The sequence below is a fragment of the Malaclemys terrapin genome, chromosome 20 (genome assembly GCF_027887155.1).
Source record: "Malaclemys terrapin pileata isolate rMalTer1 chromosome 20, rMalTer1.hap1, whole genome shotgun sequence".
Lineage (NCBI taxonomy): Eukaryota > Metazoa > Chordata > Testudines > Emydidae > Malaclemys > Malaclemys terrapin.
In genome coordinates this window covers 17138629-17424918 of record NC_071524.1, presented here as the reverse complement: position 1 = coordinate 17424918, position 286290 = coordinate 17138629, and the positions used below count along the sequence as shown (strand labels likewise).

The following is a 286290-nucleotide window of genomic DNA, read 5'->3' as shown; positions in this document are numbered from 1 at the left end:
GAAGACACTGTACTGTAGCAGCGGACTAATATTTCGTTTGGAAAATGTCAAATCTAGTAGGAATGCTCCTTGTTACTTAATCATACGCAGAAATCTTTGCGGATTAGGACCTAATATTTCAAAAAACGATAACCCAAATATATTGCTTTTAAAAGATCGCAAATCTAGGCATGAAAGATAAGCCTCACGTTTCAAAGAAAGATACAAAGCAATCTTGTGTTTATTTTTAAGACCAGCAACCTAAGATTTGAGGTTACTTAGATTAAAAAACATTTAAGAGAGGAAAATAACATATTAGCAGAAAGAACATGCATGTTTGTTACATTCAGGCTAATGCAGTTTGCATAAAATGTGCTTAGATAGCAAACAACCTTTGAAGGATTATTTCACTTCTGCGTTCTTCCCCCTAATATTTAAAGCTGTGTTAATTAAAAAAAAATGTTAGAGTATTAAAAATATAAAAGTTCTGGTTCAAAAAGTCTGTATTGCTTTCGGGGAAGGAAGATCTCTTTGCAATCTATAGGCACAACTTTTAACCAAATCATTGCATGCCTCTAAAGAGGAACCAATATTCATATTTGAATTGTGTCTCTAATCATGAAGGTCCAAATTGCTACAAGCAGAAGAGACCAGCTCTTTTCTGCAGAGGTGGGCAGCCTCAAAGAAGATAGGATCCTTTTTCCCCCCCTCCTCTTTCCCGTTCTCCAATCTCTTTTCTTTATCTATATATATAAACAAATAACCAAATGAAGACACTCTGCAAAGGCAGCAAAATGAGAGATTGTAGGAGATTAACAATCTTTTGAGCAAGCTGATGAGACTAGAGACAAGGTCCAAAAATTTCATTCAAGAGCGCTTGGATTGCTCGGCTGAAATTACTCTCCTAAGAAGCTTAGAGGCAAAAATAAAATTCAGGGAGAAAGTTGGATTCATTTCCATACAGTTCGCTACACGAGAGAGAGAGAATACATGGCTTTCCGCACTTTCTTCCCTTATTTTATCTGCAAACCGAGGGGGTTTGCAGTAGATTAAGGTTTCACTTTGCAGCTAAGAAAATGCAAAGGCCAAAGAGTGTGAAAGGATGGCGTGCATATCCTTCAGAAGTCTAGTTGTTGTGTCTGGAGTTTTACTAATAACCAAGGGTCTCCTAGCATCAGGCGCATGTTGAAAGAGACAGTCCCTGCCCGAGAAACTTACAATATAAGGAAAAAGAAGAACAGGAGTACTTGTGGCACCTTAGAGACTAACAAATTTATTAGAGCATAAGCTTTCGTGGACTACAGCCCACTTCTTTGGATGCATATATATATACTCCTGTTCTTCTTTTTGCGGATACAGACTAACACGGCTGCTACTCTGAAACCTTACAATATAAGGGTAAGAGGAGAGACAATGGGTCAGGAGGTCTCAAACTGGGGGTCAGGACCCCTCAGGGGGTCACGAGGTTATTACATGGGGGGGGGTCACGAGCTGTCAGCCTCCACCCCAAACCCTGCTTGCCTCCAGCATTTCTAATGGTGTTAAGTATATAAACAAGTGGTTTGAATTGATAAGGGGGGGTCGCACTCAGGGGCTCGCCGTGTGAAAGCATCACCAGTACAAACGTTTGAGAGCCGCTGCACTAGGTGGAGACGGACGGACAAAGCGCAAGGTAACAAAGAGACGACAGCACTCTGTCTAGTTTCACACCATTTCCAAACGTTTCCGATTTCCTTTGGCTTTAACTTGGTTTCTCGTCTTTAGCTTCTTGTAATCACTGGCCTTTAACCAGGGGGATTTTTAGAAGTGCAATGTGTGCGTTTGTAAATGGCGTCATACAAACAATTGATTTCCATTTTAACCCCTTCGTATTATCCAGCATGAAATGTTTAAAGTTAGGTAGCGAGTGGTGACGCTAGCATGAGACGTGGACGTATTCGGAGACGTTTGTTTGGTGACGCTGGTTTTTTCGAGGCAGATTTTAAAGTGTTTAATAAAATGTTAATAGAAAAAATATAATTGCACAGTAAAATCAAGAGAAAATTGGGGATCGACTTTGCACCTTTACAACACAACTGTCTCGGGGGAGCCAGACGATGAGTCAAGCGGCTTCCGCGGAACCATTTGCTTGTTTTTCCATTTGATGGTTGAGAACTTTTGGATTAAAAGGACCAGGAACCCATCCTGGTGGATGTCTTAAGACCCTTGGCAGGGACTCACTCATCCTGTCCCTTGTCCAGTCACTGACCCGGGTCACACTCTGCAGATGATTGCAAACGCCTGCCCAAGGCCTTGCCTTGCAAACATCTCGCCCCCACCCCCCTGCCCTGGTGCACTCTGTAAAGACCAGAATGGAAGAGAATTCCAGCTGCGAGAAATTTCAGTGCATCTGCGCTTTTAAATCTAAAGATTTAAATCCATTATCCCCCAACTGATTGGTTCTAAAGTAAAGTTTCACGGAATGCTGGCTTGGTAGTTTCAAAGTAAAATCTACTCTAGATCAATGGTGATGGGTGGGTGGGGACACAGTGGGGGCCAGTGGTTAGAGCCCCAGGCCAGGCCCGAAGCCTGAACCCCACCCCAACACCCGGGCGGCACATCCAGGAGCAACAAGAAGGAGAGAGGCCCCGTGGCTGCAAGAGAAGCTGCTGGTGGCCATGTATAATGGCAGATCTCTCGTGAATAGCAATACTCCATGCAGAGACAGTCCTTTTACACCTGCTACTTTCCCTCATTCGCCACACGGACGGTGCTGTCCCACAATGAGTCAGAACGCCGGGGCAGGAACATCGGTTTTGTCTACACAGGCTAACCTAGTCTCCTGTTCCAGTCTAAAATGCTCCACATTACTGGCGGGGTTTTTTTAAAGCCGATCAATTCAAATGATGGAAATTGCTCGCTATTCAGAATGGCACCCACAGGGAGAAACAAATATTGAATTTCTCCCAGCGGCACAGATCCCTAGAATTCTTTGTCACCTGATCTCGCAAAAATAACTTTGAAAGACACACATGCTTGGTTCACCTTCAAGCCCAGTGTGATTTTAACGCCAAACGTTATGTTATTCGTGGTTGGTTTCCTAATGACCAGTCGAGTCCCTCTCTGAAAGGATAAGGCAGATGCCCCTTCTCCATCACCCAGTGGCACAAAACCACCTCCAGAGACGGCACAAGTGTCTGATGGCCATGTCACGCAATAGTTCTTCGCTTCCCATTTTAAAACTCGATCCCAATAATTGACCCAACCCAGACCGATCCCCCGCTCCGCGTACGTTTCACACCCAGCATCGCCACCGGCATCTACCAATACATTCCCAGCATCTCCGCCCCTCCAAAAGAAGAACCACCCCAAAACAATTGGAGGACGAACTGGACCCATGTGGGCCTTCCCCAGTCCAACGGCTCTTGAATTAAGCGCGCTAAAGCCAGCCGAGTGGCATTACGAATGTAAAGACTTTAAATCATTAGATATAATTTTATCAAGAGCGCTAACTCCCCCCTCACCCCCCCTAAATCTGGATCAGCGGCAAATAATCATACCTCCCGGTCGCACACAACCAAAAGACTAGCTGATCTCTCTTCCCAGCAACTCACCTGGGTGTGCGGAGCTCCAGGAGGCGAACGCTTTGAGGAGGGGGAGGAAGAGAGAGCGAGCGAGAGAGGGGGGAAAAGGAATAGAAGAGGAAGAGGCCACCTACATGTGGAAGATTTAAGTAAGGGAGGCCGTGATGTCAGCTGTCTTTGTCTATATCTCTCCCCTTAATCCTGGGAGGGTGGCAGGGAAGGGGGTCGGAGGTGGACTCGAGCGAGGTGACTTTGGGGAAGACAGTCCACCCGGCTGGCAGCGAGTCACTAATCCGCTGCCGAAATGCCAGACGCAATTAAACGTGATCCCCCGGGACGAAAGGGGGTCTCTCGGCAGGCCCAGTGGGTGGCACGGGCGGGGAGAGGGGCAGCTGCTTGGATGGCAGAGCCAACCACCCCAAGAACCTCCCGGGCAATCAGGACCTGAGTCTCCGTTGCCCCCCAATCTTGTGGGATTGTTTAGAGCCAGCTCTGGCCTGCGTCCTGACCTCACTCCCCTCCCAGAGCTGGGATAGAACCCAGGAGTCCTGGCTCCCAACTGCCCTGCTCTAACCACCAGACCTCACTCCCCTCCCAGTGCTGGGATAGAACCCAGGAGTCCTGACTCCCAGCCCCACCTGCTCTAACCACCAGACCTCACTCCCCTCCCACAGCTGGGATAGAACCCAGGAGTCCTGGCTCCCAGCCTCCCCTGCTCTAACCACCAGACCTCACTCCCCTCCCAGTGCTGGGATAGAACCCAGGAGCTGGCTCCCAGCCCCCCACTGCTCTGGGACTCAGAACTCTGGGGTTCTCTGCCACTGACCTGCTGTGGCATCTCACTGCAACTCTCTGGGCCTCAGTTTCCCCTCCCACCCTTTGTGTGGGTGTGCAGCATGCAACACAATGGGGACCCAGGTCTTGCCTGGGACCCCTTAGGTGCTACCGTAATTCCATTAATAGTTTCATCCTACAAACTGTGCTTGGGGCCAGTACCTGTGTTTTGGACGTGGTCCCTGTCCCAAGGCACCAGGGAGACCTTCAGAGTTTGTGTCCCCAGTCAGGATCCTAGTTGGGAGGGCGCCGATTCAGGACAGACTCACGTGCTATGCTCAGTTGGAGTCAATGGGGCTGGGGTGCATCCCTGGATTGATGCATTCTCTCCTGCACTTCCCCAGTAGCTCTGCACCCCAATCTCTCCCCACAGCCCCCCATGTCCCATTCCTTGAAGCAAGGGGCTCCCAGGGCTCCAGACCCCCAGCGAGGCTGGGTTCTTCATCTGGGAGCAACGAGCTGCCCCATCTCCATTCATCCCCAGCCCCCCTTTCCCGGCCAGCCACGCCACACGACCCAGCCACAGGGAGCGACCCCTAGAACTGCCGAGCCTGCCCCTGGGGGAAAACCCGGGCTAGATCTGTCACTACAGACCGCCACAATAGCACCTAGGCACTAAATGATCAGGGCCTCGTCAGGCTGGGTGGTGCCCAGGCCCTGACCCCAGCTCTAGGGATGATACAAGGATCAGCTGCTTGGATGTGCCTCGGGGGGTGGCAGGGCCTGGGGTCACCCTGCCAACCAGCTCCCCCCATGTGCTGGGTGTTTTCTTGCCCGGGAAGAAGGGCCCACCCAGCGCAGTCTAGATCGCACCTGAGGACCCCAAGGCAAGCGGGAGCTCTGTCAGAGCCAACACCCAGGCTGGATTCTCGTCTTGAGATTCAGCATGGGGCTTCGGTGCCCTGGGCAGGGTGTGGGGTGACAATTTGGGGGCATTTGGTTGTGGGGGTTCATGGCCCCACCCAATACTCTGTTTGCAATCAGTAATTAGAAGGCTCATTCCATCCGCTTCGAATCTGGGGGGTGGGGGCAGAGAGGGGATGACTCTCCCCCGCCCCCCAAATACCACCCCATGGAAGCCTTTCCACAAGCGGTGAAGCCTGGTCCCTGCCCACAGCATGAACCCAAGAGTCCTGGCTCCCAGCTCTAACCGCTAGACCCCACTCCCCTCCCAGAGCTGGGGATAGAACCCAGGAGTCCTGGCTCCCAGTCCCCTTTGTCTTAACCCACTAGACCCCACTCCCCTCCCGGAGCCAGAACCCAGGAGTTCTGCCCTCACCACCCACCTCCTCTTTAACTCCTCGCTCCCTGCCAGCTCCAAGCCCGTTGTTTAATTGGACTCTTGCTCGCCTATCCCCTTTAGCTAATGCACTTAAAATGAGGCCTGGGGAAAGGAATATTCCATTGTCATCAATCCGGGAAGCCGGGACAACAATGCACTTTTAATTACCATTAATTCCCGGCCAAGACAAAACAAAGCAATGGGATTTGCCACCTCGCAGAAAGGCAGCCGGGCCGGAGAAGCGGGGCTGGGCCCGGGGCTGTATTTAATAATTCCCCCCGGGTCGGGGATGGGGGGGCTGTGTTAATGAGTCCAGAGAGAGAAAAGTTAAACTAAAGGGTTTCGTTAATCCCCAGCCTTGCCCCGGCCACGTGTTGATTAATTACACACAGCGGGCTGGAACGAAGCAAGGCCTTCCCTCTCTTAATTATAATACACAGGAGGATTAGGGTCACACTGTCAGGGCTATTAATTTGTTACCAGCCACTGCTCATTAGGGAAATAGCAGCGAGAGGAGAGGAAGGCCGTAAGTATTCTTAATTGAAAATCCCCAGTCTTGGAATAGAAGCAGGGAGGAGATTATGTGCCGTACCATAGGGCCGAGCAGCGGTCGGGTTATATATGCCACATGCCAGGTGGACACAGCCGGGCTGCGCTAAGCCCCATTGGATGGGAAGAGGCCCCTTTGAAATGGCTTTGCAGACGCATCGTCTCTTGCCCCTGGGCCTCCGGCCCAAATCTGGCGTCGCCCAGGGTCTCATTTAAAAGCGGGCAAAGGGGGTGTTGGAGGAAAGGGACCAGGGAATCGGCCTGGGAGAATTCACTCTGAGAATCGGTGCTACCCACAGATAGTGCTACGGGGAGCTGCAGGGAGCGGGGCGGGGTTCCCGTAGGGGGCGCTCTCCACTCGCAGTCAGTGCTGGCCCCAAGGCCGCAGCGTGGCACTAGGGGGCGCTGTGCTGTAGGGGGCAGGTGAGAGGGCACGGCTCGGAGGGCTGTCCCTGCTGCCCACGCTGTAGTGCCAGGGGGCACTGTGCTGAAGGAGCTGCCCTTTGCAGATTAGGACAGACTAGGGGCCGCTTGCAGCCATCAAAGATCTGGTGGGAACTTTTGGCAGGAGCAGAGGCTGGGTTACCTGCAGCGGCCAGGCCCCACCCCAGCGTGGTTCGAAAAATCCCACTGGGCTTCTTAAATTCTACCCCCAGCTACGAGATTTGTCCCCATATCTCACCTTTGCCCCGGGCAGTGTAGTTAGCCCTAGAGATCTGCCTCTTTTCTCCCCCCACCCCGGAGACCTATAGCAAAGAAACGCGGCTCCGACGCAGAATAAATCCGGGGTGGGGATGGAGGACACTTCAGCCTGACATTATGGTAGTTTTGACCCCAAACAGAAATTGCAATTACTGCGCAGAGTGGCAGTGGTGACTGGCAAGCCGGTCCCTAAAACAGCAGGTCCAAAGGTATTAAACGCTGATGAAAATGGATTGCCAGCGTCCTTAATCCCCCTGCCAATCCCTCCCAGCAAAGGCACAACGCACGGAGCGACCCTCTGCAATTAGACACTTACAATTTAATTTGTCCAACTGGCTTAGAGGAAATTGAAAAGAAAAACAGGGGAAACTGACCGAAGCAGGATGTTTAAAATGCCGCCTGGCACAGGGCAGGGCCCTGGTTCGGGTCTTAAAGATACCGCCTGGAACTAGCCGGCGTTCCAAAAAAAAAATCACAAGATTGGTGTAAAACCTCTGAGCTTTCGCTCTAAAAATACATTTCAGGGTTATTTTTATTTGCTGCCTGGGTCTGGAGCCTTTAAGATTCTCTCTGTGACCATGAGGCTAGCAATGTATTTTTGTAACTGGAAGTTAAGATTCACATGACTCCAGGTGTTGAGGCTTCAAGAAAAGCTCCTTTGATTGGGAGGCTTAGCACTGGCAGCTCTCCGTGATCCTATCACTGCAGTGTCCGAGCGCCTCTCAATCTGTAAATGTATTTATCCTCAGGGACAGGCAGGGCTGTGATCCCCCTGTATAGATGGGGAAACTGAGGCACCTCCCCCCCACCTGGCCGGTCATCAGCAAACTCCAATCACGCCCCGGGCTCCCCACCTCCCTCCCTGTGCCCCTTAATTGTCTGACTTGCCCATGATCCAACAAGCAGTCAGTGGCACAGCAGGGAATCAGAACCAGGTCTCCCGAGTCACCAGGTTAGCGCTGCAGCCCGTTCCTCGCAGTCTCTCTGAGCCGTCCGGCATGGTGGGCTGAATTCGTTCAGCGCGGCGAGACAAACTAGCGGGCGTTGGACAGGGTCATGGTGCCACCAGCGCAAGGGGCTGTCAATAATACACCTGACAACGCACAGTGTCTAGTGCCGAGGGGCCCCGGGCCACCACTGGGGTGGGTAGGCGCTACCATAATACACCTAATAATGTACAGCACCTAGCGCCGCAGGGCCGCAGCCCAGGACTGGGGTGTGTAGGCACTACCGTAATACACCTAATATACAGCCTCTACCACAATGGGGCCCTGGTCCCTGCCTGTTGCCCCTAGGTACTACCATAATGCATCTAATAGCAATAAAAAGGTACAGTGCCTAGCACTATGGGGCCCCAGCCCCCGAGCGGGGTGAGTAGGCACTACCATAAACTACCTAATAAACAATAACTGGAAGTCAACCCCTAGCTCTGAGCTTTGAATCTGGACTAAGCAAAGCCTCCCCCCACCTGGCCCCTCATCAGCAAACTCCAATCACGTCCCGGGGGGACCCCCACCCTCCTCCCTGTCCCCCTTAATGGGCTCCCTGCTCCAGGGTGGCCTCTCCAAACAAGCTGCTATTGTCACCCGGCTCCTCCTTGCTAATTAACTCGAATCAACACCCAGGGGGCTAATTCCACACTCCCACCCCCAGCCAATTAACACCTTCCCCCGCCCCCAGCCCTGGCTTCACAGGGCACACAAGGCCCCCAGCCAGGAACGGGCAGAAGCGGGATTGCTCCCCGGGGCCTGGGAGGGCCAAGGGGGGAGCCCAGCACCATGGCAGGCCTACGGATGCCCCCGGGAGAGGGACTGTCCGTGATGCCAGGCCCACAGCAAAGCAGGGAAGCCAAGCGAGGGCCTGGCCCCCGGCCCCGTGGGGCGTCGCCGGCAGGGCAGGGGGCACCCCTGGCTCCGGGAATGCACTAATCCTGGAAAAGCTTCGCCCCGCCAGGCCATGTGCCCATCATGTGGCCAGCAGGGACAGAGAATAAAGGAGGTGATTTAACAATACTCATAGAATAAAGCTTTCCGGGGGGGGGCTGGTCTGTAAATCTCCGGGTTACGTCAGGTGGGAGGGCACGGGGAGTGTGTGGGGGGGCGGGCCCCTCACATGACGCTGGGCCTCACGCAAACCCGCTCACTAACGACACGCGCTGGTGCGTGTCCCCCCTCTGCTCATGGGGCGACGCGGCCCCTAATGGACAGGCCAGGGAACCGGGGCAGGGAGGACGAGCACACCCCCTGAGTATCTGCACACCTGACACCACAGCCCCCTACACACCCTCTGTACACAACACACACCACTCACCAAACACACACACCTCACCACACACACAGCCCCTACATACCCTCCATACACAACACACACCCCTCACCACACACACACCACCTCAACACATACACATCACTGCACTGCATGCACACACGCTGTGTACATACACACACCACCTCACTGCCTGCACACATGCTGTGTAGACACAGACACACCTCACAACACGCACACACATACACACACACCCCTCATCACACACGGACACACTGTACACACACACACCTCACTGCACACACAGCCCCCATGCACCATCTGTACACAACACACACCACACACACACTCACACCACCTCACTGCACACACACACACACACCACACATGCACACACACACCTCACCGCGGACACAGCCCCCTATGCACCCCCAGTACACAACACACACACACTTCACCACGCACACACACCCACTGTACACCCACACCACTCATTGTGCATGCACACTGTACAGACCACGTGCACAAACCATTCATCACGCACACTGACAGTACACACGATATGCACGCACCACACTCACACCAACCCACCCACACAGTACACACCTCTCGCCGTACACACACAGTAAAAACAACGAGGAGTCCTTGTGGCACTTTAGCAACTAACAAATATATTTATTATTGATTTAACAGTACACCCCCTATGCACACACCGTACACCATACACACCCACACACACTCTACACATTCCCCCCATCAGACTTGCTACTCCATCCCCCCCACACCCACTGCTCTCATGATCTATCCGGCAGAGGCTTCCAGAGGGCCCATCACCCTTGCTTCTGGACTTCGCCTGCTCCCAAGCACAGGCCCAAGGCAGAGGAAGGCCATTCAGCCTGGCACGTGTTTGCCCACCCCCGCTGTAGCCTGGAGGGGCAGAGGGGGGTTTGTCCACCCATGTCCACACCTCTCCCCTCAGATTTGCTACTCTGGCAGCCGCCAGGAGGTGGGGGGGTCTGCCGAGTCGAGGCCATGGACTGGGTGGACGCCCTACAGACAAGCCTACACCCTCCCTAGCCCTAGATCTCAAAGCGCTTCACAAAGGCAGGCCAGTACCCGACAGATGGGGAAACCGAGGCACAGAACAGGCAAGAGATTTACGGGCAACGTCGCGGTTAGAACGCATTGAAACAGCCCCACCCCAGAGGTGGCTGCATCTCAGGCAGGCGATGCCCACACACTCTGCAAAGCGCAGGAGGAACGATCCTGACCCTAAGCACTGTATCATTAACAGACACAGAGGGGAGCTGATGTTAGATTCTGCAACACAATAACCCCGGGCGGGGCGGGGAGGGGAGGCTGTATGGGGCAGGCAGGGAAGCAGCCAGTGGCTAGGGAGGGGGGCAATTATCCCTGGGGGGGAGGGGGTGTTGATTTCATTAGAGTGGTCATTAGCAGACAATGGGGAGAGTTTCTTATCAATGACCCTCATTCCCACACAATGGGCCTGCTGATGGCTTCCCTAATTAGGCAGGGGGCAGGGGACAATGGGGGGGGCTGCTATCACCAGGCAGGGGGCTTCCCCAAGGAGGCACCCGCAGGAACTTGTGCATCCCTGGGAGCCAGGATTCTCTATGCAGCTCTGGGAGGGGGGTGGGATCTAGTGGTTAGAGCAGGGGGGGCTGGGAGCCAGGACTCCTGGGTTCTCTCCACGACTCTGGGAAGGGAGTGGGGTCTAGCGGTTACAGCAGGGCGTCAGGATTGCTGGGTTGTTCGTGGCTGTGAGAGGGGAGCCAAGTGGGTCTCCCTGCGTCCCTGACCCTCTTTGGGGGTGGGCAGAGGAGATCAAACATGGGCTTTCTGGATGTTAAAGCATAGGTCTCTCCGGCCTGACCTAAAAGCCAGGCCCTGAGAGTGAAGGCTGCAGAAGGTTCACGTGGCCCAGCCAGGACAGAGCTCCCTGCAGAATGGAGCTGGGTTACGCATCCCCACCCTCCGGGTCTCCTTCCACTGTCCGTGTGGCACCCGGCACGCCGGGGCCCCTGCTCTCGGTCAGTAACAAGAACACGTTGGACAGAGCTAAAAATCTACAGTGAACTTGGCTTTTAAAGTCTTGTTAGTTATTAAGCAGAGAAAACTCCCCCCGCCCCCTCTCCAAATACCTGTTTAAATGGGGCCTTTCAGCTCACACACAATGGGGAAAACTGAGGCACAGCACGAGGACGTGACTCATTTAGGGAGCCAGGACTTGGGCCTAGATTTCCCTGAGCCCCGGTTCAGCGACTTCCTTATCCATCCGGCCAGCCTTTCATCCCTAAACTAACCTCCCGGTGACAGACAGCGTGGCCTAGTGGCTAATGCACCAGCTCTAGTCTATGCCCCCGGGGCGCAGGGTGGGGCACCTGGGCCAGCTCCCTTCCTGCTTTTACAGCAGGGCTGGGCTGTTGCTTTATGGGATGGGAGCGGGGTTTGTTCCTTTGTCTCCCAGGGAAACCCACAATGAATTTTATTGCTGCTTTAACTCATCTCCTGGCCATGCTGCGTGCCTGCCAACCCCTGCAGCAACAGGGCGGGGTGGGGGATGGCGGGTTTTCCCTGCCACCCTGTCCTGAGCGGGTTGGAATCACCCTCCTTTGCCCTGGGGGGCTCAGGGCGGGGTCGGGGGTGCAGCCCAGCCCCGCCCCCAGAGTGAGTCACCTAATGCAAACAGAGCTCACCAGCCCCTACCCATGTATGGCCCCAGGGCCCAATCCTGCAGTGCCTTCCCCTGGCGCCGGGAGGGTGACCCCCAGCCAGGGGTTAAAGTCCCAGGAGTCAGTTCTTTCCCCTTCTCCACGCACCCTGAGCGACTCGGGGGCATGGGGCTGCGTCGATTTCACCTGCTCCCCGCAGCACCCCTCGCTAAGGCGCCTTTCCCCCGCCAGGCCCATGCACAGCCGGCCGATATTAACCCGTGGCAGAGAGACTGGCTGGGACGGGCCTCTGGCCCGTTTCGGTCTGGTTCCCTGCCTCCCGGGGCAAGGGGCTCAGCTCGGCCATCGGAGCCGCGGGCAAGAACGCAGAGTCTGTTTCGTGTCAAATTCTGCCATTGCAAACCTTTTCCTATTCTGAAACGGACGAAAAAACAAGCTACAAACACCAATTAGAAATATCCCATAAAATTCTGAGGGTGGGGGGAAAAAAACCCCAAACCGTTTCAGGTTGAACCAAAATGTTTTGTTCTGATTTTGACCTTTTATTTTTTAAAATACAAAACCAGCGAATCTCTGCATCAAACCATCCTGCGCCGGGGGTTCTGGCCGGACCCAATCGCTTCATTTCAGGAAGGGGAGCAGGAGATTTCAAAATTAAATTTCGAAATTGACGTGTTTTTCCCCAAATCTTTCGGCATTTTTCATGGAAAAACCATTTGGATAAAACTCTGTTATCCTCCAGCCCGGCCCTCCTCTCCAACGCAGGGTTGGCTAAGAGCTGGCACCTTGCAGCCATTCAGAAGGTTTAAATCCAGAAGGGACCATTGTGTTTCCTTTAGAAAGACACCCAGTCTTGATCTACAGCCCCCACACAAATGATGGCCAATCCACCCGGTCCCTCGGTCCTGTCTTCTGATGTTACGCCCACTCCACGTTCAAAAAAAAAAAAAGCAAAACAAACAAAATAAACAACTGCACCTTATTGCTAATCTGCATTTGCATCTGCAAATGGCTCTGGTGTTTCTTTGGCAACAATTTGGGAGGGACCCCGTTATTAACGAACTCTCATCACATCTGGGGCTCATCGCCACTCCAAACTCTTGCCCCGATCCTGGGAGAGTCAGCCCCTGCGCACACACCCCAAATCTGCCTCAGTAAGACGAGCTACCGACCGTGAGCAGCGATGGCACGCCAACACCCCGCCGCCGACCCGTTTCCCCGGCAGCTGCTCCTAGACAAGCATCCCGGTCCGACTCTTGGTCTCCATTTTATTCCCCACCTGCTTTTGTTTTTTTTTTTACAAACCAAGCCGCCGGCGTGTTCCTACAAGCGCTGGATCCACCCTGTGCTCGCCGCACAGCCGGGGACGGTTAGGACTCGCTCGGGTCGTGTCGTGGCTGGAAACATCGGATGGAGACAGGCAGGACAAGGTTGGTGTTTAGAGCCTGGCCAGGGGTGGGGTTTACGGCAGCCTCCCCCCGCCACCCCCGACAGCAGATGAAATTGACATTTTAAGAGCAACACATTTTTCCCTCTTCAACAGACCTCCCCCTGGGCCCCAGCGGAACAGTCGACGAGAGGCCGAAGCACTGAAGTGGGATGCTGGAGATCTCCGCTCATTTCCCTGTGCCAGTCACTATAGTTCTCTCTGGGCCTCAGTTTCCCCTCCAGATGCTCATGCATCCTTGGTTCAGTTGCTACGGTGATCCACTGGATCATTCACTATTTTTATGTGGCTGCCCATCACCGTAGGATCTGGGTGTCTTCTGTGGACAATCAAGAGCAAGAGCAAAGTCCCTAGTGGATTGCTTGGAGGCTTTGTCTCTTTTCCCTTCAAAACTCAGCGTGGGGTAGGGGTTTTTTGGGGATCGGGGCAGCGTGGGAGGGGCGTGGTGTTGGGATCGTGAGCGCCGCTGATGGTGGAAAGGCGGTCTCCAAGAGACAGGCTGTGCGACGTTTCCTGAAGAGATTCAGGATTCGCCTCATCTCTGGAAGACGTCCATTGTTCGTCCTCAGCTTTCACGCGACAGGCCGTGGGCAGTGAGATCTGAATCGCCGCAGGGTAGCGAAGCTGGGGCAGTGGGTCACAGTAACATCCATGGTACCTGCCGCCCCCAACTCCCCCAGTCAGTCCCACACCCGCTTCCCCGCTCTCTGAACTGCCGTGGTGGAAGTCACGGGGTTCCTGAGCTCAATACGGGAGCACAAACGTACCTGACGCACCATCCCGGGGAAGCTGGGGTGGGTGAGAGAGGCTTGTTTTTCTCCAAGCCCCAGTTCCTGGAATCATGGGACCATCTGGGAATCTGTTAACAAGCAAAATAAATAAAAGCATGTCTTGCCTCTGTGACTGCAGGGAACCAGAATCACAAAGAACAAATCCAAAGGCGCCATTAAAAAAGTCTCACAGTTTTGACATCCATCTTGAGATTTTGGGGAGGCCTTGACCCGTGACTTTGGAAATTTGCAATGTTCTCCCCCATGGAAGAACAAACCAGCTTGCATCACTGAGACCCTGGGGTGCTGGGAGGAGAACCCAGCTCTGGTGTCCAAACGCACTAAGCTTTTCTGTGTCTACTGCAGGAATCTGGAGTAGCTCCTTTATCCAGTGTTAGAGAGCAACAGCAAACTCACCAAGCCAGACCACTGCAATAAGTCAGAGCTTGTTCCTGTCTTGCAAGATTTGGGGGATTTTGTCCCACACAGAAAAACAAAAACCTCTCAAAATTTTTCACAAACCAATAATCCAGGGGGAAAAAATTCAACGGAGACATTTCATTTCAATTGCAACCTTTACTTTAAAAAAAAAAACTGTTTAGTATAAAAGAACTCCAGTTTCCTAAGTCTTTTCGATTGATATTTTGTTCCAAAAGCGTCAACCTGGCCTGTTTTGACCATTCCAAAGTGGTTTTATTTCCCCCCCCCCAAAAAAAATCGGAATGGGAGAGTCCTCGCAACCGGCTTTTTCTCATGAACCCTTCCGCTTCAAACCAAAACCAAAAATTTTATCGGAAAATTCCCGCTCGGACCGACAATAAGGCTGATATTTCAGAACACCGGTACCCTGGGTGAAAGGGACAAAGCCCCCCAAAGCCGCAACCAGCGGTCTCCCCTGCTTTTAACACCCTTAGTACGTTCTCAGGAGTATTTCAGTTTCTGAGACACGCATAGCTCTGGGCGCAACCAAGGACTGCTGGTGTTGGGCCAGCTGAGGGCACAATCCTGCATGTGCTTGTGTCTATGTCTACACGTGCGATTGCATGTGTGTGCAAATGACTGAGTGATCTAGAGGGTACGTGAAAGGTTGGGCAGGTGCTTGTGTTTGCGTGACCAGACTGACATGCATGATTCTGGACACGCAAGTCCAGCCAATGTTGGCACTGATGCAAACACTTGTGCACAGGCATGCAAAACCTGTGTGCGTTTCACACGCTGGCCGTGACCCCCCCCCAGATCCCTTCCAAGGCAAAGGCCGGTTTTGTGGCACTCGACAATACCCCACAACCACATCAAATATGAGGGGAAATAGTGCTATGTCTACCGCCCTCTAGTGGACAGACAGAGAGAACCAGCAAGAAGAGGCAGGGGGGCAGCCCCCTAATTTGCCCCATGGCCTGGAAAGGCTGTCGAATTAAGTGGTTCCCCATCCAGGCAGCACGCCAGCATTGCAGGCCCTGCTCCCCCGATGCTGTCAAAGCCGGGATGCGGATTACAGGGAGTCGGGGTGGAAGCTGGGAGGCAGGAACAAGGGGGGACGGGGAGGGAAGATACAGGAATTGTTTTCCTTCAGAGAAACGGGAAATGTCTTGGCGCCTGAGCCAGGGCTGGAGCCAGATCTGGGGAGCGGCTGGAGCCTCCCACTCAGGACCAGGCTCCCAGTGTGCAAGGCGCTGTACAGACCCAGGACAATGCCAGCCAGGAGCCTGGACTCTCACTCAGTACCTGGGCAGGGGCCTTCTCTGACCAGCCTCTTCGCTCCAGCGGTGGGGTTTGTTCTTTGCACTTTTTTGGCTGAGATGGAGTTCATTCGGGTGAGGGGCAGCGGAGCAGACAAGAGCCCAGCAGCTGGGAGCCAGGACTCCTGGGTTCTGTCCCCCGCTCTGGGAGGGGAGTACGGTTTGGTGGTTAGAGCCAGAGGGTTGGGAGCCAGGACTCCTGGGTTCCATCCTCTGCTCTAGGAGGAGAGTGCAGTTTGGTGGTTAGAGCCAGGACTCCTGGGTTCCATTCTCTGCTCTGCCCTCTGTGACTAACAACAGGAGGTGGAAGCTAGAGGACGGACTCTCAGGCCAGAAGGACCCATCGTGATCATCCAGTCACGTGTTTCCTTTAGAAAGACACCCAGTCTTGATCTACCGACACTCCCCCCAAATAATGGCCAATCCACCCCACACATCCCAGGCCAGAGAGCCTCGCCCCCCACTCCTGTAACAGAGCCTCGCCTCTGGCCGAGCTACTGAAACTCTCCAATCAGGATTTAAAGACCACGAGTGACCAGAGAAACCCGCCATTTACACTAGTTTAAACCTTGCACCGCACTTTCCAGTAGAGGATCTCAAAGCACAGGTTACTTCCAGAGTAGTTCCCCACTTGGGGAAACCAAGGCACGGAGAGCTGAAGGGAGGCTGGATCGTCACTGACTGACCAGTTTTGCGACCCCCGTGAGACTATGGAGCAGTGCTTATACTGTGGTAGGCTGCAGGGAGCCCATGGAAAGCAGGACTCACCGAAAGCACGGCAGGGCATGGCAGAGCAGTTCTTTCCTCCCTCACGCCCCCTGCAGACGGTCGCTCGGTCCCAGGGTGGTCCTTCATGCCTCGGCCGGGTCACATTTTCGTTCCACTCCTTCCAGGGGTAACGGCAAGTCCCACAGACAATGCAGTGCCCGTACAGCTGGTCCTCGACCCCAAACGCCCAGCCCCGTGGGCCTCACACCTTCCCTTCCGGGTTTTAAGTCATCTTTATCCCCTTGCATCGGGGGCTTCACGCCCATCTCTAGCCCAGGGACCCTCATGTGAGGGCAAAGGCCAATCCATCAGACCGCTTCCTATCACTGGCCTTTCTCCAGGCCTGTCCCCATTGCTCCCCTCTCTGGCCTGCTCCCCCGGGTCGCACAGGGGCTTGCTCCAGTCCTGTATCTTCTTCCTCATCCCCCTGGAGCCTTCCCTCCCCCGCCAAACTTTACTGCCAAGAGCAGGGGCTGCAGAATTTTTCCCTTCTGCTCCAAACTGTCTGTCTCTCTGGCAGTAGCCCGCTGGGCGTCATCTCTGATCAGCCTCCAGGGGCAGCCCGGTGTTGTAATGGGCCCACATTCACCCTTTCACCACCTGTGGAGGGTAGGAACCCCATCACAGGGCCCCGTCCTGCCAGGCGCTGCACAAACGCAGGCTAAACGGACAAAGGGTGAGAGGGGAAACTGAGGCAGAGAAAGGGGAAGGGGGCTGGGAATAGGACAGGCCCTGGGCTTTATCCACAAGCCAGCACTGCCCTCCTGGACAAAGGGGTTCACCTGGGCCTGTAGGGATCTGGTGATGCCGCTGTGCCATGCTCCCCACCCGTTGGCATGACTGGGACGTGCGGGGGGGGATACAGTTTATAGGGGATTTGGAAAAGACCTGAACAAAGGAAACGAAATTTCCACTCTAGCAGGGGATCAAGCCTGAGGGAGGCTAATCTGCCCGGGCCAGCTGTCTGCGTCTGAGAGGCCAGGCCTGCGCGCGCCGGGGAAGGATGCTGCCTGTCTGTCCGCAGTGGGGAGCCCCCTCACCGCTCCCGGGGCTGGAGGGCGACTGTGGGGTCTGGGGGATAGGCAGGACAGGGACGATAAAGGGGGTGGGCCTCTCACAAGGGGAAAACCTCAGCGGGGACCCCCCACAGCCCCCTGGAATCGGCAGCAGAGGTGCCACGGGCTCACCAGGCTCTCGGAGAACAGAGCCACCGGGACACAGGGGAGATGGGGCACCAGACCGATGGATCAAACTGCTCCATCTCCCAAACACCTGCTCCAAATCAGACCACGAGGGAGGCTGAGCAGCACACATACCCCCGCGCTGCGGAGGAGCGAGCGGCGAGCTTCCGTCGCTTCACATGCTCGGTTACTCTGCAGCCTCACAATTGCGAGGCTGGATCAGAACCGGATCCCATCTCTGGCCAGCACCAGCTGCTTGAACCTTCCTGACCCCCGATGGCTCGAGCTGGGTTTACGCCCGGGAGCATGGGGGTTCGTGCACCCCGCTGGGTACTTGGTTTGCTGGCTCAGACAACTCCAGCTTCGCTTGAACAAGCCAGCGCGGCATGAACAAGTGGGGGGCCCATAAACCTCCTTGCACCATCAGGGTCAAGAGGCAACCGTCCCTAGGGACAGTTTCTCTCCTCACGGCCGAGTGCAGGGCTTCTTGCGGATGGGCACTGAAGGAGACGGGATACCGGGCTAGATGGGCCCATGGGTCTGATCCACTCTGGTAGTTCCTATGTTCCTAGACAGAGGCTGCTGCTAGGGAAGCAGGAACAACCCCATGGGGCCAGGGAGCTGGCACCCCCCAATTTAATCCTCATCCTGCCCCCCCACTCCCTCTCCACCCTGAGGCCTGGGGGAGTCTGGACTCTGACCTTCCCAGCTAGGATCCGTGTCTGTTTTTTAGTGGCATGAGCGTGCTGCTGGGTGCCGGAGGGCCACCCTCGCAGGGGGCCCTGGGGCCGGTGTGTCAGGCGGGAGAGTGCTTCAACATGAGTGCAGCACACAAAGCGGGCCTTGTGAGCCAGGCTGGCAAATCCCTCGCGGAATCCCAAGCGGCTGCTAATGCCCTAGGTAATGTGCTGCAGGCGGCGGGTCCCTCCTGGCCATTCCCGGCAGGGCCGGGGAGACGCCTGCGTTAGGGGTCAGCAGCCGTGGCATGCTCGGGCCCTCACTGAATCGAGACCGAGCGACGACTAGGCAGAGCGGCCCTCACGTGCGCAGAGCGGACGTGTCCGTCCTGCTCTCTGCCACAGGTGGCGAGGGTGAGGGAGCAGAAAAAGGTGCCAAAGTCCAAATTCTGCTCCACCACCATCTCTCTGCTCGGGAAATATTACCGGGGCATCTCCGCCCACCGCCAGCTCTCCTCACCCACCGCCCATCCCAGGCGGAGGCTGTCGCCAGGCTCCAGGGAGCAGCTGGGTGGAGAGTGTTGAAATCTTGATGATTAGTTTGTTTCTTAGACTCAGGGATTTGGAGCTGGTGAGACCTAATCCTTTCAGTGTGATGGAAGCCCATATGCACCAGAGTTACACACACACACACGCCCCCTAGATTTCTCCCAATAGACCTAGGCATCCGAGCCGGCCGCCATCCTGATGCTCCACACCACCTTTAGATCCCCGCTCCCTGCCCTTCGAGGAAACGCTCCCCTGGGGGACCCACCGCTGCAGGAGCTTAGAAAGACAAAAGAGGCCAGATTTGCCGAGATCCCATGGTGCAAATGCAGAGGCTGGGGCGTGCCTGCTTGACATTGCGAACGACCGCAGGTGCGGCTCGACGCTGTCTCGGAATATCTGCAGCGAAGCGACTGGCACGAGTCCCACACTAATTGGCTCTGGTTCTACCCGAACTCGGGGTCGCCTCAGAATCAGGCCCCCGTTGTGGGGGCGCTGGGGAGTTCTGGGTCACAAAGGGACCAGGTCCTGAAGATGGGAGTTGTTGGCTTGATGCCACACCAAGCAGCCAGCGCTGGACGCTCATGGGGACTGAGCCAGAGGGACCCTCCCTTCCCATGCAGCCTTGCAGCACCGATGACAGAACGCCACAGCCGTGAGGTAGCCCCGAGAGACAGGACCCCTATGCCACTACCACAGTAATTCCGGGCGACTCCGCTTTGCTACAGCATAGACATCCGGCTCCTTTAGTCCCACCTGCTTCAAGAGAAGGAAGGATTTGCCAGGCCAGGGCAAGCCAGCTGGGGTGCTACTCAGTGTATTGTTAATACAGCAGCAACTAGGGGCCCCGACCGAGATTAGAGCCCCATCCCACCGGGTGCCGCCCAGACCCTGACCGAGATCAGGGCTCCGTCGAGCCGGATGCTGCACAGACCCCGACCGAGATTAGGGCCCCATCGCGCCGGGTGCCGCCCAGACCCTGACCGAGATCAGGGCTCCGTCGAGCCGGATGCTGCACAGACCCCGACCGAGATTAGGGCCCCATCGCGCCGGGTGCCGCCCAGACCCTGACTGAGATCAGGGCTCCGTTGAGCCGGATGCTGCACAGACCCCGACCGAGATCAGGGCCCCATCGCGCCGGGTGCCGCCCAGACCCTGACCGAGATCAGGGCCCCGTCGAGCCGGATGCTGCACAGACCCCGACCGAGATCAGGGCCCCATCGCGCCGGGTGCCGCCCAGACCCTGACCGAGATCAGGGCCCCGTCGAGCCGGATGCTGCACAGACCCCGACCGAGATCAGGGCCCCATCGTGCCGGGTGCCGCCCAGACCCTGACCGAGATCAGGGCCCCGTCGAGCCGGATGCTGCCCAGACCCCGACCGAGATTAGGGCTCCATTGTGCCGGGCGCTGCCCAGACTCCAACCAGGATCAGGACCCCGTTGGGCCGGGTGCTGCCCAGACACAGAGTGAGGGACACTCCCAGTCCAAACAGACAAAGGGTGATTTTCCCCCCGTAGAGATGGGGAAACCGAAGTCCAGACTGGTTCTGTGACTTGCCCAAGTTCATGCAGGCTGGCTGCGGCAGAGGCAGAAATCAAACGCAAATCTCCTGAGGTCCAGCCCGGTGCCTTATCCACACGGCCAGCATTGCCCTGGAGGGGGAATTGTGGCGCTGAAACAAGAGGGTCTGATTTCAGCAGGGCCCTAGCTGAGCGTGCCAGCTGGTGGGCAGGCTGCTCTCAGGCCAACACAGACATCTCAGTATCTAACACCGGCCTCTCGGTGTGCTCAGTCAAGATCTCTCTCCTACAACTCTGCCCGTCGCGGACACACACACACACACACACACACACACACACACACACACACACACACACACACGTCTGCTCGCTCTTCCAGACGGCTGGATCTGTCGTTAGAAGGATCCAGAAGTGGGTCTCTTACAGCCGTTATATAAACAAGCCCCATTCGGCAGAGCCCGTGCTCAAGTATGTGACAGCCGCATGATGCCGGCCGGGCCCCAGAGACACAGGAGACAGGCCTGCTACTGGCCAGAGGCCTAAGCCGTTGGGCGTTTGTGGCAGAGGGGAATGGACGTACCAGGAGAGAAGGCAGCCCCGCGTAAGAGCCAGGCTCTGGGCCCATGGCTGCAGCTCAGCACATGGTTCTGGGTTTGCACCCAAGCCCAACAAAGGCAGCCTTTGCTCGGCTAAGAGGATTATTTTTCAGGGACACGGCCCCTGCTTCCTTGGAGTGCTGGGCCCGGCTTCACTCGTAGCGCTTCTATTTGGTCTCCTGTCGATTGCGTCCCCATGCAGAGGCACAGCCAGGAAGGAACAGGGGCCTGAGCAGATTAGGTCAAGCCCCCTTGCACCAACAGCCCAGTTCAAGAGACACTCCCCCGCCCCCTAAATTGTAGCGTATACAGCGTGGCCAAGCTACACAGGGGAGAGTCTGGCCAGCCCCTGGATGGGAGAGTGCAAAGGAAATCCAGGGGTGCTGCAGGGCTTGCCAGGGGGGATTCAATAAGGGGTGCTCTTCCCTAGGAGTCAGTGCCAACCACCCCAGGCCCCAGCATGGTGCTGGGGGGCGCTCTGCTGCAGGGAGAGGGGTGGAGGGGTCAGCAGGAGGCGCTCTCCCTGTGCAGCCAGTGCTCAGACCCCCAGTGGAGCTACGCAGCTTGGTGTGCCATTTTCCAGAAAGCCAGGCCCTCTCAACCTCATGCTCCAGACTCCCCCTCTCGAGGCATTTGAAATTCCTCTGCCCTCAGCTGGAGAGCAGTCTTCACTTCCTGTCCTAGCCAGCGGCTGCTGCATCCTACCCCGGGAGTGGCTGCATTTCAGCAGCGGGGATGTGATTCGTACTGCCAGCGTAACCAATCAACGCAGCCCTGGCTGCTGAGAACAGGGGTGGAACCCCGCTGCTTCTACTTCGAAAGCTCAGGCCCTTGCCTCTTGAGCTAAAGGAGAATCCCCATTCACTGCTCTCCATAGAGGAGGTATGACACACAGCCAAGCCATTCTGATTCCATCCAATCAGTTCTTTAAGTGCTGCACGTCCTCTGTATGTAGCCACACGGGGACTCTGTGTTCACCTAGCACAGGCTGAATTTAAAGCCAAGCAAGAGAAGCAAATTAGTTCTTTTTGCACAGTCAGTAGCATCTTCTTCCAGGCATATTTACAGCCTGGATCTGTCCTATTTGGCAGAGAGAGGACGAGGATGGGGAGAGGGGAGGAAGAAATCAAGAAGTGCTTTTTCAAGCCCAGTGGGAAGCCGCGCCACGCGCAGCTATTTCCAAACCTTTAAGACGTTAATTCAAATCCTGTCCTGGGGTCAAAGGCCAGACCTGAGCAGTGGCCACATGGCAGAGCGGCCCTAATTAAAAGACTGACTTCCTACCCTCAAATGGCGCAGCGCATCTCTAGCCACTTGGGAATCATTTGCGGAGTGCGGGAGGGGAGGGGGAGAAGGAACACAAACAAATCGCAGCCAAATTAAAGGTGAAAAGTCCCTGGAGAGAAAGCTACGTCCTTCTTGGATAGGCCGACGTTTCCCAGCCTGTTAGCCTCCTCTACCCACATGAGGCCTGCCTGCGTTAAACTTTCAGCCACCAGCGTAGTTTGCTGCAAACATCTAGTGTGTTTCTCAGCTGTATTATGGCAGCGCCTAGCAGCTCCAACCAAGAGTGGGGCCCTGTCATGACGGGCGCTGTGCAGACACAGAGCGAGAGGCAGGCCCTGACCTGAAGAGCTCAAAGGCAAAAGAGCCAGGGCGGAGGAAAAAAGAAAAAAAAAAGAGAGATTCTTTATCTCCATTTTACAGACAGCAGAACTGAGGCCCACAGAGATGAAGGTCACACGGGGAGCCAGGAATAGTGCTGCTCTAACCACTAGATAACACTCCTTCCCCAGAATCGAGTCCAGGAGCCCTCTCTCTTGCTAGCCACTAGACCCCACTCCCCTCCAGAGCTGGGAATAGAGGCTGGCTTCCCCAGGCCCGGCTCTAATCACTAGATCGCCCTTCCTCCTACAGACTGGTGTTGAGCAACTTCTGCCTTCTTTTTTAAAAAGACATTTGGATAGAACAGGACACAGAGCAGCTCCCATTACAGTCATTCAGTCCAAAGATCCTGTTAATTCTCAAGACACCACCCGGAAAGGGAAGGCAAAGGATCCACTTTAGGGCTGGTCGCTTGAAGTATTTCCAACCCAGGGACGTTAGATCTTCCAAAGTTCCTTTCCCACCGGAGATATTTAAACCTGGTTCCGACAGCGAATAGTTGATAGTCAACAGCCTGTTTAGAGTTGAGGATCGAGGATACACTTCTTAGCTAACACACCACTGCCCTCCTATGGGCACTAAGCCTCTTTACAAGGGGACTAGAAATTATGCCTGTCAGATTACATTCCAGAGATTCAAGACATTGGTTTTATTTGCCAGCTGTGAAATTTCTACCAAGGGTCTCCAGAACCAAGTGTGTTTTTAACTCTCCTTCTTTGAAACGATCCTCTCTTGGTGCAAACACACACGATTTGTTCTTTACATTTCTGAATCTGAAACTCCTTCGGGTGGGGGGAAAAACCCCAAATCCGTTCTCAACGGACACAAGCGATGTCCATAAATTTGCAATTCTTATGCAGAAATTAATAGCATCTGAATTATGGTAGCACTTAAAAACATCAGATCAAGGCCCCATTGCTCCAGGTGTGGCATAGACAGAGTGAGAGACAGTCCCTGCCCCCAAAGAGCTTGCAATCTGAATCGGTGCCTCTCAACTTTTTCCAGGCCATGACCTGCATACAGGGATCCCTCCCCCATTGCATGTAGCAGCATGGTAAGGGTTGGGATCCCCTCACAGAACAAGGGAATCTCGAATAGGAGCAGAGAGGTTAATTTACCTCTCTATTTGGCCCTGGTGTGACCGCTGCGGGAATCCTGTGTCCAATTCTGGTGCGCACAATTCAGGAAAGAGGTTAATAAATTGGAGGGTCCATAGAAGAGCCACGAGCGTTGTTAAAGGAGTGGAATGCAGGCCTTATAGTGATAAGCAGGTTGAGCTCCCGGAGTCTAACCTATCAAAGAGGAGGTGAAGGGGTAACTTGATCCCAGGGTATAAGGACCTAAAGAGGGAACAACATTTTGATACCAGAGGGTCTGCAATCTAGCAGACAAAGGTCTAACAAGATCCAGTGACTGGAAACCGAAGCTAAACCAATTCAGACTGGAATTCTAATCCCAGGGTTGCTCCAGCAGGCCGGGGCAGGGCTCAGGATTAGAACTCGAGTCCCTCAGTTCCCAGTCTCCTGGTCTGTTCTCCCGGTAGCTCCCAAGAGTCTGCTGTCGGCCTAGACTGGCCTCCAGCTGCCTCCTTAACTCACCCCCATCTGTCCTAAGCACATCAGACCAGCCAGTGCTCTCCCATCCCATACAACAGGGGGAGATGTTTGGAATGGGGGGCTGGTGCTCCACCTTCCCCCCTTTTAAGGGGAGGATATAATTAGCTCCTTTAACAATATTTATCCAGGAGGGTTGTTTGGGCCTTAACACATTACTCTGCTCAGTGGCCTGGCGGAATTTGACAAGGCAACTCACTGCACACACAAAGCCCTAGGTCCTCACTGGGCTGGGAAGAAGGATACTGATTATACAAAGCTAATCAGTGGGACACCTCAAATATCCTGCCAAGTGTTTTAGCAGCTCACAGGAAGCAGACCCAGGGCCTTGAACCTGCCTGGGTATTTTAGAAGGGAAATATCACCTGACATTCACTGCCCCCTGCTGGGGTGTGTGTGTACTACTGCCATCTGATGGCTAGAATCAGAACTTCCCAGCTGTGGGTCCTACATGGCTAACTGCGAATGGGAATTTCCTTTAGATCCAGGCCTAGGCTTTTGGAGGAGGGGTTCTAGGTCCATCAGCTTTTGTGCTCTGATCTCAGAGTCCTGACCCACCACCTGGCGCCGGCTCCCCCCTAAACAGCATGTTCTTTGTTGGGGGCCTCCCACTCAAGGCAGCTCCTAAGGCAGAGTGGAAAGGAACGGGTTAGCTGGTCCGTTGGGATGCAGAGAGATAAGTGCTGACTTCCTAATGGTGCTGTGCATTTCCTTTTGACAAGGCTTTTTATTAATAATAAATACCTGGCTGTTGAGTTGTGTTGTCACCCGGGCTCGCAAAGTGCTCGAACAACAAAGCCGGGCCAACCCCCTCTGGAGGGTAGGCACTGTTATCCTCCTCTTACAAAGGGCCCTAGGGAGGGAGTGCAAATTGATGAAGGACACAGCATGAGTCAGGGGCCAGCTCAGGACTAGAAAACAGAAAACCCACTCTGGGGTTCCCTGCTTAACCTGTACCCCCCACACCCCTCCCAGAGCAGGGACTGGGACCCAGGAGTCCTGCCTCCCCATCTCCTGCTCTAATCAGTAGTCAATATCGGCAGAGCAGGTAATAGAACCGCTAGCATCCTGAGTCCCGGGCCTCCCCTGCTCTAACCACTAGCCTGCATTGCCTCCCTGTAAGATACAGAGATATTAAAAGCTTTGCAAACAATAAAAAGAACAAACCACCACCAGCAAACTCCACACACTTGTCCTTTTTAAGCAGAGGGGACTGCATGTCCTCAAAGGCCCATCTGCCTCTGCTACCCCAGAGAAAATAAAGCAGTCCTGACACACCACCACTGTAATCCCACTTAAGGTGGCTAAAACAGGGCTTTCGCTCTGCCACACAGTCTCTAAATTTAATGCAAACTTGTCAAGTGCAATCAAGTCAGCGCTGCGGGGTAATCTGCGCTCAGTCCCCTTAGCACCTGCACCGTCGTGATTTGACAGAACAGATGTACCAAGGTCCTCCACGCCCCAGCTGAAAGGGAGCAAGTGGGAGCAGAGAGGCTGGAAATGTACAAGACACAGGTCAGAGCCTGCAGCAGAAATCTTGGGCCTAAATAGATGCTACCTTGCAGTTATTTACCCTACTGCAAAGTGAACGAAAAGCACTTACAGCAGAATGCGAGCATTTTACATCTACTTTGCCAAGGAACAGAATCCAGGCCTGGATTGCGCTTGGCTTGTCACTTCCAGGCAGCGGACAGCAGGTCTGGACTCCTGGGTTCTCTCTCTCGCTCTGCCACTCACGCTCAGCTCTCTGTACCCCTCTTTAAAAACAGGGACTGTAATACAGATCTACCTCCCAGGCACACTGCCAGGCGTAAACTCATTAGCATTTGTAAGAGAAGAGATGCTTGAAATAGATAAATAAAGCTATGGATGTTCCAACTTTTTACTGGCAGTGTTTTACCCGTGATAGGTTTTCTATTCAGCTTATGATGCTTTCAGATACAGACCCACCCACCACGGTAATTTTGCAGTGGAGTTTTCCGAGACATTAAGCAAGTGGGCACTGAATGGCAGCAGCAATCCAGAACTGCGTGTGGGAGTAAAGTGCTTTTTTAATGGTGCCTTATGGAGTCGGATGCTAAGACTCCAAAGCGAATCCTACAGAGGACAGAACGCCTACGCAAAAAGTAGGTCAGTGCAAAAAAAACCCCATCAGCCCAACCCACAAAAAGCATTTCCCTCCGTGCTTATCGCACGAGACACGCTGCTCTTTTCTAAAGGGCAGTATGTGTTAAAGGCAAAGAGAGACACTGCTCCAATCAGAACAAATCCTCTTGGAAAACAAGTACAAAATATCCAGTTGGGTGGCTGAGGGCATTTCAAGAAAGGACAGATGGGAAATTCCAGACCCTTCACCAGCAGAGATGAGCTGGAAACATGCTGGGGCCCCGATTCTGATCTTGGCTATACCAATGTCGAACGGCAGTAACTCCACTGAAGTCACTGTCATGTACAACGGAGAGCAGAATTTGACTCGGTGAGTTTAAGTAGGGCCCTGTTGCGTGCCATCAGAGTTCTCTAGGGCAGGAATAGCATGCAGTGAAATGAAGAGCTTGTCAGGACTTGAAATGCAACAGCAGAACAGCTGTAGCACTTCCGTGTAGACACTACCTATGCTGACAGGAGGGGGTCTCCTATCAGCATAGATAATCCACCCCCCTAGCCAACCCCAGAGCAAAAGACAGCCAGGCCTGCATGGAACAGGACCGCTGAAATAGTAGAGGTGTTTAAACGTACACTGCAATTCTAAATCACCCTCTTCTCAAAGGGCTGTTAAAATGAGGGCTTATCTATCAGAGTTCAACCCCTGCACTGACCGGTTAGACAGCACCCTTCAAACTGAGGAGCCCAAAGCATTTCAGAAATCGTAGCTAAGCGGCACAAATATGCAACTCTCAGAGTGACCAGTGAGGAGATAAACAGATAGCTTCGCTGTGCCAAAGGTCATGACAAGTCAGCCCAAGAACGCAGGAGTCCTGCGTCCCCGCCTTCTGTAGCCCACTGCATGAAGTAAACACTACAACAGGAAAAGGGAGGGAGGGGTGGGGGGGTCTTTCCTCTGTAGCCTGAAGCCAAATTGCAGGATATAGTGTCACATCAACTGGATATGCGGTCTCTTAGCTGGAGCAGGGACCTGGGATTCCAGACTCCTGGGTTTTATTTTTGGTTCTGCCACTGGCCTTGCTGTGATTTTGGGCCAGTCACTTACAACAGTTTTAAGTTTCAGTTTCCCACATCGTCAAAATGGATCTAACACTCCTTTCTCCACAGGGGTTTGAAAGGCTTAAATAATGCTCCCAGAAGGGCTTGGAGATCCTTAAAGGCTCTACGGAACTTTGGCTATCGCGTCAGCACAAGGCAAGTTGCTTTGATTTACTGAAGAGCACGACATACACATCTATCCTAGTGCAACAGCAAATACAAGATTAAGGAAGCAAAAAGGTTATTGTTCAACATTTATTTCTTTTTTTTGTTCCCACCACAAGGTGAAGAAACCTGAAAGTTACAAAGGTCCAAGTCACATTTCACGAGACAGATGGAAATAAGAAAACAAGTTTAAATATCATGCCCATTCTAAATACAAAGGAAAAAAAGAAATCAAATAATGAAAAATATAGTGTAGCGTGATCTTTTGCAGATATATTTTTACAAACTGAAGACCAAAAGCTCCTTATGTTATGCCTAAATCTACTTAAGTTTTGTGTATAAAACCAGATATTTCAAAAATGTTTCCCCCTTGTTTTATATATTTTTTTTTGCAATTCTGAAAAAAAGTTTACAAAAACAAAAAAATCCAAGTCTTGTAAATTTCTAAATTTTTTTTTTTGCTTGTACATTATGAACAAACGGATTCAACTCTCTTGATCGCTTACATCTTACTAAGATAGGTTTATAACATCTCCCCGTGTCCTAGCCACTACAAACAGGAGTAGGAAAAAAAAACAAACCTAGAGTCTACTCTAATACACCGTGTGAGCGGATATCAGCCGCCAACGAGTTAAGCCCGCTCGCCGCGGATACGACGTGCCAGCTGGATGTCTTTTGGCATGATGGTGACTCTTTTGGCGTGGATTGCACACAAGTTGGTGTCTTCAAAGAGACCCACGAGATAAGCCTCACTGGCTTCCTACCAAGGAAAAACCACAACAGAAGTAACAGCTCGATCTGTTTCGCAACAGTCTCTTTACGAGGCATCAAAATGCTCCCATTGTACCGAGGGCCAGATTTTTCCTGCTGCTCTGTGCCGTTTATTCCGATGTCTAAGGGGGGGCTGAGTGCTCTCAAAAAACTGGCCCTGCATGCTTAGCACCTACCCAGCTGCGTGTGCCTCAAGGGCTTCTCAAGTGTCAGTTGAACCCCATTTGGCAGGTGAGGAAACCAATTCAGAGCCCCCAAATTCACACCCCACCCATTTACACTAGCGAGCCGCACAGTCTCAAACGTGACAGCTCTTTCTAACGCTACGTGCTCAACACCCCCACGCCAGCGGCTTTGAGACGTGGATGCTTTCTCCTGCCACGAGTGAGTGGATTAAGAGCATGTTTTGTCCCCATGGAACTCTAAGCACTTTAGGGAGCACTTATTGACAGAGAAGCTGAGCACTGCAGCAGCCAGTGATGTCAGTGTCTTCCCTCTGCTTGTACACACACATCACTGGGATGCAGTCGCCTCTCGGGGCGAAAGCAGTAATCTGTGGACATCAACGGGGAATTTAGATTCTACGTTCTGAAGCCAGAGGCTCTCTGAGCAGCAGACGTATGCTCTGCAGGTCACTCTCGAGAGGAGCCCGTGCCTCGAGCTTTAGTTTCTACAGATTTGATGAGTGCAAAGCAGGTCGGGCTCACTCTTTGGAAGGTACTTCCCAACTGTCTGGGGGCAAGTTAGACAGGTTTCATTCTGTCTGCCCAGCAGGGAAGAGAGACAAAGTCGCCTACCTGCAGGGCTCCGATGGCAGCACTCTGGAACCGCAGATCCGTCTTGAAGTCCTGAGCGATTTCACGGACCAGACGCTGGAACGGGAGTTTGCGAATCAGCAGCTCAGTGGATTTCTGGTACCGCCGGATCTCTCGAAGGGCCACAGTGCCAGGCCTGGAAGAGATTTCAAAGACAAGGGCTCAGAATTTAACCCCCATTCCCCCAACCACGCTCAGACATCAGTGTGCCAAGGACTGCAGACGGAACTCCCTTCTCCTCTGTAAGCGTCTCAGGTGTACCCAGGAGGGGTTTCGTGTACACGTACACGTACACCCGCCCCCCCATAGAAGAAGCTTGCCCTGCCACAGTCTCTGGGGACAAAGAGGACTCCATGGTTGTTAAGCTGGCCTATTGCACTGCTGTTAATTTCACCAACTTTCTTGTTAAAAAACAAAACGCAGTATTTAGAGGGGACCAACAACGTTGACAGCCCCTAATATTAGACCGCGGGTACGTCTACGCTTTTTTTCTTTTAAGTGGCTTTTTAAGAACTTTAGCAGCTCCTTCCAAACAAGGACTGGAACAATGATGAAATCTCAACCTTTGTGCAGGTGCCCTATCAAACATGCATTGCTGAGCTGGCTACAAGTGCCTTTGTATGCATGTGTTTGTCCCTTCTGTTTTAATAAGCCAGCCGAAAGGATAATATTTTATAAAACTATTCACTACAAACCATTATTTATTATTTGTAATTACAGTAGCCACTCCTAACCCTGATCTCAGTCGAGGCCTCTTTGGGCTCAGCCCCAGGAGAGACTATCCCTGCTCTGAAGAGCTTACATGCTAAGCAGATGAGCCTGGCAAAGGATGAGGGAAAACTGAGGCACAGAGAAGGGAAGTGACTTCCCTAAGGTCACATCAGCAGGTCAGTGGCATAACTGGCAAAAGAACTCCAACTCAGGAGTCTGAATCCCTAACTACTAGCCCATGCTCCCTCACACATAGTACATAAAAATTAAGGCTATGATATAGATCACGTTATTTTTTTCTTACGATGGCAAAACTCCCCTTTACGTCTCCCACGCACACCAGAAGAGAAAGCATGACTCCAAGTACCTGTAACGATGAGGTTTCTTCACTCCCCCAGTGGAGGGCGCACTTTTCCTGGCTGCTTTGGTGGCCAGTTGCTTCCGGGGGGCTTTCCCACCAGTGGATTTACGAGCGGTCTGCTTGGTACGGGCCATTCTGGATGGTCTTTAGTGCGGAAGAAATCTGCTAAAAAAAAAAAAAGAGGGGAAGGGGAAGAAATCAGTTTAACCTTTTCAAGAACAGCTTGACCTGGGGTCGCGTCCCATCACTCCCTGTGTGACCTACAAGTCACTAAGGCAATATGGTTCCCTACTGGTAAAATGGAGCTAGTCACATGGCCCTGTCTTCCCAGGGTGTTGGGAGATGCTCAGATGCTATGGTAACCCTAGAGGTTGCCATATAAATGTTTAGGAACATTTCCGGCACTATATTGGGGGGGGGGGGGGGGGGGGGGGGGGGGGGGGGGGGGGGGGGGGGGGGAAGAAGAGAATAGTAACAGAAAATCCCTGAAAAGCTTTTGTTAATTCCACAGCTGTTCACTCCGAATTACTTTGTTTTTAACTAGAGTGTCACAGATGAACCTGTGTTTTGTTTCTGCTGTAATATAAAATGATCATTTCCGTCAGTGACCTGATTTGCCCAGCATGGAAGAGGAGGAGAAGTGTTGTTTTCCCAGCTCTGGAGGAGGATGGGGTCTAGTGGGTAGAACTAGGAGCCAGGACTCCTGGGTTCTATTCCCAGCGTGGGAAGTGGGTCTGGGAGCCAGGACTCCTTCTGGGTTCTAGTCCTAGGTCTGGCAAAGGACTAGGGTCTAATGGATTGAGGCGGGAGGGATTTATGGTCAGGATTCCTGGGTTCTTTTCCTCTCCTCCCTCTGCAGTTGCCAGTTTTTGCACAGACCCACAGGCGACAGTTCCCGACAGTAAGAAAAAGTCACCGATTTCCCCCCTGAGGTTCCCCGCCGATCAGTGGCGCCAGTTGCGGGGAGGAAGGAACCTGCTGCCCCGATCGCTCAGAAACAGGGCGGGGAGACACGTCGGGCCGGGGAAGCGAACGCAGCGGAGGGAGCCAGCTGGGAATGGCCTGAGTGAGAGTCTGGAAAAGGGATCGTTGTGGGGAGGAGAGTGTGGAGGGTCATCCTGGCTGGGAGCGAACATGCAGTGAGGGGGAAAGGTTACAAAAAGCAAGGAGCCATCAACTGTTCATGGAGCGGAGGCTGCTCTGGGACCGAAACGAGCGATATCCCTGCAAAGGAGAGATCTGGCCTCAGAGCCGGCTTGGTGCCACGTGAGATCAAGCCGAGGTGTCAGTTCCACACCAGCGCCATCACGATGGGCACCAGGCCGAAGCCACTGCCATGGCGGCAACCAGGTGCCATGGCGATGGAGCCAAGGACAACAGCAACCCTACACCAAATTGCACCATGGCGTCCCACCTCCATGGCCAATACAGCAGCCCCTGTAGAGCCACCAGAGTCTGCTTTAAAGAGAACCCAGGAGTCCTAGCTCCCAGTCCTCGCCCCAGTTTGCCCCCTTTAGCCACATAAAGTGGGTTTTTTTGAAGAAAGACTACATCTTCCAGAAGCCTTTGCGCCAAGTCTGGGTTTGATTGGCTAACTAAAGTCAGGTGACCTTCCCCAGGCTAACCGAGGCCTTTTCCCGATTGGCCAGCGTCGCCAGCCAACCGGTATGTAACCTGACAAGAGAGGGGGTAGAGCCGCGAAGCCTCCTCGGTGATTGACGCGGCTCATGACCAATCGACCTCGGGGCTGCCTCAGGGGCTTCCAGCCAATCAGCGCGGCCACCGTGCTCTCGCATCGCCCGACCAATGAGCTGCAGGATACAGACGGAAGGCGGGACTTACTTGGTGGAAGGGGCTCCTCAGACGATCTCGGTTTCTACTCACCCCCCCCCTTTTTTTTCGAACAAGGGGGGAGGGGGAAGCCCGGGTACGGGGGTGTCTCGCGCCTCCTTGTTACCTGTGTGTGTGGCTCGCGCCCCTCACTGCAGCGACCGTTGGAGCCGTTGGGAGTCCCGGCCGGCGCTCGCGCTGCTCTCGCTCCCTTCCCGCCTTTCCCGCCAGCCCCAGCAGAAAATGGCGGGTTCCCCGGCTGGGCTATTTAACCATCATGCAATGGGGCAGAGGGGAGGGGAGGGGAGGTCAGCTGAGGTGAACCTGGCTGTGTGGGCGCCATCTTGTGAGCACCACCCAGGCTGCCCCTGCCTCCCCCCAGTCACAGGGCTGGCAATGGGGAGCCTTCCTTTAACCACAGACCCTACTGCATTTTATGCCCCTTGCATGAGTTACGTTAAGACGTCCCTCGAGTCAGGCTAAACCCTTGACATGGGTCGTGCCAATCTTGCCTATGTGTAACATAAAATCTCTGGCACAAAGTCACGCCAAGTGCCCCCCCCTCATGTGCGTCACACCAAACCATGCCTACGTGTAACACGCCAAAGCCCTGGAACGCATCATGCCAACCTTGCCTACATGTAACACTGTAAACCTCAGTTACAAGTCACGCCAAGCGCCCCCCAGCATGCATCTTACCAACCTTGCCTACATGTAACATGCGAACCCCCTGGCACGTGTCACACCAAGTGCCTCCCCCATGTATGTCATGCCAACCTTCCCTACATGTCACATGCTAACCCCTCCCCCTGCATATTCACACCAACCTTTCTAATATATAACATGTCAAGGCCCTTGCAGAAGCTTTGGCAACGCCTTCCAGTGCACAAATTATATCAAGCCCTTTGCACTAGCCACATGAACCTCCCCGATGCCAACTAGCCACAAATGTCACTATAAAACCCTCACACAAGTCACATCTACCCCCTGCACGAGCCATGACCAGTGGAGTTGACACCCATGTAACGTCACTAGCCTATCACCAGTCACGTCAAGTAGGACTGGTGCAAATTTTACAGTTTTCCCCACATCAGCCACTGTCAACGTTATGCCAGCCTTCCCTATCACAAGTCACATCAACTGGTGCTGATGCCAAAATCACATTATATGAGTACCTAGACAGCTAGGTACTTTAGAGAGGATAATTAACTAGTCACTGCCACCCTCTTATCTCAGGTAAGAGGCCTCCTGTATATGGTACCCTTGGATATGTTTTTAGGTAGTACTTCACTTTTCTCATACGCTCGGCTCTCTCTCTTTGAGCAGAAAATACTATTGACACGTGATCTACCTCAAAGAATATGCCAACACGTGATGGCATGGTTAAAGATTGGGGAAATTTGTCCGGGTAGGGAAATCATTACAGCCTTTAGGAATGGACTGATGTCTTTTCCAGTGGCCTATGGGGAAAAAGAGTTGATGTTTTAATCGACTGCTAGCTGGAGAAGTGTCCGCATTGTGACCGTCCCCTCACTGAGGCTCAGTAACAAGGGGCAAAGGGAGAATGGGCTATGAAGACTGACTTCTCCTCTAACCCTTAGTACTTGTCCCTCCAGGGCTGTGGTGAGGTTGTTCACCCTGCCACTGCCTGGGCTGTACTGGTTCTGGGGATAAACACAGCGCTTTAGTCTGCAAGGCTGTCAAGCTGGTACTATTCTTAAGCAATAAGTTAACTATCCAAAAAATACTGCATAGCTGAAGGTCCGTAAACTTTGACGCCCACAGGGGCAATTTGTAGGACACACAAGAATTTACTTTGGGTCATGGGGAAATCTTCAGTCTTAAAGCCCAATCCTGCAGACATGTTTAACTTTGCTGCCATGAGCAGTCCTCTCAACTTCAACTACTAGTTGCTTTAGTGAAGTGTTTGCAAGATGGGGGCCTTGGAAGCATGATCAGAGGAATGTAGGGTTGTAAAGAACCTTAAGAGGTCATATCTAGCCCACCCACCTGGGAAGTAGATTGAATTATACCTAGAACATCCCTGACAGGGATTTGTCCAACCTATTCTTAAAAACCCTCCAGTGATGGTGATTCCACAACCTCCCTGGGTCACCTGCTCCGATGCCTAACTATGCTTAGCATTAGAAAGTTTGCCCTAGTATCCAATGTGACTCTCCCTTGCTACAAATTAAGCCAATTACTTCTTATCCTACCCTCAGTGGTTATGAAGAACAATGGATCACTTTCAAAAGATGTTCAACTGTAGATGGTGTGAAACATAAGTAAGCTCTTTGGGGTTCGAATATCTCCTACTGTGTGAATGTGAAATGCCCAACGTAACGGGGCCCTGTTCTTGGGCAGCCCATCCAGCTGGGCCTCCATTTGCACTTGGATAACCCACAAAGCTCAGCCTACATTAGCAACAAAGCGTACAGCCTTCTTGTAATAATTTCTAAGGGGTCACCAGTACAAACTCAATTACAGCAGAGGATGGATGGGAGCGGCTGCGTGATCCAGTTCTGCTCATACTGGACTAAGGCCCACTGTTACTAGACAACTCAAAACTCACTCTGATGCCTCATTCTTCAAAGATATAGGAGTCCTAAATGCAGGGTCCATCTCTCCCTGAGTGTTTCTACAATAGCCCAGCACAATTGGGCATCTGATGCTGCCTGGGCTCCCCAGGGTACTACCCCAATAGAAATAAACCATGAATTCCTAGATTTGTCCTGCAAGGATATTCAGAAAACCACCACCAGGAAATCGCTAATTTATACTACTTGCATTTATAATTGTGGGCACCAGAGGGCACAGTTGTATCTCTTCACCCTCACCAGAGTTGCTTAAAAAAAAAAAAAAAAAAAAAAAAAAGTACTACAATGTATATTTAGACAAATTTCAGAGTAGCAGCCGTGTTAGTCTGTATCCGCAAAAAGAACAGGAGTACTCTGTTCTTCTTTTTATTTAGACAAAGTACTAAATGTAGTTTAATCAATTTTTAATAAAATTGATTTTGTCCTTCTATATCCTCTCCCACCCCTCCCCCCCAACTCTTGGAAAACTACAAATCCTACTGAAATTTGACCTCAGCTGCTCCTCGCAAGGTAGATATTACAGATGAGGAATGGGAGATAGAGGTGATGTCACCATACAAGTCTGGCATAACTGGGACTAGAACCTCTGTTGTTTTAGGCCTGAACCACAAGACCACCGTTTTTCCTTTTAAGACCTCTTTTTAAAAAGGAGAGTTCTGATTGACAATAGATCTGAATTAAGACCACCCCCAAGGTGCGTTATCTTAAACTATTTTCATATTGGAGACATTGTAAATGCTTTCTCTCACATCACCAACTAGCTCCACTCTACTGGAAATCTGGGGTCTCTGAGCTAATCCCTAAGCACTACAGAGATGGTCATGGGTTCCTAGGCTCCACATTAAATCAGGTCAATTGTGGAAGAACAAAAACAGGCTTGTTGGATTAAAGGGTAAAATTATTACAAAAAGCAGCATTTGGAGAGGTAAGGAAAGGGCATCAAGTTGTCATGGCAATGGAAGGTCAGAGCTTTAAATAACTCTCACCCTATGCACCAGAGACCTCTTACTGGCCTGGCCTCACCAGACAGAGGATTTACTCCTTTACTGGTTACTTACAAGAGTTGCTTCATAATAGGTACAAATTACAGGGGTAACTTGGGCCAAGCTGATTAATTTTTCTTTTAAATGGAGGTTTATTTTAGCATTCATGAAAAGGAGACTAAGAACATGTTGGCATATGTGCACACAGCTCATGTACTTCAGTCCCCATTTACAACCATTTCTGCTAGTACACCTCCCACTCTCCATCCCAGCTCTGCCCTGCTCCACAATCTTAACTTGCAGCACCCTATGCTACCGTAGCCTGAAGCAGAGGGGGAAAAAGTAAATACAGAATTGGCCTGCAAATGCCACCAGTTTCCCTTTGTTTCAAGGTTTGGGGGACTGTGGCTCAAAGCCATTGTAACAAGACCCTGGAGATGTGGCAGGAGGAGAATTTTGATGTCACAAAAAGCAAGGTCCCGCCTGCTTTAGAAGTATCTACTGCCTAGCTGGGACATCTCAATATGAGCTCCACTACTGAGGTTGCAAAGAAGTCTGGAAAGATGAAAAGCTGCATCAGGCTTGCTGGAGTGGAGTGTGTAGATGGAAGGAGCTTGATGGGTTTGGATATAGGACCTGGAATGCTGCTTTCAGGATATTCACACTGCAATGAAGCATTAGACCACTTGCCACTTGTTTCGGGGTACTGGTATAGAAGAATTATACCCCATATTGCAAGGGAACGGAGAGTCTGCTTTTGCTGTGTGTTTGGTCAGTTAGCAAGCACTAGAAAGAAGGCACTACACAACCAGTTTATGACTTTCATTATTTTATTTAACAGACACCTTTCTGAAGTGCAATAAAAGTTAATCATACAACAACAACAAAAACCCAGAAAGACAGTTTTGTAACACTAGGTGATTCTGAGTCATTTGTTAAAACATTTTCTCTCATTTCCCGCCCAGTTCCCCCCATACCCGACAATGAGCTGCTAATTCGTCTTCCCACACTGATGGGATTCCCAGATGGTGACCCTCCCTTACTTGACAGCCTTCATCCCAGCAACCTCAGATGAAGAGCTTGTTGTTGCGATATCAGCACTAGATTTCTCAGTAAGGTTGAACAGTGAAACTCACTCAAGAATTACTCAAAGTTAGAGGCACCTGAATAGCACATTAGAGGGGCCGTTTCAACTCTAGACAGGCGTTGCGTACAGATATAAAGCATGCCAAAGCACAGAGCTGGATCCTCATCTGTCTTTGTTCAAACCGGCATCCTGCGCAAAAACTTCTGGGAACGGCCACGCGTCAGGGGACATTTCGGCAACTCCCGTCATCAAGCGCTCGGCCGAGTTGAACCAAGCAAATGCTCATCAAGCTAGAGGAAGAGAAGGAACGTATATAGTTAACGAACTAGAAATTTAAAAATAAAACTGGACTAGGTGCAAAGAAGGGCTACTCGGATGATCAGGAGGCTGGAGAGCCCATCCTAGGAGAGGAGATGGAAAGAGCTTGGCTTGTTTAGCCCAGCCAAGTGAAGGCTGAGAGGGGAAAAAATCTGATTCCCCACCACATCCTGACCTATTTAGAGAGAGCAAAAACACCAGAAGAGCTATTGAAGCTCAAGGACATTATTGGCACAAGAACAAACAGCTTCAAATTGATCGTGAATACATTTAGGCTGGAAATTAGAAGGTTCCTAACCGTCAGAGGAGCGAGGGTCTGGAACAGCCTCCGAAACTGAGCGCGAGCTAGTTTGAAGATGGAGACTGATAAATTTACATACAGAATTCTATGCTGGAGCCGTCTGTGACAGCACTGGACTGAAGGCTCAGAAAGGGCCTTTCCAGTCTGATGTACCTGAAGCAGCAGCTACTGCTCTTAACCTATTACAGCGCGAGTGTAACAGTGCCTTCTAGTGTTTAAATAAAAGCACTCTAGACAAACCCAACATAACACAATGGCCCACACAGAGGACAAGAGACCACCTAGAACTAATTAAGGAACAGTCCTCAAACACTGCACAAGTGCGGGGGGGGAGGGTGCATTTGGGATCCAACAGACCAGGATTCTAGCCATGGTTCCAGAGGTTGCATGCATGATTTACCAAGCAGGCGAGTCTGAATTCACAGCACCTCAGCCCACCAGAACCACGCTCATTTTCTGACCCCTTTTGCCAAGTTAATTCCAAGAGGAGTCTGACTCTTTTTGCCTCCCATGAATGCTCTGCCCTGCTGGTGGTAGCCAGCATAACCAGTGGCTGGGAGCTTTAGGATTTGCAGCATTACCGCATTTTAACATAGAGCCTTCCCAAGTGTTTCCTTGTCCATGTATATAGGCTGGAATGCAACCACCTCTGGGGTGAAGCGCAACAGCTGCTCCAGCACTCAGCATACTGCGGTTAGGGGGGGAAAAAGGTGAAGTTCTGACCAACTGTAACATGGCAAGTCCTTGCTCTTTCGGATGCCCAATCATATTTATAATACCCATGCAGAGGGGGATAGGACCTTGGTTAAAGGTCTCCTTCTAGAAAGCCACATGCAGCAAGGCTCCATTTATCCAAGGAGGAAGGGCTGAGACAGCACTACTGGGATAGCCAGACCCACAACCTTACCTGTGTTATGTACGGAGGCACCGATGCATTCTGCTGTTCCTATCCCAAAGCCAACGCCTCTTTAATGGCTGCCACAATCTTGGAAAGCTTGATGCCATTATCCACAAATCCATCCCCGTTCTGCCAGAGAGGAGCCAGTTAGCAAGGGGGCAGCTGAACCCACCCTCCCACCCCGGCATGCCCCATAAGGCTCCAAGAAGTCAGAGCATGAGAAGGCTGTTTGCCAGGAGCTGGGAATGGGTGACGGGATGGATCACTTGGTGATTCCCTGTTCTGTTCATTCCCTCCAGGGCACCTGGCATTGGCCACTGTCGGAAGACAGGATACTGGGCTAGATGGACCTTTGGTCTGACCCAGTAGGGCCATTATGTTTTAAAGCTTTTTTAATTCTCCAGGGTGACACAGCCACTGATGGTGTCCAGAGTTATGCCCCTGGAGAGTTCCACTCCTATTTAAGAGCATTCCTCAGCAAGACACCTGCTCGGGCACTCCTATCACTGCCAAGAAGCTGTGACAAGACAGCAGCACCAGGACCGGAGGGACAATGCAGTGTTTGAAAAGCGGCCTTGGAAAAACCTCACGGGTACTCCTTGGCTACAGCAGCGAGCATAGAAAGCTTGTTTCTGCTGCTGGACCTTCCTGTCTCACCAAGATCTCAGACAAAATATTAGCTTAAAAAAAAAAAAAGGAGTGGGTGAAACTTACAGCCCCTTTCCCCGCCAAAAAATATGGGCAAACACGACCCCTTCTAGAAGGTGCCACACACAGGACAGTCAAAATTCAGCAGGCTCCTGGAGTGTCCTTAAGGACACAGAACTCAACAGTTCTACCACCTCAAAGAGACACTTGACAGTGGAAGTACTTTTAATGTAGGACCGACAGCTCTAATCTCCCCAGCCCCCAGGAGCTGCAGCACCAGCAGCTGCAAGAGCCAACAGCTAGTTTAGCATCAAAGACGTTTTCTAAGGAGCTGTATTTTCCCGCTTGTGAAGGCCGGCAGCAGTGGCTGCTAATAAGCCATTTCAGTTTGCCATCCTGGAGATAAAGGATGCAGGTTTCATCCATCACTGAAATGCAGCTATCTTTGAGGTGGAAAATGGCAGCTGTGGGGAGAAGGGCTGGGAAGAAGAGAGAATAAAAAACAAACAAAAACCCCACAGCCTATATCCTACTGCAACTGCAGAGGAAGTTTAGGGAGTCAACATAAGTTACTCATATTGCAACAGGAACAGGGCAGCGGATTAACACTTGCATGCCCAGTGAGTGGGCTAGTAGGAGTCAGTGGCTGATGTGCGTTTTAGGTCTCATTTCCAGCAGCACCCGAAGGAAGAGTACCAACCTACTGACTCACAATGACTGCTCCTTAGAAGGCCGCACCAAACTGATCCCCGTTCAGCATGCAGATTCTAAGGGGATCATTGTACAGGCTGGTACAGCTGTAGACAGGACCACTGCTCCAGCTTCGATACCGGACTCTGACTACAGATGCCAGAGCCCAGACAAGGCTCCCAGCCTTCTGCTCACAACACATCTCTATGGAGTCTTCCTGTCTCATGTATATCACCCGCCTTGGTGACAATCAGCTGAGCAGTTCGGTTAGGAACTAGATGAGGGGGGAGGAAGAGACCACTCACCATTTTTGAATGCACCAGTTTGCCTGCGATTGTCACTTCAAACCATCCTGTGACCTGAGGGGTCCCTTCGCCACTCTAAGCAGAGAAGAGGAGTCAGTCACCTTGAGAATGACGAGCCCCAAGGGGGTCTGGGTTATTTTAAGCAGCACGCTCTCCCCTTTATGTTAGTTCCTAGTTAGACCAACAGGAGTGCTCCCTACAGTTCTCACCAGAGAGGAGAATACATCTGCAAACAGATGTTATGAACTTGATGCAGAAATGATAGGGTGGGATTCTCTGGCCTGAGGTCATACAGGAGGTCAGACTAGATGATCATAGTGGGCCCTTCTCTGGCCTTGGAATCTATTAAGTTAATTTGTATTCTAGAAGCCAGGATCCCATTGTGCCAGGTACTGTACAAACATATCAAAGAATCCCTATCCCAAACTACTTATGATCTAGAATAAGAGTATATCTAGATTGAGGAGCACAAGGAAACCAGGGCATGATACTAGATTGTCCAAACATCTTCAGTCCTGCAGAACTGCAAGAACTGTCCTCCTTCCACCTTAACACCACTCTCCAGGATTCCTTGATTGAGGCTTCCCTTACCTCTACCACACGGGGCATGCTTTGTAAGCCAACCAGCAGCAGCTTTCCCCATGGTTATGTCTGTGCCCGTTTGCCCATCTGAGAGGTTTAACAGCTTCCCCTGAAGCACGTGGCACTGGCCACTTTCAGAGACAAGAGACTAGACTAAATGAACCATGGATCTGACAACTATGTTCCAGATTTATGCTGGATATGACATGCTTTTAGTCTGACAGTTCTCAGTCAGGTCCCACCAGATGAGGAGGGATTTATTTAGAGTGCCCTGCATCGCAGATTCCCACTGAAGGCAACAGGAGTTTTGAGAGTACAGAACCAGAGCTTGAGAAGACATGGCTAGTCCTTGGCTGTGCATATTCACTGACTGGGAGTCAGACAGACACAGAAGCTAAGTGCTCTGGACAGACTGGACAATCCCAGGATACTCACGATCTCCAGCTTGCCCGGGAACTGTTTTTCAAGTTCCTTCTTGAGCTGTTGATACTAGAAAGGAGAGAGAGGAAAGGCAGAACCCAGAGTTAATGCCTGATAGGTCTTCGTCAGGACTCGCCCCTGCTGAATCTTGGCTCCGCTGTTACTTCACACACCTAAAAACAGCTGGCAACAATGCCAGCTAGTGAGCCAAGCCCCACCCGCCAGGCCACATGGCCTGCTGTGGGTACAGGAGCCCTTTCTAGTCCAACTGCCTGCTTCCCTTTGCACCAGTTTTCTAACCTGTGCAACTCCATTTATACCTCCTCATGCACAGGTTCAGACAGCCAACTGGGGACCGAAGGGGGAGGAAAAGCTCGCTGGGTCAGGCTGGGGCAAAAGCGTTGGGGATGCTCCAGGAACAGACCCAATGACGTGCTACCGCCCAACTTGCTCTGGAGGAGAACTTCCTCTCTTTGCAGATGGCCGGTGACTTGGACCAAGTGCTGGGAACAGGAATGGGGTCCTAGAGCACATCAGTCCAGTTCACCCACCACCACCAGAGTTATAACTGGAACTGAACCGAGGAATCTGGTCGCTTACCTTGGGACGGTAGCCTCAGGCCCCGCTGTAGGGAGACAAAGAAGAGTTATTTCAGCATCTAGACATTAACCAAAGAAGGGACAAAGGCTGAAATTCAAACAGGAGCTGAGCTTCCTTGAAAATCCCACCTGGTCTCCTGCTATTTGAGACGAAAGGGAACTACATTAGACTGCAAAATACCATCACCACCTAGCTCTTCTACAGTGCTTTCCATCAGCCAATCTCAAAGTGCCTTGCAAAGGAGCAGCATGTAGCGCCATATTACAGAAGGGAAAGGAACTTGTCCAAGGTCACCCAAGCAAGTTCGTGGCAGAGCTGGGAATCCCGAAACCCCGTCCAGTGCTCTTCCACAAGGCCATGCTGCCTCCAGAAGTAGTAGCCCGTTGTCTTCTCTGTGGGACAAGACACTAGATGGCAACATGACCCCCTTTTTGAGGACATCTCGCTGGGTTTTGAGTATCGATGTTGGTCCACAGAAAACGATAAAGTTACAAATCACTGGAAGGGTAAAACCCCACTAAAGATGCTGATTGTTGCTAGTTGTTTTCATTAGAAACTTAAGACTGAAGTTGAGCCTTCTTGCCATGTGGTTACTTTCATTGTTTCTTGACACGATCTAAATGCAATCAACCGCTGACTTTATCCGCCCACGCTAATGGCTATTATTTGGAATAGGGCACGTATGAACTTTGCACTCACACCTGCTGGTGCTGGGACAAACTGGCCCCCTAACCACCCTCTATCAGAGATGCAAGAGAGCAACTGGCTGCTGAGAAAGAGAGAAGTCATACCAACCCTTCTTGTGTCTATTTTAGATGCACAGGCAGCAGAGGAGAGCGCTTCCAGAAGTCATTCTAGTAGGCATGGGAATGCAGAGGAGGAGGATGATTTTTGCCAGGAACAGAAACCTCTTAGAAGACGCTGAATGCTGTTCTGTAATACCGTTACAGAGTTGGCTAAACCCTACAGTCACAGCAACTAACTATGCAGGATAAAACCATTTTATTGGCAAGGAGGTGGGATTCCCACCCCCTTTTTCGCCCCTAAGCTCCACCCCAGCTTCAGCACTTCTCACTGCTGCCCCATGGACATGGAGTAACTCCTCCACTCCCACAGCACACAAGACTTAGTATTTACACCGAGATAACCAGAGGATACAGAGCTACCACGACTACACTCGTTCTGGAAGGAGGAGAGTTAGAACGTTTAAGTCTGTGGAACAAAAAGTGAGGCAGTTCAGGTCAGAGTAGAAGGAGGTGTTGGGGAGCCGTGCCTGGGGAGGCCGGACCTATAGGCGCATGGAGGGCTGTGGGTCATGCTTGATGGACATGAGAGTTGTGTGTAGGGGAGGCCATGGTTACTCTAGCAGAAGGAGGGGCTGCTGATCAGCACAGAGGCACCTGGCCGAGGATTGGCTTAGCAAAGGCTCCAGCAGGTCAGGATTAAGGTGTCTTGCACTAAGCAAGAGAAATGCCGGTCTATTCCGGGGTGGCAATATCTATCTCAAGCTCTGGCTAACTGAACGTGGGCAGAAGTTAGCTGCCGCTTTGCGGCAGAAGTGCCAAATATAAACGAGGACTCACCTGACTGCACAGAGGTGGCATTAGTCCACCTACCATTCAGCCAGCGCGTGCTAGGTTGTAAGCAGTTTCATTCACCCTGTGGGACAGAAGTAGCTTAATCCCCTACAACACCCGTGTAAGTTTCTTAAAGAGCTCTCAGTTTAAGCCCCAAACAGCCAAGGTATCAGCCCAGATACCCTCCAACCCAGTCAACTGTTCTCAAGAGGGCGTGAAACCGGCAGCCAGCCAGACCAGCCCCGAGAGGGCAGCACAGGGTCATTCCCCACAGTTTGTCCTGTGGCCTTCTGGCCAGTAACCTACAAGGATTTACCCGAAGGCCCTGAAATCAACAGAGAACCTCCCACTGACTTCAGTGGGCTTTGGGTCAGGACCACTAAGCAACTGGGGTTAAGAGAAAGAAGAGTTCTCCGGTCTCGCTGCTTTTAATGGATGTTTTGCTCCCGCCCCAGCCTGTGGAGCATCCCCTAAAATACCCCACCCCAGGTCAACGCAGGGCTGGCGGACTGTGGGCATCTGCGTCACCGCAGGCAAAAAACGACACAGCTCTCTGCTCTGTCAGAAAGTCAGCGTGGGGGAGGGAATGCATTTTATGGGACCAATTTCTGTTGGCAAGAGAGACGAGCCTTTAGAGAAGGCAACCAGCCAACAAAACTTACAGCGGCCTAGGGTGACCACACAGCAAGTGTGAAAAATCAGGACAGGGTGTGTGTGTGTGGGGGCGGGGGTAATAGGAGCCTACATAAGAAAGAGACCCCAAAATCGGGACATCAGGTCACCCTACAGCGGCCGAACGTTTTACGCAATTTCCATCCACACGTCCCCCAGGGCCGCATCATTTGTCCTGCCTCGATTGTTGTCCGGGCGAGGCCACTCTTACAATTTGAGCCTCGCCCCCACTTTAAGGCATCTGACACCAGCCCGAGAGTGGGTCCCGCGCTGCTCTGCCGGAGAGGCCCATCATTCAGTTGATGGCAGCAAGAGAAGAAAAGGGGGGACATGTCACTCTTTCCTCCTGGCCGGGTAAGCAGCCCTAGCAATGAAGAGCAACACCAGCATGTTTCCTTGCTCTCCCCAGGGGCTGATGGGCCCGGCCTGGCCCGCTCCCACGGCGCCGGGCGCTGTGGCCACGCATGCACCGACACGGCCAGCTACCCCCCACCCCCGCTTACCAATAAACCACCTGGACTTGGAGCGCCATGACAGCCGCGTTGGCGCCGGGGGGACTAGCCTGGAACGTTGAAACCTCGGGCGTTCTAATTGAGAACGCTGCGACGCAGCCGGTTTTAACACCAACGTTCCGACGAGTCCATTGGCAGGAAGCAAAGGAGGGGAGGAGACTGTTTACAGCCCCTTTGTTCCTCCGCACAGTAAATCTAGCCCCCTTAACGGTTCCCGCCTCCCCCCCCCTCCAAACTGGGTTCGATACCCCTAGGGTTGTGTTTCGTGGGGAACGGGTATAGATTGATTGCAGCGGTCTGGCAATGACACGTAAGGCTCCTCCTTTCTCCTTGGCGGCAGTGGTCTCGCCCCAGGCTCTCCTTGTCCCTTGGTGCTGACATGTGTCATCAACAGAGGGGAGGCGGAGAGATTCGTTGGTGTTTCCAGAAGAATCATTTTAATAACGCGCAATTAGTTTAGGAGAGAAGTTTCTCCTCTCCCCTCCCAGAGCTGGGACTTTGCCCTGAACGCATGGATAGAGGGCCAATCCCATAACGAAAGCGTTGTAGAGAGGAGCCGATACAATCCAGAGGCTAGGGCATTTCTTTGAAAGGGAGAAAAAGCTTTCCAGAACTTACAGATCCTTAAACTCAAGGTTTCGTAAATGAATTCCCCACACCACCTGCTCTTTCCCCACAGGCTATCAAAGTCAGACTTGTGCAAAAGCAGAATTCTCGGGCCAGGGCCTGGGTACAGCTGGGCACACACATACCTCCACCCAGTCCTGCATTTGGCTGGACGGTCCTGCCTTGACCCCACAAACCCCCCTGTCTACTGAGGGCCAAGGAATCCTCACCTGGCTAGAGAATGCACAACTCTCTCTCCCACCCCCTCCTTCTACCTTCGTTCGGGGGGAGACGGCGTATCCAGGGGACTAGGATGAGCCCTATCTGGCCATTACAAGCCAGTGGATTTGAGAACAGTCCTTGGGCTGCTCCACATTATTGGCCGCAGGATCAAGGCAGATAGAAATGTAGCATAAAGCCACCTTTGTCACAAGGCCAGAAGGAACCACCAGATCAGCTGGTCTGACCTCCTGCGTATCAGGCCACCAACACCACCTGCCTGCTAAACCCAACAACTGAGATTAGTCCCCACTCAGGCATGCCAAGTTCATGGCAGAGTCTCTGATTGAACCTCAATCACCAGAGTCCCAGCCCAGTGCCTTAACCACAAGACAAGCCTTCTCTCTGCGTCGCATTTTCAATTTGATTGTAGGTTGTCTAGGGTAGGGACCAAGTCTGAGCTCCCAGCATGCTTTTGGGTGGTATACAAACACTCCATGGGCAGATACAGCTCAACAGACACTAGCGCCAATACCATTCCTGTCAGAGGATACTTATATAGCCCATGGGAGTCAGGCACTTAAACACTTTTGAGGATCTGGGCTAAGAAACTTACCCACAGTCACACAGGGAGGCTGTGGCAGAGCAGGGGATTCACCCCTAGTCCGAGGTGATCACCCAAACCATTAGGCCACCATTCCTCTCTGCCACAGAGAACTCCCCGTTGCCAGGGCCTGCAATCTGGTGGGCAGTAGCACGAAGCAAGATTTGGGGACAAGGCTGGTGGAGCCAGTCAAGCAAGCCCACACCCTACGGAAGACTTTAGCAAGGAGGACAGGGAACCCCATGGCCCCAATGCTGCAGAGAAGCTGGGGCTACAGTCCTACATCCGAAGCAGGGTTCCTCCTGGAGAGGGACATTGCAGACCCGGCACCAGGGTCGGTGGGGAGGGTGATGGGTTTCACATTCCCAAAGCCCACGGACGCCACCTCATTAGTCTTTGAGCAGGCCACACAAATATCACCCACCATGCAGGCACAGAACAGGAGACGGGTGGCGTCCGAGCCCCTGGGGTCACAAGATTAGCTTCCAACTCCAGGCGGAGAGGGGGCTTGGGGGAATCTGACTCAGCCATGTCCTATGCTAAATCAGAGCAGCCTTTATGCACGGCCTCATGAGATCAAACCGCCCGCTGGCTGCGGAACAGCTTTGAACGTACGGCTCCGGTGGGAATTTTCACAGGGCCCTGTTTGCACTATGGGATGCTCTGAGTTGCTGAATCGATTAGGAGGATGGCAAGCCCCAGAACGGAATAGCCTTATCTTCTGCAATGACCTGGAACGGTGACCATAAAACAACCCGGAGATTCTACCCCCTCCTAGTGGAACTGTGGAGAATAATTCATTTCCTCCCCTTTTAAACTCAACCTGATATAACACTCCATGGCCACGTGGCCCTTTCTGAATCCTCAAAGCGCTGGGCAAATATTAACCAGAAGAAACAGTCAAGTCCCCTTTTTATTTTGCAGTTGCCGTTGTAGGGAGGTGTAAATTACGCCATCCTACATCAGCATTGCCAACTCTTACGCTTTGGTCATGAGGCTCGGGATAGCTGGTGTTCTGTGGAAAGCCCCACCTTCTGGAGCCAGGAGAATCTGCGATCGTGACTAATAATAATAAAAGTTTCTAGCTCTCAATGTAGCAGAAAAAAGTTTGGAAACATGACCACCCTGTGAGCAAAAAGGGGAGAAAGCAGAAGATGAAGTAGAGCCCAATATTTATTACTATTTTTAAAATAATCTCATGATTTTAAGCCAATCTCATGAAATCTCAGAAAGCAAAGAACAATTCCCGTATCCAATTCGCCACCTTTCTAGATATCTGGTAACTCAAAAGCTCATACAAATACTTACAATGATCAAGATTGCCGGCCTGGATTTGAGCCGACAGGTTAGTGAAAGGGAGGGCCCAGAGCCTGGGGAAGAGGACAATCGCTGACCTGAGCTCGGCACTGCAAGGAGCCAAGAAAGTAGATTTAAAAACAAAAATCTGCTAGCCGGATCCCTTTCCCCCTCTTCCAGGGTTTGATTTCTGAAAACAGCTGGGCAGCTAACCCCAGGCCAAGCCAGGAGAAGGAGTAAAGGGGTGCCGAAAATAAAGTTAGCTCCACTTTTGATCCTGTAGTAAGGGCTTCCTCCCTGGAGGCACGGTGCCCCCTGCCCCACTGGGGCACATGGCCCTGTCTCATCCCACCCCACCTTCCATCCATGCAGCTCTCCTCGCTGGCTAACCTGCCTCCCCCACCCTGCCCACTTCATTAGCCGGCTTTCCCTGCATCACAGGCTGCGCTACCTACCATGGAGGGGCAAGAAAGAACATTTGGCTAAAAACAAGGTGGTTCATGTGCTGCTCTCTCCAAAGTGCACCTGGTTTTAGCAAAGTATTTAATTAGCCTCCACAAACTTCTTTTCCTTGCCAGCAGATTATAGTGATCTCAGACCGAGAAGCCCTGGAATGCTCTTCCTTCCAAGGACATGCTCAATGAGACGTAATGACATGGACTTGGTGTGCAAAAGAAAGTAAGAAGAGCATGGAATGGATTTTATTAACACTATTGAGCTGCTTGTGAATGATTTTGTGACGATCCATATTGGTGACTTTTCTTTGAATGTCACTCTGGCAGTGAAAGTCGCTAGATTTGTCACTGGTCACTTTGTTTGACACTTATTTTCTCGCTAGGCAAACCAAAAAGTTGCTAAATCTAGTGACAAAGTAGTGTGTGAATCCAATTAGCATCCCCATTAAGCAAAAGCTTGACTTTAAAGCAAGTGCTAAAGTGCTGTCCTGAGCCAGGGCCTAAATACACAAGCAGAGTTTTTGTCCTAGTAAGATTGCAACAAACAACAGTGGCCAAACAGTTGTGATCAGTTGCATCATCTGAGCCCTGATAACCTGAACACCCATCCAACACAGGCTTCTTTAGCAAACGAAAGGTCTATAACTACTAATTAATACTGCCATTTGCATATTGTTAAAAATACAAACCCCATCGGGGAGGGGGAGCGCCCCCTAAAGACCACTCTGATGAGATCAAACAAGAATTTAGGATTGTCTTCCCATGCAATGACATCATCCCAGAGCGGGGTGCAACCCAAGGGATGATGTTACCAAACGAATCACCTGGTCAGTCTTTTGTTATCGTTCACAGCTACTTTTTATGGTGTATGTCAAAGGACAATCACGGGGTGTTTCATCCACATCCAGGGAAAAAGTGTTCTCACTTCAATCATTTACTCCGTGACTCTCCAAAGAGTGTCTATTTTCACATGTTATTAATTGACCCACATTTTGCATGAGGCTTCTGGTACAATTCACACACAAACGCACACACTCTCCATAGGTACATATACCCTACAAAATAGACTTAGACACACACAGACTCACACTTTACCATTGCACTACAAAACAGATTCACACATTGTCTTTCTCACACACACACATCACAGAACAGATTCATACCCACAAGCTCTCTTATGCACAGAGTGTACAAGACCGATTCAGTCCTGAGTTGTGGAAAATTAAAGTCTTCCCTTTCTGTGGAAACTCAGCCAACCTTTAATCCCTTTTTTAAAAATTATTTTTACCTTACACCGAAAAAAATCACAAAACCCATCTAAGGCCTTGTCTACAATTAAACCACTACAGCTGCGCTGCTGTAGCGCTTCGGTGTAGACCCTCGCTCCAGTGATGGGCGTTAATCCACCTCCCAGAGAGGCAGTAGCTAGGTCGACAGAAGAACTGCGCTGGCTCCCAGGAGTTGGGCTGGCATAGCTCCGGCTCTCCTGGGTTTTCCACACTCCTGAGCAACATAGCTAGGCTGACGCAAGTTTTCAGCGTAGACCAGCCCGAAGGTGCAGCATTTTCAAGGAGACAAATGCAATGACAAATGCCTCTGCGCTGAACAAGTGATCTCCATACTCCCACTTCTCAGCAAAGAGGGAGTGCATTGATTACATGATCTTTCCCTTCTCACGTTTTCTGTCAATGGGGCCAGATCCCCAGCAGGCCTAAATCAATGGGGCTTAGCATGACCAGATAGCAAGTGTGAAGAAATTGGGACAGGGAGTGGGGGTTGAGAGGCGCCTGTAAAAGAAAAAGCCTCGAATATTGGGATTGTCCCTATAAAAATTAGGACATCTAGTCGCCCCAATGGGACCAGATCCCCAGCTGGTGCAAACTGGGGTCCCTCCATTGCAATCAATGAGCCGTATCCTCAGCACCACTAACTTCACTTCCATGGAGTTATGACAATTTATACTGGCTGAGGATCTGGCACCAGGATCCTAAATGAGGATTTCTCTGATTCCTCTTGCCTTGAGCCTTGCTTTTCAGCACTCCCCCACCCACTGCCTTGCACATAGTTTTAAACGGATCAGAGTTACAATTAACTTAGGCTTGTGGCATATTCACCCCTATTGTTTGAGGCTCTGAAGAGGAAGGCTCCTCCTCCCTTTCCCTCCTCTCCTTGTGGCGTCTGCTGCCCATAAGCCCTGATAAGGTGTGTGCATAAGATGAAAGCTGAGAAGCTGGGTTTACCCTGAAACCTCCAGCAAAAGTCTGGGGTTTATGACAGTCACCAAAGCAAAAAAAAAAAAGAAAGAAAAAGTCACCTCTGAGGTCTCAGGACAGGCAAGTTTCACATGAGCTCTGGGGACCAGCCAGTTTAACACAGTTACCAAGCCAAGTTCCACAGAGGAGCCGAAGAGGTTTTTTTAGCCATGGAAACCTCATGCATGGAAGGGTTCGGGCAGTTCATGCAGGTCACTCACCAGCCTTGTCTTCAGCCTGCGCTGGGTTCTTCTGGTTTCTCCGTCACTCACTGCGTTTCTCAAAGCTCCATGCGAGGTTACTGCGCTGGGACGTTCCCAGGCCCTGCTGACCTACCAGCCTACCACCAGGACAATTACCGCAATGGAGTCACCAATGGAGATTGGTACGGCCAGACGCAGGACGGACCGTACCCACCAAGTAAGTGAAAGAAACACAGATTATAGATGCTACAGCCTGTGGCCCATTAGAAATACCAGATCAATATCAGCTCACCTTCCCCAGAGAAAAAAGAACAGGAGTACTTGTGGCACCTTAGAGACTAACAAATTTATCAGAGCATAATAAATTTGTTAGTCTCTAAGGTGCCACAAGTACTCCTGTTCTTTTTGCGGATACAGACTAACATGGCTGCTACTCTGAAACCTTCCCCAGAGAGTTAGCTTCAATGGAGCCACTCATCGGAGTTGAGGTGAACACAATTTGGTTCTGGAGCTCAGAACTGTCTTATTTGTTAGCCTTAATCCGCACTGAACCCTTGTTACGGGGCCATATCATGCAATTTAAATCAATAGCCCCATTGTAGTATTGATTTTGCTTGATCTAGAAGGCAAGGTAAATGCCTCTGGTTTAAAAAAAAAAATAGGACTTTTGATTCACCTGCCTCTGAAAAACACACATTGATTTTATAATTCAGATTAGATAGATAGATAGAGTATATGGGAATAGGTAGATTAGATAGTGTGTGTGAGTTAGGACAGATGGAGTGTATGGGGATGGATAGAGAGACAGCGATATCTTAAATACACCTAATTGTAAATCCTCAAGCGGCATGTGAAAAATACGAATGAAGAAAGAAAAGACCCCGGATTGACTAAATTTAGCTAAATGCCCCTTCAGGTCAATGGGAGTTTTGCCCTGAGTAGGGGTGTCAGGATTTGGCCCTCCAATTTTTAAGAACACCCCAGTTGTGCCACTACCCCAATAAACAAACTTCAGCCCTAGACAGGCAGGCTAGCTACTCACAGGAGTTGCCCCACTGAAGCCAATACGCTGCTCATTTACACCGAAGGTTTAAATGGAGTTCCTCAGGCTCTACACCAGTATGAGCAGAGAATCAAGCTTCTTGGCTAAGCTCCTCCACGAGCGTAAATCAACACAGCTGCCTTGACTTTGATTTACAGCAGTTGGAGGACTGGACATTGGCGTTAATAGATTTACTGAGCAGTAGGTGTTATGTTGGGTACTGGATAGTTTGCAGGATTGTATCTAAAATTCCAAAGACCCTTCTCTAATGGTTGGATTGCAAATGACTTCATCCCAGTAGTTTTTTAAAAAGAAAACTCCAAACAATCAGCTGTTAAGTGAGATTTCTCCAATTTAATCCACTTCGATCGCTGCTTTGTGTATAATTTATAGGAACGTTTAATTATGTTACCGAGTTTCTGCAAAATTTTAATGGAAATTAATATATGCACATTAACATTACATTATACAACTGAAGATCTCACTTGGTTATTTGAAGACAAGAGCTTTTAACAAGTCCTCTTTCAAGAGGAAAACTAGCTCAAACATTAGCATTTTAATTAGCAGAAATCTACTGATGAAAAGCGCTATATTAATTTTAACGAGGAGAGTAATTGACCATTGGAACAACTGACCAAGGGTCGTGGCAGATTCTCCGTCACTGACAATTTTAAAATCAAGATGGGATGTTTGTCTAAAAGATCCGCTCTGGGAATCATTTTGGGGAAGTTCTCTGGCCTGAGATCAGACTAGATCACAGTGGTTCATTCTGGCCTTGGAATCTATACAAGAGCTAGGTTTTATTATTAATCATCATTATTATATTATTATTATTATTATTATTAAAGTGGCATGTTAACATATACATATAAAGCAAACCCCCAGGAATATGTAGCAATCAAATATAAAAACACAATTAATACAACCTGTAAATTATTAAATTGATATTCAGCGATCATATTAAACTCTAAGGGAAACTGATGTTGAGAAATAAAGAAAGCGGCATCAGCTAAGAGCTTGTACTCCACCCAGCTAGAATATTTTGAATTTTTCCTGTCCCAACATTTCCCCATTTATCTGATCCCCAGGAAACTGATTCTGATCACATGCTGCTCTGCTAAGTGTATCACTAGGATTTATATAATTCATAGATTTTAAGGCCAGAAGGGACCTTTGTGATCATGTAGTCTGACCTGTATAACACATGCCATAGAATTATGTGTTCCCTTCAAAAAAGAAGTCACAATTTAAGATCAGCTGATGCACAGTTTGGATTCTCATGCTTTTAAAATCCTGTTGCTTAAAAGGCACGTATCAAGGTTAATTTATCCCCTGTGGTTTATAATCTAGCTGCTGTTCTAAACAGGAAAGTGACCAAGTTATTCCGTAGCTGAGTGGTGCAGATTTCCTAGGGCACTGGTGAGATATTTTGATGTATGTGTTTGCGTCTGTCTCTTGCTGATTCAGGCTGAGAAATTAATATTTGGGTCAGATTCCGATCTCCTTCATAGCCGTGTGACTCTGGAGAAAACTTCAAAGAGATCAACAGAACAAAGTCCTATTTTACATCCATGAAACCAACAAGGGTGACTGTCAGATCCTCAATTGGTGTAAATCACAATCAGTGGTGCAATGGGGCTGGGAATCTGCCCCCAATCTCCTTGACACTGGCAAAGCAACTCAGAGTTTACCTAATAGCTAATACCTATTGCTGTTTACCTAAGAACAATCAGTTACTCATTCCCTCCCTCCCAATAGAAACCCATCATGGCTCTATATTTAAAACCGGTACTTAAGATCTCCTAGTCAGATCTGGAACATTCAAAAAGGGAATCGAATTGGCTACCGGGAAATAATTGCCAGGCAGTTCAGAGCATTCCTTCTGGTGATGGGCCGAGGAAACTGGATGGAGAGCATAAAAGCCTGTTTCTCTCTAAGATACGCTCCGTTCAAACAGGAATTATTTGGGGGAATTATTTATTATTTATCTCTGGCCCGTGTAAAACAGGAAGTCAGACTGGATGATTGCAGTAGCCTCTTCTGACCTGGGAATCTATCATGAATCCATTGTAATCTCCAAGAGAACAAACTGTGTCAAATAATAACTCAGCATGTTTGCTTGTGTATTTCCTTACTTCCCCCAAATGCAACCCTATAATTACGTTTCCAGGCACCTCTCTCACAGTTATATACGCCAGCGTAACATTGAATCTATTTGCATGGCGGGCACATGTTTTGCTTTAAAATAAAACCCTAATGATACCAAAATTGTTGCAGTGACCCTTCTATAGTTTAAGGTTTAAACTAGCTTTGCTGTTCAACAGCCGGTTTTTCTGAGTGCTCTAAAATCCTTTCTACTCCACAGATTTAAAATAATTATTACAAAATAAAAACTTAAAACCCTAATATTTTAAATGTTACCATCAAAGCTTTTTTTTTAAAAAATTCAGACTGTTTAGACTAGTGATACCAGCAGTTCTTTTCGACTTTAAAAATCTCAAGATTGAAAGTAACCATGTCAGCTAGTTTCACTTCATGAGTTAATGCTACTTATCCCCTACTTGCCGCTCCTTGCCTCGGTTTCCCCCTCTGTAAAATGGGGCTAATGGCACTGAGCCACCTTTGTAAAGTGCTCTGAGATCTTGGGCTAAAAAGCGTTACCCTATGCAATTGCCAAGTACTGCTTGGTCGGTGGATTTTTAAGTAGAAACCTCCATTGAAATCAGTGCTTAATTTCTAATGAAAGAGGTGCCGGGGCTCAAGCAATTTTTTTACTTTTGTAATTGATGCACCAAGCACAGAGGTGCCGGCGCGATGAACTGCCGAGCTTAGAGGTGCTGGGGCTCGGCACAAATTAAGCCCTGATTGAAACCAATGGCGGGATGTTTCTCATTGTCCTTGCTCCGTAGCTACTGGGAGCAGTTAATTATTATGCTAAATAATTCTGATTAATATTCGAAAGTGATGTTGCCACCAGCTGTTTTTACATGAACATTTAAAACCAAGGGCCCAATCCTAGCTCCGGATCCGCACGGCTGGAACCCAAGAGAGCAGACTTGATGACACACATTGCCCCATCCAGTCCAACCTAATTCTACAGGGAGGACGTCGATTTCACTGGGGATCTGCCTGGGAGCAGGGGCCCATTGACAGGCTCGGCGCCAAAGTGACCCCAACTTTCTCGTTCCTTTCCCAGTCTCTAGGTACATGGGACCGTCTGGATTTAACATGCCCAGCACTGGTTGCCTGGGATATATCGGGGAGGTGGCCAAATCTACCCTCTTCCTCCAGAACACGTCCAGGCGGAAGAGGAGGGTACTGTTCTCTCAGGCTCAGGTTTACGAGCTGGAGAAGAGGTTTGAGCTCCAGAAATACCTGACTGCTCCTGAGCGGGAGCATCTGGCCAAGGTCACCCACCTGACCCCCAACCAGGTGAAGATCTGGTTCCAGAACCACCGCTACAAGATGAAGCGGCAAGCCAAGCAGCGGGACCTGGAGCAGCCGCAGAGCCCAATCTCAGCGCTCCACAAGACCTGCGCCAGCAGCCCCGTCACCTCCCACGCTGACTATGGCTTTGCAGATCCCGAGCTGGAGAATAAATCCACTCCAGAGGCCCACTACGACCTCCCCGGACTTGGGCAAGGTGGTCTCAGAGGCCAAGGCCTGGCCGTGAGCCCCAACACTACTGCACACTGTCAGCCCAAGGCCAACAACAGAAGCCTCATGTTTAGCAAGTCGTGGTAGCTTCATTTGTGGGGGGCGGGGGTTATTTTCCCGAACTGAGATCATTCCACAAATTCAACACGAGTTCACAGAAAATTTTGCACAATCCAAATCTCCATTTTTCCACCAAAAAAAGATTGAGTCAAAACCAGCTTTTCCCAGTTCTAAGGCGGCCTGATGTGCCCCATTTCACAGCTAGGGATCTGAGGGCAGAAATACTTGTTCAAGGTCACACGCGGAGCAGGAGAGGCAGGAACTGAACCCAAGTCTCTAGCCTTCACCATTAATTCCCCAAACTTACCTGCCTGCAGGTGTGGGTGGAACTGTGGAGTGGGCTAGACCAGAGCTGCATCCGCCTCTGAGGGAGCCTTCAGAACTGGCATGGGATACGTAGCTAATGGTGCCTGATTGCAAAGGTTGAGAATAGAGACCCCAACGGAGCTGCTCACAACATACATCCCATTTACTCCACTCTGCTCTCTCCAGGGTACAAAGAATACAAACACGAGGCATTTCTTTTTACCACAGACACTTTGGTTTGGTGACTGCGTGGCAGCATTAGCGCAGGACAGATGGGGCTAGTGACACCTTACCACTTTTGTAAAATGCTGGGTATTGCGTTGGTCTTAAAAGTGCCATTTCTTTTTCACTGTTCATTTTGGAAAAAATGAAAATGTTTTTTCTTTTGTAATCTCTGCCAAATTTTTCTGGATTTTTTTTCATCCTGAAACAAGCTAATTTGAAAAATGTTTTAGATAAAAATATTTGGGTTTCAAAAAAATAAAAAACAAACATTTGAACCCCAAACTGACAATATTTGCTAAAAAATGTTCAGGATTTGGGTTGTTTTTTTTTTTTTGACAAAAACAAACAAACAAAACAAACTCAACCAATTATTTAAAGAGAAGGTTAAGGGGTGATTTGATTACAATCTATAAGTATCTACATGAGGGACAAATATTTAATCTAGCAGAGAGAGGTATAATGGGATCCAGTGGCTGGAAGATGAAGTAGAGAAATTCAGACTGGAAATAAGGCACATTTTTAACAGCGACAGTAATTAATCATTGGAACAATTTACCCAAGGGTCGTGGTGGATGCTCCATCACTTGACACTCTTTAAATCAAGCTGGGATGTTTTTCTAAAAGATCTGCTCCGGGAATTATCTTGAGGAAGTCCTCAGGCCTGTATTTTAAGGGTCAGACTAGATGATCACAATGGTCCCTGCTAGCCACGGAATCTATGAAAAAATAAACAAACAAAAAAACCCCACCACTAGAAAACTAAATGAAAATTCTCCGTTCAAATGTTCATTCTGGTCTAAAAGCCATTTTTATTGGGAAAATAAACGTTTTTTGTTGTGTTTTTTTAACAGGCTGTAGCTTGGAGATCTACCGATAGAATGCACTGCATCAGAACTAGATATTACAATTTTAATATGATCACACTCATCACATAATCCTTTTAATTGTACTTAATAATGCTTTCCAAATCCATTTATTTATTCGCCTTTAAAGAAAAATGTAGATTGGAAAAAATCTATTGGTTATTTTTTAACTTGATAATTTCATTTCTTAGAATAACATTGAAAATCAGGGACAGTCTACACACTTGCAGTTGGAATCTCCCTGTGTACTTATATTATATATATATTTAAAATCACACCTGTGTTTATATTTTATAACTTCTTTAGAGACAGGTAAAAGGCAAAGAGTTAAATAAAATATTGCTCCCTTGCTTAAAAAAACTGCTATTCTGGTTGTATTTCTCCATTCATCCATAGGAAATACTTTTTCATACCAGGTATAATTAGCCTTTGAAACTCCTTGCTACAGGATTCATTGAAGCTAAGGGTCTAGTAGAATTAACAAAACCAAAGATCTGGCATATAAGTACCAACACCTGTGTTATACAGGGGGTTGGACTAGACCAAATGATCATAGTGGTCCTGTCTGGCTGTACCATTAAAACTAGTTGGAAAATGTTCTTTTTTCCATGGAAAATTGAGACAAAACATACACACAAATTGTTGTGTTTTCATCAAAATGTTTCAGGGAAATTTTCACGTTTTCAGTAAAACAAATTGAAAATAAAAAAAAACTCTCTCACTTCTGAAATGTCACCAGGCTGCACAATGAGAGTTCTAATTCACCCCCAGGCCAGGCTCCCTGCTCAGGCTACGTCTCCCATCATGCACCAGTCTGGTGACCCTATGCTCATTTTTTGGTGTCTGATTTTCCTTTGGTCCAAATCAAGGGGCCCTGAGGGTAAAATCTGTCCCCGTGGGAAATAACTGGTACCTAATGTGCTGGCCCCTCACCCATAGGAGTGTAAATCCAACCTGACCCCTCTAATTCTGACCCCTGCTGAACAGTGCTTAGAAAAGAGACAACTAAGGGGTAGTGGGGGTATGATTGAGGTCTATGAAATCATGGCTGGTGTGCAGAAAGTGACTAGGGACGTGCTATTTACCCCTTCAGAGAACACAAGAACCAGGGGTCACCTGAGGAAATTAATAAGCAGCAGGTTTAAAGCAAACATAAGAAAGAACTCCTTCACCCAATGCACAGTCACCTGTGGAACTCCTTGCTAGAGGATGTTGTGAAGGCCAAAAGCATAACTGGGTTCAAGAAAGAACTAGATAAATTCATGGAGGACAGGTCCATCAATGGCTATTAGCCACGATGGTCAGTGACACAGCCCCATGCTGCAGGTGTCCCTACACCTCTGACTGCCAGACGCTGGGACTGGACGACAGGGAAAGGATCACTCAGTGACTGCCCTGTTCTGTTCATTCCCTCTGAAGCAGCTGGCACTGGCCATTGTTGGAAGACAGGATACTGGGCTAGACGGACCACTGGTCTGACCCACTCGGGCCATTCTGATGTTCGTTTGCAATCCTGCTAATTTACACTCCACCCTCACTTTGCTTCCCCAAAGAATCAACTCCAAATGGTCAAAGATTATGAGACTGGTTTAAAAAAAAAAAAAAAAAAATCAAGATTTTTTTTTTAAATGAATTTTGGGTTCTTTGTATTTGTTGCACTTCCTTTCGGAGTGCTCAGGCCACGTTTCCAAGTGTTTCTCTGCAGCCCGGAGGGCTCGACAATTACCTTTGGTTAACAAAAAAAAAAAAAAGCGGAGATTCTCATGCGGTCATGGGACTCCAAGAGCTGGGGATCTGAAAACAACAAAATGCAGCAAGACTCACAAAAGTTGGCAGCGCTGCCTTTCGGGCCCAGGCCCTTGGAACTTACCTGGCTGAGAGATCAGAACAATTTCTGCTGCCAGGTAAATATTTTGGTGTGTTTCTGTGTTAAGACCGGCTGTTATTTGCTGGCTGCTGGAGAAGCCATGCTGCTGGGTTGAGTAAATACTATTCACAGCTTTCAAATAAATATAACACAGGTTATGTACCTGCACCATTCTGTTCTCGCAGGCAAATATGTACCTAGGCTGGGGTTTCCGTATGATCACGCACTTGACAGTCAGCAATCTCTTCTCCCCAGCGTGGGTTTTGGGGTCTGATGCTGATGAATTTCTGATAAAGGGCATCGCACAGAATCCGGCGGCACCTCGAGAGCACTTTGATTGTCCGCAAAGTTCCAAGCACTTTCCTAATATGAATTCAAATCGTCCTGCCACTTGAGGTAAGTGTTTTACACAGTGAGAGCCAGGCACAGCGAGAGGACGTGACTTGCCTGTGGTCACACTCAGAATCGAGAGCCCCAGGAATCCTGGCTGCCAGGAAAGGACGTGACTTGCCTGTGGTCACACGCAGAATCGAGAACCCCAGGTATCCTGGCTGCCAGTCCCCTGTGCTGGCCACTAGACCCCCACGCTCAATCCTGAACTAGGCCTGGACGCTGTGAACTAGGCCAGAAAGGACCATCATGATCCTTTGAACCCAGTGGTTCTCAGACTTTTGTACTGGTGACCCCTTTCACACAGCGAGCCCCTGAGTGCGACCCCCCTTACCAAGTCAAAACACTTGTTTATATATTTAACACCATTAGAAATGCTGGAGGCAAAGCGGGGTTTAGGGTAGAGGCTGACAGCTTGCGACCCCCCGGGTAATAACCTCATAACCCCCTGAGGGGTCCTGACCCCCAGTTTGAGACCCCCTGATCTAGCCTGCCCTCCTGCACACTGTAGGCCACAGAACCTCACCCACCTAGGATGACCAGGTGTCCCGCTTTTATAGGGACAGTCCTGATTTTTGGGTCTTTTTCTTATATAGGCTCCTATTACCCCCCACCCCCGTCCCAATTTTTCACACTTGCTGTCTGGTCACCAGGGCCACCCAGAGGATTCAGGGGGCCTGGGTAAAGCAATATCAGGGGGCCCCTTCCATAAAAAAAAAGTTGTAATACTATAGAATACTATATTCTTGTGGGGGCCCCTGCGGGGCCCAGGGCAAATTGCCCCACTTGCCCCCCCCATCCCAGGCGGCCTTGCTGGTCACCCTACACCCACCCCTAACCTCTGGCTGAGTTACCGAAACCCTCAAATCAGGATTTAAAGACTTCAAGTGACCCCAGTTACACTAGAAACTAACCTGTTGCAGAGGAAGGCGAATCCCACCCAGGATCAATGCGAATTGCTCCCTCCCTGACCTGGGGTCAGACTGAAACTGCTACCCTAGAGGGGAGAGACCCCCTATTCCCTGAGCCAGCCTATGCCCCAGTCTGGGGCCAGACCAGAGCCAGGAGCCTCTAGAAGAGAAAGGCCCAGGGTCTTTTTCCCCAAGCCCTCCTCCCTGGAGTTCCTAGTGCTCTTCATCTAGGCGGATCCCAACCCCCATGGCCCCTAACCACGGAAGCTGACCAAAAAGATCATTATTTGTTTTCCTCCTCCATCTCTTCCAAGAGGGCCGGGGCGCTTCCCCCCCTCTTCCGAGGGGCTGGGTCAAACCCCCAGCCACCTCGGCACTCTGGGAGAGGTAATGACCTCATCTATTGCAGATCTATTGTGTGCCAAGAGTGCTTTGGGTCAATATTGATTTATCAGCTTCCTTGTCCGCCCCCCAGTGAGTCAGCCTGTGGTTTGCTTTGCTTCTTGGGAGCCCCTCGAGAGACAGAGACAGGCTCCTGTGTGGCGCCAGGAGTGAAAACAAGCCCTGTTGACTTTGCTTCTGAGATTAGCAGAAGCAGCTGTTTGATCCTGAGTTTGGTCCCGCAGATTGATCAAGGTAATTAAAGGAGTACTTGTGGCACCTTAGAGACCACAAGTACTCCTGTTCTTCTTTTTGTGGATACAGACTAACACGGCTGTTACTCTGAAACTTGTAATTAAAGGGTTTGATCTGCTCAGTGAGGACAGGTTTCCCTGCTGATTTCTCAGTCGCATCCCCACCCACAAATGTAGCCCTAAGTTATCTGGGGGCTTTTTGCACTGGACTCTCAGCTGTGACCCCAGTTAACTTAGGGGTGAGTTTGAGAGAGGAACGTTGGGCTCAAAATTCATGGCGGTCAGGAGCTGGGATTTCCTTTTGGACTCTGCCAGCAGCTAAATTTTGATCCAGACTTCAAGGGTGTTGACACCTGAGAGTGTGGTTCATTTCAGAGGAGGGAATAGACCTCCTGGGAGTTCAGATCCAGCTTCAAGCCTTTCCCAAGTGCAAGGGAGAAGTGTTTGGATCTGGGCTTTTGATTTGGCAAAACATCTTACTTTAATATGGTAGCACCTAGAGACCTCAGCCAAGATCAGAGCCGCACTGGGCCGGGCGCTGCATAGACCCCAACCAAGATCAGGGCTCCCGTTGGGCCGGGTGCCACCCCGACCCAGTCGTTGCTCCAAAGATCTTACAATCTAAACAGACAAAGGAACCCATTTTACAGCTGGGGAAACTGAGGCCCAGGGTGATGCAGACCCAAGATCACCCAGGTCTTGGCCGAGCTGGGAATTTAACCCCCATCTCCCAGGTAATTTTTGCCACATGCTCATCCTGTTGCTCGGGGATGACACTGCTGGAGTGACCAGTGCCAATTAATAATTTGCTGCATCCCTTCCCCAGGAAGCAGCTGCGAAACCGAGGGCGACAGGGCACACATTTCAGACGGATGCCAGCTGGCAAAATTCACCTTCTCCCCAACCCCTGCACACTTCAGTCGCTAGATAAACAGCTGGGCCCTGAGGACTAACATTCCAGTAGCTCAGAGTCAACAGGCTTCCCTTGGAGAGCAAAATCAAGGGAATTTTCAAAGGCATCGCACCCCCCCTTCAAGCCCCTTTGATCTGGCCTGTATTTTTGGGGTGGTTGGGTGGGATCTATTGCTGACTGACAGCTCTGGAGACGAATGTCTTCTTTCCACAGGACAGGTAGGGCTCCGACAGAAACAGGGAAACCTTCCCACCTCGGCCATGTGCCATCCCCAGCATGGAGGTGAGGAATCCGCTCATTCGGTGTTATAAGATATGACCTGAAAGGGAAGGCAGCTTGGCCTAGTGAAGAGAGCATTGGCCTTGTGGGTGACCTTATCAACCCCCCTGCCTCAGTTTCCCCATCCACAGAAGGGGTAGAATGACTCTGCGCTCCTTTGTCAAGGTTTTTCAGACCCCCCTGGTAAAAGCCACGGCCTGTTTACTGAACTACCTGCTGCCAAAACACTGACCAGAGACCACTCCCACCGGCCACACCCTTCCTAGGGGGGCTGTCGGCTGCCGTGAGTTGCCAGTTGTCATCCAGAATTGTTTGTTTCCAACCCAAAATAGTCCTTTCCCCACCAAACACACTATTTTTTTTTGTTTGGTTGGTTGTGTTTTTTTTCCAGCAAAAACAAAACAAAACAAACAAAAGTCTCATGGGGGGGGATTTTCCAGGTTTTGGGTCCCCTCTTACCATTCGATGACCCTCCCTCCCATAATGGGAAACAGAACCCAGGCGTCCTGACTCCCAGTCCCTTTGCACTATGAGAGCTCTCAAAGTGGGGAACCCAGGAGGCCGGGCGCAGAGCCTCATGCCCAGTCCCTTAGATCAAATCATGCTGCTCTCACATGATCTAAAAAAAGACACACCTAGATTCATGATGCAGGTGGCTGGGGGCTAGCACAGAGCAGGCCCGCAGGGTTCCCCTGGTCTGTGGATGCTGGGAGGAGATATCACACACTGCTAGTTCCTTTATGCATCATTAACTCCAACACCTGATCTCCCGTCGCCCACCAGTACCTGTTTCTGGTTAACCAGAGCATCAACACAGCTGTCTGTCCTCCTCTGGAGCAGGGCTGGGGCTGCCGATAACCCAGATGTCAGCTGCCCAGTAACTAAACCAGGTTCCTGCTCAGATCTCTGGGGCAACGTGGCCAGGAAGGGAGGCTGGTGGGTTGGTAGCGGAAGCTCTGTTTGCACCCAGCTTGTTTTGTGAGGAAAGAAGCAGCTGCCACAGGGTTTTCCTCATCCACAGCCCGAAGTCACGTTTCCAAAAGCCCGTCAGAGCTAAACTACACAGAGGGACGTAAGGCCCTGCAACGGCTAATCCCTCGGCACCCTGCCAAGTACTAGAGCCCCTCAGCCTGGCACCAGGCTCCTGTACAGTGCATTGGTGCGAGTTAGAATATGTCCATACTGCTTTGTAAAACCAGGTCTGGGGGACCCAGGTGGAGTCGGGGTGGTCAAGTCCCCACTTGAGTGTTCACATTGCATTGGGCTTGCAATTGCCGGCCCCAGGTCTCCCAGCTAGATTGCATGACACAGACCTTCTACCTCGGGGCTGCGGCTGGAGCTGCGTCCACACTGCAGAATAGCAGGGCTCGGACCGGAGTCTTAGCAGGACTTGGGCTCAGACCCCCACGGGTGGGGTCTTACTTGGACCTGGGTCCTGAGCTGCCCCCAGTCAGACGAATTTGTGTGTGGACAGCCTGTGGGCTCAAACTGGAGTCAGAACCGGGGCTCGGTTCGCAATGTGGACAGACCCGGGGGGGTCTTTTCCACTGTAATCAGCCAGAAGTGAAAAGTGGAGGAAAGGGGCGGGGCTGGGCCCCACCCCCTAACAGACAGACGCTCCTAATTCCCATTAATCCGGGGGTTTGTGCACTGGGGACTCGGGGAGTCTCTGTTCAGGACCCAGATTGGGGCCCCCATCAGGCCGGGCGCCACCCAGACCCCAAGGTACAATCCCTGCTCCAAAGAGCGCCCAGCCTAAGCAGACAGGACTGGAAACTGCAGTGTGGAGAGTGAAGGCAGCTACCTGCAGTCCCGCGGCAGAGCGGGGAATAGACGCCTCGTCCCGTCCCCACCCACTGCCCCGTCCCTGCTCCCTCCTCCAGCAGGAAATAGAACCCAGGAGTCCGGGACTGCTAGCCTGTGCTGCCCGGGCCCTGCCTGCGTGCCCCCTGCCCAGGGCGGCCTTTGCCCCAGCGACGCTGCCGGCCCTCGAGCCGCTCCGTGCTCGGATTAACGAAGATAAAAGGACAGCTCTCAATGACATGGGCGCCCAGCGCCCCCTGGTCAGCGGGCGGCCAGCAGCTCTTGCCAGCGGCCCGGCAGGGCCCTGGGATAACCAGGACACCAGGTGGGGTGGGACACAAATCCCCCGCTGAGCCCTAAGTTGCCTAACGACGGAGTGAGTCCCACCCGCCGAGCAGCTTTAACGAGGTCACAGCCGAGCGCGCCAACCCGCCTGCCACCTTGCATCACCATGGCAACGACTTTCTCGCACTCCTTGAGAGCCTCGTGCATGGAGCGGGGGGGGGGACCCCCGACCCATTTCGGCTGGTTTAACACCCCCACCCCAACCAGCCAGTGAGCAGGGAGTGGGGAATTCAAGAAGTGGCAGAGAAAGCGAAGTTTGTTATTCTAGGGTGCTGGAGCTATGCACACGGTTGTTATTGTAGGGTCTCTCGGGAGCACTAGGACTGCTCAAGCAGGTTTGTTATTGTAAACTCACTGGGCTAAGCACACTGGTCACTCAGCTGAATTGTCTCCAGCTGTATCTTTGCAGCGCCCGGCCCGACGGGGCCCTGATCTCGGTCGGGGTCTGGGCAGTGCCCGGCCCGACGGGGCCCTGATCTCAGTCGGGGTCTGGGCAGCGCCCGGCCCGACGGGGCCCTGATCTCGGTCGGGGTCTGGGCAGCGCCCAGTGCGACGGGGCCCTGATCTCAGTCGGGGTCTGTGCAGCACCTGGCGCGACAGGGTCCTGATCTCAGTCGGGGTCTGGGCAGCGCCAGGCACAATGTGGCCCATATCTCGGTCACATGTTACAGCAACATAAATAGCTCTCTGGAGGCCGCTGTGCTCGATACCAACTTACTTCTGGAGGCTGAGAGGACCCAAGGGTAGAGGAGCCTCTCTCTTGCAAGCGTGACCTTTGGGCGGGCGTGGGATTTCCAGCCCATCAGGCCAGCTGGCGCGTCCATGTAATCACAGCAAAGCAAACAGCTCTGATCTCTGCTGCAGCTTTCGTGCTAGGAGGGGCGCTGGAGATCGACCCCGGAGACAGGGATATTCCTCTCCTAGTGGAGGAGAAACGGATCATTGTAATAAACCGTCCTGCTGTGCCAGCCATCCCCAGAGAGCTGCATTCAGAGCCAGGCCGCCACTCCACAGAGCGCCGGCCACGTTTTGGACACCCAGGCACTCCCGGAGCGTTTACTCACGTTCCTTCGTTCGAGCAGCGACGGTGTCTCCTTTTCCGCACTGGGCCCAAGGTCGCACACACAATCCGCAGCGGCGCCGGGAACCGAACCCCCGTTGCTGCCTGCCTGCACCTCTGCTGGCACCACTGCCTTTGTCCCCAGAGTGTGGGGCTCTGCTGGGGGACCAGCTCTGCCAGCTTGCAGCAGTAGTAGGCTCTTATCTGTGGGACACAAACACACATTTCCAGTGTGGTGCATTGGGGCAGAGAGGGGGGCTCTGCCCCCTTAACAATCCGGCCCCAAATGTCCCCCCAGGACGTGACCCCTTTCCCTGCCCGTTGCTGTCTCTGGGGCAAGGAGATGTGGTCAGGCAACACGGCGCTTCGCTGGCCGTTGTTTCACTCCCCCTCACCTGCCCGCCCAGGGCAGAGCAGGGCCCTGGTTAGACACAGCCATGGGCCAGGTGGCTGGGGGTGTTACACGCCCCGCACGGGCTCATAACTCACCCTGCATGGCCACACACACTCATTACATGACCCACATACCCCACTCACACTCATTACACGCCCCGCACATGCTCATTACACGCCTTGCATGGCTACACACTCATTCCATGCCCCACACGCGCTCATTCCACGCCCCACATGTGCTCATTACACGCCCTGCACATGCTCATTCCACATGCTCATTCTACACCCAATACACACTCATTGCACACCCCGCATGGCCACACACACTCATTACACGCCTGCATGCTCATTACACACCTTACACATGCTTGTTACACACACACGCTGCACCCAATGCAACACACACACAGAGTACTGCCGGTCCCAGCGCCGCGTGTTACGTCTTGAGCCTCCAGTCAGACACCAGCCCCTCCTCCAGCCCCGCCCGCCCCCGAGCTGGTGGGGAGCTGATGAATACAACAGCAGTGTGGTTAGTTAATTGTGGGGATGCTGGGAGCGAGGCCACGGCTGGGCTAACCCCATTCCGCTAGCGAACGGGCTCCCGGCCCATGGCGTCGACCCCCCGGGCGCTGAGCTCTTTGCACGAGGACAGGACCAGCAGACGGCAGGGAGCGGGCGCATAGGCCCTGTACGTAGGCCCTGTACCATCGTCAGCCAGCGACTCCCTGCGGCTGACGGGGTGGGGAGGGTGATCGGGGCCGTGTCCTTTAAGAGCCGAGCGTGGCACTGGGAGGCTCTCGCTAGGCGGGGGCACCTGACCCCCCCCCCTGCACAAGCCAGGCCAGAGAACCTCCCCCCCGGTCCCTGCTTCCAGCCCAGACACCTGAGGTGAGCTAAGCAGCCGTCGGAGGACAGAGTTCCCCAGGGAGGGAGAATGCATCGCGTCCTGGCTCTGTTAAACAGTTAGCGGCTGTATAACAATAGCACCTACCGCCTTCCCCTGCTGCGCAGAGCCCAACGGAGATTGGGGCCCCCTGTCGGACCGGGCGCAGGGCCCCATTGGACGGGATGCTGCCCCAAAGAGCTGCCAGTCTAAGGGTGGGAGGGGAAACTGAGGCACGGAAGAGGGAAGCAGCTTGCCCGGCGTTGCATGGCAGAGGTGGAGGTGGAACCCGGGAGCCCTGACCTCTGAGGCAGGGGCGGTCGAGACTCGCCCGCGTGTGCGGCTGTGCAAACCCACGTACCTGGGGGGCTGTGGGAAGCCGTGTCCACATGCTGAGCCCCACGCAAGAGGGGGGTGGTCTGGCACGGTGGAGATTCGTGCCAAGGCCCACGGCCATGCTGTGCCAACTGGGACAGTTTGCAGGAGCTCCAGCACTGTCCAGTAACCAACCACGCTGGGGTAATTAGCGAACCTGCTTAATTAACCAACTCCCAGCTGCTAGAGACAGGTCTGACCCTTGCAATACCCTGGGTGGCCATTAGGTGGGGGTGGGGAAGCTGCCGTAGCAGATTCTGCAAAGAAAACCAAACCCTGCGAGTGGGCAGTGGTCCCCAAATCTAGCCCCCCAAAAACTTGCAGGAGGTCAGAGCCAAACCTAAACCAGCCCCCCACTGCGGTCACCCCTGAACCCCACTCCTCTGCGCTGCCGGGGCCTCACTATACGGGTGGGGGGCATATAATGCTGCCCACTCTTAGCCAGCCCCTGTTCTTGTCCCACTGCTGGGCGCGGCTCCTTGGGGCGCTGGCGGAGGGAGGCGCTGGGTGCACTGGCTGGGATCGCCGGGGACAGAACCCACTGGGGGGGGGCGCAGCAGGGAACGTGGGCCTGGGCTCTGACAGCGCCAGCAGAAGCCACGGCCTTGCCCCCCGATAACTGCCCCCCGCCCAATAATCATCTCCCCAGTCTGGGGACTCATCCTATGAACAGCCCCCTGGAACAGGAATGCCCCATCCCAGCTCCTTGTGGGATGAGCATGGGACAGACGCACAGAGTGACAGACCTCTGCCTGTCAGACTGTGCGGTGCAATGCCGGACCGGGACTCCGGACTTCTGGGCTCTATTTCTGCCCCTGACCTCTCGGGCGAGTCACTGGCCTGCTCCGTGCCTCAGTTTCCCTCCATGCCCTCGTCTCTTGACACTGTGAGCTCTTACTCTATGGTTCCTTCCCAACATCCTCAGCCCCCTTTATCCTCCAGGCTATCGCTGCACACCAGTTCTGGGCACCACGGTCCCTCCGCCGCTCCCCCAGCCGGCCGGCCGGCCGCCTTCATTAGCCGTCGCTGGTGGCAAGGGCAAGGTGGAAAGGCCACCTGTGGCTTGTGCTTCCCATGGGGCAGGGAGCCGCTCCCTGGCTGACAGGCCCTGCCACCCACCCCCAGCTCTGCCAGTGCCCCTCAGACCTGACCCCCAGCCCCCACTACTGAGAACAGCCCTTGCACTAGGGCACTAGAGAAAAGTGTGCATGTGTGTGTGTATACAGGAATACTGTACCACACCCAGCCTGTGTGTGGCTATTACAACCCAGCAGAGTATGTGTGAAACACTGTAGCACATCGGTGTGTGTGTGTGAGACGCACGGAAATACTGCAATACCACCTGTGCGTGTGACAGCAGAGACACTTCCACACACTAATACACAAACCTGCCACGCATTCCCGTTCGTGGCTGTTTGTGGAAACACTGCAACACGGCAATGTGTGTGTATAGGAAAAAAAACCACAGCATGCCCTCACCAGGCTCCTCATCTGATGCTGGAAAGTTCTTCACAGCTGGGTGTGGGTGCATCGTGATGTGTATATTGTTGCACTGTGATTTGTGTGTGTGCACTGTTGTGGCATGTGTTTAGTGCTGCAATTTGTGAGTGTGTACATGTGTGTGCACATGGTTGGGCTGTGTATTCGTGTGTGTTGTGATATGTGAATATTTGTGTGAGTGTATTATTGCAATGTGTGTTGCAATATGAGTGTATATGTGCATTATTGCAATGTGTGTGCATTGTTGCAGTGTATGTGCACATGCATTGTTGCAATATGTGTGCGCGCACATTGTTACAATGTGTGTTGTTGCAATGTGTGTGTTGTTGCGATGTGTGTGTGCGCACTGTTGCAGTGTGTACATTGTTACAGTGTGTGTACATTGTTACAATGTGTGTGCATGCCCATTGTTACAATGTTTGTGTGTTGTTGAAATGTGTGTACGCTGTAATGTGTGTGTGTTTGTAAATTGTTGCAATGTGTGTGAGCTGTTACAATGTGTGCTATGGGTTTATGTATCTGTACATTGTTGCGCTGTGTGTTATGGGTGTATCTGTATGCATTGTTGCAGTGTGTGTGTGCATGCATTGTTGCAATGTGAGAGTGCTGTTGCAATGTGTGTTATGGGTGTATCTGTCCATTGTTGCAATGTGTGTGTGTCTGTGTGTGCATTGTTGCAATGTGTGTGTGCATTGTTGCAATGTGTGTGTGTCTGTGTGTGCATTATTGCAATGTGTGTGTGCATTGTTGCAATGTGTGTGTGTCTGTGTGTGCATTATTGCAATGTGTGTGTCTGTGTCTGTGTGTGCATTGTTGCAATGTGTGTGTGTACCTCGGCGCACTGACACGTCGCTGCCCCCCCATAAACTTTCCTCCGCCGCTGCGCCCCCCCGCCGGGTCTCCCGCTCATCCCGCTCCGGGGCGGGGGGGCCCGGGCGCTAATCCCGCCGCCTCCCGCCCGGCGTCCTTGAAAGCGGCGCAGGTGGCAGCGCGCAGCGGGCGCCGGGCTCGCCCCAGCCCCGCTCCCATGGCCCGGGCTGCCCGGCGGGGGCCCGGACGCCGGGGTCCCCGCAGCTGACGGGGCCGGGGAGCGGCCCGGGGTCCCCCCCGCTGCTGGATGCGGGCAGCCCCCGGCGCCCCGCCGCGATGGGCGAGTGGACGATCCTGGAAAGGTTGCTGGAGGCCGCGGTGCAGCAGCACTCGACTATGATCGGCAGGTGCGCGGCGCGGGGGGTCCGGGGGGCTGGCCCCTTGCCCCCTCCAGCTCTGGGGGCTGGCGTGCTGGGAGCCAGGACTCCTGGGTTCTCCCCGGCTCTGGGAGGGGAGTGGGGTCTAGTGGTTAGAGCAGGGGGGGGGCTGGGAGTCAGGACTCCTGGGTTCTCGCCCCAGCTCTGGGAGGGGAGTGGGATCTAGTGGTTAGAGCAGGGGGGGGGCTGGGAGTCAGGACTCCTGGGTTCTCTCCCCAGCGCTGGGAGGGGAGTGGGGGCTGGTGGTTAGAGCAGGGGGGGCTGGGAGCCAGGACTCCTGGGTTCTCTCCCCAGCTCTGGGAGGGGAGTGGGGGTCTGGTGGGTCAGAGCAGGGGAGCAGGGAGCCAGGACTCCTGGGTTCTCTCCCCAGCTCTGGGAGGGGAGTGGGGGTCTGGTGGGTCAGAGCAGGGGGGCTGGAGGCAGAACCCAGGTTCTATTCTAGATACCGCCTTCCCCAGTGATCTTTAGCAAGTCCCATCCCCTCATGCGACCTCAGTTTCCCCCTCTGTAGAAGGCGGGTTCGGACCCATGGGATGGGGGGTTGGCAGACAGCGTGTGGGGGATCCGGGCCAGGGGAGGTGCTCTCGGTGTGTAGAACAAGCCGTGCAGTGTGTGTGTGTGTGGGGGGGGGGGATGTGGGGTGGGCGCCAGGGGTCCGACCTGGCAACCCCTCTGCCGGGTGGCAAGGAGCCGGTAGCCGCCCTCCCCGCGGGGCTGCAGTTCAGTGCAGGGGGAGCCGGCCCGCTGCTCACTCTCGCCGGCCCCTCCCGCGCAGGGCTCAGGCCGACACCGCTGGGGAGGACCGCAGGCCCCGGGGGCAGCGTGGCAGCCTGACCCCAGAGGTCAGCCAGGGACAACAGGGCACGGGGGGGCCCTGCTGCCCGGGAGGGGGGAGCAACCCCCTGCTCCTGCCCTGGCACAAAGCCACCAAGGTGGCGGGGCTGGGAGGAGGCTGCACTGGGGGGCTGAGGGGGCGGCTCTGGATGGGGCAGAGGGGGCGGGCGGAGCTGGGCGCTCAGGGCGGGAGGAGAGAGAGGGAAAGGGGAGGATGGACGGACGGGGGGGACGCTGACTCCAGGCTGTGAGATTCCTGGGGGCACCTGTCTCACATCAGCGGGGGTCGTTCCCCAGCAGGGGCTGCCCCCCGTGTCACCATCATGCTGCCTGTTCCGGTCACCCCGGAGGGGCTGGGGCCGGGCCATGGGACCGGGTTGGCAGGCTGGGGACCCGGGCTGGGCCCATGCAGTGTTTTAAGGCCCCTCGGCCGGATCGGGGCCGTGGTGAGCAGGAGGGTTCGGATGCAGAGGGGTTCCCGAGAAGGACTCAGTGGGGTGGGGCCTCGAGGGCCCGTACCCCAGCTGCCCTCCCCAGCCTACGGTTACCACCTCATGCTCATGGCCGGGCGGGCGGGTTTGGCCTCAGGACAGGACAAGCGCCTGCCAGATCAGAGCGGGGCTGAGCAGCCCGGGGGTCTCCTGGCATGTGCTGCAACAGACCCGTCAGCCCAGCTTGCGGGGCAGTCTGGGTGGGCATTGTAGGAGCATCTACCGACCCCCGGCCGAGACCAGGGCGGCCCCCGGCGCACCACAAAGACCCCCGGCCGAGACCAGGGGGGCCCCCAGCGCACCACAAAGACCCCCGGCCGAGACCAGGGGGGCCCCTGGCGCACCACAAAGACCCCCGGCCGAGACAGTCCCTGCCTGTCACGGGGTCCACTCGCCGCGGGTGACGCTGCCTCCTGCCCGCTCTGGGGATTAGCTCTGATCAGGCAGCCCTGCGGTGGGACCATCCCACCCCATCCCCCTGGCTCCAGGAGCCGCAGCCTCCTCGTGGTGACTCAGGCCTCTGGCCGGCTGTCTCCAGGGTTCCCCCTTCCTGGGGGGGTATCAGAGTCCCGCAGCCTGCCCCTTGCGGCACCACCTGTGCCACTCCGCCAGCGGCTGGCAGGGGAGCCTGGGCCTTCCCTGCGGCCTGCTTCGGCTGCCAGCTCCTGTCCAGCTGCGCCTCGTGTCTCCCTGGCACCGGTGTGGGGCGTACACCCCATCCCCCTGCCCCATAGTGCTCCCCGCCCAGGTAGACCGAGGAGCGATTGTTATACCCATTTTACAGCTGGGGAAACTGCGGCACGGAACTTGTGCGAGCCGCCTGAGGTGACTCGGTGGGTCTGTGGCCGCGCTGGGAAGAGAAGCGAAGCCAGGCCTCCCACGCTCCACCCCAGCACCAGGCGGTCCCGTAACACTGCGCTCAGTTCCTCTCCCCTGGGCCCAGGGCCAGGCCATGGGGGCAGGTGCGGGGCCGATGGGAATGGGGAGCTGCAGGTGGCCCCAGCCTGAGTCAGGGCAGAACCCAGCGCATGGCATCTGGCAGGGGCCCCGGGGGGTCCATCGCCCAGAACCGCTGGGGACAGGGAGGGCGCTGGGCTGGTGCAGGCCCCGGGGCCTTTCGCTCCAGGGAGGGAGGGGGCCACATGTGAGCCTGTGCCCATCATCTGACTGATCAGCTTCCATTAAAGTGTCCCTGGGTGCAATGTATTGTGGGGGAGAGGTCTAGTGGTTAGAGCAGGGGGCTGGGAGCCAGGACTCCTGGGTTCTCTCCCCAGCTCTGTGACGACGTTCCTGGGTAGCCTTGTGCAAATCCCTGACTCAGTTTCCCTGTCTGTACGGGTCTAGCAGAGGCTGCGAGGATCGAGTTCCTGACAGGCGTGAGGCTCGCATTCCAGGCAGCCGGGGTGGTGGGGATGTGGTGGACCAGCTCTCCTGGCTGCCCAAGCACCATGTCAGTGGCACAGAAGGGCACAGCCGCAGGGTTAATGCCCTGGGACTCTGGGCTCTAATCCCTGCTCTGCCCTGATGCCCTGCGCACGTCTATGCATCTCTCTGGGCCTCAGTTTCCCCAGCTGTAACGGAGAATGATCTGCCCTTTGCTCAGACAGTGAGCAGTTTGGGGCAGGGACTGTCTCCTGCTGGGTCTGCAATGCTCGGCATGGTGGGGCCCCGATCTCGGCTGGGGTCCGGGTGGCAGCCGGTGCGACAGGGCCCCGATCTCGGCTGGGGTCCGGGTGGCAGCTGGTGCAACGGGGCCCTGATCTTGGCTGGGGTCTGGGCAGCGTCTGGTGCAACAGAGCTTTGATCTCGACCGGGGTCTGGGCAGCGCCTGGCCCAGGGGGGAGGCCGGTCTCTTAAGGCCAGGAGGATGCTGGTTTCAGCCCTGTGGGGTTTGCGTGCGCTGCACACACCCCCCGCTGGTGGGCATGGGGTGGCTCTGACTCCACCGGTTCAAATCCCCCCATGGGGTGGGCTGTCTTTTCCCGATGGAGTGAACCCTCCTGTGTGGTAGCTGAGGCGCTCCGCCCCAGAGGTAGCTGCATTTTAGGGGTGCAGGGTTGGGAGTGAAAGGCCCCAGGGAAGGGGGCAGCAGATGCATTTGCCACCGAGAATCAGGGACCGAGAGGTGCTGGCCCTTCTCCCCGCTCCGACAGCTGGGCAAAAGATCAAATGCATCAAACACCCTCCCAGAGCTGAGGAGAGAACCCAGGCGTCCTGCCTGCCCCAAGCTCCCCGCCACCCAGGCTCCCAGCAGAGCGGGGCCTGCTCCCCTCGCCGCGCCCAGCTGGGTCCCTCCCCTCTCCTCCCCCCCACAGGATCCTGCTGACGGTGGTCGTCATCTTCCGGATCCTGATCGTGGCCATTGTGGGCGAGACGGTGTACGAGGACGAACAGACCATGTTCATGTGCAACACCCTGCAGCCGGGCTGCAACCAGGCCTGCTACGACAAGGCCTTCCCCATCTCCCACATCCGCTACTGGGTCTTCCAGATCATCCTGGTCTGCACGCCCAGCCTCTGTTTCATCACCTACTCCGTCCACCAGTCGGCCAAGCAGCGGGACCGGCGCTACTCCTTCCTCTACCCGCTGCTGGAGAAGGACGCCCGGAAGGCGCGGAGCGTCAACGGGATTCTGGTGCACAACTCCGAGGGCTCGGCCAAGGAGGAACCCGACTGCCTGGAGGTCAAGGAGCTGCCCAGCACCCCCCGGCGCCCACCCAAGAGCGCCAAGGTGAAGCGGCAGGAGGGCATCTCCCGCTTCTACATCATCCAGGTGGTCTTCCGCAACGCGCTGGAGATCGGCTTCCTGGCGGGCCAGTATTTCCTGTACGGCTTCAACGTGCCGGCCATCTTCGAGTGCGACCGCTACCCCTGCGTCAAGGAGGTGGAGTGCTACGTCTCCCGCCCCACCGAGAAGACCGTCTTCCTGGTCTTCATGTTCGCTGTCAGCGGGATCTGCGTCCTGCTCAACCTGGCCGAGCTCAACCACCTGGGCTGGCGCAAGATCAAGACGGCCATCCGGGGCGTGCAGGCGCGGCGCAAATCCGTCTGCGAGGTGCGCAAGAAGGACCTCTCGGCCCTGGCCCAGGTGCCGCCGCTGGGCCGGACCCAGTCCAGCGAGTCTGCCTACGTCTGAGCCCCGGGGGCGGCCGGGGCCTCCCGCTTTACAATGCAAACGCCAGTGGGTGCTTCTCGAGCCGCCCCTCCCGACCAGGGGGGGCTCAGCAGGTTTGCTCCAAGGGCTGAACGGGAGACATGACCCCCCCAAGATCCAGCTGGGGTGTGGGGGGGCTCCCGGCTCCAACTCACTTAAAAAAAAATATTTATTGTTTCTTGGAGTCTTCCACCATGGTGCAAGCAGGGGGGCGGGTTCCTGGAACTCTCCTCCCATCAGCCTTTTCCAGCCCTGGGATCAGCCAGGGGTGGGGAATATTTGCGGGGGGGCCAGGGGGTGTTTCTGCAGGGAGGGGGGGCAGATTATGGCTCCCTGCTTTTCTCAGCCCCTGGGCTGACAATAAAAAGAATCGATGACCAGATGCAATTTTTAATAATTAAGAAATAAGCTGGGTGCTGGATGGAGCTGGGGGGGGCGCTCTCCCCTGGCAGTCCGGCCCAGCCCATCTCACGTGGGCGAGGCAGGGCGACCCCAGGGAGTGGGGCAGACAGAGAAACGGGGTGAAATGCCCCAGGGTGGACAGCTCCCTGCTGCCAGCACCCCCCCTCCCGCTAGAGACGGGGGTGGGGCGTGTAGCTGGGAGATGGGACTGCAAAGGGGGAAATCCCAGCCCCCCCCCCAAAAACAACCCCTCGGCCCTGCCTGGCTGGGGGAGGTGCCAGGGGCTGGGGCTGGCTCAGCACCCGCTGCCAGTCCCAGGAACCTGCCCGCGGGGCAGCGTTGCAAGTCGTGGCCCCCCCCACCGGGATTTGCTGCCCTTAAGCTGCTCTGGGCTGGGACCATCTGGCCACATCCCCCCTCCCGGGCCCTGGGCACTTTGCATTTATGGGGGGGGGGGGGACCAGCCCCTGTAGATAATGGTCCGGCCCTTGGCCAGCACCGATCTCAAAGCACCGTGAGGGCACCCCCCCGTTAACATCATCTCCATTTACAGAGAGGGAAACTGAGCCACAGAGAGGGGGCAAGACATGGCCAGGATCACCCAGCAGGGCCAGGGATAGAACCCAGGCGTCCTAGTCCCCAGCCCACCCCTCAACCCTGAGAGACCCTCCGTCTCCCAGAGCTGGGGACAGAACCCAGGTGTCCTGGCTCCCAGCCCCTTCCCCCCATGCCCTCCCTTTAGTAATCCTCTCCGCTGCCTCCCCCTAAGCTGATCCCTCCCCCCCCCATGGCACTTTCACCTCTTAAGCCCCTCGCTGCCCTGAAGCTCTGGGTTGTTGAACAAAACAAACCCCCTCCCCCACCACCCCGCCGTTCAGCACGGGGGGGGCATGCTGCTCCTGGGGGCAGAAATCATAAAGGGGAACAACCCCATGTGAGCCCAGCACTGACCCTCAGCCACCCGGTGACAGCCCCACGCTTAGCCATGGGCCTCCTGGAATGTCGTCCTAGGTTGTTTGTATGTGCCACGGCTGTGCCCGCTGGGGTGTTGTTGTTGGGCTGTGCCCGGTGGGGTGTTGTCATTGGGTTGTGTGTGCCGCGGCTGTGCCCGCTGGGCTGTTGTCGCCGGGTTGTGCATGCTGCGGCCGGGGTGTTTTAGTTGGATTGTGGCCGGTGGGGTGTTGTCGTCGGGATGTGCGCGCCACGGCTGTGCCCACTGGAGTGTTATCAGGTTGTGCCCGGTGGGGTGTTGTCGCTAGGTTGTGCGCGCTGTGGCTGTGCCCACTGGGGTGTCGTCGTCTCGGTGCTGGGCAGCACCAGGAGGGGTCCAACGCAGCTGTTATCGGCGGGTGTCTCGCCCCTACACCCAGCTCTCACCTCCCGAGGCCGGTTGTACATGGAGCCGGGGTTCATCACGCCCCAACCACAGCCCCTCCCCATGGCCAGCACCTGGCTCCCACTGGGGGGGGAGATGGTGACCCCTGGGGGTGGGAGGAGGGATGAAGGGAGGGGCAGTGGGCATCAATCCCATGAGGACAGGAGGTGGGGGGACACCAGGCCAGAGCCCCCTCCCAGGCCTAGATGGGGGGAGCGGGGGCGGAAGTGGGTGTAGCCAGTCAGATAGGTGGTCCCAGGACCTGCCCCCATTGGGATCCCACATTGCCCCTTGTGCTGGGATCACGGGGGGGGGAGGAGGGGAAGAACACGACAGCGCCAAGTGAGCAGGGACCTGGCACCGTGGCAAGAGCATCCCCCCGCCCCCCCCCGCTTGTTCGTTAGCACCCACGAGGTGACACCTCATTCCCAGTCACGCCTCTATTAATAACCACCAGTGTGTGAGCAGAGCAGGGCACGAGGAAGGGGCTGGGAGCCAGGACTCCTGGGTTCTCTCCCCAGCTCTGGGAGGGGAGTGGGGTCTAATGGTTAGAGCAGGGGGCTGGGAGCCAGGACTCCTGGGCTCAATTCCCATCACCTCTGATCTGTGCACGTGGCCAGGACACATGCGCCCCCCTCTGGCATCTGAGCATCCCATCACCTCCCCCTGGGTGCAGGGACCCCCCCCCCAGCCCAGGGACAAGACGCCCGGCCTGCCGGACCACCTGGGCGCGAGGGGGCGAAGCTGGAGGCTGCAGCTGGCTGGGGTGGGCGAGGCAGCCTGCCCCCTCTGGAGCCCCCCGCCCCTGTGCATCGTGGCTAGCATGGCCCCAGGGGGAGAGCCCCCCCAGTGCATGGGGCTCGGTCCCCAGGAGTCCCTGCCCAGTGCTGGCCGGGGGGAGCTGGGCCCGGCCCCCCTTGGTGGGCACAGGGTCGCCAGGCCAGGCTGGGGCTGTTTCTATTTCGGTGGCAGCTGGGAGGAAGTCGTGGCCCACGACATCGAAACTGCATTAGGGGCCTGAATTATGCATGGGAGCCGGGACGCCGTGTCAGCACGTCCCCCAGAGCCAGCTGCTGCGGGCGCCGGCAGGGGAGTGGAGATGGGCAGGGAGATCCCCTCGCTGGTGGAGGGGGGCAGCGTGGGGGCGGGGTCACACCAGGCAGCAATAGACCCCCCCCCAGCTAGAAATCTTCAGCCACTGTCCCCTGGCCAGGGGAGGGCCCTGGGTCCATGAAGCAGACTGGTAGCATGATGGGGGAAACTGAGGCAGAGAGAGGGGACGTGGTCACATGTGACAGGGATAGAACCCAGGAGTCCTGGCTCCCAGCCCCTCCCTGCTCCAACCACTAGACCCCACTCCCCTCCCAGAGCCAGGCAGTGGTTTGTTATTGTAGGGTCTTCTGCAACAAACAAGAGGCTCCCCAGCAGTTCAGCGGCTAACCCCAGCCAAGCAGCTCCTGGCAGGGCCACGCCCCACGGCTCCGCAGGGCCCAGGGGAAGGAGGGGCAGCAACGCGGCGCAAGGAGGATCCGGCCGGGAACCCAGATCTGTAAGCGTCTGTCTCCCACCCCCCACCCCCACCCCCCCGACCTCAGCAGGAGCCCGGGGGAGACGCCGAGGGGTCTCTGGGCTTTCAGACAGGGTGTATGGCAGGATGGGGGCCTCCCTGAGAGCCAGGACTCCTGGGTTCCTCCAGCAGGGTCCAGTCAGCGGCAGAGGCGGGGAAAGAACCCAGGAGTCCTGGCTCCTAGCCCCCACTCCTTCCCCCGGCACGAGCTCTCGGGAGGGGCAGAGAGGAGCTGACGGGCAGCTGCCGCGGTGGGAGCTGTGAGCCAAGCGGCCTCCACAACAGTGGGGGGGGGAGAGACTCTGTCCTGAACAGAAGCCAGATGTTGCTAAACCAGGCGCGTCTAATCACAGCACTGGCCCCCTGCCAATGCCAGCCCCGTGGTGCCAGCGGGCAGCCGCCGTCCAGCCCTGGATCGCAGCCACGCCGAAACCGGGCAGCCGGCCCCCAGCCCCCCGGAGGGACCCGCTGCCCCACATTTCCACCCCCCCCCATATTAACGCCAAGACCCCAGCCTCACGCCACAAGCCCTCGGCAGGTGCCCAGCAGGGGGGTCGAGGCAGGACGCGGGGGGTGCTAGGGGCCTGGGCAGGCAACGAGGAGTCGGAGCAACGGGAATTGCCCAGGGCTTTAATGAGATCGTTGGTACAACTGGGCGCAGCGAGGAGCCGAGGGGGGTCAGGCCTACAACCTGCAATGCAAAGCAGAGGGCGGTTAGGGGGCGCAGCCGGGGGGGGGGGGGGGGGGGGAAGGGGACAGGAACAGGGCATTCAAGGAAAATGCTGCTGATGAAATACCAGAGACCGAAGCCTTTATCCCCAGAACGGGGTAACCCCAGAGAGAGGGGCAGCCCTGCCCCCATCTCCACCCCCACCCAGCGCCCCCAGCCCATGGGTCCCCCCACAACCCCACTCACGTGACTTCGCGGAAGGCCCTCTTCTCCACATACTTCAGACGGTATTTCCTCTTGAACCTGGGGGGGGGGGGCGCGCGACGGGGACAGGGGGGTTAGTTCCCAGCCACAAGGAACGGGGTACAGGCCCCTCAAACAAACCCACCGAGAGGGGGAGGGACCCAGGATGGGCCCTGCCTGATTTCCCCCCCACTAACCCTCCCCCCCCCCAAGCCAGAGCCCGATTTGGAACCTGTGGGGGAGGAACCCGGCCCCCCCAGTGCTGGGTCCAGCATCTCAATGCCCCATGCATGGCTAGAGACGCCCACGCTGCCCAAACCGTCCCAGGGCATCAGCCAACGGGTAGGGACCCCCCCCCCCCGGGGCACGTGGGGGTTAGGAGTCTCCTGCCAACCTCCCCCCTCGCGGAGCAGGCCCAGGCTGCCTGGTGCCCAGCGCCCCCCACTCACTTGGCGCGTTCCCTGGGCTCGATCAAGTTTCTCTTCTGCAGGCTCTTGAAGCGGTCGCGCAGGACGCTGCCCTCGGGCTGAGCGAGAGACGGGCAAAGCCGGTCAGAGCCAGGGGGCGTCCGTCTGTGCCTGGCTAAGGGGAGACTGCCCCTCACCCCAGCCTCAGGGCCCGGCCCAGGGCTGGGATGCCCCCCCAACAGAGCTTCAAGAGGCAGTGTGGGGGGAGGGGAGGCCCTCAGAGCAGCCAGATGGGGAGACCGAGGGAGCGGATGGCCCCCCTGGAAGAGTTAGAGCGCTAAGCCACCCCCCCTTCAGCACCTCCCCTGCTGCCGCCCCCTCTCCCACTGCCCCAGACTGCGGGGGGGGCCACGGGGCAGAGAGGAAGCCAATTCCTGTCCCACCAGACACTCCATCGGCTGAGGTGGGGGAGCAGGGGGGCACGGGGCCATCCGTGGGCACCCTTAATTGAACAACGGGCTATAAACTCTCATGCTTCAGGGCAGGAGCCAGCTGCCAGCCACGGGGGTCAGGCAGGAATTGCCTCTGCGGGCAGGTTATCCCATAATCATCCACTGGGGGGCACCTGGCACCAGCCCGTCAGAGGCTGGGACCGGACTGGATGCACAGGACACGGTGCCCACTGCCAATTGGGTCACTGGCCTGTCTGTGTGCACCGGACAAGGAGGCGGCTACGTCTGGTGCCCTCAGTCCCCAGGTCCTTCCCCACTGGGCAGGTCCCGGGAAACCCCAGGTGACCTTCACATTCCCAGCATGCAGTGCTGCGAATCCTCGTAGCGCAAGGATGGGTCTCATCACGGGGCACCAGCGTCTGCTCCACCTCCCGAAACACCGAACCCTGGGGGCACAGCCGCCCAGGCGCCAGGGAAATGGCCGCTGGCCCGGGCACCCACCTTCAGCGTCCGCAGGGACTCGGCCAGCTCCGTGCTCAGCTGCACCTCCAGGTCAGGGTCTTCGTATCTGCCAGAGAGAGACCCCGGGGGGTGGGGGGGAAGGGTTAGAAGAGGAGCAACCCCCCAACATGTGTGCCCTGAAAACAGCCCCTGCCGGAGCCCCCTTTACGTGCCAGCTCCCTACACCCGCTTCACCCCAGGGCCCCCTTCATACCCTGCCCAGCACCCCCAGCTCCCCATATCCCCTGGCTCCCTTTATACCCCCGCCCAGCACCCCCAGCTCCCTGTTGTACCCCTGTACGACACCCCCCTTTAGCTGTCCCCTGCATACCCTGCCCTGACCCCTCTCTCGGGTCCCCAGGGGTCCAGCACCTGGGAAATCCCCGCCCCTTCCCCACCGGAGAGCCGTGCCCATGTGCCCGCCACGCTGAGAGAGACAGGCCCCCCCGCGCCGCTCACTTGAGCCTCCCCAGCCGCCGGGGCTTGGTGGCCTCGGCCCGTCTCTTCGCCAGCCGCGCCCGCCTCCGGCGCAGCAGCTCGGCCTCGCGCCGCTTCACCTGCAGCCGGATGGAGCGGAGCTGGAAGAGCTCCTGCCGCCGGCACCGCGCCGCCTTCTCGCCCAGCCGCCGGGCCTCCTGCAGGGACCAGAGCGGGTCAGATCCGGCGTGGCGTTGCCCCCTGCCCTGGTCTCCACACCCCGCTCCAACCGCTAGCCCCCACTCGCCTCCCAGAGCTGGGGAGGGAACCCAGGAGTCCTGGCTCCCAGCCCCTCCTGCCTCTAACCCACTAGACCCCACTCCCCTCCCAGAGCTGGGAACCCAGGAGTCCTAGCTCCCAGCCCCTGCTGCTCTAACCCACTAGACCCCACTCCCCTCCCAGAGCGGGGGGGGGGGAATCCAGGAGTCCTGGCTCCCAGCCTCCCCTCCTCTAACCCACTAGACCCCACTCCCCTCCCAGAGCGGGGGGGGGGAGGGACCCAGGAGTCCTGGCTCCCCCAGCTACCAGTGCTGCATCTCCCCAGAACCAGCTGCTAACGACTGCCCCTCCCTTATGCCCCCCCCAGAGGAGAACCCCAGCGTGGGGGTTGGGGGGGAGAGCCGGGCTGAGCCGGTGCAGGGAGCAGATGGCGGCAGCCGGGCGCAGCAGATGGCCCCGCGCTGCAGCGCCGAGAATGAAGCTCGCTCTGGCACGGGGCCCAGGAGGCCGCGGACAAGCCGCTTCTCAAGGGCGATCTGCAGCCCCAGGGGGGATCAGGGACCTGCCTCCCGGGGAGCCTGGCCTGGGGTATCCCCAGGCAATGGCAGGGGGCTCGCCCCAGTCATCCTGCCCCATGGGATCATGGCAGAGGGCACCGGCCAGCTGCCATCCGCCGGTTGCTATTGACGAGGGCTGGATTACATCGGGGGCGTATCCCAGCCCCCCACACAAGCGGAAACCAAAGGGAATTAGGCACCAGGAATTTGGCTTCCTTCTCCCTCCTGCGCTGCTGCTCCGTTTTCTTCTCACGCAGGGGGGCCAGAGGTGGGGGGGCCCCGGGGACTGGGGGCTCATCGGGCGCCTCTTCCTCGCCCCCCTCGTCAGCCGACTCTTCGAGCAGCCCCTCGCACTGCTCCCGGAAGGCCGTCTCCTGCGGGCAAAGCGAGCAACGGCCGTGAGACAGGGACAGAGACTCGGGGAGGGGAGCAGGGCCTAGGGGTTAGAGCGGGGCAGGGGGGGGGGGAGGAGCCAGGACTCCAAGGGGACATGGGCTGCAACCCCCCAGGTCTCTAGGGAGCTTCGCGGAGGGGGGAGACGCTTGACCCTGAGCTACCAAGGCTGCTGGGACCCTGGGGGCATTGCGGGGAACCCCGGAGCTCCCCAGCCCGGCGTGGGTGGGGAACGTGGTACTCAGCGACTGGCACTGCAGGGCATCGGGGCCGCCCGCAGCGACCGGGAACGACAGGGCCCCTCCCCGGGTGGAGGCTGGGGGTTCCCCGGCACGGGGGTGGCTGGGCGGGATTCCGGACAGTGTCCCGCAGGCCGGTCCGACCCCTTAAAGTGATTCCCTAAGAGGCTAAATACAGCGGATGGGGGGGGCGAGGAAGCCACCAGCCAATGACAGGGGAGGGCTGGGCACATGCCCTTGCACCTCCCGACTCCAAGGCTGGGGGGCAGGACGGGGGGGCTGGCCGCGTCCCCTCTGCACCTACAGCGTGGGGGGCCCCGGAGCCCCCCAAGCCGGCTCGGCACTGCCCGCTCCCCAGCCTGGCCGGAACGCTGCCCCCCCCGTGGGCTCTCACCTGGGTGGGGGCCTCAGCCGCCGTGGGGAAACGCAGTTGCCTCTCCAGCTTCTCCTCGGCCCTTTGCCGTCTGAGCTCCACCTCGTGGGCCTGGAGCAGCAGCGCCTGGGGGGAGACGCGGGGTCAGCGGGAACAGCTCCCCATGCCCCCCAGGACCTCCCCTTGCACCCCCACCTCAGCAGGGCCCTGGAAACCCCCCCCCCATAGACCTCCGCCCAGCCCTAATCACCATGGGGCAGGAAAGCTGCCCCCCCAAGTCCACAGTGGGGCCGCAAATCACACCTCCCCACACAGCCGCTCCATTCCCAGCATGCATTGCTGCAAACGCTCCAGGGGCAGGCTGAGCAGAGGGGCAGCCCCCTGCCCCCTACCTGGTGGGCCTGGAACGTAGGGTTGTAGGACCCCCCCGCGGGGATGACTTCCACGGCCGGCAGCTCCGACGGCTTCTTCTCCAGCCTGGCGGGGCGCTGAGGAGAGAACGCGGGTGAGCCAGGAGGGGAGGGAAGGGTCTGTCCACCCCACCCCCCGCCATGTGCCCAGGGCGTCCGTGCCCACCCCCAGCAGGGCCCCCCGCACTCACCCGCACTCTCTGCTTCTTGGTCTGCTCCAGGAACCAGGCGTCCTGCCCAGCCAGCGGCCGGTCCAGAGGGTCTGCCGGGAGAGCGGCACCGTTACCACCAGCCCCACAACAGTACCACCCACGGAGTCGGTGGGGCCTAGGGATCAGAGCGGAGGCCACCAGGACACCTGGGTTCCAGCCTAGCTCTGGGAGTGGAGTGGGGTCTAGGGGAGTGGGGGAAGGGGGGCTGGGAGCCAGGACTCTGGGAGGGGAGTGGGGTCTAGTGGGTTAGGAGAGGGGGGCTGGGAGCCAGGACTCCTGGGTTCTCTCCCAGCTCCGGGCGTGGGGTCTGGTGGTTAACGCAGAGGGGAGCTGGCGTGACACCACCTTCCTTAAGGGGGAGATCCAGAGAGACCTGGGGAGGGTCCCCCATGCTTCCCCCCGGTATTCCCAGCTCTGAGGAGCGTCCCAGCCCGGCAGGGGACACGAGTCTAGGCCACTCGGGGCGATCAGCAGCCACCCTCAAAGTGGGGCGGGGGGGAAGGGGGCTCCATTTGTGTGGCGAGTTTCCTGGGTCTCGGGCAAACCCCCCAGCAAGCAGGCGCCTGCAGCAGCCAGGCCTGGGCCCCAGCGGGAGCACTGAGCGCCGGTGCCGGAGGGCAGAGCCCGGTGGATCAGGCCCCCGGGTATGGAACAGAACCACCCCACGGCTGGGGGTTGTGCTGAGCTTAGCCAAAGTCACCCCCAAAGATGGGAAACCGTGAATCTGGGCCGGCTTCAGGCTAGAACCCAGGAGTCCTGGCTCCCAGCCCCCCCACTCTAACCACTAGACCCCACTCCCCTCCCAGAGCTGGGGATAGGACCCAGGAGTCCTGGCTCCCAGCCCCCCATTCTAACCACTAGACCCCACTCCCTCCCACAGCTGGGGATAGGACCCAGGAGTCCTGGCTCCCAGCCCCCCATTCTAACCACTAGACCCCACTCCCTCCCACAGCTGGGGATAGAACCCAGGAGTCCTGGCTCCCAGCCCCCCCTTTCTAACCACTAGACTCCACTCCCCTGCCACGGAGGTTCCCTGCTTACTTGTGTCCGACCAGATGTCGTAGAAGCCCCCAGCCGGCTCGGCTCCCGCACCCTGGCCATGCGAGGCCTCTGCTGTTGCTGGCCGTGCTTTCTGCAGCCGGGCCTGGAGGAGGCGCTGCTCTCGGGGCACCACGCCCCGCTCCGCCAGCTTCTCCCGCAGCCGCTGCTTCCGTTTCAGCTTCTTCCCGTTGGGGACCTGGTGGGCCAAAATGCTGCCAAGGGGAGTGGGACAGGATGAGGGCGGCTTAGGCCTCTGGGCCAGCAGGGGGCGCTTGGCCTCCCTCGGTGTGAGATGGACATCCCACCCTCCCCTCCCAGCGCCAGGGATAGAACCCAGGCGTCCTGGCTCCCAGCCCCCTGCTCCAACCACTAGACCCCACTCCTCTTCCAAACCCAGCACCCAAGCTTCTGCGTTGCTATTATCCCAGTTTTGCTAATGGGGAAACTGAGGCACGAAGCACTGAGACCTGCCCAGGGTCTCCCAGTCAAAGAACCATCCACGACCCACGTGGGGACGGCTCCCCAGCCCACCATGCTACAGTCTACACATGGGAGAGACGGAGAGCCACCGATACCGTCCCACCAGCCCAGCCCCCGCCCCGGGCGGGACACTCACTCTTTGGGAGGGGGCACCTTGGAATCTGGCTGCAGGATGAGGTCTATCCGCAGGGGCTTCTCTCTGCCTTGGTTCAGCTCCCGGTCTGGGGAGAGGAGGGGAGACACGGATGGACGGGTGGCCACATGCTCTGCAGCACCCCGGGGACGCAAGGATGCCCCAAATGGCATTGCCCCCCCGCCACAGAGTATTGCGTCTCATCAATCCCCCCCCCACCTTTCCCTGGCACTCGCCATCTGTCGAGCTCACAGCGCCATTTTAACAATGGGGAAACTGAGGCACCAAGAAGGGGTCACCCCACAGCAGCGTTTGGGATTAGAACCCAGGAGTCCTGACTCCTACTCGAGCGCTCTACTCACTAGGCCACCTGGCTTCCCAGTATCTTGTGGGATTCCTACACCCAGCCCTTAGCGCGTCCGGACGGCCCCAGCGCTTTCTCCAAGCAGCCCCCCCCCCCCCCCCCCCAGTTCGCTACTCATGATGAGCGACTTGCTACCGACCCACGGCAAAGCTTCCTCAAGCTGCTTGTGATTTTGGGGGCCCCCGATTCCAGATGCCTTAGGGGGCTTGACGTTCAGGCTGTGCTGAGTCTCCCCCCCGCCCCAGGCACCCCAAGACGTGAAAGCACACGTCGCTTCGGAAGGCCTCGGCCCGCAGCTGCCGCAAGCCAGAGGGGAAGGTTATGGTAGCATCTAGAGATCCCAGTGGAGATCAGCGCCAGGCGCTGCACGCAGCCCCTGCCAGCGACAGAAGGGGAAACTGAGGCATGCAGACAAGGGGACATGCTCAGGGTTACCCCAGCAGGCTGTGCCCCGCAGGGATCCCCCCAAAGCTGGTGAGCAGAGGTTGAGCCCCTCTGCTGAGGCAGCCACTGGACTCTGAGGGAGCCCCCCATCCTGGTTCTCCAAACGGGGGGGGGGGGGGGGGGGGGGGCCTGCCCTGCTGACCCAAAGCACAGGGACCCCCACAGCACTGGCTAACTCCCCCCCACTCCCTCACCTTTCTCCTCACTCCCCGTGTCCAGGAAGAAGAGGCTCTCGTCTGGCTTCTCGGCCACCAGGCCCCTGGGGAGCGAAGGGGAGAGATGCCCCGTTACTCCCACATGCTGGGGAGGGACCAATGAAGCCCCGATCCCCTCAGCAGGTCCAAAATGCCCCCCCAGTCCAGACCATAGGTGCCCACCCACCTCACAGCTCCCCCCTCCTCATCCTCACTCTCAGACCCGACCCCCAAGGGCCCCCCCATCAACTCTCCCCTAGCCAGCCCCCCTTTTCTCCTCCCCAAATTCTACCCATGTCCACCCCCCTCTCTAGACCCTCCCCAGTCCTACACCCCCCCCCCCCGCTTCTGGGCCCTCTTGACACCCCTCAGCAGCCCCCCCCCCCGGCACCTATGAGGATCCTTGAGGTCTCCCACCCACCTTTGCCCCCAGATTCTCCATCACCCCAAACCCATGAGATCTTCTCCAGCCCCCCCCCCCATCTTCCCCCCTTCATGTAGCCTATCTTCCACTGACACACACCCCAGGACCCCCCACATCCCACACCAGCGCCTATCACCCACTCTCTTACCAGGAGCCCCCCAGCTCACCCCACAAGGCCTCCCCACACCCCCCCAATACTCATCCCCAACAATCATGGTCTCGCCCCAGCCCCTCGCCCCACCAGGGGCCCCCCAATGCTCTCCCTTTCCCAGAGCCCCAACTTCCTCCCTCCTCTGCCCCAATCCCCCCCACCTGCCCCCTTTCCAGCCCCCACCTCGTCTTCCTCCCAAGACCCCTCTCCCTGCCCAAACCCTCCGCCCCCACTCCCAGCTCCCCCGTCCGAGCCCCTTCTCCCAGGACCCCCACGTCCCTCACTCCCTCCCCCCTTCCTCCCAAGTCCCTCGCACCCCTCATCGCCCCCCCGGCCCCCACATTCCCCCTGGCGCGCCCCACTCCCCTCCTCACCCCTGTGCACCCCCCATTGCCTCCCCACTCCCCTCCTCACCCCTGTGCACCCCCCATTGCCTCCCCACTCCCCTCCTCACCCCTGTGCACCCCCCATTGCCTCCCCACTCCCCGGCACCCCCCACTCCCCTCATCACTCCTGTGTGCCCCCCATTGCCTCCCCACTCCCCCCATGACCTCTCCGACGGCCCCCCACTCCCCTCCCCCCCCATGGGCCCCAGCACCCCCCACTCCCCCCATGACCCCCCCCCACTCCCATCATCACTCCTGTGTGCCCCCCATGACCCCCCCGGCACCACCCCACTCCCCTCCTCACCCCCCCGGCGCCCCCCACTCCCCTCCTTGCCCCCTAGAGCCCCCTCCCACTGCCCTCCCCCCCCGGGCGCCCCCCCTCGCCCCGCCCCTCACCCGGCCGCGCGCTGCTGCAGCCCCACGTCCTCCAGGAAGGCTCCCAGCTCCCGGCCCAGCTGGGCCTCGGGCCCCCGCCATCGCTTCCAGCTTTTCTTCCGGTTGCGGCTGCCCCGGGCCCGCCGCTTGCCGGGGGCGCCGGGATCGCGGGACCCGGCCCGGAAGCCCAGGAAGCCCGAGGCGGCCGCGCCGCTGCGAGCCTCCGTGGGCGCCGCCATCTTGGTAAAGGAAGGCAACAGCGGGCCGGAAGTGCCGGTTAAATGACTTCCGGCTGGCCCCGCCATCTTGGTATAGGAGAAAGATGGAGGGCGACGGCGGAGGGTTTTTATACGCAGATTCCACACTCCCTCAAAAAAAAAAAAAAAAATCCCCGCCTTCCATGGCACCACCGCCCCCTCTCCCGGACAAGGGGAACCCGGACTAAGGGCCGATTAATTTTTGGGTCGCTGGATTGGTATCGGAATCAGCAGATTCGACAGCCAAACCCATCTTGGAGACGCTCAAGAGAGCAGGCAGGCTGCGCAGGGGGCAGATGTGGGGCTGGGGGCGGGGGCTAGGAAGTAACATCTGGAATAGGGCGGGGGAATAATGGGGCTGTCATTGCACCTCCCAGCCTGAGCCCCTTCCCAGCGACATCGGTATCAATCCAGTTTCACACCCCTCCCTCCATTTCCCGCTGGGCATCCAGATTCCCTGGTGAAAATCCAGATTCATCCCCAGGTTCCCTGGTGGGAATCCAGATTAATACCCCAGATTCCCAGGTGCAAATCCAGATTCATCCCCACCCAGGGTGACCAGAGCTCCTGATTTTATAGGCACAGTCCTGATATTTGGGGCTTTGTCTTATATAATCTCCTATTACCCCCCACACCCTGTCCCGATTTTTCACACTTGCTGTCTGGACACCCTCCCCCCCCCCATCGATTTCCCGTTGTAAATCCGGGTTCCGTTCTCCATGTAAATGCAACTTCACAATTCACTCTCCGGTCAGCCACGAGGGGGCAGGACCACCCCACTGGTGCCGCTCTCCTAGGGCTGGGCTTTGGGTGGGCCCGGGGCCGTGATTATATTTTTCCTGCCCCTCGTTAATGGTCGAACCGTTTTCATCAGAGATTTTCCACATTTGGAAATGAAGAGAGGAGGATCCCCTCCCCCCCGCACACACACCCACGATGCCTGATTCCGTTTTCACTGACCCAGCGTAACTCCCCGGGCGCCGATTCCCGTCTGCCTGACTCCGGTGTAAATCAGGCGTGCGGGGTGGTGTTGCCTGGGTCGACTGGCGCTGATGGGGGCCGTGTCTCTGGCAAGGCGGGGGGGAGCGGTGTGCTGGGGGGGATCTGCAGGTGGTGTGTAAAAACCAGAGAGCGGGTCGTCCCCCCAGAACCGCCTGGCTGCACCCAATGGGGTCAGGGCTGCAGGTAGTAACAGGACATTGACAGTGTGAATCCCCTCACCCCCAAAAACACATGCACGCACACACACACACAAAACTACTTCCGGCTGGTCCCACCAGAACATGCACACACAAAGCACAGAACACACACGCACAGACCCACACAACATGCACATACAAAAACAAAACACATGCATAACATAACATGCACACACAAAACACACACAAAAAACATGCACACAAAATATGCACACGCAAAACATACATAATATGCAAATACAGCACATGGCCATACAAACCACATGCACACAAACCATAGCACAAGGACAGACGCACACACACCACACGTGCGCACCTACACACACACTGCTCAGCCTCTTCAGAAGCAGTGGATCCACACACACCCCGCCCTGGCTGCTTGCTGTTTTCTTTTAACAGCTAAGGCTTGTCCTGGCCTCACCCACAGCTGTTTTCCAAAGCCAGGGTGGCCTTTCTCCCCCCTGGGGCCTGCATCTGCCGGCACTGGGGGGGTGCGTGGGGGTGGCACGGAAAGGCGGGGCTGCCCTTTCCCCCCACACGTGTGTTTCACATCCAGACGGGGCTTTTGAAAACTGTAACTATTGGGGCGAAAAATCCAGAGAACAGGGTCTAAAGGGAACGAATGATGGAGCTGTGGCTAACGCACAGGACTCCTTGGTTCTGTCCCCAGCTCTGGGAGGGGAGTGGGGTCTAGTGGTTAGAGCAGGGGGCTGGGAACCAGGATTCCTACCTCTGACTATCCGTGGGTCCTTGGACAAGACCCCCCTTCCCCTTCTCTGTATCTCATTTTCTCCTCCAACAAGGCGTCCTTTATCTGGGGGTCAGGGCCCGTGTGTGCCCAGGGCCATGACTGAGCAAGGCTGGGAACGTGGCCTGGCTGGAGGGGATGCAGCAGGGTGAAAGGGACCAGAGGTGCCTCTTGGCTTTAGCCTCCATCCCCCGCTGGCCCCAAGGGAGGCGCTGGCAGGGTCCTGGGGTGGGGATGGAGGGTTTGGAACCCCTCCCCCCCCCCCGACACACACACACACACACACACACACACACACACACTTTCCCCTGCATGGACACCCCTGCACTCCCCGCCAGCCCGGCCCTCCCGTCTTTCCCAAGCCACGCTGAGGAATGCAAGTTTCCCTTGGCCAGGGCTCCTGGGTCCTGGCAGCCACCCAGGGGGGTGAGTCACCGGCCAGAGACGCGCGCTCCACCCTGTAGTGCAAAGGTGAGGAGGGAGCCGAATACACACACACACACCCAGGAACACTGCCTGTGCCGGACAGTCTGTTCCCGGGGCGGCTCCCCATCAGCGGAGCTGCAGGCTCGTCCGTCCCCCAGCCCAGCCCCATCCCGCTCCTGCCCAGGGGTCTCCACACTGCCCAGGGGATGGCAGATCGGGAGCCGGGGAGCAGCCTCCCACCCCCCAACTAGCTTCTGGGGGCTGAGAATCTGCCCACAATGCACAGCTGCCCCCCTCGCCCCCCATCCTCCCCCTCTGCCTGGCGCTTTGGTCTAGTTCTGCCAGGGGGTCAGATCAGTGAGGGGAGAGGCAGGATACCAGGGTGGATGGGCCCATTGGTGGCAGGGACAGGGAGGGGGAGGAAGTGGGGGGCGGGAATGCCGGGCAAGGCAGGCCACAGGGCTGATGGGGGTGAGGGGGGTACCTGGCTGACGGGCCCCAGGTCTGGCGCAGGACAGCAGGATCCCGACACAGAGGGCCAGGCCGCGGGCTGCTAGCCCCACTCCGATTCCACACGGCGGCCGGCTCCGGGGCCGAGCATCAGGGGCCACGTCAGTGGGTAAATGCGAGATCTCTTTATTGCAGAAGGACCGATATCAATACAGCCCCGGGGGCAGAGGAGACGACGCACAGAGAGTCCTGGAGCCCGGCTCGCACACACCGAGGGAGAAAGACCTCCTGGGGCTTCAGCTGGGCTCAGGCCGCGCGTTCCCCGCAATGGGCCAAGGCCAGGTCCCAGCCGTATCTGACCCTAGATCTGGAGGGACTGTAATGACCGAGGCTGGGAGAGAGACGGGGCCTGCAGGGGGAGCCCCCCAACCTGGTCACCTGACCAGCGCTGCATTAGCCCCCCCATCCCTCCGACCACTATCCTGCCCCCGGGGTGGGGAACCGAGGGCCTGAATCTCAGTTGCCCCATCCGAGCACTTGGGGATGGGATGGCCGGGGGGCAGCTGCTGTAAAGTGGAACGGCCTAGGGGTGCTGTGACCCATGCTCTGCCCCCAATAGGCCCTGGTTAAACCGCAGAGTAAATGAGCGTTTTGCCATAACAATACCAAGGGGCTGCCCCCCCCCAGCGCATGGGAGGGGGAGCAGTGGGGTGTGTTGGGGGCATGAAGCGCAGGGTGGCTAGTCGGATACACGGGGTCCATATACACAAAGCATCTGGCTGGAGGGGAAATTTCCCCCCGGATATGAGTCACAGACCCACTTCCTGGATGGGTCTGAAGGGGCCTGATCGGGCTCAGACGGGGCGGCTGGCCCCCCGCAGCGTGAGTGCATTGCATGGCTGGTACAGTGCGGGGTGCAGTACCGCCTGCTACCACTAGGGCGGGGGCGTCCAGCGGGGCTGCAGTCCCCTCAGTGTGTAATACCCCGGGCTGCCACCAGGGGGCAGGCGGGCTGCAGGGCCATACAGGGATAGGTGGGGCTAACTGGCAGGCCCTGCCCCCTGCTGATAGAGGGGTTGTTACCTGCAGCCCTTCCAGCTGTTTCGAGAACTGGGCTCAGACCCCCACAGACCCCTAGGGTAGCTTTGCCCCAGGACACCCTCAGGGCTGGATCTGGGTCCAAGGGGCCTGGTGCCGGCCCCTGCCTGGCACCACGGATCGCAGGCGGGACATGGGCACCAAGGACGCCAGGGGGCAGCGCCAGGGTATGACTTGCACTAATCCAGCCTGGCTCTTTGGCCCCCGCAAGTGGTGGGTCGGGGGAGAGTGGCTCGTGGCTTGCAGGCCCCGGGTTCGATCCCCACCCACCAGTGTGGCTGGTGCCTCGGGGATCGGGGAGCACGGCAAGTCCCCCCCCACCACTTTAACATGGTGATTGCCCCGGGGCCCATCAGGTCTCCCCCCAAATGACCTGGGGCAGTTGGAGATCTGGGCAGGGTCCAGCTCGCGGCCTCTCTCTTCTCTCCTGGGGGACAGGCCACGTGGTGTGTGTCTTGGGGGGATCCGGGGCTGGCAGCCCCCCGCTGGCCCCGCTTCGTGCCCCGGTGGCGGGACGGAGACGGTGAAGGTATCCCAGGGCGGCTGGCTCAGGATGGGATGCTGGGTGGGCCTGATCCTGCATCGAGGAGGGTCCTAAATTGCTCCCTCGCCGGGTGGGGGTGAGGCTGGTTCGCTGACGCTGGAAAGGGGGGGAATCGGGGTCTCCCGGAGCAGTTCAGCCTGGCACGGGGGGGGGGGGGAGATTGGGGTCTCCCGGAGCAGTTCAGCCTGGCACGGGGGGGGGGGGGCAGGGTCTCCCGGAGCAGTTCAGCCTGGCACGGGGGGGGGGAGATTGGGGTCGCCTGGAGCAGTTCAGCCTGGCACGGGGGGGGGAGGGGGGGAGATTGGGGTCGCCTGGAGCAGTTCAGCCTGGCACAGGGGAGGGGGGGAGATTGGGGTCACCTGGAGCAGTTCACCCTGGCACAGGGGCAGGGGGGGTGAGAACCGGGGCCCGTTACTCGGCCGAGCCCTTCTGCCTCCTCTTGGAGGGGGGCACCAGGTGGCGGGGCAGGTCGGCGGGCAGGCCGTGCCCCTCCAGCTTGACCTCGATGAGGTGGCTGGCCAGGGCGAACTCCTCGTCGTCCAGCATGCCGTCCCGGTCCACGTCGCTCAACTTCCAGATCTTGCCCAGCACCGAGTTGGGCAGCTTGGTGGCCACCATCCAGCTCTTGGCCTTGGTGCCGCTCAGCTTCCCGTCCAGGGGCGAGAGGTTGTAGAAGATCTCGTCGTATTTGGGCTTGTCCTTGGTCACCACCCAGTCCTCGTCGTCCGCCCCCTCGTAGGCGCCGTCGGCCAGGCCCTCCACGAAGGGGCCGTTGTGGGTGATGTCGAAGGCCCCCCCCTGCACCGCGCCCTCCGGCGTCTCCAGCTCCTCCTGGCGCAGCAGGGGCATCAGCCGGGCGATGTCGCCCGTCAGCATCTCGTCCAGCCCCTCCAGCAGCCGCGGCTTCAGCGCGTGGAACTTGGTGAAGTCGTGAACCATCAGCAGCTCCTGTGGGGGGGTAGGGAGGGATGGTCAGCACGGGCCAGTCCAGCCTGGCACCCCCTCCCCACGGCGCAGTCCAGCCTGGCCCCCTCCCCACGGCCCAGTCCGGCCTGGCACTGTCCCTCCCCTACACCTAACTTGCCCCCCCCCCGTCCCCATGGCGGGGGGCAGCCTGCAGGAGCCAGGCCCGGCTCTCACCTGCATCTTGCCGCAGTCGGGGAAGTCGCCGGGCGAGATGTGATGCTCCAGCTGGATCTTGGCGAAGATGACGGGCAGCTTGGCGATCAGGTGTTTCTTCTTGTTGTCCTTCCCGAACACCGAGGGCATCTCCTTCTTCAGGTGGCTGATGATGTGGGCGTGGACCTGGGGGGGCCGAGGGGGCGTCAGCCAGGGACTGGGGGGCGGGGACCCACCTGCAGGGGCTGCCCCCAGAGCGAGCAGGCATTGCCCCCCCCCCCCACGGTGCCAAACACAGCTCCCGCCCCTGCTGCTTGGAGCCACTGGGTTTGCTGGTGGAGCTGTCAATTATCCAGACCCCTTCCCCCCACCACCGAGCATGGCCCTCCTCCACCCCATCACCCTCCCCTACACTGCCCAGCCTGGCCCAGCATCGTCCCCCCAGCCTCGGTGGGCTGCGCCAGCTCCCGGTCAGCAGCTCTTCCTCCCCCCCCCCCCCCGCAGTGACCCAGAGCTCCGCTCCCTCGGCTTCCGCAGGAAGGATCCGTCTGGGGCAGTTGGGCAGGGCAGAGGAGCTCGCGCCAGTCCCCACCCTCACAGCGGGACGGGCCCCCCAGCCCTGGGCTAATGCCGCCCGACTCCCAACATGGCCAGGGACATTGGCCTGGGAGCCAGGACTCTTGGGTTCTAGCCCCGGCTCTGGGAGGGGAGGGGAGGGGAGGGGAGGGTATGGGGGGTCTAGTGGTTAGAGCGGGGGACTGGGAGCCAGGACTCCTGGGTTCTCTCCCCGGCTCTGGGAGGGGAGGGGGGTCTAGTGGTTAGAGCAGGGGGGCTGGAAGCCAGGACTCCTGGGTTCTCTCTCCGGCTTTGGGAGGGGGGGTCTAGTAACAATCAGGGGGGCTGAGGAGGTGATTTATAAGGAAAGATTTAACAACCCAAATCCAGCTAAAATACACTGGGAGGGGACTACGGGCCCCTGCTGCAGCCCCCCTGGGGGAGTTTAGCCCCTGAGCTCTTGGGGGCTGGGGCTCTCTGTCCCTGCCTTCCTCCAGCACCAGTCCTGCCCTGCCAGGACCACATCCCACCTGCCTTTCCCCGCTGCCCCCCAGCCGTGCGCCAGCCCTGGCTCCATGGACCGGGCCCTGCCCTGCTTTTCCCCCGCCCCCGGCCGCGCAATAGCCCTGAGACGTCAGGGAATTTGCTGCCTCATGTCCCCCGGTGCTGCGCTTCGCGGCCTTCCCTCTGTGGAGGAAGAGGGGCTCAGGAAAATCTGCGCCCCAAAGCTTTGGGGGCTGGGTGAACGCTAGGCGGGAAGGGGGCTGCAGACAGCTGCTCTGGGAGTAAACCCCGGCTGAATGTTGCCCCTTGATCCCCCCCAGGGTGAGGACGGGCACCGCAGGTCCCACCTGCACAGATGGCAGCTGAACCCAGGTGGTTTAGTGGTCAGGGGCACGGGGCCGGGTTCTCGTCCTGCCTCTGCTGGGCCACCTTGGGCCAGTCACTGCCCCACTTTGGGCCTCGGTTTCTGTCGAGTTAAAGTGTGAGCGCCTGGCACAATGGGGGGCCGGATCTCGGTCGGGGTGTGGGCAGCGCCCGGCACCGCAGGGCCCCAACTTACTGTGACCTTAAGAAAGCGACTCAGCGCCTTTGTGCCTCAGTTTCCCCTCTGCATTAAGGCTCCGGCCCAGCGTCTCCGCTCGATTGCGACGCCGGGGCCGAGGGGCGGGCGTCCGGGCTCCGTGACCCAGGCGGTTGTTGGCAGCCGGCTGTGGAAAGTGCTCAGCGGCTGTTCCATGGACGTTCTGTTCCCTGGCTCCGGCCGCGGCCGGGAGGAAATTGCCACTCGGGAGCCCGGGCCGCACAAAGGGCCCCGGGGAGCCGGCGCAGCAGGTGGCAGGAAAAGATAAGGCCGCGCGGGAGGGAAAGGGGCCGCGAAAGCCAATCTGGCGCTTCCTCTTGGGCCAATGGAGGAGCCTCATTAACACTCCCCCACGTCACTGGGGGCTCGGGGAGAGGAACCTGCGTTACTGAAGGGGCCGCGCCCTCGAGGGGGGGGTGTCGCTTTCCAAAAGCCTGTTAGAATAGGGAACGGGGGGCAGGGTATGGGACCCGGGGCCTTTCCCCTCTAAAGGGTGCCGGCTCTGATCCGGCTCCAGGGCAGGGGCCTTTCCCCTCTAGGGGCGCTGGCCCTGATCCAGACATGGGGCTGGGGCCGGAGAGCCAGGGCAGGGGCCTTTCCCCTCTAGGGGGCGCTGGCCCTGATCCGGTCGCGGGGCTGGGGCCGGAGAGCCAGGGCAGGGGCCTTTCCCCTCTAGGGGGCGCTGGCCCTGATCCAGACATGGGGCTGGGGCCGGAGAGCCAGGGCAGGGGCCTTTCCCCTCTAGGGGGCGCTGGCCCTGATCCGGCCGCGGGGCTGGGGCCGGAGAGCCAGGAGCCGGGGCTGGAAGTTCGCCGTGCCCGGGGATGGTGGCTCTGAGCCTGGCCAGCCCAACTCCCACCAGCAAACGAGTCACCCAGGGTTGCCCCCTCCCCAGCCTGGCTGAAGCAAGAAGACATTGTGGAGGGTGGGGGGGCTGTGGGCCCCAAACATGGGGCAAAGCGGCTGCCCGCTCACTGATGTGCCCCCAGGGCGGGGCACGGCTGGAATCTGGCTGCCAGGACTGGGTGGGGCTGGAACGGGATGGGGGGCCGGGTTGCTCGGAGCTCCCTGCCCAGCCCAGCCTCCCCCGGCCCCACATACCCTGGTGAGGGGGGCTCCCCCTTCAGGCACAGGGCCAGGGACCAGCCCTGCCCCTGCCAGGTGCTAAGGTGGGCACCCAGCCCCTGCCGCGTCTGCTCAAGTGTGGGGGCAGCAGCAGGGGGTTGGGAAACCAAGGCCTGGACTTGTGGGGGTGTCAGTGCCCCCCCAAAATGGAGGCACCCGTCGTTAGAGGCTGTTTTAGGGGATCTGGATAGAGGCATTTCTCAGGCTGGGGGTCCCTGTTGCTCGGGAGGGGGTCCCCGTTTCTCAGGCTGGGGGGCCCTGTTGCTCAGGAGGGGGTCCCCGTTTCTCAGGCTGGGGGGCCCTGTTGCTCGGGAGGGGGTCCCCGTTTCTCAGGCTGGGGGGCCCTGTTGCTCAGGAGGGGGTCCCCGTTTCTCAGGCTGGGGGGCAGGGAGGACTGTTACTCGATCACAGCTGCGGAAGGCTCTGCCGCATGGGAAACCCTTAACGAGGAAACCAGGCGCAGGACGCAGGGGCGGGGGGCTTGCAAACCCCGTAACGCCCCCCCCCCCACGGGGACAGGGCCATTGTTCAGGGCAGGACAGCCAAGTTGGGGGGGGGGGTCTGGAGCCATCTGCTTCCTACGAGTCACAGCCCTGAAATGATATGGGGGGGGTGTAGGAAACGGCCCCAAAAGCTGCCCTCAGAGACTCCCCCCAAACTCAGGGGGTGCAGGGCCCCAATGGGCATGAGACCCACCAGCTAACAGGGAAGGTGAGACCTCACCCCACAGCCAAGGGGTCTCTAATCACTAACCCTCCCCTCCCTGGGAACAGAACCCAGGAGTCCTGGCTCCCAGCCCCTGCTCTAACCACCAGACCCCCCCTTCTCACGCCATGCCAGGCCAGGCCAAGGATAGAACCCAGGAGTCCTGGCTAGGATGATAACCAGGTCCTTTTGCCATCTGGGTGGCCAGGGGCTCCTTGCTCCCTCACCTTGCTCCTCCTGCCCCCCCTGTCTTTCTTGGTGCCCCCCACTCACCCCACTAGAACTCCCCTCCCTCCTCCCTCAGTCCCCCCACCTGCCTAGATCCCCCTGCCCCCCTCAGTGCCCTCCACCCACGACCCCAGATCTCCTTTCCACGCCCCGGTCCTCCTGCCCACCTAGGTCCCCCTGCCCCCCTCAGTGCCCTCCACCCACGACCCCAGACCCCTTTCCACGCCCCGCCCCCCTCGCCCCCCCCGCTCACCCTGACGAGCCGGGCTCTCTTGACCAGGTCGTTGAGCTTGCGGAGGGCCGAGTTGCGGGGCAGGTTCTGGATGTCCTGGAACAAGTCCTGCTCCTCCAGCTCGAAGAGCCGCCGGTTGTCGGAGACGAGCAGCGGCTCGGCCCAGAAGGAGCCAATGAAGACACGCAGCACCTCGGGGGTGTTGAACACCTTCCCCAGGGACCACATGAGGGCCCCATAGACCCGCATCAGCTGCTGCGTATCCACCATGTCGGCCTTGTTCAGGACCACCCGGATCTTGTCCTCGTTGCCCTTCAGGGCTCGGATGGCCTCCGAGAACTCGTCCGAGATCTCCAGCTTGTGAGCGTCGAAGAGCAGGATGATGCGGTCCACGCGCTCTGCGAACCACTGCAGCACGGCCGGGAAGTCGTAGCCTGCGGGGCCGGGAACAGGCCGTCAGGGCCCGGCAGGTGCGGGGCCCGGCGGGCGGGGCCCTGCCCTGTGCCCCACGCCCGCCCTGGCCCCCTGCCCCAGGCCCGCCCCACTCCCCAGACCCTGTGCCCCATGCCCCCTACTCTTCAGCCATTGCCCCATGCCCGCCCTGCTCCCCACTCCCCAGGCCTGTGTCCCACACCCACCCTGCCCCCTTTTCCCCAGCCCCTGCACCCCATGCCCAGCACAGTCCTGCCCCTTCACTCCCCAGCCCCTGTGCCCCACACCCGCCCTGCCAGGGCATGGGGCCTTCCCTGCGAAGCACCGGGTGCCCGTGGACCTGGCTGCCAGGTGTGGAGTCCCTATGCAGCAAGTTCCTGCCTTGACCCCTTCCGCTGGTGCTGGCGCCGGGCCCAGAGGAATAGCTCGTGGCTTGAGAAAGGGAAAGGGGGCCTCTGCCTCCCCCCCAACAGACCCCCTCCCCCACCCTCTGCTCCTCCCCCAGTGTACCCCCACCCTGCCCCCCTCACTCTCCACTGCCTCCCACTGAGATCAGGGCCCCGTCGCGCCGGGCGCTGCCCAGACCCCAGCTAAGATCAGGGCCCCGTTGTGCCGGGTGCCACCCAGACCCCGGCCGAGATCAGGGTCCCCTGGTTGGGGGGGGCCATCAGGGGCTGAGGGAAGAGACGTCTCATGACACCCTAACAGCAGCGCTGCTGGAGCCCAGCCGATCCCGCCCCCCCTCCCGCCCTCCCACTTGGCAGCCCAAGGCGGCAAGTGTCTGCAAAGCACCAAAAAAGGAAGCCTTGCGGCCGAGCAGAGGAAAGTCTGAGCCAGCCGGGGCCCAGCTGGACCGGACGGGGCTGCTGCAAAACCCCCTCCAGGCTTCTCCCCGCTGCCCTGGGGTCCTGGGAAAGGTTGGGGTGGGGAGGCCTGGCCTCCCACGCCAGGGGGAATCGGCGAAACCAATGACCCAGCCCGCTGCCCGGGCGAGGGGCTCTGCCCCGCTGCAGCCCCTCCTCTGTCCCCTGGCTTCTCCGGAGCCAGCCCCACTGGCTGCAGTGATGGGGTGGGGGGGAGAATCGGGTCCTGCGAACTCCTCCGTCCCTTGCTGTTTACACAACTAGTTTCCAGGCCTGGCGCCCGGCCCTCTCTGGAAAATGGAGCCGGGGGCTCCCGGTGACGGATGCCGTCGCGGCGCTGAAAGGAGGCTGAGCTGGGATGGGGAAGGGGAGGCTGGGCCCGGAGCTGAGCTGTGGGTCCGGCCCAGATGGGATTTGGGGGATTCTCTAGAGAGGGAGGGGGGCCCGAGGGGCAGGAACAGCAGCTGGACCAGACCCTGTGCTCACCCTACAGCCGCACTGGCCTTTCCCCCGTGCCAGCTTGTCCTGGTGTATTGGATCTCACGAGCTACAGGGTTCGCCTTCGCTTGCGGGCCTGGAGCAGGGTGTGGTGGGTTATGGTGCACTGTCTGAACAGGCCCCGTACCCCACCCCAGAGGTGGCTGTGTCTCAGCGCTGGGTGAGGGATCCCTGGATCACCAGCTGCCATGCAGCTCAGGCCGGGCTGGAAGCCGGCCCTGGGAGCAGGGCCATAAATCACCTCTGTGGGAAACAGCCTGAGCTCCGGATGGTGCCAGCTCGCGGCGGGAATTTCCTCTGCACTCTGCCCCGTTCGGCTCAATCCCCGGGCGGCCCACCTGGGCGGTTGCTGCGTGTCGGTGACGGGGTTCACCAGGGGACGGGGCTCTGGGCTCCCATTGCCTCAGGATCTCCTCCTTCCCCCCGAAAAACAGCACCCATGAACTGCCACTAGCTACCTGCAAGTGGGGTCTAGTGGTTAGAGCGGGGGGCTGGGAGCCAGGACTCCTGGGTTGTGTCCCCGGCTCTGGAAGGGGAGTGGGATGTAGTGGTTAGAGCAGGGGGCTGGGAGCCAGGACGCCTGGGTTCAATCCCCAGCTCTGGGAGGAGAGTGGGAGAAGGGGAGCTAGGACTCCTGGTTTCAGACAGTGATTCGCTGAATGGCCTTCAGCAAGTCCCTGCCCCCCTCTCTGTGCCTCAGTTTCCCCAATTGTGAAGCAGGGAGAGAACCACACTGATTGGCCTCACAGGGGTCAACTTGGCCATAGGTTTTCACTAGCAATGCTCCCGGTGCCCCCCTGTCAAAGCAGGTTGTGCTGTTCCCATTCACACGCGCTGTCGCCCGCCTCCCCCACGATCACACCCCCAGGATGTACACCCTGCCCCCGCCGCGCTCCCCTCTGTTGCCACAGCTCCGCTGGCAGGATGGGCATGATTTCTCAGCGTGTTGTGACCCATCCCGTTGCTATGGGGCTCAGCTGGTCCTGCCCACGGAAACCTCCCTGCCCCGGCTTATCACCCGCTTTATTTTAACAGCTTCTTCCTCCGTTTGTCTTGGCCCTGCTGGGGGATTTCAGATCCTGCCCTGCTCCCAGAAACAGCACGTGCCAGAGACCTGGCCTGAACGGAACTGCCCCGTTGGGCATTTCCTGGGTCCAGTCCCAGGGCCGGCTGCAACGCCTGCTTGTGGCGACACACAGCTGCACAAGCAACCCTACAACAACAGACCAGTGTAGCGGTGCAGGATTCACAAGTGACCCTACAATAACAAGCCAGTGTGATCAACCCGCGCCGCCTCCCAGCGCCCCGACGGCCACGACCCGGCCCGCGCCGCCTCCCAGCGCCCCGACGGCCACGACCCGGCCCGCGCCGCCTCCCAGCGCCCCTACAATAACACTGCAGCCTGCATGCTAGAGGGAGATGGGTTTTGTTTGGGACGCACAGCTGGGCCTGTCCCAGCGGGTTGTTTGCACCCAGGAATGGGCTGACCACGGGAGAGCTGGGAGCAGCCGAGGGCGCCCTGAACTCAGCAGGGTGTTTACCGAGCCGCCACACGCCAGGGTCGGGCTGGATTCCCTGCATAGCTCAGGGCGCCGCCCGCACGGAGCTCCCTCCGGCTCCAAAGGGTGCCAGGTGGGCCGCTGGGCAAGGGAGCCCCTGGCAGCTGGGTGAACCCCTCCTGGAATGCAGCCCCTGCCCCACACAGGTCCTGGGAGCCCCTAGCCACTTGCCAGCGATGAATTCAGAGGGGAGGAATCCCAACCAGGAATTCGGACACGTCAGTGGAAAAGCACATCCACCCCCACACACACACTCTACATTCCTCCAGGCAGGGTACAGCCAGGCCGGGGACCCCCCTAGCTTATGGCAGGAACGGCACATTCCTGCATGGGCCAGGGGTCACTGGGAGGGCTGGTGCTCAGTGCCCCTGAAATCGGGCTGCCAGGAGCCTCACGGTGCTTGTTAAGGATGCCTGCTCCCTGCCACTGAAATGCAGCCACCTCGGGGGTGGAATGCAGCAACTGCTAAACATCAGCATTGCACTAGGGCAGGGGTAGGCAACCTATGGCACGCGTGCCAAAGGCGACACGTGCGCTGATTTTCAGTGGCACTCACACTGCCCGGGTCCTGGCCACCGGTCCGGGGGGCTCTGCATTTTAATTTAATTTGAAATGAAGCTTCTTAAACATTTAAAAAACCTTATTGACTTTGCATACAACAATCGTTGAGTTCTATATTATAGAGACTGTCTTTGTTAAAATGTCTGACTGGCACGCGAAACCTTAAATCAGAGTGAATAAATGAAGACTCGGCACACCCCTTCTGAAAGGCTGCCGACCCCTGCACTAGGGTTTACAATAATAATCAAAGCATGGTCTTATGGTCCAAAACCAGGACTCCTGGGTTCTCTCCCCAGCTCTGGGAAGGGAGTGGGGTCTAGTGGTTAGAGCAGGGAGGGCTGGGAGCCAGGACTCCTGGGTTCTCTCCCAGCTCTGGGAGGGGAGTGGGGTCTAGTGGTTAGAGCAGGAAGGGCTGGGAGCCAGGACTCCTGGGTTCTATCCCCAGCTCTGGGAGGGGAGTGGGGTCTAGTGGTTAGAGCTGGGAGGCTGGGAGCCAGGACTCCTGGGTTCTGTCCCCAGCTGCCCTGGGGGAGCCACTGCCCCTCAGTTTCCCTGGGAACTAATGGCCCGCTCACCCGGCGCGGGTGGCCCTGTGGAGGCAGGTTATCCAGTGTTGGTTTTCTCAGGGCCTTCCTCCCGCGGCTGCTCCCTGCCCTGCAGGGCCAGAGGCCTGGACGTCCCTTTGTTGGCTCCTCTGTGCCTCATGCTCACTGGCAGGCATCCCAGCACGGGAACCGCCAGCCCCTGCTCAGCTGACGGGGATCCAGCCCCGGCTGGGAGGTTACGCTCCGGGGCCCGGCCAGATCCCATGGCAGAGTGAGGTCATCGGCCTCCTTCAGTTTGCACACCCAGCTTCATTTGGATACAGGATTCGCCCTCACTTCCTGCCCCGAATGGCTGGCTGGCATGGCTGAATCATAAACGGGCCCCCTGCCCCACCCCAGAGGTGGCTGCACCTCAGCACTAGGCGAGGGGTCCCTGTATAATCAGCCCTCGCGTTCCACCCCAGAGGTGGCTGCAGCTTAGCCCCGGCTGATCTGCGCACCAACCCCTCTCCACACAGCACCGCCCCCCAGGTCCCCAAAGGCAGTTCCCTGCAGGATCCCTCTCGCTCCACTGATCCAGCTCACGAACGAGCTGCGTGCCTGGGGGCTACTGATTGCACCGGATTCTGGCCCTGGCCCATTTCATTCCCACTCAGTGCCCCCCGTTGTAACGGAGTCATTCCCGCGCCGGCGGAACGTTTCCGCCCAGGAATGATTTTGTAACCAGGCGGGCGGAGTGAGGGGTAAAGGAACAAGAGAGAGAAAATGTCCCCTACGTTTCCCCACTCCCCTCTGCTGGCCTGGACTGCTGAGCTGACAGCGCCGTGGGGCCGTGACTGGCTCTCGCTCTGGGTCTGGCTGGGGCAGAAAGAGACGTCCAGAGCTGGATGGCAGGGGGCTGCAAGCTGGGATTGAGGGGCCCTGGCGGAGCTGGGGGGAGCCCAGGGCTGGGCTAGCAGGGGCTGCAGGTCGGGAGTGAGGGGCACCGGCAGAGCTGTGGCGGGGGGAGCCCAGGGCTGGGCTAGCAGGGGCTGCAGGTCGGGAGTGAGGGGCACCGGCGGAGCTGGGGGGACCCAGGGCTGGGCTGGCAGGGGCTGCGGGTCAGGAGTGAGGGGCCCCGGCGGAGCTGGGGGGAGGGCAGGGCAGGGCTGGGTGGAGCAGGGGGCTGCGGGTCAGGAGTGAGGGGCCCCGGCGGAACTGGGGGGAGGGCAGGGCTGTGTGGAGCAGGGGGCTGCAGGTCGGGAGTGAGGGGTCCCGCGGAGCTGGGGGAGCAGGTATCTGTGTAACTCAGAGCCCCCTGCTCCATTCCCTCCTTTGCCATCTGTCTATGGCGCTCGCCCGGCAGCATGGGCAGCCCTGGGATAACGCCCCCCCCGCCCCCCCAAGCTGCTTCCTGTTTGGAATGAGCCCGGCTGCTTTGTTTCCCGCGGAGTCGGGCTCCGGGACTGAGTCAATATTTCCCGGCCGGCTGGAGCCGGGGGGCAGGGAACCGAGGGGCTCGGCTGCAGCCCCGCGCCAAGACCACGCCCGGTCGGCCGCATGGCAGGGCCAAGGGCAGAGCAGAGATGAAGCCTGAGATTTATTTGTCTGATGGCTCATGCTCCCCTCAACACCCTTTGGGAACCCAGGAATCCTGGCCCCAGCCCCCCACCAAAGCCAGTGTGGCAATACCCTCTGCCCCTGCCCTTGGGCGGCTTCTTGCCTCCCGCCCCCATCATCACCCTACCTGGGGGGGGAGCGGGGCTCCATCGACCCGGGAGCCACCGGCCCAGTCACACCCAGCGTCTGGGGCAGAACCCACCCCTCACCCCCTCTGAGCTACCCCCAGGCTGGCATCGTACCTGCTAATGGGCAGCGGGGGCCCCGCTCAGCCCTGGTGCAAGGCACCCGCAAGGCAATTACTTGCACACACGCCCCGCCCCGCGGGCACACACACACATGCCCTTGTGGGCATACGCACACACGCCCAGCCACATGGGCACGGGCACACACACACCCCGCCCCGCCCCGCAGGCACACGCACACAAGCCCAATGCCCCACCACATGGACACACACGCACACGCCCTGCCATGTGGGCACCCATGCACATGCCCCATCATGTGGGCACACGCCCCATCATGTGGGCACACGCCCACACACACCCCATGGGCACACCCACACACACATACCCTGCCACACGGGCACACGTACCTCCACTGACATATGGACACACACAGATGCAAATGTGGGCGCCTGGGAACACACACACACACACACACACTGCGAGTGCCCCCCTCCCCGAGCCTGCGCCCAGACACAGGGCACACGTGCTGCCACGAGGGGCTACACACTGACATGCACAAACAGTTTGTTCAAGCAAATTACTACAACAACGGGTCGGTTCATCCTGCGACGATGACTCACGGTAAAAAAATGCCCCTGGCCCATGCCCAGGCCCAGCCCCTGTAGCAACAGGCCTCACAGCCAAGCGTGAGCTCGACCGGGCGTTCTCCAGGGAGGGGGTCTGGTGCCGGGGGTGCACAGAGACACACCCGTCCAAAGGGATACACCATGGCTCCCAGCCCCCCACCCACTACACCTCACTCCCCTCCCCGAGGTGGGGAGAGAACCCAGGAGTCCTGGCTCCCAACCCCCCACCCGCTACCCCACTAGACCCCACTCCCCTCCCAGAGCTGGGAGAGAACCCAGGAGTCCTGGCTCCCAGCCCCCCATCCACTCCCCCACTAGACCTCACTCCCCTCCCCGAGGTGGGGAGAGAACCCAGGAGTCCTGGCTCCCAACCCCCCACCCGCTACCCCACTAGACCCCACTCCCCTCCCAGAGCTGGGGAGAGAACCCAGGAGTCCTGGCTCCCAACCCCCCACCCGCTACCCCACTAGACCCCACTCCCCTCCCTGAGCTGGGGACAGAACCCAGGAGTCCTGACTCCCAGCCCCCCTGCTCTAACTACTAGACCCCACTCCCTTCCCTGAGCTGGGGAGAGAACCCAGGAGTCGTGACTTGACCTGCTGGGCTCCACAGCCCTTCAACCCACCCTAGCGATCAACATGCCCTGAACAAAGCCCCACACGGGGGAGGGTCGGGGTTACAGATGTGGCCAGATGAAGCCCCCGCCCCTTGCTCCATCCACACAGCACTGAGCCAGTGCAGTTTCCCCCCCCCCCCCAAGGGCTTACCCCGGCACACACGCTGCTTGGCTCCCGACAGGATCCCCGGGGTGTCGATGAGGCTGATACTCTCCAGGACTTGGTTGGGCAGCTGGGCGCACATGAACCTGGCAGGAGAGGGAGGCAGCGATGAGCAATGGCAGCATGAGAGTCAGGAGAGGGGCAGCTCGGTCTAGCAGCTCGGGCTGCGCATAGGGGGTAGATCAGGGCACGGCCGGAGCGCGCTGCACCAGGGCTATTCTCTGCCCCCCAGGGCCCATGGGGTGGATCAGGGGCGTGGCCGGAGCCCACATACGAGTTAGAGCAGCCCTGAGGTTGCTGTCGTTTACACTAAAGGCCAGGCAGCTCCCAGGATTCAGAGGGTTTAAAGCCACTTCCCCCGCACCCACCCCCCCCGCAGGTGCTGGGAGGGGTAACTGGAAATCACAGACCCCCCCGAGCCTTGGGCAGTCCCTGCCTTTCCCTGATCCTGGGCCCCTGGCAGTGTTGGGGAGCCAGGTCACCCCGCCCCCCCACAGAACAGCAGCCTTAGGGGAGCCCCATGCTGGCTGGAGAGGCTGGTGGCACTGGGATTTGGCCCCCTCCAGTCCCAGGGTGCAAGCAGACACCCCCTGGCCTCTCAGGCCTCACCTGTGCCAGCCTGGGGCCGCCCTTCTTCCACCCCTCCCCCACACCCCCACCGTAGGGTGCCCGGTGCATCAGCTCATGCTGGAAAACGTCTTCTCCTTCCCGCTGTCTTCCCGCTGCACCCCGGGGGCACGGTGGCCCCGGGCACGTGCCAGCGCTTGGGCGGAGGCTGGACGGGGGCGAAGGGGAGAGAGGCCCCAGTGGGGAAAGGTGGGGAGGGCTGGGAGGAAAGGGTGGGGAAGAAGGAATGAAGGATGGAGCCAGACGCAGGCTGGGGGATCTGGGAAGAGGAGAGCGAGCCAGGGCAGGGGCAGAGGATGGGGGGTGCTCATGGGGAGGAGCCGGTGTTTACAAACTCCTCCACGCTGGAGGAAGTCGGGCCGGTCCGATATAAACACGATGCTAAAAATAGCCCTGTCCGGGCCCAGCTGAGCCGGACGTGGGAGGGGGCTCCCAGCTCGGCTGTGGCTGATTCACAGCAGGGCTGAAGCTACAGGCCAGATGGGCTCCCGCGGCCTGCTCCAAAGCCCGGGGGCTAACGGGAGCCATTGCACTGACCTCACTGGGCTTTGGGTTGGGCTCCAGGGCCCATTGCCCTGGGAAAGCCGCCACAGTCCATGAAAAGAACCCAGGCGTCCTGGCCTGTTTGTCTAGAAAGGAGAGTGTTTCCAGAGTCAAAATTCATTTTATTCTACTAAGATCAGGGCCCTGTCGCGCCAGGCGCTGCCCAGACCTCAACTGAGATCGGGGCCCCCGTCGCGCCGGGCGCTGCCCAGACCCTAACCAAGATCAGGGCCCCGTCGTGCCGGGCGCTGCCCAGACCCCGGCCGAGATCAGAGCCCCGTCGTGCCGGGCGCTGCCCAGACCCCGGCCGAGATCAGGGCCCCCCATAGTGCCCGGCGCCGCCCAGACCCCGGCCGAGATCAGGGCCCCGTCGTGCCGGGAGCTGCCCAGACCCCGGCCAAGATCAGGGCCCGGTCGCACCGGGAGCTGCCCAGACCCCGGCCGAGATCAGGGCCCCATCGTGCCGGGAGTTGCCCAGACCCCGGCCGAGATCAGGGCCCCATTATGCCAGGCACTGCCCAGACACAGAGTGAGAGCCAGTGCCCCATAGACGTATTATCCCTATATTACAGACGGGGGAAACCGAGGCACAATGCGATTTCAAGCGAGTCTGTGACAGAGCCAGACACTGAACCCCCATCTCCTGGGTCCCAGCCTTTCCTTGAGGCCCCCCTCGCTCCGTCTTCCCCCCTCGCACCCCTCAGCTCAGCCCCGAGCAGAGCTTGCCCATCCCCGGGGACCTCCTGCCAGCCATCGTGAGACGGGCCTGTCCGCCCATGGCTCCCTGCTGCCAGCGCATCTGGAGCCGTGACGCCGTCTTTCCAGGCAGCCCGGGCCGGGGAGGGGACTGGGCCACAGGCCCTGCATTCTTGAGAGCCTGGCTCAGACCCAGCCCCCAGCCTGGCCCCCCCCCCCCCGCCACGGACCGGGGCTGGGTGGGAACAGGTGTCCTCTGCACTGCACGAGACCCCCCAGCCCAGCACCGGCTGGACCTCCATCACGGGGGGCTGCTGCTGTTTAAACCTCCCTCCCCACAGCTGCAGTCCCCCGGCCCCCCAGGTGTAGCCCCCTCCCCTGTCAAACCCAACAGCCCACGCTTCTCCCAAGGGGCTGGGCAGGGACATGCAGGGTGAACAGCTGTTTGCAATGGGCTCTGGTGGAGCAGGGCTGGGGCGGGAAGCCAAGGCAGGGCTGTGCCAGATGGGGCAAGGGATCTGCACTTTTCGGAGAAGGAGTGGGGTCTAGTGATTAAAGTGGGGGGGGGGGAACCAGGACTCCTGGGTTCTATCCTTGGCTCTGGGAGAGGAGTGGGGTCTAGTGGTTAGAGCAGGGGGGGCTGGGAGCCAGGATTCCTGGGTCCGATCCCTGGCTCTGTAGGACATAAGGCTCGAAGAGGAGAAACGACATGTGCAGGGTTGTGCAGAATCGGGGGAAGAGCCCAGGAGTCCTGACAACAAGCTCATGCTGCCTTGTTATCAGCCTGAACTGCTGCATGCTGCCGCTGAAGCGCTGCCATGTTCCACCCCAGAGGCAGCTGCACTTCGGTGCGTGTTGGGGGAGCAGCCCCATGCGATACTCTGTGACTCGTGAAAGGCTCGGTGAGAGAGGTTTACAAAGCAGGGCCAGTGGCTTAGCCACAAATTCAATCACTGACACCCCCAGCCCGGCTCCCTCAACGGCAGGGCAGGAAACAGCTCCCAGGCTAACGTGTGTGTGGTGTGTGTGTGTGTGTGTGTGAAGCTAAGAGAGGAGGGCTTGGACCTGACCCCCCTTCCCCCAGTCCCATGTCCCCCCCCCCCCCACTGGGTTGCACACAGATGCAGGGATGTATGCACACACAGACACACACACAGACACACACGAGTACACACAGACGTGCAAGAATGCATGCACACACACACACACAGGGTTGCACACAGATGCACACACACAAGTACACACACGCACAGGGATGCATGCACATACACTGACACACAGATGCACAAACACCGAGGAATGTATGCGCGCACACCCACACACACGCCCCACCCAGCCTTTCCGAAACACGCTTCAACAAAACCTAGCAGGGGAATTTGCCTGACACCGAGCTCAGCTCTCGCTCAGAGACTCTAGCTTGCCCCGGAGGCCCCGGGCATGAAGCAGGACTCCCCGGGCCGGGGCTCTGGCCTGGGCCACGCAGGAGGCCAGAGTGGACAGTCCTTCCTATCCTTATAATCTATGATGTGGTGAACATCCGGGGGGGGAGGGAGGGGGGAAAGAGATCTGTTCCCCTCTGTCCCCCCCAGTCTTGGAACAGCCGTCTCCCAAGGAAGGGCGGGAGCCCCATTGCAGGAGACATTTAATATCAGACTGCATCGAGCAGAGGGGACCATTCTGTCCCCTGGGGGTGGGGGTGACAGACTGGAGGGGCCGATCCCACCCCGGGGGGGTGGGGGGGAATAGACAGGAGGGGACACACTGTCCCTCTCCCCCCAGGATGCCCAGCGCAGAGGAGGGACAGGGCAGAGCCCCAGTGTGGAGACAGGCTGTAGGAACGATCCAAGGCTCCGCCCTGGGGCGAGACGGGATAGATCGGGGCTGGGGGAGGCGAGGAGCAGGAGCTGGGGACGGGAGGGGCTAGAGAAGGGGAATGGGCTGCCCCTGCTTGTCCCAAGGGCAAGGGGACGCCCATTGACTGAGTGGCAGCTGTTTAAACCAATGAAAGGAAATGCAGTTGGGCATTAGCCAGTGGAACTCCCTGCTACAAGCTGTGAGGCCAAGCGCTCAGGGACTCAGGCAAGGGTTGGGGATAATGAGAACGGTTATTAGACAGGCTGGGGTTTTGGTTTAAGAAGGGATATGAGTCCCCTTCCAAGGCTTGGGGCTCAGGGGAAAGCGTCCCCTCGTGGCCAGATTATCCCATAGTTCTTTGGGCTAGATGGACCCGCTGGTCATTCCTAGGACATGGCCCATTGCTGAAGCACAAGTGAGGGGAGGAGACTCTAATGGGCACATCAGACCAGATCAAAGGCCCATCAAGCCAGGCCTCCTGTCTGCGAGAGAGTAGGTCAAGCCAGACACTCCCGAGGAGCGTGAGGTACCGGCTGTGGCATCTCACCACATGGGGGAAATTCCTGACCCCTCCATGGGGCTGATCCGCTCACGCCCTGGAGCATGGCGATTAAATAGCCACAGGACCCAAGCTTGTTCAGCCTGGGCTGGCTCGGGTGTGGGCTAAAGACGAGGAAGAGGAGGCAGTTGTCGATGGTAAGGAAAGGGCCGTGGCACAGGGTCCCTGGAGGAAGGCACTGGAGAACTAGCGGCCCTCTGTTATGTCACAGTGAGTTAGCAGTGGCCGGGGAGCATTGTGGGAAGGCATTGGAGGACTAGTAGCAGCCCTAGATGGGCAGTGCTAGCCTGGGCCGAGTTAGCAGTGGCCAGGGAGCATTGTGGGAAGGTATTGGAGGACCAGCAGCCCTCGACTGTTGTGTGGCGGGCTAGCCTGGGCCGAGTTAAGTGTCTGTGGAGGGAAGCTCACTCAAGGGCGGCCCGGTTGTGCAGGCCACCACACAAGCGAGGGGGTTTTGTGCACATGCGGATGGGGGTTGAGTTCATGGGGACGTTGGCCACTGATGGCCAGCCCTTCGGGAGCAGGAGCCAGCGAGCGGGGGGCCAGCACTCACCGGTTGAGGAAGGTGTTCCCGAAGGGGTTGAGCTTGCGGAAGGGTTTCTTGGGGTCAACGATGAGGGCGTTGCCCGGGATGATCCCCTCGGTCTCGCCGTGCATGACCGCAATGAAGGAGTCAGTGGTGGGCTCGGGCCCGATGCGGCTGCCCGGGATGTCCTGCTCCAGCAAGTACTTGATGAAGGTGGTCTTCCCTGTGGAGTACTGCCCCACCACCAGCACCATGGGCTTGTTGTCAAAGTCGGCGTCCTCCAGGGCCGGCGAGTGGAAGTCATGAAAGCGGTAGAACTCCTCCACGGGCAGCAACTTCTTCTTGTAGAGGTTCTTCAGCCCCTCGGTGACCGTGTGGATCACCTCAGGAGTCTTCTTCTCGTTCTTCCTCATCCAGCTGAACATCTTCCCCTAGTCCTGCCGTACGCACCCGGGGAGAAACAGGGCAACGGGAACTCCTTGGGAGATCGATAGATCCTAATCAATAGAGCTTTCTGAGATCAATAGCTCGGAGTTGATAGCTCTTTCCGAGATCAATAGATCTGAGAGTCAATAGTTCAACCGATCCGATAAAGAGATCAATTAATCCAAGCTGAAAACCCCGTCGAAAAGCAGGAAGAGACACAGACTTTTGGAGATCAGCAGATGTGAAGTTGATCGATCTTGAAATTGCTAGATCTCTGGGAGATCAGTCAGTCCCAATGGAAAGCTCTTGAAGACGGGAGACTGACAGATCTGAAACCAATAGACCTCTTGGGAATCAGCAGATCTCTGATCAGCAGATCCAAATGGATAGATTTTTTTGTGGGGAGACGGGTGGATCTCTTGGGTGATCTCCAGACCTGGATTTGGTAATCAGATGAAATTTAAAGGCACGGCGTTGCGTATGCTGCTTGATTTAAAGAAACCCAAGCAGAATCACTCCTCAACCAGGATCATAGGTTTGGCACGGTGGAGGGGGGGGGGGGTTCTTCTGATGCCACTTGGGAAGGAACTTGTGCTCCCCTTTCCCCCCTCAAAACAAAAAAAGTTACGTAGCCCGGAGAAAGCCAACACCAGGAGCTAGTGGTGCAATCTCAGCAGGGATCAGAGCTGCTAATGGCGCTTTGCAGAGAAAAATTCCTTCTCTGACCCATGCAATTTTTTTTTTCCCTAAAGGAGGAAAAAAAATCTTTCAGTGAACTTGCAGAAGGTCCTGCAGAACATCTGAGGAGGGGCTGGGAGGCTGCCTAAGGGAAAAGGAGTTGCCAGATGACACAAGGCAGACAGCGGAATATATTAACATAAATTAACAGGGGGGTTGTGGGGGGAACTTGAGAACAAATATTGTGTGTGGGGGGGAGGCATAGGAACAGCCTCCTACTGAAGGCAGGAATGTGGGCTGGACAGGCAGCCTGTGGTGCCACCAAGCGGGGGACTGATGCATGTGCGGTCAGAAGGAAAAGGAGGAACCAGATGCAGCCTTGGCAGTCACCCTTTGCACAGGAAAGGTCATCTGGACTCACAGCAGGGGATCAGTTACCGCCCCCTCCCAGAGCCCCATTGTGGACATGGCCTGTGCAGAATTCAAGGGGCCTGTGGCCAACTCTCATGATTTTGTCACGAGTCTCGTGATAATTATCAGAGGGGAGCCGTGTTCGGTGTCCACACAAACCACCAGGAATCCGCTGGCACCTTAAAGACTAACCGATTGATTTGGGCATAAGCTTTCGTGGGTAAAAAACCCATTTCTTCAGATGCATGGAGTGAGAATTCCAGACGCAGGCATTCTATCCTGGCACATGAAGAGAAGGGAATTACCTCACAAGTGGAGAACCAGTGCTGGCAAGGCCAATTCAGTCAGGGTGGATGTGGTCCACTCCCAGTAATTGACGAGGAGGTGTCAATTCCAAGAGAGGGAAAATTGCTTTTGTAGTGAGAGCCAGCCACTCCCAGTCCCTATTTAAGCCCAAATTAATGGTGTTAAGTTTGCAAATGACTTTTAGTTCTGCAGTTTCTCTTTGAAGTCTGCTTTCGAAGTTTTTGTTATTGAAGGATGGCTACTTTTAGTGTGACAGATGCCATCATGTGCCAGCAATGCCCCTCTGCCATGTACATCGGCCAAACCAGACAGTCTCTACGTAAAAGAATAAACGGACACAAATCGGACATCGGGAATGGTACCATACAAAAGCCAGTAGGAGAACACTTCACTCTCCCTGGACACTCAAGAACCGATTTACAAGTAGCCATCCTTCAGCTCTCTGGGCCAGAGACTGTCTTGCTGTCCTACATTTGTTCAGCATGTAGCGCAATGAAGTCCTGGCCCCAGGTGCTACCCTAATACAAATAATAAGGAAAAACTAAAGCCTCATTAAACCTGGCTGTAAATCCCATGCAGACAAGAGGCATCCAACAATAACACCTCACTCTTCTATAGTGCCTTCCATCAGTCGATCTCCAAGTACTTTATGAAGAAGGTCAGTATGGTTGTCTCCATTTCACAGGTGGGGAAACTGAGGTTCAGAGTGGGCCTGTGACTCGCCCTCGGTTAGCAGGCCAGTGACAGAACCTACCTCCCCCGAGTCCCACTCCAGCGGTCTACTCACTGAGCCACGCTGTCACGGAATCACAGATCGTGCCCACTCTTGGCCCTGTGCGGGCTGTGGGGGGTGCCCCTTTTAGTGAGACAGCCCTTCTCGGGGGTCCACTCTCTCTCGAAGTCAGGCCCCTCCACCTCCTGGATCCGCACCTCTCGGAGCCCTAGCACACCTGTTTCTCGCCGTGGGCCCCCTCGGGGAGTCCACTCGCCCTGGACCCCCCGGGCCTCCACCCCCAAAGGGGTTGATGCAACCCTGTTCTCTAGACCAGAGTGACTCTCAGCCAGCATGAAACAGGAGGGTTTATTGAGAGTTGAACACAGCACAGGAAACTCTCCAGGCCTCAGGCCTGGCCTCCCTCAGCCCAGCACATCCCAGGCTCTCTGCATCCAGGTGGGCTCTGCCTGCTCCCCCTCTCCAGCCCCCCTGCTCCCAGCTGGGCATCTGAGATCCCCGGCCCCAGGCCCCGCCTCTGTCCATTGTCTTCTCTCCAGGTAAACAGGGTTGTAAACCGGGGCCTCCTCTCCTCGCTTCTGTCCTCTGGCTGGAACCGGCTGGTTAGGTCACTGGGTCCTCACTCTGCAGCCCATTGTCCTCCCACTGGCCAGAACCGGCTGCGTCTCCTCAGCTGGGCCTCCGGGTCACCAGGTCACCGGTCGCTGGGGTATCCATCCTCCCGGCCATCGGCTGGGTCCCCAAGTCCTCTCCCTGGTCCTCTGCAAAACACACTCCCTCTCCCCTCCCCTCATTAAACCAGTAACACCCAGGGAAACTGAGTCCCACCCCCTCCGCATGCAAACCATTGAAAACTCCACAGAAAACAAGAAAACCCCCCACTTCGTCACACACGCTGCTTCCCACACAGAGCTATGGGGTGGCCAACCATCCCCTATTAACGACTAAGCAAAGAAACCTGCTCACAACGTCCAATCGCAGGCGCTGAAAGCTCCCTGGCACTCCGGGACCATCGCACAGAGCTCGGCGGACGTTGTTTGGAGCAGACGGGGTGGCTGGCGAGCCGACAGAGGGGGTGTACGGAGACACCCGAGCAATTTATTTTTTGGGGCCTGGTTGTACATTTTCCATTAAGTCTCCCCCCTTCCCACCTCTGATGGTTGAGGTTTTGACCAAGTATCTTCGTGGGACGAGTCTGCTTCTCTCAGAACCACCTTGCGCCATCAAACTAGGACGGAAGGCAGAGTCCGGGAAGTAGTTGACAAAATCCAGGAAACGCGACTTTGCTAGTTCAGACACCTGTGGAGGAGGAGCAAAAAGAACCTGGTGAAGACCGCAAGGCAGGAAACGGTGGTAAGAAAGAGGAAAACCAAGGAAGCAGTTGCCTCCTTCTTGCAGCAGCCTCGTCAGGGAGGCGCAAAGCCCTCAGACCATGTCAAATCTGCTCTGAGGGCAGTCGTCAGTCTTTGGCTGCAGCCACACATGGGATCCTTTAACAAGTCCCAGGTGTGAAGGCTGGCTCTGCGTTGAAACTGGCCCACTCAAAATCCGTTCACAAGGACCTGAGAGTGGCATGGCAAACCAAAGCTAGGTACACGCATGGCCGGGTCAGTTACGAGTCTGGTTTCTGACGTCAGCTGTAGAGCATTCTTCGTGCCTCAAGAAATCTGGGCTGGACAAATGGGCCCACAACGGGCCCCCTGATGACAAACACGCTCTTGGGTTGTTAAAGAGAACTGTTTACAGGGGTAGGCTTGGGTTTGTCCTGATCTTCTCAAACATGTAGAGGAGTGATTTTCTTAACATGGGGAGCAGCGGTACTGGTGTGGGGTGAATCGTCCCGGTTATGATGCACATGGTTGAGCGCAGTTGTGGGTCGACTAATGTGACATGAGACAACTGGAAAAGAAGCAATAGATAGATCACCTTGGAGTGATGAAGGTGGTTGGATGCTTGCACAACGACCCGACCTCAGAAGATGCAATCAAGGGAAGAAGAATTCTTCTTTTAGCAAAAACAGATGCTTGCTGTCAAAATTTTCATTTGGTCAACCTCAAATTAATTTTCTGTTGGGGAAAACCTTTTTATGGAAAGTTGTTGTCCAGCCCTATTAATAATAATACTTCATTTTCCACCCAAAACCTGAAAGTTTTCAGACAAAAAGGCAAAATTTTCCACAGGGGTAGAAAAAAAAATTCCAACCAGATCTAATTTTTAAATATCTGAAACTAGCGTCTCAGCAACGTCTGGAGCAAATGGTCTCTCTAAGGATTCATGGGTTGCAAGGCGAGGAGGGACCACTGTGATCTAGTCTGACCTCTGTATCACACATGCCAGAGAACTGCCCTGAAATGATTCCCAGAGCCGAGCTTTTAGAAAAACAGCCCATCTTGATTTTAAAATGGTCAGTGATGGAGAATCCACCATGACCCTTGGTCAATTGTTCCAATGGTTAATGACTCTCACCGTTAAAAATTCCCACCTTATTTACGGTCTGAGTTTGTCTAGCTTCAACTTCAGGTTCGACCTTCCTCCGCTGGACTGTAGAGCCCGTTACTGAATATTTGTTCCCCATGTAGGTACTTATAGACTGTGATCAAGTCACCCCTGAGCCTTCTCTTGGTTAAATTAGACTCAAGGAGCTCAATCCATTTATCACTCCAAGGCAGGTTTTCTCCTTCTTTCATCGTTCTCTTGTGACCCCTCTCCGATTTGTCAACATCCTTCTTGTGTTGTGGGCAAGATCCCAGCAGTGGTCACACCAGGGCCAAATACAGAGGGAAAAGAACCTCTCTGCTCCTACTCGAGATTCCCCTGTTGATGCATCATCTCAGGCTGGCGTTTCCCCTTATGGCCCCAGTGTCACATCGGGAGCTCATGTTCGGCTGGTTCTCCACCAAATCTCTGTCAGAGTCACTGCTTCCCAGGATAGCGTCCCCCTCACCCTGTACGCACGGCCTGCATTCTTTGTTCCTAGATGTATCCATTGACATGCAGCTGTATTAAAACACTGCAGGAATCGCAGGGGTCAGGAAACGAATCCAGTTCTACCCACAAATGAAAATGCAGCATTTTAACAAGGGCTTTCCACAGTGCCTCCTCCGTGAGGCCAATAGCCACTATTGGAGTTGTACCCCTGGAACTGAACCAGCGACTTCCAGAGCTAAAGCTTAGTATCATAGAATCACAGAAGATTAAGGTTGGAAGAGACCTCAGGAGGTATCTAGTCCAGCCCCTTGCTCAAAACAGGACCAATCCCAACTAAATCATTCCAGCCAGGGCTTCGTTAAGCCGGGCCTTAAAAACCTCTAAGGAAGGAGATTCCACCACCTCCTTAGGGAACCCATTCCAGTGCTTCACCACCCTCCTAGTGAAATAGTGTTTCCTAATATCCAACCTAGAACCCCCCCACTGCAACTTGAGACCATTACTCCTTGTTCTGTCGTCTGCCACCACTGAGAACAGCCTAGCTCCATCCTCTTTGGAACCCCCTTTCAGGTAGTTGAAAGCAGCTATCAAACCCCCCTCATTCTTCTCTTCTGCAGACTAAATAACCCCAGTTCCCTCAGCCTCTCCTTGTAAGTCATGTGCCTCAGCCTCCTAATCATTTTCGTTGCCCTCTGTTGGACTCTCTCCAATTTGTCCACATCCCTTCTGTAGTGGGGGGACCAAAACTGGATGCAATAATCCAGATGTGGCCTCACCAGTGTCGAATAGAGGGGAATAATCACTTCCCTCGATCTGCTGGCAATGCTCCTACTAATGCAGCCCAATATGCTGTTGGCCTTCTTGGCCACAAGGGCCCACTGCTGACTCATATCCGGCTTCTCGTCCACTGTAACCCCCAGGTCCTTTTCTGCAGAACTGCTGCTTAGCCAGTCGGTCCCCAGCCTGTAGCAGTGCATGGGATTCTTCCGTCCTAATTGCAGGACTCTGCACTTGTCCTTGTTGAACCTCATCAGATTTCTTTTGGCCCAATGCTCCAATTTGTCTAGGTCACTCTGGACGCCTACTCTCCAGCGTATATACCTCTCCCCCCCCAGTTTAGTGTCATCTGCGAACTTGCTGAGGGTGCAATTCATCCCATCATCCAGATCATTAATGAAGATGTTGAACAAAACCGGACCCAGGACCGACCCCTGGGGAACTCCTCTTGATACCGGCTGCCAACTAGACATCGAGCCGTTGATCACTACCCATTGAGCCCGACGATCTAGCCAGCTTTCTATCCACCTTATAGTCCATTCATCCAGCCCATACTTCTTTAACTTGCTGGCAAGAATACTGTGGGAGACCGTATCAAAAGCTTTGCTAAAGTCAAGATATATCATGTCCACCACTTTCCCCATATCCACAGAGCCCGTTATCTCATCAGAGAAGGCAATCAGTTGGTCAGGCACGACTTGCCCTGGGTGAATCCATGTTGCCAGTCCTGATCACCTTCCTCTCCTCCAAGTGCTTCAAAATGGATTCCTTGAGGACCTGCTCCATGATTTTTCCAGGGACTGAAGTGAGGCTGACCGGTCTGTAGGTCCCCAGGTTCTCTTTCTTCCCTTTTTTAAAGATGGGCATTATATTTGCCTTCTTTCCAATTGTCGGAGATCTCCCCCGATCGCCATGAATTTTCAAAGATAACGGCCAGTGGCTCTGCAGGGTTGCCGTAGCCTGATGAGCCAGCAGAAGGTGCTGTAGCCGAGTTGGACTGGGGTCACAGAAGCTATTGCTGCCGATGCCCCTCAGTCCCGACCCGCAGCCCCTCTGCTATCCCAGCCTGGGATCCCCCCTACACAGCTCGGCCGATGCCCCTCACTCCCGACCCGCAGCCCCTCTGCTATCCCAGCCTGGGATCCCCCCTACACAGCTCGGCCGATGCCCCTCACTCCCGACCCGCAGCCCCTCTGCTATCCCAGCCTGGGATCCCCCCTACACAGCTCGGCCGATGCCCCTCACTCCCGACCCGCAGCCCCTCTGCTATCCCAGCCTGGGATCCCCCCTACACAGCTCGGCCAATGCCCCTCACTCCCGACCCGCAGCCCCTCTGCTATCCCAGCCTGGGATCCCCCCTACACAGCTCGACCGATGCCCCTCAGTCCCGACCCACAGCCCCTCTGCTATCCCAGCCTGGGATCCCCCCTACACAGCTCGGCCGATGCCCCTCACTCCCGACCCGCAGCCCCTCTGCTATCCCAGCCTGGGATCCCTCCACCACACACGGCTCGGCCAATGCCCCTCAGTCCCGACCCGCAGCCCCCCAGTGGCTGCTGCTAAGGAGGTGTCTCCCTGAGCTGCGTTCTGGGGGGGGCTGTGTAACGATGCGATTCTGGCGGGACCCAGCGGAGAGTGCCAATTCAGGACTAATTGCTAAAACAGGGCAGTTACAGCCCAAGGCTGGGGTTTTTCCACCTCTAAGGCAAACCAAACCAGCCAAAGAGGACTTTGGTCTCATCCCACTGGCTAACCACAAGTCACACAAGCAATTCCCTTAGACACTCCAGTTTCCCAGTATCACCACCAGTGCCACTCGTTATGGGGACAAATGGTTATGAAAACCAATACCCCAGTAAAAGAAAAAAAAGGTTCTTCTGATCCCAAAGGACCAAGCCCCAGACCCGGGTCAATATACAAATCAGATCTTACCCACAAATCACGCTGTTGCCAATCCTTTAGAATCTAAAATCTAAAGGTTTATTCGTAAAAGGAAAAAGATAGAGATGAGAGTTAGAATTGGTTACATGGAATCAATTACATACACTGATGGCAAAGTTCTTGGTTTAGGCTTGTAGCAATGATGGAATAAACTGCAGGTTCAAATTAAGTCTCTGGAACATCCCCAGCTGGGATGGGTCCTCAGTCCTTTGTTCAGAGCTTCCGTTTGCAGCAAAGTCCCTCCAGAGGTATGAAGCAGGACTGAAGACAAGCTGGAAACGAGGCATCAGCCTTTTATAGTCTTTTCCAGATGTAAGAACCCCTCTTTGTTCTTACTGTGGAAAATTACAGCAAAATGGAGTCTGGAGTCACATGGGCCAGTCCCTGCATACTTTGCTGAGTCACAAGGCAGATTTGCCTTCTCTCAATGGGTCAATTGTGTAGCTGATGGTCCTTAATGGGCCATCAAGCAGGCTAGGCAGAGCTAACACCAACTTGTCTGGGATGTCACCCAGCAGCATAGCATAAGTTTGAAATACAGACAGTGTAGAGCCAATATTCACAACTTCAACTACAAAATTGGTACACACATATAGACAGCATAATCATAACCAGCAAACCAGAATTTTGTCTTAGACACCTCATTTGACCCCCTTTATACAAGATTTGGTGCCACTACTGGACTTTGGTTGCAACCATGTTCTATAGGGTCCCAGATTATATCAATAACGTCACAGGCTGTGATGGGTGATTTAGACCGAGAGCTCTCTGAGGCACAACCTGTGTCCTGCTTTGTGCTTGTCCAGCAGCTGGCACCACGGGGGCCTGGTCTCCCTTGGTCGCTAGGCGATGGATCGCGATATCTGAGCATGTGGGGGTCGGCCAGGACCCCTGGGCACCCCCCGAGGGGACGGGAAACTACACAGAACAAAGCAAACTGGGTTTCAGCTCCGGTGACCACGGTTCTAGACCTGCAGGTCCAGGAATCGGGTCGGATCCTTCACCATAGCGGGGAGCCCCCTCCCAGCCTCCCGCCAGTGCAGCCCCGTGCGCGTCTGCAGCCAGGCCATGTAGCTAGTGAGGGACCTCGGTTATTTCCTCCATCCAAGGGGGTCGAGGCCGGGAGGGACCAGCAGCTCCCGTCTAGCGCAGGCCGCCCAGGTGCACTTGGTTCCCAAGCACTTGTGCTGTGTAGCGAGCACAGGCAAAGCAAACCCAGAGGGCGTCAGCGTCACCCAGTCTGCTCCAGCGCAGGGCAGAGCAGGTACAGGCCAAAGGTCCTGGCTGGGACGACGACTCCTTCACACGAGCCTGATAACACACTGGTTTATGATCGCTAGAGTAGCAAAGGTACCTATCTCACCAGATATATCCCAGATAAGAAATTAACCCTTTTATATCTTGGGCCAAAACGTACAGAGTGAGTGAGGGCGTGTGTCTTTTCATTTACTTCAGTGGGCTTTGGAGGGGGTGGGGCTGAGGGCCAGGACTCCTGGGTTCTATGCCTGGGTCTGAGAGGGGAATGATGTCTAGTAGGTTGGGGGCGTTAGGAGCCAGGACTCCTGGGTTCTATTCCTAGCTCTGGGTTGGGCGTGAGACTGATTTCACTGGGATTTGGGGGCACTCAGCTCCCACAGAACAGTGGGCACGGGCACCGCGCAGCGCCAAGATACGGACCAAAGAGCCTTACTTTAGGCAACCGGCTCTGAACACTTTGGCCCATTTGCACGTTGCCAGCAGATGGGGAAAGTGAGGTCCAGAGAGGAGAGGTGTCAACGGAACCCAGGAGTCCTGCGCTTCTGCTCGCCACTGCTGTAACCACTAGTCCATCCTTCCCTCCTCTCCACCACTCAACACCCAAATCAACAGTTAAATAGGATGTGGGAGGTCTCGTGACAGCCCATCTCGCCCGGGCAGGATGGGACCAACCCCCAGCCCCGCAAAGAGTTAACAGCAGCCAAACTGCGCAGGGACTCAGATCAATAACCAGCTCCCTCCAGCTTTGTTTTATGTGGGGCAGAACCCGGTTGTTGACAAAGGCTGAGAAACATTGGCCCAGGCCTCGGGTTTCACTAGGACACGCCCGTGCGACGGCACAGGTGCCTGATGCAGTGCGGTGCTGCCGCAGCTCAGCATGGCTTCCCACGGGATCACTGTCCGTCTCCTCGGCGACCCGAGCTCGGAGCCCGCCCAGGCCGTCCCGCACTCAGGGCAGGGGTACCAGGAGCTCAAGCGGCAATGCCTGGAGCAGCGCTGCCTCTTCACCGACCCGTTCTTCGACGCCGTCCCCAGCTCACTTGGATACTGGCAACTCGGACTTGGGTCCGAGAATATTAAGGGGCTGGAATGGAAGAGGCCACAGGTAGGTCTGATGCTTTCGCAGCCAGTCACTGCTCCCTGCAGGCAGGGCTCCGGGGTCCTCCTGCCACTGGCTCCCTCCCCGAGGAGAGGCAAGATGCGAATTCCCACGAGTCTCCCGAGGACAGGAGGATGCCACGCTGCTGCCTCTGTGGGGAGGTCAGGAAGCAAAGGGAGCCAGGTGGAGTGGGTCTTTTTAGCACCTAGTCTCCCCGGCCAAGATCAGGCCCCATCGCGCCTGGCGCTGCCCAAACACAGACCGAGATCAGGGCCCCGTCATGCCGGGCGCCGCCCAGACCCCGACCGAGATCAGGGCCCCGTCGGGCCGGGCGCCGCCCAGACCCCGACCGAGATCAGGGCCCCGTCGGGCCGGGCGCCGCCCAGACCCCGGCCGAGATCAGGGCCCCGTCGGGCCGGGCGCCGCCCAGACCCCGACCGAGATCAGGGCCCCGTCGGGCCGGGTGTAGACTCACAAAGTGAGAGAGTCCCTGCATCTAATCTGAGGAAGCCTGGCCTTGTGGTTAAGACACTGGATGCAGAATCAGGTTAACCACCCCCAGCATGACCTTGGACAAGTTACTGCATCTCTCTGGGCCTCAGTTTCCCTAGTTCCAAAATGGACTTCTAGGAGCTAGTGTAATGAGTAACCACAGCGTCTCGTTCGTGGGGAATTGGGATGGCAGAGGAGTGGTTGCAGCAGCCCAGAGCACAAACAAAGCTGTCACTTAACAGGCCAAGAATGCAAGTCTCTAATTAAGAAGGCGACTCGTTTTCTTAGCCTGGAGTCCCCGTTGCAGCACAGGCAGCAGTGTCGCTTCCGGTTGTTTGCTTTAGGATTAGCCAAATGATAAGTGATTTGTTTCAGTAATCAGAAACCGGAGTCGGGCAGAGGTTAGGCTGTCTCCAGCGGCGAGCGCTGATCATGACCTTGCAGGAGCTCTGACGGCTTGAGGCAAGCTCTCACACCATTGTCACAGGGACCCCAGAGCTGACTTGAGTCCAAACCAGGGCTTGGGTTCCACGCAAGGTGTGCTAGCAACGATTTGGCCTGGGATGGTGGAAATCTTGCAAGCTCAGCTGCAAATAGGAAATTTCCCATCAGCTGGAATGGATGAAAGGTCCTGAGACCGGCCACACCCCATCTCTACCACGCCCCCACAACAGTGGCAGGTCGTTTGCTGCTGAGGCTACGGTTGCTAGTGAAGAATGCACTGTGCACAGAGGGTTAGGAACAGGGATCGCTAGCTTTCAGATGAGAACACAACATCTGTAGTGTTGCCCCTTCTTCTGGCACTAGTATCCCACTACTGACACCAGTGTTGCCCCGGTGCTGAATGGCCGCAGGTGTCTGGAGCCCGGCAGTTTGGCTTCCCCTTGAGGGAGAAATCACTGATGTGGAGCGTGTGTCTATTCTAGGTGTAACTTGCCTTACTCACACCCATGCCCCAGTCTTGATACGAGATGGTCAAACAGCATGCAGGGCAATACCTTGTCCTGGGAATCAGAGACCAACGCCAGTGCTCATGGAGCAACTCTGCCTCAGGAACTGACACTCAATAGTGTGAAAGGCAGAGAGCACACTAGCTGGCTACTCTCCCAGCTCCCTCTCTCCCCAAGTTGCCTCTCTGCAAAACCCTTGTGTAACCCCAAGCTAACAGCTACACAGCATGTCTGCATGAGACTCAAACCGTTGCTTGCACACTCAGAACTTGGAAGTCTACGTGTAACAGCGCCACCGGGTGACACCTGCCATCGCGGTATCAAAAATGACGAATCAACCATTCATTCCTCTCCTGCTGTATAATTTCCATGCTGGACTTTACTCCCCAAACCAGAAAGCTCCCGTCTCTATTCTGTCTTGCAGGAAATTTGCAGGTCCCCAAAGTTCATAGACGAGGACATGAGCCGGACTGATGTCAAACAGGGCAAGCTGGGTAAGCACCTTCTCCTCCCCTTCTGAGCGCCCTGCGCGTGGTTTCATCTGCCACCTTGAACGACGCGCAAACAGGTGGGCTGAAAACTTAGCCCCCCTGGCAGAGCCCTCACGCCACACGTGGGCAGTAGCTGCAGCCTCACAGCTGTGGTGCCTTTACTGTTGGCCTGGAGTGGCACACGGGGGACGCAGCGCTGCTAACCCCAGTACAGAGGTACATGTACATGAGAGAGAATTTCCCTGCAGTTTCCTCCCATCGCCAGGACCAACCTCATTGAATTAAACGCCATTCAATACGGTTTAGCATACGCATCTTAGGAGCTCATCGTATTCCAAATGCGAACGTTTGTGTTATTGCAACAGACTAATGCATTGCAAACCTTGGAAAGTGTTAAGAGCTTCCAGGGAACTGAACAAGGCTCCGTGGGATTCCTAGGCAGTCTGTGGTGCTGGGGAATTCACAGTGTAGGCAGGGGCTGTGACCCTGGGGTGAGGAGGGAGAGAGACATGGGTCTCCCCCCAAGAGAGGTGACGGCTGGGGAGCCGGGAGTGGGAGAGCGGGTGCCCTTGCTGGACTAGAGTGGGAATACAGGTACAGTTGCCCAGAGCGGTGACAGTGAGTCTGTCTCTGAGCCAATGCTACTGGTTTACTGTAGCTGTTAGCGCCAAAGGTCGTGGGTTCAAATGATCCCGTGCAACAGAACTGTTCAAATCGACTCACCTCTCCAACAGGCAACTGCTGGTTCCTGGCTGCAGCCGCGTCTCTCACTCTCTACCCACAGCTCATGCAGAGGGTGGTACCCACGGGGCAAAGCTTTGCACCGGAGGACTATGCTGGCATCTTCCATTTCCAGGTGGGTTGCCCAGCCTGCGGGACCAAAAGGGGGCTGGTCAGGGGAGCTGGCGGATGGCGGTAGCAGAGGGGCATTTCCCCACCTGGTGAGGGGGATGGCTCGGGCAGTTGCGGGGTGGTAGCCTAGGCTGTGGATTAGGAGTGAAAGGGAGTCTTTACGTCAGGGTTGGCACGTTGGGGGCCCCAGGGTGCCGATGCGTCAGGTGCTGTCCATCCACAACCAGGGCTGGCTCCAGGCACCAGTGCAGGAAGCAGGTGCTTGGGGTGGCCAGTGGGAAGGGGCGGCACGTCCGGGTCTTTGGCGGCAAATTGGCGGCGGGTCCCTAAGTCCCTCTCGGAGGGAAGGACCGGCCGCCGAATTGCCGCCGAAGAATGAAGCGGCGGCGGTAGAGCAGCCACCAAAGTGCTGCCGATCATGGCTTTTTTTTTTTCTCTCTCTCTCCTTCGTTGCTTGGGGCGGCAAAAAAGCTGGAGCTGGCCCTGTCCACAACGCAGAAAGACCGAACGGACGAAGAGTCCGATTGTCAGAAGCGAGAGGCACCCACGGCTCAGCCCTGGCTGCTTTCCGCACACCTCTTGCGCTCTGCTCCATGTCACTCCTTATGCTCTCATGGAAATCCCTCTCCCGGGATGTGCTGTTCACCTTCTCCTAACCCCTAGTCTCCATCCGCCCCGCCCCATTGTTTCCAATCTCCCCTAAGCAGCCAGGTTCATTCAGGTCAAGCTCACAAACCTGCGATGCTCCAAAAAACTGCCGTCCTCCCCCCCACCCAAAGCATCAATCTGGACTAAGCCAAAACCCCGGCTCTGAACAGCCTCAGACACACGGGGAATTTGGCTCTGTGAGCTTCATGGCACTGACCAGTGGGTACCGTTAACCCCGGCAGCGCTCTGTGCTGGAGACGTTCCAATAGGAGGGTGCTGCTGTGGGGGGCTGATCCCCGATTGAGGGCCTTGCCAAAAATTTTCCATCAAATACCCCAAAACCTGAAATATTTTGATTTAAAAAATGGCCACCATGGTGCCTTGTGGGAATTGTAGTTCCAGGGTCTCAAGAGCCTGTTCTCCAGTATGGCCAGGGCTCCCAGGTTTGGACTACATCTCCCAGGATGCATCACTGTCTTGCCTGTTGGAGGGTGTGTTCCATAGGCATCCCTGGCCATGGGGCATCATGGGAGATGTAGTCCAGCCAGAGGGATTGGCCCACAGAGGAGAATGGGAACACAAGGTGACCGAACTACAACTCCCATAAGGCACCATAGTGGCACCGTTGCATGGAAAGGCAGCTCCCCAGATCATAGGGGCGGGGGCCCCCTGGGTTGGACTGACAGAGTCTAGCCCCAATGGGTCCGGTAGCAGCATGCACTGTGCTAATGGGTTCTTACCCTCCAGTTCTGGCAGTACGGGCAGTGGGTGGATGTGGTGGTTGACGACCGGCTGCCAGTGAAGTACGGAAAACTGGTCTTCGTGAGCTCCTGCCAGAGCGATGAATTCTGGATGCCCCTGCTGGAGAAAGCCTATGCCAAGTGAGTTGGCTGATCCCTGTTCTACAGCCGGGTAGCTTTGCACCCAACTTTGCATTCCCATGGGGCAATGTAGCTGCTGGACAACAGAGAGCAACCCTTGGCCCTGATGTCACACTGGCTGACCAGAGAACTCAGAGAGCCAAGAAAAGGGGGAAGGGTCATTCTCTCAAGTTGACAGTGGGGGAAACTGAGGCACGGAGCCTGTCCAAATCCACAGAGTCATTGGCATAGGCCCCAGGAGTCCTGAGTCCCAACCCCCGCACTCTAATCCACCAGACCCCACTTTCCTCGTGTAGCTGGGCACAGAACCCAGGAGTCCTGCCTCCCAATCCTGCGTGCTCCCTTTCTCCTTCCCCTTCCCACTTGCTGCCCCATTTCAGGCTCAATGGCTCTTATGAGGCCATGAACGGCGGGTACATGAACGAGGCCTTTGTGGACTTCACGGGCGGGATCGGGGAAACCTACCAGCTCAAGATGCCCAATCCAGAGCTCTTCAAAATCATCCGCGCGGCCCTCAGGAAGAGGTCTCTGATGGGGGCACACATCAAGGTGAGCATGGGGAGAATCTCTCCTCTCAGCCGCTGATATAATAATAGGCCCTGGATGGAGCACCAGGAGCAGAACTTGAACCCAGGAGCTTAGGATCTTAATTTGCGAGTCCCAGCTCCTGGCATGTGTGAGGGCTGCACTTCTCCCCTCTGGTCCTGGCTTCTTGTAGTGGTGGCTGGGCCACACAGCTATTTAGGAACCTGCTACGATATTGGCTACCAGACCTACACAGACCCCGACTGAGATCAGGGCCCCATCGCACCGGGCGCCGCCCAGACCCCAACCTAGATCAGGGCCCCGTCGTGCCGGGCGCCGCCCAGACCCCGGCCGAGATCAGGGCCCCCCATAGCGCCGGGCGCCGCCCAGACCCCGGCCGAGATCAGGGCCCCCCATAGCGTCGGGCACCGCCCAGACCCCTGCCGAGATCAGGGCCCCCCATAGCGTCGGGCGCCACCCAGACCCCGGCCAAGATCAGGGCCTCCATAGCGCCGGGCGCCGCCCAGACCCCGGCCAAGATCAGGGCCTCCATAGCGCTAGGTTCTGTAACATGCAGAGTCCAAAGAGATGGCGTTCTACAGACAAGGCAACGGGCAGGCGGGGGAATGATCCCGCCCCCACAGCTGAGGTGCAGAAGTGGGAGTAACCCTGCGCTCTGAGGATCCCAGCGCACAGCCCTACCTCCCCAGCCCGTGCTGCTCGTGGTTTGGCACACATTGGGGGCACTGGGCGGGAGTGGGCGTAGCAGGCATGGCTAGGGTGACCAGACAGCAAGTGTGAAAAATCAGAACAGGGGGTGAGGGGTAATAGGAGCCTATATAAGAAAAAGACCCAATATCGGGACTGTCCCTATAAAATCGGGACATCTGGTCACCCTAGGCATAGCAAGAGGACCCCAGGTCTCTTAGCAGGGTGCCTTGGTGTAGCGTAGGTGAAGCCGGATTGTGGGGGTGTTTCTTCCCTCTCCCTTAGGTCACCCAGCAAGAGGACATGGAGGGACACACGGCAGAGGGGCTGGTGAAGGGACACGCCTACTCCATAACGGCTTTTCGCAAGGTGGGCCCGTAGCTACCTCTGCTTCCACTGGCTGAGGGAGCGCAGAGCGCCAGGCGGCGCTCGGGGATTCTGGGGGCAGACACCTAGCCGGGTTAGCTCTGTGACGTGTATCGCAGGAGGCCCCCAGCGCGATCAGAGCCCCATCGTGCCAGGCGCAGCACAGACAATCCCTGCCCCAAATGGGGATCCAGGGTAAACCAGGGAGCCGGCCACCCCCAGCCCGCAGCAGGCGACCAGGCGGCGCCAGGGGGAGATGTCCCTGGGGAGCACCTCGCCTGCATGTGGATTTGCACGTCCCATGACAGTGGTGAGAGCCAACGGGCTGGAGGGGGAGCTGGGCCCAGCCTGCAGGACACGACCTGCCGCTGCAGGGTGGGTTTGCTAACTGCCCCCGGTCAGGGCATCCCACCCCCACCCCCACGACAGGCTGTCAGGACTCAATCCCCTCCCCCCACCCCATATTGTCTCCCTCTGCTACCTTCTAGTTGCCCATTGCTGATCTAAATAGCCCATGAAAGGGTTATTATTCCCATTACGCAAATGGGGAAACCGAGGCCAGAGGAGCTCTATCCTTTGATAATTACCACACCACTGGAGCACCTGGGAGCCTGTCACAGACCAGAGCCCCACAGCGCTAGGCGCTGTACAAACAGAGTACAGAAGGACAGACTGGGGTACGGGTTACAGACAACACAAGAGTCGACAGGCAGACACAGACAGGGCCCAAGGAAACCACGAGCCAGGATTGGTCAGCGTGATGGGCCGGGCGGGGTCCCAGCAACCTTCCTGAACGGCGACCGCGTGCCACGATTCAAGCCCGTTTCCCCATGTGCCTTTGTACAGCTGGATCACAGGGGCAAGAAGCTAAAGCTACTGCGGCTCAGGAACCCCTGGGGAGAGGTGGAGTGGAACGGCCGGTGGAGCGACCAGTGAGTGCGGGGGAAAAAAAGAGGGGGGTGGATTTGAGGGGCAGAGTTTTAATGAGGAACCCGGCAATGTTCTGACGAGTGCTTTCAACGTACATCGCCCCCAGGCTGCGTTGCTTTATGGGTGAGCAGAGATTGCACCCAGGATCTCTGCACTGTGAAACACAAGCCTTCCCAGCCTGAGCTAACAGACCCAGTTCTGTTCGCTTAGGCTCCCATGCTCACCAGCTTGTCACCCCTCTGCAAACAGCAGCAGCATGCGGGGCGTCAGTTTCCCATTGGAAGAGAAATCAGGGACGTGGCATCAGGGAACGTTCTCAGTACAACTATTAAAGACATTAGACACGCCAGTCCTGGAGCAAGGCTGGTCCCACACGGCACTGAGGTGAGCCCCTCGTTCAGGGATCTCAGCCCCACCACGCAGATACCGGCTCCAGCCCCAAGAACTGACTCGAGTTAGGGAGATTAGGGTGGAGCGCAAACTCCCCGGCTGCTTGCCCGAAATGAAATTAACGACAAGGATTTCTTCAAAGACTGACCACTTGCTCGCACACGAAGAACTTGTAATGCTGTGTGAAACCTGGTGACTCCCCCATCACAACTACTTGCCTGGGGTGGGATTCTGCATTTCGAAGCACAAGTCTCAGCTGCCAGAGCTAAAGGACCTGAGCCAGTAACTCAGGGGCAGGAGCGGGGTCTATATGGCCCAGACACTGGATGGCAGAGTCCTGGGTAGCACATCTAACCTCCGCACCCTTCTCCTTCTCTCTGCTTAGCTCCTCGCTGTGGGCGGGGCTGGATCCCCAGCTCCAGAAGAGTCTACAAGTGAGAAAGGAAGACGGGGAATTCTGGTAAGAGACTCAGCCCCCACACAACAAAGGGGACTATTGGTGGGAGCTGATACTGGGTAGGGGTGGGAAAAGGCAGCATAGGGCATGTCAAATATGTTCCATGACAGGCGGCACTGTTTAGCATTACTATTATTACTACCGGTAGTATTATGGTAGTGCCTAGGCCTCCGACTGAGATCAGGGCCCCCGTTGTGCCAGACGCTGCACAGACCCCGACTGACATCCAGGCCCCCGTCGTGCCAGGTGCTGCACAGACTCCGACCGTGATCAGGTCCCCCCTTGTGCCAGGGGGTGCCTCAGAGTAGTTACAGTCCAAATGGAAAAAGGCTGGGAGGGGAAACTGAGGCACGGGGAGGGGAGGCGCCTGGCACAAGGTCACCCAGCAGGTCAGTGGCAGGGCTCCGGACTCTGGCGCCCTGACCTGCTAGATGGAATCAGCCCGCTCCTCCCCATGTGCTATTGAACAGTGATGTCGTAGAGACAAACTAGGTCATCCTGGGAGTCTCTACAAGTGTGGGGACAGGGTGGGGCCCAATCCCCAGTTGGTGTGTGAACTGGTGCCGCTCCATTGGAGTCGACAGGACTGAACTGATTTCTGCCAGCTGGGGAGTTGGGCCGCCGGACCTTGCTCAGAGCGAGGTGCTCCAGGGCTCCCTGACGGACCAGTCCTGGCCGTGTCTGCACCTCCCTGCTCTCTCCGTCTGTCTCAACGCACAGGATGCAAATGGACGACTTCCTGCGGTACTTTGACGCCCTGGAGATCTGCAGCCTGACTCCAGACTTGCTGGAAGAGGAGAAGGGGGTCGGCTGGAACGTTCACTCCTTCCAGGGGCGCTGGAGCACTGGCTATACCGCCGGCGGGTGCAGGAGCTCGGGCCTTCGAGGTAAAGGGCTCTGCCCGAAGGAGGGGCGGGGACATGGATTGAGGGGCAGCAGCAGATCCGGGGAGGACGTATGTGGTGGGGGGGCTGCCTGCTGGTGCACACAAGGGCCTTAGGGGCAGAACCTGGGATGGGGTTGGGGGGATCAATGACTAGGCAGGTCCACAGCCCCCCAGGCGGGGGGGAGCGGATGCAGCAGCAGTGGGGGCTGTTGCACGCTGAAGCGATTGCAGACATTCCTGGGGGTGGGGGAGGTTCTTTGGCCCCAGCCAACCCCCCCCCCCCCCACTCAAAAGCACAAAGGGGGAGGGCGACATGGCCCTGCGGGTGGAGTCTCCCCCTCTCGCCCCCCACCCCCTACGATGCTGAGACTGGCCCGGCCTCGCCCCCGCAGACGGCTTCTGGATGAACCCCCAGTACCACGTCCGCCTGCTGGAGGCGGATGAGGCCGACCTGCGGAAGCAGCGCCCGGACCCCAGCTGCACCCTGCTGGTCTCCCTGATGCAGAAGGACCGGCGCCAGGACAGGAAGAGGGGAAAGGACTTTCTGCCCATTGGCTTTGAGATCCTGAAGGTACGGGCTGACCCCGAGACGTGTAAGGGCCCCTCCCTCCCCGCCCTGGGGTAAGCCGGAGCCCCTCCCACTGAGCTCACTGGCCCAATACACCAAACCTTCTCTGTCCACCCAACGGCCTCCAGCTAGCTCCTTGCTGGGGTGTCCTTGCCCGCGGAGAGTGACGGCCCCAAGGGGGGGGGCAGCTGTTCTGCTACCCGCCCCTGGCCAAGGGGCTCGGGGCAATTGTCCCGCAGCGCTTGGGTTTGCAGTAAGAGCCAAGGGTGAGACCCTAGCCCCCTTAACGTCAGAGGCAAATAATCCCCCCAGAAGAGTCAACGCTGGGACTGTGGTCAGGGGCGAGGAAGGAGGTATTAGCAAGGGGGATTTTGGGTGCTGGGAAGGGGGACAGGTCAAAGAGGAGTGAGACGCCCCAACTGAGGTCAGGGCCCCCTCATGCTGGGCCCTGCCTGGAACCCCACCAAGATCAGGGTGCAAGTTGCGCCAGGCGCTGCGCAGATGTCGAGCGAGACGGCCCCTGCACAGGCAGAGGGAGGAGTGCTCTCCCCCATTTGACAGATAGGGAAGGGAGGCCCAGAGAGGTGCGAACTGATCCCCAGTCTCCGGCCTTCACCACAAGGCTGCTGCAGCCTCTTACCGCTTCCTTGAGAAACCCGGGGCAGGTCGGGGTGTGGCTGGAAGGGAGCTGCCTGCTCCACTCAGCTCTGGAGACCGGGAACGGAGCAGGTTCTGTGTCCCGCTGGGGACCCCGATACCCAACGCTCCTCGCGAGTGACGCTGTGGGGACGCGGTGTGAGCAGCCCCTCGGCAGAGACTGCCCTGTGTCCCAGCGCAGAGGGCAGACGAGCCCAGGGGAGGGAGGGAGGGGATGACCACAGAGACCACCAGGGTTCTTGCTCAGCCGCTCTCATTCCCCCTCTGCTCTGTTTTTCTCTTGCAGATGTCCAAGCAGGTAACTAGCGAGAGAGGTTGTGATTTCCGTCAGCCCTGGCTCTCAGTCCGTGGGCTGGACTTCCATCCCACCTTGCGGCCGGACGGCTGATTCGCAGTGGTTAAAACATGGAGATGCTGGAGGGGATGGCGCAGAGAGGAGCTTGGGCCATGTTGGGAACTGCAGAAAAGATCCATGAATGGGATCTAAAAGGAGTGAACAGGGCCAGATATCCGGGTGGCATAAATTGGTGTCGTTCCTTTGGTGTCAATGGGGCCAGATCGCCAGCCGGTGTAAACTGGTGTCACTCCATTGGCTTCCATGGAACTCAGCTGGTTTGCACTGGCGAGGAGGCCAGCAAACCCAGTGCCTCTGCACCAACTGACTACAATCCCATGTCACGGACCAGGGTCTACACTGACTGGCCCAGACCCTCCGAGTTATTTCAGCACCCGACTCCCACTGATTTCAGACCCGTCTCCCCGCAGTACCTGGAGCAGAAGAACGTGTCCCAGAGGAGGGCGCTGCTCCCGTCTCTCCGTGCCGTGTATTGGACCGCGCACGTGCCCATGAGGGATGTCTCCGGCCGCTACAGGCTGCCGCCGGGCGATTATCTCCTCATCCCCAGCACTGGCTACCCGATGGAGGAATCCAACTTCACCCTGCGCATCTTCACGGAGAAGGCAAACAAGTCCCTGTGAGTCCCAGCTTCCTGAAACCCGCGGGCCTTGCAAAGAGAACCGCGAACAGGGGTTTGCACGGTGCAGGGTTGGTGCATCCAGTTTAATAGTGCGTTGCACGTTGACACCCATCGACAGCATGGCTGAGGGGTTAAAGCAAGGGAGTGGGAGTCAGGACTGCGGGCGCCCTGCCCCAGATGTGTGGGGGGAGCAGTTAGGTTAAAGATGGGGGCTTATGACTCCTGGGTTCCATTCCCAGCTCTGGGAAGGGAATGGCGGCTAATGGTTAGGCTGGGAGTCAGGACTCCTGGGTTCTTTTCCTGGATCTCCAAGGGAATATTAGCTAGTGCTCAGAGCACGTGGGTCTGGGGGATTCAAGAGACCGGGATTCTTTTCCCAATTCTTCCCCCGTCTCCCAGTGTGACCTTGGGCAAGTCGTGGCCCTGCTCTGTGCCTCAGTTTCCCCAACCCTCCAATGAAGTTAAATACCTAGCTCACCAGAGGGTGTGCGTGATGTCTAGTCCATGTTATACAGCAGCCTGGTACCTCGAGGCGCTGCACGCATTTCCCATCTGCTGCCTGGTGATTCTTTCAACCCCTGCCACTTCAGAGTAGTCTCCTAACACTGGAGCTGGGAAAAGGATCAAACAGGGTGTGGGTGTGGGTGTGGTCCAGTGGGATAGCGCCCTCTATCGGGCAGCAGTGCAATGGCAGCAGCAAGTGGCATGGCACAGTTTAAGGCCCCAGTTCTGCAATGCATTTTAAGCATGTGCTTAGATCCATCCCTGTTTTGCAAAGCACATGCTTAACTTTAAGGATGTCTAAGTGCTCTCCCAGAGAGGGCTGGAACGCTGACTCTAAATGGCTAAACAAAAGGAAGATCCTCAAGAAGAGAGAGAAAGAAAAGGGTAAAGAAAACAACCCAATACTGGGAGGAAGGATAAGGAGACTCAGTTCCCGGGGCGGCCAAAGTCTTCCTCTGTACCATGGGCAAGTCATTCACAGCCTCACTTCCCCCGTCTGTGCAATGGGCAGAAAGGCATCTCCTGACCTCCCAGGCGGATGAGGATAACTACACTGAAGAGGGTGAAGCGTTCAGTTCTCCAGTAACAGAAGGCCATTGAAGTACCTCAGACAGACAGATACGGAGTGCCCATCTTAACAAGCTATTGTGCAATATTCTTGTGTCTTCCAGGGAAATCGGTGATGAAATCAGAGCAGACATGAGACCCCTTCAGGTAACGGCGTCTCGGCTAATTTACTCTGAACAGTCAGGCTTACCGGTGAAGCACGTTCCACCCAGCATCTCAATGTGCTTCCCAGGAATTTTCGACACCGTCCCCAACGCAGGGCTAAGTCCACCTGCTGGTGAAACACACCTAGCCGGGAAGCTGACGTAGGCCGTGGGGCTAACGATCGCAGTGTAGATGTTTGGGCGCAGGCTGGCGTCCAGCCCCTGAGACCCTGTGAAGGGGGAGGGTCCCAGAGCCTGGGCTCCATCCCGAGCTGGAACGTCTACACTAATTTTTAGCCCTGCAGTCCGAGCCTGAGTCAACTGATCTTGGCTCTGAGACACGGTGAGGCAGTGTAGACATACGGCTAAGGGCCAGAGAGCTGGGGCTGGCCAGTCCTGTTCTGAAGCAGCACCCCTTTAAGAACAGGGGTTTGGGCCTGGCAAAAGGGGGGTATCAGGCCGCAGCAAGGACTGGGGAAGAGTTGCAGGAGCAGGGAAGCGCTGGCAATGGAGACCCTGGTTCGCGGGAAGTTAGTGGTTGGATTTATGCTGAACTGTCCTCTCTTGGGGTTTGCTGAAGGTGTCAGTGCACCGAGACTCTGGGTGTGGTGTTGATTTTCTCCTAAGCTAGGGGGACAAGGCAGCAGCCTACAGTGCTCTTCAACCAAAATGTCCATGCACAGATGGGCCCCAAACTAACCAGCGGTGTGGATTACAAGGGATCTGGTTCCAGTTCATGTGTCAATAAGTCCCAAGTGGCTGTAAGGAAATGAGTGCGGATTTGTGCACTGACAACCTCTTTGCCCCCCATCTGCAGCAGGTTAGAAATGGAAAGGAGGAAAAACAGCCCTGGTATTTTCCCTCGCAGGGCCTAAAAACCTAGGAACCATCCGAAACTAAATGGAAAATTTGGGGCATGGTTTTTCCTCAGCATTTCATGCTGGGGGTCGCTTTCCTACCAGGTCTCACCCCAATGATCCCTCATTCCCTGGCCCCCACTAGCAGCACCCTCTTGCAGTGCAGGCGAAGATTCCACCGAGTTTCTTCACAGGTGAAAATATTTTAGGCAAAATGCCACAGGCAGCTGGCTTGAAAATGTGACCCTCTTTCCCCAGAGAATCCCCAACGAGAAGGAATTTGAACAAACCTTCCTGAGGCTTGCAGGACCGGTGAGTGGGGTGGGGAGGATCCCGGGTTTGACTGGGGCGGGTTATCGGGGTCTTTTTCTACAGAGCCGGGCTCTGGATTTCCCACGAACGCTTTGATTTGCTCTTGGGGCCAAGTTCTGACCTCAGATGAACTGAAGTGAACCCCTTGCAGGGGTTGCAAGGATGGAAAAGGCAACTGGCTATTCCCAATGTTCTCAAGCAGTCCAATGGTATCTGTCAGCCCCCCATTAACACAGTACCTGAGCACCCCATCCTCTTTCATGTAGATTAGGGTTGTTCAGCTTAGAAGAGAAACAGCTAAGTGTGTGTGTGTGTGTGGGGGGGGGAGATATGACAGAGGTCTAGACAATCATGACCGGTGTGGAAGCAGTGAACAGAGAAGTGTTATTTACCCTTTCCCGCAATACAAAAACCAGGGGTCACCCAGTGAAATGAACAGGCAGCAGGTTTAACACAAACAAAAGGAAGTACTTTTTCATGCAATGCACAATTAACCTGTGGAACTCATTGCCAGGGGATGTTGTGATGGCCAAAAGTATAACGGGGTTCAAAAAAGAACTGGATGAGTTCTTGGAGAACAGATCCACCAATGGCTATTAGCCAAGATGGTCAGGGACACAACCCCATGCTTGGGGCAATCCGAAACCTCTGACTGCTGGAAGCCAGAGGTGGATCATTCTATGATTGCCCAGTTCTGTACACTTCCCCATCAGCTCTGGTATGGGCCGCTGTCAGAGACAGGATACTGGGCAAGATAGACCCTAGTCTGATCCAGTGTGGCAGCTCTGATGTTCTTATCCTCCTACCACCCCCTGCGAGGTAGGGAAGTGTGATGATCCCTACTGCACAGTGGGGAAACTGAGGCACAGAGAAGCTAAGTGACTTGCCCAGGTTGACACAGGGCATCTGTGGCAAAGCAAGGAATTGAACCCCGTACCAGACTAGCTTGCTAACCCCTGGAGCATCCATCCTGCTCCTGGGAAACCCCATTTCAACCCACTCGCGTTGCTTGGTTGGCAGGACAAGCAGATCGACGCTGCCAAACTGCAGGATATCCTGAACAAGGTCACGGCAAAGCGTGAGTACCCCTGCGCAATCACCTCTACCCTTCTGTGACAATGCGGTTCTGGCGGAACCCAACTGAGAGTGCCAACTCAGGACAAATTGCTTAAACAGGGCAGTTGCAGCCCACTGGCTAACCGCAAGTCTCTCAAGCAATCTCCTTAGACACTCCAGTTTCCCAGTATAACCACCAGTGCCACTCATACGGGGACAAATGGTTATGAAAACCAGTACCCAAGTAACAGAAAAAGGTTCTCCTGATCCCAAAGGACCAAGCCCCAGACCCAGGTCAATATACAATTCAGATCTTACCCATAAATCACGCTGTTGCCAATCCTTTAGAATCTAAAATCTAAAGGTTTATTTATAAAAGGAAAAAGATAGAGATGAGAGTTAGAATTGGTTAAATGGAATCAATTACATACAGTAATGGCACAGTTCTTGGTTCAGGCTTGCAGCAGCGATGGAATAAACTGCAGGGTCAAATCAAATCTCTGGAATACATCCCCCGCTGGGATGGGTCCTCAGTCCTTTGTTCAGAGCTTCAGTTTGTAGCAAAGTCCCTCCAGAGGTAAGAAGCAGGATTGAAGACCAGATGGAGATGAGGCATCAGCCTTATATAGTCTTTCCCAGGTGTAAGAACACCTCTTTGTTCTTACTGTGGAAAATTACAGCAAGATGGAGTCTGGAGTCACATGGGCCAGCCCCTGCATACTTTGCTGAGTTACAAGGCGTATCTGCCTTCTCTCAATGGGTCCATTGTATAGCTGATGGTCCTTAATGGGCCATCAAGCAGGCTAGGCAGAGCTCATCTCAGCTTGTCTGGGATGTCACCCAGAAGCATAGCATAAGTTTGCCATACAGACAGTATAGAGCCAATATTCATAACTTCAACTACAACACTGATACACACATATAGACAGCATAATCATAACCAGTAAACCATAACCTTGTCCTAGACACCCCATTTGACCCCCTTTATACCAGATTTGGGTGCCACTACAGGACCTTGGTTGCAACAATGATCTATACGGTCCCAGTTTATGTCAGTAACGTCACACCCCCAACGCAAAATTGATGCAGGAAGGGATGACACAAACATCACTGACTGCATCCCAAGAGCTCCCCATCCTGGGTTCTGTCTCACTACAGCTAGTATTGGGTTAGAAGCCGTACCAGTGTATAACAGAAATGGTTTATCAAAATCATGTTCAACCACATGATTGAACCTCTTTACAAACTCAAGGTAAAACTTAGTTAGAACAATAGTGGATTGGATCTGCTCTGGCAGCATCGTTCCTGTATGTGCCATGTGATCTTGCCAAGAGCTAAAGAAAACAGCTACTTTATCCATACCAGCTCGGGCAAATGTTTGGAACCCAATTAACATCGAATAAATGCAGATATTAATGTTCTTCATAGTCCAGGAATCTTGGCATTTAGCCATGAAAGCAATATGGTAGTGTGCCTCAGTCTTCCTCTTCATACAGCACATTAGGTCTGGAATGTCTTTTCCCCTGTGAAAAGTTCCCATATTGTTTATAGGCATTACCTGTGAAACACCAGTGTAACAAGGCCTTTTAACATAACGTGTGTTCTCATGTATTCCTTTTAACACGTTCAAGGGATTCTCCAAAAGATTAGGCACATTGTACATTTTTACAGTTTGTGGCAATAGCAACACATTCATTACAAAATTTAACAATAACAACAAGTTCATTGCAAGTGTCCATCTACAATCATGTTTGTCATGCCACACCTTTGACTCAATACCATTGGAGTTTGGGCATTTTAGGGTTAACCTGTGGCTTCCCTTTGCAAAATTCAGTTTTCTCTTTCCTCCTTGTCCTGCAGAATCAAACCCTGATTTTTCTTGCTTAACAGAATTCACTGGCTGATGGGGTGGGCTCTCTGTGCTAACAGTTATTAGCAAGTCCTCCCTTTCCCAGCTAGGCAAGTAATTTGCACTACCCCAGACCAGAGCCAGTCCACCAGTTTTCATATTCGTACCTGCTATCATTTCCAAGGCTGGGCTCTGTCTTAAAGAGATACCCCACAAATCCAAAGAGTTTGCTGGTGAGAGTTTGCTTGCTCTCCCCCGCATCCTCAAGCATTTAGCCATAAAACTGCTCTGCCCTGACACATCAGTAACCAAATCTGTCCTCAAACCCTGAAGCACAAACTGCTCATTTAAAGAATCAGAAAGGAGACATTCCTGTTCCAACACCATTGTCTCCCCAACAAGTTGGCCCAACACAGCCACTTGGTTATAGGGCTGCCTCAATTCCTTAACAACTTTTACTTCCTCTGAGACCTTCTCAAAGCTACCCACACTGGATCTTTTAAAAGGACAGTCAGTGGATCCATTCACAACAGACAATTTTTGGCTGCTAGGAACTGAAACTTCCTTGATTAAATCACTCTCACACCCTTCAGTTGCAGGGAACTGCTTGCACCAATTACCATGAGGATTCCTTTCCCCTGGAGCTTTTCTAAGCAGCAATTCACCGCTCACAGAAATTCTGCCCTTACCCTCTTCACCTAGGGCTTGCTCTAAAGGAACACTTTCCTGAGCCACAACAGACTCTGTCTGGGTCTTACTTGCATTCAGGATCACCTTTGGCCCATCAGGCAGATCTCTACACAATCCCCTTTCAGGCAAACCCATAGACTTCCTAGATAAAAGGTTAGAAATATTTCCCTTCTCTTTGCCACACACCAGCTTAGGAATTTTTTCCTTTTTGCTACAAGTTGCTAAACTGTCCGTAGGTACCACAACCAAATTACCTTTCCGCTCTCCTTGTGCCCTGGCTAGGGTATCACCCTGATCAGACAGAGTTGTTACACCCTTCTCCAACCACACATGAGCACCAGGCAAAATACAAGCACCAGAATTGTCTGGTCTCTGGGATTTTGCTAAGACACTAACTGGATGCAACCTAGTTACGGTGCCATTCTCCCCAGCAGATGCAAACTTAGGACCATTCCCTTCCTGGGCTTTAGTTGAATCCAGAACCAACTCTGAGACAACTAAATTACTCTCAACCATCACAGGCCGAAAGGCACCTTCTGTCTGCTCCACAGACAAAAAAGAGTTGGAGACGCATTTTCCTTTACTAGACATACAGTTTGGGATTTCATTTCCCTTGTCCCAGCACACCGGGCTGTTCACAGACAACTGCTTGGAGACTGGGGTAGCTTCCTCCATAGGCAAGTCAATACCCCTGACAGACACAGGCACATTTCCTTCACTGTCACTATTCTTCGCACAGGAAACAGATAAGGTATAGGGACACTGATCTTCCACTCTCCTTGCCTTCCCAAACTGCTGACTAGATAAAGCCATCAGCTCACAAGACTGCCTAGGCTCATCCAAAATCTCCTTGTCCTCCTCTCCCTTCGCTTGATCTAATTCCAGATTTACTTCTGAGACATTAGATAGACATTCAGAAACTTCATTCACAGCTAAACAGCTACTTTCCAAAGACAAACTTTTGGAGAAGCCCTCCATAGGCACAACCTTAGGATCAATCCTCTCTTGTGCCTGGTTTGTATTAACTTGACTGACCATAGCTTTAATATCATTTCCAATCATAATATCCTGAGGGATTATGTCTTTTACTCCCACAACCATGGTGCCCTCCAATCCCTTCCATTTCAGGTGGATTTTAGCCAAAGGCACCCTGACAAAATACTTAGATAAGGCTACAACAGTTACATCTTCACCTGGCAAATAATCTTCCTTCCTGACAAGACTTGCTTTAACCAGAGTAATATCTGCTGCGGTGTCCCTCCATGCCATACACCTCACTCCATTCACTTCTGCACTGCTAATAAACTCTGCGTTATTTCCCCCATATTTAGCTTTAATGTGAGTTTTAAGGTCAAATTCTTCAGAGACCACAGAAACAGCATTTGCACACAGGGCACCAATGCTGGGCTCTGTGTGGCTTGCCTGTGAGTTTACAACAACAGGGTTAGCATTGGCCGTGGCATTTGGGGTTGCTGGTTTTGGGCTGCCCTTCAGTGTCGGGCAGTCTGGTCTCATGTGGCCCAGGATACCACAGTGATAGCATGTAACCTGTTCCGTCCTGGGATGTGAGTTCCTACCCTCCGGGCCCCCTTGAACTCCTTTAGAAAAGTCAGGTTTATTTTTAAATCCTTCCCTCCTCTTAAACTGGGGAGAATGGTGATTACTTTTCCCCGGGGTTTTACACCCTTCTCGAGCCCTGTTTTGGGTATGGGCATCCGCAATCTCTGCTGCCCGTAGGACTGACTCAGGGTCCCTGTCACACACAGCTGCTCTTACATTGTCAGGCACAATGTCTAAGAACTGTTCCAAAGTTATTAAATCCAGCAGTTTTTCAAAACTCCCATGCGCCTTGGCTCCCACAACCCACCTTTTAACAAAACCCATCAGCTTATGAGCACATTCTCCAAAAGTACAATCCTTAGACATTTTAAACTCTCTAAACTTAACTCTGTAAGATTCAGGAGTAATCTTGAACCGCCTTAACACAGAATCCTTAAACCGCCCATAATCTAAGGCTTCTTGTTCCCCCAAGTCATTGAATACCTCCCTGGCTTTTCCAGTCAGTCTGGTCAGCAGGACAGGCATTCGCTGACCCTCAGGGATCTCGTACAGATTGCAGAGGCGTTCAAAGGTAGACAAAAACTCCTCTATATCCTCAGTATCATTGTAAATGGGACACATCCTTTCCCAGTTTTTCTCATGGCGGGGGGGAAGTGGAGTACCAGGTGGGGATGACTTTCTCCGCTCTTCCATTACTTGGAGCTGAAGTCTGGCCGTCTCCTGTTCCATCTTGTGAGTCTCCTGCTCCATCCTGTGAGTCTCCTGCTCAGCAGCGAGCAGCTCTAGACGCCCCTTACGAGCTCTCTCTTCTAACTCTGCTATTTTTTGCTTCTCCAGCAATCGAAGATCTGCTAGCTTCTGTTCATGCTCAAATTGCAGTTTACTTGTCACCCTTTGCATCCTAATTTTTTCTGCATCTTCTGCAGCCTCAGGTAAGGGCTGTGCTCTTGCCCCCTGATCACTGGCTATTAACAGATTTCTCAGTTCTTCCTTTGTAGTTTTCTTTCTAAAGCTTATCCTCTTTTCTGAACACAAATTTTCCAGGGCTTTTTTGCCAAGTCCCTCATATGCTCTTTGCTCAGCCATTGCAGCAGCTCTTTAACCAACAAAACTCTCAATCCCAAAATTCAAATTTGGATAGCGTGGGGTTCTGACCCAAAGCTTAATTGACCTGGTTCTGTGGATCCAAGCACGACTACGCCACTGTGACAATGCGGTTCTGGCGGAACCCAACTGAGAGTGCCAACTCAGGACAAATTGCTTAAACAGGGCAGTTGCAGCCCACTGGCTAACCGCAAGTCTCTCAAGCAATCTCCTTAGACACTCCAGTTTCCCAGTATAACCACCAGTGCCACTCATACGGGGACAAATGGTTATGAAAACCAGTACCCAAGTAACAGAAAAAGGTTCTCCTGATCCCAAAGGACCAAGCCCCAGACCCAGGTCAATATACAATTCAGATCTTACCCATAAATCACGCTGTTGCCAATCCTTTAGAATCTAAAATCTAAAGGTTTATTTATAAAAGGAAAAAGATAGAGATGAGAGTTAGAATTGGTTAAATGGAATCAATTACATACAGTAATGGCACAGTTCTTGGTTCAGGCTTGCAGCAGCGATGGAATAAACTGCAGGGTCAAATCAAATCTCTGGAATACATCCCCCGCTGGGATGGGTCCTCAGTCCTTTGTTCAGAGCTTCAGTTTGTAGCAAAGTTCCTCCAGAGGTAAGAAGCAGGATTGAAGACCAGATGGAGATGAGGCATCAGCCTTATATAGTCTTTCCCAGGTGTAAGAACACCTCTTTGTTCTTACTGTGGAAAATTACAGCAAGATGGAGTCTGGAGTCACATGGGCCAGCCCCTGCATACTTTGCTGAGTTACAAGGCGTATCTGCCTTCTCTCAATGGGTCCATTGTATAGCTGATGGTCCTTAATGGGCCATCAAGCAGGCTAGGCAGAGCTCATCTCAGCTTGTCTGGGATGTCACCCAGAAGCATAGCATAAGTTTGCCATACAGACAGTATAGAGCCAATATTCATAACTTCAACTACAACACTGATACACACATATAGACAGCATAATCATAACCAGTAAACCATAACCTTGTCCTAGACACCCCATTTGACCCCCTTTATACCAGATTTGGGTGCCACTACAGGACCTTGGTTGCAACAATGATCTATACGGTCCCAGTTTATGTCAGTAACGTCACACCTTCCCTGGCCGGCGCTTCACTCCTTAGCTCTGCTATCCCAGAGAGGAGCTTTAATCCCAAATCAGCCCCGACTCCAATGGACTCAGCATAGAGCGGGGGAGTTGGCCTGCCCCCAGGCGTTCTCCCTCTCGAGACGGGAAAGGGTCTGGTCGCAATGGAAATAAATCCGTTCAGCACCACCTGTCCAGCAGGTGTCTCTGCAGGTGGAACACTTGGCCTTTCCCCCTTGCGAGGTAGGGCAGTACAGTTCTCCGCCTTTGGGGGATGGGGAAACCAAGGCACAGGAAAGGGGAAGTGACATGCCCAAGGTTGCACAGGCAGTCTGCGGCAGAGGCAGGAAGAGAAGCCAGGAGTCCCGGCTCCCAATCCCCTGCTCTAACCACTGGACAACACAACACACTCTCCCCCCCAACCCCTCCAATCACCATGAGCTAAGAATATCACTCAGCAGTGGTGACTCCCAGGCCCCTCTCTCTAACCATTAGGTGACATTCCCTCCCAGCAGCGGAAATGGAATCCAGCAGTCTTGACCCCCTGGCCTCGGCCGCCTGCTGGACAACACGTCCTGTCCTCTACTGGAAGAGCTGCGAATAGAACCCAGAAGTCCTGACCCCCAATTCCATTATCAACCAGTAGAACGTAATCCCTCCTGACTCCCCCATTCCCCCCGTGGAATCCACTTCCTCCCCAGAGCCAAGGACAGAACCCAGCCGTCCTAACTCCCAGCCTCCCCTGTTCCAACCACTAGACTCCCCTCCCCTCCAGGAGCATGGCAAACACTTCAGGCTTCTTCGGCACCTCTTGACAACTGCAGGCCCGGCAAAGACGATGGGCCAAACCTCGTCTCGCCCACGCTCAGGCTCATGAGATACGCCTTTATCTAACACTGCCACACTCTTACCTTGCAGAGAGTCAAATAAAGACAGATGGGTTTGGCCTGGAGCGCTGCCAGAAAATCATCCAGCACTTTGATGTATCCTTTGGAGAAGAAAACTAGGGTGGGAGATGTTAAGAAAAAAACATCACATGGCGTCATACTGCCCAGGACAGGGTAACCCCACGACGGGGCCTTGGCATGAGAGAACTCACCTGTAACTGGGATAGCAATGCTCAGCCTCCATCTTCCCTTGCTGGCAACGGGGCAGATTGTCCCAGATCTGCCTATTGGGCGGCTCTTCCCCTGTCCTCTGGCGCCAGCCACTGTTGGAGATGGGAAACCGGAGTAGCTGGATCGCTGGTTTCCGGCAATTTGTTCTATGGGTGGGGTTGGCCTGAGCTGAGCTCTGAGACGCCTGGGAACAGGACCTCGCTGGGGGAGGAGGGAGCTGTTTGCATGACTAAGGAAGGGGCAGTGCCTCTGGGATCCAGCTCTCCTACGATGAAGGATTTAGGACTTTGGATCGCCGACCCTCCCCCTGGGAAACCCCATCAATGAGCTCAAAGGGCTAATCCCACCCACTTGGGTCAGTGGGGTTTGAACCCTGGACCTAGAAGCACATGCCTACCAGTGGGTGAGCTAAAGAAGTTTGTCCCAGCTCCTCAGAGGTATTAAGGCACCTAATTCCCATTGAGATGCAGGGCTTCCATCCCACAGGCGTGAACTGTAGGACCCTGAAAACCACGTATGTAGACTAGGGTGGGTTACCCACAGTCAAAGCATACACCGCTGTCCAAAGAGCCACGTCCGCCTCGTTGCGGAGAATCCCCGAATGGGGCTCCCCGTTCTGGGAGCAGCCTGCAGACACCAAGCTGAACGGGGAATGGTGGTGGGAGAACAGGGGAAGTTGAGACAGGATCCCCCTTTGCTACGAAAGCCAGCTGGGTAGGAAGCAGGAATTGGAGAGAGCTGCGCGTCTCCTCCCTGCGCAGGGCTGGTGTTTTCTCTTCACTGAGCGGCATCAGCACAGCAAGACTGGCAAACTGACGTTGCCAGAGTTCAAGCACCTGTGGAGCAAGATTAAAGAATGGGAGGTAGGCACGGTGGCAGAAAGTCACGGGTTCGAGTCCCCCCCCCCAGTGATGCAGCGGCTGAGTTATTAGCCATGCTGCCCTTCCGGAGAAGCAAACAATCCCCATTTCTGTAGGCTGCCCAGGAAACGGGCTCCAGTGGATAGGGGAAGATTGGTGCTCTTCCAAGCTCTGCCCCTGTGAGTCACCAAACTAAGGCACCGCTCCCCGTTTTTAAATCAGGAATGAAAGAGTGATCTCACCCCTAAATCATCACTGGGCCTCTGCGCTCACCCTTTCCTGACATGGACAGAGACAGCTCACGCCTCTCCGAGCTATTGCCTCTGGCACCGGGCTTGATCTTCGGAGCTGCCAAGGAGTCACAGCTTTCAGCCAAGTCAGGGAGACTGCAGCGTCCCAGCACTGGCCGGGGTCAGAGACCCACAAAACGTACTGACCGGGGGGCGGCATGTGCACTGATCTCATTGTAAAACCCTGAATTCGATTCCTCTTGGCGCTGGCCTCTGGCTCAGGGATGGCGGTGTGAGTTTTGAAGCCCCTATACTCTCTTGGATCCTGACTCTCTGCTCCCGTTTGACAGGCTGTCTTTATCCAGTATGATGTGGACCGCTCAGGGACGATGAACATCCACGAAATGCAGCTGGCGTTGGATGCAGCGGGTAAGGAGGGTGGTGGTGTCAGGAGTTAAAGGAGAGCGACAAAGAAACGGTTGTGGCTATGTGACCTTTGGTGGGACGCAGGAACAGCATTGGCCATGCCTGCCAAAAGGGTGAAGCCTCAAAGGTGTGGAGGGGTCAAAGGGGAAACAGCAGCTGGCCAGCGGCGGGGGACACTGCTGCAGAGGGATCAAGGGGGGGCCCCCTCTGTGGAACTCTGCTCAGATGTGCGTGAGGATAGAGACAAGGCATACAGTCAGAGAGCCACCCTATGGGTGGGTTGTGTTTGTACTGCACATCCGAGTGCAGAAATGGGGTTTAACCCTCTGGTAAAAAGACCTGGAGGTGTCCCCCACCTCCGCCGCCCAGCACCTTGGAAATGCTGCCACCGATTTCACAAGCTCAGGAAATCCCGGCGACTGGGGACAGGGAGGAAAATGTGGGGTGCTTGCCTGACCCGCTGTGCAATAGAGTCAGCAATCCTCAAATCAGAGAAACGTCGGGCTGGACAGGACCTCAAGCAGTCAACAACACCAGCCCCCTCCACTGAGGCTAGGCCATGTAACCCTAGACCAGTCCTGACAGCGGTCTGTCCAATCCAGTGACGGGGATCCCACAACCTCCCTTGGAAGCCTGTCCCTTAGGCTGTTTACTCCCCTTAGGGTTAGAAAGTTTCTACTTCTATCCAACCTAAATCTCCCCTGCTGCAGATAAGCCCATTACTTCTTGTCCTACCTTCATTGGACACGGAGAACTGATCCCCATCCTCTTTATAACAGCCCTTCCTGGCTAGTCTCAGGTTCCCCCTCCGTCGTCTTTTCTCAAGACTAAACATGCCCGGTGTTTTTAAACTAGGACCATGAGTCCAGACTCTGAGCATGGCCATGGACCTGTTGGGTGACTGGGCAAGTCACCTTCCTATGCCTCTGTTCCCGTCCCCCTTTTCATAGAAGATCAGGGTTGGAAGGGACCTCAGGAGGTCATCTAGTCCAACCCCCTGCTCAAAGCAGGACCAATCCCCAGACAGATTTTTGACCCAGATCCCTAAATGGCCCCCTCAAGGATTGAGCTCACAACCTTGGGTTTGGCAGACCAATGCTCAAACCACAGAGCTATCCCTCCCCACCCTATCCTTTCCTCTCTTTAAGCTCCTGCCAGGGCTGTTTGTACAGCGCCTGGCACAGCGGGGCCCTCATCTGAATTGGTGTTACTGCAATACAAGCAGGAAAAAGCTCTGACACCAAGAGTGCTAAACATTAGCCCCAGGAATTGACCCAGGGCCAGGTCATGGGCACTATGCTTTCCCCTTCCATTCAAGAGCTCAAAGCCGTTGAGAGTCATTAAATAGGGATTCTCTTAATCTCACTGCCTCTTTGCCTCTCTGTGCAAAGGTGGCAGCAAAGGTGGCAGTGCTCTCGAGTCCCTACACCTGTGCTTTAACCCCTAGACTATACAGCCTTTCCAGGACAGGAGACATCCATTAAGTGCCCCCAGCTTTCAGTAGGTGTCTGTTGATATTGAGGTGTATTAAACTGGAGAAGACAAAATCAGCCTGGGTACGAGCTGCAACAACTGCACAACAAGCCCCAGTGAAAGTCCGAACACTGTGTGAATCTCAGGCCTTCGTTATCCTTTTCGCCCTTTGCACGCAGGTTTCCACTTGAACCACCAGCTGAGGGAGACCATCACAAGCAAATACCGCGACCACTACCTGATGATCGACTTCGACAGCTTCCTGTCCTGCATGGTGCAGCTGGAAGCCATCTTCAGTAAGCGCTGTCTCCCGCTAGGCTAACAGGATTAGCAGCTCCACCGTCAGTGGCTGTGCAGATCCACGCCTCTCCACCACAGAGCCATGTGCACAAATCACATGCTAAGAACACCCCAGCGTCAGCAACCATTCGTAACCCCTCTTCTCCCCACCTTTCCCCTTCAGCCAGTCTATCTCCTCAGAACGAGCCGGGAGAAATAAAGCCCTTGTAACATGACCCGGTGACAACCCGGGTGCGAGCTGGGGGAAGGGAGGAATAGGAGAAGAGATGGAGAATTGTAAAGGGGGCGGAAGGTGAGGAGGAGAGGTGTGAATCCCGTGCAGGAGATTCAGAGATGTTAAGGCCAGAACGGATCATTCTGACCATCCCAGTCTGTCCGTCCTGTTCAGCACAGGCCGGAGATCTCAGCCCGATAGCGAGCCCAGTTTCTTACTGAACCGGGGTGTGTCTTGTAGCAAGAGACGGGAAGCCAGCACGAGAACGGGCAGTAGAGGGGAGACACTTACAGCACTAGCTGAGCTTTCGCTCCATGTATTAATCAGTGGGTAACTCCAGCCGCTCCATTAAGAGGAGGATTTAAAAGCAATCTGCGTGGCGGGCCACATGGCTTTGGAAACCGACCTAAACTGGAACAATGGCTCAGAACGCTCCACTTGCTTGAATGTTGTGGGCACACGATGTCAACTCTCAGGCACGTTGGGATTGCTGAATTTCAACACCGTGGAGTCAGTGATGCAAATTGGGACGTAAGGGCTGAACTTCAGGCTCCTGTGTGCGACAGCGACTGACGTTCCCTGGGTCGGCGTCTCCATTCCGTGCTCACCATGCAGCCGTTCACACCTGTGCAAAGCGACCACGCCAAACCCTACCAATTCTGAATGGCAGCACTTGACACCAACCTTGCACTGGTGCAAATGAGTGTGCACGTTCCAGGGCAGAAGAGTATCCTATTGTGTGCGCACAGGCACGGGAGGGGAGAGGGGAAAGGAGCGTTACGTGGGCAACAGCTGCGTGCTAAGTCTCACTTTCTTTCTGTTGTGGCAGGGCAGTGCCAAGAGTACGACAAAGCTGGTGCCGGGATGATCACCATGATGCAGAAGGAGGTGAGAAGCATGGGTTACTGCCCCTCGCTCATAGCGGCCGCTGATCACTGCCCCAACGCTGGGCGCTAGCTGAGCCGAGACCCCTAGTGTTTTTGCTGCAGCAATTAGTAAACCTTTTTGCTTACTCCTCCTCATGCCCCACTGCTGGGTCTGGGCATGCACCAAACCATCCTCGTAATCACCCCCTTGTCTTGGCCTTCAAGAGAAGGCATTGGGCGCACCTGTTTCGCAGTGGAAGGAAGAAGGGCTGGTTTGAGCCAAGTAAAGTGCAGCTGGACAAACTTCTCCCACTCCGCTCTGCAAAGTGCCAAGCTACGCCTGGGTCTCCAACCGCTTCGTCGCTGCACCTCCATCCTGACCAGGCGGCCCCCCACCTACTAGAAGAGTGACCCCACCGCGATCTCAGCCCGAGTCCACCCGCAATCCCAAACCACAACCCCTCTCCCCTTCTCATCCCATTCCGGGCTCCTTCCCCACAGCTGTGCTTATCCCCATCAGCCGCCCAACCCTGCTATACACGCCTGCCTCCACCCACCACCTCTGCCGACGTCCCTCAATCTTGCCTGTCTCCTGGCTCTTCCACCCCAGAGTTGCTTCCTGACCCACCCCAGAGTATAAAAAATGCTAGTGAAATATTGCCCCACCCCTTGCTTTTTTCTTTCCTACGACCCACGCAACCATCTTTCCTAAAGCAGCTTCCAACGGGGGTTCTGGTTTGCAGCACTTATCTTGACACACAGCATCGAAGATACACAAAGACTTGGGTTGCCTGCTAAACGGTTCGGTTTTGTTTCTGCCTTTCAGTGGTTGGAGCTTGCTACCCTCACCTAACCTGGAAGAGTGGACAGTATCGTCTCCTGGGAGGATCAGCAACAAACACCTAATAAGATGCAATTAAAAAAAAAAAATCAGTTAAGGAGGATGCATTAGGAGAAATTGAATAGATAATTTTGCACTAATCATTTTGCACTAATTCACAGCATTCAAGGCCAGAAAGGACCATTAGATTATCTAGTTTGATTTTCCGTATCACACAGGCCAGAGTAGTTCAGCGTTATCCCTGTATTGAGCCAAGTAATTTGTCTGGCTAAAGTCTCTCTTCCAGAAAGTCAGCCGTGATCTGAAATCTTTAAGAAATGGAGAATCTGCCACTTTCCTTGGGAGTTCATTCCTGTGGTTAATCTCCCTCCCTTCTAACTCGGATTTGTCTGGCTTTAACTTCCCCTCATTTGTTCTTGTTTCGTCCGTCTCTGCTAGATTAAAGAGCCCTTTAGCAGCTGATATTTTCTCCCCAGGAAGGCACTTACACACTGTAATCAACTCACCTCTTGATCTTCTCAATACACTAAACCAGGGGTCGGCAGCCTTTCAAAAGTGGTGTGCCGAGTCTTCATTCATTCACGCTAATTTAAAGTTTCACATGCCAGTAATACATTTTAACGTTTTTAGAAGGTCTCTTTCTATAAGTCTTTAATATAGAACTAAACTATTGTTGTATGTAAAGTCAATAAGGTTTTTAAAATGTTTAAGAAGTTTCATTTAAAATTAAATTAAAATGCAGAGCCCCCCGGACCGGTGGCCAGGACCCGGGCAGTGCGAGTGCCACTGAAAATCAGCTCGCGTGCCACCTTCGGCACATGTGCCATAGGTTGCCTACCCCTGCACTAAACAGATTGAGCTCCTTAAGTCTCTCATTGTAAAGTGTTTTTTCCAGCCCTGGAATCATTTTTGTGGCTCTTTGCACTTTTCTCCAAATATTCTTCATCTGGTTCATCTCTTGGGATGAGGCAGGTTCGATCCTAGCTCTGCATACTGCTCTGCTGGGACATGACCCTGCCTTTTCCGCATCCCCTTTTCAACATCCAGCTTCCAAGAGTGCAGGGGGGACCTGAGAAGGGGGTGGGATGGGGAACGTGTTGCTCATGTGGCTATGAGGGGTTACTGACAAACTATTTCCAATATAACGAATGCTTTTAGATATCAAAACTGTGAATTTTCTGCCTCTTGGAATCTCGGCAGCTGAAATGAGCACCTAATTAAAAATGTATAAAATGTATATATTTAAGGTGGATTTATTTACAGTGGGTGAAAGCAACTACACAAATATATATCCTGGTTGCACCTAAGCGTATGTCAACATCGCATTTTAAAACCTATGGCAGTGACTTTCAGATCCTAGGTCCACAGACTCAGGTTTGTAGGTTTCACGCAGCAGCACTAAAAACAGCTGTGTAGACATTCAGGCTTGGGCTGGAGCCCAGGCTCTGATGTCTGGGGCAGGTGGGGGAGATCAGGGCCCGAGCCCCACACCGAGCCCAAACGTCTACACAGCTGTGTTTAGTGCCATAGTGCAAGCCCGAGTCTGTAGACCTGGGCTCCGAGACTTGCTGCTGCTGGTTTTAAAATGCAGCGGAGACTTACTCTAAGAGCCCAAGTCATGGACCTTGCCCCATAAGTGCTGCACACCTTTCAGGGTTTGGCTAACCACTGAAAATGGTTTACTGACCAGCCATGAGACGGTAATGACTTTCAAACCCTGCTGGAAACGCAGGAAGGTGCAGCAGAGGCCAGCAAATCAAGAGGTGCAGAGAGGCCCTTTCTGTTGGTACGTCTAGAATCCTCCAGTATGTCCAGCCATGCCAAGATGTAACGAAGCAATAAGCTACCACCAGCGTACAATGGGATATCTCCATACCCTGGGATGGGGCAGGGCGGGCAGATGGGAAAAGCAAAGCCAACAGGACCTCAAAAGACATTTAAGCTGGGGGCTTCTAGAGGAGTCCAAATCCCATGAAAATTCATGTGGAGTTGGGATCCTAACCTGAGGCTCTTTTGAACCCCAGCCTTCAAGCCCAAGCCTGCAGACCTTAAAACGGTTATTAAGGTATCAATTATTTTCTGTTCACAACTTTCCAAGACCAAGACCCTGTCTAACAAGTACTAGGGTTGGAAATCATCTGACTTGATTCTCCATTGCCCTGGCATCTGGTGCAGTCATTTCACACTCACTTTGCACTGGTGTAAGATGACCGCACAAGGTGGAGACGTAAGGCCCATCGAGTGACAAGTCTCATTCTTGCTTCCGCGGGCGCCAGACTTGTAACACACCGTGAGCACTACAAGATTGTGAGGAACCCAAATATCGTTATGTCCAGGAACTAATTTATAATCCAGTTTCCCAACCTGGTTACAAAGATGGACCCTCATCATACCACAAGACTTCTGCAGGCACACTCATACACCCACGTGAAGCCACACTGTTGCAGTGAAAACAGCAGAGCCAGAGGGAAACCAAGAATATGCTTGCAAGGATCAGACTGGAGTCATGGTTCCAAACTGTGGGGCAGAATATCCCTTAACCGTATTTCCTCAGACAGAAACTTTGGGTCATGTTTGTAACCAGTTGGGTTGTGATCAGGTTCCTAGACATACTTATAAGATATATACAGGGTCTAACTTGCTTTTCCCTTTTGCAAACCACCGTAAACATCAGATTGTCTTGCTAAGCAAAAGCATTACAAATAAGGGCTACCATAATACAAATAATAAATGAGCCATCTAAAGTCAAGAGCTCATTTGCATATTTCCAAACTGCATTCTAAAGGTCTTTGGAAAGAAACACAAAACAATTCATATACAGTATTTAAAAAGAAGAGCAATTTAATTTACACAGAAGTACTAAATGTACATAATTCTTTAAAAAAATTGTTATACACAATAAATACAGTACAAAATTATTTTATAGTACTATATTTTGTTTCGAACTGTGATAGCGTTCACTGGTACCAGCGGGGCAAGAAAGAAAAGGGGGTTGTTTTACGTGGTTAAGGGGTGGGGAATTTTCCTTCTCCTTTTTTGCAAGTGTTGCTGTTACTTTATTTCGGTAGGTCAGGGAAGGGGAGGAAATGAACAGACAGGGATGATAGATTTACTTTTTGCCATGATTATTTTTTTGCATTTCCTCTTCCGGTTAATTCTACATCAGAGACAAGCGGACATGGATAGGGGGCAGCTGAGAGTAAAAACTCGTTAGCTGTCCCCCTGCAAAACTCTGTAAATTAAAATGTGCAGAAAAGGGGTGAAAAGAACCCCATCCCCGCTGCGAAAAGAAAAAGGTATGGTCACTTCAAGTTCATTTCAAAATACTGGGAAGTTGTAAAATTTTTTTCGAGTATACTTCCCCGTAACAGTGAGAAAGCCAATGCGGATCAGCCTTTGTTCAAAAGGGGAGTCTCTGGTTTTAAAGTTATCCATCTTGCAGAAAAAGGAAGAAAATAACGCTCTAATGATCCCAAGTCACTCTTTCTTTTAGATTAAAAAAAAAAAAGAGACTAAACAAAAACCAAAAATTTAATACACATTTTTATATATATATATGTATATATAAAAAAGAAAATGCCAAATATTTTAGCCTGGGAATTGTCATTTCTTATTGCTACCTAACCAATCCTCTCATCGCAGATAATGAAGGGTTAAGAGGGGCCACTGAGCGCTTTGACCTCTAGTGTTTGCAAACCAATCCAAAAGGGGGTTCTCTCCTTGGACTTTTTATCTTCCTGCTCTGTGCCACAGAGCAGTGTTCAAATGCAAAAATAAAATCTCAGTAATAATAATAAAAAAAGCAAAAACGATCTCCTTCGGTTGCTTGTCTTCTAACAAGCCCAGGCTACTGTGATAAAACAGGAGACCTCCCTTCTTAAGTAGAACCAGTGCTTCAGAATGTATCAAAGGCAGTTCACAAGCAACAAACCTTAAAAAGTTTGATTGAGAAGGCTTCCCAAACGGAGGAATTAAAATACACCTGGTACAAAGGCAAAATTTATCAGGCAGTTTTGTGAACTGCTACACAGCATGAAGTGAATGGAAAAGCAACACCGCTAAGTTTTTTTTAAATAAAATAGTATTAGAAAAACTTGTGGGCACAGAGGTACAGACCTGATACATAACTATCCAAAAAACCTACATCAGTGGTGGATGGTCTAATGTTAAAACACTCTGGTCAAAGAAAAAAAGTAGACCGTAATTTTTTTATTTTTCATTTTTGGTTAAAGTATGCCCCCTAAAAAACTGTCTTCATTAAACTGCAAATTTTCCTTAAGACACAAACTTTTCTCTACTTCACAAGACACATAAAGGGTTAAAGAAGAAATTGATGTTGAAGAATAGTTTGGGTGAGCAGTCACTGTCCAAGACTTTCTACTTTCTCCAGCAGTCGTTTTATTATTGTTTGCGGGTGTAAAGAATGGTGATGTCTTTTCCTATATTGCCGTTTTCCAACAAGGAAAACACCTCAGGGGACATGGGGACATTCAATTATGTGCATAAAGGAGTTGGAGTGAATAGGATGGTAACAAACACTAATGTTGGACTTCAATGTTTCTGTCACAGGTAAAAAGCAGTTAGCTAATAAAAGGTGTGCAAGTGACACTAAGGCCAGGTGGTAAAAGAAAGCCTGCATGTGTTCCATTCCCAGCTATTCATCTCCCAATGGACTAGAACATGGTGTGTCAATTCTGTACTTGCATAGCTGGAAGGACCTGATTGCATAAGCTTTTCTAGTCTCTTTGTCAAGTGCATTCACAGCTATGAGCGTTAAATGCACACACTGAAATATGCTGGTTTATAAAATGTCTTGAGTATTTTTGACTTACACTGTGTGCGTGAGCATGTACTGAGTTGGGAGGAAGGTGGCAGAGGCAAGAATGATTGTGCAAAATTAACACTAGCTATAAGAATCGAAAACAAGGAACAAAACAGGAGATTCTGATACGTTCAAAACTCCTCAAGAGTGACCTGCACACATTTCTTAAGGAGGTTTGTGTTCACATAAGGGATCCAATTACTTACTGCTTAAAGCCACCAGTCCTCCTGCCACAATAATTCCTCTTCCCCACTGCTTTTAAAGCAAACTCATTCTTGGAAAATACCGGTACTTGCTTCCATCCACTGAATTGCAATAGCTGCCTCTGGAGTTCTAAATTAATTACTTTCCCCTTTTTATATTTCTTGGTGTGGAGGAATGAGGGGCATATGAATACTTTTAAGGCCTCTTTTTAGTCAGAAATGAGGAGGAGAGGAAGAGAGGAAAGTAATAGGGTCCAGACCTTCAAGTCCTCACCATCCAGAACGTGGGACCTGCTGGGGGTTGAGTATTTTTGAAAATTAAGTGATTTTATTTATATGCCTAAATTTGAGCTGTTGAGTACTGAGCCATCTTGAAAATCTGATCCCAGAGGGAGAAAAAGAAAAGTTGCTGACTCCCTATATTTCTAGTTGAGTCTCTCGAGCTATAATGCAAGAGTAGGCTGTTGAATTTTAAATGGAGTTTGCAGATTTTAGGACAATGTTAACCACCAAAAATTGGTCCAGGAAGGAAGATACCTTGATGATTTACAAACATTCACATATCCTCAAAGACTGAGTTTGAAGTCTGTTTGTAATGAGCATATGAGGATATGTAGGAATTTGAATGCAGTTATGGCTAATTCCCAGGCCCTGGAAATGAGATTTATGATTCCTTCTTGGAAAGAAAGGGAAGCAGCAAAAGAAAAAATAATAAAAGATGTTTAGTTAGTGGCTGAAAGCAGTTCATCTGGCTTCCTATCAAGAGCTCAAGCAACTAAGCCTAGCACAACTTGCTGGGCCTAACTTGTTCTGTTGGTAAAACACTGGGACATTAGCCAAGGGGGCAGCCTGGGTTTAATCTGCAGCCTGACCACGTGTTTCGTTTTTCACATGCAGAAAGCAGGAAAAACAACATGGATTTGGAAGTATATGAAGCAGCTACTTATTAGGTAACTCCCAGAATGAGGCCAAACAGTTTGGTCTCTTAAAGCATACATTCAGGAGACGAACTGGAGCCTCTAAAATATGTAAGAGGGTATTGCGAGTGTGAAAAAGGATTTAGACCTACTTTTTAAAAATAAGGATAATAAAAAGAGAGACAACAGAAGAAAGGTTAGGGGAATTTCTGGCAGCTGTAAGAGTCACACTGCAACCAATTTTAATAGCGGCCAAAAAGGGGTTTAACAAGGTGTTTGGCCAATGCTGACGGTGTCAAACAGTAAATCTGCTTCAGCCCCGTCAGGAACCTACAACAGACACTTTTAAAACATTATCTTTTTTCCTTAACCATTCAGGTTTAACAAAACATGGGCCCATGCGCCCTGGCTGCCCTGCCATGTTAAAAACCTGATTAACCTTGTAATGCCAGAATAGACAGGGCTACACATCCAGAACTTGCAGCCTGAAGGAACCCACTGATGCAGCACATCAATGAGATTCACAACAGGTGACTCGTGCTAGCGCACACAGCGCAGGGGTCTCCTGGGATAGAGTGAGAGTATCCCGAGGCTGACTCACCACTCTGCACTTGGTACTGTCCCTGCATAAATCGAACGGCTCAGGTACCAGGTGATTAACCAATCAACAAGGGGATTCAGCGGTCTGTCGACGATGGTTCAGAGAGAGACAGGACGGAAGGCTGGGAGGAAGGGAAAAGGAGCGCAGGATTTCAGAGTGGTGAGATCTCTCTCTCCCTCCTGTCCTGTGCCTTGGTAGTAGATAAAGACTTGGAGAAAAGCATATGTGGTGGGGACCAAACACTTGTATAGTCCACTGTAAATAAAGCACAGGGTGGCCAGCCTACCCAGGAGTGTGTCAGGATTGTTTGCAGCAAGGAATCCAAGCAACCGCAAACTGGGATACTCCCTCACTTGGCTCCTCAGGTTACATATTATACCATGATCCAGGACAGGCACTGACTGGGTGCTGAGTTGCTCTCACTCATGTGGCACAAGCTCCGTACATTGATGGCTGGTGGAGGAATGTTACATAGGTGCGAGCCTAAAGATTTGGGGGAATCTGGGCCCACTATAATCTTAATCTCCCTCCCCCCATTTGTGGAAGCAGCCTTTATGCTCATAAAATATCTCCCCAACACCACTACTAGAGACACATGCGCACTGGCAGACTCACAGTTCTAATTCCGCCAGAGTCAGCAAACTTTCTAGGAGGCCAGTCCTTCTTCCAGTGAAGTCAATGGGACCACAATTTGGAAGGAATTCATTGGGCTATACTGAATCCCAGCCGACAATATATGAGAGACTAAAACGTGGAGGGACTAGTGGTGGTGGTTGTGTCTTTTAAGATTCAGATGTTGTTGTGGGGATTGCTGTGAAAAGAAAACACTAAACTTCCATGGAATAAAGGAGGTGGTGGCCCCTTACGGTTAATCAGCATACAATGCTAACAGGCTTCCTTCCACAGGAGTCTGATAGCAGCTGCAATTCAGGACATTCGTTAGGCTAGGCGTGTGGGCTGGGGATGGTAAAACTGTAAATCAATTTAAGGGGGGAGGGGGGGAAGGCAGAAAAACTTCCAAATTCAAACGCCTCTAACTGATAACACGGACCATTTTCTCCCTTTTCTGTTCACCAACTCTCTACTTCGTCATCCAAAAGGATGCTAATGCCAACAGGCAGGTACTTGGCTCCAGGCTCACAAAGATATGTTTGCCCTCCTTTCCCACCCTCCCTCAGGGACACTTTTGCAAATTCCATAGGTCTGGTAACAGGAGAGAGACTGATATCAGAATAGTGTACATCTGTGTTAAGGTCACAATCTTTGAAGTTTGATTTTTCACTCTGTGAGCTCTCTCTCTCTCTTATATATGCACACAACACAGGAAATTCTACATTATCTCATGAACTGCTCTGGGTTTTGCAGGTTATCTGTCAAGCCATATGGTGGGAGGTGTGTGTATATATAAGAGCAAGGGACACAGAGAAGTGCCACTTCTGTGCTACCTCCATAGTTACAATTTTTTAGTAAGCCTGCCAGACAACGTAGTAGCTGCCACCTGTTTTTCTCTGAATGCCCTGCTCTAAAGATGTTCTCTAAAGGGAATTTCAGTACTGAAGGCAAAAAGGAGGATCTGTTTTAAAAAAATACAATCGGTGAGATAAATATTAGGAGGATTGAAACCCATTAATTTATAGAACTCAGTGCATAGAAGAAACTGAAGAAAGAAATACTGTGAAGGATCAAAAATACTAAAAGCTGCTAGAAAACAGGCTCACACTTTCATTTGGGATGGGGAATCCCTCAGTGGCTGTAATACAACACTCTGCAGTTTTAAGTGTTATCAACCCAGTTGTGAGCAATGTATTTTAGGGGAGCCTGATATTCTCACCTAGTTGATTTTTATTGTGCATTTATTTTAACTTCCTGTTAATTTATTGTTACCCTCCTGATATTTCACCACTTCTTAACCCCCACTTTGGGCAACTAAGAGCACTGGAGGTGGAGTGCAAATTACTTTAACCAGGCTTCTACCTTTGATCATTATCTCTCTGTCTTGCCTATTGATAGAAAAGGAGATGTTCTTTTGCAGAGTGACATCCCTTTACACACGTCCACTCCAGGCCAGCAAGAGGAGATGCATTCCCTCACAAATCCAATTCTCCCATCCTGGTTTGAACTGGGGGATCCCATCTAAAGCAGCAGGGGCCTGCCAACACAAGAGACTCCAAGCAGGTGGTGTGCTGATACTGCAATCCGTTTGTATGGTACATACCACTCCTATCGTGTGGTAATGAATGACATCAATAAGCTGTTGAAGGAATCAGGACTAATGGCACATCACAAATACTTGATGGCACTGATGCAAAGCCCTAACTCCTACTACCACCAATAAAAAATGGAGGTAAAATCAGTGAAAAAGCTCTAATGGGATGAATGCCACACATACAGGTTACAGCGTCTACATACATACATACAATTAAGTTATGGTTACATACATACCCATGTGGGGGAACAGTGAAAAGAAACCATGTATTTCCGCTGTCACCACACATTTGGGTAAAGAAATACTAAGGCATGAGTGGGAATAAATAGATCCTCCTCAGGGTTTCTGGCATTAGTCAATGTACATTTTTGGAAGGGTTTATGTCTGTTATTTGTAGTGAAATAAATGTGATCTAGCCCAGCTCACATTTCCTGGCATTTTCTGTATCACAGTGTTCTCAACCATTATCCATGTGTCGGCCTAGTGTGAGACTGACCATGAGTATGGCAATAAGCTCGCATCAGAGAACAGGAAGACTGAACTGGAATGACAGAGCCTCATGCATTGAAATCAATGTTATAAGATGCCTGATGTTAATTTCAGTAGGCAGCATTTAACTGATAAATCTAGGATTAGAGAGGTATACGTGTGAATTCTAAAGAGACGGTGGTTGGAATCCTTAGCACAAGGCAGGTGTTAGAACTCAAATCTTGACAAAGCCACTGGAAGTTTGTCAGCAAAAGGCCAGGTATCTGATCTATCACAGCATCCACCTGCTCATATACATTTAATAGGGCTTCTAAACCTCCCTGTATGCCTCTAAGTTCCAGTGCCTGCAGGATGTGGGGAGACAGCCAGAATGGGAAGAACTAAAGGAAAAGGAAAATCAGGAACTGATGGGGGACAAGTGGGCCTGGTGGCATAGTAAAAGTGTCCAGCACTGCTATGAAGAGGATGATTTGGGTTTGTCACTCAGTCGAATACTCTCACATCCCAGACTGCCTGGGCTAGCAGTGCTGCTGAAGTGGAGAGGAAGGAGTACCTTGTGTCATTCAACAGTCTCCTCTTCTAACTGATTAGGGAGAGGCATTGATAGGTCTCTAAGGGAGCCCCATCCAGTCCTCCTTAGTCAGGAGGCTGATGGTCATGACACAGTGTCTCAAGAGTACATGCTATAAAAATGCCCCCCCCCACCTTTTATGGCTTTAATAAGGAAACAGGGGACCCCTATGGGAAAGCAATAAGATGAAGGTAACTGAGATAATGGAAGAAGAGTATAAGAAAACATTTAAACAACAACGAATGATGCAAAGCAGAAATGTAAAACATGTAAACATTCATTTGGCATTTTTGCTTTCTGCCTTTGCCTAGCTCCAAGCAGAACATTGCAACACGATGCCTTGGCCCCAGCCTGTTCTCTTATCAGCACACCCCCTGCCTTGGAATGCTGCAGGGAAATGCCAGACCAGCTTCGCTCCTAACACAGCTTGAATACACTTTGCCCGGTTGCTACCAAAATATCAGGTTGCCATGGAGTACAACAAAAAGCTATGTAACCACCCCCCTCAGAGTAAATGATTGCATGATATTCCTCTCTTCCCCCATCTCCCCTGTGCTGCTCCTGCTAGTCCTACCCACAGCTACTCCCAAGGGAGCTGCTTCTCTTCAAGTTGTAGGAGTAAAACGTATAGATTTAGTTGTAAACTTTCTTTCTTTTTAATGATTAGTGTTTGCATTTCCTTTCTTGACTATTTTTTTGCCCTTTGTTGACCAATGAGAGGTTCCACAAGCCCATGCTTGATTCTTGAAATAACTTAAAAATGAACAATAAATTTTGCCCCTGTGGCAATTCCTGCAGAGTCCCCTTTTGCCTCACACTGGCTTGACTTTCAATCTGTTCAAAGTTTAAGATGGGGCGGGGGGAGAGGAAACGGATCAATCAGATATTCAAATTAGCAATTTGTTACAGAATCTAAATTACACAGCCAGCACTACCTATGGGCCCCATCAATCCCCTCCCACCCGCCTGGTTGCTTCTCACTTGCCATTATAGGGTGTGTTTGATGAGACGAGTGTATTGTAAATCCAGTCTCAGCTTGTACTTTACAACATCCAAAACCCATCATATAAACACTTGGATGAAGCATCATTAGGACACCCTCTTCCCCCACTCCTGCTGGTGCCAGGCCCGAGCCATCGGGTCTCTGGGTAGGCGGCACCATTGACACCCATGGTGCTCGACCGTTTCAACCAGCAAGAGCGTCTTCTTCGGTCCTTGCTTTCTGTTCAGTTTCTGCTCAGTTTGGTTTTCTGTTATCTGTTCAACGTCCTTGCTCCAAGGCCGCCATTGTGATTAGGGGCAAGGTAAGTGTCTGTACGATGGACAGGTGAAGAGAAAGGGGAGGAAGAGGAGTTGTAAGAGGAGGAGGGTGTCCGGATATTCTGACCCCCAGTCTGAGGTTGCTGCAGGTTGAGAATGCTGTCAATGGCACTCTGTAGGTGCTCATTAAGGGAGTCATCCTGGGGGCTGTCGCTGGAGAAGCTGGCATTATCCACATCAAAGGACTCCGACTTCCTGCGCTTAGCTGGAGGCAAGGGAACCTCCCAGGTGAGCTCCGAGCCAGAGCTGTGGTCAGGGGGCTCCGTTTTTATCATTCCGTGATAAAACTCATCCTCTACTTCTGCAAGTTCCTTCATAAGGCCACTGGTAGAGTCATCGGTCTTCGGAGGGGCAGGGCTGTCTTGCATCACCAGAGAACGGGCATCGCTTCTGTTGAAAAACAGGAGCTTGGAGCTCTCCTCCGGCTTGCTCTTCTCTGCCACCACCACAGTTGGGGTTTCATGGGTTTTGAGAGAGGTGATCACGCCTTTGGAGCCGTCCTCCTGCTTGATCACAAGGGTGCTGGGGATGGTATCGACCTTTGGGATGCCTCCCTTCGGACAGGCATCAGTGGCTTTATCTGCTATAAAAGCATCCACGTTCTCTCTGTAAGTCTTACGAAGTGGAAGCCTGCAGTAGGTCACAATGGGTTTTTTCTCCACAGGCGCTGAGGTTACATGGTCAATAGTCCCGTTCATTTGCCCAGCAGTGGTGGTGGCGGTGGGGGCAGCTGAAGAGTGCTGGTCAGCTGTTTTGATGACTGTGCACACCGGAGGCGGCTGGTGAACTGGGTCCAAGGCAGTGTTGTGCACCACCTTGCTGAGACCAGCCTCCTGCTTGATCTTCAGCTTAAGCCCAATCCGGCTCCGTGCCTCATAAGTTTTGATTGGGGGCTTGCTCCTTGAGGGTAGGGCATCCTCATCTCCATCCAAAGAAGGCGAAGCTTTTGCCCATGTGACAGAAGGGGAGCCTCCGCTGTGCTTGATAACCAATTTGGTGGGGTGGATCTGGGTGGCTGTCTGCACTGGAGGCACCTTTAGGTTCTCAGAAGCTGGGGTGATGCTGGATACAGAGGCTAGAGCCAGAGAGGAAGTGAGGCTCTGTGAGCGAGAAGATGATGAAACATACTCATCTGCAACAAAAACACAATGTCACAGTCCAGCCAAAGCAGCACACTGAGAAAACACCCATCAGAAAAATGGTAACAATAAGTGTGTCAACCCTAAAACTAATAATAATTCTTGACTTTCTCTAGCATCTAACAATTACCCTAATTAATTAATTCATCCTAAAAAATCCTAGTCCATGAGGGAAGTTTTATCCCTATTTTATAGCAAACCACCACCAGAGCTGGGATTAGAAACTCTGAAGTCCTGACTCATACTCCCTTTCTTCAATCACCAGACAGTCTCTCCTTCAGGAGAAAGGAGCATTTTGGCATCTCAGCAATTCCTTACTTTTGTCAACAAAATTAAATAAAATAATTTTTACAAATCAACACTTACCCTGTTCCAGCTGGGATTTATTTTCTGTTCTGTAATTCCCCCCCACTCTTGCTAGCTGCTTCTTCTGTTTCTCAGCCCCTCTTCTTTTTCTCTTAGCTAATTTTCTCTCCTTCTGCCTCCTATATGGTTTAGTCCCTTACTGGCTCAGCCTTCCCCATGTGCTTTCACTGAACACACAAGGAGAGGAACACAATCATTCAAAAAGCCACCTGTGTTCCTTTGATCATGAGTGCCCAGCAGGAACCATTTCAGAGCCCTGGTAATTTGGCTGTTCATGTTACAGACACCACTGCCTAGTTGCTCTTTCTTCTCTAGGCTGCACAGATTTTCTCCTTGTTCCAAGGCTCTTTCCAGCTTTTCAAGTTGAGCCAAGCAAATATATATTACTGTGAAAAGATGCCATAAATTTACACAAACCCATTAGTATAAAGGCACCCAAAATTAGGGCAACCGAGAACTGTAAGCAATTTATCAGGAGCCTACAGACTGCACCTAATTTGTATAAAATGGAGAAGACTGCAGCCACTGACTTCTTTGATACAGACGGCCAGATGGAGGAGCCTACGGAACCCAACACACACTGCTCCATCTTGTTCTGAGCAGCCTTCTACTCAGATCATACGGAAGCATTGTAAAATGGGACGTGCAGTCTCTGCAGACTGACCCTTCTGTATTCAGATGAAGTTGGCGGAGCGCTGGCATGGGCCAGCTCACTGGTTTACAAGTTTTCCACTCCTCCCTTAGTAACTTTAAAAGGTAGGAAAATACTGTGTCTAGGGAGAGGTGGGAGGAGCAGCATATGAGTAAGTGAGGAGCACAGATAGAAATAATGTCTCCCTAACCTGGTTTCTCCTTTGCCAGCTGTTTATCAAGAGCCAACATGGTCTTTTCTTCCTGAATAAACATTCGATCGATCATCACCATCTCTGCAGAAGGGCTGACTCTCTGCAGACCAAAAATGAAAAACAGGTGAGGGGTGGAGGAAAAGAAAGGCACAGTAACCACAGTACAGAAATTAGGGGCCCAATCATAACCTACAAGCCTCTCCAGCTTCTGCTTTAGGGAAACAAGCACTAACACAATGGTGAATTACCTTGACATGTCACTGAATAGTGCTTGTTCTCATGGAGCTGGCACAAGTCTCATCCATGCACTGGAAAGCACTTTTCCTCACTTAGACATTTGGGAAGGGCTTTTGGGTAGTGGTTTATAGTACGGAATCTCTGCCTTTCTTACAGCACAGATAAGGAGTCACAATTTTAATATAAACTTATAATCTAAGTTAATGTGTCATATTTCTGGGGTGACCAAGCTTTCCTGTCCCCATTTAAAAAAAAAAGTTCCAGGCTTGCTGCAAAATTACCCCTCACTAATCATAGAATCATAGGACTGGAAGGGACCTATGTAAATTCATGTTTTATTTTAGTTTTAAATTGAAATGTCCTGTTTCAATTTAAAAGTAAAATGAAAACATTAATTGACGTAGTTGTGATGAGTTCCTCCCAAAGGTAACAGCCTTTTCCCCAGTCTCCCTACTTACAGCTTGATCCTGTTCTAACTGAAATCAAGTGAAAAACTCCCACTGACTTCAACAGTGCAGGATTGAGCCCTTATTCCTCAACATGGTCATATTTAGTAAGTGAAACTGCAATTTAAACTCTCATTACAAATGCATAGGATAGATTAGAGCAGACCAATAATCATGCTGACCATCATACCATTGAGCACAGTAGCACATAAAGGCCAATCTTACCCGAGACTCCTCTAAGAGCAGCAGACGATATTTGTTCAACATAGCTTGTGTGCGTTTCAGCAGTTGGGTGGACACTGTTTCAAACTCTTCATCTACTAAAAGAAGAGGTAAAGAAAGAAGGCTATTTGGTTTTTTGTATAAAGGCATTGCTGGGGCTACCTCGTTAGGTCTGAAAGGAAAGTCTCCATTCCCTGAAAGACATTTGATATGACAAGGTAAATACAGAAACAGGACTAACATTCTATATCAACATTAGTGTTACTAGAGGACTCAGCAGCCGCAATTGTGATTGCTCCTTCAAATGCTTTCCACATCAGCTTAGGTTTCTTCCTAAAGTATGTGGCTGGTTTTAATTGTGAACATGATCATGTGATTGGTCTCATAGCTTAGAGGGGCAAGGGACCATTGAGACAAGAGATATTTTTCTCTATGTAACATCAAGCGGTTTTAAACTCTCTCTACACATTCAGGATTTGAGACTGCAGATCATTGCCAGGCCAGGAGCTGGCTTTCTGTCTGGATTGCAGTACAGCGCCAAGCAGTGAATCAACTCGACATTTGGAGTAGAAGAGTGCTTCCGCAGACAGTTTTGAGGAACACAAGAATTGCCAGACTGGATCAGACCAAGGGCCCATCTAGGTCAATATACTGTCTCTGTCAGTGGACAATACTAGATGCTTCAGTGGAAGGGACACAAAACACCCTAAAAGGACAACTACGGACTAATTTACCCAAAGGGAAATTTCTTCCTAATCTCCTCCCTCCCCCAGAAGAAGAGGTTATGTCCATATAATATATTTTGTATCCTGTCTAATGTAACCGTGGATGTTCTCATTATTCATATACATGGATAAATCCCTTGAGTCCTGCTAAGCTTCTGGCCTCCATCATATCTTGTGGTTATGATTTCCATAGGTTAATTATGTATGGCACATCAATGTATGTTATCAGTTTTCAATGTGTTGCCTTTCAATTTAATAAAATGCTCCCCTTATTCTTCTGTTATAGGAGGATAAATAAGAGCGCCTGATTCACATTCTCTATCCTGTTCATTATTTTACATATGGATATCATTTAGAGTAAATGAAAATCATAGCCTGCAGACAATTAATATAACAATGCTTTTTCCCTGAATTTTAACACTAGGGAAAGTGATCCTTTCTGCATCAAATGCACATTATAACAAACAGGTTTATCATCTTTCTTAGTGGAAATAAATAAAAAATGACACTCCACACAAAGCTATATGCAGTGTTGCTGTAGCTGTATTGGTACCAGGATATTAGAGAGACAAGATGGGTTAGGTAATATTCCTCACAAAGAGAAGAATGATACAACTACATGGGAAGAAGCGGTTGAACTCCCTGCACTAACTGATAAGGTGGAAAACTTCATAAGGCACATATACCACACAGATAAAGTGAATGAGTTTAAAATTGTTAATTAACGTTTGTAATAAACTTTGAAAGTGTACAGCACTATGTATTAAAACTACTCATAGTTTTCTCTTCTACAAAGCCTGGATGCTTGAGGGGTCTTTTACAAACTATGCACAGCACTACTAAAATTATTTTGGGGGAAGTTCTATGGTCTGTGTTATACAGGTCAGACTAGATGAGCACAATGGTCCTTTCTGGCCTTGGAATCTATGAAATGCAGCCACTTCTGGAGTGGAGGATGGCAAACTGCAAAGCAGCAACAGGGGAAAGAGAACTTTTGACCAAGGATACCAGGGTAAACTCCAACTCTTATGAAAAACCCTAAGGGATTATTAGTGGCCTTACTAAGCAGACAAGGACTCTCTTTTTAAGGTCTCCTCCAAAAGCTCCAAACACAGAAGCCTGTGATAGAACTCAGTTTATCTAGCTTTGAAAGTTTAAAGGGCTGAGACACTGCCAGATTTCAAACATGTGCTTCCAGGAAGTTTATTCAGGTTTTGGGGATTTTATCTTTTTTCTGGAGTGGAGTTTACTTCTCTCTTTTCATGGCTGGACAAATCCATTTTCCCCCGTGACTCACCAACAGTGATCTCTCTCATGCCAACATCAGAAGAAGAGGCCTGAGTTTACTTCCTGAGGGTGAGATCCCCCTCCATTCTGTTGCTTAGCGAAGCCCTGCTAAATTTAAAACACTTTGCTATAGTTCTTGGACTATTAGTTACCATCCTTCCTTGTATACACAGCTGAACTTACCCTTTCTATAGTCGTGGGTAGAGGGAAGCATCCCCTGGTAGACATGATAGGGTAGAAGCCTTTGTAAGGCATCTTCAAACGATCGGAATGAAGTTTTATAGTCAGGGTGCAACACTGCTCCCTGATGTTTATGTAACTGTTCCAAGAAACTAAAAAAAAAAAAAAAAGGACAAGTCAGACAGTTGTACAAAGTGTATGGAAAACACAGACTCAAAAGCAGAGATATCTATAAAAGCATTATGCTGAGTGGTTGAAATTCTTATTGCGCCTCCTTCCAATATATATATATATAGGCTGTTTGCAGTGACTGAAGCATGATATACAGAGATGCTCTAAAGCTTACCTTCTATGTCTGCAGAAAATGAGCAGTTTTATGTGTGTGGAACATGAAATACACATATGTGCACACACGAGGAACACACACACACACAATTACCTATCCCTGCTAATATTGTATGTAGTTTTATGGTTGCCAAGGGGCACTCATAACTGAATTATATAGCATCTTGTGAGATTTCTGGGCAGCAGCAAGAGGATCATAGAACAGATGAAAGGTTCTTTGGATACATGGAATGTGACTCAGACATCCTATAACTCAATTATAAAAGTGCCCCCTGGGAGCCTTCAAATTATATTACTACACCGTTTTACTAATTAAGGAAAATGTAATTTATCTTCCAGTTAAAATAGTCTCATCCTCCTGCCACTAACAATAAAGTGGGTTGAGCTAAAATGGGCAGTGATGGAATGTGGTCTGCTGTGCAGGTGTGAAGTACTATGTGCAGACAGGCACACACGGATATAAACAAAAGCAGTGTAACACATAGCTGGCTATGTTATAGGTGCGTGCGTGTGTGTGTATGCACGCTCATGCTAAACACACTAACGCAAAAGGAGGATGAGTGCAATCAGGGAGAAGGAAGAATGACTGACCATACAGGAAAAGAACCACAGCAAAATTCTGGAAGAATTATTCTCTTCAGTGTGAAATATACATTCAACCAGTGTCACCCATGGGGCCCTCTGGAGAGGCACTGAAGGGCATGCTAGGTTACCGAGAATTGCCATGCCATGATAAAGTATCATGTTTCCTCCCCCATAGAGTGGATTACGGTGCACAACACTGCAGGACTCCAGAGTTAACCCAGATGCCGGTTAGTCTGTTAAACTTTAATCTTACTACGCATGTGATGTTACTGTTACCCTTACACTGCTTTCTTTAACTTCTTAGGCTCCAACACACGCTCTCTGGCAAATACTTACCAAGCTTCTTTGCTGGGCTGTAGTGTAGGAGTTTTTTTCAGACTTCCAAGCTTACTATCGTACTGGTAAGGAAAAAGAATGCACATGAAAGGACTTAGTAATCAATAGATTAGTTTTACTCTGCAGAGAAGGATGACCTAACGGAGGAACCATCCAGCTCACATTAGAAAGAACTCTTTCTGTTCCGTAAATTAGTACAAGGAAATTGGAGAATAAAGTGGGATTGTGGGCAGGAGGAAATCAGTTGGATGATTTTGGAGATTCTGGACAAAGTGCAGAAGAAAAGGGATAATTCTTGCTGACGACTAAGAGAAACAGCTTTGCTCACTTTAAACATGGCAGCTTTCAGGTAGCAGAAAACACACAGCTTCCTTTCAAACTTCCTCACTGACAGAATAGTTAAAAAAAACTGAGCTATTATTTGAAGGAAATAAACATTTGTGTAAACTCACCTGCTGCTGGGATGGGACTGGGACTGAGGGCATGAGTTGTGATAATCCTTTCCCAACTACCTGGATCTGCAAGGGGCCTTTTCCAAGATTCAGGCCAGAGATAGAGCTAATCACTCCAGGCTTGGCCTGCAGAAGAAGCAAAGGATCTCTTTTAATTGGGATCCCAATATGATTTTAATGACTACAAATTGATTATCAAAACACACAGCAAGAAACTACTCGCCAAGAGGATGTCAGTCATCAGTGAAATGACTCAGAATGGAATTCCTTGGTGTTGAAATGCAAACATCTATGAATAAATCTTTTTTGATATATAATTATTTTAACTTGCACTTCTAGAACGTACATCCCAACAGTATTTGCATGCCATTAAATAAATTGGGAAGCACATTAATTCCCTCAAGGAAGAGGAACAAAGCTCCCTTCCCCAGTGGTCTAATTAATATTAATAGGGATAATTATTTGTTTTCTTTTTGTTTAAGAGTTCATAGTACTTATAAAATCAAACAATTATATGCCAAAGTCAAATGGTTTCTGAAACTTAATTCCTTCTTCTCACACAAAAAGAACAAACCTGGAGTGAAACTCAGTAAGTTTTGTTCATCCTTGAAATGGACAAACTACTGTGAAGAAGCATTAGAAATGAAGCTCTCACCTGAACTGGCTGCTGTACGGCAAGAGGTGTTCCTGGTTTCCCTGGCACTGTAGTCACTTTCCCCCCAGAAACAGATGTGGCGCCACTGGAAAATGTTTTACTCTCTGCAGGAACTGGAGCAGCTATACCTAGCAAATATAAGCAGATTTTAGAACAAGCTCCAAGTTTAATCAACAATAGCAACAGGTCTTGGATTCCTGCAGCATATTCCGTCTTGAAGAATCTTTATAGACTATCTAGAAGTATTGGGCAAAATTTTCAAAGGCACCTAAATGACTTAAGTGCTTTTGAAAATTTTGCCCATTACTTCAGCTATCACTGAAATGCAGCCACCTCTGCCAGCTGTTTAACAGCACACAGCAACACTCCACAACAGGGCAGCAAAGGAAGTGAAAAAGACGACCACCTAATTCAACTGAATACTAATTCAGGGAACTGTAGGGAAGCAGAATGCAATTATCAGGACACCAGGGCTAAACACCTCTACTCTTGAGACATGTGCCAGGGGATCTTAACAACTATAAGTGGGAGAAATCTTAGTTTTATACTCATGCAAAAATCATTACTGCCAGCAGAGCAGAAAGTGACTGAAAATCAAAATACAACCACACTGTAAATATGGTTTTTTTCCTTTCTTTTTTAACAAATGAAAATATGTGGACCTTTTTATCAATACCTCAGATTAGTCTGTTCAGTGTACCATGGGCATAACATTAAAAACGGTATCCATTTCCCATTTGTGAAAGTGCATGGAAGCACCTGATAGGCACAGTGAATAAATCTAAATAAGTAAATATGGGGGGGGGGGGGGGGGGGGAATACAGAGCACCTGTAGGTAGGGGTGTGTGTGTGTGTGTGTGTGTGTGTGTGTGTGTGTGTGTGTGTGTGTGTGTGTGTGCGTGTGCGTGTGTAAGTAAAAAGCATAAGGCCTGTGCATGATTTAAGTCCCACTTAAATCTTTACATTAGGGTTTACATGAGAATTATGTGGTGCACTGACCCTAAACTAGCCTTCAGCATGGGATGAATTTCACCCATGGGTTTCAAAGAGCTTTACATAAGAAGGTAAACAGAATTATTCCTGTTTTTCAGACGGAGAACTGGTGGCTGAAAGAGGTAAGCGTCTTGGCCAAAGCGACACAGAAGGTGAGTAGCAGAACTGGTATTAAGGATGTCTTGACTCTCCATCCAGGGCCCATATCTGCTCCACCATGTTGCCCCCCAATCAATTGAGTTACTTCAGATTTATACTCTGTGAATGAGAGCAGCATTTGACACTTGGACTTCAATGAAATTTGAGGGCACTCAGCAGCTCACAGAATCAGACCCTTAGAGAGACAGATGATGAACTTCCCAACATCATTTTTAGAATAGCTTTTCTTACTGTATAGGCACTTTGAAGTGTGGAGGGAAAAAAGGGGGAGAAAGAGGAAGTTGAAAGTCACAGTCCAGCAGAATTTCCCCTTCCCAGACGGTTTCCCGTCCCTGAGCACGCACAAGGCATGGTTTTAGCAGCTTACACGTCGATGTTGTTTTGATCTGCAGCAATGCTGCGAGCTGCGCTGGCTGCCCTCCTCCACTACCACCTCCTCCTCCCGCTCCCTCCTTGTACTTGGCCCTTCCCAAGCACAGGAACCACCTCACTCGAACCTGCAGTAGAAGGCTGGACTGCAGCGGGGACAGATGGGTGGCTGTGGACTGGTGCTTGCGTTGTTGTCACCGCTACTGGCTGTCCTTGGCTGCTAACCAGGACAGATGAAGGCTGGCTGCTGAAGTGGCTCAAAGCTGATGACACCTGGCTGGTGGAAGTCTGGTGTTTCGTTTGCAGGATAATCCCCTGGGGCACCTGTGTTGGATAAATGACAGAGGCTGAAAAGATGCCCTAGCACCATCTTTTGGTACATTTTATCCTTCTGCCTTCCTTTTTAATCTGCTATGTACCATAAATATTTCAACCCAGCAGCAAAACATGGGAAGAAAGGGACCCTCCCATGCTCTCATGTTTCCAACACAGTCCACTGGCTTCCATCCTATAGCCCCAGGATCTCACAGTGTTAGGCGGTGAATGTAAAGGAAACAAAAAAAGGTCTTTGCTTAGCAGTGGGAATCTCCAGGTCTGTCAACGACAAGAATTTAAAATCACATCAACATGCCCTGTGTGCTTGAAATACAGCAGACTGGATCCCAGTCTAAGTCCTTTCAAGGGAAATTTATTTTTAATATGCAGTTTTTAAAAAAACTGAGTTTGGCTCCCCTTTCCCCTGCAGATAAAGTGACAGTAAAGACAATATTTGAAATGTGGATTGTAAAGAATTTTTCTGATGCTTTCTGAGACATAAGGCCCGAGCCAGCTCTCACTGAAGTTAATGGGAATCAACCCATTAACATGAATTTGAATGGATTGTGACCTCCAACTCCAGGGCTCAAAGTTCAAAGTACTAATACTTAGGCTTGGTTTACACTATTGTTAGGTCAACATAAGGCAGCTTACGATGACCCAGTTATGTCAGTGTCTACACTACAATGGTGTTTCCGCTGATGTAAGTGTCCCACTACACCCCAAAGGGGCTGACAGCTGGAGCCCTTCCCCCACCCCAGCCCCGACAGTCTGAGCTGTCAATGGGGTGCAGGTTCACTGCTGTGAGCCCCACATAGAGCTGACAGCCAGAGTCAAAAAGTGAAATAATAGCAGCTGAGAAATTGACAAGAATGTCAAATTCATTGCTGGTAGGCTCCCGCTGTGAAATCAAGCCCTGCATTGTCAGCCCCGTGGCAGGGGGCACTCACAGCTGTGAATCTGCTGGGCTGACAGCTCGGGTTATCGGGTGGGGGGGGGCCAGCTGTGAACCCCCTGCCTGGGGATGATGAGGCTGTCATCCCCAGAGCTGCCAAGTATTCCATAATGCCCCATTTCAGTCAGTGGAAGTGCTCCTGGTGAGGACGCGCACCACAGACAGAAGGAGCAAGTGTGAATATGAACCATCGCTTTAATTATTGCAGTAGCTGTACTTCGACTTGAGGTGACTGCATTTGGTAGTGCAGGCAAGCCCTCAGACTCCCTGGAAACAGGCTGAGACCCCAGCCGGGTTGAGCTCGGTCTGCGCTGCGTGAGTAGGAAAGATCCCATGGGGCACTTTTCACAGGAGCATGTGTTTGCTTTTATCTCTTTGTCCAAAAATTTCTCTCCCTGTTTTGGTTCTTGAGTAATTCATGTTGCTAAAGAACTTGGAAGAGGCCAAACCCTGTAAGTCCTAAATATTAAATAATTGTTTATTTTATGTACTATTTACATAGTAGTTGGTAGCAAAGATACACTCAGGGCTTGTCTACATGAACAATTAGTTTTTGGCAAACTGGGGTATGAATCTATCTTGCACTAGTTTGCTGGGGACTAACTGTTCATATGCTAACAGACGTTAAGAGTTAGTTAATTCACTTTAATCTAGTCCTCTTTGAAATGGGACTCTCAAAGTGAACTAAAACTGTTAATGCGCAGCAGGCTAGCACGGGGTAAAGCTTGCTGCAAACTAAAAGTTTGTGTAGACAAGCCCTTAAACAGCCCCAAAACAATTTAGAAACTGTTCTACATTGTTACGGTTTCCTAAAGGCTGACAATGTGCTCATGATACTAAAATCAAGATAATTCCTTCCCCGAGTACTATTTTAAAACCAAACAAAACAAGATATAACCTTGGTAGTCCAGATGATCGTTTTTTAAGGTGGTGACTTTTGTGATTTGCATATCTGTCCAGAAGAAACTAGACTGAAAATCTCCAATTTCTAATCCCTTTGACCCATCCATTCTCCTTGATGTATGGGGGTGTATTTTTCATTTCTAGAGAGTTATATTTCTACAGACCCAGGCCAAGTTTAATTTACCCTCTTTGATGGTAATTATTTACCTGCTGGAACCTGTCCAATAGCTGCTTCTGCTGAGGAGCGGGATTTGGAATTGCAGAGAGTGTCTGGAATTGATTTGGGACCATCTGAAAACTCCTCTGTTGTTCCGGTGTTAGGTGAAGGGTCTGAGTTGGGACTGGCGGCTTGATTTGGCCCTGGGAAGGGAACTGGAAATGTGGGGAATGAGTATGCTGAGACTCGGCTGGAGCCTGGATCTGGGATTGCAGCCGTGCCGGCACCTGGGTCTCAGACTGGGGCGGGATCTGAGTGGCAAGCTGAACTTGTAGCTGCAGATGTGGAGGTGTTGCCAGCTGAGGTTGCCCTTCGGCCTGAGACTGGGGTGGCTGGAACTGTACCTGAGGCTGCGACGGGGGCCGTAAGGGGTGCTGGGTGGGACCGTGGGGGGATGATGTGATTTGATTCTGTATCACGTACAAGTTCTGCATTTGCGTTTGAGGGGTGCAGGACCGGGAGAGGGGTTCAGAAGGAGGCCTGGACAAAGTTTGTGGCTGGGAGGGAGGCCTGGAGTGAGGCCGGGAGGGTGGTCGGGAAAGTGGCTGTGGCTGTGACGGAGGACGGGACTGGTGGGGGGACTGCATCTGTGAGAGGTGTGCGGGCTGGAGCTGGGGACTCTCCCCCATTGGAGGATGAGGTAGCGAATGGGATGGGGAGGCTCCAGGGAGCTTCTGTTGCCCTGTGGGTAACTGAAACAAAGAAAGAAACAGAGAATAAGTTAGTTAGGACTGATGTGTCTCACCACAATCCTCGCATGTCCTTCAGGCATTTTAGGGTATGTCCACACAGGAAAAGCGTACCTGAGCTAGCGCTGGCAATGATAACAGTGATGACTGCACAGTGCAGGCTTCAGCACGAGGAGTACAGATCCAGTACAGACCCTGGGTAGGTACTCCGCTCACAAGCTGCACGCTCTTCACTACTACTGTTACCTGTGCTATCTGGATTCAAGCCAGACCAAATAGGCTTGCCTGTGCACAACTTCTGCTGTGCAGATAGATCCTTAGACTGTACTGCAGTGCAAACCACTCTTAAAACATAAAATGCCTGGGGCTCCCAAACTACTTTTAAGTCCAGAAACCTCACTGAACTCAAGTCACTCTGTGAAGGGGTTTACCGAGGCATTGCCTATGGCCAAAACGGCTTGAGGAACTGAGCTCTTTCTACCACTCTCCCCCTCTGGTTGATTCAAGAGAAGCGCTTCTTTGAGCTAACCAGAGCATCCGTAGAGTGAGATTTCAGGGGCAGAGTTTCCAGCTCTCAGACCTTCCACCGGGAATTCTTGTGGGCACAGTACTATCAGCTGCAGATTCATTGCACTGGCTCATCTGCTTAGAAGCTACCTTCAAAAATGTTTTTAAATCAGTAAAACAAACAACTTGGGAATAAAAATTGAAAGGCATCGTCTATGGGTGTCCCTTAGCTTCTGAAAACAGCTCCAAGTCTCAGCCACCGTAGCCAACCTTTCCCTAGAAAGCCTTACTGCAGGGGTACAGTGTTTGTACCAGTGTGTGTGAATTTAAATAAAGCCCAGCCCTTTTGCCCCACAATTGTGGCACCATGAAAAAGGGGAGGGAGAGGGTGTCCAACTTTATTTTTAGAATGTATTTAGGTTCCTCCCCTAGAGCCCCTCTCCTCATCTGAGCCCCCCATGGGACACAAGAACCTCCTCAATTTTATTTACCCTCCTCTGTATTGCACCATCTTAGCTCCTTCCTAAGCTCTCTTTGAATTGCTTAGAACAACACTAGGCATACCTTTCGCTCCTTTCCCACAGGAGCTAATCAAAATGAAAATGCCCTCCACTCAAAGGAGCAAGCCTGAGTCCATTGGTTCCCTGCATAGTACATAGTACCACTACATTAGAGCCAACCAGCATTTTTAATGGTGCTAACCCTATGAAGGCATTGGCCATTGTGAGTCCCCTGATATGAGAGCCAGGTCAATATCACGCTCTTTTCTAAATTACAGGGGTGAAACTGATCTATTATAAAGACAAGTTCTCAAGTCTTATTATGGCTAAGAAGAGCCTTTCGACTAATACACCACTTTTAAGTCTACCACAGTCCTTATTATAACCATTTGCTACTAAAATATAAAGAATAAAAGAATAATAAAGCCTCTGGCAGGAACACAAATGTACCAGGACAGCAGCGTGCAACTGTGAAGGGACAGAAGAAGAAAAAGCATCGCAAGACAGCAGCAGCTTCCAGCGTTAGTGAGAACCTGCAGGCAAGCAAGCGAGAGCAGCAGGAATTCAGAGCGTAGATGAACAGGCAAGTGCCACAGACTGACAACAAGGGCCAGAAGGGGGTACGTTTGGAAGGGGAAAGAAAGCTTCAATAGGCCTGCTGATGTAGCAGTGCATGGACATGTCCCAGGCTCCGAATATAAAGGCAATTCCCTCAGTCACAGACCTTGGTGTGAAAACATCTGGAGCTCACCCAGCCCAGCATGCTGATGTACTATATATTGGCTGGAAGCTTCCAAACTGAACTAAATTGCAGTCTGAACTCCCATCTTCTCCAGGCTGCTCACATGATGATCACGGGTGATAAATTACTCAGGTCCATTTGATCACTCTGGCTACCAAGTTCCTGGATTCTGCCTAAAGTCTGCTAACCACGCCTTGGAACCCCTCATCCATGCACATCATTCTTCTCCCTTTATTGCTTTCTTCTCAGAATAAAAACAAGTTATAGTTTCCTTTGTTTCTGGGCTGTCTAAAAACAGGGAGAGAGCTGCTTATATTTTAAAACAAAGATGCAGCTGGATTTTGTTTGATCTTCTCCTAGCGATACAGAGCCACCATAGAAAAGTGAACTAGGGAGTTGAATTTGGATGCTATAAATATTAGAATCATGGAGATAAGAGATGGAAAAGACTTATTACAACATCATCCAAGCCACCTCTTTGCCAACATGTGATGGTATCATGCAGCACAACTCTTTTGCTATAGAAATGTGTTTACGAATATTTATGTGTACGTGTGTGTGTGTGTGTATAAACTTTTGATTACATTTGAGACGGGTAAAAACATTTTAAAAAGCATACATTTTATTAACAATTTTGCTTTTTAACTTTTTTTTTTTTTTCTCTTTTTTTTTTGGCAAGCCTCATTGCCACCAATATAGCACAGAGGCCAGTCAAAAACACCTCTCTGGGAAACTCGCACAGAGTTTTATAACATGTGGATTCAGGGCCAGACTGTCTATGCAGTTACTACAGACTTACACCAATGTAACTGGAATCATAATCCTGCCCTCAGACTGCTCATGAAAAGTCACCCTAGTTAGACGGGAGATAAATGTGCCAGTAGCAGAATTCTTTTCCCATCACATTTTTGCCATTACACCACAAGAGGGCGACTTCTGTTACTACTATAGAGGTTACCCCACCACCACCCACTTCCATCTTTGTTTTGAAATGTGAAAAATGCTAGTGTACATCTACGAGATACCCTAATATTTTGTCTTTGTGTATTGGTCCCTCCCCTCCTGCAGAGAGAGAGAAAGCAAAAAGCAAAAGGGAACTCTAAGAGGAAGGACCAAACAGATTAGACAGAAGCTAAGGACAGAAGGAAGAAAGGAAGATAGGCCAAAGCAGGCTGTGTGGAATCACAACAGGTAAGGGCTACCTGGCAAGCCAGTGCCTGTTGGGAATGGCTGGCTGAGAACTGAGGTATAAGATTCGGTCCTTTGGACTCCACCGTTGCCAGACTCTGATTCTGGGTCAGCTCTCGGCTGGCAGGCGGTTGCAGAGCTGTGCCTGCACTGCTGCTCACTATCACTGATGCTGGGACACTGCTTGTGGTGCTGAGAGCTGTTGTGGCTATGCTGTAGATGGGCAGAGGCATTGGAAGGTGTGGTGGTACTGTGGACTGATTCAGATTGTTCTCCTGCTGCATTTTCAGGGATGCCGGATAAAATTGCTGCTGCTGCTGGCTCCGATCCTTCTGAAATTTCCAACAAATTTAGCATTGACCAGTTTTCTGGTTCTTTCTCCTCCTTTTTTTCTGTTGATGTTCACCATCCAACCCCCATATTCATTCAGGCCTTTGCTACTAATGGTACTCTATTAACAATACCTCAACCAGTGGTCAAAAACAAATTGTGTCTGCTCTTGCTTTTCATCATGCCCACCCCCAGATATTAGTACCATACTTTTCAGGACTCTTCACAGGCACTAGGCAGATCCAAATTACTGTTCAGAAATGAGACTACTTCCTCTGAAGATGGTAAGAGTCATTTTACAGCAGTCTCCTCCAGGAACCTGCAGAATCTGACCATAGCCATGTTACTCCTGGGGGAATTCTGCACCACTGTGTATGCACAGAATTTGTCCCCCACAGATTTCTTTTTTCCCCCCGCATTAAAATGACTTTCTGACAGGGAAGCACAGGAAAGCCACAAGAGCGGCCCAGGGCAGTCGTCAGAGAGGTAAATCACTGTGGGGCAGAAGGCGGGACTGGGGAAGACCTGGCTGGTGGCTGCTAGCGCTGGCTGGGCTGGGGAGGACGGGACTTCCTCTTCCCCTGCACAGCATCCGGGGCCGTGTCAGACCCACCCCCAGATTTCTCCCCCGGCTACAGGAAGCTCTGCAAACTCCCACAGCCCCATTGCTCCTCAGCTGCGGGGGGAGGGATCCCTGTTCAGGGAGCTGCTTCCGCTTCTGCCCAACCTCCATGCATCTAGACCCCCTCGTTACCCAGACCTTCCTGCCGAGCCTCAGCCCTCCTCCCCGCACTCAGAACCTCACCCACAATGAGCCCCACTCCCCTTTCACCTGGACCACCCCACTGAGCCACCCACACCTAGATCCCCACCCCACCGAGCCCACACCTGGAGCCCCACCCCACTGAGCCCCACCCCCCCAGCATCTGGACCTCCCACTGAGCCCCCCACACCCAGGCCCCCCTGCCGAGCTCTATCACCCCAATACCCTCCCCCGCTGAGCTCCAAACACCTTCATTTGGACCCCCCTGCAGACTGCCATTACCATTGCACCCAGAACCCACCCCCACAAGCCCCTGTGCATCCAGATGCCACCTGCACCCAGAACCCTCTCAACCCACACCTGGATCCCCCCACATTAAGCCCCTCCACACTTGGATCCTGGGGGGGGGGCGGGGGAGGAGAGGAAGAAAGCTGCACAGTGATCTCCCACCTCTGTGCAGCCAGTGGCCTATGCTCCCCAATGCCACGCTGGAGCCTCCACATTTATTAGACAAATAAAATTTGCAGAATTTTAAAATATTGTGCGCCGAATTTTTAATTTTTTGGCGCAGAATGCCCTCAGGAGTAAACTGTATCAAAGCAACAGTTTATGCCCTACTGAGAGACCTAATGTGAAATGCAGGGAACATTCCGACTGGATGGTAGCTTTACACAGTAACAGAATTTGATGTGATATCAAACTGCAAATAAAAACAAAAAACCTCCAAGTCGAGACTTTGGGAACCATGTCTGAAATTCCTATTCTTAATGCCATTCACTACTCTTGTGCTGAGATAGTGCAGTACATGCAGGATTCATAGAAAGTCATTTATGGTTTAGATAAGTGAGTCCCCCGCCTCCCTATACCCAGCAAGACGAGAGTAGGCTAGGGTTCATTTTTGTCTCTGAAGATCACAGCTTTTGTGAATTTTTTAGGATCTCTGCAACACTTCCCTCCTCAAGTTACTTTAACATTTGTACATTTCTTTTCTTGTATATAGTAATAAACAGTGAATATGGTAGTAAATTTTCGTGTTAAAGGGTCACTGTCAAGATCAAAGCCTTATGTTTAAAATGAAATGTCCTCACCTGTGTTACTAGCAACATCCAAATAATAATAATAATAATAATAATAATAATTAAATAACTTCAAGCTTCCCTTTACTGTTCACCATCACTGATGCTGTTTGTTTACTTTTTGCACTTAGACAATGAAATGAGACTGATTAGTTTCACTATCAGTTTCTACTCCCCGAGGCAGAGTTCTAAACTAGGCTCTGCAGCCTTGGGAAAGTCATTTAACCTCTTTATCTCACATTCACCATCTGTAAAATGGGACTAATATTACTTTTTCAACTACCTCATAGGAGTGTTGTAACAACTAATTAATTAAATTTTTCTACAGTGATTTGAAAATGTGGAGCATTATATAAGAGGTAATTTAAATATTATTAGTCAGGTTCTGTAAACCCCAAAGTGAAACCAATTATGATTGCCAACTCTCTGCACTTCTACTTGCTTTACATATATTAAATAATGAATCCCCACCTCTATGAGGTACGTATGTGTGATTAGTATCATTGCTTTTAAGATGTTGCTGTGTTCCAACTGCAGGAGACTTTTAATTTAAACAACTTTAATTGAATTTAAAAAGATAAAAACCTTTCTATTCATAACAGGTTATGTAACACCCCTCCCCCCCAACCCCCTCTCCTTTTTTTAAACTACCATTACATCTGGGGCCCAACTTAGCTGACAGTGACCACTTTAAGTGGATTCTGCAGTTACTGTATCATATTGGTGAAGCAAGTATATTTAGAGGAATATAAAAACAAAGAAAATTCACAGATGACCCTAGTTCTGTATCTCGTAACTTGCCAGAGGATCTTAGTGACATTGGGACAAATTTTACTCTAGTATGGGGAGGCACAGCTCAAATGATGTCAGTAGTATTGTGTCCATTCGTGTCAGAGGTAAATCTGGCCCATTGTCTTTTGGAGAAAGGCATGTGTGAGAATGTTATGGTAAATTGATTATACTACTCTTAGGTAATATTTAAGAGGAATAAAAAAAAGAAAAAAAGACTAAACTCCTATCTTCTCTCTAATGCAATTTAGTGACTTCAACAGGCTTTGGATCAAGCCTTCATCTTTTTTTAAATTAAAGAATAAGAATAAAAATACAATGGTTTAAACTGATCCCCAAAAGAAGTGAAAAGCCTTATTTAATCTGATATTATATAAACAGATGAGGTGAACCACAGCTGCTTTGTGTCTGCACTCCTTAACAGTGCACATAGTGACGGCATCAACACTTGTGATAGTGGAAGATGCTGAACTGGCAAGCCTGGACGCTGAACTCTTATCCACAAACAGAAGAACACAGGCAGTGGCTGTACAAGTCTCCCCTCACTAATGCGCCTCAGCAGAGACAATCTAGGGGAGCCATGGGAACTCAGTCAACATGGCATGTTTATTTATCGGCTTCTCTTCTGTGACTGCCAACCATGATGGTAGCTTTTGTGATCTGGATGCAAGTACCACTAACCCACCTACTCATTCCACAGAAGTGATCGAATGGACAGCAGATGACAATAGCTGCCAGATACTACAAACCTAGGCTAGATTCAAAGTAGGTAAAAGGCTACATACTCATTACCAAACCCCTGAGACCACCCAGTTCTTCTAGCAGTTTTAAATTAAAACACACATACTAAGTGAGCAGTCTTATGATGGGATAACCCATCAACTTTGAAACTTCATTTTAACAAATAATTCGTGCTATAATACAGCATTTGTAGAGTGTCCAGTCTATGAGGAAAGATTAGATTATGCAGCCTGTATCCTATAACTCCCCTTTGCCTTCCTCACAATAGCTAAAACAAGTGAGCCAACTAGCAATACCACTCATGTGATCATTAAAATATTTCACTTGCCTGTTGCAGAAACATCTGCATGGAATCTTGGTTTAGGACCGTTCCGGCAGCTGTCTGGCCCAAGATGATCTTCTCTGGACTGGATGCCAAGTTCGGGCTGGGCTGGGAAGTCACGGGTAGCTGTGATGGCTGTTGAGAAGGCTGCTGCTGCACATTCAACTGAAGCGGAGGTGGCGCTGGAGGCTGGGATGCAGCCTGGACGGTCAGTATAGAGGACTGGTCACTGCTTGGCAGCAGGCTGGTGCCAGAAGCGGGCTGTGGCTGAATGAGGCCTGGACTCTGACTGCTGGTGGTGGCAGATGCCTGAATGCTCACAGCTTGGTTGAGGTTCTCAGTGGAATTTAACATAGCAACTTGATTAGGCAGAGTTACACCTTGGATAACGGTCTGCCCAGTCTGACTGATGGCCCCACTGGCCAATGAGGCTGCAACGGAGGGCTGACTCTGAGTGGTCAAGCTGCCAGCTAGAGAGACAGGCATCTGGAACAAAGTTGGCTGACCCACCTGACCAGGCTGCAGCTGAATAGGTGCAGAAAGAATGTGAGCAGTGCCATGCGCATTCTGCGATGTAAGCACCTGCCCCAGATTCAGCTGGCTAGCTATGTTCTGATTGGTGAGGATTTGGGCAGGCAAGGCCTGATTGGTTATCAGCTGTCCACCAGGCCCTTGGCTAGTTATGATGTGGGCTTGGCCACTGGGGTGTGAAGTTGTTAGGATCTGTCCTCCCATGTTCGCCTGCAAGGCTGAGAGCTGCTGGGGTATCTGAACAGCAGAGGCACCTGCTAACTGCCCAGGAAGAAGGAACTGGTTCTGACCCTGTAACATGGCCTGAGGAACGTGCTGCGCGGGGATGACAATACTGCTGCCTTGGTTTAGCAAGTGGACGCTCATGGGTTTGCTGAGGGCTTGCTGCTGAGGTGGAGGTTGTTTGAACATGTTGGCAGGCAGCCCTTGCGGGAATCCAGACAGCACCACATTCTGTCCTGGTTTGCCCGCCATAAAAGTCAGGTTCTGTTGGGCCTTCTGCTGTTGCAGGGCAGCCTCGTTCTGGATGGTCAGGGTGGTATTATTGGGACCAAATGGCTTGGGGGTGATCTGGTACAGCTTCTGTTGCAGGACCCCTGCAGGTTTGGGCTGAATTGGCGTGGGTGTTCGGTGGATAATCACGTTCTGGGCCTGCACCAATGGGCTGCTTAAGTTCGACGTGACTGTGAGAGGTTGGGAGCCTGGGGTGGCAGATACGTTCCCAAACATGGAGTTTCCGTTCAGCGTGGTAGTGGCCACGGAGGGCAGGTTTTTCTGGATGACAAGGCCAGCGTTCTGTGGAGACACCCCCGTAGAAGCGAGGGTGACCTGCTGTTGTTCAGGTGCTGTCTGGGTGATGTAACTGCCAACGGGCATGGTGGTCACTTGGGAGGGCTGAACTTGTTTTGCAATGATCTGCTGAGCTGACTGGTTAATAGCCATCACCTGTTGCCCAACTACTTGAATCGGCCCAATTCCCAATGTCCCACTTGGGCTTCCGTTAGGCAAGCCCTGAAGGTTGGAAATTGGCTGTATGGTAACATTCCCCAAGCCAACCTGCTGAAGAAAAGGCTGAACACTGATGGCCTTATTAACGACGTCTGCTCCCACTGACTGCTGCACCAGCGCTTGATGTGTCAGGACTGCAGGCTGCTGCAACCCAATGAGGTCAGCCCCACTGGAGAAAATCTGCGGCGTGCCATCAGAGGCAGTCTGAACCACTGGCTGAAGTGTAGGGAGCTGGAAAGACCCCAGGTCCAGTTCTGCCTCTGCCTCCAGAGTCTGTTCTGTAATGTTAGCCTCTTGCAGGCTCTGCTGGAGAATGTCACAGGGCTGGTCTGAGTTCTGAAGATTCGCCCCACCACCAGATGGTGACCCCAGGATGTCATCTTCTAAAAAGTCTAGGTCAACGCTTGTTGTGTTCTGATTCTGTTCAGTGTTCAGATGGTTGCCAGAGGATTCTTGTACATGCAGCTAAAAGGTTTAAGATGGGGGGGGGGGGAGAAAAAACATTTAATTCAAACCCATGAAACAGGATTTTTAATCTTTCTATGCTAAATGGTTGTGCACCCTTACTGGGAGTTGTTAAAATGCTTTTGTGATCCACCCTAGAGTTGACTGCATCTCAGTGTTGGGCAAAGTGATCCCAGTGTAAAGTTTGTATATCAATTTGCTAAGTACATTTGTAAACCATCTTGCCGTCCCCATAAAGTGCTAAATAAATGCATGATGTTATTAAAGGGAACCCGAGGCACAGGGATTAAGGGCCTTGCATAAAGTCACATCGTGAGTCAGTGGAAGAGCTGGTAACAGAACCCAAGCGAGCAAACTCGCAGTTCCTTTACTTTAGCCACTAGACCAGTGGTTCCCAAACTTGTTCCGCCGCTTGTGCAGAGAAAGCCCCTGGCAGGCTGGGCTGGGCCGTTTACCTGCCGCGTCCGCAGGTTCGGCCCATCGCGGCTCCCAGTAGCTGCGGTTCGCTGCTCCAGGCCAATGGGAGCTGCTGGAAGTGGCGGTCAGTACGTCCCTTGGCCCACGCCGCTTCCAGCAGCTCCCATTGGCCTGGAGCAGCGAACCGCAGCCACTGGGAGCCGCGATCGGCCGAACCTGCGGATGTGGCAGGTAAACAAACCAGCCTGGCCCGCCAGGGGCTTTCCCTGCACAAGCGGCGGAACAAGTTTGGGAACCACTGCACTAGACTTCTCTAGCGCATAAACATAAGAAAGCGAGGTGATAGCAACAGAGTTTGGAAAATATAATGCCTTTGAATTAATCAATTAACTAAAAAATGGAATAAAATTGTTGTTGGAACTAAAACTGAGATTTCCATTTTCCAAAACTAGAAAAATCATTTCTTGCCACTGACATTCAAATGAGCTCAAACATATACCTCCGTACACTGGCTGACCTTAGAGCAGTGGTTCTCAAACTTTTGTACTGGTGACCCCTTTCACATAGCTAGCCTCCAATTGCGACCCCCTTTATACATTAAAAACACTTGTTTATATATTTAACACGATTATAAATGCTGGAGGCGAAGCGGGGTTTGGGCTGGAGGCTGGCAGCTCGCGACCCCCCAGGTAATAACCTCGCGACCCCCTGAGGGGTCCTGACCTGCAGTTTGAGAATCCCTGCCCTAGAGGGTGAGCTCCTCAGAGCAGGGACTGTCCTTGTGTGTTTGAAAAGTGCCTCGCACACAGTGGGCACTATGGGCTTTATCATATCAATGTTTTGTGTGAGGCAATTTTGGTTCCATTTGTGTTTGGATCTACCTGAAATTAGAATCTAACATTTAAATCCAAATTCTTGGAAAAGTTTCTTTGCTTTCCAACAAGTACCATAAAGCATCAGAAGCTTTCATCAATGGCTTTTCATAATTAAAAACAAGCTCAGTGTAGTCAGGAAAGGATAAAGAAAGTCACTACACTCTCTATTATACTGCAAGTTCAAACAGCACACTTGGTGGAAAATAAAAAATACTGCCCATGTTTCCAATCAGATTTGTGCAAAATCATCAAGTGAGGCTTTCCAGGGTCATATCCCCCTGCTTCAACTTTACCCTGTCTGTCTGTCAAAAAACTGAGCACTCCCAACTCCAATCCTGCATTAGAAGAAAGAACTAAGACGGTGCTACATGTTCCTCACACTTTCTTTGTAACATTCAGCCCCATTTTCCCCACAATCGTTAAAGGATAGTGGTCTTATCATACTTCCTTTTTTCGTTCCTCTGTATTCTCTGTCCTCAAAGTTTTCCCAAGTTTATAGAAAAACAAACAGAGAGAGAGAGAGAGATGTGTGCGTATAAACTCATTTCCCCCTCCCCCACACATATGGGGCATACACTGAACCCATTTGTTCTTCCCTGCCCCAACTTTTCTTTAAGATTTTGGGGACTAATCCATGCATCCTGTGTAATCTACTCACACTGGAAAACAGATTTATTAAACACAAACTTGTGAAACAACAAAAGACAGGTTTCTAAAATGAATTTACCAAGTAACAATTAAAAAAAACCAAAACATTATAAATACATACCCCAGTACCCTCAAAGAAGGCACTGGTTGCATCTCCTGTGTTGTCCAGGAGATCATCACTGTCAATCTGCAATTAAAAATATTGTATTGACTTTATTTAAATAGAATTAAACTGAATTTAGTGCTGACACTGTGGATGGTGCTGACTGGCAGCCACTGGAGACAGAGGAATGCTCTCCCTAGCCACAGAGCTGGTACACCATTGGTAGCAGTTGGGCAAGCTTCCTTCACATGCACGGCCCCCCTGCCAACATGCCTCAAATTTGAGGTGGAGAGCCCCAAATATAGAGGTGGGAAGGTAGTTCCTTCTCTGGGCCTCATTCAATACTTGGCTTCTCTGCTGAAGGGGCAAACAAGTACCAACCGTAGCGGCAGATATTGTAAGGTAGACACTTGCCTACTAGGAGATAGGCAACAAACTTATTTTGCTCAGGTCAGCAAACAGTAACTAGAAGATAGGGATTTATGATCACTAGCAACGTAGGTGACTAGGTTGGGCCCCATTCTTGTAAACTGTTCTGTGTAGACAATTGTGCATGTACAGCTCTAATGACTTCTGTGTGGCTCTGCATGGAGCAGCTTGCAGGATTGGGTCCTTAGAGACGAAAAATTCCAGAACCTATTACCAACCCCCTGGGCTACTCAATCCCTTCCCCCTAAGAAAACAAAAAGACACTCAAGTTAGGGTTTTTTTCCCTTTAATTTAAACTTCACTGTCAAAAATGTTTAAATTTTAATATTTGGATTAACAAAACAAGTAAAAACCACTACTCACCTTTTCAGATCCATGTAAAAAATCATTCAAAGCCTGAGGATCACTGCAAAACAACATATGAAATTGTTTAGAGAGAGAATGTACGACCCAAATTTTAATCAGGAAAGAAATACATGTCCCTAATGAATATATTCACATAACTGGGCATCCACTTGCATTCTGACTGGTGGAAATATCAGTTTACTGCTAGGGGATCGCGGTTATTTTTTTGACAGTCATTCCTCAGCAGCACTAGTGTGGACAGCAGTCAGTTAATATTGCTTCTGCAGAGGCCAGTAACTCCTTATATACACTGTCCTGTCAGGAGCACATAAAAGCCATGAGGTTCTAGCATGAAAAATATTGCATTTTGGTGCATGAAATGTGTCAATATGGACCTGGGAGCCATTTGGCTGCTCTATCACCCTCATGGACAGAATTAATGTGGATGCATTCTGAATAAAAACAATTAGGTCCTGTACCCTAGAACATTTTTACACATTTAAATTTGATACAAGATTTCAACCATCTAAGACTAAATGACCAATAATGTACACAGCTTTATGCTCTATTTTTATACTACATAAATATACTGATTACATACGTTTACTGATTGTAAATGGTGATTTTTCTTGTTAGCCTCCTGTCACTAACATGCTCTTATTCCCCCTCCCCTGTTATTTCTGCAGGGCCCTACTTACCAAGTCATTGACAACAGTTTTATAATCGCAATAATCCCTTTTGGAAAATTAGCCTACATTGTGGTTAACAAGTAGTTTGTCAAAACATTAACTGTTCAGATTCAGAGTAACAGCCGTGTTAGTCTGTATCCGCAAAAAGAAGAACAGGAGTACTTGTGGCACCTTAGAGACTAACTAATTTATTAGAGCATAAGCTTTCGTGGACTACAGCCCACTTCTTCGGATGCATCCGAAGAAGTGGGCTGTAGTCCACGAAAGCTTATGCTCTAATAAATTAGTTAGTCTCTAAGGTGCCACAAGTACTCCTGTTCTTCTTTTAACTGTTCAGAGTTAACCTCAGGCTACTAGCTAGCTAGTGCTGATGACAGCTTTCACCAGGCACTTCTCTCAACAAGCACTTTGAAACAGTGCTGTGAGACGGACTATAGCTGTACATTTTTAAGCGTGTGTAGTGCCTAGACGCTATAGTTATTGGCAAAACACTACAGAAATAAGATAGATTTATCCACATATGCATTAAATGGAACAAATGAAAAACAGAATGTGCAGAGTTAATCTACTGTTAATGTCTATGTCCTATAAAAATCAGCTGTGCAAAATGTTCTTAATTAAACATAAACAAACAAACAAAAATAAGTGCAACAAAACATGAAACCACAAAAGTTTCAAACAAGAAAATCAGAGCTGGTTCAGCCAAAAACTTACTGCAGTTTTAAAGGTTGCTATCAAATTTTCACATAAAATTATTAATTATTATTTGTGTGTGTTTGTTTGTTTGTTTGCAGGAGAGTCTACAACGTGGGTAGTCTCTTTCAGCACAGCAAAGAAGGGCTAGTCCCTGCCCCAAAGAGTTCACAATCTAAGGGCACGTCTTCACTACCCGCCGAATCGGCAGGTAGTCATCGATCTCTTGGGGATCGACTTATCGCATCTAGTGAAGATGCGATAAAATCGATCGCCGATGGCTCTTCCGTCGACACCGGAAATCCACCGCGGCAAGAGGTGGAAGCGGAGTCAACGGCAGCGGCTGACCCGCCGCCGTCCTCACAGCCAGGTAAGTCGACCTAAAATATGCCACTTCAGCTATGCTATTCACGTAGCTGAAGTTGCGTATCTTATCGACCCACCCCCCCCCCCCGCCCCGTAGCGTAGACCTAGCCTAAGACAGACAGAGATCAGGGAAGGGGAGTAACAAGATTCACTATAAAGCAACAGAGGGTTCTGTGGCACCTTTGAGACTAACAGAAGTACTGGGAGCATAAGCTTTCGTGGATAAGAACCTCACTTCTTGCATCTGAAGAAGTGAGGTTCTTACCCACGAAAGCTTATGCTCCCAGTACTTCTGTTAGTCTCAAAGGTGCCACAGAACCCTCTGTTGCTTTTTACAGATTCAGACTAACACGGCTACCCCTCTGATATAAGATTCACTATGGAAATCATGGCAGAGGTGGGCATTAAGAGGGGCCTTGAAAGTGGGCAGTGTAGGGACCTTTAAGAGGAGTTCAGGGAAGTTGAACCATGCAGAGAGAACTGCATGGAAAAAAACATGGAGGCAACTGATTGAGAATGAGTGCAAAAATGAATTCCATGGAAATGCTCTGAACTCCAAACATAGAATCTCAAATCTTTAACACCCTCCCCCCTCCCCACCCAATACCCTAGAATAGTATAGAAGATGATAAATAACATGGGATCTGTTTCATGAGGTGGTACTACTTACCAAATTACATCTAACAAGCACCGGCCATCTTCATCATCCATGTCAACTGAAAAGAGGGGAGAGAGACTGCATTAAAATTAGAAAAATACAGCTGTGCCATACAGCACAAACTGTACTTATTAACTTCTGCTTTCCCATCCCCACCCTCCAACACAACATTGTGCAATTCAAAAGGTCTTTCTTTCACATACAGACCCAATATACACCTCAATTTATCCTGTTATGGCAGATGAGAGTAATCGGTTAGTTAGATCATTGCTTAGGTGCTCGAAGGTCTTTGGGCTTCAGCACCTTAGAGCATAAATGAACGTGTTAACACATTCCATTCTTATAATTTATGTTGCTGTGTAATTTGGTGCTGGTGAAAAGAGCCAGAATGCCAGCTCCTGAAGTTTGAAGTCCCCTATTTCTCCAAAGAGCGACAGTGACAAGTCAAATTGCAGGCCCACATGCTGCCCTCACCAACATACCCCAAGCCTCTAACATACTTATGGGGAATGTGTGTATCAGCCTCCATTCAATCTGTAGCTTCCCTGCTGAGACTAGGGAGGAGCAAACAGCTCGTGCCAATTTATGATTGCAGTTTTTTTGATGTGAATACTTAGTCTACTGGATACTGAAGAGCCATCAATAACTTTTAGTCACGACTGATATAGGCTGGATTTGAAATGGTGGTGACCTACAAGTGAAAGGCTCCAGCCCTATTTCCAGTCCATCTAGCAGGCCAATTCCTGTACTTATTTTCTCTCTCTCTCTCTCTCTCTCTCTCTCTCTCACACACACACACACAAAATTACTGCTTATGAAAATCAGTCCTTTGCTGTCAGCTGGCAGCATGAATTCAAGTGTTTGTTTCCCAATTTATCCCCCACAATAAACCCCATACCTCATCTGGGCCTCTTTAGAACAGATCGGGCCAAATAAATCCAACTGATTCACTATTAAGTGAAACCCATGATAAGACGTTAACCAAATTAGAACTCAGCTCTTCAGATTGAATATACAGGCCCATCTTGCTGACATTTGCTACTGAAGTAACTAGAATTACTTTGCTGTGTTTAAGAGATTAGTTCTGCACCACAGGGATAAACCACCCTTCCCTCTGGTTTTTGCACCCCGTGTTCTGGCCATTTGTTTTGCATATTAAATCACAAGTCTCTTTTGCCTCCGACCTGACTGGGTTGAGAGTGCAGGGGGAAGAATCATCCCAGCTGACATTGCAGTCATGGTTTGATCGTCGGCAAGAGGTTCTTAAAAGGGATTCACGTGACTTACAGCCAATATGTGCTATCACATTTTAACTAGCTCTAGACACCAGGGGGCCACCTCTCAAAAAACACTAGGTGCAGGATGCATCTGGACATTCCCAGGGTCGGTGAAAGGGGGAAGAAGAGAGGCAGGTGCACAGGATGGGGTGTGCACAGCTCTCCATACAGAAACAAATGAGCTGTCTTGTCTTCAAGGGGCTTAAAGCTGGTTTATCAGCTGCAGCTAGACAACTGCTAGAAAACCATTAACTCTCCAATGGTGACACTCAGCTACAATACAGTACACATAACACTGAAGACCATATTATTGACCCCTTCAGATGTTCATGCCACTTCTATTAATGTTAACGAGTAGTCCTCAGCACACATTAGTTCCATATAAAATCACATTGCCAGAAGTCAGTTTCCTGCTGTGAAAACACTTTAATTCAAGGGGTTTTTTTTTGTTTTGTTTTGAAACATGAATGGCATTAAATAAAGGCTACATTGTGGCTCCCTTGGCAATAAGATGCCATATAAGAGAAAACTGCAGTAGGGACAGTCTGTGCCACAGCCGTTGAAGGGAAAGACGGAATCACTGGTGACTGATACTCTTGGTGATCAGTCTTCGTTGGGGTGGAGGACCCCGGGGTTTGTGCTTGGGAGGTACCAGAGGCACTGATACCTCCACACCCTGACCCAGTGCCAATGGAGCCCTAGACTTGTGGGCTCTCTTATCATGCCTCTGCCAGTCAGGACGTATTAAGTTCTCTTGGGCTGAGCTAGTGCTCGATTTAGGCAGGGCTGGAGCCAACTTCTTTAAAGTGGATTTGAAGGAAGATTTAGCCTCATGGCTGAGCCATTACAAACATTGAATCTATCTCCCCTTGTAAGTATTCTCACACTTCTTATCAACCTGTCTGTACTGGGCTAGCTTGATTATCACTTCAAAAGTTTTTTTTTTTCCTCTTACTTAATTGGCCTCTCAGAGTTGGTAAGACAACTCCCACCTGTTTATGCTCTCTGTATGTGTGTATATATATATCTCCTCAATATATGTTCCATTCTATATGCATCCGAAGAAGTGGGCTGTAGTCCACGAAAGCTTATGCTCTAATAAATTTGTTAGTCTCTAAGGTGCCACAAGTACTCCTGTTCTTTATGCTAAAGGTAGATTCCTTTGCTCCTGATTTGGACCTCATGGCAGGAAGCGCACTCTTTGCTGAGTCAGGCTGACAAACTGGGGGTGGGGTCCCTGGCCTGGATATGAGTCAACAGTGTGCCCTTGTTGCCAAGAAGGCTAACAGCATTTTGGGCTGTATAAGTAGGGGCATTGCCAGCAGATTGCGGGACATGATCATTCCCCACTATTTAACATTGGTGAGGCCTCATCTGGAGTACTGTGTCCAGTTTTGGGACCCACACTACGAGGAGGATGTGGAAAAATTGGAAAGAGTCCAGCGGAGGGCAACAAAAATGATCAGGGGGCTGGAGCACATGACTTATGAGGAGAGGCTGAGGGAACTGGGATTGTTTAGTCTGCAGAAGAGAAGAGTGAGGGGGGATTTGATAGCTGCTTTCAACTACCTGAAGGGGGGTTCCAAAGAGGATGGATCTAGACTGTTCTCAGTGGTACCAGATGACAGAACAAGGAGCAATGGTCTCAAGTTGCAGTGGGGGAGGTCTAGGTTGGATATTAGGAAACACTATTTCACTAGCAGGGTGGTGAAGCACTGGAATGGGTTCCCTAGGGAGGTGGTGGAATCTCCTTCCTTAGAGGTTTTTAAGGTCAGGCTTGACAAAGCCCTGGCTGGGATGATTTAGTTGGGGATTGGTCCTGCTTTGAGCAGGGGGTTGGACTAGATGACCTCGTGAGGTCCCTTCCAACCCTGATATTCTATGATTCTATAATTGTGGCCTCATGGTCTTTTTCATAAGGTGCTTCCTAAGGCAAGTTCCTGTCCTTCCCAGGTACAGCTAGGAATGAACAGCAGATATTGCACCTTGCCACGATGTGGACTTCCCCACAGCAGTATAAGTAGAGTTGGTGGTCATCAGTGACTGAGAAGGATCGCTGGCAGAAAGCACAGATTTTGAACCCCAGAGTCCAGGACATAGTCCAGTACCCAAACACGGTATGGGGAAGGGGGTGCTCCCCAGGTCAGGTAGACTAAATAATTAAAAAACTCACTAAAAATATCAGATAAAAATTTTAAAATTCTAGAATATAAAAATGATTTAGATATCTAAATATATTTTCACTGATAAAGAAGAAAGCCGAAGCTTCGGATACTGCAGCTTCTGACTGAGACCATGCGGTGGGTAGAAGGAACAGGAGATGCAGTCGGTCCGCCCTGCCCTTTATCAACTTGGTCGGAGGAATGCAGTCAGCCAGGGCTCATTGCGTACCAATAGACACTGCTTTCAAAACCCTCTGGCTCCAGGCATGTGGAGTGCATGCGTATCCACAATGGAATACACACAGGACCAGCACTTGAAGAAGAAACATACCTTTCTTCATTCTAAAAGAAAGTGTTAAAGTCCTATACCGAAGGCAGAACCTTTTTCCATTTCAAAAGGACACGCATGGGATAATTTTCCAAATTTTTTTTTAAATTCTCCCCTGTGTTTATTAGAATCCAGTGGAAGTTTGAAGAAGAAATATTTCCTGAGAGGCATACTCTGATAACATTACTCATATTAAGGACAGCTAAAGGAGTAAGGATCTTCTCGTGATTTCGATGGAACTATTCATAGAATAAGCTGCTACTCAACATGAATAAGGGTATCAAATTTGGGCCATTAACAAATAATTTTCCCTTTCAAAACATACTGTTTTGTTTTTATTAGGATTGCTCATGAACAATGGACTGCTGGGGTGGCTTAATTTTAAGGAAAGAAGAAAGCACGAAAGCATTGATTTAGAATGGCCTTTGCATGGAGATATCCAGACAACAGCACACAATGATTGTGACTGACATGACTAAGTCACCACTCATCATTTTTGCCCATTCATCTCAAAGTGGAGAGCACACTTTGTTGGTTTAACAAATAGCATTTGGGAAGTTATAACATGGCCTGGACTCCATCATGCAAGTCTTCATCTCCTTTCACCTTTCTGGAATGGTATGGAAAAAGCAATTGCAAAGTCGCAGTTCTCCACAACGTACAGATTAACATTGCTGCCTTCTCAAACACACAACATGCAAAGACATTTTCTCCAGTTCATTTCAAGACACCGTTCAAAATTGCCTTTGCTTTAAAAAACTCTGTTAGTCTGGAGCAAATTATCAGACAAACCATGCCTCTCTCAACTCGTCCAACCAACTAGCACTGGACTCCTCTGTTTCTTCACCAAATCTCTGCCATTCTGGGTGCAAGAACCTTCTTCTCCTTGGCAACCTTCCTGTAGCTCTTTACCTATTAAATTCACTATCTCATTTAAAATTTCACCAGAAAGCATAACTCTTCTCTACTGCTGTTACATCATAGTTTCCTCCTCCTCCCCATGCCATTATTTAATTCTAATTGTATTTTTAGTTCTCTAAAGCATTCTGATACTGCTGCTTGTGGGAAAGACAGTATACAAAACAAAATTGTATTGTGTTATTCTGCAAGAGGTCTGCAAAACACTGACTGATTTGGTGTACAAATAAAACCATCATGATTATACCTTATACCGGGAGGGATGGAAAGGAGGAGGAGAATCTTTTAAAAATGTATATAATCACAACCACGGATTATTAACCAATTAAAAAGTCTAACAATTTCATTCTGCTCTGTCATTCTAGTGCAAGGCAGTTTTATGAGCATTGAAGGGTTTTATGAATGAAAATATTGTTTCTTTTCTCATCCTTGGACCCAAAAATAATTTTAAGTATAGCAAAAAAGGACTTCACTAAAGCTTTGTCTGTTTTAAATGCAAATTCACTGGAAATCACAGGCTTAAGTAAAACGGCCACTGCTTTCCACTGAGAATATGTTCATAATTTGGAGGACTCAGAGACTCCATAATTACCGCTATGACTGGGTAGATTAAACCTACTATATGAGCTAACTGACCTTTAACCCCTTTTCTGACTAGACGCCTATATTTGAGCTGGAAGGTGTGATTCCCAGTTTGCACAGATGTAACCGTGCTAGCCTGAACAAAGCTAGTACAGGTACATCCACGTGAACTGGGAATCATACCTCCCAACTCAAGTGTAGATGTGCTCATAGATCTCCCAGTAGTTCCAATCCCAAGCAGCCTAAATTCACAAGGCAGGAGGACCCCTAAAAATCATGAGACTACTTAAAAATCATTATTTTTTAAATCTCATAATACAGTTTGAGTTAATTTGATTTACCTTCTGATTTTCAGACCTTTAGAGGTCATGTTTATAAGCTTTTCTCCACAACCAGGAGGTCCATATGTTCACTTTAAAAAAGCTGAGATTCTCATGTCACTTGACTCCAGGAGCTAGGGTTTTATGAAACACATCAAATATCACAAGACTTGTGATAAAATCATATGAGAGTTGACAACAGCCATTATTTTCATTAGTTACTATGCTGAATTTATGTCATCCCTTTTTTTCCCCCACAAGAGGAGTAGATGGTGGCATAACAACCAGATTATGAGGTCACTGTAGTAGGAGCAGGAGAAGCTGGAGTGAAAAGGAGATGATTGAGGGAACGCTCTTATTCAAGCTTAACCATTGGAATGAATAGCCAAAGGGATACAGGAAAATAAAGGCAAAGTGGTTTTGTTTTGGCCTAAGTGCTTCTTCCCCACACTCACCCCTCTAAGTTATTATTTAAATAGTGCCACAAACATGGATAGTTTGTGGCACTATTTATAGTTTGAGCAGTTGTTTTCAGAGAACTATGCAGCGGCAGTCAAAAAAAACCAAACCAAAACAAAAAAAACACCACCACAACAAAAAAATTAGGAACCACTAGGAAAGGGATAGATAATAAGGTAGTAAATATCATAATGCCACTATATAAATCCCTGGTATGTCCACACCTTGAATGCTGCATGCAACTCTCATCACCCCATCTCAAAAAAGATATATTAGAAATGGAAAAAGGTACAGAAAAGGGCAAAAAAAACAAAACAAAACAAACAAAAAAACCATAAGGGTATGGAACAGCTTCCATATGAAAAGGCATTAAAAAGACTGGGATTGTTCAGCTTGGACAAGAGATGACTAAGGGGATATATGATAGAGGTCTATAAAATCACAAATGGTGTGGAGAAAAAAAGTGTTATTTTCCCCTTCACGTAACACAAGAACCAGGGGTCACTCAATGAAATGAATAGGCAGCAGGTTTAATACAAACAGGAGGAAGTATTTCTTCACCCAATGCACAGTCAGCCTGTGGAATTCATTGCCTGGGGATGTTGTGAAGGCCAAAACTATAACAGAGTTCAAAAAAGAATTAGATAAGTTCATGGACGATAGGTCCGTCAACGGCTATTAGCCAAGACGGTCAGGGATGCAATCCAATGCTCTGGGTGTCCCTAAGCCTTTGACTGCCAGATGCCGGGACTGGATGACAGGAGATGGATAACTTGATAACTGCCCTATTCTGTTCACTCCCTTTGAAGCATCTGGCATTAGCCACTGTCTGAAGATAGGATACTGGGCTAGATGCACCATTGGTCTTACCCTGTATGGCCATTCTTCTGTTCATGCATAGTACTTTACAGATTAATGTGAGGACCCCAACCCACAATGAGAATCTCAGCAGCACTCCCTTGTGCTTGCATGGAACCCCATGAAAGTCAATGGGGCTCTGCGTGGATGGTTGCATGCACAATTTTTGTTGCTGTATTGGGGCCTACCCATCAGTTTGGAGGAGAGTTTACAATCTCAGTTAAAGGTGACTTGCAGAGGAATTAAAAAACAAACAAACAAACAACTTTGTTTGCTTCTTGATAATGCAGAAAGAAGGCTTGACAAGTTTTGCTTCACGGTTTGCATTTTACATGAAAAATCTAGGTCCTGGTACAATCTACAGTGACTAGAGATTTAATGAAATTATGACATCAAAAGAGGTTAAGAGAATGTAAAAGTTGAGCAGTTGAGAAGGGAAGCAATGCTATTTAAGCCTCTTTGTTTATTTTTGTTAACATGTATTTACCTTCATTGACTGATTAAATATTTTGGAGAAATAAAGAGACGAACTGTCAACAATGCCTTAAGTTAATGGGACTGAGCTCACAAACGTCCCCAAGACACCCTCTATTCTCAGGAAATCCTCCTACAAAAACACTAGGAAACTAGACTTTACATTTCTGATATTTCTAAGGTCAAAAACACAGAGAAACAAAAAGCAAACTTAAAAAGAAAAGTCCTTTGAGGTCTCCGTAAAGATAAAAGCAATACATGTAGGTGAACAACTCCAAGTGGAGTTAAGGGACTGGAGGATGAATGTGACAACAGCAAGACTGTGTCCTAGTTTAGGCAATACATGTAGCTTGAGCGCGTAAACATAACTGATTACAATGACTGTAATATTTATAATTGAGTAGAGGTTTCTGTAGGACATTTACATATCTTGTCTCTACAAGATTTCAAAGGTCCTACTGGCATTTATCTTTCCGAACGCATAGAGAAGGAGCATTATAACTCTTATTAGCTTTGCATTGTTGTTGCTGATGGCCATCATATTGCTAAGAATCATAGATTATAAGGCCAGAAGATACCATTAGGATCATGTACTCCCTACCTCACTTCATGATGCAGGCTGTTGGTTTTACCCAATGATTCTTCCATCTAACCCATCAACTTGTTGAAGATTGATGTCTAAGAAAGACATCCAATCTTGATGTAAAGACTCCAAATGATGGAGAATTTACTACAACCCTTGGTATTTTGGGATGTTAAGGGGAACACTATGGATAGAAAAATATTCCCACCCTCATTTGTTGACACTTGAATTTGTGATGGGCATATACCAGAAAGGTTTGGCATTTCCTGGCCATAAATGTCACCTTGTAATGCTAAAAATAAAAAGTAGAGCTGCAGAGGGAAGGGCTAAACTAATAGGAAATGCAATATAAAGACCAAATTCTCTTGCATGTTTCTCTCAGTTCAATTTCTAGGACTGTAGAACAAGTCCCATGACATCTGAATGTACTAATGCATAATATTAACAGCAGTTTTTAATTATTTTTTGAAGATTCATACACAAAGATACTCCCTACATAAAACAAAAAGACTTGGTTGAAGGAGACAATCAATGGAGATCCAGATTCACAGAGGCCAAGAGTCAGCAATACAAACTAACCTTCCTCTTAATTTCTCAGGTAACGAACTGCATGTCTGAAGAGTTAAATAAAACAATAGGATACAATACAAAACTGTGCTCCTTTATCCCCACAGCTAACAACAAGGACAGTCATTTAGCTGTACAGAAAAAGCAGCCAACAAACTGTACAGTACCCACAAGTACTACCTTCTTAATTTAAAAAGTGACTATTTATAGCACACTGGTGGGGAGATCCATAAAGCATATGGAGGCACTGATAAGCACCTAGACATTCTAATGTTTATCCAAAGCCTCTTGGTTTTACAGCTCTTGTGGAAACTGGCTTTTCAGTGATTTCCAATACTTCATGCTTATTTTCGGGCTGGAAATGCTGAAAGAACTGCTCCTCTCATGGTATTCTGAAACTTTTGCTATTTGCCTGAACCTAGAAGGGCAGGGACATCATGAAAATGAAACAAAATGGGGGGGTAGGGGGGAGTATAAAAATTATCCAAACTTTTTGTCCTGCATCAAAAAAGGTTCCGTTCAAGTTTGCAGTGAAATTTAAAAAGGGTTGACTTACTTGTTCTTACAGCCTTATTTACAGACACTTGCTGTCATTTACTCAACATGCTTATTTTAAACCCTATCCCACAGATCTTTACAGTAGCCAGTAAAAGGAAAATGTGTCCTTGCTTACCTGAAAATTTCCTTTCGTCAAGTAATAAGGTCCACAGATCTGTTACAATGGGTACTTCAACCTCCTTGCAGATTGGGGACAAAGCCAGACCTGTCAGTCCCTGGCAGCAGGCAAATGCCCCACATCCAGACGAGATAGCTTTCACATCTACTTTCTTACATTACAGATTGTGTTAAATATACTTTGAGGAAAAAGCATAACAATTTCTTCTACTCCAGAGCATGGTAATTTTCATCTAAGGACAACAAATCCAAATCCTTGAATGTCCATTTCCATCTCTATTATGAGTGATCGTTTGTCTCTGGTGTGGGTCGGGTCTGTGGGACTTCTTACTCGAAGGAAATTTTAAAGTAAGCACAGATAAATTGTCCTAATCTTCTTCAGACTAAGGACCATAGATCCATTACAATGGGATTTTCATAGTAGTGTGCCTTCAGGGTGGGAAGCGGGATCATCCTTTAAATGTGGACATCCAGCTGTTGGCCATATGACCATCTAGCAGATCTCAAAAGAGGAGACATGTCTACTCTGACCTAAGACTTTCCATGCTCTTAAGGACTTGACTTACATGCTTAACCAAAGGAAGAATATTTCTTGAAATTTACCTAGGGAATGAATTCTGTGACAGTTATGAGGCCCACCTGCCTGAATTAAAAGTACAACACTGAGTCTCATTAGAAAAAGCCGCCAATGGAAAGCCTGCTCTAATGGATAGAAAGTATAATGACATCTCTGGGAGAGGTTCATTCCAGGCAAGGCTGTAAGGAGCAGAATGAGGTTCCAAGGTTGTGCTCTATGACCTTGCAGAGTTGGAATAAGGTTGATGACCTAAGGAAGCAATTAATGTTGGGATTTGTACAAACTTTTTTTTCTTGAATATGCTGAGAACATTATACTATAGATACTACCTTTTTGCTAGGCCACTCATTCATCCACAATAAAACCTTCCAGGAGAAACTCAAGGCTATGTTTCATTGGTATAACATGGTAATTAAATGGTGAACTTTGCACCAGCCAGTAGAATAGATTCTATCTGTTGACTTCTCTTTTGGAGTCCATGATAGCAATAATCACTTCATCCAAGCATTTATTTTCAATCTGTCTGGTCCCAGATGGAGGATTGGTTTTGAAATTCCAAACCTCCTTTGAGAGACAGCGACATCTAAAGACCCAACGCTAGGTTCATCAGGCCCGAGAGACAAAGCCTTTTCAGCCAGAAAGGCATACCTGGTATCACTGTTGCTCTCTCATTCCTATCTTTTGTATTATCTTGGGGAGGACTGGAAAAGGTGGGAAGACATATAGTGGAGGCCTTGCCCAGCTTTGCGAGAGGTCATTCACCCCCTGATCCTGACACTCAGGCTGAAAGGGCACTTTATTTATTGTTTCCAGATGCAAAGAAGTCGATCACCAGCTCACTAAACTGACTTATGATGAGCAACATACTTCTGGGTGCCAGAGCCACTCTGCTAATCCAACTTCTGCCAGGTAAGCCTTGGAGTTCTCCCCACTCTGGTGCAATGTACACAGATAGGATTGTGTTCTTCCCAGTTATTATGAAAACGATCAGAAATGTTGACTGTTGCCACCAAGAAGTCATCTGGTCTGTTATCCATGGAGGGCAGTGTTCTCAGAGATCAATAAACCACTGTGTTCCAGCTGGTGGGTGCTGCTGGGCTCTCTCTTCCTGGTTCCCATTCCCTGAACTGAACCAGAAGGATCCCTTCAAAATACCAGATTCTCTGCATTCACTAGTTGTGGGAGTGTAGAATATACAACTGGAGCTAGTTTTCTGCCCATGACTAAGATAGAGTGAGATGAAGAGGAGATACCCAGAATTAGTGGCAAGGTTTCATATGACCTCTGGACCACTGAAGCTCTCCATAAAACATAAGAATTGTCTGAGGATGGTGAAATGGGATTGTTTTGAAGACGAGCCTCCTTCAGGAATTTTATTGGATGTTACAGACAAGGCCCTGCTCTGCTTGTTCCCAGTTCTCAGAGATTAGAAATAGGATGGAGAGCAGGCTGTAATGCTCCAGTCAAAGTATATAGTGGATTATTTCATTTGTGTCAAGGCCTTTCCATGGGTTGCTGAGACTGGGAATGGGACAAAACTTTTCCTGAAATTCTTGCACTGCTCCCAATTTGGACAACGTCCAGTGACCTTAATTGATGAAAGCACTTTTGCTCCCAAATTGAAAGAGCCTGGCACCAATCAGGGGTCTACTACAGACAGGGCTCGTTGGGAGACCTTTAGATAGCCCTGAGGCAATAGAGGACAGCTAATGACCCTGCACTTGTTCTAGCTACCACTTGCACAGAGGCATTTTCTCATGTTGCAATTCAGACTCCTTCAACTTGCCATATGACCTGTATTCCTTCCTATAGTTCCTGGCAGGAGTCAGGATTGTAAATCAACTTCTCCTATCACTCTGAACAGCCTCAGCTTTTCATCAAGTTTCCCACTGTATTGCCAAGATAGCCATGGGATAAACAGATCTGAATCCCTCTTTCTCTCTTTCCTTCCAGGGAGAAGCCCTGAGACCATATGATTTTTAGGCTGAGAGGAACCATACTCGCAATACTGTCCACCTACAGGGGGGAGGGATAGCTCAGTGGTTTGAGCATTGGCCTGCTAAACCCAGGGTTGTGAGTTCAATCCTTGAGGGGGACACTTAGGGATCTGGGGCAAAATCAGTACTTGGCCCTGCTAGTGAAGGCAGGGGGCTGGACTCGATGACCTTTCAAGGTCCCTTCCAGTTCTAGGAGATGGGATATCTCCATTAATTTAATTTAATTAGCACTCCTTGTGAAAGCATGCGGCGCCATTCAGGGTTTCAGATGATAGTTCATATTTGTTTGTTTATTTCGTTTGGCCTGATGCCCCCGGCGACATTTTATATCCAAAGGAGGGGGCTGAGATTGTCTGCCTGGGCTTGGCTATCTGTGAAGGGCTTGTATAGTGAACAGGCCACTCTTACAGGTAAAATCGCCTGGGATACAAATTGGGATCCCCTGAGGTCGGGGGGACGCCTGTTATTGAAGCAGCAATAGGGGGAGGGGGCTGTGCCTGAAGGACCCTTACTGCACTCTCCAGTGTTGGCAGCACTTGTGCTATATCCAGTGCCCTCCACCCATGATTCAAGCGGAAGGGGAAGCAGAGAAAGAGAGAAAGGAGGCTGAGTTCCACAGTCAGAGGTGTGGCTGCTGGTGTGGGATATATACATGCTGCTATTCTGGTTTCACTCCCCTTACGGACATGGAGGAGAGGGAGCTGCTTGCCCCACAGCTAGGTCTTTCCAACCCTGCATGGCTCATTTCCTGCCTGGAAAAGCCATGGCGACCCTTCGCCACAGAAGTAAAGTTTAGAATTTTCCTCAGCAAAACTCTGCAGCACGGAGGGGAGCCGCAGGCCTCTGTAGGTAAAGAAAAGTCTGGAGACAAGTTGAAGAGGCAGGGCATTCCCCAGCTACCAGTGACTGACAGCTCTGGTTCTTTCCCAACCTGCAAGGAGACCGAAGTACCCATTGTAACAAATTTGTAGACTTTAGCACAAGAAACAAACGTCAATGTAGAACTTTAGTCAAATGTTCCATGGAAATCTAACAATATGATATTCACCCCAATTCTTTTGCATGACGTGGCAGCAGGAATATTCTTCCAGGAATACAAATAAGAACTAGCTAAGCAAGACTTCTTAATCATGAATCTACATTGGCACTGATCAAATTCATTTTTTTTAAAGGTGTGCTCAATAACACCCTTCTCAAGATCGTTCCCAAATTTTCCTTCAACAACTGACTAGTGTATAACTTATGACGACTTGTTTTTAATAATGGAATTATGTCTGTCACTCACAAATCTGACACGATATCTGTGAACTGCAAGTGTTATGACAAACTCTTTGGAAATGATGACTATTTTCTGGACCAATTATTTTACCTGCCTGAAGAAAAAAATGTTCAGGTCTTCTGTTTAGCATTTGCTTAATCACACATTACTACATATGGCTAACAACTCTCAAAACTGTACCATGTAATTTGATCTCAAAGATAAAAAACAAAGTAACTGTTTAACAAATCTACCATTTACTTATCCGCCGTCTTCAATTTCCCATTGCATTTATTTTAGTAGGTAGGTTTTCTTCCTGCTTTAGTTTCTCTCATGTATGAGTGCATCTGAAAAACCCTATATTGTGAGATAAAATGTTAGCTTTAGTTCATCATTCAGTATTTCTTTTTGCTCTGCTAATGATGCTGTTGACTTACTTTTGCTTATTTGATTAGTCAAACCCTCCTCACCAGATTTTATTTAACAATAAAACAAAGCCTTCTAATAGGATTCTTTATACCCACCTTGGTTGCTCTGGTTTCTTTTTACACTTAACTATGATGTATTCCAATTGCAATTTGTCCAACTTTGGGAGGGGTTAAATTTGGTTCTTGGGAGCTGAGGGACTAGGAGCACTGCTCAAGGCCAGGCATACTCTAGAATGGTGAAGCTCAATAAAAGCCTTCTCTACCTCGGGCAGTGCACATCAGTCTTCTTGATGCTCTCTTGAGGAGAACCTATTAATCAAGCCCAGTTCAGCTATGTCTTCACTAGGGTATTTTACGAAAAGATTCCCATGCTGTAAGCACTAGTTCAAATGAACAGGTGTTTGCCACAGCAGGAAGTTGTATCAAATTACCTGCTGGTCATACATTTAAACACATCCTATATTAACTTTTAGCACAGAGCCATTAGGTAGATCCTGGCAAAGCACGTTTTGAAGGTTTCAGCTTAGAATGGTGAAACTGAGGAATTTGTTCTGAAAACCTCAAATCTGGCATCATGCCACTCCTAGGCAAAGCCTTTTTTGTTACTGGGTCTGGAAAGGGATTTTTTTTCCTGTGCTCAGATCTGCACTGCAGCTGTGATCTGGGCAGGGTTTAAAGGCACTGTGATATGAAACCCCCCAATGTGATCCTGCTAATAAAAAAAAATCAGAACTAAAGGAAAATAAGATTCAGCTGCTTAACATATTGTATACTGAGGATAAGACTACGTATATCTCACTTCCATAGAAACAGAGGAGAGGAAATCAGTACTTCTAAGAGACTGAGCTTTGTATGTTTAGATGGTATGGCTTTAACACTCATGAATCCTCTTTACACAAGTATTTTTAGGATGGGAAAGGTGTATCCTTAAGATCATAGGAAATTCCAAAGGACTGCTGGACCAATTTCTATTAACAAGAATATGATTTAAAAACAACCCTTGCCCTCTGAAGTTTACCTTGTTTACAGTGCCACGAACAGGCTACAGTAATAATGACAACTGTATTTATTCAGGGCCTTTAACCTAGAAGGATCCCAAACCTCTAACAGACTGCATCACTCACCCACCACTGAAACGCAGCCACGTGTAGAGCAGAACACGACAGCCATGCTGTACCAACACCACAGCACAGCAGGGGCCAAAAAAGGAACTTCCACATTTGAAATCACAAGGGTCAATTTTTCTTTTTAGAAAGGTAATATGTAATGACCTAAATTGAAATTCAAGGTGGTAATGGGACGGATACCCCTATTTCTATGAAAACGACCATGGGAACGTCTAATCCTCACAGATCAGTTTTATAGATCATTCAGAAAACAGAGTCCCCCATCACTCTGCTACAGCACTGGTTGGGAGCTGACACAAAAGGAAGAGGTTCCCTTACTGAATCACAAACACTGCTTCTTCCAGGACTTTTGGTGTTTCTTTGAGCTCTCCCATCCAAGTACTCACTAGGCCCACTCATGCTTAACATATTAGGCTTGGTCTACACTAAACCCCCAAATCGAACTAAGGTACGCAACTTCAGCTACGTGAATAACGTAGCTGAAGTCGACGTACCTTAGTTCGAACTTACCGCGGTCCACACCCGGCAGGCAGGCTCCCCCGTCGACTCCGCGTACTCCTCGCGGCGAGCAGGATTACCGGAGTCGACGGGGAGCACTTCTGAGTTCGATTTATCGCGTCCAGATTAGACGCGATAAATCGAACCCAGAAGTTCGATTGCCTGCCGCCGAACCAGCGCGTAAGTATAGACAAGCCCTTAGATATGACATGATCACAGCCCGAGCTAATATAAATGTAACAACTGAGTAGTAAGGTACAGGGATCAAAATGTATTGCAGTAACAAGCCTAAACAGTTGCTGTGTAATATCCTTAGTACTGCACAGCGCCCACTTGGTAGTTCCAAGGGAAACAACTGTAAGCTCACAATAGCATTACTGTGCTGTCTCTGAACTTGGGGGACACCGCTGGATATAATCTAGTAAACAAAAAGTCTGCAAGCTGGAGTAGAGCTGAAAGATGGGCTTCTCTGCTCAGTGAAAAACAAAATTTAAAAAGCTTATTTACACACACTTATATTTTATGTATTTGGTTACTCTCCAGAAAATTAATGCCTGATTGCAGGTAGAGAATCATTCAGCCCCCACTGTGCTTCTGTCTGATTATTCATATTACCAGATAAAACTCTGCAGTGGGAAGAGGCACATGTTCATAAGAAACAAGTAAGGGGAATACCATAGCTACACAGGAGTAAAAAAACAGATCATAGAATCATAGGCTTTAAGGTCAGAAGGGAACATTATGATCGTCTAGTCTCACCTCCTGCATAACACAGGCCACAAAATCTCACCCACCCACTCCTGTATCAAACCCCTAACCTTTGTCTGAGCTACTGAAGTCCTCAAATCGTGGTTTGAAGACTTCAAGGTGCAGAGAATCCTCCAGCAAGTGACCCGTGCCCCATGCTGCAGAGGAAGGCGAAAACCCCCCAGGGCCGCTGCCAATCTGCCCTGGAGGAAAATTCCTCCCCGACCCCAAATATGGCAATCAGCTAAACCCTGAGCATGTGGGCAAGACTCACCAGCCAGACACCCAGGAAAGAATCTCTGTAGTAACTCAGATCCCATCCCATCTAACATCCTATCACAGGCCATTGGGCATATTTACCGCTAATAGTCAAAGATCAATTAATTGCCAAAATTGCCGCTATCCCATCATACCATCCCCTCCATAAACTTATCAAGCTTAGTCTTGAAGCCAGATATGCTAATTTCCCTAAGGAAGACAGGACCTCTGATAGATACATACCGTAGGTTAAACAGACAGATTACATTTTTAAAGGCTTTTTTTTTTTAAATATTCCAAAACAGGGTAGAAGTTTATGACGTTTTTAAAATGAGAGAGGTTATCAGAATTGTGGGTTTAGCAAAATTTTGAAAAATTACCAATTCTAAGGTCCTGAGAAATCTAAGCTGCCAATTCTCTGGTTTCTCTGCCAGAATGAGTGTCATCCACTGACCCCAACATTTCCCTCCCTTGTTCACTTTGCAATTGTGTGTCAAATACCAGACTCCCAGGAACAGAGGATGCCCCGTTTAGTATACACGTTAAGTGTGGTGGTACACTCCACTGAATTCCTGCTTCTCACCATGCAGTGACTATACTAAAGACAGGATTCAGAGGGGCTGTCTAATGGAGAACCACAGGGAGTAGATGGAGGCTGTAAGAACTGTAATGAAGTGTTAATAGCACACACAGAGGCACTAAAAGCTGCAAAATTAGCCTTCTTGGTGTTCGAAACATGGGACCATGAGACTTCATCTGATGCCATGGACTCTCATCTATAAAATCAGCACAGGGAAATTTAGCACAGAACGACAGCAAATTATTTCTACGTTTGAAAGAGCTATTCACAATGGGGAATTCTTTGCAACACATACCTTCCCCCATACCAACCATTCCTCAACCTGTGGAATTATATTTGTTTTTGCCCTTTGTTTTATTTGTTTAAATTATCTATTTATTTTTCAATAAGCACTAGTGTAATCATGGCTGCAAAAGTCACTGCAGCTGACATGGTCCTTTCTCTGAGGAGCTTACTATATATATTACAAACACAGATGGTAAAGACCCAAGCCAGACATTGCTAGAATATAACATAATGCCAATTTGAATTTTATAGCACCTTCTATCCCCAAGCATTCTGAAGTGCTTTACAAATGGATTTACATGATACAGACAGAAATTGCTTCACCTGCCACTAATGTGCAGCCACCTCTGGGGGGAAATCAGGCAGCTGTTATCAGTGTGCTGCAAGAGCACATAACAATTTAGGGCAGGAAGTGAAAAAGGATCATGCAGCCAACTGTAAGGAGAATTTAGCAAGGCAGAATGGAATTACCAAGCATGAAAAATACCATGGTATTATTATTGGCCGAAACTGGCAATGACCATAGTTTTACATCACAACAAAAGAATCTAAAAATAGATATATTTAAGCAGTAGATACCCAAAATAGGTATTAATAGGACTATTCTAACATTGCTACTCAACGCTGGAAATTATAGTGAGTGCTATCAAATGAATGTGAATGATCTGTTTTCATAGGTAGCAGGGAGGATTTTGCTGCTCTTTATTGCACCTATTCCCTTCACACAAAGGTGCATCTTGACAGTAAATACAGTGGCACAGGTTCATTTTAGCTGGGACAGATGTTGTCCATTACATTTGCACATCAAATGAAATCAGCCAGCGAAGTCTACACTACACATTTACATAATTTTCTGGTCCACCAGAAAATCAAATATCACTGAATAAAGGAACCTCCCATGGAGGACACTTTGGAGCAAAGCAGCCTGACATGACGTCCTTCCCCAACCTCTCAGGATTCATAGGTTATCGAGTTCTGTTTTAGACAGAGTTGTACATACTTTAAACACAATCACGTTTCAACATTACAGATACAATAAAAGCAAATCGTTGCTCATATGCTAATTAAATAAAAAGTTCTAGACACAGATTAAACTTTGCTTGCTCCAGATGCATCACTGTTAGCAATGCTTTGAAACGGGGACTGCAGGCACTTGGCTAAAAGGATTGAAAGATGTGTCCGGTTTGATTGTAGTTTCTGTAAGCACTTTCACATTCTTGATTTAAATGCTATTTTCAAGCATATTGGTGGAAGAAAAAAAAGAGGAGAGATTAGCCTGATTTTCAAAAATGCCAACCACCCACAAATCCCACTGAAGCTAATGTCAACTGCAGGGGCTATGCCACTGAAGATCAGGCCAGAAGATCTTGTGGTTAAGACACAGGAGTGGAAAGCAGGAGACAGGTATATACCTCAAACTTCCAACATAGTCTTGGATAAGTCCTGTTGTCTCTGTGCCCGTTTCTCATCCATAACATGGGGCCAGTACTCCTAAAGCACCTCATACGGATGATGTGAGGTAGGGACGTAAATATCCATTAAAAAAGTTAACTGTTTAAACAATAAAATTATGTTGTTTAATCGGTTAACCAATTAAAGAGTGAGCGGCTGGGGTCGGTGGGCCAGTGGGCCAGCTCAGGACTGGGGCTGCTCCAGCAGGCCCCAAGGCTGGGGGTTAACGGTTAGGGTCAGTTAACTGGTAAGACTAATGCTTACTGGTTAACCAGTTAACTGTTTAGTATTTTACATCCCTAATGTGAGGCTGAATTAGTTAATAATGGTAAAGGGCACTGAGATCCTCAGATAGAAGGTGTTAGAGCAGGATGAAGTGTTACTTATGATTAATTTGGGCAAAGTTTTACTTATTAGAATTTTGTGACTTTCTAGAGCAGTGGTTCTCCAGCTTTTAAGTTCTGTGGCTCACTTCATAAGACTGAGCAAGCGTCACATGAACCAAACACCCCAAATCTCTCTAGCCTGGTTCTCACAATGTTTCATTCTGAGAACAAGCAAGATACGCAGTGTTATTGTAGCTGAGTTGAGTCCCAAGATATTAGCGAGACAACATAGGTGAGATATTATCTTTTATTGGACCAGCTTCTGTTGGTGAGAGAGAGAGAGAGAGAGAGAGAGAGAGAAGCTTTCGAGTTTACACAGAGCTCTTCCTAAGGTCTTGGAAATGTACTCAGAGGGTTTGTCTACACTGCAGTTAAAAACCCACAGCTGGCCTGTGCCAGCTGACTCAGGCTTGTGCGGCTCAGGGTGTGGGGCTGTTTAATTGGCTCAGGTTAGATCCTAAGCTCGGGGACCCTGTGAGGTGGGAGGGTCCCAGAGCTCCAGCTCCAACCCCAGCCCAGAAGTCTACACTGCAATTAAACAGCCCCACAGCCCGAGCCCCGTGAGAGTGAGTCAGCTGGCATGGGCCAGACATGAGTGTCTAATTCTTCTCCGGTGGAGTGTCCTTGTTTGGTGAAGGCCATTTTAAGTATGTAAAAGTGTATATCCTCGGAGCATATTCTGTGGTATCTGAGTGCTTGATTGTAGATAACCGATTTCTTGGTGTGCTTGGAGTGGTTACTGAATCTGTGAAGGTAGGTGTGGTGCTCCGTGGGTTTATTGTATACCGTTGTTTGTAAGGTTCCATTGCAGATGCTGATCATGGTGTCCAGGAACTTGATGCTAGTGTATTAATGTTCCCACATGGGAGATCATCAGACAGTTACAACGCATACTCAACGGAGACCATGTCCTGAAAGAAATCTTTCCTGAACCTCCTCTTCTGTTCTTTAAACAACCCCCCCAACCACTCCCAGCTCATTATCAAAAGCAAGCTCCCTACCAACCAGGACACACCAATTCAAAGCAGCACCAGATCCTGCCAAAACGACAGATTCAAAACCTGTAGACATATCTCCGCTGGTACAAAGGTCAAGATGCCTCACAACACACCTTTCAAGATCCATGGGTCCTACACACGCCTATTGCTACATGTGGCGTATCTCATCCAGGGCACTAAATGCCCCAACAACAACTTTATGGGTGAAATGAGGCAAACTCTCACAGATAAAATGATAAAAGACAAAAATGCCATATCACCTGTGGGTGAACACTTTCCCCAAAGTGATCACTCTATATCTGACCTCTCAGTCCTCATCCTCAAATGAAGCCTGTAGAATACCTTCAAAAGATGAGCCTGGGAGCTCAAATTCACAACTTTGCTAAATACTAAGGGTACGTCTATACTTACTTCCTGGTCCGGATGTAAGCGATCGATCTTCTGGGATCGATTTATCGCGTCTTCTCGAGACACGATAAATTGATCCCGGAAGTGCTTGCTGTCGACGCCGGTTCTCCAGCTCAGCGAGAGGAGTACGCGGCATTGACGGGGGAGCCTGCCTGCCGCGTCTGGACCCGCGGTAAGTTCTGACTAAGGTACTTCGAATTCAGCTACGTTATTAACGTAGCTGAATTTGCGTACCTTAGTCCGAAGTGGGGGGTTAGTGTGGACCAGGCCTAAGAATCACAGTCTGAATAAAAACACGGGATTTATGGTTTACTCTAACAACCTGTAACCCACTTAATCCCCCCTCTCCAGTTTGCCCCAATCACTGGAGAGGTGTTAAGGGGACACTTCACCTTGAATGGTCCTTGGAAATACGTGTTAACTACTTATGCTAAACGATCTGTTCCACCTTGTATTTAGCTGTGACACTCTGAGTACATTTACCAGACCTGAAGACGAGCTCTGTGTAAGTTTGAAAGCTTGTCTCTCTCACCAACAGAAATTGGTCCAATAAAAGATATTACCTCATCCACCTCGTCTCTCTGACAACCAAGACAGAAATTTTGAGTACTGCAATCTTATGGCAAAACACTCTACTGAATCTTAACTTATTCTTTTGCATTCTATAGCTACAGCAGACAAAAGATGTAACGTGTGGTAGAATATTTTTCCTCCCACCGCCCCCCACATAGTGGAAGCATACTGCTCTTCCAAAAATGTGATAGGTCATGACTTTTGCTTTCTCTACACTTCTACCTAGCAGCTTCAGGCACAAAGGGGGACACACAAAAATAACAAGAAAGTCAGGCTAGTGAAAGAAAGGTGTGTCATTCAGTGTGGTGTTGCTGACAGTTCTAGAGGATCAGTGGATAAACAGACCTGTCGAGTAAAAAGAACAGGAGTACTTGTGGCACCTTAGAGACTAACAAATTTATTAGAGCATAAGCTTTCGTGGACTACAGCCCACTTCTTCGTTGCATACCTGTCGAGTCTCATCTATGTGGTGGAAGACTCTCCCCTTTCCCCCCGAATTAATTTTAAGTTTAAAAAAGCTTAGTGTCTTCCTCTTACGGAGACTTAGCAGTGCATGTTATAATGAGATTTAAAATTTTATCATTTTAAAAAAATCTCTGTCAATCAAATTTGTCACTCTTTTACAGTTCAGGGATAAGGGAAAAAGACTTCTCATTGTCAAACCCAGCAATAGTTCAAATCCCCACAAATATACTGAATTTTATCTGTAATTTTAAGTGGTAGGAGTCAGAGTACAAAACAAAAAGCAAGACTTCTGATCCCAGTAGATTCTCAGCAGGGTGCACCAGTTCAGATAAAATAATAACTGTCCCAAACTTTTGCTCAAAAATCAAAGAGAACCTAAACAGGACCTTTTTTTGAGATTTGAAAAATGACAATCTTTTGGCACCTAGGTACAATGGGAAAAGGCACATTAGGAACAGATACACAGAGAGGTTAAGATATAAAATAAGAAATAAGATATAAGACAGGATAGGACTGATTTAGGGAAAGACATGTTGCCCATCTTTTAGATGAGATGCAAAACCAAAGTCCTGACCACTTGTGTTCATCAAAAATTCAAATGCATTTTTCCAAGGATTGGGGTTGAATTCTAGTGTCCAAGCTAAATTTCAACTCTGGCAATTACATTCTGCCTGTCTATATCCCACCTAGTTTCTGCTAGACACACTTCCTCACTTTCAGTCCTAAACTGTTATCTAGTGTTGCTGTTCTGCACTGTTCAACAGTTATGACATACCACCCCAGAAATGGCTGCATTTCAGTGGCAGCTAATCTCTAAGTATCCATTACTTATGTCACAGGAACATTTGCAAAGATGGAATTAGTTAATGTTTTTAAAATGTTTGGATGACAGGTGCTACAGAAGCACAGAGTAATACAAGATGCAACATGAATTTTACTATTTTAATCAATGACAATTCCTCAGTACAGAGAGGTTACCATGTAGAGAAATTCTATTCAAATTATTATAGCACGCACACCACTCTGGTATCTGCACAATTTTCTGCAGTGCACTAAGGTATGTGACTAGCATGTCATATGTGGTTTCCTTCTTTTTCCTTTCTTCAGGGGGAAAATTACGTGTGGATTGTATTTTTAATTTTCTTTGGATGTATATGTTGTGTGCTTACACTAGTGAATGCAAGGCTGATGCAATACCTTGCACTTGGAAAGGAAGGTGGTAAGGTTTGTGGTGATCTCCTGGAGTTTGTTTCATAGGTGTAGACTAGTCTCTGAGAAAGCTCTATCTCCTGCACAAATGAACTTAACTCTTGCAGTAAACAGTTCCATTGTGCCCAAGACAATCCTTGTCCTAGAGTGCTGCATGATCATTTAGGTATTCTGGGCCCAGATCATTAAGTGCCTTGAAGATAAGGACTGAGACCTGAAAACACAAGGTTTCACCTGCCTTAAACCTGAAGATTCCTGTTTATAGTCCCCTGCCTTTTAAAATACATGTATGAACAATTCATCACGTTCACCGTGTTTTCCACAATGGGCATTTCCAAGACACAGTGAATGAATGGATCTCCTTCTTACTTCCCCTAAATTTTGGAGTTTCCTGGATCACATTTTGTTTTTCCAACATAAAACTGGGAGTACAAAAATAAGCCATGCGTTGTGAATTTCTATTGTGCTTCATATCAAGTATTTGCTACGCAGTATTCCAAAGACTAACGTGACAGAGATCACAGACACTCCATACATCATAACTGAGAAACATAGCATGATACTTTCCTTCCCAGCAATGCAATCCCTTGTGACTGACATTATCAGGAGACCAGAGGTATTTAACAGTCAGCAGAGGAGAGAAATCCCTCTGAATTCTGTGTTTGAATTTTCAATAACTGGTCAAGGTCAAAAAGTCCAGACCTCCCTGGAGGGATATTAATTTTATTTATGAGAGGCTTTATTTGCACAAATCTGTAAAAATGACAGCTTGACAGGGTGCGTTTATTCATTAGCTGATCAAAAGGCATTAAGAGATGCCATTAAATAAATTAGCTAATCCCCATACCCCCTTCTGTCCCTATATAACATGAAACTTGTAGTGGAGAGAGGATTTAGAAATCAAAAGATAGCAGTAAGATATTGCTTGATCCCTACACATTAAAAGGATATCGGTGAACCATTATCTATATAATCTAGAATTAGGGTAGAAGGAAGATGCTGCTTCAAAGAAGATGGGAAGCAGTAATGTGGACTATCCTTTCCAAAAATGACAGCTAGAGGATTGACTGTGAGCCTTGGAAAGTTTTATATGTTTCACCAGTGGAGTTGTGTTTTGCTACCATAGGAAGCAAAGATATAGCAACATTTACCTGGGGTCAAAATAGTGGCCTCCATTTATAAGCTTGTCCTAGTACTGGGAAAACTGTTCACTACACAGCCGGATATGAACATCCCACTAAAATTTGGAGATTGGGACTATCAACCATTTTATTTTTTAAAATAAGTGGGGATATATGACTTGTATTGCAGCAGAGTATGGAGGTCTCAATCCTGGACTGGGCCCCAATGTGCTAGGCACAATACATACTTACAATGAAAAGACAGTCCTGGCCACAAGAATGCAACACTTACACAGTGAATGGGCCTGCTAAACCCAGGGTTGTGAGTTCAATCCTTGAAGGGGCCATTTAGGGATCTGTGGCAAAAATCTGTCTGGGGATTGGTCCTGCTTTGAGCAGGGGGGTGGACTAGATACCTCCTGAGGTCCCTTCCAACCCTGATATTCTATGATTCTATGAAACCTTTGAGAGGGCAAAGTGAGGGACTAACCAGAATTGCCCTGACAACCTTCAAACAAACACCTAGAACAAAGATGAAATCTAGGGATAGCTACCGAAGGTAGCTGAAAGAACGAGGAGTACTTGTGGCACCTTAGAGATTAACAAATTTATTTGGACATAAGCTTTCGTGGGCTAAAACCCACTTCATCAGATGCATGCAGTGGAAAATACAGTAAGACGACATATTATATACATACACACACACATAACATGAAAAAATGGGGGTTGCCATACCAACTCTAACAAGACTAATCAATTAAGGTGGGCTATTATCAGCAGGAGAAAAAAAACTTCTGTAGTGGTAATTAGGATGGCCCATTTCAAACAGTTGATGAGAAAGTGTGAGTAACAGTCGGGGGAAAATTAGCATGGGGAAATAGTTTTTAGTTTGTGTAATGACGCATCCACTCCCAGTCTTTATTCAAGCCTAATTCAGGCTATTTTTTCAGTTTACATTGTGTCTTCCTACCCTGCTAAATAAACCAAGAATTAGTGATTCCAAGGCAAAATACATTGCTTTGCATCAAAATTCTCAGGTAAACAACTGGAGAGGTCATAAACATACTAAAATCAACACAAAGGCATAACCCAACAAGAAGATGGAAGACTGCTGCAGAGTGAAATCTGCTCCTGAAATTTTAGATCCACGCTTTATGTGAGTAACCTATTGGTATCTGAAAGAGCTAATAGCTTGGCGTAAAATACACCTGCATATCCACCAATGTTATATATGCCATCATGTGCCAGCAATGCCCCTCTGCTATGTACATTGGCCAAACTGGACAGTCACTACGCAAGAAGATAAATGGACACAAGTCAGATATCAGGAATGGCAATATACAAAAACCTGTAGGAGAACACTTCAACTTCCCTGGCCACACAATAGCAGATGTAAAGGTAGCCATCTTACAGCAAAAAGACTTCAGGACCAGACTCCAAAGAGAAACTGCTGAGCTCCAGTTCATTTGCAAATTTGACACCATCAGATCAGGATTAAACAAAGACTATGAATGGCTATCCAACCACAAAAGCAGTTTCTCCTGCTTTGGTGTTCACACCTCAACTGCTAGCAGAGCACCTCACCCTCCCTGATTGAACTAACCTCGTTATCTCCATACTGATTTATACCTGCTTCTGGAAATTTCCATTACTTGCGTCTGATGAAGTGGGCATTCACCCACGAAAGCTTATGGTCCAATACTTCCATTACATTCATTGAAACTTGCAACAAAGGTTGGGCCATGTAAAACCTTTATGCGTCCAATAATATTTTATATTTATATAGCATGTCACCCTCAAAGCATCATAAATCACATACAAACACAATCACTGAAAAGCAACTACCTCTGGATTAAGAGGGACCCAGCCAAAACAAGGTATTCTATACTAAGTGTGCCTGCATTTTATATAGTATAAAGAATTGTGGACATGCTGGCAAAGAAGCCATGAGACCTTGAATACCCACACACTGAAAATAAGATTTCAATTTTGAAGATCTCCTCTGAAAAAGACTCGCACATATTAAGCTACAGGAAACTCTGTTGATCCATTTAGAATAAAGAGGGGTAGATTTAACCTTCCCAGGATTTGTTCCAAACAGTCTAGAGTATTCCAAACCTAACACTCAGCTCTTGAAGCCATCTGCTCTAGCAATAAAAGATTAGCTAACAAACAAACTTTTAAAAGTTACCTGTCTTAAGAGGTGACAAATCCTTTTTCATTTTCTTTTGGGAAGTTATAGCATTCAATAACCTCTCCTCATAGGCAAATGTGCAGAGAAAACTGCATGAGTCTCAAATACTTTGAATCTTCTCTATAGGGGTGAAGCATGAACATTGTAATATACCAGACTTTTACTTGTGACTTAGAGCTCCAGAAGTGAGACTCAGTTTCATTCAAGTTCTTAATCCCACCCTCATCACTGTAATATCTGAATGCTAACAGTGAGTCTCATGGTCTCTGCTAGATGCTAACCACATCACAAAACTACAACTCACAGACAGAATTCAACATAACTGACAGTTTGCTCAACAGTGCAGCAGAGAGATTTCAAATCAGAGTGAAGGTACATTATCAAAGCACTACTGTGCAGCACCAAACTTCGCTAGCATTCGGCTATCTCTGGTACAGATGGAAGACTTTTGACACATGGGTTGCACCGTTGTTTTGAGTACCTAGACTGCATCTGCCTGAGCAATGGTGCTCTCTCTCACTGACACATTGCAATGACTCTGATGCTCTCACTCACGCACTGCCCTACCTCACATTCCTGACTCTGCGTGCCTGTCTGTCTCAGGCTTTACCTTGCTCTGCCTTAGTCCCATCTGCCTCTGGCCCTTAAGCCTATAGCACTGTTCAGGAGAAAACATAAAAGCAGGTCACACCATGTTTGGCTGCTGTGACATGAAGTCGCTGTTATGCAGAGGACACACAGCAGAGATGCCAAGAGCTGAATGGTCCACGCAGTTTGAACTTTCCTCTTTTCACATAGCAGAGGTCTCTCCAGATCAAAGTTGAGGCATGCTAGCAGGTGTAAGTCAGTCTGCACTAATGCTGCCTGTGCTGTACTTGTTCTGGGGATAAGCAGCCATCAGTTTCCAACCCTGTTAAATTTAGCACCTTTTGAGACCAAAAGTTCAAATCTCATCTCTTAAATTCCCCTGTGTTTCACTACACTGGCTAAATTTGAGCACTAAATTCAGTTAAAATACCCAGTGAGTTAACTACTGCCAGCGACCAATATATTTTGCCCACCTCTTTCATGTTGATTTTGAGGACTTGGCCAAATCCAGTTACACAACTTTTGAGAATCCTCTCTCTTTGGGAGAGCATTCTGCTTTAAAAAAAAAAAGAGTGGGGGTATCACCTATGTAGGCTAAGGGCAAATTAATAATCCCACCTTTAATGTCAAATAACAAAGCAGAGGAACAAACATGTCCGGTATGCAGAACATCACTGCGACATCACGATGATGAGGCAATTTTTACTAACCCCTTCTTCCAACAGAACTTTCACATCAAATATGCCTGTGATGAATATAGAAGTTATATATAATGTAATACAGAAGTTCACAGATGCAGTCAGTGGTTGCATGGACATGAAATTAAGCACCTGAAAAAGTTTGTTCTTAATGTAAGCATTTAAAACCTACTTTGCTCTTTACTTCACCTTTCTATAAATCAAAACACAACGGTCATATCAGCCTGGTGGCCTCCATGGAAACACTCTGGTCCAGCCTACATTTAAAGTTTTGCTGGCACAACTATGTCAGCTAGGAAGGGGGATCTCACTCCCAACTGACATAGCTATGCCAACAAATGCCCCAGTGTAAACACAGTTATACCAGCAAAAAGTCCTTTGGCTGAGATAGTTTAGTTCATTCGAGGAACTGTAATTATACTGGCAAAAGCATTCTTTTGCTGGTATAAGTTGCATCTCACTAGGAACGTTTGCCTGTATAGCTATACTGGCAAACCCTTTCTAAAGTAGATAAGGCCTCTGCATTGCCATATGACATATTTGGATTTGATTCCCACCACTTGCTTTTAGAGCTGGTAAGGGAATGCTGTAAAAGGCAGCATGCTCATCCTATGAAATGAAGGTGTGATGGTTTGTGTAGATCAACAGTCTTTCTGGATGATTAAAGAGAAGCACTGATGGCTTCCAAAAAGGGAGTCCCTTGTGCATTCTCTGGGGTGGGAAGGAACGAGAACACACACACACACACACACACACACACACACACACCATTAGTGACTCCACCCATGAGGAAGATACTCACAGGCTTAGAGTACTGAAAAGACTCACTAACTGTTAGTAGCTGCAAAGAAATTTTCCAAGTCGAGAGATTATTCCTTAATTATCCACGACAGGTTTTCCTGCACCTCTCTCTGAAGCAGTTGGTCCTGGTCTCTGGGATAGGACACGGGGCTAGATCACTGGTTCTCAAACTTTTTTTTACTGGTGACCCTTTCACACAGCGAGCCTCCGAGTGCGACCCCCCCTTATAAATTAAAACACTTTTATATATTTAACACCATTATAAATGCAGGAAGCAAAGCGGGGTTTGGGGTGGAGGCTGACAGCTTGTGACCCTCCCCCATGTAATAACCTTGTGACCCTCTGAGGGGTCCTGACCCCCAGTTTGAGAACCCCTGGGCTAGATGGACCTACTAGCCCAATCCATTATGGCAACTCCTATATTCATACAAATGGTGGTCATGACAAGGGTAGGGTTGCCAACCCACCAGAACTGGCCTGGAGTCTCCTGGAATAGGCATCAATCTCCCAGTGACTACTGAAAGCAATCAGGGAGATTTTAATAGGATATTTTAAGAAATTGACATTACATCATGTTAGGAAAAAGAAAATCTCCCGGAATAGCTTTCAGTCAGAGTTGGCAACCCTAGACAAGGGCCTCAAGAGGAAGAGCGGGGGGAAAGGGGGGGAGAGGAGGAAGGTGGAAAAGAGATTAGAGCAGGGGTAGGCAACCTATGGCACGCGTGCCGAAGGCAGCAAGCAAGCTGATTTTCAGTGGCACTCACACTGCCCGTGTCCTGGCCACAGGGTCCTGGCCACAGGCTCTGGATTTTAATTTAATTTTAAATGAAGTTTCTTAAACATTTTAAAAACCTTATTGACTTTACATACAACAATAGTTTAGTTCTATATTAAAGACTTATAGAAAGAGACCTTCTAAAAACGTTAAAATGTATGACTGGCACGCGAAACCTTAAATTAGCGTGAATAAATGAAGACTCGGCACACCACTTCTGAAAGGTTGCCAACCCCTGGATTAGAGGATGTTCAAGTCTTTGAACAAGTTTCAGAGTAACAGCCGTGTTAGTCTGTATCTGCAAAAAGAAGAACAGGAGTACTTGTGGCACCTTAGAGACTAACAAATTTATTAGAGCATAAGCTTTCGTGGACTACAGCCCACTTCTTTGAACAAGATGGAAATCCTGAGAACTGACCTATGCTACCACAGAAAACAAAACTAAATTTTTCCTTTCCCATCCTGTGTGTGAAAGCGTGAATGTGCATCTTTCCCACCTGCTCTGGCTTTTGCATAGCTTTGGATATTTAGAAAGCCTGATTCTCGTTTATGCCAAGGATTTTATACACATCACTCACCATGTAAATAGGCCCACCATTTACGTATGTAGTTAACTGGACAAATGTAAAAAAGGAGCAGAGATTAAAACAGCATGAATTGACAAAAGCCATATGTTAATTATCTAAAACTTTTGGGGGTGTACTGTATATGTTAAATAAGACTCAAGGGATCAGTTTTGACATGAGTTCTGGTCACAAATTTTATATGAAGTTTGTTGGCAAATAAAGTTCTTTTGGCTCTTTCCAGCTTATAAATAAAAAATAGACATTGGAAATTACATGAGCTTTTTAAAACACAACAGATTTTCCTGCCAGAATGGAGGTCTCCTAGTACAACTCAGCACCTCAGTCAGATGGCCATAAGCCACCCCCTCCGCTGCGAGTGTTCTAATGGTATTGCTACTTATCATCGGTTACACTTATATTTTCTGGAGGCCAGTAAGAATGACGTTACACAATTCTCCAAGCAGCACAGGGAGTCCTACAAGAAACCACAGATGCACTTCTTTCCCCTAATATTATAGATGCTATTTTACACTCATATAGTGCCTTTTTATCCACAGCTCTCAATGTGCTTTACAAACAAACACGGAGTCTGTGAGAGGTAAGTAAACTGATGCAGAGAAGGAGAGTGACTTGTCCAAGGTCACATAGAGAGTTACTGGAAGAGCCAGGAAGAGAAGCCAGAAGTTCTGGCTCCATGTCTTATTCTTTAACTAGTAGACAACTCTGCTTTTTCTTATACATGCTAAAACTCCTACACAAGGGAGGCCTTTTGCAAAGCCTTTTCCCCCCCGTTAGGATTTCTTGTGGATTCACTCCAAATAGCTCAAAACTTTGGCAGACAAACCAATAACCTGGTTCACAGAGACCCATATTTTACAGAACTAGCAACTCCAAACAGCAGAAAAATAAACTGGTGCATCTTCTTTCCTTCCATCACAAAGCAATTCTGGGCATTTTAATTAGTCACCAAAAGTACTACCAATGCATCTGATTCTGAAGAACTTGATTCTGACAGCCTTACTTATTCCAGTAATCCCAGGAAAATCCTTTTTACTACTTGAATGTGTAAGAAACTATTTAGTGTGATCAACAGCAGCAGAATTAGGCCCTACATTTTTCTCTCTACTCGTCCTTGGTTGACACATTGGGAATCTTAAGCAAGAAAACTTAAGGAACTGAAGCCCTTTTTTTACTACTGCATTTTACCAATGGGTGATTTTTGAAAACAAAACAACAACAAAAAACAGTCTAAAGCTTAACATTGAGCTGAGAAAGCATCAGAACTGGTGGCAAGCTTTATAGATTTTTATTTAAAGTTGTTTTAAAACCATGAAACATACTTGGATTTATAATCCCATGAACAGACCCATAAATAATGAAAAATACCATGCTTGAAGCCAATTAACTGTACCTGTGGCTGCATTAAAGCCAAGCTATCCAAGGCCCACAAGTTCAAGTCTCCAATTGCTCAAGAGGAAAGCATCAATAATGACTAATGGTGAGTGGAATCTGGCTCTCACTAACTCAGCAAGTCAGAGCCAAATATTTCCTTTCAAAGCTGTTTTCCCACAGAAAGACTCAAGAGCAGAAATGTTGCTCTTTAATTAGCAGTGCATCCCTATTTTGATTTCAATGAGTTTGAATAATTAGGTTATTTTCAGGTGAGACACAACTCAGCTTGTCATTGGCATATTGGAGTATTAATTGATTAATTACCTTTCCTTGCCCATACTTTCCTCTATGCCATTTAGATAAACTCAGTTAAAAAGCTCCAAATAAGAATACACTATTTGTAAAATAATTTTTATTTTACATTGTTTCAATTTTATTACACCTTTGTACCAGATTAGTCGGCAAGAAGCTGAGAGATCGAGATAATGGAGATATCCCATCTCCTAGAACTGGAAGGGACCTCGAAAGGTCATTGAGTCCAGCCCCCTGCCTTCACGAGCAGGACCAAGTACTGATTTTGCCCCAGATCCCTAAGTGTCCCCCTCAAGGATTGAACTCACAACCCTGGGTTTAGCAGGCCAATGCTCAAACCACTGAGCTATCCCTCCCCCCCGCTGCAACTTTAAAAACTGAAGGGGAAAAAATTAATTCTGCTCCCCTACAAATGTAACATTGAGAGCAGTTCCTACTAAATCAGAATTACAATCAAATTAAATTGTGAGTTCTTTGAGGCAGGAGAGTGTCTTTCTTGGTGTCTGTACAAAACTAATATAAATGAGGTCTCAATCCTAACTGGTAAAGCAAATACAAAATAAGTGATTATAATTATATATACACACACCTCTACCCCGATATAACACAACCTGATATAACACAAATTCGGATATAACGCGGTAAAGCAGCGCTCCGGGGGGGAGGGGGGGGCTGCGTGCTCCGGCGGATCAAAGCAAGTTCGATATAACGCGGTTTCACCTATAACGCAACAAGATTTTTTGACTCCTGAGGACAGCGTTATATCGGGGTAGAGGTGTAATTACTTATGCCAGCAAACTGCCATGGTAAAGGTGTGGCTATTAATTAAGAGTGGCTTCTAAATGAAGGTGGGTGTTGGTTGGTTGTTTTTCCTCCCCACACTAGTGACCACTATAGGATAGGGATTAAGAGATTCCCCACAGATAAGGATATATACCTGGAGATAGAGATTGGAAGATCAAATTTCCCTGTACACAACATTTATAAAAGATAAACATGGTTTTTCCAGAATAGCAATGTCGTCATATGAAAACTAAAGCAAACCACGAACAGGAAGAGCATCACAACAACGCAGACTTCATTCACTGCAGCAAAGAATTGTTGAAGTAGCCAAGCCGGCCTGGAAAAGAGCAGCAGCATGACATCTTTTCAGCTAATGGCTTTTTCTGTGATCGTAGTTTATATGTAAAAAGAAGAACAGGAGTACTTGTGGCACCTTAGAGACTAACAAATTTATTAGTCTCTAAGGTGCCACAAGTACTCCTGTTCTTCTTTTTGCGGATACAGACTAACACGGCTGTTACTCTGAAACTTGTAGTTTATATGTGGTACCCAGAAAATCCTCCCTGTTTACCTTTTCTTCCCGTTATCATCACACCCTTTATTCCAACCTCTCTATAGGCCGCTGAACAATGAACGAAGCCTACGGCAAAAAAGGCTTCCCTACAATGGAGACCAGCAGCATCTGGTACTGTATATATATTAGCACATGGTTTTCTCCCCCACTTTAGCTTGGCTGTGATTCACATCCTGACCAATGGCAGTGGGTTTGAATCACACAGCCTTCAAAAGCCGTAAGGCTGCCTGCTGAGTTACAGCTGGGGGGGGGGGGGGGAGGAGGAAGAGGGAGGGAGAAAAATGCCAGTATAACCACAAAGGATAATTGCACAGGAGCTCAGTTAGACAGGGTACTGCAGGCTGCTGAAGGTTTTGCAAGGATAATCAAAGCATTTTACACCATTTATTATGGAGGGACTGTCCCATCATTCATAGGAGCAAATTCAGCACAGAGTCAAGTGTGAAACTTAAGATTGCCTTGAGTCACACAGCATGGCCAAGTGTTGTGCAAATATCCCTTAAACAACTCTGCTAAGGCATCTCACTCCTAACCTGCAGGAGCTGTTGCTGTTTTAGTTTTGTCGCCATCTACAGCTCTGCCAAGGCATCTCAATCCTTGACTGGCAACCCCCCACTGCTAGTCCAGTATGTAGGGCTGTAATGAGCAGTGACTGCAGTCACATCCAATTGTGAGGTGGTTTTTATGTGGATTGGTGATCTGGGGAAATCTCAATTTGGGACACTAGAGTAAAAAAACCTGTAGGCTAATTTAAGCCTTGTCTGCTCTAGAAAAATTATCCATTGCTGACAATGGGCATGAGCAATGGGTGCAGCTGGACTAAAAGCCAAATGGAATAATGAAAGATTAACAGTTAAAAGTAACCAATTCTGAAACTAGTTCTTGCTTTTAAGTCTCCACGTTCAGAAGATGACTGTGGTGCATGTCACGTTATACTAATGTGAATAAATGACACTTTGCTCGTCTATAGTAACTTCCATTCAAGGATCACAAGGATTTCACAAGTTTAACAGATGTCAGAAGTGAGGCGAGAGAGACCATTTGTGGAACGAATTAATTCGGGGAAGTGTGAAGGTTGTACCAATTATAGGAAAGCTGAGGGATTCCAGGCTTAGATGCTTTGGTCACATGAAAAGAAAATTGGAAGAATATATAGGAAACAGAGTGTTAAACTTAGAAGGGGAGGGTAAGAGAAGGGTTGGAAGATCCAAAACAAGGCAAATGGATGGATGCCATATAGAAGGATCTGATTAGGTCCAGAGTTTCCAAGGAACTTCTTCAAGACAAACTGGAATGGAGAAGGTTTTGAAGAGCTGACCCCGTATAGATGGGTCTAAGGATGGAGGAAGAAGTAGTGAGATGAGAAATTAGGCGATTTGTCCTAGGTCACATAGCAAATCAATGGTAGAGCTGGGATTAGAACCAAGATCTCCTAACTTCCAGTCTTATGCTTTAACCACTATCATATTTTTCCATTAGTTCCTAATCTAAAAATTGTTGTTTTGAAAGGGAAAAAACGCACAGCCCTCTCATTTATGATCATGCACCTTTATGCCACTCTAGCTACATCAAAGGGCCACCGTGTAAACGAGGATCAGACTCAATCCGTAAAGCAGCTCTGACTCATGCACACTGGTTTGGCAACTTGTGCTTAAAGCCAGTTTGTGGGGCAGTCGTCTTTTTTGTAGGAGACAACCCTCAGTCTGAAACTTTAAATAGAACAGTAATTTCAAAAGTGTTTGAAATAAGCAGGGTGTACAAATATCTTCTTGAAAAAGATTACTAGAGAAGATTTCTAGGGTGTTTGTATGTGGAGACAATCTGTTGTAATACCATACCAGCCCTGAACAAAATATTTTGATGTCTGTCTCTTATTAGGTTACTATTTTTTTTTTTTGGGGGGGGGGAAGGGGGGGTAAGGGTAAGCCTTGTGTTCATGGGAGAAAAACTCAAACAAACAATCTTGGAGGGGGTAATATATTTCAATAATGGAACAGAGGCGGGGGGCGGGGATAGAGATTTGATATGCAAAAACTATTAATTAGTTCAGTGTAACTGAGGCTTTATCTTTAGCAAAAACTTTCTTCTTTGTCTTAATGGCAAAGTAATCATATTAGAAGCTAGAGATCTTTGCTCGAGTCTCAGGAAGAATTTTTCTTCAGAGAAATCTTGGCACAGAAGGGATTTCCTCAAGCTAGGAACTAAAGAGTTAATGAATTCTTTATTTGTCATTCCAGAGGTGTGAGAGACCCTCAGGGGACCACAGTAAAGAGCCAGGGTAGGAACCAGACTAGGAGTCTGGAGACCTAGTTTCCTCTGCCAGCCTTTGTCACTGAACTTCAGTGGGACCTTGGGAAAGTCTTTTATTATGATTATTAATCATGTTAGCATCATAGCAATCAAGACCCCATTGTGCTAGGTGCTGTACAAACACAGAACAAATAGACATGCTGCCCCAAGAGAACTTCCATTCTAAGTATAAGACAAGAGACAGTGGATGGAGACAGACAGACAGATGGGAATACAAAGAAACAAAGAGACAGTATTGAAAAGCAGGCTAGGCAGTGGTAACAGAGGCTGGCTCTTGGCCTCAACTGCCCATCTGTAAAATAGGGATAATGGTACTTACTTTCCTTTAGATCTCAAAGCTCCAGAAAAATGAAAAGTGGTTTAGAAGAGTTAAATATTATCATAACCCTGTGTTTTGAGGCAACACTCTGTTGCCATAGAAATAGGGTGACCAGATCACCAAAGACAAATATCGGGACGCGGGGGGGCGGGGCCAAAAAAAAAAAAAAAAAAAACCCTTCCTCCGCAAGCGCTGGAGGGAGGCCTGGGAGACTCAGGGGAAGCGCGGGGCCGGGGTGAGTAACTTTCCGGCCTGGTCCCTTGCAGGCAGGACTCAGTTGGGTGGTAGGGCGAGGAGGGGGGCGGCCCGCGGGGCCAGGCGGCGGCTGTTCTCACCCCCGGGCAGCGGGACTCGGGAGCAGCCACTGCTGCAGCTCCCACTGCCGCGGGGGCAGGAAGCAGCCATGGCGCTCCGCGGCTGCGGCTCTGGCGCCCCCGAACCCGCCGAGCCTGGGCCTGCTGCGGGGACCCAGAAGCACGCACGCTGCGCCCAGCCCAGCCCCTGGCCAGTCGCGTCTGGGCTGCTGCCCAGCTGGTGCAATCCCGCGGCGGCCCCGGAGTGGGGGCAGCAGGCCCCAGCCCCCCCCATCCCGCAGGGGAATGAACGGGGCTGGGCGGCCGATGCCTCCGCCCCGGGGCCGCCGCGGGATTGCACCAGCTGGGCAGCAGCCCAGACGCGACTGGCCAGGGGCTGGGCCCAGCGTACGCGCTGCTGGGTCCCCGCAGCAGGCCCCGGCTCGGGGGGTTCGGGGGCGCCACAGCCGCGGAGCGCCATGGCCGCTTCCTCCCCCGCGGCAGTGGGAGCTGCAGCAGCGGCTGCTCCCGTGTCCCGCTGCCCGGGGGGGAGAACAACAGCCGCTGCCTGGCCCCGCGGGCCGCCCTCCTCCTCTCCCTACCACCCAACTGAGTCCTGCCTGCTCGGGGCCAGGCCGGACTCTTACTCACCCCGGCCCCGCGCTTCCCCTGAGTCTCCCGGGCCTCCCTCCAGCGCTTGCGGAGGGGGGAGGAATGGTGAGCCTGAGGAAGAGGCGGGGATTCGGGGAGGGAGCCAATCGGGGGAGGAGGGGGCGGAGTCGGGGCGGGGGGGGGGGGTGCGAGTACTTCCAGGCTCTAGGCTCCGGGGCATTTCCTTGTTTGTCCGGTGTCCCGACCGCATGTCGGTCGGGACGCGGGACAAACAAGGAAATATCGGGACGGTCCCAATAAAATCGGGACGTCTGGTCACCCTACATAGAAATAAACGTGTCATGAACTCTAAACTGCATCTTCACCACAGGATTGAGGAAGATGCTGGGGGAAAAGCAAGAACTTATTGTTTAAACAAGAACAACTGACAAATTGAACCTGTATACATATATTTTGTGTGCTCATGTGCATGTTTTGATAGTGCATGACATCAAGATAATGAAACAGACCTGTCTTTCTCATCATCCAGGTGGAATTAATTAAAAAAAGTACAAATGGTGACTAAGATAATCAGGTATTGATATGATGGTCACTTTTAAACACAAATGAAAAATACTGGAAATTATATAGTCATCGGGGACCTATTTTTAGGCATATCAAACCTTCAGATAACAAATGTGCTCTAATGCTTAGAATTACTGTACCAAAACCGGGGGAAGTAAACACACCACCTGTTTGATTCAGGAGCCAGCATGACTTAGTGTAGGGGGGGCCAACCTGGGACTCCAGAGCTGCAGGAGGCTCTTCAGAAATTAATCTGTGGCTCCTTGTCTAGGCACCGACTCCGGGGCTGAAGCTACAGGCGCCAACTTTCCAGTGTGCCGGGGGGTACTCACTGCTCAACCACTGGCTTTGCCAGAGGCCCTGCCCCCACTCCACCCCTTCTCGTCCTCTCCCGAGCCTGTTGTGCCTTCACTCCTCCTCCCCCCCCCCCCGCCTCCTGCACGCCACAGAACAGCTGATCGGCGAGGGTGGGAGGCTCTGGGAGCGGAGGGGGGATGCCGACGTATTACTGCGGCTCTTTGGCAATATACATTAGTAAATTCTGGCTCCTTCTCAGGCCCAGGTTGGGCACTCCTGACTTAGTAGATCAGAGGTCTCAGAACTAGTGCAACGTAACAACTGGACAGGCTGAAAATGGTTTGGATCACTATTACCCTACTTACTTTGCAGGCACAATTTAGCAATCTGCTGCAAAAACCAGATTAATATGGTTTAATCCAAAAATCTTAAAACTCAGCCTGCCTGGAAATATCAATCCTCCACCATCTGAAACTGCCAATGGAGACAAGCCAGCTATATGTCTTGTCCACATTCAGAATGAAAAAGGAGTATGAAATAAAGTTGAAGGCAAGAACATATTTTGTGCCTCACTGCTGTGATCTAAAGGTTAGAGAAGGGAACTGAGAGTCAGGACTGCCAAGTCCTCTTCTCAGTTCTGTGAGGATGTTCTAGTGCTTAGCACTGGGGAATGGGAGTGAAAGTTGGATTCTGTTCCTGGCTGTGCCACTGACTCCATGCCCTTGGGGATATCACTTCACAGTTCCATGCCTCAGTTTACCCATGAGAATGTATTTACCTACTCAGAGGTGCTGCAAGACATAACCAACAGGGATTTGGAGCAATCAAATTTTTGAATTGCTCCACTCCGGCTCCGGGCAAAAACCTACTGGTCCGTGCTCCAGCTCCGCTCCAAAGCCCTGATAACCAATTCATGTTTTTTTAAGTAATTAGACATCATTTGGGACAGAGGCAACTATCCTTAACAATGCAGACCTGCTTTAGGAACCATGACGTTTCAATTGTATAATACAGATACAATAGTATTTATCTATCTACATGCTTATATCACCCAACACTGTAGTATCTGAGCACCTCATAAATATTAATGTAATGGTTATGTAATGTAACAACATCCCTTTTACAGCTCTGGAACTGAGGCAGCAAAATAAATCTCCCTTTCCCAGGATGCCTACAAAAAACTTTACCATTAGGCCATGGTTGTGTTGAGACCACTGCTTATCATGCTAAACAGCACTGCCTCATTGTTTCCGTGTAGTCCTCGATTTGCATGTCTGTATCCACCCTGTTGTCTCTTCTTTTACACCAAAGTCTATAAACTCTTTGCTGTAGGGACTATCTATTTGTTCTGTTTTTGTACAGCGCCTAGCACAATGGAGTCCTGGTCCATGAATAGGGCTCCTAGGTACTACCGTAATACAAATAAACAACTAGACCACGGTCACAAAATAAATCTGTGGCAGAGCACCATCTTGTCCACTGGTTCATCCTTCCTCCCTTAGAAATCTAATATATAATAATAAGAATGCCTAACAATTTTGCACTGTTTTACAAACACCCAGGTTTCTTATTTTAGCTAACTTTAACAACGTAAATCTGAGCCTTGGATAGCACAGTGAGTTAATGGAACTTCCACATCACAAAAGCACCAGTCTGCCATAGCTGACCGAACTAAAGTCAGCAAGAAAGGCTGCTAACCAGAACTTAGCATGGAAGGGCTGGAGAAACTTGCACAGCATTTGTTGTAACCAGTCTTGTTAGTCCTACTCTGTAATAAGCACAAAAAATTCACATCCACAAAAAGTGGTACTGTACAATAACAATACCTTCCTAGAACCATCTCAGTGTCAGGTTATAAAATAACAGTTGCTTACAAAACCATATTCTGAATCAATAAGATTAACTGCACAAGGGAACAGGAGCAGCTGTCCTTGTTCTCAGATGGCTAACACTTGTAGCTTTTGTGCAGCGACTGCAGATATCAGCAAAATGAGGACCCAATTTTGTCTCATGCCCAGGGTTAATTAATATGATACTACTCAGGGTAACTCTCCAAAGCTTTCCCGCCTCTGACTGCTGATACTAAAAGTGTGAAATAATTCAATTTAAAATAAATGACAGGAAATTTGCTACAGAAGAACAGAATATGTCTCCGTTCAACTCAGCACCATTTCAAATCATGAAAGCCAGTCAGACTCATAATTCACTAAAATCAGTAGTGTGCAAAGTCAGAAAGATGTCACACTTACAAAAGGAGAGCAAATAAGCCTACTTAAATGAAGACCAGAGATAAGAATAAATCTGTGAGATCATTTACTCTGTATTAATACAAGAAAGTCCTCTGTGAAGAGACTTTTCAAACCCCCATAATGTTCTGCATTTTGAGTTTTCATTCAACGATCCCAAAGAACTCCGTAAACATTAAAGCCTTACAACCTGCTGATAAGTAAGTAAGTACTATATTAGGTTTGCTTTTTCCTCTTGTCGAACCTTTGGTAAAGGTTATATTCAGACTTTATAACCTTCCTTCTATTTTCATAATTTTCTCAAGAATTCTCCTTTGGGGCTGAAACTTGCCTTAAATTAGCCCAAGAGTGGTATCATCTCCAGAGATAATTTGAGGGAAAACCCTACAGCCATTTCAGGTTTATGGAGAGCGAAAGAAAACCCTACCACCACGTATTTAGCTTAAAATAAAACATAACAATTCAATGGTCTCCATTAACCCAAAAATTTCCTCACAAAAAATCTATCACCTCCTGACACATGTCTAAGTCTTCCATGCGAAAAAGAGGTCTCCAAACACAAACTTTTTAAAATTAGAAAGATGAAAGGGTCGCTGATATGGGAGAACACTGAAGGAGCACAAACAACTGAAAACTTAACAACTGCTTATTTAGAGTACTTTTGTCCCCGTTGTTCTTAATAGTGAGTTTTAGTGATTATGAAAGGTGCTAATCTGTAACGGTTAAGAGACTCTAAATTTGCCAATATCTAGCACTTGACCAATTTAACAGCATGGTTGTAGTAAAAACAACGAGGAGTCCTTGTGGCACCTTAGAGACTAAGGAATTTATTTGGGCATAAGCTTTCGTGGGCTAGAACCCACTTTATCAGATGCATGAAGTGAAAAATACAGGAGCATGTATGAAACATGAAAGGATGGGGGTTGCTCTACCAAGTGTGAGGTCAGTCTAATGAGATAAATCAATTAACAGCAGGATACCAAGGGAGGAAAAATAATTTTTGAAGTGGTAAGAGAGTGGTCCATTACAGACAGTTGACAAAAAGGTGTGAGTAACAGTAGGGGGAAATTAGTATTGGGGAAATTAAGTTTAGGTTTTGTAATGACCCAACCACTCCAGTCTTTATTCAGGCCTAATCTGATGGTATCCAGTTTTCAAATTAATTCCAGTTCTGCAGCTTCACGTTGGAGTCTGTTTTTTAAGTTTGTTTGCTGAAGAATTGCCACTTTTAGGTCTGTTATTGAGCAACCAGAGAGATTGAAGTGTTCCCCTACTGGTTTTTGAATGTTATGATTCCTGATGTAAGATTTGTGTCCATTTATTCTTTTGCGTAGAGACTGTCTGGTTTGGTCAATGTATATGGCAGAGGGGCATTGCTGGCACATGATGGCATATCACATTTGTAGATGTGCAGGTGAACGAGCGTCGGATGGTGTGGCTGATGTGGTTAGGTCCTATGATGGTATCCCTTGAATAGATATGTGGACAGAGTTGGCACCAAGGTTTGTAGCAGGGTTTGGTTCCTGGCTTGGTGTTTCTGTTATGTGGTGTGTAGTTGCTGGTGAGTATTTGCTTCTGGTTGGGGGGCTGTCTGTGGGCGATGACTGGCCTGTCTCCCAAGGTCTGTGAGAGGGAGGGATCATCCTTCAGGATAGGTTGAAGATCCTTGATGATGTGCTGGAGAAGTTTTAGTTGGGGGCTGTAGGTGACGGCTAGTGGCGTTCTGTTACTTTCTTTGTTGGGCCTGTCTTGTAGTAGGTGACTTCTCGGTACCCTTTTGGCTCTGCCAATCTGTTTCTTCACTTCACCAGGTAGGTAATGCAGTTTTAAGAACGCTTGATAGAGATTCTGTAGGTGTTTGTCTCTGTCTGAGGGATCGGCCCAAATGTGGTTGTATCTTAGAGCTTGGCAGTAGACAATGAATCATGTGATGTGGTCTGAATGAAAGCTGGAGGTGTGTAGGTCAGTAGGTTTCCGGTATAGGGTGATGTTTATGTGACCATTGCTTATTAGCACTGTAGTGTCTAGGAAGTGGACCTCTTGTGTGGACTGGTCCAGGCTGAGGTTGATGGTAGGGTGGAAATCATTGAAATCTTGGTGGAATTCCTCAAAGGCCTCCTTCCCATGGGTCCAGATGATGAAGATATCATCAATGTAGCACAAGCAGAGTAGTTGCGTAAGGGGACGAGAGCTGAGGAAGCGTTGTTCTAAGTCATCCATAAAAAGGTTAGCATACTGAGGGGCCATGCGGGTACCCACAGCAGTCCAGCTGACTTGAAGGTATAAATTGTCTCCAAATCTGAAATAGTTGTGGGTGAGGACAAAGTCACAAAGTTCAGCCACCAGGGTTGCTGTGATGGTATCAGGGATGCTATTCCTGATGGCTTGTAGTCCATCTTTGTGTGGAATATTGGTGTAGAGGGCTTCTACAGCCATAGTGGCCAGCATTGTGTTTTCTGGACAATCACCAAAGGATTGTAGTTTCCTCAGGAAGTCAGTGGTGTCTTGAAGATAGCTAGGAGCAGGGCCGGCTCTAGGTTTTTTGCTGCCCCAAGCAAAAAAATTTTTGGCTGCCCACCCCCCCCAACCCCGTCCACCAGTGGCCCCCCCACCCGCACCCCCTGCCGCCCCAGCACTGGGCTCTCTCTTCCCCCCCGCACCCCCTGCCACCCCAGCACTGGGCTCCCCCCCAAAGTGGGATCCGCTATCAGCACACGGGGGCCAAGCCCTGGCCCAGCCGTGACTCTGTCCCCATGCGGGTGGAGCTGCTGGGCGGCGCGGAGTGGGAGTACTTCCAGGTGGCAGTGCGGCTGCGGGGTGGCGTGGAGAACACAGCCCCTCCCTGGGCTTTGCGGCGCTGCTGGTGGCCAAGGTGGATCAGTTTGTGCTCACCGCCCTCACCCCTGACATGCTGGCAGCCGAGGACCTGGAGAGCCCCCCAGACCTGCTGCTCTTCAGACTCACCGCGCCCTGGCCCAGCCCCGGCGGGTGGGAAGGCGAGGATCTCCGGCTGAGGGGCTACCTGCTCAGCACCGACGAGCCCAGCCGGCCGCTCACCTCTTCACACACTCCGGGAGCCCCTCTCGCCGCCGCCCAGGCTTGGCTCCAGGGGACCCCACTTCCCTCCCTCCCCGGCTCCTCACACACCCTGGGCAGGGCTACCCAGAGAATTCAGGGGGCCTGGAGCAAAGCAATTTCAGGGGCCCCTTCCATAAAAAAAAGTTGCAATACTATAGTAACATGTATTTGGAAATGTAAAAAATAACTAGTGAAATAGATTCAAAAATTAATTTGTAATAATTTGAAAATACACTAAATACATTATTTAAAAACATTAAATGCTTTAATGGTATGTATACATTTGCAATTACATAATGGGCTGTTGCTGGGTGATGGTGATGGTTGGTGCCAATGGGCTGTTGCTGCCTGGGGGTGGTGCTGCTGTTGCCCAGGGCTGGGTGGGGAGCTGGGCTCTGGGTTGGGGGGTACCCGGCTCACAGGGGCTGGGGGTCAGGGCTGTGGGGGGGCTGGGGTCGGGGGGTGTCCGGCTCAGAGGGGCTGGGCTCGGCGCTGGGGGTCAGGGCTGTGGGGGGGCTGGGGTCGGGGGGTGTCTGGCTCAGAGGGACTGGGTTCGGAGCTGGGGGTCAGGGTTGTGAGGGATGGGGTCGGGGGTGCCCGGCCCCTTACCATGCCGCTTACCCCTCTCCCAAACATCGCTGCAGCCGCCTCGTGTCTCCAGCGGGGCCTGAGTTCCCGCCGCTCAGCCGCAGCTTGCGGCCCCGTCCCCTTACCGGCTGAGATGCCGGGTGATGGGGGAAGACTGAGGCGGGGGGAGCCTTGGACATACCCGGGGCCTGGGGCAAATTGCCCCACTTGCCCCCCCCGCCCGGCCCTGACTCTGGGAGCCCCTCTCCCCTCCACCGCAGCCCGGGCTCGGCTCCAGGGGGCGCCGCTTCTCTCCCTCCGCGCTCCTCACATGCTCCAGGAGCCCCTCTAGCCACCGCCGCAGCCCGGGCTGCAGCGGCCGCGAGAGGGGCTCCCGGAATGGGGGGGGGGGGGGAAGGGAAGCGGCGCCCGGGATGCAGGGAAGGAGATGGGGTCATGCTGCCGCTGCTGCGTCTCCCTAGGGCAGCGCTGTACAGGGCACCGCCGGGCTGGGCAGGGGGCGCGGATCCCAGCTCCCGCTGGCAGGGCGAGTGGCTAGGCCAGGGCTGGCTCCCGGCAATGCCGCCCCAAGCAAATAAATAAATAAATAAAAATAAAAATAAAAAAGGGAGGCCGGAATGCCGCCTCTTAGAAAGTGCCGCCCCAAGCATGTGCTTGGAGGGCTGGTGCCTAGAGCCAGCCCTGGCTGGGAGTGTTAGTAGCGCAGGGCCTGATGAGAATGTCTACACAGCCAGATAATCCTGCGGTCAGGGTGCCAATGCCTGAGATGTTGGGGTGTCCAGGATTCCCAGGTTTATGGATTTTGGATAGCAGGTAGAATACTCCTGGTCGGGGCTCAAGGGGTGTGTCAGTGTAGATTTGTTCCTGTGCTTCTTCAGGAAGTTTCTTGAGCAGATGATGTAGTTTCTTTTGGTAATCCTCAGTGGGGCCAGAGAGTAATGGCCTGTAGAATGTGGTGTCACAGAGTTGTCTAGCAGCCTCTTCTTCATATTCAACCAATTAATGATGACTACAGCACCTCCTTTGTCAGCCTTTTTTATTATGATGTCAGAGTTGTTTCTGAGGCTGTGGATAGCGTTGTGTTCTGCACGGCTGAGGTTATGGGGCAAGTGATGCTACTTTTCCACAATTTCAGCTCGTGCACGTCGACGGACGCACTCTATGTAGAAGTCCAATCTCTTGTTTTGACCTTCAGGAGGAGTCCATGCAGAATCCTCCTTTTTGTAGTGTTGGTAGGAAGCTTCCTGTGTGTTAGTGTGCTGTTCAGTGTTGTGCTGGAAATATTCCTTGAGTCGGAGACTTCAAAAGTAGGATTCTAGGTCACTGCAGAAGTATATCATGTTTGTGGGGGCGGTGGGGCAGAAGGAGAGACCCCGAGATAGGACAGACTCTTCAGTAGGAGTTTAGATAGCCAGTAAGCTTTGGCCACAGATGCCCTGTGTGTTAAAATATGCCAACAACAAAATGATGAGTGAAACAAATCTTAAGAATGACAGGACCAGGTGGATGTATTTGTAGACATTTGGCGATCAAAAGCATATGCATTATGCAGAAAATTATGGTGGATCCTGAGACTAATTTGATGGTAAATGAGATAAATCATAGGTATTAAAGATGGAAAAGACCTCTTATGCACCATCAAACAAATGTTTCCTTTTCCTGGCCAGTACAGGATTTCACCTCAGGAAGTTTTTTAGTTTTGCAGCCTAAATTGTCTTTTTCTTAATATCATTCCATTAAGATTATCCAGTGGATTATCATTCCATTAAGAGAATCTCTCTTATTATGTGTTTGCACACCAACCAACCAGAGTGCTTCAGTGTGCATAAAAGAGGGCTGCATTTCATCTCTGCTTGGCATTGCCATTGACTGGATAACGAAGAAGCGTATTAGCAACACAAACACTAGTAATAGCGTGAGTAGATGGCAAATGCCTAGAAGGCCTATACTTTGCTGCTGATATTAGGCAACTGAGACACACCCCTGGAAAGTTACAAAGACAACTTGGCAAAAACAGCAGTTCAAGTGGTGCTTAAAATTAGTTATGCAAAAACAAACATGCTTGAAACTCAGATGTCAAGCAGTAACTTCACATTAGAAGGCAAAATAAATAAATAAATAACAAAGCAAGAAAGTGGAGCTGGGCAGCACCATATTAGCCAATGGAGACCTCAAGAAGGAAGTGACATAAAAGACAGGAAAGGCATCCACAGAAGTCACCACGCTCAACGACGTATGGAAATCAAAGACACACAGCATCAGAACAAAACTAAGAATTTTCCACACAAGTGTAATCTCGGTGCTAACATACGGCTGCAAGAGCTGGAGAGATACTAAAATGTCAGGCAGAAAACTAGATGCCTTTGTAAATAAGTGCCTCCGACAGATTCAAGCACTTGTTGGAAAGACTTCATCACCAACGAAGAGATCTGAGAAATCACCAACAAGCAGCTTGTTTCTACCAAATCAGAAAGACGTACTGGACATATTTGGGGCATGATCTCCAGGTGCCACCCTGACTCTCAAGTGGAAACCAACTGGCATAAGGAAACAAAGGTGCCCAAGAGAAACATTAAGAAGAACCCTTAGCATGGAGGGCAGAACAGTCAATCTCAACACCACAGAGCACATGGAAGTAGCAGCGAGAGACTGAGTTTTGCTGCTTTACAACAACACTGGCAAGGGATGGATGTAAAAACAAAACAACACACCCACCACCAAACTAGCACCTACCACAACGGGACCTCCATAGCAACTGGGGCCTACAGGCGTTACCATAATACAAAGAATAATACTTCTAGTTACATCCCTCGTGATTAGAACATGATTTATTATTATTTGTACATTGCAGTAGGGCCCAGCAGCCTAAAAATCAGGATTGGGATTGTGCTAGGCAGTGTACATACATACAGGAAGACAAGGAAATTTTATAATCTAATTTACAGAGCAGTGGAAATATATACTGAACAGCTCTGTATTAAGGAGGGAAAAAAACACATCACTCATAAATCAGATGAGGAGCTCAACAGAAATAAAGTATAATCTACCAAAGTAAGAGTTCTTACTGTTCTAACTCCTCTTTATTCAACATTTGAGTACTGTAATTTCCAAACGTTTCCTTTGTTTTGCAGAAAGCATACCGCCAAGTTATTTTTCATAGTTTATCAGAAACATTCCCTCCACCCCATTGTTTGTTATAACTCTGGACTCTCATTTTATGATTCTGCAGAAGAGAGATTATATAGAGGTAGAATAATATACAGGAAAAAGGGGGGAGAAAAAGATAACTTTCTAAATTACCACCCTCTTCTAATCTTCCATTGCACCTAATTTTATCTGTGGATGCACTTTAGACCTCAGTTCTGTGAAGAGCTTGTACAAGTGGACCTCCTTGCACATAAGCACAGAGCCCACTGGCTGCAGTGGTGGTCTGTTCATGCACAGCTCAATGCAGGATCAGGGCCTTAGAGTTTAAGCTCCTTGGGGATACCAGTGTGTCTTGTCCAGCTTCAAGCACATCATCCACAAATAATACTTGAACTCTATACATAACACAATCTTAAGATAGGAGAGGAGGCTGTTATAACAAGTATAGATGGAACAGGAGTATTTGTGGCAACTTAGAGACTAAGGTGTTAGTGACAAGGTGCCACAAGTACTCCTGTTCTTTTTGCGGATATAGACTAACACGGCTGCTACTCTGAAACCTGAAGTATAGATGGGATTCTCTCCAACTAAGCTGCCAGCCTCCCCTAGTCTCCTTTCAGGCCCCCCCAGAATCAGCGGATAATCAATTTCTGCAGCATTTTTGTTCAGGAGGAGTTTTTGAGATGCTCATCCATCTATAAATGCCTCTTCAGTGACTGGCACCAAGCAGCTTTTGAAGTGGAGGTAGTGCAGTGATAAGGGGATGAAATTCCAAAGTGGGTTGAATGTGCATAGGCTAGAGATGCTTCAGTGTAGAAGATCATGTGATTCAATGTCTTACCCTTAAGAAGCACGAATATTTTCAAGCTTAAAATCTGACCTACTGTAACATTTTAGAATTGTTATCCAATGAGGAAAATCCTTTGCATTCTTCATACCTATTATTGCTAAACTGTCCATCATTAAGAAATTAATAAAGCACAACATACTAGTTAGATAATACAACACGTATAATAATGTTTCCAGCTGTCAGATAGCTCTACAACATCAGTCAATAAACAATCTATCTAGAGCTTTGCTCACATCAATGAATAACCGATTTTTAAAATATGTTCTTAAGCAAAGATCACTATCCTAATTCAGCTCCATTCAAAACACAGGGAAATTTTGGGCTGGATGTGAAGGGGGCAATGCAGAGAATAAACCAGGGGTCTCAAACATGCGGCCCCCTCAGAGTTATTTCCTGCGGCCCGCCATAGGCACCGACTCCACTGGCAGCCAAGCTTCCCTCCCCGAGCACGGCTCATCCCCGCTTCTCTGCCTACCTCCCAGCACTTCTCACTGCCAAACAGCTGTTTGGTGGCGCTTAGGACTTTCCAGAAGGGGGGGAGGGAAGAGGAGTGGGGGTGGGGCACGCTCAGGGGAGGAGGTGGAGAAGAGGTGGGGCTGGGGTAGGGATTTGGGGAAGGGGTTGGAATAGGGGCAGGGTGAGGGTGGGTCTTTGGGGAAGGGGTTGGAATGGAGGCCGGGAAGAGGTGGGAGGGGGCAGGGCAGGAGCAGGGTCTCATGTAGTAGATGAACAGTCTAAGGTATGAAGTTCAGCATATATGATTCTTTGCTGAAAGTAGTTGGGAAGAATGTTTGTTAAAAGTGGCAACGTATTTTGTATGAATATACCTCTAGCCCAATAAAATGCGACCCGATATAACACAGGTTCGCATACAACGCGATAAAGCAGCGCTCCAATGGATCAGCACATCAGCTCCCAGCCGTGGTGCCCCGCTTCCCGCCGCTGGTGAGTGTGGGGAGGTTGGGGAAAGGACACCCCCAGGACTTACCTGCGGCAGGAAGCGGAGCGCTGTGGCTGGGAGCTGGCAGAGTGGAGTGGGCTGCTCCACTTCCGCCGCTGCCGGTGAGTGCGGGACCTTTCCCCAACCCCCTCCCCCTCCAAGCGACACGACTGAGGCCAGGGCAAGGAAAGCGGAGCGGGCTGTGGGTGTGGCGCTCCACTTCCCACTGCAGTTGAGTACGGGGGGCGTCCTTTCCCCAACCTCCCCACACTCACCAGCGGCGGGAAGCAGAGCGCTGTGGCTGGGAGCTGGCGGAGTGGAGCAGGCTGGGGCCGGGCTGCTCCGCTTCCCGCCGCTGCCAGTGAGTGCCTGTGTGGATAGGGGTCGAGGCAGCCAGGGGACAGGGGGGTTGGGTAGGGAGTGGGGTCCTGGGGGTGATTAGGGACAGGGGTCTCTGGAGGGGGCGGTCAGGGGACAAGGAGCAGGGGGGCCAAAGCAAGTCTCACCTATAGTGCAGTAAGATTTTTTGGCTCTGCAGGACCGCGTTATATCGGGGTAAAGATGTAGTTACTTTAAAAAGTTCCTGCCATTACAGCTATGTTGATAGACTGTTAGTGTAGATCATCATCAGTGTTACTGACCACATAAGGAATAGTTACAGGTGTTTATAATTTTATTAAAACCCCTCTTCGCATTACAGTTTTTAAAATGTTAATACATCTATTTTTAATAGCATACTATATTAGTCTTAATTTTTTACTATACTTTTGCATCGTTGTATGAAAAGGTTTCAGTGATGCGGCCCTCAGGCCAATGTACTAGTCCTCATGGTGGCCCTCATGGTGATTTGCATTTGAGATCCCTGGAATAAACAGTGCTTGCCCAAATGGGAAACTACAAAATTAACAGCGTTAAAAAAGCTTTCCAATGGATTATTTATAGACAATGGAGGGGAGAAAGAAAAATGAAATACTGAAAGTGAAGACCACAGTTTAGAGCAGTTTGATAGTCAAAATTGGGGCCTCAAGAGTTTCAGTGAACTCTATTATGGAAATGTCTATAAATAAGTATTCCTTGATTCTATTCCCAGTTCTGCCACTGAATCATTTTGTGTCTCAGTTTCCCCATCTGTGAAGCTGGGCTAATACTGACCGACTCCATAACGACAAAACAAAGTTTAATTAAATAACATTTATGAAATGGTTTGAGATTCCCAGATGAAAGATGCTGCAGAGAATGATTATTAAATAAGTGAACATCCTTTCAAACTCAGTTTGTTAATTTATACATAGAACTACGAAAAAGACTAGAATTTAAAAGATGAACATTTGAGCTTCAAAATTTAAAAAGTTGCACAGATGTTTGCAATGCACCTTTGTGACAGAGATATCTTTGCAAACAAAAATCAGAGCTGCCAAGAGGTGAAATGCCTAAATATACTGTGTTATAATTATGAGGTTGGCTAGCAGTGCCAGTTTTTAGACGCATGGAGATTCCGGATTAAGGTTTCCATTCTCACAGAGGGGGGAGTAGCACAAGAAACAACTGACTCATGCTACTGTATTTCCTGTTTCATGTCATCAGGATTCACACTGAGCAACTCCTAGCACTCTGCATCAGCAGTTGATTTACAAGGCATCCTTTGTTATTTTGTTTTAAAAAGGGACCTGACTACCACTACTTTAAAGAAACTTCACATTTTTAAATGCTCTCCCATTGATTATAGTAGCCTTTTAAAACTTTGACATCTAATCTTTTTTTCTTTTCCATTTAGTAATTTTTGCATGCACACTCTCTCTCTGTTTTTATGAATTTCAAGTCAACATAGCTCCAAATAATATTTATCATTTACAGAGTACTTTCAATCTTCAAAGTGTTTTTCAAACTTTAATCCTCATAACACATGTGAAGGGAGGAATTATTACAGATAAAACATTGGAGCATAGATAAATTAAGCAATCAGGATCCCATCTTATGCTCGGACTTTCTCTCTTCTGCTCTCTCTCCTGTTTGAATGACAAGATCACCAAGGTCATCAACTGCAATGAATGTGGAGCGAAGAAGATGCTTTGATAGTTAACCATAGAGACTTTTGCTAGCATTAAATATTGCAGACTATAAACACCATCACCTTCATTAAGAGTGTTCATTTCTCAAGATTTTCTTAAAATAATACATTTTAAAAAAATCAGCAAGGCATTTCCCACCAGATTATAAGAAATTAAGGGAAGATCAAAACTGGACCCTAATAAGTATATACTACTTGACAGTATCCCTTTAAAAGCATGAAAAAATTTTAAAAAGCTGATAGGGCTGTTTTACAGTTTGCTTCGTTTTTTAACTGCATGTTTCATACAATAAGTGCTTGGATTTTAAACTATATTATCAGAGTGGATACTTTTTCTAAAGCACTTCTTTAATTTATTATTTACGTAGAGATATTCCTATAGTACCCAAATGCGCCTTAAAGTCTGAATTAAGGAAAAAAACAGATGAATTAAAACTTCCTTCACTCCCAAAAGAGTGGTCTGCTTAATTTATTCTGACATCCATATCTATGTCACACTTAAATCAGCAAAACCATCCTACAATTCACATTAAAAGATTCCAAAAGCACTTTACAAACTACTGTGAAACCGGATTTAAATGGACACCACAGTAACAAAAATCAGTTCCTTAGAATCATCAGAGAGTGCCAAGTATCAGAGGGGTAGCTGTGTTAGTCTGGATCTGTAAAAAGCGACAGAGTGTCCTGTGGCACCTTCTAGACTAACAGACGTATTGGAGCATAAGCTTTCGTGGGTGAATGCCCACTTCGTCAGATGCATCTCGCACGGTATTCACCCATGAAAGCTTATGCTCCAATACGTCTGTTAGTCTAGAAGGTGCCACAGGCCTCTGTCATCAGAGGGTGCAGATCTTTAACGGAAGGTCAAACATTATACAATGGAACCCTGATTATCCAATCTAATTGGGACCAGGACCAGATTGGATAATCAAAAATACGGACAAATTGGAGGATGGGTGCAGGGTGGCTCGGTTAATTCAGAGAACCAGATAATGGAGGCTCAGATAAATGGGGTTCTACTGTACTAGAAAGCTTGTGGATTCAGTGGTCACGTAAGTCAGGGGGCTGCATGTAAAAGAGTTGGTCCTTTTTCAAGTTTCTGTTTTTACACACATAGTCAGAGGAATAATTTTGCCTGATACTGAGCAGCAGCCACCTTTTGGCTGGAACGCAACAGTTTAACCACTCACTGCAATGCTACACAGCAGCTTAGTGAAGGAAATGAAGCATAGTATCCTAATCAACTGAAACCGCAGGAAGAATTCTAGGTACCCTGTTTCCCCGAAAATAAGACAGTGTCTTATATTAATTTTTGCTTCCAAAGATGCGCTAGGTCTTATTTTCAGGGGATGTCTTATTTTTCAGAAATGAAAAATGCCTTATTATCGGTGGATGCCTTATTATCGGGGAGGTCTTATTATCGGGGGGATGCCTTATATTACAACGAGAGGCAAAACTGTAAGTAGGCCTTATTTTCGGAGGATGTCTTATTTTCGGGGAAACAGGGTAGATAGCATGCAGTTATCCAGCCTGGAACTTGACCAGAATACCAGGATTAACAATAAAACTGAAGTAATTGTGCTGGGGTGTCACCCTGTCTTGGTCACTGTCTTCTTCTGACTGCTTTCTTTTAAGAAATTGATTAATGTATATAACCACAGTTGATTGTTTTGTACAATTACACACAAAACTAATTTTCTCCAGACTTCTCCTTATGTTATTTTTAATTTTTTTTTAAACAATAGGAACACACGCTGGTGTCAAGTTGGGAACTGGATTTCTATAGCATAATGTCCATTTGCCCAAAATGGATGCATCAAGAATTGCCAGCAGGGGTACTGAAGAGGGAACATGGTCCAGTGGAGAGGACACTGGAAGAGGGGTAGGGAGACCTTGGATCTAATCTCAATACACAGTCTGACTTTCAGCAAGTTACTTAAAATCCATGCATCTCGGTTCCCTCATCAGTAATGTCAGGATGATGACAACATCTACAGTATTTTATAAGTGCTTTGAGATCTATGATGAACAGCCCTATATAGGGGCACAGTATCATTCATGATGAACTGAGATTAGCTAATTTAAGAGTATGGCATGGATTTTAATGTGTTTTCTGTACTCATGGAAATAATGGCTGAGATTAAGTAGCTTCAAGACTGCAGTGTAGGTTCCCAATATTGCCTACTCTCCAAAGCCAGGAAGTCACCAATTTGACATTGTATGTAAAGCAAAGCCAAAAATAAACTGTGGCCTTATGACTCGGTCTGCCATGGACATAACAGTCTCCTGCAACTGAAACAAAAGTTCTCCAGACAAGTTAAAACATACCTCATGGTAACAGGACTTGAAACAACAAGCAAAACCAACGAAAACCCTCCTAGACTATCGAGGAGATTCATTTAATAAAATATTGATATTTCTTCCTTGAATGCACAGTGTTTGTGGTTCAGGTTATTCCTGTCTTGCAAATGTAAAACAAGGAGGAGGTGGTTGTTTTTTTAACTTTTGCAAGTAATTTATCCTAATTGGGAGTTTTTCATTCCAGTGTTCTTTTTGTGGAGGGAAAGTAGTATCAGAAAAAATTCTCTCTCTCATACACAGTCATCCATATGTTAAAAATAAGATTAAAGGGAGCTCTGTCAAAATTTGTGGGCCTAAAAACTGATCTATCTTGAATGCCTGATCCTTCAGGCTATTTACTTTCAATTAATTCCCAAAAGTGGTCAGGACTTTGGTTATTATACAGACAAGATGGTGAGGTAATATCTTTTATTGGACCAACTTCTATTTGTGAGAGAGAGAGAGAGAGAGAGAGAGAGGCTTTCGAGCTTATCAGGACTTTGTAAGTCTCAAACTGAAAAGAGGGAAGAATGAGAGACATATGCAAGCATAAATTCTTGTGATCTTAACCATAAAGTATACATCAGCTCCCGTAAGGGTCTGGCTTACAATGATATAGAACAGGAAATTCACTGTGAAGGTTGAAATTCATATTCTCAACTTACTCTGGGGTGTGTGTGTGGGGGGCTTAATACAGTCCCTTCAGCCGATACAGTCCCTTCAGCCCACAATGGGCATCTCATAAAAGAGGATTATTCAGAATTTTGAACATATATAAATTAAATAAATAAATGGGGGCATCTCCTCGCAGAGAACAGCGTTCAAACCAATGAGACAACTGCTTGCTTTTATCTGTAACGATTTCATCATTGGGTTGAACACCATTCAGAGCTATACACACAAGAAAGAAACATCACCAGTGAAGCACTGAACCAAATACAAACTCTACAGGTCATGCTAGATGTGGAGCCCACTGTAGAAGAGCTAAGCAAGGCCACTGATTTGCAGAAATCCTCAAGTGCGGGAAAGACAGCCTATTACCATATCTTCATCAGCTGCTACTTAAATGCTGGAAAGAGAGTGAGCTACCTCAAGAGATGCATGACGCGAACATCACCACTTTGTATAAAAATAAAGGCGAAAAGGGCGACTGCAACTACAGGGGTAACTTGCTACTCAGTGTCAAATATCAGAGGGGTAGCCGTGTTAGTCTGGATCTGTAAAAAGCGCCAAAGAGTCCTGTGGCACCTTATAGACTAATAGACGTATTGGAGCATAAAAGTCATCTTAGTGCGCCTACAACAGCTGGCAAATCATGCCTACCTTGAATCACAAGTGTGGATTCAGAGCTGGAAGATCCACTATAGACACGATATTTTTTCTGCGTCAATGCCAAGAAAAATGCAGAGAGCAAAATCGACCATTGTACATCGCCTTTGTGAACCTAACCAAAGCATTAGACACAATCAGAAGAGCAGGTCTATTTGCAGAACTAGAAAAAATAGGATGCCCACCAACCCTGTTAAGTTTTATATGTTCATTCCACAACAACAGGAGAACAACTGTCCAATTTGACGGGTCCCCTTCGGACAGCTTTGAGATGAAAAACGGCGTGAAGCAAGGATGTGTTCTTGCCCCTACACTCTTTGGAATTTTCTTCTCAGTACTCTTGAACTGTGCGTTTAAGGACATGAAAGATGCAGTGTATGTCCACACAAAATCAGATGGGAAACTCTTCAACCTGTCCCAACTTAAGTCAAAGACCAAAGTCAAAAGGTGCTAATTAGGGAACTTCTATTCACTGATGATGCTGCCCTGATAGCCCACAATGAAGATCTACTACAAGAACTCATGGACCACCTTTCAAGTGCCTGTCAGCCATTTGCTTTTACCATTAGCATCAAGAAACGGTTGAATTAGGACAGGGGATTCCACAGGATCCTTCAATCACCTTAAATGCAAACCAGCTAGAAGTAGTCCAAAAGTTCAGCTACGTAGGTTCTACAGTGACCACCAACCTCTCACTGGAAGAAGAACTAAATGTTTGCATTGGAAAGGCGGCCACTACCTTTAGCAGACTAACTAAAAGAGCATGGAACAACTCAAAGCTTACCATCAAGACCAAAATGCTAGTGTACCAAGCCTGCGCCCTCAGCACTCATGTATGGTGGGGAAACATGGACAACTTATGCTCATCAGGAGAAAAGGTTAATCAGTTTCCACCTACATTGTTTATGCCCCATACTCAACACCAAATGGCAGGATAAAGTCACCAACACAGAGGTTCTTCGAAGGGCAAATTTACGAAGTGCGACAGCCCTGATCAAGCAAAGACGACTGCACTAGCTGGGCCAACTGAGTAGGTTGGAAGACTGACGCATACCCAAGGACATGCTATATGGGGAGCTATCAAAGGGAAGAAGAACAACAGGACATCCCAAACTTCGCTATAAAGACACATGCAAGCGAGATATGAAGGAATTTGAATTGATCCTGACCAACAGGAAATCTTGGCAAGTGATCGTAGGCGACATCATCTCCATCAGGATATCAAAGTCCATGACAGAAGCTGGCTCCTACAGTTTGAAGGGAAAAGAGCCTGTAGGAAGCAGGCAGCTCTCAACCAAGATACAGACATTTGCAATAACCGCCAAAGATCATGCAAATCTCGGATTGGACTATTCAGTCACATGAGACATTGCAAACCGTCTACATCATAGGCTGCAATTCCCACCATCTCTCGGAGATGAAAGGATGCCAACATTATTTATTTATTAGGGCTGTTGATTAATCGCAGTTAACTCATGCGATTAACTCAAAAAATTAATAATGATTAAAAAAATTAATCACGATTAATTGCACTGTTAAGCAATAGAATGCCAACTGAAATTTATTAACTATTTTTGGATTTTTTTTTCAAATGTATCCATTTCAATTACAACATAGAATACGAAGTGTACAGTGCTCACTTTATATTATTTTTATTACAAATATTTGCACTGTAAAAATGATAAACAAAAGAAATAGTATTTTTCAACTCACCTCATACAAGTATTGTAGTGCAATCTCAGTTCAACTTACAAATGTAGGTTGTTGTTTTTTACATAACTGCACTCAAAAATAAAACAATGTAAAACTTTAGAGCCTACAAGTCCACTCAGTCCTACTTCTTGTTCAGCCAATCGCTAAGAGAAACAAGTTTGTTTAAATTTACAGAAAATAATGCTGCTCACTTCTTAATTACAATATCACCTGAAAGTGAGAATAGGCACTGTTATAGCTGTTGTAGCTGGCATCGCAAGATATTTATGTGCCAGATTCGCTAAAGATTCATATGCCTCTTCATGCTTTGGCCATCATTCCAGAGGACATGCTTCCATGCTGATGACACTCGTTAAAAAAAATAATGCATTAATTAAATTTGTGACTGAACTCCTTGGGGGAGAATTGTATGTCTCCTGCTCTGTTTTACCCGCATTCTGTCATATATTTAATATGTGCAGTCTCGGATGATGACCCAGCACATGTAGTTCTTTTTAAGAACACTGTCACTGCAAATATGACAAAATGCAAAGAAGATACCAAAGTAAAATTTCTAAAGAAAGCTATAGCATTCAAACCAAGATTTAAGAATCTGAAGTGCCTTCCAAAATCTGAGAGGGATGAGGTGTGGAGCATGCTGTCAAGTCTTAAAAGAGCAACACTTCAATGCAGAAACTACAGAACTGAACCACCAAAAAAGAAAATCTATCTTCTTCTGGTGGCATCTGACTCAGATGATGAAAATGAACATGCGCTGGTCCACACTGTTTTGGATCGTTATCGAGCAGGCGGTTGAAACATCAAGGGACAGATGAATCTTAAGCACATCTGGCATGTAAATATCTTGCAAAACTGGCTACAACAGTGCCAGGCAGAACACCTGTTCTCACTTTCAGGTGACATTGTAAACAAGAAATGGGCAGCATTATCTCCCATAAATGTAAACAAACTTGTTTCTCTTAGCAACTGGCTGAACAAGAAGTAGGACTGAGTGGACTTGTAGGCTCTAAAGTTTTACATTGTTTTATTTTTGAATGCAGGTTTTTTTCCTACATAATTGTACATTTGTAAGTTAAACTTTCATGATAAAGAAATTGCACTATTGTACTTGTATTAGGTAAATTGAAAAATATTTCTTTTGTTTTTTACAGGCAAATATTTGTAATAAAAAATAAAGTGAGCACTGTACAGTTTGTATTATGTGTTGTAATTGAAATCAATATATTTGAAAATGTAGAAAACATCCAAAATATTTAAAATAGTATTCTATTATTGTTTAACAGCGCAATTAATCACATGATTAATTTATCAGGCGATTAAATTTTTTTAATCGTGCAATTAATCACACAATTGTGATTACTCTTTAATCATGATAATTACTTGACAGCCCTAAAATAAATAATCTGTAACCAAGGACCCACTGCAACAGGCAAACCCACATCTTATACCTCATTCAAAGACTGTAGGCAAGAAGCTGAGTTCAGCAACAAAGTTTAAATCTGGTTTAAACCAACTGTTCACAGCTCATAGTAGAGAGTTTCATGATTACCCTCTTTAGTATGTCTTGAATAATACAAAATAGTACTGTTTTGTTGGTGACAACACATCAATTTACCACAGAGAGAAAAGATATCCATTTGTGTTTCCTATTGCTTTGTATCTGTGTTGTTTCCATACAATTTGTGTTTTACTTTAAAATAATAATAGCTCCCTCCCCCCCACACACACCTATATTAGACAACTGACTTTTGCTGGTCCTTTGAGCAGTCACTTAACACAAGTTTCACTGTATATGATTAAGTTTAGGTAACACACTCCTACAGGTTTCAAACACCTCTATTAATTAGGCATGTAAACCAACCTGCACTTATATTAACCCAGGGGTTCTCAAATTTCATTGCACCGCAATCCCCTTCTGACAACAAAAATTACTATATGACCCCAGGAAGAGGGACCAAAGTCTGAGCCTGCCCGAGTCCTGCCTCCCTGGGGGAGTGGGGGACAAAGTGAAGCCCAAGGGCGTCAGCCCCAGGAGGGGAGGCCTGTAACCTGAACCTTGCCATGAAGGAAGGGCTGAAGCCCTCCAGCTCGGGCTTTGGCTTCGGCCCTGGGCACCAGCAGGTCTAATGCCAACCCTGGTGACGATCCCAACCCACTTTGGGGTCCTGACCCACAGTCTGAGAACCGTTGTACTAACCTAATCACAAGTCTTCTTTCAGGGAGCTTGAGATGGTGCTTACATTTGTATAGGAGTTGCAGAATGAGCCAGGAAATATTACCTCAACATAGTTTTACTTATGTATAACGTAGGTGTAAAAGAAAAAAGCCCCCACGTTAAACATCCTGCAAGAGATTACACACACAATATTTCAGGGAACAGCTACAGTTTCTCTGGAAAATAGGGGAGTTTCCAAAATCGGAATGTTGACATACCCTTAAATATGGAAGAGTTAGCAGTGCTATGATCCAACTAAGAATTACAATAAGAAGGCAAATAAGGGCTTATGCTTATATGCACAGTAAATCAACTAAGACTAAAAAGAAAGGAGGTGTGGGGGGGAAATTATGTTCTATTTTAAGAAAGCTTGAAAAATTAGGCAAAAGGCACACTTTGTTTGGATAAAAGCTTATGCAACATTTACATCTCTTTTTAATTGAGACAAACTGCTACTGGAGTATACAATTCAAGAAGCATTTGTTTTTATTATTTATATAGTTAATATTATTTCCATTGTTTCTTTTTAAACATGTGTAGAGATTAATCTTGCTGCAATTCCTCCCCCCCTGAGTTTTTACAACGTTTGATCCTGTCTCACTGTCACACACAAATTTATCTGATCTCACTCCTGGAGGATTTGCTGTATTACTCACATGGAACCACGTACAACTGTGCTTACTCACACTTTGTAAATAATCTGAAAAATAGGCATCTGGTAAGCAGAGTGACACTTTCACAAAAGCCTACAAGCTCTTAAAGCATACACAAAAAAATGGCTTCAGAAAAACCACCTTCTTTCCATTAACAAGAGCTTCACAAAGTGCAGTAAGAGGGGAAAAAAAGCTGCATTCAGTGTATCATCCCATGCTAAGATTAACCCTTTATATTAAAACACTGTGATGTCTGAGAAATTAACTAAGTATCCCTTAAAAAGGTTGCATGGAATAGTTCCTATTCTCCATCTAATGATTGCTAATTTGGAAAAAAAATAACTAAAGCTTTCAATAAATATGGCAAAATGTGTTTAGAAGTATATGCTGTTCCTAATAAAGAAAAATGTTCTGAAGCCACATTTTCCTTCTACATACAATGTTATTTCTCCCCATTTTGTTTATTAGAACACAGAAGAACATATTTTTGGCAAACGAGATGTTTAAATGTTTCAGTAACAGCTGTGTTCGGCAGGCTGATCCGACTGCAACAATATTAGAAACTGAGCTGCAATTTCTTTTGCGATTCTCATTCTGTTCTAAGCAGGGGATGCTTCTTGCCAACAGGAGGTCTGACTTGATTTTATTGTAGGATAACATTTGATGTTATCTATTTTTAGAACTTACACACATACACACGAAGCTGGGAATGGTAGTATGATGCAAGGAAAAGTCTTCTGGTAACAGAAACATCATGGATGCAATTCTGAAGGGAAAATAAACTCTACGTCTCACAGTGCTCTTTAAAAAAATACCTTGGGGTGGAAGAGATATAAATAGTACTATTTCCTCCCTAAGGCATATACCAACACCACCAATATCTAATTAATCCTGAAGAGGTCCTGCCAGTGAAACCTCACAAGCTGAAAAGTAACCATCCCTTAATGAATCTACAGTCTACAAAAGATGACACTGTAAAAATCAAGATCACCCAAAAGGGAACAAAGGTTAATGTTTCTGCTTAGTTGTTTGCGGGAAGGGTAGAGAAAAAGAGCCCTTGGTTTTGTTCAAGCACAGTTTCCTTTTAGTACATATGCAAATCCTTTGGGTTCAGTGGTAGAAATCTTATAACCTTGCCTTTCAGCCATAATATCATTTCTGATGTCATAAAGGAAAGTGAAAGCGTGAGTTTCACTTTCAGTCTAACAAACAACATGGACTGTGCCCTCACAATTCACAATCTTTGTGCCTTGCTTTCTTCCTCTGCCAAAGGACAAGCAAGGACAACAAACTCCTAGATGACAAAAGGCAAAATGGCTTTGGAGGGGGATCTACTAATTATAGTGGCCTTCCAGGCTGCATGTCCATATTAATCCTGAAGTTAAATGCTGCTCCTTTTAAAACAGTCCCTGCAGTTTCTACTGGATACTGTACTCTCCACTTACTGTTCTAACTATTGCATTCTCTTAAACAAATGCTGCCACTTCAAAGCAGTGGCGGAGATAAAAACGTTTGTAGGGCAATTTGAATCCTTCTGGATGTAAAGGAACTATATGCAATGGGCACCAACATTTTCAAAAAGGAAAAATTTCTAAGCCAGTATGTACCTGCTGAGTTTCACTCACTTAGGATTAAACTTGGAGGGCAGAAAACAGAATAAAGTAATAACAAAAATTACCTTATTAAAAAAAGGTTTGTGAGCAGCAAAATTCCTGCATCTCATTTAAACACTGGATTCCAAAATGAGATAAGAAGTAATACTACTATCTAACTATCATTATTTTAAGTTCCCTAGCTCCATCTAGTCGAGGGTTAAAGTGCTTTACACACAATAACCAAAAGACCCCTCCCAGTGAGATACTAATATTATACTTATTTTACAGGTAGGCAAACTGAGGCCCAGAAAGATTTAATGCATTGCTGAAACCCATACAGCAAAACACTAACAGAGTTGGGACTAGAACCCAAGGAGTTCTAGCTCTCAGTTTTATAGTTTAACCGCTAGACTACACTGCCTCTCTATTATAAAATAAAATGGAGTAGTTAATCTATTGAATTTTGTGCAAAGCATAAATGCACCTATAATATAACTGGGACTCATGCTCACAGCCCCAAGTAGTGAGGACATAGGTTCCAATATTGTTACAAGGAGAAATCCAAGATATAATATTTCACTTAACCTGCCAGTCATAGTAACCTTTGCTTTATCACATTCAGGATTTATAAACAACCTCTCTCCCTCCTACTCTACATAATCAAACGTAGCAGGCTGGCAGGGTAATGTACAGTAGGTATGTGTCACTAGACTATAGCCAGGCAATTGTGTCCAACCAAAGAAAGGTTAGAATAGGTATAAACAGCATCATTTTAAATATTACATCTCCATCTCTCCATGTTTCTGTTCACAATATAGTTATTTTACTCCCTTTGCGGAGTCACTGGATGTGACTGTCTTCTCAAAACAACAACGAAGTGAGTGGAGTTACACCATTACACAACCAGTTTGAGAGGAGAACCAGGCCTATGTTTATTTCTGAGCAATAGCCACAACATCCTGTCATACAATCAGATCAACAAAGCGAGATCCCCTTGACAGACTTTTCTTCTTTAGCAGTACTTAGCTCATGCCATTTTATCCTAATCCTACTTATAGGAAGATGGCTGTGATTATTTCTAACGCCTTTGTTAGTTTAAATAAAAATCTATATTGCAAATGTGAAAATCTTTGGGTCTGACTGACTGTTGTCCTGCACTATCATTTATATTAGTGAAAAATTGCATTCAAAATTCGACCACGTCCTATTTTGTGGAAGGCAGTGCAATCTATTGGTTAAAAGCACAAAACCAGAAGCTGGCAACTGAGACTCAGGCCCTTTGAGTCCTATTCAGCAGCTTGCTGTTTAATTGTTAATTATTCTTATTATATTTAATACAATATAAAAGTTATTCCTCAGTCATTTACCTGTCTTTGTAATTAGAGGTAGAGATGAGAATATATTTTATATTACCCTGGAATTTTCCTTTAAACCAATTCTTTGGGAACCCATGCAGCTGACCTTACCTCCGACATGTTTTTACATGAGCATGGTACATGGAGACTAAGACTATCAACTCTTGAAGCTAGCTGCCTGCTATAACATTTTAGCTGTTTCAATACGTAGATAAATGCCACTGGTGGTTCCCACCAGAACGATGAGCTGTTACTGGCTTCTAGCCACAAATTAATTTTGCAAGGCAAAGGGAAACGTGTTTCTTAGGCTATGAGCAATTCAGTTCACAGGGTTATGTGGAGAAGTGTTTAATACTACTGAAAAGCAGCAATTTTTATAAGTGTGAATTTTAATAGCATTAACAGCAATTACCCATGTGAATTCCCCTACACAGTCATAGGAGAACGGACACCTATATCCATGGCCGATCTATGATCATGAACATGTCATTAGCAAAACCTCTTTGATATTCCAGGGCAACAACAACCTTATTTAGGGTCACACTTAATGCCATTTCCATCCTACTGGCAGAAAATCACAGCTAGAAAAGGCTACGCAGGCAGATGATTAGTAACAGGAAGAAATTCAACATACACAGTGATCAAGTTTTATAGCAATATACTGTCATACTTCCTACCACTTTTTAGACTTTATTTCCTGGCCCTGGCATTCTCTCTAGTAACAGCCAATATCATGAAGGAAAACAGTACATTTTATATTGTTAACTCAGTATTTCATGACCAACTCTATGTTGGTTTCAGTGGCATTCAGACAAGATTCTTCAAAATCAGGGCATGGTATCACTTTGCGCAAATAACTTTATAGCTGAGGTTGAAAACTGTGTACTAAATGATTGGAAAACAGTTTTCCTCTTCTCCTGAGCCAAAATTTGACACACTATGTAGTATAATTCCTCCCCCCCACCCACCCCGTTCTCCCTTCCTTTGCACTCTTCCATTTAACTGAAACAAACTTTGCAGAAGGTAGGTCCCTTTCCTCTCCTGATAGTCTCAGTTATGTAACTGCAAGCAGCATTGGGACAAAAATACGAAAACAAAGTTACCCCTGAAATGCCAGGCTACATTACTGTGGAATCCAGGTGTCTGTCTCATTTGATTTTGAAAACTAGATTTTCTAATCCTGTTACAAATAGGAAAGCAGAATTAGCTTTTATGTTTAGAAAATGTAGTTTTACCACTTTATATGTCTGTTTTGAGGCAATAAATAACCTGATATTACTGACACTTGGATAACACAATAGATGTTGAAAAGTAAGTGCTTAAAAAATATAGGTTCTTAGCTGAAGCTAGTTTTATGTTGCTTACCCAAAGATGATACCATCTTTGAAAGCTGAAATAGAAGAACACTGGAGCTTCTGGTTTTCTGTTTGTTAATGCCTTTTTTTTTTTTAAATAGCAGCAGCAGATCTCTATACACAATGCAACAAGTACAGATTCAAGCAAATATAGTCAGAAAGCATGTGCAAAACTTTTAAAGTTTAAATCAATATTTATTGGTAAAGACCTGGCGCGGGGTGGGGGGGGGTGGGGGGAAGAGGGGTGGAGGGATAATTTTCTAATAAAACCTTGGTTTGTATGAAAGCTCCTTGAAAACTGTCCATAGAATAGTGCTCATATCCTGTTCACCATTTTCTGCAAGAGTCAGGCTGGAGAGTGATGAGACACTGACAGTTCTAGCTACAGATATTAATATCCAATAACAAACTATTTTACATTTCTATAGCCATTTCATCCTGAAGAATCTTAAAGGGCATTTTCAAAATATACAAAAGGAATTACCTCACCCCCAACTTAAAGGCAGATACCTCAGAGGTAAAACACGGCAACTTTAAGATACTGAACAATACTTTAGAACAGGTTAGTACAAGAAGCAAAGAAGAATCCCTCATCTAATTGAGAATATAGAAAGGTAGAAAATAATGGACATATGTGGGAATTTGGCCAAGACAGAGGCTAATATCCCTGTTCTTTTGAAAAAGTGCCATGGGATCTTTAATGATCACAAGTGGTCAAAACCCTGGTTTTAACATTTAATGTAAAAGATGACACACCGCTTCAGCAGCCCAGTATCAAAAATCAGGATAGAAATGTCTATAAAATTGGGGCTTTTCAATTTCACCTTTATTTGCCTCAAAAATAAATCTGTTGATACAATCAGGACATAATGATAAAAATATGGAACACCTTGAGTTAATACATTTTTAAATCAATGGAGAGGGGAGAGAAGTTTTAGAAGCAGCACATTTAGAGACAAAGGGCTTGTGGAAAGGTAATACAGAACATAACTCTTCACTTGAAATCCTCTTAAATACAGCTTTTTAGAGCTGAAGAACCATGCTAGTAAAATGTTTTCAACCAGTTTCACTGGAGATGAGAATCCAAGTTTAAGAAGCAAGAGCATACTTGTTTCTCAAGTATTCTGAAATGAACAGATTATTAAGTTCTTCTGTGAAACTTGTTGCCATTTACCCTTGCAGGGTGAGAAGGATTGCATAGAACAAGGGTAAAAACACAGTAGCTCCAATTCTCCATCGTCCTGAACCTTGTGAAGTCATTTGCACCAGTGCAAAGCACATGTAAAAATGCTACTAAATCAGATTGGTAGCGTTTTACATCCACTTTGAACTGGCGTAAATGACTGCACAAAATGAAGGCCAATGGAGAACAAATCTCACTGTGATTTGAAATAATGCATCACACCAAGATGTCAGAAGAACAACTATTTCTATTAAGTTACCCCTGGCAGCCACTCTTGTCCAAGAAGAGCACCAGATTTTCAAATGCCCAGAGAGCCAATATTTTCTAATACTGCAACAATTCTCAAAATGTTGTCATCCAGGGGTAGGCAACCTATGGCACACGTGCCGAAGGCGGCACACGAGCTGATTTTCAGTGGCACTCTCACTGCCCGGGTCCTGGCCATTGGTCCGGGGAGCTCTGCATTTTAATTTAATTTTAAATGAAGCTTCTTAAACATTTTAAAAACCTTATTGACTTTACATACAACAATCATTTAGTTATGTATTACAGACTTATAGAAAGAGACCTTCTAAAAACGTTAAAATGTATGACTGGCACGCGAAACCTTAAATTAGAGTGAATAAATGAAGACGCAGCACACCAATTCTGAAAGGTTGCGGACCCCTGTTGTAGTCCAATGGCAGTCAAGAAAGGTGGCAGATCATAAGTTGCTGTTTCCAACTTCCTTTTGCTTCTAGAGACATCTACATCACTGCAAACAACAGTCTGTCTGGCTGTAAAAGGACCACAGGGATGTTGCTGAGTTGTGAACAGAAGAGGAGGTGGGCCACAGGAGCACGAATAGGAATGGAGGTGTCTAGAAGACATTTGTTATTTCCATAGTGTGATTCATATCTCAACCAGTTCGAGAACCTTGACAATCAGTGTTATTGGAGCTTTCATTAGTAACTTACAGTCTGTCCCCCAATTAAAATAGCCGCCAACATAGCAGGACTTCTAACACTGAATACAGCAGTCTCTTAAATTTTCACCGATTGTTTTTATTATGTGTTCAGCATAGAGTCATAACACAAGTCTCAAGTGCTTATAGGTTCTGACAGTTTGACCTACCCACACAGTTACAAAACTTATCCTAGTGGAACTTTCATGTCTGGCAATTGCTACATGATGCAATTATTCAAAGCACTGGAAAGAACAGGTGCGTACTTGTATAACAACCCTCTAGGGCTGTATCTACACAAAGAAAGGGAACCGGGGTCAACAGAAGTATCAGGGGTCAACCACGTTTTCTGTAAAAAGCACTGAACACAGTCTGGTGAAACAGAAAAGATCATTAATAAAAAGCCTCTGATGACTCAGTGTTATTTCAGAACATCTTCTAAATTGTTTAATTTTCTAGCCAAGCACGTGGGTCCCGTTATCTTGTTGTAGTAGACCTTTCAAGTAAGACTCGATCTATAGTGATATCTCTATCTATTACACTACATAGTAAGACAATTCATCTGCGACAGCTGGTTTCAAGCACCTTCATTCTCAGTATTATATATTACTGGGAAGCGTGTATTTAAGATTTCTGACTCCAAATCCACAAAGAATTGTCAGAATTAAATGTCATGCTGAGAGCTGTAACAAGACACTATATGGCTATGACTAGATTGCTGGTTATGAACAAACCATGGAGGAAAGAGGATAAAAATATTTGGTTCTTGTATAGCACCTCTCATCCAGGGCTCTGAAAAAACTCGACAAATAAGCCTCCCAACACTGCTATGAGGGAAATATAGATGGACAAACAGAGAGCCACAGAGAGGTTAAGAACAAAGTTTCTTCTACATGAAGACACCTGGGACCTGATTTTCAGATGTGCTGTGAACCCACAACTCCTACTGAAATCAATGGGACACTGCAGCTTTGAAAAATCAGGTCCTAGAACATAACGTAAGAATGTATGGAGATATACCTCTCTCATAGAACTGGAAGGGACCCCGAAAGGTCATTGAGTCCAGCCCCCTGCCGTCACTAGCAGGACCAAGTATTGATTTTGCCCCAGATCCCTAAGTGTCCCCCTCAAGGATTGAACTCACAACCCTGGGTTTAAGCAGGCCAATTAGACCCCATCATATTGTATGTATAGTTGGGGTTATTTTTTCCAATGTGCATTACTTTACATTTATCCACATTAAATTTCATTTGCCATTTTGTTGCCCAGTCCTAGGTCTCTCAAATTGAGTATTCAAAAAATAGAGTTATTGGACACTTGAAAATGTGGGCCTAAGGTCACAGTTATTGACAGAATTAAAAATACAATCCAAAAGGCTTGACTTCCAATCCCTGCTCTAACCACTATAAACACATTGTTTACACAATACAATAACTTCCTGGCCACATTATCCTGGTTCTATGAGTATTAATTACTAATAGTGCATACATTTCCCAAGATTTGGCTTTCTATTAAAAGCACTCTGGAAGCATATTTAATATAATAATACATGCAATAGCGATGTGAATAAATAATACCAAATACAATTGCCCAAATACATATGAAAAGCATTTCCCCTCAGCAGGAGCAACAGAACAGGAAAAAAGTTTCTAAGCCAAGTCATTTTGGAGATAAGACAAGTCCAAAAAACATAAAGTTAGGAAAAATCTTCAAGAAACTAAAGACAACTCAGTTTTGAACCCCCACTGTATTCTAAATGTCTTATTGCTCCAAACATCCCAGAAAAAAAAAATCAACCCTGAGAAAGGTCAGATATGTGAAATTTCAGGTGGATTGGTTTGGTTCTGGTGAAGTTAGGGGGAAGGAAGGAGTGCAATGTCGTCAAATTTTACCTAATAATGGGAAGCTTAAGAATGTCTCTTCATTTACAATTACTTTAAATTCCCAATTCTCAGCGTAAATGAAAGTCTGAGGCCTTGAGATGCACACATTCTTTGATCAGATGCACTAAGGTGCGTGTGAATTTTTTTCTCTGCCTTATTAAAGCCTACTTGAAATGCCTTGGGAAGCCCACAGCTACTCAAGGCAATGCAATTTACTATTTGTTTGTTCAGGATATACCCTGTTTATCCCCTGGATGTGGCATCTGTACTCATGAAAACGTTTTATCATTACGTAATAGTAACAAACTCTTCTCAAAATAGCAAAAAGTTACTTCTCATACAGGGCTTGGTCAGCCAAAGTGCTGGGCATCAACAATTCCCACCGAGTACTTAGCACCAAGCAGGATATACTCAGAATCCTGAAAGACTGGCCTTAGCCCAGCAGGAGAAATTAAGTTTAAGTTTTAAAAATATGGCAAGGATGTTAGAAAAAAATCTCTCCCCAAGATGCCTTGCGTTATTTCTCCCGAAGTTTTCAGAAAATATTACACCCTGGGATAAGATACAGCAAGTGACATTTTAAGTAAATTGATTTATACACACTTCCTCTGTCACTAAAACCAAACCTGATTTATACTGGGAAACGAATAGTAACCTTAACTATGGAAAGACCATAATGTTCCTGAAATCACAGCTGGACATTTGGACCATCCATCCTCTTGACCACTGCAGGATTGCTCCTGCTCCAATCTATTCCCCAGGGCTTTGTCAAGTTGTACATGTTCCTAATGTTTTCCTTGGGAGACTATCACACCATCTAACCGACCTTACTGTTAGCATATACTTGCTCTCCTCCCTGACATTCCACCTAAAACGTAGTCACTGTATTAGCTGGTGTTTTGTTCATCCCTTATCTTAAGGCAAGATGGGCAAAGTTTTCAAGTGCCCAAGTGACTTAGGGGCCTAAATACCAGTGTCTTTAGGCTCCTAAGTTATACGGGCACTTTTCAAATTTTTACCTAATATGTCCAAATAAATTGTTCTCTAGACAGAATCTTTCATTCTCTTCAGTCTATGTCCTACTACAGAGGGATTTGAATGGGATCATATTACACACAGTGCCTCTGGGTTTATATCCTCCCCATTAATTAATCTTTTTTAAAGTTTAATTTCTTACTTTTATCTCCACAATTTTCTCTGGCTTCCATTCACCTTACTTAATGTTAAAAAGATTAAATAAGTTCTTGACGTTTTGGGTCTGCAAGGAATATAGGATAAGGCGTTTAATGATCATTTTTCCTTTTTGAAAATAAAAATAAAGTTAATTGCAAAGTATCAGGGATCAGTAAGAAATGGATGACACCTAAAAACACTCAGATGCAGATTTACATAAAACAAAAATGTACAAAATATAGTTTTAGTGCTCTGTCTTAAGGCATCTATAGTTATTTTTGTCACTAGCCTCCTGAGACAGGAGCAAATGAAAGCAACAAGGAAAATAATCCTTTCAAACTAAGTGAGCCTGCCTACATTTTTCACTCCCAGATTTTGCCTGGCTTTGTAAGGTTTTGTTTGCCTCAGATTTCAACGGCCAAATTATCCCCATGACCACTGAAAAACCTCTACAATAATTACCATCAATTTTAGAAGCTCCTTCTGCTGAGGACTGATTGCCTCAGAGCTCTACTGAGATAAGTAAATTTGAATTTATATGAGGGTACGGTCCCAAAGTGGAGATATGATGCAATACCAGATTTATAACTACTGCCATAACTGATATATTTGTACTTTAAAATTTCAAGGTAGGCTAATATTTAACTGTTCTCAATTATATTATTTTGAAGGATGCTTTTGAGATAGTTTCCTTCCCTTTAAGAGCCCTGCTTGTCTCCTCTTTATGTCACAATCAGTAATTCTGTGGGATGTCAGTATGATCTGAAAGCTAAGAAAGGTCCAAGATGTATCATAGCAATTCTCTGGGAGGGAAAAAAAAAAAAAAATCTAGCGGGTCTCTTCTCACCTCAGTGCACATGCGTAAATCCCATTAGCAACAATAGGAGTTACACACATGCGCATGAAAAAGGAAATAACCCCCTTTCACCCTTGTGTCAACCACCTCTACCAACGTCACAATAAACAGTTTTTCTATTGTGCACGAAGAACGGGGGTGGTAGTGTGATAACCCCACAACAACAACAAAGCATCCTACAGTGCAGAAAGCTGAAAATTACAATTTCCCTGTAGGGCCTGCAGCGAGGGATTTGCAGAATCTGCAAGAATCCTGCAGGGAATCAAGGAAATCTCCATTTCAATGCATACTCTGCTGAAGGAGCTGCAGGAATGCGCCACCCTTCCCAGCTGCCTTCACTATCTTTTTGAGGTGGACAGGATTTTTTAAAAAGCCAACTTACAGGTGATTTCTGCAGAATCAGATTTCTAAACACTCCCCCCTCCCGCCGTCTAACAAAGTCAACGTACAAATTTTATTTTTATGCTACAAACGGCTATCATACATAGTTAGTAGGCTAAGTATGTGAAGTTCTGTTCATATTTCCAAGAGATTTTTTTTTAAATGGATAGAGTTCAAATGAGCATGCCCATATCACTCCCAACCTCAAATAATTCCATCACCTACCCATTTGGGGGGGGATTCAGTTAAAAACTGCTCTCATTTTTAAAACCTTCCATGGACTTGATCTAACCAATATCATAAATCTTATTTCTCTGGTCCCATCCATACAGCAACTACCACTATAGATAATGGCATACAGAGTAAACTTATAAAGTTTGGGGACGACACCAAGCTGGGAGGGTTTGCAAGTGCTTTGGAGGATAGGATTAAAATTCAAAATGATCTGGACAAACTGGAGAAATGGTCTGAAGTAAATAAGATGAAAATCAATAAGGACAAATGCAAAGTACTCCATTTAGGAAGGAACAATCAGTTACAAAATGAGAAATGATTGCCTAGGAAGGAGTACTGCTGAAAGGGACCTGGGGTCATAGTGGACCACAAGCTAAATGTGAGTCAACAGTGTAACACTTGCAAAAAAAGCAAACATCATTCTGGGATGTATTAGCAGGAGTGTTGTAAGCAAGACACGAGAAGTAATTCTTCCGCTCTACTCCACTCTGATTAGGCCTCAACTGGAGTACTGTGTCCAGTTCTGGGGACAACATTTCAGGAAGAATGTGGACAAGTTGGAAAAAGTCCAGAGAAGAGCAACAAAAATGATTAAAGGTCTAGAAAACATGACCTATGAGGGAAGATTGAAAAAACTGGGTTTGTTTAGTCTGGAAAAGAGAAGGCTGAGAGGGGACATGATAACAGTTTTCAAGTATGTAAAAATTTACAAGGAGGAGGAAGAAAAATTGTTTTTTCTTAACCTCTGAGGATAGGACAAGAAGCAATGTGCTAAAATTGCAGCAAGGGAGGTTTAGGTTGGACATTAGGAAAACTTCATAACCGTCAGGGTGATTAAGCCCTGGAATAAATTGCCTAGGGAGGTTGTGGAATCTCCATCATTGGAGATTTTTAAAAGCAGGTTAGACAAACATCTGTCAGGAATGGTCTAGATAAATAGTCCTGCCACGAGTGCAGGGGACTGGACTAGATGACCTCTTGAGGTCCCTTCCAGTCCTATGATTCTATGACTATACCGGAGGATCCAGTATCCACATGGCAGTCGCCTGAAACATAGAATGAAAATACTGAAAACCATTTTGAAGACCAACACTAAATGATCTATGGGAATGGTGAGAGGAATACCGAGTGAGGTTCTGTTTACATCCTTTCCACCACCATACTGATAGACCACAGTCCTCACCCTCCAAAGACACAATTAAAACATGGTTTGGACTCACCATGTAGACAAAACCAACCATGTTTGAGCTGTGTTCCCACACAGTCTCTATAGCCTTAAACAGGAATGAACCCTGATTCAGGAACAGGATTGTTCAATCCCATATACCTTGCAAGGTCAAGTCATGTTTTAACTATGTTCTGGGAGGGAAGTATGAGAAGAGGAGACACCCTTGTTCCCCCCAACAGGATAGTTATTTGAGTGTGAATGGGATCTTGCGCTGTATTCCCCTCACCACTTCTACAGCTCATTTATCACTGGTCTCCTCTCTGCTCTTCCACACAATCTCACTACTGCTGTAACTCCTTTATTTGACTCAGTGTTTAGAGAGGCTTTGTATGAAAGATGAGACACAAAATAAAGTTGTAGTGTGAAGTCATATTGTAAAAGGGAAATAAAAAGGACAATAATATTATAAAAACTATCCTCTGAGTGTCCTAACTATGAAGACAGACAGGGGGTAAATGCATGGATTTAATAGCAGTGGATCAATTTGACCCATTCCTAAATATAGTAAGTTCTCAGTCCCAAAAACCAATATAAAATCTGTTTATAAATCAGAAATCAATGCCTGTATTATCCAGCCTCGTCATTGGATCTGCACAGACCTTTCAATAAAGAGCATAAATGCTGACACTTGATGCCTATCTGAGTTTTGGAACTCTTTAAAAATCTGAACTCTGAGGTTGTACCATAGACTATTTCCTTCTGACATTCATTTTTATTCATAAGGGATGTGAGTAAACTATTTAGGCCAGGGGCAGGCAACCTATGGCACGCGTGCTGAAGGCGGCACATGAGATGATTTTCAGTGGCACTCACACTGCCCGGGTCCTGGCCACTGGTCCGGGGGGGCTCTGCATTTTAATTTAATTTTAAATGAAGCTTCTTAAACATTTTAAAAACCTTATTTGCTTTACATACAACAATAGTTTAGTTATATATTAAAGACTTATAGAAAGAGACCTTCTAAAAACATTAAAATATATTACTGGCGAAACATTAAATTAGAGTGAATAAATGAAGACTCGGCACACCACTTCTGAAAGGTTGCCAACCCCTGATTTAAGCAATGAGTACGAACGCCAAGGATGCACTATGCTGTCATGGATACAAGGATTGTGAGATGTAACACTGACCCCCAGGAAAGAAGTCAAATCTGCCTCCCCCAAACATCCACACCTCTAACACTGTAGCTCTCAACAGTAAGGCCTTGCCATTAAAAACAGGCAAGATGATTTGTAAACATTTTCTTTCACTGCATAATGAAAAGAAGAAAGAAAAAGCAAGTTAGTGGATCCAGGTGTTTGATTGTTTTTTTTAACATATGTTGAAACACATACGACATACAACCACTCCTCACCTCCAAATGGAATCTTACTCCACTCAACTATAGCCAGCCTTCACCTTACCTCTCCCTCCCTCAAGCCCCGGATAAATAAATGGACTTTGGAGCATGCCTGAATCTGATTAGATTTGAGCACTTTTAGACTGGGGTGTTATGGACTAAATGATAAAGAGATGAACATTGCTGTGGCCAGCTCTGACTCGCCTGATGTTGAAGAAAGTTTATTTTCCATTGACTCTGACTCTAACTACTTGGTGGCGACAGTAGCCTTAATATGCGCCATATCACTTTAGAGATCATCTTTTCCATATGGTGTGCATAACAAATCTTAACAGCTCAGGGCAGTGTTCTAGCTTTGAGAGCCAAACCAGAACCTACACATGATGGTTCTAACTTAAACATTTTCTGTCTTGTCCAGGTCTAGCTTTTGCTTTCATTTGTTTTCATTTATGTTTACCGGTAAGTTTGAAAGGAATGTAAATCACCCAGGGAGACAGCAGTGGTTAAGTTTTTACAGCGTTTACCAGGCACTATCATCCTTGCTGATTTCTATAGCAACATTTCTTTTTAGAATGTGCTGGCCTCGCCATCCTACTTCACTGATTACTTTGGGTGACATCAGCTAGTTTTCACCAAAAGAAACTTGTAGTACTATAAACTATTTGTGGGCCTCCTTTGAACTATAATTTTATCTCTTAGGAAAGGGATAGTAGGGATTGGAAATGTATTTAGTTTTAACTTTAGGGACATACACAGATTGACATGCTCTGCAAAAATCTTGTTGCATGTATGTATTAGCAAAGACAACTATAACAGGAGATGAAAAAAGCAGCATGTTGGCATAGTTCCAACACACTAAGGGTCTAATCCTATAAAGTGCAAAGGGCAGGTGAGGATACTCAGCACCTCCCACAATGGGACCCAAAGTTTTGAATTACTTCTCAAAATTCAAAACCCTTGCATTCTAAAATTCGTTGGACTGATCTGTCCTTTATAATGCATATCATCCTAGAGATGAAAAAGTAGTTCTCATATTAGCCTAAAACTAGGTAAAAGGAGAACATTTCAAACATGAAACTACGTGTGCAAACTTCCTGCCTTGTCCAGATCTATCTTGTATTGCTTGACATTTGTATTTTTTCCTTTTAAATGCAATTTCTATTACCAGTAGTTTAAAGGAAGGCAGGATAACGTAATGATTAAAACAGGGTCATGGGAGTCCGGACTTCTGTGATCCAATTTTCAGTGATGCCATGCACCTGCAGTTCCCAGACCAGAACAGAAAACAAAATATCCAGTGGCCAGAGAAGGATTCCCTATATGAATTTGGACAAGAGGATTAATTTCTCTGTGCCTTAATTTCTACCATCTGCAAAATGGGGATACCAACACTTTAACTACTTTGTAAAGCACAGAGATCCTCAAATGAAAGGTGCTCTAGAAGAACGGCAAATGATTTTATTAAGGTAAAGGAAACTAAGTTTTAAATAAACTTAATTTTCCAGTTCTATGGTTTGAATAGTGGTCTAGTGTCATGCTTCTCGTGCATGATGCTCAAATAGTATAGCAATGGATGCCGTAAGAACGCTGAACATAAAACAGACAGATTTTGCAGGGAAATTTTCATTATGTTTGTAACATGAGTCTGCTGCCATGGAAATGAATATATCAGATTATCAACATTATGACGACTTCACTGCAGAATCATATTGGGTGTAGAGGGGAATAGGAAGGATGATTTACATTCCCTTAAACCATGATGGGATAGGAGAGGTATGAAAATTAGTTCCCCAAATAACATCCTTAATAAAAGTGTATATATACTTTGTGCCACAAAACATTTCTTCTGCTGTTCAAATAATAAAAAACAAAAAAACAGTGAATCTGTTTTGGAAACTGGGACTTGGTCAGCTGGAATATGACGTTTTGTTTATAAACAATGCATCAAAACCCTACAATTTAACTATTAGCTGCCAAACATGCTAACAAAACAAACACAATTCTGCTTATATTCAGACCAAAATATCTATCTAGCAATGAAGTCCAGGAACATAACGAAGAAAAAAAATTAACTGCCTCCGCCATTTCTTTTCCTATAATCCATAACAGCTGCAAAAAGTCACCATGATAATGATTTACATTTCCACAGTGCCTTTCGTCTAAAGATCTTGAAGTGCTTTTCGATTAATTAGTTAGCCTCAAACCCTTCAAACAACGTGAAGTACCTTAGTATCATTATACCAATATTATAGACTGGGGCTGGGATTTTAGAAATATCCTAAGGGAGTCAGGTGCCCAACTTCCAATGAAATTCACTAGGTGTCTAACTTCATCGGGGTCCTTTAAAAATGGGGGGGAGGGCGGGGAGGGAGTGACCGATACATGATTATAGAGCGGCCAATAGAACCTAGAAGCCTGATTCCCAGAACCCCTAGAAAATACAGCTGCCCTGAAGTTGGCACTATGGAGAATAATACTTTGCAAAAAAACCTACTAGGGTTACATAATATATTTAACCTAAAACAATGTACAATTATATTGTATATAGACATTTTCCTGTATTTTAGTATTTTTTTTAAATCCCCCTATGTTGATTTCTACAATATAATTACCCTTCAAACACTTTTCTCCCTTTCCCCTCCCACCTAAAAAAATAAATAATAATAATAATAATAATAATAAAAAAATCAATCAGGGCACAATGACTTAATGCATGCAGAGTTTATTACAATAAAACTGAAGATAACAGAATACTGTATTCTCTCTCCTAATTACATTAATGACAATAACTAGTTGCACTGCACTTATGCCACTGTCAACATTGCCATTGTCAACCCCAAATTTTAAGACAGGTTTGAAATATAATAGTAAAAATCTTCAGAATGTTCAAACCTGGCACTCCCACAACCACTTGGAGGCAAATTTTAGTAATGTACAAATTATAAAAAAAGGTTCCCCAATATGTACATACACGTTTAACACAAAAACACACCCATTTTTATATATATAAATAAATAAAATTAGACAATAAACTACATTAAAATGGGCAACATTTTAGAGCAATTTAAGAGTAAAATAACATTACAAAGATGCTACAATTATCCCAAAAACAAGCATTACAAACTCAGAAAATTTAGAGTCAAAGTTACACTTAAAAGAAATCTAAACCTACTAAGGTAAGAAAGGCATACTTAAGGCATTCAAAACAACCTTAACTCATAGAATCATAGAATATCAGAGTTGGAAGGGACCTCAAGAGGTCATCTAGTCCAACCCCCTGCTCAAAGCAGGACCAATCCCCAACTAAATCATCCCAGCCAGGGCTTTGTCAAGCCGGGCCTTAAAAACCTCCAAGGAAGGAGACTCCACCACCTCCCTAGGTAACGCATTCCAGTGTTTCACCACCCTCCTAGTGAAATAGTTTTTCCTGATATCCAACCTGGACCTCCCCCACTGCAACTTGAGACCATTGCTCCTTGTTCTGTCATCTGCCACCACTGAGAACAGCCGAGCTCCATCCTCTTTGGAACCCCCCTTCAGGTAGTTGAAGGCTGCTATCAAATCCCCCCTCATTCTTCTCTTCTGGAGACTAAACAATCCCAGTTCTCTCAGCCTCTCCTCATAAGTCATGTGCTCCAGACCCCTAATCATTTTTGTTGCCCTCCGCTGGACTCTTTCCAATTTTTCCACATCCTTCTTGTAGTGTGGGGCCCAAAACTGGACACAGTATTCCAGATGAGGCCTCACCAATGTCGAATAAAGGGGAACGATCACGTTCCTCGATCTGCTGGCAATGCCCCTACTTATACAGCCCAAAATGCCGTTAGCCTTCTTGGCAACAAGAGCACACTGTTGACTCATATCCAGCTTCTCGTCCACTGTGACCCCTAGGTCCTTTTCAGCAGAACTGCTACCTAGCCATTCGGTCCCTAGTCTGTAGCAGTGCATGGGATTCTTCCGTCCTAAGTGCAGGACTCTGCACTTGTCCTTGTTGAACCTCATCAGGTTTTTTTCTGCCCAATCCTCTAATTTGTCTAGGTCCCTCTGTATCCAATCCCTACCCTCTAGTGTATCTACCACGCCTCCTAGTTTAGTGTCATCTGCAAACTTGCTGAGAGTGCAGTCCACACCATCCTCCAGATCATTAATAAAGATATTAAACAAAACCGGCCCCAGGACCGACCCTGTAGGGACACCATGCAACAATCACACAATTTGGATTAAGGCGTTTTAGGGTTTATGGCCCCAGATTACATTAAACAGATTTTTAAAGCCACACACACACACACAAAAATATAGACACATACATGCAGCTGTTGCTAGTAAGGTTCTGGCATAATTTCCCTAACCTGCATAGACAGAGAGTTGTGGGGTTTTTTTCCTGAGAACAGTGCTACAGGACTATGGGCAAATTGGCAGAGGACTAAGGCAGGAGTTCTCAAGCTATTAGTGGGCAAAGATGTTGGAAGAGGGGGTCCCAAATAGAATTTTATCTGTAGTGTACACTGTGCCTCAAATTGATGGAGTTTTCCACACAGTCAATCAAAGAAACACACAGAAGGAAGGAAGTCTAGAGTATCCAGTTCTGAGCCCTTTGTAGCCTGGGCCATATGGGTTTTAAAGATGCCATTTTACACTGGAATGTTTGTTTTTTCCAATTGGGTGGAAAATTTGGGGGTTCATTTCATTTTTAACAACAGATGTTTAATTTGAGAAAGTTGAGAGAAGCTACCACAGACTTAAGGATTTTTGCATATTGGCAGGATTTATACACCAAAACTTGAGGCTAAAGCAGGGGATGAAGGAATCTGACTCATTTTGCCCCAAATCCTTAAGTGGCCCCCTCAAGGATTGAACTCACAACCCTGGGTTTAGCAGGCCAATGCTCAAACCACTGAGCTATCCCTCCCCCTTGAAGCCTCCTGCTACAAGACAGCCCCAAAAAAGAAACCAACAGAACTCCACTGGCCATCACCTTCAGTCCTCAGCTTAAACCTCTCCAACGCATCATTAGTGATCTACAACCCATCCTGGACAATGATCCCTCACTTTCACAGACCTTGGGAGGCAGGCCAGTCCTCGCCCACAGACAACCCACCAATCTTAAGCATATTCTCACCAGCAACCACGCACCGCACCATAACAACTCTAACTATGCATAACGTTCTTAAAGCCTGTAAACACACTTATATAGGAAAACTATTGGCCAAAATAAATATGAAGGAATTAAAATATATCAAAACATATGAGCAACAGCGAAGATGTAATAATTCAACCAAAGGACATTCCAAGTTAATCTGTCCTCAGCACACATCCCTTTTTCCTCCAGTTATTTGCAGAGGTCTCAGACCAGCATTTGATACCATATTGGCTACAACAAACTGATGATACATATCTTGACGCACATAATGTCAGACTGGTCTCTGAATTGCTATGCTTTGGGTGGTTTTAGAGAACATTCTTTTACATGTGGATTATTTTTGGTGTGTACAATAAAGAAACTACAGGTGCTGAACTATCCAAGTGGGAGAGGAAGGTTCAGTTCTGGTCCTAGTCCCTCCTCACATTGGTAGGCAACAGAAGCACTATGTAGGCAGTATGCTCAGTCTTATGGAGTAAGAAAGAATGCCATGCAATGCTCAAGAGCAGACCCTCCACCAATTAAGGTGTAGCACTAACTCTTAAATGAAGTCCATGTCCAGCCATACAGAGGTTGCCTCTACGTGGGCTGCAAAGGTGTTAAATTTGGGAAGGTAAAGAGATTACATGATCCAGTGTTTATGATGTCAATCATTTCTCACAGTAACACTTTGCACTTATACAGTGTATATTATCTGAGGAGTTTAGAGCACTTTCTAAAGGTGCGTATTATCCCTATTTTAAAGGAGAAACTGGCATAGAGAAGATCAGTGTCTTGACCAAGGTCACCTAGTAGTTAATGGCAGAAAAAGGAATAGAACCTATGTATTACAATTTCAGTCCCTCGCCCTAGCACTAGAATAGACTCCCTCTGGCATAGGCGCCGACTCCATGGGTGCTCCAGGGCTGAAGCACCCACAGAAAAATATTAGTGGGTGCTTAGCGCCCAGCAGCCAAGCTCCTCTCCTCCCGCCCACAGTCTCCTGCCTGTTGGTGGCCCTGCTGATCAACTCCTTCCCCTCCCTCCCAGCTGTTCCGCAGCGTGCAGGAGGCGCTGGAAGGGGCACGCTTGGGGGAGGGGGTGGGAAGGGGCCTTGGGAGAAGGGGTGGATTGGGGGCAGGGCCAGGGGCATAGCAGGAGCGGGAAAAGGCAGGGTGGGGGCAGAAGCTTGGGGGAAGGGGTAGAGTGGAGGCAGGGCCTGGGGCAGAACAGGGATGGGAAGAGGCAAGGGTGGAGGAAGGGGTTGGAATTGCCAACTTTCTAATCACACAAAACTCAACAGCCTTGCCCCGTCCCTTCCTCGAGGCCCCGCCGCTGCTCCCAAGCCTCGCCCCCACTCACTCCATCCCCCCTCCCTCTGTCGCTCACTCTCACCCACCCTCACTCACTTGTTCATTTTCACCGGGCTGGGACGGGGGATTGGGGAGCAGGTTGGGCTTGGGGAGTGGGAGGGGTTTCAGGGCTGGGACAGGGGGTTGGGGTGCAGGAGGGGGTGTGGGATCTGGGAGGGAGTTTGGGTGTGGGAGGGGGCTCAGGGCTGAGGCAGGGGGTTGCGATGCAGGCGGCTCCCCAGAAGCAGCAACATGTCCCTCCGGCTCCTAGGCGGAGGCGCAACCAGGCGGTTCTGTGCGCCGCCCCTGCAGCTCCCATTGGCCACGGTTCTTGGCCAACGGGAGCTACAGGGATGGCGCTCAGGGTGGCGGCAACATGTGCAGAGGTCCCTGGTCATCCCTCTGCCTAGGAGCTGAGGGACATGTCGCCACTTCCTGGGAGCCGTGGGGAATCAGGTAGGGAGTCTGCCAGCCCCACGCCAACTGGACTTTTAACAGCCCGGTCAGCAGTGCTGACTGCAAGCTCCAGAGTATCTTTTCGACTGGGTGTTCCGGTCAAAAATTGGACACCGGGGAATCCTAGGTGGAGTGAGGGCTGGCCTGGGGCAGAGGGAGGAGTCAAGCACCCCCCAGATAGAGAGGAAGTTGGCGCCTATGCCCTGTGGGCAGTGTCCACTGACTCCTTAGGTGCCTTTGATGAGTGGTGGGCACTATCCAGGATTCTCTGCTCAGTTTCTCTGTCTCCCTCACTTTTAACCTTTGACCTCACTCATTCCTGTTTTCTCCTTTCTTGTCCCACCTACTCAACTGCAGTCTGGGCTTAGTGGTTCCTCCCCCTTAGTTGAGGGAATGGGTCTTTAGTTTTGAGCAGCCTAGACCCACCTGTCCTAGTTCTGCAAATAGTAAAATACACTCCCTCCCCTACGGCAAAACCAGAAAAAGGATGACTTCAGGTGGGGAACTTCCAGGAGGCACGATTGGTTCTCTGTACAGAAATGCCCTTAATGATTATAACCAAGGTTGAAGGGAAGAATTAGGATACATGAGAAGAAATATTTTCAAGTATGAATTATCTCTCTACCATATATAGGAAGATACCACAATTTTTTTTAAAGGTGCGACAATGCTGTTTGAATGCATTTCCAGTTCTTGTCTGGTTGATGCTGCCATGTCCCTAGGTGGTGACTGAAATGTCTCATTTCTAGGTCAGGGGACCTTCCTTTTAACAATGGAACTCGGAGCCTGACTGCCCTCTGTCTCTCCTTTCCCTTCCTTCCCCCTCCCCCAACATGCTGTATTTACTTGTAACATTTTGCTTGAAATCACTTCCAGACTCTCATTCCCTCAACCACAGCAGGAGGAGGAGTACAATAGAAAGCAAAGTGTTCTCTTTTCAGAGAAAGGGAGGGAGAGAAGAGAGAGAGAGGGATGCCTTCCTCTGCACTTGCTGTGTGCAGGGCAGAAATCTTCCTTGAGTCTGAAAACCCTCGTCATGATTTGCCTAAACAATGAGCAACACTGGGCTGTTTTCTGACCCATCTCTTAAGAAAGTCTTAGTTCAAATACATTTGCAGAGATTGTTCATCATTTTGGTTGTCAAAAATATTTTAAGTGAATTTTATGATGGTGAAAGGTGCCAGAATGTTAGTCCTTGGAGACGAATGTCCTTGATCCATAGATTAGGTAAAGGAGATGCAGTAGGAGTGTGGGTTTTCCTGACAGTGTGCCTTACATCCAGAACCTGGATGGATCACCTTTAGCACCTTTGTCTACAGCTGCAGCAAAGATGAATTATGGAGCACATTATTTGCTAATGTAGATGCAGCCAAGTAGGCCAATTACGGTGGGTGAGGGTGAGAGATTGAGAGAGAGAGAGAGAGACAGACTGACAGAGACACCCACCCTACTAGGAAATGGGCTGAAACCAATAGTTTACTTACACAGAAGGTAGCTGAAGGGTGACCAGATAGCAATTACTTTTGACCACCACTGACTTTAAACTGATTTCAACTGTTTTTTTAACCTATTCACCATTTTCATGTTACTTTTCTAACCCAGGCTTGAAAAAAACATTTGTCCTGGATGAGTAGGGAACTTTGTCTGGTGCATGCATCACCTTTCAGGTATTTCAACTGCTTATGGTAACAAAGAAAACTTTAACCTGAATGGAAACCAATTTTTGTCTTCCTGCCTCTGCTGCTGCTTAGAGCTTCCACTAACTGCACGAGAGTGAAAACTGAGCAGAATCTTGTTAGTTTTCATGGCTGGTTTTCAGTTCTCTCTGGGCAGCAATGAAAATGACAAGAACCACGTCAATTTCATTCTGCTGATGCTTGACAAAGCAAAGAGTAAAAGCAGAGACAGACAGTGGAGTCTGGGACTAAAACGTGAAGGGGGGGGGGAAATGGAGTGACAAAAACAGCTCCTTGCAGCAGCCAGAAAGTTCATGGAGGGGTAAAGTTGCCCTGAACAGTGGAGTTACCCTTCCACCCACCCCCCATCCCCCACGCACGTTCTTTCATATCCATCTGTAGCAGCAATCATCTTGCTGTTAGTGGTCTGGTAAAATTTTCAAGCCCTCTTCATGCATGGATGAGGCTGGGAAAGAGGAAGAGGTTGACAGAATATGTTTTAAAAAAAAAAGAGAAGTAAAGAAAGAGTGGAAGGGAGAAGAAAATATATCCGAGGAGATGTACAACACAACGATTGGAAAGGGAATGGGAGAGAGAGAAAGAAAAAGGAAACAGGCCAAAGACAACTCAGGAAAAGATATACCATGATCTATTATAGAAAAGAGAAAGTGGAGACAGAAAGGAAAGAAACAAAACAATAGCAAGAGAGATGTAGTAAGTAGGAGTGTTCGAATGAGATGTGGTAAATATATTATTTGATTGTTTTAGTTTGGGTTAAAATGAATATTGGCAAAACTAGAGTTTTTGTGGTTCTGAGACCATCTCTATAGCTGGAAAAATCCTGTTTGGCAAATATAATGCTACATTAATACTCAGCAAATATATTCCATTTTTTCTGCTATTCAATCAGTTCCGGTAGCAAGTTATATTTGAAAAGACTTGTTAAACAGAAGGTTGATTAACAATATGTTACAGTTAAATACAGTACACAACTTTTTTAGTCCTTTATACTGCAGGGGGAATGTGACTTTGGGGAGGGCAGGAGATAACACAGGTATTTTTCATCTTGATTAATAAGATTAGTCCTAAGGTAAGCAGGTGTCAGGTAAAATTTTTAAGCCTTGTTAAAGTCCTTGAAGTCCACTGGGGATTTCAGCCATTGGCGGACAGCAACCAGCATAGCTACAATGGTGCAAACCCCTAGTGTAGACAGGGAAGTCTGCTATTTGCATCAGTGAAACATACCCTAGTATCAAGGAGGGGGTTTTCCTGTCTACACTAGGGATTTATACCAGTGTAGTTACTCAGTGGTTGGTCACCAGTGGATGAGATCAGGACAAATCCCCAGTGTTGACAAGACCTCAAACATCTTCCAACATCTCTATACAACACATAAAATCCATTGATGATAAAGGCGGCTTGAGTCATTTTATTTTATTTTTTTTAAAAGGGATAAAAGTGGACACTGAATATCACAAATCTGTGATTGATTTGTACTTTTGATGAAAATTATATGATTATGCATCTTAGTGGTGACCAGGATGATTTACAAAAACAGGCTGTCCTCATTCTAGTTGGGGGGAGTGTGAGAAGGCTGACTGTATATCTGTTTATTGCATGAAAAGGTTAGTCTTGTGCAAACTTCTTTGCTATGGGACAGATATGGAAAGGATGACAATTATATCTGAGGTTCCAAAGCCTTTGGGGGCAGGAGGGAATCTCTGAAGGTGTATTCTGAGTTGTCATGTTTAAAGAAGTCTATGATGTGCCATCAACCTGTTTGAATGTTTCATACAGAAGACACTGAATAGATGTGTGAGTCCCCAGCTTTGAGAAAGCCAGAATGCAATAGTGGATGGCTTCCAACCAGAAATGATGAGAAGGCAACACTGCTCTGGGGCTGAACTGATACCCCTGATGGTTAACAGCTAAGGCAGGTGAAATCAAGTGTTACTCAAAGAAAGGAAGGAAAAGACAAAACAACCCTGTAGAGATTATGGATAACTGAAAATTACTAATGAATGACAGCCAGTATTGCACCACTGCTGGTATGTTTGCCTCAGCACCAGAACTGCCTCTGAAACAGTGGTTCTTTGAGGGACAAATGCTACCTTCAAAAATGCATATTAGCAAGGTTTCTATTTATTTTAATGGGAGTCGTGCACACAGATGAAGGCACAATTTCCTCCTTCCCTCGAGACTCAACATGGAAAGAGAGAGTCCCTAATGTGATTTATGAAGTTACCCCTCTAGATTGTGTTACAGAACATGTTTACCTTCCTGATTATTCTAATGCCTGCCAGTAAATCACTCTGGATCCCTCAATACAAAAAAATAATACAGAAATTATGAGTATATAAAGTAACAGAGCATTGGTGGTGGTGAACAAAAATATATTAGGAACGGTGCTTTTTGTGAGTGGTGTGTAACTGCATTTGGAACTGCAAAGGATTGTAGCTTGACAACACTGAAGACTGAAGTCCTCAACCTATCTAGCCTACCTCAACCTTCCTCAGAGACTTCCTCTCCACTGCCTCACCAATTGGCTTGACCCTCACCTGGAAGGAACACATCAGGAGATAAGAAAATAGCCCAGTCTCCACATCAAAATTGAGGTTCTCTACTGAGACTACCAATATGGTTGCCAACGCAAGGGAGTGGTTCTCGTAACATGAAGATTAAGGCCTTGTCTACACTGGAGAATTCTGGCATATTACATAAGATTAGCCCATGTACGTTTGGCATACATACAAACTTTCTAAAGGCATATTTTATTTATACTGTTTAGGTCAGCCCTTCTACAAGTCTAAATAGTGTCTGTTCTTAGGCCTGGGCTACACTAGTGGGGGGTTCAAACTAAGATACACAAATTCAGCTACACTATTTGCGGAGCTGAAGTCAAAGTATCTTAGTTCAACTTACCTGGCCGTCCTCACGGCGGCGAGTCGACTGCCGCGGCTCCCGTCGAATCCGCTTACTCCTCCTGCCGAGGTGGAGTACGGGCATCGATTCGCGGATCGATTTATCGTGTCCAGACGAGACGCGATAAATCAATCCCCGATACATTGAACACTACCCGCCGATCCGGAGAGTAGTATAGACGTACCCTTAGCCTGTACTAACTTGTGATGTTACAGTGCTAACAAAGGCAAGGAGCGCCGGTAAACTCACTAGCACACTACAGTTAGTCCTCCACTGTCCCATAGTACGCTGGTCACTCATTTGGAAACTTTTGGTCTGTTTTCTGTATTCCCACAAGTTACTACTCATTATGGCTGTGTCAAGAACGATGGGATAGGTTTCCAGGAGGCCATGTGCTTGCACTGTTTTACTATACTGTAAAGATGTGTGGACAAGGGGATAAATGCAATTGAAATGGGACATATAGTTCAGGCTCTGAAATGTGCCAGTCACACACAGGCCAATATTAACATTTTAACAGCACACAGTAGAATTGTCTAGTGCAGATGAGGCATTACATCACAACCAGTTCCCAATGGGTTTCTTTTAAACAAAGTATTGTGAATTGCGGAATATGCACATATGGCCTGACCAGTACATAGAAAAATATTAACTGCACAGTGAAATACTAGTAAAAATTCACAGCACAACAACAATGAAGTAGTTTATAACTGGCACTGCAGTTTGCACATATGAAATAATTCAGGCTTTTCACTCTACCGCACAACAAAATGTAACTAGATTCAAATTCACTATAAGGAGATTCTACAGTATTTGCGTGACATTTGTACACATATATTCTGCATACTCTTCTTTCCTGAAGGGACTTCTCTACTTGGTGTCAACCTTTTGCAGGGTTGAGAGAACCCAAGTGAAAGCTGAGCCTAGTTTAAAGGGTCTAGTCTCCTGCCAATGGTAGGGTTGCCAGGCACCCAGTTTTCAACCAGAACGCCTGGTCAAAAAAGGACTCTGCCGGCTGGCCGTTAAAAGTCCAGTCGGCGGCGCAGCAGAGGCCCGGGGCTAACACAGGCTCCCTGCCTGCCCTAGCTCCGCGGGGCTCCCGGAAGCAGTTGCCAGGTCCTTGTGGTCCCTAGGAACATGGGCTGCCAGGGAGGCTCCGCATGCTGCCCCCCCCCCCCCGCCCCTAGTGCCAGCTCCGCAGCTCCTATTGGCTGGGAACCCATTGGCTGGCCGCCCTGCACCTAGTGGCTGCAGTGTCCTGACGGCTGTTTCCTGGAACCATGGTAAGCACTGCTGGGACCCTGCACCCCAAACCTCCTCCAGCACCCCAACCCCCTCTCCCAGCCCGGAGTCCCCTTCCACACAAACTCCCTCCCAGAGCCCCCCCCCCAACACTCTGCACCAGCCCTGAGCCCCCTCCTGCCCCCAAACTCCTCATCCCTGGCCCCACCCCAGAGCCCACACCCCCTCCCATACTCTGAATCCCTTGACCTTAGTCCGGAGCCCTGTCCTGCATCCCAAACCTCTCATCCCCAACCCAACCCCAGAGTCTGCACCCCCAGGTGGAGTCCTCACCCCTCACATCCCAACCCCCTGCCCCAGAGCCTTCTCCTGCACCCTGAACCCCTCATTTCTGGCCCACCAGGGGCCTGCACCCCCAGACCAGAGCCCAATCCCCCTCTGCAGCCCAACCCCCTGCCCCAGCAGTCCTCTCCTGCACCCCAAGCCCCTCATCTCAGGCTCCACCCCAGAACCCGCACTCCCAGTTGCAGCCTTCACTCCCCTCCCACACCCCAACTCCCTGCCCCAGCCCGGTGAAAGTGAGTAAGGATGGGGGGAGAGTGAGCGACGGGGGCGGGGGGGGAGAAGGGGGATGGAGTGAGTGGGGACGGGGCCTCGGAGAAGGGGCGGAGGCTCGGGGCAGGACAGGGGTGTTCAGTTTTGCACAATTAGAAAATTGACAACCCTAGCCAATGGATGCAGATTAATATTAACTGGATTTACCATACATGCAAACATATCAATTGAGGGCAAGTGACTAATTATAAATAGTTCTAAGTAGAAGCAGTAGTTTTATTCAGGGAAAATAAAGGAGGAATATAGCTGTTTGAAAAACAAACCATGTCCGTGGACATACACTGTAAGGGAAAATGCATGACAAAGGAAAAAGCCAGAGTTGGGAAAACTAACACTAAATGTGGTATCTTTATCTTTTCTAACCGCTCCAAATCTATCCTCATCTACATTTTTTTCCCACTGGACTTGAGAACTATTCTTTACTTAGTACCAATCCTTTAAAGACTTGGGGTGTAACATGTTCATATATTTTAAAATAAATTGTAAGGGGTGAAATCTAAACAGCATGCTGCATTATCTATAATTTCCCTCAGTCTTAAAAAAAGGCAACTGTCTCCTTTTACACATGTAAATTCCCTTGCCAAAAAGCTTCATCCTAGCCATTAACTTACTCTCCAAGATTACATTAAAATGAATATACTACAGTTTAAAAATATTGATGTTTATCAGAATATAAAAAGGTATATTTTTGTATGAGTATATAAAATGTATGTGACCAAGAAGTTCAAACAATAATCCTTGTCCTTCCTTCATCCTATTTCCCTCATATTATTTATCACTTCCACTTGTGGAGTTATGTCTATAACTATGACTTGATCCTGTAAACACTTAAGCACGTGTATAACTTTACTCAGTGAGTAGTCACACTGAATTAATGGTGATAAACATGAGTGAAGTCATGCCTAAATGTTTCCACGATCAAGGCCTTAGGCCCCAATGCTGGAACTTGATGGGAAGTGAACAGTGAAAACAGATTCCCACACCCATGCAGAATCCTAGTGAACCTGCTGAGTCTCTGTAAGAGCACAGGGGTCTTTCCAGCCACATCACACCACAGGACTGGGGGGGTTAGATAGTAAGCTCTTTAGGGCAGGGAGTTGTATTTATTGTATTTGTCTGTAAAGCACCTAGGATGCACTTTGGATGCTGTATAAATGATTTTCCTGCTTTTTCTGCACACAATGGAGACCTTGGATGACTTTTTACAAAAATCAAGGAATGAAAATTCTGGGTCAAAAGCAAGCAGGTTATTAAAAGTAGAGAAGTCAGTGTGCACTTTCAAATTACTTGGTCTGTCCGTAGTTCCTAAACCTTGGCACATGTATAAAACAGAGGTGGGGTTATGAACTTTGAGGGATGTACCAAGGCTACCTTCTCTAGGCACTAAATATTTCCTTTATGCTTTGTAAATAATATCTGTAAAGGCTTTTTTTGCTTTTAGCCTCCATACTCAGGGTGAAACTACAACAGGGGAGTGGGGTAGGGGAACCTAAAAAAGTGTATTGTTTTATAGTTCACATATTAAGGCTCTGAAACAGAGAGCAGTGTTTGGTTTTAAGAAAAGGGATGCTATGGTAATTCTGTTCCAAATAAAATAGAAGCACACCATATTTTAATGTTTTCAATTAACTTTGAGTCTCCCAAACCATTCTTAGCTGTAGTATGAGAAATACATTTACTCCTGGAACAGAACAAAAAAAAAAAAAAAATTATGAACTTTCAGCTCCCACTTGGCACAGTACAGTGGATCTGCACCAAATGGCAAAGACGCAAATAATATTTGGCAAAAGACAGGAACTTTGGCGCTACTAAGGAGCATTCATGCAAATGCCACATGTGCCTAATCTACAGCCATGAAAATAGCAGCCCTGAACAATCAATTACACTCTTCATTTTTGGAATCAGAACTCTTTAAGGAAGAAAGAAAAATTCAAAGCTGCTGCGTTTCATCAATTTTAAAAGTTGCATTAGTCTTACAGTTATAACTGAATGCTCTGCTTAGCAAGAACACAAAAAGAACAGAATGCAGAGACGACTGTAGGATTTTGACACTAAATGATGTAATCTGTAAAAATTCACAAGTAGATTCATTATAGCGAAATACTTGGCTGCTCAAGCACTTAAAAAGGAAACATCCACATGTCTATTATTCTGAAGCTCAACAATAAATGAGGCTAAATAACAAATGAAATAAAGCCACCCATGTCACTTTGACTTCTTGTTCTAGAAAGATCATGGACGTTTAGTGCAATTATTTTAATAATAAAATATTGATTGCAAAACTGAAAATATTTTTAGTGAGTGTTGAAAAGCAACAAAACCCTAGACACACTTCAGTGGATGATGGAGCACAATACTGTGATCTTATTTTTAAAATGCCATTTAAAAACCTAACGTGAGCACAACAGGATCAGTGCATCTCAGCCCCATATCAAGATATTTCCAAACACCTTTCCTTGTGTACTTGGTGGTAAACGGTCAATTTTGATAAGTAGCACCTGTACTCACAGAAATACCACAGCAGAGCAATACAGACAACATGAGTCTGACCAGAACCCTTTTAGTCAATCACAGAGAAAGAATCAATCAATACAACACTCTCAGTCCCAGTCAATCTGAACTGGTTTGGAAACATCAGTTATACTTTGGGTTAAAATAAGTTTATATACCTCACCAAAGTTCAATTACTTTTCAGTGAAGCATGTGTGTTGTTTACCAATAATACTTTAAGTATACAGATATCTGGATAAACTCTAGCAGAAATCTACCAGATTTGACAATAAGGAGGATATGCAAAACCACAGGAAAAAAATGAGCAGAACATACTGTGTGTTATAATAAAATGTCCCTCCACCTCCCAAAATAGGGGCAACACTCTCCCAAAAATATTTTTTGCCACCTAAAATTTAAGTCAAGCCATAATAGGCACACAAATGGAAAACGTGGAGAGCGTGAATATAATCAATTGCAGGTTTATTTACCAAATGTATTTTTAAAATGTATGCAGCCAAACTTCAGGACCACAAAAAAGTAGTGAGACACCCATTTGCAAAAAAGATTAATAATGTTCATTTAGTTTTCTTTACCAGACACCGTAACCATGTTGCGCTGCATTTTTTTTTTAAAATAAATCAGTGCTGAGCAGACACACACTGGTTTACAAAACAATCCCAAAATCACAAGTCTGAAATTTCATAAGGGAGGAGCAAGTGAAGGATAACCCTTAACTGGCAGGTCTTCTCTCCTCAGTGGAGCTCCAGGCTTGATTTTACCATACCATGTCAAATACCAATGTACCGTTTGTAATACTTTGCAAAGCAGCAACCATAAAGATCAGGCTTTTTTATTTTGACATTGCAAATCTGTTTTGCTTCACCTCTCCATTAAAACATTTATTTTAAAATCGAGCATAAGACCCGACCCATCTGTGGGTATCCTTCTTGGTTTTTACTTGGGAGGAGTGGGGGTGGGGTAACAGAGACAGACGATGGCTTTACAACCTCACCGAGAAATCAAAACCAAGTCATAACCATCCAACACTGCAAACTAACAGCTCATTTTCTTCCTCCCCAAAGCCCCCACCCCTTTACTGGGGGAGGGGGAGAAGGGTGATTCCAGAAGGTTGTGGGGATCTGAGAAAGGGGCACCCAGCACCCCTCTTTCCACTGCTGTGTCTGTGCAGGGAACGATAGAACATTATGTATCGTTTTATAAAGCTACATTGTATTCTGTAGACGTGACCTGCAGACGCAGTAACAGGAGGCTGTTTGGGGGGGAACTGGATTGGGGGAGCAATGGAAAGGGAACAGGGATGCTACCCTAGGAGGGGTGCAAGGCTCCCTTTCCCCCCCTCCTCCCCAGTTTTTTTCGCCCTGTCACAGCCCTGAGTTGCAGGTAGAGAGAGTTAAGAGATTTAAAGAGAAATTGCTACATTGTAACAAACTCACCGTGATGTTTGAGCAGCAGTCAGCGCGGGGTCTCCGAGACATCCCCGCACGGGCTCCGGAGGCAGGACCCCGGCAGGCACAGACACATAGAGGTTCAGCTCACTGCCTGATTACATTTCAACAGAGCTTCCTAAAATGCAAAGCACGGGAGGGAGGAAGGGAGAGAGAATGACGACTGTAATTCTATTTCATTTTATTTTTAAACTTCACTTACCTCTACTAAAAAAAAAAAAGAAAATCAGGTATAAGTTGCCCCCACCCCTTTCAAAGGATTTACATTTGTGATGCCCCACCCCCCTCTTTCAAAATAGCCACACACACAAGTGAGAACGGCAGAGAAACACCATAGGGCTGTCAAGCTGGAATGAGTAAGATTTAAAGAGGCAGACGTGCCAAATCTCGTTCATTTTTCAAATATAATTTTAAGGCAGTTTATAATGCATCTCCCTCAGATGAGGAAACATTTTGCAGCATCTGGATACATATGAGTGTTTATTTCAAGAGCACTTAAAAACCAATTTTTTAGATTTTTTTTAAAAAGCCAAGTTCACTGCTCCAAATTGTTGCAGTCTAACTAGAGATTAAAACATTTATTTATGTAAAGATGTTTTCAATGACACCTATAATAAAGTGTCTTATACCATGCTGCCCCATTGAAGATCTCAATGAAACACACTTCAAAATCCCTTCATCAAACAGATCATTTTAAAACGGTATTTGAAACCAGCTCAAAATGAAAGTCTCTCTCTCTCAGGCCCCATCTATAGTCAACACAAAAAATTTTTTTTTTTTAATCATTGCAAACACTCATGTTAGCAACTCAAGGTAGACAAGCCTGCTGGTTACTTCCACAATTTCAACAGTGTGGAACAGACTTGCTTCCCACAGGACCAAATGATACAGCCCCCAATCCAGGGCACAACTCATTGCAGGATTGGGGCCCACTGTCATCCAACTTTTCTGGAAACAAGTCTATTCAACATGGTTCTGAAAATTATCATCACTGATGGCAGAATCTCTACACTAGGGCTCCCACCATGTTTCAAAATCTTCCTTAAAATAGACAAGGCCTAAAGGATTCCATCCACAGTGGGACTAGGGAGGGACCAGCACCTCTCGAATTTGAGCCTCAAATAAAATTTAGCAAGTTTACTCTCTCTCTCTAGGTTACGGGGTCATTCATCATTTGAATGGGAGTGTGTGGAAAGATAGATGTATTTCAAAGGCTTGATCCTGATCCCATTAACATCAATAGGCATTTTTCACTGACTTCAATAGTAGCAGGTTCAATCCCTGTTCGAGGGTTTTCAACTTGCTAGTTATTATTGTCTTGTTTTTATTGTTTAATTAGCTCTTAGGCCCCAATCCTGGAATGCATCCATGTAGAGCTCACTGCAGAATCAGGGTTTAAGGCCTGATCCTGGAAAAACTTATACAAATTCTTAACTTCAAGTATCTGAATAGTCCCACTGAAGTCAACAGGACTACACACGTGCTTAAACTTTAACATTTATGTAAGTGTTTACAGAAGCAAGGCCTTATTAAGGTTTGTATAATGCTTTATAAAAAATATACATGCTAAACATTATTTTAATTTTTAAAACATATCTGTAGTTTGCATAGTTTGTAAGGGACCGTAAAATCAATATTATTACTGAGTTTAAAATGTTGCTGCTACAGTTATTTATTAAGCACCAATGTTTTCAGCCAACTACATCAATGCAGTTGGATTCATCTCACTCAACTTAAGAGGAAAATATGACTTCAATGAAAACTGGAATGGTTAGTAGCTATAGAAACTTTTGATGTAATTCAGTCTCTAAATCATAATCACTTCAGCTTTCTGTAGCAGCAATAAAGCGACTCAGATAAATAAACCAATAAAAATGTATTTAATCATTTTAATGGATGCACGATGTACATGAACAAGTGCAAAGTAGTAATGCTATTACTAATCATAAAAACAATAAACTTATTAAAACTAACCTGTTCACAACAGAAAACACAAACACACCACTGCTCTGTGAAAGCAAAGAAAAATATCATGCAAGTAAATACAAGTTTAATTTATTTACACCATTAATATTTAATAGCTGCTGCTTTCCTCCCCTAAAATAGGTTTTCTGGACTTGGGTAATTATTAATCATACTTTTATAAGTTAAATTTCATCAGCTAATTCCCACTGAACAAAATCTTGATTTAGAAGAGATCAGGAGTGAAATCATGGCCCCACTGAAGTCAGTAGAAGTTTCAATGGGGCCAGGATTTTACCCATGGTATGTACTAATTACCAATTATTAATTATATTCATACTGTGTCTTCCTGGTATATCACATCAGATCCAGCTCTGGAAACATTCATTTCCTTAACTTGTGTTTAATATTAAGCATGTGCATAATTGTTTGTGAGATTACGGCCTTTGTTACTTCACAGGTGGTTACAAAGGGATGGATGTACTTCTTTCTAACTATAGAGAAAGGTTTCCTTGGAGGCAAGCAGCACTAGCTACTGTGATCTTAGATTGCCCAGCAGTTCATAGCAGTTGATTTCAAAAAAAGCTTATATAAAACTACTTCTCATAGCCATTTGTAGTTGCCACAGAAGTCTGTTGTTTTAAATGACAATTTTTGTTATAATTGTACTTCATAATCAAAATTATTGAAAACATGATTTTTAGTATTTTGAGAAATTAGGGGAAAACTAACAACATACTCTTAGGTTCTCACATATTGAGAAAGGACCAGTTACATTCAGCAGGCTAATGGGAAAATTAGGTACTGAAAATAATCCTTCCCCATCCCCTTCTAGTAATGGTCTCACTGGCTAAAAAGTTTAACTGAGGAAGCACTGTAATATCACCAGTCTTCCTGAGGGGAGTCAATTACTGTGAAAAGAAATTACAAGCATAGTTTCACTAGGGAAAGGAAGGATTTTTTTTTTAAATATGTCCTCTAACATTTTAATACCAAGTGAACATACCGAGTTTGATATAAAACAAAAAGTTATATTTAACAACAACAACAACAAAACTGGCTCAATTACTTACAGTTTTAGGGCCAAATTCTGCAAAGACTTCCCACTAAGAGTAAGCACTGTACTAGGTAGTAAATGTTTGCAGGATCAGGTCCTTAATTAATGCGGAGATAAAAAATAAAATGTCTTTCGTTTCATTATATTACATGTTCCCCAATATTTTGGTTTTTTTTATAACTGGCCATGAAAGACAAACTAGCCAGCAAAATCTTATGACTGATCTTAGGCATAGCTACATACATTGAGAGCACACACATTTAAGCAATCTACATACTTGGAGTTTATAGACTGAATGCTACCAGTATTACTGTAAATTCAAGCACAATCTCAAACTGGCTCTGTGTTCAGGCAGCACAAAGTACAGCTCAAGCAAGGGTCCTCAGCATACCAATTAAAAACTGGTTCTGCCAGAGAGAGAAAGACCTTTCCTGATTGGTCAAAAGTGGAGCAGCTCAGAAAGGAATGGGAAGGGCTACATGCATCACCCTGAATCCTGATTAGACAGGTTAAATGTGATTGACCAGTGTGAGTAATTAATAATCAAGAGGCAGGGCTTTCTGCTTTGTTTATACCCTTTGATTGGCTGAATTTGAATTAGATATACATTCTGTTTATACCTGGGTGGGACTATGGAAGGGTTTATTTTGGTGCATTACAGTATAAAAGTGCAGTGCAAACTGAGTGCAGTGACAGTTTAACAGAGGGAGGAGAGAGAAGGGGGTTTGCAGCGAAGTAGCCGCCTGCAGTCTCAGCATCATCTCTATTTCCTGGCTGTAAATGGCCTTGCGATCAGCCTGCCAAACTGCTGAAAGTTAACCTAATCAGGAATGTAACTTTTAATGAAGCACACAGGGCCATAATATAGCTTCTGTTGTCAAATTTGTACAGGACTTTTGAACACAAAATAGTTTGAATAAAATGAAGAACAGGAGTACTTGTGGCACCTTAGAGACTAACAAATTTATTTGCAACTGAAGAAGTGGGCTGTAGTCCACGAAAGCTTATGCTCTAATAAAGTTGTTAGTCTCTAAGAAAAAAGAAGATCAGGAGTACTTGTGGCACCTTAGAGACTAACAACTTTATTAGAGCATAAGCTTTCGTGGACTACAGCCCACTTCTTCGGATGCATATAGAATGGAACATATATTGAGGAGATATATATACACACATACAGAGAGCATAAACAGGTGGGAGTTGTCTTACCAACTCTGAGAGTCTCTAAGGTGCCACAAGTACTCCTGTTCTTCTTTTTGCGGATACAGACTAACACGGCTGCTACTCTGAAACCTTTGAATAAAATGTGTGTGAAAGGAAATGAAGATGAAGGATGTTGTTGTTCCCTCTTCATACCTACATTCCATTCTGCATAATCAGAACTGTTATAGAGTAAATTTTAAGTAATTAAAAGTTTCAGAGTAACAGCCGTGTTAGTCTGTATCCACAAAAAGAAGAACAGGAGTACTTGTGGCACCTTAGAGACTAAATTTGTTAGTCTCTAAGGTGCCACAAGTACTCCTGTTCTTCTTTTTAAGTAATTAAATGAATCCTTATTCACACATGAACAATATTTTTCCCTTGAGCTTTTCCACCCCAACCTGAAAAGTTTAATAGGTATAATTAAGTCTATCTTGTCCAGAAATCCTGGCAAGAAGCCACAATAATTGCTAATTAGGCTTAGGCATGGGGCAAGATGGCTCAAACCAACTTCCTTCTTAAAAGGATGTTACCATCAACCAAGCTCTTCATGCACAGGGCACATTTCCAAATGTGAAGAAGAAGGTGATACTGATTTTTTGAAAGAAAGACAGATTTTTAAATTGTATTACATTTCCCTAACTTTACAGTCATTTCCCCTTCTCTTTTCAATACACTTAAAAAACAAACACAAAAACCCCAAAACAAAACAAAAAACTTACTAGAGTGACAGAAGGTTTCCCCACAGCTAGGTCCTGCCATTCTGAATAACCAGAGCAGCTCCACTGACTTCAAGACTGTCACGCACTCACCCCAGCAGAGAATTTGGCCAACAAATCCACTGTTCAAAACTAGAGAAGGAGACAAGTTAAAATAATATTTTGTAATTCTGCAGCACCTTTCAGTGAAAATAATACCTAATGCTTTTCATCATTAAATCTCAAAGTGCTTTAAAAAAGAGAGACAAGGTGGGTGAGGTAATATCTTTTATTGGATCAACTTCTGTTGGTGAGAGAGACAGGCTTTCGAGCCACATGGAGCTAGGGTTGCCAGGCATCCGGTTTTCAACTGGAATGTCCGGTGGGCCGCAGCGGCTGACTCTGCGCGGCTCCCGGAAGCAGCCTGCATGTCCCTCTGGCTCTTAGGTGCAAGAGCAGTAATGGCGCCCCAAATGCTAGGTCCGCAGCTTCCACTGGCTGGACTCCTGTGCCTAGGAGCTGGAGAGACATGCCAGCCACTTCCCGGGAGCCACCTGAGATAAGCACTGCCCGAAGCCCGCATCCCAACCTCCCTCCCGTGCCCCAACCCCTTGCCCCAGCGCGGAGCCCCCTCCCGCACCACGAACCCCTCAGTTCTGGCCAGCACCCCCAGCCCAGAGACCATACTCCCTCCCACACCCCAACCCCCTGCCCCAGCCAGGAGCCCCCTCCCACACTCCGAAACCCACAGTCCCATCCCTCCGCCCAGAGCCCCCTCCTGCACCCCAAACCCCTCATCCCCAGACCCACCCCAGAGCCCGCACCCCAACACCCTGCTCCAGCCCAGTGAAAATGAGTGAGTGAGCAAGGGTGGGGGAGAGCAAGCAAGGGAAGGAAGGGGGATGGAGTGAGTGGGGGCATGGCCTCGGAGAAGGGGTGGGGTCTTGGGGAAGGGACATGACACGGTGTTTGGTTTTCTGCAATCAGAAAGTTGGCAACCCAATAAGGAGCTCTTTTTCAGCTCAGCATCATTATGCCCATTTTTTACACATGGAGAAACTGTGGCATAGGGAGATGAAGTCACATGCCCATGTTCACAAAGTAGACCCATGGCAGAGCCAGAAATAGAACCTATGTCTCCAGAGTCACAGTCTAGTGCTCTAATCACTAGGCCATACCACCTCCCATCAAATAAAAATCTCAAACAGCTTTTTAAACCTCAAGCCAGATCTTCAAATAAAGCAAATGCTCACACCCCTACTGTTATTAATGGAGTTGCACCAATTTCACAGCTGAAGATCTGGCCTTTTAAACAATAAATTAAAATGTCACTGTCCCACTGTAGAGCACACAAATCAGTAAATCTTTCTGGGCCCAACTCGGCATTGCTGTGTACCTTGGGCAGTCATTTACCACCAGTGCAAAGTGAGTCAAAAATGCTACAGAAGCATTTTATACCCACTTTCCACTGGTGTAAATGACTATACAAGGTGCAGTGTAATGATGAAACAGGTCATCTGTACCTCAGTTTAACTCTCTGTAAAATGGGTTATATATATATATATATATACTGTACTGCTAATAAAACAGTAAAAAATCAGCCAGGAGTTTTATAAACCTTGCATCTTCAGAGCTTTATCATTTATAAGAGGGACATGAAAATTTACTCCAAAGTGAGACTTTTCATACAACATGTGGATTAATGTCCCAGAAGAGCATTTTTGTTTGTGCTTTTTTAAAATAACAAAGTTTAAAATGACAATTGACACTGCTGGACACCTCTAATACATCTTCAGTCCTATTTTAATAGGGCTACTCACATACGAGAGGCTCTCACATGAAGACTGAGCATTTAATTATAAATACAAATTATCTAATCATAAATTGTTCCTGCTTTAACCAATAGACTGTAATAACAGTAGGCGGGTACTGGGTCACTGCAGTTTTAAAAGCATTGTAGGTGACATACTTTCAATTCTGTGATCTTTTTCCCTTTCTTTTCTCTTCTGAGTTATTTTACTGAGATTCAGGTGACTCCAGATGACTCTTCTCTCGGCATGACCTGGATTATAATATTAGCAATAGAGCTTTTTCATGGATAGAGGGGGAGCAATTATGGCCTTAGAAGACATTCTGGGACAGAAAGCTCTTCCATCAGAATTAAAATTGCATCAGTTCTTTAGAATAATAGTAAAAATAAGTAAATTTGGGAAGGAATTGAATGGTATTAATTAAAGAATACTTATAAATAATAATATTTTCCCTTTGCTAGACCTGAGGATTTCTAATGATTATACAAACATTAGTTCATTAAGCCTCGCAACTCCCCGATGAGGTAGGTCAGTAGAACAGTCATTTTACAAAAGGACAAACTGAGGCAAAGAACAATTAAGTAACTCATCCAAGGCCACCCAGTGACTCAGTGGCAGAGTTGCCAGGAAAACACAGGACCCTGACTCATTTTGTTTATATAGCCAGTACTCACTCTTCCTCCTAATAGTTTAAACACAAAGTTTAAATTTTGCTTTTAAAAGTTTTACAAAAGCTAATTAGTAGACGTTTTCATATACACATGTGAATATAGATGAAGACATTTCTACTTATTAGGTAGAAATATATATACACACACACATACACAAAAATGTACATTAAAATGTCTTTCTTTTGGAAACATTTTTCTGTAAAATATGCAAATCAAATATGACAGCATTTTGCTAAAAAATGAGAACCAGCCACTAGAATGTAACTGCTTTAGTTTACTTTGTTCCAATCCAAATGAAGTGCCGAAAGAAAACCAACAACACAATAATGACAAGTAAACAAGCCATTTAAAATCTCTTCAGTTTTAATCATCTCAGTGGTGATATCAGAAAAAAAGAACATTTTAAATATATACAGGTCCAAATTCATGCTTGATTTGGAGTCGCACTAGGAATACATTTGGCCTATGATTTCTAACTTGACAGTAAAAACATTTAAACGGTAATTTAAAAAAGTTAGATATTCTCCATCCTGAACATATAAAATTTAACTATTGAGATTAACGTATGTGGTTTCGTATGATCCACATGGCTCAAAAGAAATTGGAGTTTTTTTGGGTTGCAGGTTTATTTGCAGGTTTTCTGGTACAAACAGTAAAAAAACAGGTTAACAAAATCTCTGGACACATTCCCTTTGTTCAGATTAATAGGCTTTAAACTCCAAATCAAACAATTAAAAACACAAAAACATACACAGGGCATGTCTTATATTTCCCAAACTCCATGTCCAACTTCTAGAGTAAACTGCCATCTGTTTTCTTCTGAAATGTGTCTAGCAACTTTTTAAGGCTTAGAGCTTGATTACCTGAGGTGGAGATAGGAAGCCTAGGGCCTCCCCATGCATTCTCAAGTTCAGGGAGTCACTCTCAGCCAATTGTACCATGTCTGAATATGATTGCCAACAATTGTGGTTAACTGACACAGTAATGAAACTGAGCCTAATTCAGGACAACCCTGCATCCCGTGTAGTCATTTACATCAGTGCAAAATGGGCTTTATATAAAAATGCCACATAGACCTGCCAACCTCATCATGGCAGTCCCAAAACTATTAAGATGAGAATACTTTATTTAATTGCGATGGATAGTATCAAATGTCACAATTATATAATCAAAAGAATATTTGATTATTTCCTTGTTCTAATCTTGCAGCTTTATTGACATGGAATGTGTTTTCATATCTATAGAAATAGTAGAATATAATAGGTCCTGTTATATTAAGTGCATTAACTTGATGGGCCTGTTCAGGTGCTGAAACAGTTAACATTGTTCTTTATTTGACAATTAGCATTTAAATTTGAATTTAAATAAATTAAACACGATACTGTATTAAGGTAAATGGTGGAAGTTCACATCTCTCTTGGTGATGTTGTTGTTTTAAGCTGAAAACCAAAGTACATTAGAGAAATTTACAGTGTGAAGCTGTTGAAATATAAAACCAAAGTTTTGACCACTTGTCAACCATGTAATACCGAGTACCAACTTAATATCAGTTTTAGCTCACTGAACAGTATGCACAGATTTCACCTCACCCACCACTGAAATGCAGCCCCTTTGGGATGGAACACACCAGCTGTTTTTTCAAATTAAACTGTCAAAAAGGGTTTTACTAGATAGAATTGTAGCACCCAAATTTGAATTTTGTTAGCACACCAAGACTAATAACCATGATCATGAATAAAGACATTAGGCTTGGTTCCTCACTCCCTTGCACTCTGTATAGCTATGTACACCTATTGAAAGGGGGAGTAAAACACTACCATTTTGATCTTATGGCATTTTACTTACATGTTGCACTACTGTTCATACCTACACAAGGAGCAGGGTAGTCCTGAATCAGGCCCAGTTTCATTACTGTGTCAGTTAACCACAATTGTTGGCAATCATGTGAGGCATGGTACAATTCTCTCTTGTCACCTCCTGCAACATATCACCCTATAACACCACAATGGGATATTGGCATCCATGCTGACAAAAGAGGAGGCTTCTCCTCTATAGCCTTGTCTACACTAGTGATTTGCCTCCTTTTCAGCCACGAGCGTAGTTGCACCAGAGCAAACTCCTACCATAGACAGAGTAAACCTCCATAAACCAATATTAGAATTGGTGCACTTTACCCCGATTTCAAGCAGGGGTAAGTTCATCACAGTTTTCTTTTTTTCTGGTTCGTGATGTGCTGTTGCCTCAGCAAGAAGTTCAGCCACCTTTTGGGGAAAGGGGGGATGGAGTGGGGGAAACAGTCACAGCACCGTCTCATCGGCTTTTTCTCCACAACTCTCTCCTCTCTCACACCTTCTCCCAATTGCACTGTTACACGTTCCCCCTCCCTCCTTCTCATAAACCTATTCTCTCTCCTTACACTTCCCCCTACAGCCCTCTCATACTTCCATCCCCTCCTCTAATCAATCCCTTCCTTCGTCACACTTCTTTTCCCATGGTCTCATTATATAGCAAACCCCTTCCCCCAACAAGTCCATACTCCCCCCCTCACACTTCTCACTCCCCAAACACTTCCTCTCACTCGTCCACCTCCACCTTCCATTACGTCTCCCCCTAAGCTCCCCTTCACCACTCCTCCACCCTATATTCATCACACACCTTCCCTTTAACCTCTTCCTCTCTCCATATTCCCCTCACACATCCTCTACCTGTATGCCCGTCCCCTCATATCCTCCCACCTTTCCATACATCCTCCAGCCCTCCTCTGCTCCCTATCCCTCCCCATCCCTCCCCTCCATTACCCCACTCCACTTCTCCCTCTCCCCATCCCCCTCAAGCTTCCCTATCCCCTCCCCCTCCATATCTCCCACTTCACTTCTCCCTAGCCCCTCACACCTCCCCTCCTGACTTCTCTCCCTCCCCGATCCCATCACAGCTCCTCTCCCCAACCCCTCCCCCATGTACCCCTTCCTATCCTCCCTCCCCTCAAGCCCTTCCCCTCCCCTCCCTTTTCTCATATACAGGTCCCTATCCCTGCACTCCTCTCAACCCCCCCTGCCAATCCCCATAGACCCCCCCTGGTCCCCTCACACCTCCCCTCCTGTCTCCCTCTCACAAAATGGCGCCGCCCTTCGGCCCCTTTTCCCGCCCAGGCGGTCCCAGCACCACGTGACCGAGGCGGAGCCGCTCCCCCTCACACCCCCTCCCCTCGCGGCGCGGGGCGGGGCGGGGCGGGGCGCCGCGTGCCGGGACCGGGACCGGGGCAGCGCGGGCGGGAAGGGGCGCGAGGCGACGGGTAAAGTTGCTGCCTCCTGTGGGGCGGTGCCCGCTCCCCCCTCAGCCGGCGGCCCCTGACTCGGAGACACGGCTGGGACAGCGACCCCCGCCCATCGCCCCCGACAGCGACCCCCCCCCGACAGCGACCCCCGCCCATCGCCCCCGGGGCGGGGACCCCCCCCCGACAGCGACCCCCCCCATCCCCCCCGGGGCAGGGACCCCCCCCCGACAGCGACCCCCGCCCATCCCCCCCGGGACAGGGACCCCCCCCCGACAGCGACCCCCGCCCATCCCCCCCGGGGCGGGGACCCCCCCCGACAGCGACCCGCGACAGCGACCCCCGCCCATCCCCCCCGGGACAGGGACCCCCCCCGACAGTGACCCCCGCCCATCCCCCCCGGGACAGGGACCCCCCCCCGACAGCGACCCCCGCCCATCCCCCCCGGGGCGGGGACCCCCCCCGACAGCGACCCGCGACAGCGACCCCCGCCCATCCCCCCCGGGACAGGGACCCCCCCCCGACAGCGACCCCCGCCCATCGCCCCCGGGGCGGGGACCCCCCCCCCGACAGCGACCCCGCCCATCCCCCCCGGGACAGGGACCCCCCCCGACAGTGACCCCCGCCCATCCCCCCCCGGGAGGGGACCCCCCCCGACAGTGACCCCCGCCCATCCCCCCCGGGGCAGGGACCCCCCCCCCGACAGCGACCCCCGCCCATCCCCCCAGGGGCAGCAACCCCCCGCCGGGAGCAGGGACTCCCCCTCTGACAGTGACCCCCCCCCATTTACCCCGGGGCAGGGAGCCCCTGCCGGGAGCAGGGACCCCCCATCACTGACAGTGACCCCCGCCCATCCCGACCAGGGGCAGCGACCCCCCATCACTGACAGTGACCCCCGCCCATCTCCCCAGGGGCAGGGACCCCCCCACCGAACCCGCTGGGAGCAGAGACCCCCCCCTCTCTGACAGCAACCCCCACCCATCCCCCCAGGAGCAGGGACCCCCCCTTCCCCATCACGGGCAAGGACCCCATGCCCATCCCTCCAGGGGCAAGGACACCCCACTCCCATTACAGACAGGGAGCCCCCCGCCATCCCCACCAGAGGCAGTGACCCTCCCATCCAGGGCAGGGACCACCATGACCCCTCATCCCCACCACAGGCTGGGCCCATCACGGGTAGGGTCCAGGATGTCCTGCCCTTCCTCCCCCTATCATGGGCAGGGAGCTCCCTACCCATCCCCTCCAGGTGCAGGGACACCCCTCTATCATGGGTGGGTACCCAGCCCACGAGGGGCAGGAGCGGCATCCCCATCAGAGCTAGGAGCCCCCCCCCCACTTTCCAATTTGAGCAGCAGCCTTGTCCCCACCAGGGGAAGGAATCTCCAGAGTCCTACCACCAGAGCCAGGAGCAGTCTCCCCAGGAGTACTACCAGTCTCCACAAGGGCAAGAGCAGCCCCCCCCATCCCTACCCAAACAGGAACTTCCCCCCTTGCTACCATGGACAGCAGTCTTCCCCATTCCCACCAGGGGCAAGAGCATTCTCCCCCCTCCACTTTGGCCCAGAGGTAGAAAGCAACCCCCCATCCCTGCCAGGGGGTGGATCACCCCCCACTTCATCCCCAGCAGTGCCAGAGTTCTACCCTCTATTGGCATAGGCCTAGGGGTCAGAGTGGATTAAAATTGATTTAAAATGTTTTGATTCTTTTGAAATTGAAATCAGATTTTTTTATTTAAATTAAATGCATTTTTCTTTTTAAAATAAACCTATTGAAAATTAAATTTGAAATGGTCAGCCTGTATTAAGGCATAAATATACTATAATCTATTAAAATAATTTAAACTAAATTAAAACAAATTCAAGCAGTACATGTTTGCTGTTGAAGTTTAAAGTCAAACCACGGAATTGGTGGAAATTGCTAAGGAAGCACCTAGAACCAGAATTTGCTGACATGCTAAACCAGCTTTTAACTGCAGTAGCGTTTTCGGGTGCAGAGAGAATATTTTCTTCAGTTGAGTTTGTTCAACTAGTTCTGTTCAATGGCTAGTTAATACTTAGCTTCCCTCACCTCAGTTCAGACTAAGGCAGCTGCCACCATCCCTCTTATTCTTCATATGAGAATGAGGACATGCCCTAGGATAAACTCAGGATCTTCCTTCTTGACAGCATAAACATAGTTACCTCAGCTTCTCTGTCACGTTTCTCTGTCCCTAATACCCTGTTCTCCCATTATCATGCTGCTTCGATTGCCTAGTTACAACCCCCTGGTTATAATGTGCTCTGCCTCCTTATTAATATGCAGTTCAGACCCCCACAACAAAAATTCCAAACAGCTCTGCAATTATAATGTATTTATTAGTCTTCAGCCCTCAGAGACAACATGTTAAAAAGTATTTATTCTCCCCCCCCCCCCACACCCATTATAAATGACGTTCTGGATTTTTTTTCCTTACCACCCCAATTTTTTTAAAAAGGATGAATTTAAAAAATACTATGTATAACTGAAATTCTCTCAATTCTTTTGACCCAGGAGCTCACAATCCTAAAAATGCGACCTGTGGACCGAAGAGTTCTAAAATGCAGTCCACAGCTGCCTTCTATCTGTAGCAGTGTGAAGACAAAATCAATCAGCTTCAGGTTTTGATTGCTGGTTAATGCAAGCAACAGGCTTTTAATCTAACAAAATAGATTCGAGTGTCAGCAGATTATTAGAGCTATGTGTGTTTATTGGTAGTTTAAAAACTGATGTGATTGAGCCCAAATTCACATGTGTAGCTTTGCCAATATAAATGTGTTCATGTCTGGGCCCTTTATCTGTAAATTAGCTATCGTGCTTTTGCTCCTGGCAAATTTAGCCCCGATCTTGTAAAGGCTTATGCATATGCTTAACTTTATGCATGTGAGTAGTCTCATTGAAATCAATGGGACCAATATGCATAAAGTTAAGCACAAATTTTGCGGGACTGGGCATTAAATGCTATGATGAGGAGCACTCTACAAATAGAAATAGAAGTTAATTTTATCCCCAGTTCTGCAAATTTGGGTGCCCCTGGTTCAACAAAATTAAGAATTGTCTTTATTTTTTTCTTAACTCTTTGGCCCTGTTCTCGCCATCCTTACTTTGGCAAAATTTCCCAATGATTTAAATGAGAGCTTTGCTTGAGCAGCAGACCCACTATGGAAGTGTTAGATGTAATTTTAGCAGCTTTATTAAATTATTACAAAAAAATTAAAATCAGTTTTCCAGCCTTCTTTGTCTCTTAAAACAAAGAAAGAAAAGCACTTGAAAGTTTCTATTTAGAGGGTGAAGAACTTATTTTTAAGAAAAAGAAATTTAATGCATTTGACTTTAAAAGGAAAATATTTCTTAAAAATTGGGTGTGGGGCATGATTTAAATATTTTCTTGTTATTCAAGACATGAGAGTGGGGAACAAAGGAAGGATACCCAACATATACAATGCTGTACATACATCTAAAAAGAATGTATAACAAAACATTCAGGTGTCATTTTTACTATTCCATCTCCTGTAAAATTTGAACCTGTTCCTTGAAAATATTGTTGCCCTTGGTAGGAGTAGTATGAGGAAATTCTTTATTCTCAGATATACAACACTAAAGTATTCTTTTTGTGGTGCTTCTGAGATGTATATGTCCTGTTCGAGAGAGAGATGGTGCAGACTGGATGAAATTCACCTCTCTGCAGGTCCTGTAACCTGGACCTACTTTTTTCTAGGCATATAGCACCATAAGTTACAAACTTATAAACAGGGATGTTTTTGTGGGACATCT

At 49.5% G+C, this 286290-nt stretch overlaps 7 protein-coding genes and 2 long non-coding RNA genes across 13 annotated transcripts; 3 read left to right on the top strand and 6 right to left on the bottom strand.

Annotated features, from left to right (window-relative positions):
* Positions 1 to 27832: 27832 nt before the first annotated feature.
* On the bottom strand, positions 27833 to 32498 carry LOC128826505 (histone H3.3A). Its single transcript, XM_054009821.1, has 4 exons — positions 32372 to 32498; positions 30421 to 30579; positions 29325 to 29478; positions 27833 to 28516 (listed from the first exon to the last, which is right to left on the bottom strand). The coding sequence occupies exons 2-4, from the start codon at positions 30546 to 30548 to the stop codon at positions 28388 to 28390; spliced, it is 411 nt and encodes a 136-aa protein (XP_053865796.1). The 5' UTR covers positions 30549 to 30579; positions 32372 to 32498; the 3' UTR covers positions 27833 to 28387.
* A 4138-nt stretch (positions 32499 to 36636) lies between these two features.
* Positions 36637 to 44559, bottom strand: LOC128826570 (uncharacterized). The gene is made up of 6 exons (XR_008442859.1): positions 44426 to 44559; positions 41674 to 41698; positions 41089 to 41142; positions 40072 to 40146; positions 38438 to 38557; positions 36637 to 37201 (listed from the first exon to the last, which is right to left on the bottom strand). It is a non-coding gene; the product is annotated as an uncharacterized LOC128826570 (long non-coding RNA).
* A 5100-nt stretch (positions 44560 to 49659) lies between these two features.
* LOC128826381 (thyroid transcription factor 1-like) lies at positions 49660 to 56601 on the top strand. Its single transcript, XM_054009635.1, has 2 exons — positions 49660 to 50286; positions 54308 to 56601. The coding sequence occupies exons 1-2, from the start codon at positions 50037 to 50039 to the stop codon at positions 54853 to 54855; spliced, it is 798 nt and encodes a 265-aa protein (XP_053865610.1). The 5' UTR covers positions 49660 to 50036; the 3' UTR covers positions 54856 to 56601.
* An 11986-nt stretch (positions 56602 to 68587) lies between these two features.
* On the top strand, positions 68588 to 73614 carry LOC128826335 (gap junction delta-2 protein-like). Its single transcript, XM_054009584.1, has 2 exons — positions 68588 to 68793; positions 72464 to 73614. Exons 1-2 carry the CDS (start codon positions 68723 to 68725, stop codon positions 73281 to 73283), a joined length of 891 nt encoding a protein of 296 aa, XP_053865559.1. The 5' UTR covers positions 68588 to 68722; the 3' UTR covers positions 73284 to 73614.
* A 3641-nt stretch (positions 73615 to 77255) lies between these two features.
* Positions 77256 to 86044, bottom strand: NOP53 (NOP53 ribosome biogenesis factor). The gene is made up of 13 exons (XM_054009756.1): positions 85812 to 86044; positions 84455 to 84519; positions 83456 to 83540; positions 82840 to 83051; positions 81778 to 81848; positions 81569 to 81664; positions 81198 to 81302; positions 80372 to 80545; positions 79378 to 79553; positions 78919 to 78985; positions 78008 to 78084; positions 77562 to 77618; positions 77256 to 77336 (listed from the first exon to the last, which is right to left on the bottom strand). Exons 1-13 carry the CDS (start codon positions 86027 to 86029, stop codon positions 77330 to 77332), a joined length of 1410 nt encoding a protein of 469 aa, XP_053865731.1. The 5' UTR covers positions 86030 to 86044; the 3' UTR covers positions 77256 to 77329.
* Positions 86045 to 90852: 4808 nt separating this feature from the next.
* EHD2 (EH domain containing 2) lies at positions 90853 to 109253 on the bottom strand. Its single transcript, XM_054010251.1, has 5 exons — positions 108040 to 109253; positions 103196 to 103293; positions 95582 to 95994; positions 91653 to 91817; positions 90853 to 91460 (listed from the first exon to the last, which is right to left on the bottom strand). Exons 1-5 carry the CDS (start codon positions 108435 to 108437, stop codon positions 90924 to 90926), a joined length of 1611 nt encoding a protein of 536 aa, XP_053866226.1. The 5' UTR covers positions 108438 to 109253; the 3' UTR covers positions 90853 to 90923.
* On the top strand, positions 106853 to 146735 carry CAPN12 (calpain 12). Of its 2 annotated transcripts, none has more exons than XM_054010246.1 (20): positions 106853 to 107623; positions 120435 to 120504; positions 121236 to 121357; positions 122749 to 122882; positions 123263 to 123431; positions 124401 to 124484; positions 125328 to 125413; positions 126187 to 126261; positions 126979 to 127145; positions 127537 to 127715; positions 129135 to 129343; positions 130522 to 130564; positions 131676 to 131729; positions 132750 to 132807; positions 140010 to 140074; positions 141004 to 141072; positions 141650 to 141728; positions 143378 to 143494; positions 144542 to 144600; positions 145405 to 146735. In XM_054010246.1, the coding sequence occupies exons 1-20, from the start codon at positions 107621 to 107623 to the stop codon at positions 145429 to 145431; spliced, it is 1869 nt and encodes a 622-aa protein (XP_053866221.1). In that variant the 5' UTR covers positions 106853 to 107620; the 3' UTR covers positions 145432 to 146735. The 2 variants fall into 2 exon arrangements, with proteins under 2 accessions (XP_053866221.1, XP_053866220.1); XM_054010245.1 differs by lacking the exon at positions 106853 to 107623 and adding an exon at positions 116266 to 118574.
* Positions 118496 to 122832, bottom strand: LOC128826795 (uncharacterized). The gene is made up of 3 exons (XR_008442887.1): positions 122742 to 122832; positions 121225 to 121371; positions 118496 to 118719 (listed from the first exon to the last, which is right to left on the bottom strand). It is a non-coding gene; the product is annotated as an uncharacterized LOC128826795 (long non-coding RNA).
* Positions 146736 to 148235: 1500 nt separating the features above from the next.
* BICRA (BRD4 interacting chromatin remodeling complex associated protein) lies at positions 148236 to 275193 on the bottom strand. 4 transcript variants are annotated; one of them, XM_054010212.1, is made up of 17 exons: positions 275131 to 275193; positions 273809 to 273843; positions 271823 to 271952; positions 183166 to 183211; positions 180766 to 180808; positions 179992 to 180057; positions 175933 to 177930; positions 171920 to 172237; positions 168270 to 168971; positions 166018 to 166213; positions 164369 to 164496; positions 163714 to 163839; positions 163262 to 163323; positions 161999 to 162147; positions 159807 to 159901; positions 158896 to 158998; positions 148236 to 157680 (listed from the first exon to the last, which is right to left on the bottom strand). In XM_054010212.1, the coding sequence occupies exons 4-17, from the start codon at positions 183204 to 183206 to the stop codon at positions 156482 to 156484; spliced, it is 5226 nt and encodes a 1741-aa protein (XP_053866187.1). In that variant the 5' UTR covers positions 183207 to 183211; positions 271823 to 271952; positions 273809 to 273843; positions 275131 to 275193; the 3' UTR covers positions 148236 to 156481. The 4 variants fall into 4 exon arrangements, with proteins under 4 accessions (XP_053866187.1, XP_053866189.1, XP_053866190.1 ...); XM_054010214.1 differs by having other exon boundaries at positions 159807 to 159898; XM_054010215.1 differs by lacking the exon at positions 171920 to 172237.
* Between the last annotated feature and the right edge of the window lie 11097 nt (positions 275194 to 286290).

Excerpts from the sequence above, each read along its gene's own strand:
- LOC128826505 (XM_054009821.1), bottom strand. The coding sequence starts at position 30,548 with ATGGCCCGTACCAAGCAGACCGCTCGTAAATCCACTGGTGGGAAAGCC. Across the intron at positions 29,479-30,420 it reads AAGAAACCTCATCGTTACAG|GCCTGGCACTGTGGCCCTTC; the intron begins GTACTTGGAGTC and ends AATCTCTTCCAG. Across the intron at positions 28,517-29,324 it reads CTGCCATCGGAGCCCTGCAG|GAAGCCAGTGAGGCTTATCT; the intron begins GTAGGCGACTTT and ends TTTCCTTGGTAG.
- LOC128826381 (XM_054009635.1), top strand. The coding sequence starts at position 50,037 with ATGGAAACCTCATGCATGGAAGGGTTCGGGCAGTTCATGCAGGTCACT. Across the intron at positions 50,287-54,307 it reads GGACGGACCGTACCCACCAA|TCTCTAGGTACATGGGACCG; the intron begins GTAAGTGAAAGA and ends TTCCTTTCCCAG.
- LOC128826335 (XM_054009584.1), top strand. The coding sequence starts at position 68,723 with ATGGGCGAGTGGACGATCCTGGAAAGGTTGCTGGAGGCCGCGGTGCAG. Across the intron at positions 68,794-72,463 it reads CACTCGACTATGATCGGCAG|GATCCTGCTGACGGTGGTCG; the intron begins GTGCGCGGCGCG and ends TCCCCCCCACAG.
- NOP53 (XM_054009756.1), bottom strand. The coding sequence starts at position 86,029 with ATGGCGGCGCCCACGGAGGCTCGCAGCGGCGCGGCCGCCTCGGGCTTC. Across the intron at positions 81,849-82,839 it reads CGACATCTGGTCGGACACAA|ACCCTCTGGACCGGCCGCTG; the intron begins GTAAGCAGGGAA and ends CTCTCCCGGCAG. Across the intron at positions 78,986-79,377 it reads CGGCGGCTGGGGAGGCTCAA|ATACGAAGACCCTGACCTGG; the intron begins GTGAGCGGCGCG and ends TCTCTCTGGCAG.
- EHD2 (XM_054010251.1), bottom strand. The coding sequence starts at position 108,437 with ATGTTCAGCTGGATGAGGAAGAACGAGAAGAAGACTCCTGAGGTGATC. Across the intron at positions 95,995-103,195 it reads CAAGCAGCGTGTGTGCCGGG|GCTACGACTTCCCGGCCGTG; the intron begins GTAAGCCCTTGG and ends CCGGCCCCGCAG. Across the intron at positions 91,461-91,652 it reads CCGACTGCGGCAAGATGCAG|GAGCTGCTGATGGTTCACGA; the intron begins GTGAGAGCCGGG and ends ACCCCCCCACAG.
- CAPN12 (XM_054010245.1), top strand. The coding sequence starts at position 118,347 with ATGGCTTCCCACGGGATCACTGTCCGTCTCCTCGGCGACCCGAGCTCG. Across the intron at positions 121,358-122,748 it reads CTGGCATCTTCCATTTCCAG|TTCTGGCAGTACGGGCAGTG; the intron begins GTGGGTTGCCCA and ends CTTACCCTCCAG. Across the intron at positions 123,432-124,400 it reads TGATGGGGGCACACATCAAG|GTCACCCAGCAAGAGGACAT; the intron begins GTGAGCATGGGG and ends CCTCTCCCTTAG.
- BICRA (XM_054010212.1), bottom strand. The coding sequence starts at position 183,206 with ATGGATGATGAAGATGGCCGGTGCTTGTTAGATGTAATTTG. Across the intron at positions 162,148-163,261 it reads CAGCCCAGCAAAGAAGCTTG|TTTCTTGGAACAGTTACATA; the intron begins GTAAGTATTTGC and ends TTTTTTTTTTAG. Across the intron at positions 159,902-161,998 it reads TACCCACGACTATAGAAAGG|TAGATGAAGAGTTTGAAACA; the intron begins GTAAGTTCAGCT and ends CTCTTCTTTTAG.